The sequence below is a fragment of the Heptranchias perlo genome, chromosome 26 (genome assembly GCF_035084215.1).
Source record: "Heptranchias perlo isolate sHepPer1 chromosome 26, sHepPer1.hap1, whole genome shotgun sequence".
NCBI lineage: Eukaryota > Metazoa > Chordata > Chondrichthyes > Hexanchiformes > Hexanchidae > Heptranchias > Heptranchias perlo.
Window position 1 is genome coordinate 31510818 of NC_090350.1, and position 288358 is coordinate 31799175.

At 41.7% G+C, this 288358-nt stretch overlaps 3 protein-coding genes, 1 long non-coding RNA gene and 2 pseudogenes across 9 annotated transcripts; 3 read left to right on the forward strand and 3 right to left on the reverse strand.

Moving 5' to 3' along the window:
- The first annotated feature begins 43392 nt into the window (after window positions 1-43392).
- On the forward strand, window positions 43393-43487 carry LOC137343870 (U6 spliceosomal RNA; annotated as a pseudogene).
- Window positions 43488-57800: 14313 nt separating this feature from the next.
- LOC137342651 (polycomb protein SCMH1-like) lies at window positions 57801-212789 on the forward strand. 2 transcript variants are annotated; one of them, XR_010967311.1, is made up of 17 exons: window positions 57801-57884; window positions 60326-60541; window positions 71402-71475; window positions 78541-78618; window positions 108098-108168; window positions 124272-124506; window positions 137962-138050; window positions 141628-141871; window positions 190654-190907; window positions 192318-192447; window positions 194460-194660; window positions 196742-196930; window positions 197957-198088; window positions 198226-198426; window positions 205248-205393; window positions 207889-208601; window positions 211754-212789. XR_010967311.1 is itself a non-coding variant. In XM_068006704.1 (16 exons), exons 3-16 carry the CDS (start codon window positions 71451-71453, stop codon window positions 208012-208014), a joined length of 2121 nt encoding a protein of 706 aa, XP_067862805.1. In that variant the 5' UTR covers window positions 57801-57884; window positions 60326-60541; window positions 71402-71450; the 3' UTR covers window positions 208015-211686. The 2 variants fall into 2 exon arrangements, 1 of the variants encoding a protein (XP_067862805.1); XM_068006704.1 differs by lacking the exon at window positions 211754-212789 and having other exon boundaries at window positions 207889-211686.
- LOC137342769 (large ribosomal subunit protein eL22 pseudogene) lies at window positions 69469-69850 on the reverse strand (annotated as a pseudogene).
- LOC137342653 (uncharacterized) lies at window positions 204535-219956 on the reverse strand. 2 transcript variants are annotated; one of them, XR_010967313.1, is made up of 3 exons: window positions 219369-219956; window positions 205238-205378; window positions 204535-204610 (listed from the first exon to the last, which is right to left on the reverse strand). It is a non-coding gene; the product is annotated as an uncharacterized lncRNA (long non-coding RNA). The 2 variants fall into 2 exon arrangements; XR_010967312.1 differs by having other exon boundaries at window positions 204547-204610; window positions 205029-205378.
- Window positions 219957-221900: 1944 nt separating this feature from the next.
- LOC137342857 (schlafen-like protein 1) lies at window positions 221901-230639 on the forward strand. Its single transcript, XM_068007037.1, has 3 exons — window positions 221901-222236; window positions 224690-225367; window positions 229072-230639. Exons 1-3 carry the CDS (start codon window positions 221901-221903, stop codon window positions 229255-229257), a joined length of 1200 nt encoding a protein of 399 aa, XP_067863138.1. The 3' UTR covers window positions 229258-230639.
- Window positions 230640-245282: 14643 nt separating this feature from the next.
- Window positions 245283-278097, reverse strand: ctps1b (CTP synthase 1b). Of its 4 annotated transcripts, none has more exons than XM_068006708.1 (20): window positions 277945-278096; window positions 273819-273998; window positions 272155-272325; window positions 270592-270692; window positions 269256-269372; window positions 268984-269010; window positions 267936-268019; window positions 265177-265257; window positions 263582-263733; window positions 259755-259887; window positions 258728-258816; window positions 257987-258081; window positions 257147-257209; window positions 255933-255976; window positions 255494-255590; window positions 250912-250967; window positions 250489-250585; window positions 249662-249806; window positions 248280-248373; window positions 245283-247249 (listed from the first exon to the last, which is right to left on the reverse strand). In XM_068006708.1, exons 2-19 carry the CDS (start codon window positions 273982-273984, stop codon window positions 248286-248288), a joined length of 1806 nt encoding a protein of 601 aa, XP_067862809.1. In that variant the 5' UTR covers window positions 273985-273998; window positions 277945-278096; the 3' UTR covers window positions 245283-247249; window positions 248280-248285. The 4 variants fall into 4 exon arrangements, with proteins under 4 accessions (XP_067862809.1, XP_067862808.1, XP_067862811.1 ...); XM_068006707.1 differs by having other exon boundaries at window positions 277949-278095; XM_068006710.1 differs by lacking the exon at window positions 248280-248373 and having other exon boundaries at window positions 277949-278097.
- Window positions 278098-288358: the final 10261 nt, after the last annotated feature.

Sequence of the window (288358 nt, forward strand, 5' to 3'; positions counted from 1 at the left end):
CGTCAGTTTCCCAATGGGCGAGTTAGGTTAAAATGACCCCTCAGAGGGTTGTATTACATAAGCAAAAAAGTTAGCTTGACTTAACACATGGTGGATTTTTTGCTAAAGTTGGTGAATGAGGGAAAATATCACCTCTGAATCATGTCTTCTCTTTTCTGCACTGTAACAAAGTACAGTGTTTTAAGCACTTGTGCTTTCCAACATTTGCATTTTTTTTACTCTCTGCAGTGCTTAGAGCCTTTGTTGCTGTCCTTTTCTACTGCACTGATTAACCTCTTATCTAAATCAAAGATATATTTCATTCCTACACTAGCCAGGGTAGGACATACTCATTTGATCATTCTAGTGTTGAACTGAAGAGTATATGACTTAATATATCTGCCTACTCTCCTGAAAGAAAATAAAGGTCACATCTACCGTATTAGTGTCATCAGGCATTAACTTTGAACATTCAATACCATTTTATATTCTATATACCTCAGAGTGCCACATCTCAAGCATTATAGCTCAAAGCATCACACACAAAAAGCATCACATGTGAAAGTATAGATCAGACTTGTACTCAGTTAGCTCGAATATTGTTTTCAAGAGTACCGATGAATCATCAATCTAGGTACATGAGAAATAGGAGCAGGAGTAGGCAGAACAGCCCCTCACGCCTGCTCTGCCATTCAATAAGATCATGGCTGATCTTCTACCTCAACTACACTTTCCCACCCAATCCCCATATCTCTTGATTCCCCTACAGTCCAAAAATCTATCTATCTCATTCTCGAATATACTCAATGATTGAGCATCCACAGCCCCCTGGGGTAGAGAATTCCAAAGATTCACAACCCTCTGAGTGAAGAAATTCCTCCTCATATCAGTCCTAAATGTTTGACCCCTTATCCTGAGACTATGCCCCCTAGTTCTAGACTCTCCAGCCAGGGGAAACAGCCTCTCAGCATCCACCCTGTCACGCCCTCTCAAAATCTTATATGTTTCAATGAGATCAACTCTCATTCTTCTAATCTCCAGAGAGTATAGGCCCATTCTACTCAATCTCTCCTCATAGGACAACCCTCCCATCCCAAGAATCAATCTAGTGAACCTCCATTGCATTGCCTCTAAGGCAAGTATATCCTTCCTTAGGTAAGGAGAACAAAACTGTACACAGTACTCCAGGTGTGGTCTCACCAAAGCCCTGTACACTTGCAGCAAGACTTCCTTACTCTTGTACTCCAACCCCCTTGCAAATAAAGGCCAACATACCAATTGACTTCCTAATTGCCTGCTGGGCCTGCATGTTAACTTTCTGTGTTTCATGTACAAGGACACCGAAATCACTCTGAACACCAACATTTAATAGTTTCTCACCATTTAAAAAATATTCTGTTTTTCTATTCTTCCTTCCAAAGTGAATAATCTCACATTCCCTACTTCATCTGCCACCTTCTTGCTCACTCACTTAATCTGTCTATATCCCTTTGCGGACACTTTGTGTCCTCCTCACAGCTTACTTTCCCATCTAGCTTTGAAACGTCAGCAAACTTGGATACATTATACTCTTGTCCCTTCATCTAAGCCATTGATACAGATTGTAAATAGCTGAGGCCCAAGCACTGATCCTTGCGGCACCCCACAACTTAGAGCCTGCCAACCTAAGAATGACCCATTTATTCCTACTCTCTGTTTTCTGTCCGTTAACCAATCCTCTATCCATTCTTCCTTGAAAGAACGGATCTTACCAATCAACATACAGTGAGCAGGAATGAAAACTACCAATCAACAAATAGCAGTCAGCAAAAGCTACCAACAAAAAGAAGGGGAACTGATGAAATTACTCCAAATATTTATGAAAATCCTTTTGGCCTCCATCTTGGTTTTTCACTCAGGTGAAAAATTTTCTACCGGAAATAAAAACTTTAGCCTAATAAAGACTTAAAAATTACAAAATTTACAAGAAAATGATAAAACTTACCTATACAGCGTGATTTTGTTTGTTCAAAATGTGTATTTTCAGTTCGAAGACTGTATTTTTTGTGAAAAGCCTAATGTTTGATAGGGAAAATGAATCAACTGATGTATGTACAGGAGACACGAAGACCAGTTGTAGCACCCGAACTATCCCTTGGCTGAGATAGCTAACTCAGCACAGGCAGAATCAAACCTGGGAGCTTCTGGTCGATGTGGTTAAGTGGAACATCAGGTAGTGCCTTTATTCACTAGCCTACCGGCAAAGCTGAAAAGATTGATTGGATTTTTATTCCATAGAAATCACTGATTGTAGGATGCGTATGCATTATGAGTGTAATCCAAAACATATCAAATACTTCACCATGTAGTATATCCTGTTTATATCATGTTTGTGTTTTTTAAATCTCTCTTTTTCAATGACTTTTTCATTCACCAAGGTGAGGGTTGTCAATTCCAAAGAATGGAACACTTTTCCACGTTTTGCAAAATGTAAACAAGGAATGCTCTTAGATCAGTTATAAAACAAGTCATGCACCCTCTACCTGAGGCGTATTGATAGGGTAGATAAGGAGAAACTGTTTCCACTGGCAGGAATGTCAGTAACCAGAGGACACAGACTTAAGATAATTGGCATAAAACCCAAAGAGGAGATGAGGAGAATTTTTTTTTTACTCAACGAGTTGTTATGATCTGGAATGCACTGCCTGAAAGGGTGGTGGAAGCAGATTCAATGGTAACTTTCAAAAGTGGATATATAGAAAAATTTGTAAGGCTATGGGGAAAGAGCAGGGGAGTTGGACTAATTGGTCGCTCTTTCAGAGACCCAGCGCAAGCACGATGGGCCGAATGACCTCCTGCTATGCTGTATGATTCTATGCCTTACTCCAGCAATGCACTTCAACTACAACCACAGAAGATCACCCCTCCCCTTTCTTTACCTCAATGAATTTTCTTATTCCTTATACCAAATATCCGTCTAGTTTCTCTGAAGGAAATTGACAATTTTGTGCCAAGTTAGTGAGGAATTGCAGGCAGTTTCGCATCATCAACTAAGTTGGAAATGGCCAAATATATTTTCCATGGAACCCTCACAGGTAGGCAACAGAATGTGCAGCCTCTCATCCCACAGTGTGAGCTGGATATGAGCCCAGGTCCCAGTGCTGAAAGGGCAGTGTTCTAATTCATGGCAGTACACAGTCCATTTTCATTGTTTCTTAAACCCAGGTTTTCTTTTTGTGTTGTTATTGTACCAAGACTCAGTGATGTCACAATGTTTATTCAAGTAAGAGTCAATGGTTTCACGTTTGTATTTAAAATAGTAATCCTGGAGATGTTTTTGTGCTACAGTACTATGGAAGGGATTAAATGCTGGCGACTCTTTAACATGCTAGCTATACAACAGGTGGTAGGATGCAGCCTCATGCTTATTGATTCTCCACATGACATGTTCATAATCTTCGCTACGCTGTTGGGGGAGATGCTGAGCAGAGGCCAGAAACTCCGCCCTCCCCCAGTGAAGCATAGAAAATCAGAGGATGAGTAACTGTGTGGTGCTATTTGCACACTTGCCAACTGCCAACTTGTGAACAGCACTGATAGAGGCCTGGGAACCAGCCACCTGCCTACCCTCTTTTCCAGGAAATGACATACTTTCCTCTGTTTGCTAACTTAGTAAAAGAAAAAGTAAGCGTAAAGTGGGAAATACAACTTCATGCTCACCTACATTTTGTTCAATACAATTACCAAATATAAGAAAGGATATTGGGGCAGAAATTGCTCAGAACGGCGAATCAACACTTCTCGCCACTCCATAGATTTATACTAACCCACTAACTTACCGTGGTCTTTTCTTCGGTCACTTCCTCGAATAGGAAGCGGATAAGAGCCCTGCGTCAGTTCATGCGAAGCTAGGATCCTGGGAGAAGTGAGAGGCTTGATCTCTCCCCTCGATCAAACAGATCGCAGCATTTTTGACGCGCTGCGAAACTATTTCTGCAGGATTGGAACATGAAATCCAGGAAGTGAAAGGTACATTAAAACCAATGTAAAAACAGTTATAAACAGTGAAAAAAACACAGGGTAAGAAATAATTTAATTAAATAAAAGAGACAGAAGGGAAAAGTTTTAAAAAATTAATTTTTACATTTAAAAAAAAAATTTTAATGACCAAAATTATTAAAATAAGGAGTAATGAGACTCCGCATTTTTCAAAGTTAATTTTTAGTTGTTTCGCAGTCATTAAGACTTGCCGCGCTGTTAAAACTTAGTTTAGACCAGGTATTTTTAAGTCTACTTGTTTTGTGGCGTAATTAGTTACTTTCCAGCTGAGCAGATAAGCAAGTTTGCACTTTTTCAATGATTTCAGTGTGCGATATACCTTTAATTCGAAGCTGTCATATCGCCCGTGAACCAGTAGGAGCAAGTTCCGTATTTCCGTGTTTCACTGCACATGTGCGAACGCCAGAACTTGCTTCTCCATTTCGCCACTAACAACGGTGAGCGCTGTTGAGCTCACCGTTATTTTGAGAGCAATTCTGCCCCATTGTATATGGCATGGAGGACACAAAAAAATATAAAAATAAAATTAAGATAACTCCAACAACATTTGGAATTGCAGGAAATCTTGTGCCGTGGGTTGGTAATTGGTTGGGAGGTGGGCGACAGAGAGTAAGGATAAAGGAAATGTACAATGATTGGCGTGCTGTGACAAATAGTGTTTCCCAGGGATCTGTATTGGAACTTCAACTTTTCATTATATATATCAATGACTTGGATGAAGGAATAGAGAATTATATATAACACTATAGTTAGGAGGCACAGTATCGTTGTGTAGGTGAAAACAGGAAGTTCCAAAGGGAGATAGACAGACTAAGTGAGTGGGTAAAACTGTGGCAGATGAAGTTCAATGTGGAGAAGTGTCGGTTTTGATCTGAGAAAGACAAATCGGAATATTTTCTTAATGCTGAGAGACTAGGAGCTGTGGAGGAACAAAGGGATTTCGGTGTCCATGTGCATAAATTACTAAAATGCTTACAGATTATGGGGTCGATTTTCGGATGGCCGAGCGGGTGCGTTCGTGGCGGGGGGGCTGCTAAAATTCAGGATTCCCGGGGCGGGCCCGGAGCCCGGCTCTAAACCACTTCCGGGTTCCCCAGTGACGTGCTTAGATTCACGCACAGCCCCCGCATGCGGGACTCCCACCAGCAATTAAAGCCAGCGGGATCCCACTTAAACCAATGAACGAGATAGTTCAGGTCGTTTGCAGACCTGATTGGAAGGATATTTTAGGAGGGGTGGGATTTTCATATCAACTGAGCGTGTTTCCCGTACTGGGGAAAATACTCCCAGTTGAGACAGACGTGTTGCAGCCACCAGCCTGTGTGAGCTGCAAAGGTCCATTTGACAGGTCGGGGGGGAGACCCTCACTCATTGCAGGAGACCACTCTGTCACTTTGGACAAAGTTTGGCCTCCACCACCCTCCTCCTAACAATAAAATTCACAAACTTGGAACTTCGACTCCAGTGTGCAGACACATTTACCTACCTTGCAGATCCCCTCAAACGTTCACCTTGCGGATGGGGGCCGCCGTAGCTGCAGTCATGACCTCATCGGAGGACGAACAGCATAACCAGCCTCGCCGGCCACACCTTCCACCTCTGACACATAGAGCTCCACAACACAGTGCTGTGACACATCCACCTGCACAGCAGGAGGGAGGGCAACCGCAGAGAGAGATGCATCGCAGAAGGCACTTCTCTCGCCACAAGCTCAGCTTCCTGGACCTCTCTGAGGAGCAGTGCACCCGGAGGCTCAGAGTCACTCGACATGTAGTCGTGGACATCTGCAGCCTCCTTGATGCCGAGCTGCTCCCGGCTGGTCCGAGCACCATCTTCTTACCTGTCGCTGTCAAAGTCACCACTGCCCTCGGCAACTTCTCCTCCGGATCCTTCCAGGGTGCCACCGGGGACATCGCCGGCGTCTCTCAGTCATCTGCACAAAAGAGCCCTGCAAATACACCTACACCCACTCTGCAGTGACCCAATGGGTAGCATCAGGTGTGGGTCTTCATGGTGATCCTCAGGAAAGGGAATTATTGCACAAACCAGACAAGATTTACAAAGACGTGGCAGTAATGGTGATAACAAATTTTAATGTGCTTGGCAAAACAAACAAAACTAAATGAAAAACATGACATTCTGTCATACACCCTTGTGCATCCCCTTTGTGCTCACAAAACCTTAGCCTAACGTTTACGGGAACCCCTACGTGGTGCTACCCCTGTGGCTTCAGCAGAAGTAGTGGCAGGTTGCTCTTGTCCATGCCCTGACTGATGAGATGCTTTGCACGGACGCCCTCTGGGTTTCAGTGCCCATGAGGGCCCCTCCAAAGACTGCTCCACCTGCACCTGTGCAGACGCAGACTCGGCCGCCTGGAGAGGAGGCAGCATTGCGGGTACTGGTTGAGAGGGAGGCAACGGGTGAAATGTGGGAGCACTTTGAGTGGCGTTCCCACTTCCATGTCCCCTTTCGCCATCATCCCTCTCCTGGGCCAAGCCCACATCACTCCTTCCACCCTGCTGGATGACAGTTTGGAGGACTTGTGTGAAGCCTTGGAAGGCCAGTTATAATGTATCTGTCAGCCTGTTTAAAGTGGCAGAATGTTGCTCACCCTGAATCCGAATGGCCGTTGTCAGGGCCTGAATGGATTCATTGTTGAGCCATACTTGAAGCTCGACGGAGGCTAGCCTTTCCTCCATCGCAGACATTCCCGCACCTACCCGCGACACTATCTCAGAGATGCCTTCATGTCCCTGTGACAGTATTCCACTCATGCAGGAGTTGGACTCCTCCATCCTCTGCGCAATTATGGAGAGTGCGCGTGGCAACTGTTCCAGTATCTCGGCAATGTGCTGCTGGCCCTCGATGACTCTCCTTTTCATGGCTGGCCTCCAGGGTTCAGCATCTGGGTCCAGCTGAGCAGAGCCTGGAGAAGAGTGCTCCCACCGAAGCGGACTCTCCACGGCTGCCTCTGGCACCAGGGTCTGCTCGTGCTCACATGTGCGTGGTTACTCACCATGTGCAAGCCCAACTAACTGAGGATGGGGACCCACCAAGGTGTGTGTATCTGCGCTGGTGGATGGCTGGTTCAGATGTGACGATGCCCCCTTAGAGTCCGGCAGGTCCTCTGAGGAATCGCCCTCCGCAGTCACGGCGGTCACAGATGGCCCTGCAAGAGAATAGAAAGCAATATTAAGCATGTGGACAGACGTTGAGGTGCTGCAGATACCAAGTGATGTTAAGATCATTCGCTATCACGAGTGCTGAGTGTTAGATTTCCGTCACCAGCCGCTTGTGCGCTCCCAGTCTTGGCATCCTCCACGGACAGGCACTCCAGCGTGCAGCTTATTTCCATTGCCTGCTGCTCTGCGTACGTTAGGACCACCTGGTGTGGTGGCCCCCCTTCGGTCCTTGCCCTCTCCCGGGCATTCTGGCATCTCTTCTCCTATCAAGGCAAAACACAGAGAGGCGTGATTGAGTGATGGTTGCATGGTGACCCACAGCATGCATTGGTGTGGGTGACCATGAGGGAGATGCATGGGAGGGTGCATTTGAGACATAGCCATGAGATTGTATGAGGATTGGGTTGCATGGTAGTGTTCGAATAGGAAATGGGGTGGTGAGTAAGTGCAGACAAGGTGAGGATGATGGTTGAGTGGATGTGAGGAGTGATGCGAGAGCGTTGTGGTGGCAGTGCAGATGGAGTTGTGCGTTGGTGGAGGTGATGTGGAAGACGGAGTGTGGGAGAATGCGTAAGTATACCCACTTTGGTTGACCTGGTTAGGTTATTAAAGCACTTCCTGCACTGGACCCAGGTTCGGCACACATTGCTGCTGCTGCTGACCTCCTCTGCCACCTCGAGCCAGGCCTTCTTGGTGGCAGAGGGAGGCCACCTCCTCCCATCAGATGGGAAAAACATTTCCCTCCTACTCCTCACCCCATCGAGCAGCACCTGGAGTGAGGAGTCAGAAAACCTTGGAACAGCATTGCCTCTGGCCTGGTCCATTCTATTATTTTGCTGCAGGAGGTGCACTGGAGGACTGCCCCTTTAAATAGGGCTCCTCCTGCTGACAGCCTGTGATGCGGGTGCGCAGTGCGCCCGCTGCGCAAGTCTGCAAACCGGAAGCATGCGTAAGTACCTTCAATTAGGCTGCAATTGCGTGCAGAGCACCCTGATTTCACTGGGCACGACCCCCCGCTGCCAACCAGCCTCCCTCCTAATATCGGGCCCTATGTTTCCAAAGGCAACATATATATGAGCAAAACAAGTGGGCTGTGCATGGAACCTTGGGGCACACTAGAGATAACATTACAGGCATAGGAAGAGAAGCCATTGAAGGAGATGTGGTGGCTACATTAGGAAAGGTAGGAATGGAACAAAGAAAGAATGGAAAGGAACACTGAGGATGGGCAGTGGAGGAAGATTGGGCTGGTTGATCATGTTGAAGGCCTTAGAGAGATGAGGAGACACAACACACTGAGGTCACAGTCATGCAGGACATTGTTTGTGATTTCAATCAGGATTTCAATGGTATTGTAGGCGAGAAGAAAGCTGGACTGGAAGGATTTGGGCAGTGGGTGTTGGGAAAGCTGGATGAGGGATTGGTTGGTGATGACACATTTGAGGACCTTAGAGAGGAAGGGGAAGTTAGAAGGGTCAAGAGTGGACTTTTTTTTCAAGAGGTGGAGGTTACAACAGGAGTTTTGAAGGCAGGGGAACAAATCCTAAGGATAAGGAGCAGTTGATAATCTCCACGGGTACACGACCAAAGAGAGGTAGTTGAGTGCTAAGAGTGATTTAGGTTGATGGCACTCATGGAGGAGATGTGTCTGATGGGGCTTTGGGGGATCGGGTAGAAACTGGAAATTATTCTTGGGTAATAGCTACGGATGTGGGAAGCGTGGGATGGCTTGGAGCTGGGAATGGTGGTGAGGCAGCAGGAAGCTGAGCCAGTTTCGTGGTTAGTCTCTGTTTTAAAAATAAAAAAAATATGAATTCCTCACTCCAAGCAGTTATTTGGGTGTACAATGCTTTACAGTACAACCCATTTTTAGTCTTTTTAATAGGTTCAAACCTCGTTTATAATTATACAGTGCCCCCCTGTGTTCAGATTATGTTTAGGCAGCACAAATCAGAATTTTGATTCATAAAACACAGATTATTAGACACAGAATCTAGTAGCTTTATTAATTTTAGGGTTTTCTGGAGGTTTTCAGTTTAACCCTTCATCATTCTGTGGACCGTTTCTGTTCACTGTATATATCAATGACTTGATATAGGGAGCAGTGTCCAAATTTGCAGACAATACTAAAATAGAAGGCATCGTAAATAATTACAAAAGGAAGCTGCAAGGGGATATTGATAAGATGGCAGAATGAGCAAAAAAGTGTCAGATTTCAATGTCCGTAAATGTGAGGTGATACACTTTGGTTAAAAATAAATAATCATACTGCTCTCACATTTGTGTCATTCAGCTTTTCCTGATAAGAAAGCAGCATTAAAAATTGTGCGTGGATCACAATCATTTAAAATAGCTCATTGGGCCCAAAAATTAACTCATTAACTATCAGTAAAAGCAGGTGACTATTAAGTGATAAGAGGAAATATTATCTTATTGGGTTTCTAGGGAATATCAGCAGGTTCTAAAGAAAATACTCAAATGGCCATATTGTCTGTACTTCCTCCTCATCTAATTGGCACTTATGGTAAAATACATGTAAATAAAATCTTGCGAGTTGCTTTTATACTAAAGTGATTTCATCTGCTAACCCAGAACAGATTATTTACAAGACTGGCTAAAAGTCATACTTAATAAACAGAAACCACTAACCAATCCTATAAGGTACAATTGTTGGGGTAATGGGGAGATGCAGTGGGTTAAATACTTTTTTTTATCTCTGGGACTTTATATTCAAATCTAACCCCAAACTGTTGGATTAAATTCTCCATATTGACTGACTGGCATTTGGTAGTCTTAATCCAGTTCCATGTCAGCATAAAACTGCCCCCAATTTGGCACTGTCACACAGTGAGGCTGAAGGATGCCTAGAGTGGGAAATGGAAAATTGCCAAATTCATCCATCAGGCATGCTGATCTGACATTGAAGCTGAAGCATATTGTTGGGCGAGAGCAAAAAGACTTTAAGGCTGACCTAGCTGTGCTTGACATTAGTACTGGGTGTCCAAAATGAAAAGTGGTCCATTCCCCAACACTAACTTCCCTTAGCACAAAAATAATTTTAAAAAACAGGAACTCCTTTATTAGAATGTACATGGAATTAAACAGGGACTGAATAACTTCCCTTTACCCACATATCCCCATTAGCTCAGTTTCCAGTAACTCATATGTGGTATAGCAAACTTAGACTTAATTGAGCTAGTTCATGGATTGCTAGTAATATTATCTGCCATACTACTTTTTTCCCCAAAAGAAATATGCAAGTTTGGGTTTTGTTACCTAAATGTTTTGGGAGTGGCTATTGAACTGTAATATGGTATGGGTGTGGCTATAAGTGGATTGTGACTGGTTGCTATAAAATGCTGCAGTGCGATATGCTTTGTCTATTGATAAGTGCCTTGTTTCCTGGCAGTTTTCAGCCTGCCTGTCCTTCCCATATGGTTCTATTGGAGCTGTATTTCAGCAGAGCCATTACTAAAACTCATGTGCTCTTTGACTGAAATAAAGACTGATTTTCACACCACCAATCACCAGGTTAAGTGGTCCTCTCTTCAATTTTCACAATATCATTAAATCCTTATCACAAAATGTCTCCTGCTACTCAATAAACATCTCAGCCTTTGGCCTCAGGATTTATTCAGTACACTTGGCTGTTATCGCCTCATAAGCACCACTTCATAATAGACTTTATCACTTAAAGGGGAGTTGATATTTCATAGGGGAGGAAGTGAGTTATTATGGTAACAACTTAGAACAGCCTGCACATTGACAGCACTGTCCAACAATGCATTGGACTCAGTTTGCCATAATCTCTTCAGTTATGGCCACTTTAATGAAGATCTTCATTTGGCTGGTGAGATTGATTGGTTGGTAGAGTGGTGAGCTTACAAGTAGAAGTTTTTGAGTTTGTATATTCCTGAGGTCAACTCAACCTTTCACCCTTTGAAGATACTCAAAATAAGTACCACTAAGGAGGGAGGTTTTGTTGATCAAATTCCACCTACAGGTATTAGGACGCAAATATAAAACCAAGCCCCTTCCATTGCTTTCTCGATTATTTTATGCTGGGAATATGTCCCAGGCCCGAAGAAATTTGGAGCTTAAAACTTTGTTGGTATTTAGGAACAAAATTTACAATTTGCAATTTGTTTGTGCCTGAGCAGTCTGTATAGAACTTCTACTAATGTTATGCAAGAGAGCTCTCTAAAGAATCATGTTTTTGTCTGAGATAAAAAGATTTTAATCAGGAATTGGTTAGATCTGTGCATTACTGAGTCTAAATTAGGCCAAACTTTAGATTTTTCCAAAATCTTCTGAAGCACCTACTTTCCAAATTCTTCTAAAGTACCTACTTGAACCCTTTTGGATTCTGATTTTGTTTTGGTGACCAACTCTACCTGACTTGTCAGTTCAACCTTCTCCTACCAGTGCAATGTAGAATAACAAGGTCTATTATGTACCATCTGTCTGAGAAAACAAATCAAAACACATGTAAAGGATTCATCAGGAAAGAGTTAAAGATGTATTTTTCATACTGTTAAAATGTTGCAATTTTTCAGTATCATAAGATCATAAATAGCTTTGTTACTATGGTAACCATTAATTAAATTTCTTCCATTTTCTATATCCACAGTTACTTCAACTCAAAGAATAAATATACAAGGAAAGGGCGCATTTAACTTGAATGATATATCAAGCATGAAGATAAAAATAATTTGTTGAGTTGCTGTCATGCAGTTTGATAACTCACTAATTTCCATATTAAATTCCCTAAGTGCTGCTTCCTTATCCAATGAACAGCATTTAATGCCTTAATCAACCAAGCTCAGAGTAATTTCAATATTGTAACTCTATTTATGATATTACTACCAATTATAGATTTTGAAAAGTTGAGTAACACCAGGGCATCCTAATCTCTGTCGCTCTTTATTCAAATTATGTGGAGACTATCTTTATTAGCACTTAATAATACCGCTGTATTACTGCAATCCTGCTATATTAGGATGAACATCTATTGGACAATTTACACCAAATAATCTATATTTGTACATGAAACATTGAGTCATATTGGTGCTATCACATTCCATTATAAAGTCTGATATGTAACAAGAATTTGAGGTAAGATTTTATAATGTATGTTATATTTAACATCCGAGTGCCCATCCATTTAAAAGGAACAAGAGAGCAACACACAATTACACTTAATTTGCTGTGTGTTAAATGCAGTAACACCCTGATAGACTTTATAAGCTGTGGAGCCAAAGATTTATCTGTTATCGGTATCACAAGTAGACCTCATGTCCTTTATGAACTGGAGTGTGCCTTTACCTGTCCAATATTGACATAAATGTAGTGGCACCCAGGAGTCAAACAGAGTACCCTTGTCAATGTAGTCCAGCTTAGTGGAATACACAGTCTATCGTATATGAATCACCCGTTAAGACATTTTAAATCCAAGGATAATGACAGCAATTGATCCATACATATAAGCCCTGTTTGGGATGTATTTTTTCTGCAGCCTGCAGAAACACTTAGCAGTAACCAATTTTAACCCTGTGTCTGCTGTGGTGAGCAAGATAGAATCCATCGTAGGCAAATATGCGGTGGTGGTTGGAGATGGAAGAAATCAGCGAATATGAATAGTGACCTGATTGCTAAATCACTGTGAAACAAATAGGTGGAGAAAATAACATCCGTACTTAAAAGATGGTAGGAATTCTTTATGACTGCTTTATGACAACATGAAAGAGAAATGCAAATCTTAAGGAGGTGGGCCAGCCTATGGGCTAAAAAGAGTGGAAAAAATTTGGGGGGGAAAATACTTTAAGAAAATAATTTTAACTAGACTTTGTCAGAGTCATATAGACCAGAGTCATATTTTATCTTAAACAGGTTTAAATAAAATGGTTAGTGAAATTAGAAGGCCTGTTCTTCCACAGTTAGTGTTTATGTGGTGATTTGTCCACTTTTGCAGCAATCAATAATTGCTGAAACATTGATCTTTGAAGCACGGATCAAGTCCTCAGCTCTCTAAGTATGGGAAGGGAGAGACAATTTGGGTGGAAACTCTGTCAAACTGCAGTTTTGTTATTTAACAGCGGTAGGCAAAGTACAAAGTAATTTTATCAAAAAACACTGATTGTGAATTCCTAAAATATAGAGGCAGCAGTGTGTCGGTAGATTAGTTGAATTTTGTACAATAGGATTAACATTGGAAACACTGGACTTTTCATCTACCTGAAACTTAATTACCAGTGTAAAACTGGAAGAGTTCTATGTTTTAAAGTCAGAAGAAGAAATGGTGACATTTGGGAATCTCTGTGAACCTTCAAGGGCCTTGAATTTTGTAATAAGATAAACAAGTTTAAGAAAATAATTCGAAACAATGGTGGGAATTTAGTAATGGCATAATGGGGAAATTTTAAAAGTGCTTATCTATGAATGAATGTAGATAGATGAGAGCTACAACAGCACTTAAAAAGCATGAAGGGAAAAAATCTGACTCTAATTGCAACTTCCTGGACCATGTTTCCATGGTGATGTGGAAATGTAACAAAAATCCAGATGTGGCTATTGTTAAATTTAGCTGTGGTATGATGAATAAAGGAACACATTCTGTTCATTAATTGTACATTAAATTTCAATGAGGATGACTACTTGAGTCTAGTGGCCTAGTCTGTATCAATGCAAATGAAAAGAGGTTTTGTTTAAGAGCAGTGAAGGGATCTGAATAGACCTGTTCTATGAAATAAATGACAGTTTGTCATTTAAAGATACATAGTCAAATCAATGCCATTGGCAATTACTCCTATACATATTAAACGCAGCAATCAACATTATCTTAATTCATGAATCTGCTGAAGGTGTGCAACACAGCTAAATCAATCAGTGTTCTGCACTGTTGATGCTTTTGTATAAGAAGGGTCAGCACTTAGGACCTGTACACATGTGGCCAGTGGACCCTAATATAGGAACAGGAGTAGGCCATTCAGCCCATCAAGCCTGTTCTGCTATTCAATCAGATAATAGATGATCTGCACCTCAACTCCATTTACCCACCCTTGATACCCTTACCTAACAAAAATCTATTGAAAGCAGTTCCAGATTTCTGCTACTTATTGGGTGAAAAGATGCTTCCTAATTTCACTCCTAAATGGCCTGAAAATTGATTCAGACAAAAATTAAACTCTTTGGAGCCAAATTCCAAGTATTGATATGAGACATTTGTCAGTTGCATTTTACATTAATATAATTTCTACTTTTCAGAAGAGAAAATAAGATGAAGTAAATCAGAAAATAGCGGTTGGGTAAGGCCAAGCATGGATTTTAAATGCTTAAAGATTGTAGGAGGAAGGAAAAAACTGAGGGAAATAAAAATTCCACAGTTTTGAGGCCAAAGGGAAGAATGAGTTGGGGCAGGTGGCAGGGCTGAAGAAGAGGATGTCGAACTTAAACTTAAATCATGTTTGAAATGATGCTTTGTGCCTTGTGTGTGTGATTTGATGTACTATAGAAAACATTATCTAGAGGAAAAACACTGGGATATCTGTTCCTCAACAAAACTGTCCTCTTTTAAAGTACAGAAAGATTATGTTCTTTTATGCTGTCAGTCTATTTGGACCCAATCTTCTGACAAGTTGACCACCTTCAATATGTCTCTGTAGTGTGGACCCATAGAGGACAAGGTCAGGCAGTTATTGAGAACACCTGCTCTCTCTCTTGTAAACTAACAGTGGGGTCTTCTCATTGCTATGCGTGAAAGAGTTTGAATGTTGTGTGCTTGTACTCTTGAAGTACTTGCTTGAAACAGAAAGAAAGGCCAAGAGTCCATTCGATGCCATCTGTCTCACTACCACCAGAAAGTTAAGAAGGAGTCTTTCAGCTGTGTGAAAAATGGTCACAATTCACTCCACACGTCAAAGCACTTTCATAAATGAGGGCATGTGTTCAGTTCATTTAGGCCTCAATACACACACTAATTAGCTGCAATTATCAGCGCACTTTCTTATGAGTGCCTCTAATAAATGAAAAGCCTAACCCCTCACAGCTACCTCCCATCATTCAGAAGTCAGAATAACTTGAAGACGACTGCTTGAATCCTTGATTTTTAAATTTAGCTGAGTGTGTCAGCCAGCAATTAATTATACCTTGATCAAAATCAGCTCAGATAAAGTTGGATGGGCACTGCCTATCGACTGCTCCTGCATTTTGGTTAGTTCTGAGTATCAGATAATTCATGGATTTTGTCTGTTTATCCAGTTCTGAACAGGATTGTAAAACTATGTCTGAAGTCCACTAAAGATTGTTGTATCATTTGTGACCTAAAGCAAGAATATAAAAAATTGTACACTTTTAGATTATTTTAATAACATAATGGAGAAATTATTAACAATTTGTGTAGTTCTCAGATTCTAATTTAAGCTGTTCATCATTAGAAGTATAGGGGCTGATAACATGATGCTTGGCACCAGTAGACTAATGGGCATCAGGTGCAGGGAACCCATATTATTGTGCACTGAGGGTTAAGGCGTTGGGTCCTGAGCAGAAGCTGTCTACTAGATTCATTAAGCCTTTCAGAAAAGTATGTTATTAAGGTGAGGGTTCCATTATGCAGTCTTTGTGCTTGAAGAGAGCTGCAATCATTGAATGTATATATAAAATGGCCACTGCATGATAAGCTCCAAAGTCAACCATGTTGGGTCTTCTTTCTTAAAGGGAGCCTGCTCAGTAATTGTAGCTGTATTTTAACCCAATGATTTCTCTGCTTCTTTGCTCTATTTTTTTTTCTTATGCTACCGAAGCTGTACACACCTTTTCTAGCTGCACCCCACCTCCCATCTGCAGGTACAGTATTTGCCAAGGGACTAACAATTGTACTGGGTCTACATAGCGTTTATGGATATCCCACTGGACATCCTTCTCTACTTATCACAACATGCATTTATATAGTGCCTAATGTAGTAACAACATTTCATAGGAGTGATGATCAAACAAAATTTGGCATTGAGCCTCATAAGGAGATATTAGGAAAGATGACCAAAAGCACCTAGATATTCATTTAAATATTTTCAAATCATTTCTAGGGCCTTCATGTGTAATCGGGAGAGATGTAAAATGAGTTGCCGACTAGCCATCACCTGTTTTACACTATTGCACAAAGTCAAGATCTACCCCAAGCACTTCAAGCTCATGTAATGCAGCAGACTGCAGAATTGCAGGCCTGTGGGAAATGGACACAGAGCCTATTCTCCCAAATCTGTGATTTCCTCCCCCCCACTGCACCCGATAAGCACCTGCTCCCCTGGCACACAGCACTGCAGAATGTACCCTCAATTTCCTACATAATGAAAAAGCACTTTTTCCTGGTGCTATGCTGTAATTAAGATAGTGTCGCAAGGTGCACCAGAAGCGTTAAGAGGCTGAATGGTCGATGTTATTAACTTTAGCATTGCAGTGTGAGTAGAACTGACAAGAACCCAAGATCTACAGATTATCTGGTCATTATCACATTGCTGTTTGTGGGAGCTAGCTGTGTGCAAATTGGCTGCTGCGTTTCCTAAGTTACATCAGTAACTACACTTCAAAAAGTATTCCATTGGCTGTAAAGCGCTTTGGGACGTCCTGCGGTCATGAAAGGCGCTTTATAAATGCAAGTGTTTCCTTTATTTTACAAATTTGCATTGGTGGGAGCACCAGCAACAACACTTAGCCCCAAACTTCTTAACAATATAAAGAAGCCTCCGTGTATAAACAACTTAAAAAAACAAGAAGTACATTGCACAGAGTGTCTCTTTGCTATTCACACAACTGAAAAATTCAGCCAAGTTTGCCAAATAACACAGAGTCAACAATAATTGTGAGCAGAAATACAACTTTTTCACCTATGTTTCAGATTGCTACATCCCCGTTAACTCTCTGGTGCAAACCTCCTTGGGACGAAAAGCGGGTAGGTGTAAGAGAGACGTATGTAGGAATTGGGCAAACTTAAGATGCTCCCTAAAATAACTATCAATGGCTTCTCAAAGTCACAACATTTTAATTTCTAATTTTTATTACCAATTATGCAGCAACATCATTATTGTGCAGTGAAGTGTAGCTTTGTTAATGGTTATTAAAATGCCAGACCTATTTACTGACGTTATGGAGCAGCACTGAACTCACTGAATACTCAGGGAACCAAAGAAATCAGTTTGAAAATCATTTTGTCCATGAATTAAAAAAAAAGAACTTTATATATTCAGATCCAAGGTGATTTAAAGGGGCACAGTCTTTATGAGAAAACTGTTTGGCAAACCCTCATTATGTGTTGATCAAACACTGTGACTCAGTAATGCATCATTAAGTTGTAAAAACATTGTTATATCACTTGCAACAAAAATAACATGTGATTGTTCTCCCTTTCTGGTGACCAAAACAGTGTCAGATTAATAAGGTTTTAAGTCCTTTTCTCTCTCATCCTGATGATGATGATTCTTCCTAGGGTGCAGTTCATAGGCAGTGTTAGTTGTCTGGTGCCTCACCCCAGCGGCCCATTCTTTGTGTGTGAGTCTAGACGGTGAGCATTTGCAGACTATTTTCCCGTAGGAGGGCATCGCAGCTCAGCAGAATCCCAATGTCCATTAGGAGTCACCAGACAGCGAACAGGAGCTAACTGCTGGCCCACTTTAGATCAGCTAACACATCACACACCAGGTTTTGAACCTGGGACCTTCCCCATTCTGCTGCTCCGTTCCACATGGGTAATGTCTTTGTTCAGCAAGATGTTGTGGAACTAATGGTGCCCCTTTAAACGATTGAAGGGTAGATTTTACAAATAAGCACTCCTGGCATTCGACAGGAGATCATATCAGCAAGTCAGGTGTGGAGGTCAGCTCGATGTTCCAATCATTAAGGCCTTGCTGTTCCCATTGCGTTCTAATCGCCTACTGTCCAGCTTCCAAAAAGGCAAAATGTTCACCTTCTAAATCAACATCCCCGGCTAAATGCAAACGATCTGTTTGCCTCTTGGTGCTGGACTCGGGTTGCTGCAAATAGGAAAAAAGAACATATGAAGAATGACAGACAGGAAAAGACCCTCTGCACCACCCAATCTGTCCCACACAATTGTGATGCTTGTGTATCACAATATAAACACTCCCCACCCCACCCAAAACCGTGTGATCTCCTGGGAGAGGCAAAAAAACAGATAAAAACCTAGGCCAAATTGGGGGGATAAAACTGGGAAATTCCTCTCCGACCCCTTAGGTGATCAAAACTAGTTCAGGAGATCACTCTGGCCCTGAATTCGATGCATTACCTACCTTTTGTAAGAGATGATCTCCCCCACCCCCACCCCCACCCCCAGCCAGAAACAGGTCCAGCTCTCACTTGAAAAAATTCAGCGAATCAGTGTCCACTGCTCGAGCCGGCAGCCTATTCCAGAGGTCCACTATTCTCCGGGGAAAGAACCACCTCCTGACATCTAACCTCGATCCGGCTTTATACAACTTACAGTCGTGACCCCTGGTCTTCCCGAACCTATTCAATTGGAACAAATTGTCAACTCGAACACAATCTATTCCCTTCATCATCTCATAAACTTTGATCAGATCACCCGAGTCTACACTTCTCTAAAGTGTAGAATCCCAGCTATTTTGGTTATCTTGATAACTAAAATGCTTTCAACTGGGATTCTAACAGGTCGGACCTAGGTCTTGTACAAAATAGAATGCTTTGTCTAAAATTCAATTGACCTATAAATGTACCCCAACACCCTATTCGCTCTAGAAACATAGAAACATAGAAAATAGGAGCAAGAGTAGGCCATTCGGCCCTTCGGGCCTTCTCCGCCATTCAAAATGATCATGGCTGATCGTCTAACTCAATACCCTGTTCCTGCTTTTTCCCCATATCCCTTGATCCCTTTAGCATTAAGAAATATATCTATCTCCTTCTTGAATACATCTAATGACTTGGCCTCCGCTGCCTTCTGTGGTAGAGAATTCCACAGGTTCAACATCCTCTGGGTGAAGAAATTTCTCCTCATCTCGGTTCTAAATGGCATACCCCGTATCCTGAGACTGTGACCCCTTGTTCTGGACTCCCCAGCCATCGGGAACATCCTCCCTGCATCTAGTCTGTCTAGTCCTGTTAGAATTTGATATGTTTCGATGAGATCACCTCTCATTCTTCTAAACTCTAGTGAATATAGGCCTAGTCGACCCAAAATCTCCTCATACGACAGTCCTGCCATCCCAGGAATCAGTCTGGTAAACCTTCGTAGCACTCCCTCTATGGCAAGGACATCCTTCCTCAGATAAGGAGACCAAAACTGCACACAATACTCCAGATGTGGTCTCACCAAGGCCCTGTATAACTGCAGTAAGACATCTCTGCTCCTGTACTCAAATCCTCTTGCAATGAGGGCCAACATATCATTCGCCTTCCTAACTGCTTGCTGCACCTGAATGCTCGCTTTCAGCGACTGGTGTGCAAGGACACCCAGGTCTTGTTGCACCTCCGCTTTTCCCAATCTATCACCATTCAGATAATAATTTGCCTTTCTGTTTTTACAACCAAAGTGGATAACCTCACATTTATCCACGTTATACTGCATCTGCCATGTTCTTGCCCACTCACGCAACTTGTCTAAATCGCATTGGAGCCTCTTTGCATCCTCCTCATAGCTCACATTCCACTCCAGCTTTGTGTCGTCTGCAAACTTGGAAATGTTACATTTAGTTCCCTCATCCAAATCATTGATATATATTGTGAATAGCTGGGGCCCAAGCACTGATCCCTGCGGTACCCCACTAGTCACTGCCTGCCACCCCGAAAAAGACCCGTTTATTCCTACTCTGTTTCCTGTCTGTCAACCAATTCTCAATCCATGCCAGTATGTTCCCCCAATCCCATGTGCTTTAATTTTGCACACTAACCTCTTGTGTGGGATCTTATCAAAAGCTTTCTGAAAATCCAAGTACACCATATCCACTGGTTCTCCCCTATCTATTCTACTGGTTACATCCTCAAAAAACTCCAGTAGATTTGTTAAGCATGATTTCCCTTTCATAAACCCATGCTGACTTTGTCCAATCCCGTTAATGCCTTCCAAGTGTTTAGTTATCACATCTTTTAGAACAGACTCTAGCATTTTCCCCACTACTGATGTTAAGCTAACTGGTCTGTAATTCTCTGTTTTTTCTCTCCCTCCTTTTTTAAATAGTGGGGTTACATTTGCCACCCTCCAATCTGTAGGAACTGTTCCAGAGTCTCTAGAATTTTGGAAGATGATCACCAATGCATCCATTATTTCCAAGGCCACTTCCTTTAGTACTCTGGGATGTAGATTATCAGTCCCAGGGGATTTGTCAGCCTTTAGCTCCATTAATTTCCCTTGCACTATTTTTTTTACTAATACTGGTTTCCTTCAGTTCCTCCCTCTCACTAGACCCTTGGTTCCCTAACATTTCCGGGAGGTTATTTGTGTCCTCCTTTGTGAAGGCAGAACCAAAGTATGTGTTTAATTGTTCTGCCATTTCTTTGTTCCCCATTATAATTTCCCCCATTTCTGACTGTAAGGGACCTACATTTGTCTTCACTAATCTTTTTCTCTTGACATATTTATAGAAGCTTTTACAGTCAGTTTTTATGTTCCCTGCTAGTTTACTCTCATACTCTATTCTTCCCCACTTAATCAATCTCTTTGTTCTCCTTTGCTGAATTCTAAACTGCTCCCAATCCTCAGGCTTGCCGATTTTTCTGGCCATTTTATATGTCTCCTCTTTGGATCTAATACTATCCCTAATTTCTTTTGTAAGCCACGGTTGAGCCACCTTTCCTGTTTTATTTTTGCGCCAGACAGGAATGATTAATTGTTGTAATTCCTGCACACGTTCTTTAAATATTAGCCATTGCCTATCCACCGTCGTCCCTTTTAGTAAAGTTCCCCAATCTATCCTAGCCAACTCACACCTCATACTTTCGTAATTTCCTTTATTTAGATTCAGGACCCTAGTTTCGGATTCAACTACTCCACTCTCCATCTTAAGGAGGAATTCTATCATGTTATGGTCGCTCTTTCCTAAGGGACCCCGCACAAGATTGTTAATTAATCCTTTCTCATTGCACAACATCCAGTCTAGGATCGCCTGTTCTCTAGTTGGTTCCTCAACATATTGGTCTAGAAATCCATCATGTGCACACTCCAGGAATTCCTCCCCCACAGTATTGTTGCTAATTTGGTTTGACCAATCTATATGTAAATTAAAGTCACCCATGATTATAGTTGTCCCCTTCTTGCATGCATCTCCAATTTCCTGTTTAATGTCCTCCCCTATATCTCCACTACTGTTTGGGGGCCTATAGACAACCCCCATCAACGTTTTCTGCCCCTTGGTGTTTCTTAGCTCCACCCATACAGAATAACATCGTGATTTTCCGAGCCAATATCCTTCCTCACTATTGCATTGATTTCCTCCTTTACTAACAATGCTACCCCACTTCCTTTCCCTCTAGCTATCAATTCACGGCATTGCTCATGAACCTTTAGAGATCTAGGTACTAGAATGACCAGATCTCTTTCTTTCTCCACCTGCTTTAATGCTTTTCCCTGAAGGGCGTATGTATGTTGAGCATTTGCCCTGCCCACGTGCATAACACTGCACTTTCCTCGGCTAACTGTCTCTGAAGCTCAAGTAGATTTTCTATAAGGCTCATTTTACCTGAAAGGCCGATAATTCTTTTATTAAGTTGCATTCGTGAAACGATGATTACATTGGTGATAATCTTTACCGGTGACACTTTATTTTAAGCATCCACCATAAAGTCTAACATTTAACCAAGCTGTACAACTATATCTAACTATTAAAGAAAAACTCAATTAATATATAGGTTATACTTCTGAAAACAGATTGTGTTATTACTCAGTAAAACCGCCTTCATCCGTCAGTTAACCCATTGTAGTCCTAGTCCACTGTTTCAATGTTAATCACTTCTTTCTGCCACATGTGTCAAGTCTGTGAAAAAACATTTCAGCCACAACATAAGTGGCTGGTGGCAGTAAGGGAAGGTGCAAACTCCTTTGGAAAACCTCTGAAAATATAAATTGCGCATAACTTTCCCAAAATTGTAATGCACTCCTAAGGGTACAAATCCCTCAGGTTTCACCCTCATGGTTTATGATGTCAGCCAAATCCCTCAAATATATTACAATTTTGTGACACCCTCCCTAACATCCATATACTAAACATTGGTTATTAAATGTTACAGTAATACATCAGATCAATGCAAAATGACATAACTGTGTGTCAAATTCATTGTTATTAATACTTTATCATAGTTTAGAGTAAGTGCCTAGAATGGTTTGCGCTTACCTGAGTTAAATCTCATATAAGCAGTTTTTTTTACATTCATTAATAAAACATAATCTCATTCGCAGGGCTCCCCTGTGGAATACTGTATTCATGCATTTTAGAGGAGAGCACACACTGGAGTGACTTATCTACACAAATTCCTTTGCAGCTCACCTGCTCCTTATCGTTTGTTGAAAGATCAAGGGGGTGAATTTCCTTGCTATTTTTGATGTATCGGGGCAAGTAAACTTTTGTGGCAGGAAAATCGGGCAGAAGCCATTTTTGCTACAAAATCGCTCACCCTGAGTTTCCTCGTGTATTTTGGCCCTTGCCGCAATCCATCCATCGAGTCCAGAGTGTCCTTATTTACATATATTGTATTGAGGGCCAGTGACGTGCAGCTCTGTGTTTCCTGCTTTTACACTTGCCAAGCACTCGGGGTAAGTTAGACTGAGAATTATACAGTGCTGCTGTTGCCAGGATCAGTTGACACAGGCGGACATGAGGAGTTTCTGAGTCTGGAAAGTTCTGCAGCTGGGAAACACTTTTTGCAGCAATTTTTCTGCCATTGTGCCTATGAAGAGCTGGGCTTAGGGTCAGACCACAGGCAGATTTTGGAACCCCTACCCCCTAGCTACAGTTAGGTCTTTTCAGGAGCAGACATAGTATTCCCTTTGCGCATACCCTTGTATGCCATTATCATGGAGGAGGAGGAGGAGGAGCAGCAGTACAGGATGGAGCAAAGGAGAGTCCAGCACCATTTAAGGAGGATATTATCCTCCTATCCCCCATAGAGTACACAGGCAGCACAGATCATATGGGAGCCTTACTGAGGAGATGTGTGTACGAAGAGTGTGCTTCACCAAGGAGGCAATAGGGCAGCACTGTCACCTACTGCATGAGGACCTCCAGCTCTGATCATCTGCCTGTACTGCTCTCTCTGTGGCTATGAAGGTGACCACCCCACTCAACTTTTATGGCACAGGCTCATTTTATGCAGCCACAGGCAATCCCTGTAATATCAGCCAGGCTGTAGTACGGGCATGCATTTGTCAAGTGACTGACATATTTTACAGGCTAGATGAGAACTTCAGCACCTTTGACCATCCAGTTTTATGGGGTTGTTGGATTTCCCAATGTTCCTGGTGCAATTAATGGCATCCATGTTGCATTGTGATTATCTGGTCAATATAAAATTGCTGTTTGTGGGAGCTTGTTGTATGCAAATTGGCTGCTGCGTTTCCTACATTACAACAGTGACGACACTTCAAAAAAAAGTACTTCATTGGTTGTATTACACTTTGGGACATCCATAAATGCAAAGCTTTCTTTTTTTTTCACGTGCAGAGCATCCAACATGTCATCGGCAGATATGCTGGAAGTTGCCTATAAAACCGGACTTCAGCCAATTTCTAGGCTGATATATCTACTGTCAGTGATGAGGATAAAGGTGTTCCTAACATTAAAAGGAAAGAACTTGCATTTATATAGAGCATTTCATGACCTTAAGACATCCCAAAGCACTTTCCTGCCAATGAAGTACTTTTGAAGTGTAGTCACTGTTGTAATGTAGGAAATGTGGCAGCCAGCGGCCCCACGAACAGCAATGTGATAATGACCAGATCATGGGGATTAAATTGGTTAACCCCTGAAAACAGGCGCTGGGATCGTGGTGCGTGATTAACCCGCGCCCGATCATTGCGATGCAGGCAGCACTTAACATTCGGGAGTGGCTAGCACTTAAAGGCAGCCTGCACCTCTTAAAGGGGAGGTGCACTGCGGCTGCAGGAATTGGTGGAATTCAATTGTGAAATGAAACTGTGCTGCATTATAGTGAAGCACGGTGATGATGGGAACTCTGGAATTTTTAATGAGCAACAACTTGGCTGCTCAAAGTTTGCGGGACTCTTATATTTTCAAAATATAAGAAACTGGTCTGAATGGAGATCAGAAATCGTACACATAAAATACAGATGCAGGTCTCGTCCTTATGTTTAAAAACTATTGTTTTATTTTAAAATATTGAATCTCGGTTGCTCAATATAGGCTGCATCCCACATCCTCCAATCTGTATGCCAGACCCCACCAATCTGCCCGATCTGAAATTGTATCAGGCCTGCAAGAGAGTGTGCACCAAAGTTCTCTGATGATGCACCAGAGGCCTTGGTGCAAGAGTTGGACAGAAGGAGGGGCATCCTATATCTGCAGGCAGGACAAGAGGCCCTCCAGACATATGCGCCCGAGGCAGTGGGAGGCAGAAGGGGACGAAGTCAATGCCAGGAACGTAGCACGACGAGCATGGATGCAGTGCAGGAAGAAGTGCCATGTGTCCGCCCATTCCACCAGCCTGTCTATATCCTCTTGAAGTCTATCACTATCCTCCTCGCTGTTCACTACACTTCCAAGATTTGTGTCATTTGCAAATTTGGAAATTGTGCCCTGTACGTCCAAGTCCAAGTCATTAATATATAGCAAGAAAAGCAGTGGTCCTAGTACCGACCCCTGAGGAACACCACTGTACACCTCATTCCAGTCCAAAAAACAACCATTCACCACGACTCTCTGTTTCCAGTTACTTAACCAATTCTATTTCCATGCTGCTACTGCCCCCTTTATTCCATGGGCTTCAATCTTGATGACAAGCCTATTATGCAGCACTTTATCAAATGCCTTTTGAAAGTCCATATACATCACATCAACTGCATTGCCCTCATCAACCCTCTTTGTTACCTCATCAAAAAACTCAATCAAGTTAGTTAAACACGATTTGCCTTCAACAAATCCGTGCTGGCTTTTCCTAATCAATCCACACTTGTCCAAGAGACTGTTAATTCTGTCCCGGATTATCGTTTCTAAAAGTTTCCCCACCACCAAGGTTAAACTGACTGGCCTATAGTTGCTGGATTTCTCCTTACAGCCTATTTGAACAAGGGTGTAACATTTGCAATTCTCCAGTCCTCTGGCACCACCCCCATATCTAAGCATGTTTGGAAGATTTTGGCCAGTACTTCCATAATTTCCACCCTTACTTCCTTCAGCAATCTAGGGTGCATCTCATTTGGACCGGGTGACTTATCTACTTTAAGTACAGCTAGCCTTTCTAGTACCTTCTATTTATCAATTTATAGCCCATCCAGTATCTCAACTTTGGGTCACGCCAGAAGTGTACACACACGTTTCGGACGCCATTTTCAGGGCTTAGGTGTCCGCGTAGTGCCTACAGAACGGGCACTACATGACCCAATTTAGCCCCCCACCCGTTTTAGGGATGTTGGTTAAGGAATACCTATTGGCCAGGTCACTGGGGAGATCTCCCCTGCTCTTCTTCAAATAGTGTCATGGGATCTTTTAAGTCCACCTGAGAGGGCAGACAGGGCCTCGGTTTAATGTCTCATCCGAAAGATAGCACCTCCGACAGTGCAGCATTCCCTCAGTACTGCGTTGGAGTGTCAGCCTAGATTTCTTTGTGCCCAAGTCCCTGAACCTACAACCTTTTGACACAACAACAACAACTTGCATTTATATTAATTTAGTTACTTGAGGGACTAGGATTTTGTAGTATAAAATTACAAACAGTAACACCAACTGGTAGCAGATAAGTTCATTCAGAGACGACAAAATTTCAATATCCATTGAAAATTTTCACATACACTGAATTTGTTAAAATGTATGAGTGTAGTTTCTTCGTAACAACATTCTACTGCATACGTTCTCATCTTTGTGTTCAAACCCTTCCACGGCCTTGCCCCTCCCTCTCTCTGTAACCTCCTCCAGCCCTACAACCCTCTAAGAACTCTGTGTTCCTCCAACTCTGGCCTCTTACTCTGGCATCCTCCATTCCCTTTGCCCCACCATCGGCGGCCGTGCCTTCAGCCATCTAGGCCCTGCACTCTGGAATTCCCTTCCTATATTTTGACTTCCTACCTTTGGAGAGCTCTTTAAAAAAGATATATTCTTTTTTCAATGTTTTTATAAAGTTACTTCAATGTATTGTATGCTGCCAGTGCCTGCCCATACTTTAAACAGATGTGGTTTGGCAGTATAAATGCACTCTTCTGAAAATTAATTTACACATATAGAGGTATCATTTTCTTAAAATTCTAGCCTAGAAATTGCTGTTGACAACTCGAGCAGACAAATGCTTCATGTGCGCATGAAGTATTCCTCTGTCTGTTATTTTAATACAGACAATAACTCTTTTATTTTGACATCTGTGTTAAATAACAGATGAAGGAATACATTGCAAACATATTAAGCATTCATTCACTAATGTGACTAACAGTTATTACTAGGTTTAGTTGGCAGATTGTTAGTGGTAAAATCACAATATTAATAATTCTCCCACCAAGCCCAATTGCCGTATACTGCTTTTAATGCTTACTCTCTATTAACAACTCTGAAATATACTACATGCACTTCTGCTATGAAATCTTCTATGAAGTTGTTTAACATCCAATAGCTCAAAAGTCGGCCCCAGTGTTTTCTCCCTTAGATGTTAGATCTCACTTTCACAGAGGGCTCCACCTGGTGAACTAGTTGAGAACTGACAAAACGTCAGCCCAGCCAAGTGGATTTGATTGCCATAAATTCAAAACAGTTCCACGGTTTTCAGAAAAAGTAAAGCAACCTTTAAAGTGGTTTCCTTTCAAATTGATTAGATTAAGAGAGATGTAACACCTGCAGAATAACAATTAAATGTTGTTAGGATCATAAATCATTCATGAGTGTGCCTCTGGCTTATGCAGACACGACCTCAATACCAAATTGGAATCATGAAGGTCAAATGTATTGAATGAATAATTACTAATTAATATTATATTGCTAATAAAGAGTAAATGTACACTTTGTGTATCGATATGATACAGGAAAATCTCCCTAGATGTTAAATAATATATTGAAAGAAGCCATGTTATCTGTAGTATTTCAACATAATAATAATTATTTAATTGATTCAATGTACTTTCTAAATGATTTAGAATCATTACACAATGATAACTTTTAAAATTATAACTGGTTTTAAATACTAGATTCGCTACAGATTACAGTAAATTGATAATGGTTATGTGATACTAGCAACGCTATTATTTTTCAAAACATGTATTATATTTACAGTCATATTTGTGTCATAATTCCCTCTAAAAACATAAACGAGCAATGGCCAACACAGCTGCATTCAGCTGCTCTTTGACCTTTCAACATGATGATGTTAATGTGTCTCTCTGATTGGACAGTTGGAGCAGTCATTCATGCTCCACTTAGGAAGTGGGAAGCACCAGTTTTTGTGGGAGCAGAATTTTTAAAGCTGTGGGGTTGGCTCTGAGTGGGATGCAGGACCAGCATTTGGCAGGGCACCTGATCAGCATTTATGATGAGTATTGGAGCAGTGTCAAGAGTGTGTAACAGCATCGAGAGAGGAACACCAAGCTGGAGGGGTAAGTGAAAACTGGTGACTTTGGGAAGGACCAAGGTGATTTGACCAAGTGATTTTAGCTTCAAAAGCATAACTTGCTGATAATAGATTTGGGGTTTCAAACTTAACAGTGCTGAAATGCATGAACTTTCAGAGATGTTAAGTGCTGTTAGATTGGATTCTTTTTTCCCTGCTTTGACACTCTTGCTTTGATGAGCACAAAAATGCCCCCTGAAAAATAGATAAAAGAAAATATGTACTTGCATGTTCTGAGCCAGGATCTGAATATAGGTCGGCCAGATGAAGCTCAAATGCCTAAAATCCTCACTACTATATAGGCACCAGTTCGTTAATGCTTTTTTGACCCTTTTAGTAAAGAAACTGTAAAAACTTTGTGTTTGAAATGTTTGAAATTGACAACATATTCCCAATATCAAGTTGGGAATAGGGCAATGTGAGACTTGGCTAGTCTTAATCATCATCATATCTTCAATTATGTGAGCATATCCCAAATCTAATTTAGAAGGATGACCACAAGTTGTTGACAACACAGGATGGTCCCATGCATCATTGAATTGCACAATACGTTATTATCTTATAAACTCAAGAAGAAGGCTCACCACCACCTTCTCAAGGAAATCCAGGGATGGGCAATAAATGCTGGCCTTCCAAGTGACGCCCATATCCCAAGAATGAATAAAGAAAACAAAATCTATTGGAATGAGTAACATTGCTCATGCATTAACTAATGTGTCAGTAGCTTTATTATTATCTATTTTACACTACTATATTGTAGCAATACAATAATATTGTCATATGTGGAAGTTTAAATAAAGTCCTTAGAGTCGTTCCTGTATTCAATGTTCAAATTATTAATTTCTCCAGCAAATATCTCTTCGAATACAACAAGGGTGTTTGAAACATTGGCATAATAGTGACTAATTCAGTGATACAGTACTATAAAATTTAATAAAATGGAAACTAAAATATAGAAATTACTGTTGGTGATATCAGCAGACAATCGCTTACTGCATTCATATGAGAGACTCTTGGCTGCTATTTTAGCAGAGGCATTGACCCATTTTAAATGGGTTAGCACCTCTGTTAATTAGCAGACAGAGAAATATACGATTGCAATAAGTATTCATTCACTAATATCACCAAGTCATTGCTAGGCTTGAGTTGATTTAAAGAGCCATTTTTATTGATAACTAAAGGTCAATTTCCAGGTGCCCAACTGAAAAAGTTTGTTCCCTAAATAATGATGTTACGTTAATGCTGGCATAAATAATTCTGATCAGAAAATCCAGGCTTCATTGTCAATTTCAAGTCATTCTCAGCACACAGTACAATTAATAACATTATTTATCAACTGCAAAAAATATGTTCTGTTTCTTGACTGCAGAGTTTATTTTACCAAGCTGCGAAGTGCATGTCTCTGTGCTATCTTCTATGTCAGATCTTCAATGTACCATATAATGATTACATTATATAAGAGAGATTTGCATTGGTCTCAACCAATAAATAAAGGGAGGATAATGGATACCTCCAAGTGACTTACAAAGAGGTAATCCACTCTGAGGGCCCAAATGATATCATAAACCAGGAGAGCAAGGTTCAAGTCATTTTATGTATGCCATTTTAACTCCGAGATTAGATTAGTGCTTTAACTTGATTTAGAGGTAATGTATTATCATTCATAACACGCATAAGGTAGTGCAGTCTATTTGCTTGATTTGGAGGTTTTGATGGTGCTTGAAGCTGAAAGTATTGTGTAGGACAAAGGACACTACAAACAAGACCTGTCTACATTGGATCATGTGGCAGAGCCTATGGTATTGCCACATTATTTACACCAATAGAGTTGCATTAAATTCACTATATGGGATACTAACTAATCTCTTTTTGTTGCTCACTGACAAAAAAATGGTGTCTTTCTTCCTGTAGCAGTCTCTCTATTTCTTTCCCACTCTAATTCTTTATGTTTCCCTCTTTGTCTTCCTGTTGTTTTCCTTTCTTTTTCTCTCTCTCTTTTCTCATTGTCTGTAGATGAGAAATTACTGTTCGTGTTAATAGTGGTCAAATGTTTAACATGTTGGTAGAACATTCCTATTTTAGCAGAGACATTAACAGATTAACACTAGCGTTAAAATAATAATTGTAAACAATTTTACAACACCAAGTTATAGTCCAACAATTTTATTTTTAATCCCACAAGCTTTCAGGGGCTTCCCCCTTCCTCAGGCGGTTTCCACACCGCCTGAGGAAGGGGGAAGCCCCCGAAAGCTTGTGGGATTAAAAATAAAATTGTTGGACTATAACTTGGTGTTGTAAAATTGTTTACAATTGTCAACCCCAGTCCATCACTGGCATCTCCACATCATGGTTAAAATAATAGGCAAAGGAATATCATACCAAGCTGTATTTGTGTCTGACTCTTTTTCTCATGTTCTATCACTCTTTCTGTTATGCGGCCTTTCCCTCTATCTCCACTTTGTTCCTGTATTTCTGAGCCCATTGCTCATTCATTTAACAGCTCGCTATGGCCTAAAATTCTTCCCATGAACTGGAGAGATGCCTATATTTAAAAACGGAAATATGTCAGTACCAGGAAATTACAGGCCCATCAGTTTGACATTAGTTACAGGCAAGTTTCTTGAAGGGATCATTAGAGATATATTATATGACCACCTTGTAAAATATCTCAACATGGTCGACGGAAAGAAGGTTCTATTTCACCAACTTGAGGATGTTAATAGGTTGGTGGAAGTAGGTAGTCAGGCCGACATTGTGTATCTTGATTTTTAAAAAGTCTTTGACAAGGTGCCGCACAGAAGGCCATTAAATAAGATTGAGACCTATGAAGTTAGCAGCTGATTTTGGATTGTATAAGGAACAATAGATTGTTATTAATGGTGGTGGTTCTGCTTGGGGTCCAGTCACTAGTGGAGTCCCACAAGGACTGGAGTTAAGGCCATTGCTCTTCGCCATATTTATCAATGATCTAGATGAAGGCATCAGGAGAATTGTCCACATATTTGAGGATGGTACAAAGATACAGGTGTAAGAACCTTAGATGAGAAGAATAGATTGCAGGCAGATTTAGATGTTTTGGGAAAATAGACCAATACCTGGTAGATAGTTTTTAATATAGAATTATGTACTTGGGTAGGGGCAACACCAACATGCAGGGTTGCTGAGCGGGAGATGTACCTGGGTGTTATAGTGCATGAATCATTGAAGGTCCATGGCCAGTGTTGCTAGGTTATTGCAAAAGCAAATAGAGTGCTGAGGTGCTTTGTGAGTACAATTAAATACAAAACAAGAAATACTATTCTGTCTCTGTATAAGGCCTTGGTCAGGCTTTATCTATGATAAGGCCAGTTTTGGCCACCTCACATGGTGGGTGATATCGAGGGCTTCGAAAAGTTTCAAAGGAAGCCACTAGATTGATATCTAGTTTTATAGGTCCTCAATTACCATGACAGGCTTCGAGAGCTGGGACTTTTTAATTTCAGGATTTCCCCCACCCCCACATAACCTCTCCCCCTTGTGCACAAACCCCTCATCCATTAAAATACAAACATGTCATAAAATGCATGAAGAAATAGACCTGTAGAATGGGCTCATTCATGGGTAAAAAGATAGATTAAGAACACATTCAACCAGCTAACCCAACACTTGAAATGAACTATAATATAAAATGATATTGTGTTGTGCAAAATTATCATATGAACATGTTAGTACAAGAGTGCATTAAACAGGCTAAAGCCTCTGTTAGAATAGACAAAGGAAAGGAATTTCATGCAAATACATTAATGTGTTCATATGCTAATATCACATAATGCAATTTCACTCCAATGGAAAGGAAAATAAAACACTGTGGAAATAACTATTGTTAGAAAACGTTATCCATAACTTACCGTTATCCTACTTCTGGCAGAAGCCAGTGAGCAGAGGGTCTTGGCTGATATGTAAACATATCTTTGTTTCTTCTAATACCATTAAATAATTCAGAGCAACTATCACAAGCAAATACTCCTCAGTATTTCCCCAAACTCTTATCTTCAGAGATGCTGCATAGAATGTTCAAGATATCACCTGGAACAAAGCAGATTGTCAAACTTTGCAACTGTTTGATTTTTTTGAAAAGATGGTGAAGCTTTCATCCCACTTTTGATCTAAACAGGTTTAAAAAAATTGCAATACAAAGTTCAGAATGATTTTAACTGTTAAATTTTTCAAAACAAATTGAAAAGCAGTTTTTTTCTGGCTGATATGTAAAATAAGAGAAATCAATGTCATTTTATTCACTTCAGTAACAGCAACTCCTTTCAAATGTTAATGTATGACGACTTGCTTTAATGTGAATTAAAATTATCTCTCCTGTCACAAAATCAATGCTGCGCTAATTCTAAGTGGTTTAGATTAAAGAATCCCTTGTAAACAAAGTAGATTAGTGACTGAAATAAAAATGCAAAGCCAGTTATTGGGTTCAGTTTACATTGACTGATGCTTTTAATTGCTGGTAGGTTTTGGGGCTGAAACCCCTCCTGTTCAGGAGGAGCAAATTTGCAGGGAAATTACAGAGAGGCGCAAAAGCCATAAAATAGCGATAATGGGGGACTTCAACCATCCCAATATAGACTGGGATAGTAATAGTGTAAAGGGCAGAAAAGGGGAAGAATTTCTGAAATGTGTTCAGGAGAACTTTCTTGATCAGTACGTTTCCAGCCCAATGAGGAAGGAGGCATTGCTGGATCTGGTTCTGGGGAATGAAGTGGAGCAAGTGTCAGTGGGGGAACATTTATGGAACAGTGATCATAGTATCATAAGGTTTAGATTAGCTATGGAAAAGGACAAGGAGCAATCTAGAGTAAAAAATACCCAATTGGAGGAGGACCAATTTCAGTGGATTGAGAACGGATTTGGCCCGGGTAAATTGGAATCAAAGATTAGCAGGCAAAACTGTAATCGAACAATGAGCGGCCTTTGAAGAGGAGATGGTTTGGGTACAGTCTAGATACATTCCCATGAGGGGAAGAGGTAGGGCAACCAAAGCCAGAGCTCTCTGAATGATGGAAGAGATAGAGAGTAAGATGAAGCAGAAAAAAAGGACGTATGACAGATGTCAGGTTGATAATACAAGTGAGAACCAGGCTGAATATGGCAAGTTCAGAGGGGAAGTGAAAAATTAAGAGGGGCTAAGACCGAGTATGAAAATAGACTGGCAACTAACATAAAAGGGAATCCAAAAGTCTTCTATGGGCATATAAATAGTAAACGGGTAGTAAGAGGAGGGGTGAGGCCAATTAGGGACCAAGAAGGAGATCTACACATGGAGGCAGAGGACATGGATGAGGTACTAAATGAATACTTTGCATCTGTCTTTACCAGGAAGAAGATGCTGCCAAAGTCACAGTAAAAGAGGAGGTAGTTAAGATACTAGATGGGCTAAAAATTGATGAAGTGGAGGACCTAGAAAAGGTGGCTGTACTTAAAGTAGATAAGTCACCAGGTCTGGATGGGATGTATCCTAGGTTGCTGAGGAAAGTAAGGGTGGAAATTGCAGAGGTACTGGCCATAATCTTCCAATCATCCTTAGATAGGTGGGTGGTGCCAGATGACTGGAGAATTGCAAATGTTACATCCTTGTTAAAAAAAAGGGTGTAAGGATAAACCCGGCAACTACAGGCCAGTCAGTTTAACCTCGGTAGTGGGGAAACTTTTAGAAACAATAATCAGGGACAAAATTAACAGTCACTTGGACAAGTGTGGATTAATTAAGAAAAGCCAGCACAGATTTGTTAAAGGCAAATCGTGTTTAACTAACTTGATTGAGTTTTTTGATGAGATAACGGAGGGTTGATGAGAGTAATGCAGTTGATGTGGTGTATATGGACTTCCAAAAGATGTTAAATAAAGTGCCACATAATAGGCTTGTCAGCAAAGTTGAAGCCCATGGAATAAAAGGGGCAGTGGCAGCACGGATACGAAATTGGCTAAGTGACAGGAAACAGAGAGTAGTAGAGAACGGTTGTTTTTCAGACTGAAGTGGTGTTCCCCAGGGGTCGGTACTAGGACCACTGCTTTTCTTGCTATATATTAATGACTTGGACTTGGGTGTATCGGGCACAATTTCAAAATTTGCAGATGACACAAAACTTGTGGTGAACAGTGAGGAGGATAGTGAGAGACTTCAAGAGGACATAGACAGGCTTGTGGAATGGGTGGACACATGGCAGATGAAATTTAACACAGAGAAGTGTGAAGTAATACATTTTGGTAGGAAGAACAAGGAGCGGCAATATAAACTAAAAGCACAATTCTAAAGTGGGTGCAGGAACAGAGAGACCTGGGGGTCAAATCGCTAAAGGTGGCAGAGCAAGTTAAGAAAGCAGTTAAAAAAGCTTACAGGATCCTGGGCTTCACAAATAGAGATCTAGAGTATAAAAGCAAGGATGTTATGATGAACCTTTATAAAACACTGGTTCAGCCACAACTGGAGCATTGTGTCCAAGTCTGGGCACCGCACTTTAGGAAGGATGTGAAGGCCTTAGAGAGGGTGCAGAAAAGATTGACTAGAATGGTTCCAGGGATGAAGGACTTCAGTTATGTAGATAGACTGGAGAAGCTGGGGTTGTTCTCCTTAGAACAGAGAAGGTTGAAAGGTGATTTGATAGAGGTGTTCAAAATCATGAGGGGTCTATACAGAGTAGTTAGAGAGAAACTGTTCTCATTGGCAGAAGGGTCGAGAACCAGAGGACACAGATTTAAGGTAATTGGTAAAAGAACCAAAGGCGACATGAGGAAAAGCTTTTTTACGCAGTGAGTAGTTATGATCTGGAATGCGCTGCCTGAAAGGGTTTTCGAAAGGGATTTGGATAAGTTCTTGAAGGAAAAAAATTTCCAGCGCTACAGGGAAAGGGCGGGGGAGTGGGACTAGCTGGATTCGTCTTGCAGAGAGCTAGCACGGGCTCGTCGGGCCAAATGGGCCTCCTTCTATGCTGTAACCATTCTATGATTCTATGATCATGTTACAGCTCCCCCCATTGCTATTTCCTTCTTTTCCTTCTTCATGTGAATAACCTATCCACTCTTTTGATCCTACTCTGTATTAATCAACTTTCTTCAAATCACATCTCAGTGCACCCAGCCTCCTATCTCACACAGTGCAATGGCTGAATTATTTCATCTTGATCCATGCCCTTTGACGCACAATGTAAAAAAAAAATAAAGTTCTCCAAAGAAGTAGTTTCTTCTTGTGACTGAAGGGCCAAACCAACAGCTGCCACCTCTCAGTTTTAATGCGACCACCCTTGTCCTTCCTCATTTTTGAGATTCTTGGCTTCACTTTCTCCTCTGGCCTCAAATGGAATTCCCCACGACCTCCAAGAAGCATGGTTTTCTCTTCATGCTAAATAACTTCCTCTCATCAACCTAACTCAAGCCTGTTCAAGATTTGAAAATTGCAAATGACTGGTGAGGCTCCCTTAACACCCCTCTCATACTCTTAGAATCATAGAGTGGTTACAGCTCAGAAGGAGGCCATTAGACCCATCGACCCCTTGCCAGCTCTTTGTAAGAGCAATCCAGTTAGTCCCATTCCCCCACTCTTTCCTAGTAGCCCTGCAATTTTTTTCCCTTCAAGTATTTATTCAATTACTTTTCGAAAGTTGCTATTGAATCTGCTTCCACCACCCTTTCAGGCAATGCATTCCAGATCATAACTACTCGCTGCGTTAAAAAGTTTTTCCTCATGTTGCCTTTTGAACAGGACACAAGAAGTTTGTTGTATAATAGGTGATACCTTTAATTTCCAACCTCCCTATCTCTTCTAACCATTGCAACCTTTCTTGTCTATATCAGTTTTATTGACACAATTATGGTCAGTGCCTAACTGAATTTTCCTCTCATTCCTTCTAAGTTGCAAATATGTTATCCTACACACTCTTCCTCTTCCTTGTACTCCCTAAGTCATCATCGCACTGAAATTAAAACCCATTACAATCTCCTACTCCAACTCATTCTTTCCCATGACCTCAAATCTGTGCGACTGCTTATCTCCCTCAGTCTTTCTTTCCACCACAATCTGGATCACAAAATTACACTGTGGGATTCTAGTGTGAAAAAAATTAAGCATTTTTGTCCATGATGAATTATTTATTTGAATTCTTTATTGAAAGCCACAGTATATATACAGGGCTCAGCTCAGTTATTACTAGCTGTTTCTGCAAACTGTATTGACTGGGAGCAATGTGTTGAAAGAAAATGCCCTTAAAATTAAGGCAATTAGTTATGGATACACTATCTTGATGAAAGTGTTACAGCTGCCTGGTTTTCTTTTATCTGAAGTAGGCTTCTCAGGAACACAGCACTAAACCTCCTGTACAAACTTTTTTCACTGGCTTCTTTGCATAGTGGCTAGATACCAATGTACATTTTATATTTTTTTACTGTTCAGACATAGAGTGAGGCTATATTTGCACTCATGGCAAGGCAGAGACATACATAGTTCAGAAAGTCCTTGGTACATATAGTTTGATTATTCACATTACAATTGGGTAGCACCTATCTAGCATGCCACAGCACTGATCAATAAATCAAACCATCTCATTCAATTCCAAACATCTTAGGTGATTGACATCCTGGGATAGTGGTTCTGTTTGACAGCTGTGCCTGGGATGAAGAATCTGTGAGAGGGATAGGGCCAAAGGTTCTTCATCAGGCAGCTCTGTGGCCAGGAGGTTCCAACTGTGGGCTTATATTTGGCTGCTTGTGTTCAGCTTAGCAGTCAGTCTGAAACCAGCAGAGAGTCTGAGTGAAATCAATGGCTGAAACACAAAAGTAAGCTGGTGACATTAAAATAGGAAGACAGTGTTATAATTTATAATTTTTAGCATTTCTCCTATGTTCAACGCCAAAGACCACAAACCAAAGCATGATCTTACATGTGCAATATCTGGTAACATGCACCATTATAAGTTGTTTTGGTGTTAGCTGTGGTGCAGTGTAGCACTCTCACCTCCGACTTAGAAAGTTGTGCATTCAAGTCCTGCCCCAGAGACTTGAATACAAAGTCTAGGCTGATGCTCCAGTGTAATACTGAGGGAGTGCTGTCTTTTGGATGATACGTTAAATCAAGGCCCCGTCTGCCTTCTCAGGCGGATGTAAAAGATCCCATGGCGTTATTTTGAAGAAGAGCAGGAGAGTTCTCCCCAGTGTGCTGGCCAATATACATCGATCAACCAACATCACTACAACAGACTATCATTACATTGCTGTTTGTGGGACTTTGCTGTGTGCAAATTGGATGCAATGTTTCCCTACATTGCAACAATAACTACACTTCAAAAATTCTTCTCCCCTCACTGACAGCAAATTATGTCTCGACATGGCTCTGTAAATTAATTTTACTCGGTTACATATTTAGATGGTGCCTTGCCCCAAGGGGCTCTTATTCATGTGAGTTCTGACAATCATTTAACAAGATTGTCCGGAGCACAATCTTGTCCTTACCTGACGTTTATCCGGTAGGGGTCGTTGTTAAGCAATCAGAAGCAGGGACCCTGGCCCTTTCAGTAACTCATCACAAACTGTGATTCTCCTGGTCTGTCTGGCTCTGAGAGAGACTTTACCCCAGGGCCATGAGGATCTAAGTAACCGGGGCTTAATTATTTCAGGGCCTCGGGGTGCGTTTTGCAAGTGTTGTTTGGAATGTTCGTGTAAAGCTGTAGCACCAGAGAAGCGAATAGAAATGTTATCTAATTGTAAAGCTCTAAATTGCTTAAGTGAATAGATTTTGCAAATAGAAAGTAACATAAATCTTACAAACAGAAAAAAACACAAATTTATAAACGGGTGAATGTACTTACTCTGGGGAATAAATGACTCTTCAGCCACGAAGTCGATGCTTCTCCATCGATTTTCATCTTGCAGAACGACAATGATTCCTTCAGTGAGAAGCCAGCGGCTTTCTACCTCCTTTGCCTGTCTTATCCATATCGGTTTCAGCGTTAATTTCACCCACCTCCACATGGCTGCAGATCAAAAGTAATAGGGTTGATTCTAACTACACCACCAGTCAAACTCCATTACGAAGCCGTATGTCTACACAATTTGCTGTCAAATTTGACACGGTGTATTTAGATAAGAGGATTTGTGCTTTATCCTGTTACTTTAATAGACCGAATTGCTTGATCTCGTGTCTTTTGTATCCTACAGCCCTCTTCGCTCTCCGCTGACAGTAAGATCTGAGCTAGTTCCAGTTTACATGATTTTTGCTCTTTGAAGATGAACTTTATCTCGAACTAAATGATTGGAAAGAAATTGCCAATCTGATGTCCCCAAAGCTATCGTGTGTCTCTGAACGTACTGACGAGGGCTAGCATTGTAAAATGATGATATTTTCTTTAAAATCTAGTTTAGAATTATTTACACACAAAAAGTTTTTAACCAAGGTACAGCCGATGGTGATCCGATAGAGTTTCATTCGTGGTCAAACAATCCATAGTTTCACAATTCTGTCTGAAATGATATTGGAACAAAGTCGAATTCAGTAGATTTTTAAAATAAAGCAGCTATGTGTATATCGATGATATAAAACGGGAGAAAGTAACCGGCGACTGGGGATCCTCCGAACAGACCGGTGAGAATCGACACAAAAACTTGTTCAACCAGAGGGGCAGTGGCTGGTTTGTTTTCTTTGTTTTTTTATTATGGTTAAATTCTTTATTTGTTGTGCCCTTTTGTTTGGTTTTTGGTGCACTTTTGTTTGGTTTTTGGTTGATGACACTGGGATAATCCAGTGTCTCCTTAATGGTTATTTTAGGAAAGGCTCCATTCAACGAGTAAAACAACACTGAAAGGCGAACGGTCCGTGAAACAGAGCAGGTCAAGAGGGGCCGTCCCTTCCACCGCCTGCTGCGATCAGTAATCTGTTTCCGAGTCATTTCCACTTTGCAATTGCTTCTGGCATCCGAGGGGCCACGAGTCGGACTGACAGAGCCGGGGCATGACCTGGGCCAGCCAGCCAATGACCGCTGGGTTATTAATCCCATCGCAACAGATGGAAATGATTCTAGTCTGCAATTGTTCTCCATTTCAATGATCGTTCGACAGGCAGTACATGTTACACACACATGTGTGTTCCCGGCTCCACATCTTGTTCCTTGGGGTTTCCATCTCATGACTGGGTCTCCTGCTGTGAACATGTGAGCAACCAAACACAGGAAGTGCTAATGTCTGTGACAAAAAAAACCTCTGCTTAATACCCCTGAGAGGAATGAAGGGAACAACTCACAAGTCAGACTGTACATATGCAAATAGCTATATACTTGCATACAATATATATATTATATTTCCACAGATGCTGCCTGACCTGTTGGGTGTTTCCAGCATTTTCTGTTTTTACATCAGATTTTCAGCATATTGTGCTTTTGTTGGATATCTTGGTTTTGATACTTTAACAAAGTTTTTTTTAAATTCCGTTTTGGTTTGCAAATAACTGGTTTGGAACGCATTCTGAAAGGCCTAAGAACATCCACTTGGCAACATAGATGCTGATATTTAGCCAATTTTAGGATAGAACAAATACTCGCCTCTTCCCAAAAGAGTGACAGAAAAGAGCGAGACAGCTGAACAATTAAAGTCGCCATTTACATACAGACACACAAGTGAGTATTCGGACAGCTGAACAGTCACGGTCATCATTTACATAAGTACACAGAAATAAGCAATCACCACCGCCTGCATTCCTTCCCCCGTGCACACAAATTCTGAATTGTTGAAAGTAAGAAGGTCTTCATTTTGAAAAGTGCACATGTGTTAGCATTTGGTGAGCACAGGACCGCACTCCCTGTGATGCCCTTACAGTTGAATAGTTTCTCCACATTCACAGTCCAGCCTCGCGTGCAAAGACCCAGGTGAGATACTGGTGGGCTGTTAATGCTTAGGAGCCACGCGTAGGTTCAGGAGGGAAGGGAGAAACTGGGACAGGTAATGCTGGAAAAATCAATCATCATACCTTACCACCTCATACTACATACATACACACATCTCATTTCTTGTGCACTGTTAAGCCAAATGTCACATTAATGGTTCCTATGTAGAATATTCAACTTTAGGCAATTTGATTCATTTCCTGATATTTATATTCTGTCACAGTTGTTTTGATTTGTTGGTGCTATTTGGTGAAGTACAGCCTGAATTCTACCATTGAGCCTGAAGTCCATTTATAGAAACAATTGAGAACAGATTTATCCTGAGTTTATCCAAGAAGCCAATCACTTTATGTATTACTATCAGTAAATTGCCAGTAATGTTGTCCATGGTCAGATGATGAATATAAGTTCATTTTATATATAAGATGGCAATGGGAAAATACTTCAGAAACTGGCTCCAGAGAGCCACCTGGTGACCAAAGCCTGCAAGTACATCCTGGCAGTTGATGTAGCAAAATTGAATGTGAAATGTTAACACAGCAATTCACGATGGTAAATGTTAACAGAAAAGTGTGAGAGATAATCATGACAACAGGAAGTGCATATTATATACAAGCTTTTTAACAATATATGTAGATATATTTCAATCTGGCACTTCCATTAACAAAACCCAACTCAATAGTGGGTCTCAGCTGGTGTCAATTTGAACACATGCTTCTATAAAGCAATGGTGGATTTGTGATTTATATTCTCCCCATATCTGCTGGTACATCCCACTCTTGCTTGCTCAGTGCAACACCCCCATATCGCCCACCATATTCCACATGTACTGTATGTTATACCTTCCACTGTTTAGTTCCAAAAGGTTGCACATTTTTTCAATTATCCGCATGCATAATGTATGTAGGCATGCGTGCAATGTTTGATGTGTGCAGATAAACTGCTTGGGTATGCATGCACACATTCTGAATAAAAACTAATAAATACAGCAAAACAGCTGCTCAGCAGCAACATAGTCTATTCAAACTACCAATTCAGATTTGATTGCTTTATCCAGATTACCACACTGGCTCTCAGCATAAACAAGTTATGAGGTACTTGTTTGAAAAAAGCACACAATAATTAATGGCTATAAATGTGCCAAAAGGAAATACTGGTTCATTCTAAATATGCTTACACAAAATGGTACACAGTGAAGGAAAGTACGTTTTTTACGGTATCATTCAACATTTGGTAGGTGGGTGTTAAAATGAATCTGGTAAATGTTTACATGATGGTGCTGATACTGCATGCTGTTTTCAGAATACTGGATCCATTGTTAAATTTTCATAGTTTTACTTCAAAGTGAAACTATGAAGTAAACAACAAACATTTTTTATCCATCTGTGAAGGAATGAAACATATGGTCAGACATTTAAAATCTCAAATATATTCCTCACAATGTCAAATGTTTTTGTTCCTCTGCTATCAATGGACACACTATTATGAATGTTTATATAAATCTCAGTCACTCACATAATCAGTTACATTTATGACATCGTCAAGCAAAATACTCCATTTGACGAGAGCATAACAATTTTTATCCAGTTTTCCCCTCCTCTCCCAGACAGTTAGTCTGGGCTCTTCAAGGTTCAGAAGCATAGCAACCAATGCCAATCCTGACTCCTTCTGATGTCTACACGTATACTGGATAGCGATTAGAAGGAGGAACCCTGACTAATTCTACCCCCCCCCCCCAACCTTTAGCCTGAAGATTGTAGTGTCCTCACTGTACTGCCCCTGCTGAGATCAACTAACTCAGCACAGAACAGGAACCATCTTGGGATGAATAGGTTTACGACACTCCACGCAGAGCCTACCAAGCCATCTACTAATGTAATTTTGACAGGATTTATAATTTTTCAATACTGAATGATGGGTTTAAGTAACAGACCCATTTGTTGTCAACATTTTAAGAGCATGCTGTTAAGTGGAGGTCAGGAATCACTTGAAAAGATACAAGGTGCTAACTCATATTCCTGCATCTACTGTTCAAACAATGAAGAATGCTGCCGAGCACCAGTTTTCAAATGAAACACACCTGGGACAAATGCAACATATAAGTGAATGCTTTGGGAATGGAAAACAGCATTTCTGTGCTCATCAAGATAAAGGGATTTTAGTTTTGGAGAATGGAACTCTTCCCATTTCAGGGAGCTGGTGTCAACATTAAGCACACCCTTGTCAAGTATAGCAAAGCTAGATGCAGGGTTACGCTCTCTCTATTCTACCTCAACAATGTTGAACCCCAACCTCAGAAGATATCTCCCCTACTCCATCAATGTGACACATTTCCCAGATCAATTATTCTGTTGCCTCTAAGTAAGATTGCCAATGAGAGGTCGTTTTTTACTGTAGACCCATGCCCACTAGGAACTGAATTGAGAATTTCCAAACTCATTTCACATCAGTCTCTTACAGCCAGCTGACAGAAGAGACTTTCATCCCATAGGTCAGGCAGGATTTGAACCAAGGTCCCAGAGGTGAAACTTAAATATAATTTCACTCCAACCAGAATTCCATGTAACCTTCAGTGCTGATTCAAAACTGTTTTGTTACAGATAAGTTTAGCACCAGACAAGTGCCAGGCAATGACCATCTCCAACAAGAGAGAGTCCAACCACATCCCCTTGACATTCAATGGCATTACAATCGCTGAATCCCCCACCATCAACATCCTGGGGGTCACCATTGACCAGAAACTTAACTGGACCAGCCACATAAATACTAAGGCTACAAGAGCAGGTCAGAGGCTGGGTATTCTGCGGCGAGTGACTTACCTCCTGACTCCCCAAAGCCTTACCACCAAGTACAAGGCACAGGTCAGGAGTGTGATGGAATACTCTCCACTTGCCTGGATGAGTGCAGCTCCAACAACACTCAAGAAGCTCGACACCTTCCAGGACAAAGCAGCCCGCTTGATTGGCACCCCATCCACCACCCTAAACATTCACTCCCTTCACCACCGGCGCGCCGTGGCTGCAGTGTGCACCATCCACAGGATGCACTGCAGCAACTCGCCAAGGCTTCTTCAACAGCACCTCCTAAACCTGTGACCTCTACCACCTGGAAGGACAAGAGCAGCAGACACATGGGAACAACACCACCTGCACATTCCCCTCCAAGTCACACTCCATCCCGATTTGGAAATATATCGCCGTTCCTTCGTCGCTGGGTCAAATTCCTGGAACTCCCTACCTAACACCGCTGTGGGAGAACCTTCACCACACGGACTGCAGCGGTTCAAGAAGGCGGCTCACCACCACCTCTCAAAGGCAATTAGGGATGGGCAATAAATGCTGGCCTTGCCAGCGACGCCCACATCCCATGAACGAATAAAAAAAACCACTGTCCTTCTTCATCTACATATACACAGCCCATATTTAAAGTGGCCAATTTGGAATCGCTTCTTGACAAAATTGCAGTAACGACCTAACAAGTGGTAATATTGCAATATGTACCTCACTGCAGTTGTGCTCACTTTGGCACATCTACTTAAACGGGAATGATACAGAGATTAGCATCGGTCCTGCATAAGGATAATATGCAAATCCTTGATAGTGTTCCTCAGGGAACTGTGCTGGGACTTATTTTGTTTTACAAAAATGATTTGGACATATGCACGAGAGCAATGAGATCAAAGTTTGCTGATATCAAATTAGGGGGCATGGCAAATTGTGAGGAACAATGAAAATGATTGCAGGAGGACAGACATGTTAATAAAGTGAGCAAATAGATGGCAGATGCAGTTCAATGCAAAGAAATATGAAGTAGTACATTTTCAGAAAAAGAACACTGGAAGAAAGTGTACCCTAAATCAGGGGTGCCCAATACAGGGCCTGCAGTAAATTTTAATCAATCAGAAAGCAGCATTTACCAGTCCTGTAGGCCCAGGTATTTTAAAGAGCTGAAGCTTCCAAATTTTCATGCCTTTGGAGAGGAAGATAATGGGGGGGGCGGGGTCTTGCTAATTGTGTACGGGTCTTGCTTTCTGTGTGTATTGGGATTTCACGTCATGGGTCTCACAATGTAGTATGGCTCTCTTTGTGTGTATTGGAGTCTTGCTTTTAATGTGTAAGAAACCAGACAATGCTCCTGGTTGAGAGCACAGTCAGAAAATCTATTGCCCACTTAATCTGAAGCAGTAAAGCTGAATACTAAGACACCGTGACCCTCTAATGAGGTGTGCAGGTGTGTTTTTGTTATACAGATAGCTCTAGCCAACCTTCACAATGTTTGTGTAATTTTAGATGATTTTGAAGAAATTCTAGGAATGCTTTGGAGATTGCCAACTCAATAATATGAATTCAAAGTACTACTTATAGGCTGCAATGTCAAATAATGATCGATGCATTCCCCAGTATCAAGGAAGAATTTGAGGCCCTTTGCTTCAGTAGAATACAAAAAAATCTATCAATTCTATCTGTGTTTTGTATTTAGTGCACCAGTCACACTTGAGAATGTTCAAATACGAAAAAAAAGAAATAAAGCTAGTCAGATCCTGCTGGGTTTTTTTGACCCTGAAAACTTGGCCTATCCCCAAAGAGAGGAACTGTGGATTTATAAGCAGCTGCCAACCTAGCAAACCATCCCTCAACAATTGGTCTCAAATTGATCTCAGAATGCACCTATTTAGACAACTTCCCCATAGGCAGTACCTTCACAGGCTAGAATAAACTTAGGTCCATCTTAACATCTAACATAGCTCCATCTTAACCTCTAAGCATTATAATGTGTTCCAGACAACCCATGAGCAATGCCCAAGCCCTGTCTATTCTCATAGAGCCGCTGGCAAAAAAGAAACCAGGACAAAATAAAATCTTTGTTAACATTCGGGGACTAATTAGTATACCTCAAACATATGCTTTATTGAACAAAACAGATAGCTGCAAAAAGAAGTATGGAAATTGATTCAAAATGTAATACTTTACATCCCTATTAACCACAAGAAAATTCAGCTGACTGTTAATTAAGATCTAATTGAGTAAAACATAAGATTCTAATTACTTTGCTTCTACTTGACTTCTTTCGTTCATCACATGATTGAAAAAAGGAACTTGCTGTGTGCGAATGGTATTGTTTTTAGTCCTTAAAATAACCATAGATTCTGGAAAACTTAGTTGGAATCTTTATTAAACCACATGTTTCAATAGCTGCTTGATTTCATTCAGAGCAGCTGTGACTATGTTTGAGGAACCAGTTATAGAAACAGCCAAATAGATAGTGGGCATCGCTTCCTGGCCGCCAGATGGGGCTGGAAAAATGTGTAGGGATTGTGTTCCACCACATCCGCATCTCCCCCCTCTCTGAGGGCAGAAAATATGCTCGCCCACATATTGAAAAGAGAGAAACATGGCCTCCTCTGTGATTCCTGCCATTTGCACTACTTGAATCCTGGACACCAGGACTGCCTGTTCGGCCCTGTTGTGGCAGGCCCCGAGTTCCACCACTGCGAGTTTCCAGCATGTAAATGACCCCAAGACTGAAAAATTGGCCAGGGCACCTCCCTGGTGGGCAGAAATCCTGTCCTACCAGTGAGGCACCCCAGTTGGAAAGCTAGACTATTGTGTTCTTTTGCACAGCAGCAACGACTATCAATGTCATTGCTGGAATCATGGGGCGGAATTTGCTGAATTTGCACTTACGCAGAAATTGCGCCGGTTTCTGTGCCAATTTTGCCGAGGGCAACTTATGCCCAAATTTCCTGCGGGGCACATTTGGCTATGCCAGAATGTAAAAACTGGCGAAAAACAAGTGCAGTTGCAGCGCCACCAAAAGAGGATATATATCAGGCAGCTGTCTCATGGTGCCTCACTCTAAGACCCTCAAGACTCTACTGCTCCTCTTCCTCTTCCATTATTATGCAGAATAAAGATATGCTCATTGGGAAGGCCATTCCAGCTGTTTAGTCCTTCTGAACGCGAAGGAAGGGGTGGGAGTCCAAAAACATATGGGTGCACTGAGACTGATAGCATTTCAGTTAAGTGTAGTTCAAGTAACAAGAAGAAATTTTTTTAAACCGTGAAGAAAATCAATATCAAACTCCAGAAATCTCAGTTATGTCAATGTCAGGTGACTTTGAGCTGCGTTGAGCCCAAATTTTTGGGCGTAAATCTACGCCAGCGCATTATTCGCTTAAATCCAGGAAATTTGCGAAAGCTGACCTTTTGCAAGGGACAGGAGCTATGTAAATGAGAGGCAAAGAGTTTCGGCAGATGTATCTTGGAAGCAGTTCAAACCCATCAAGGAAATTAGCACGTAGCGATGTTTTGGCGTAAAACCGGCGTAAATTTGTGATGAGCGAATTTCCTGAGGAAAAAACATAAGGACATAAGAAATAGGAGCAGGAGTAGGCCATACAGCTCCTGAAGCCTGCTCTGCCATTCAGTAAGATCATGGCTGATCTTTGACCTCAACTCACTTTGACCACTTTCCTGCCCGATCCCCATATCCCTTAATTTCCCTAGAGTCCAAAAAAATCTGTCTATCTCAGCCTTGAGAGGTTGTTTCCCCTGGCTGGAGAGTCTAGAACTAGAGGGCATAATCGCAGGATAAGGGGTCGACCATTTAAGACTGAGATGAGGAGGCATTTCTTCACTCAGATGATTGTGAATCTTTGGAATTCTCTACCCCAGAGGGCTATGGATGCTGAGTCGTTGAGCACATTCAAGGCTGAAATACATACATTTTTGGACTCTAAGGGAGTCAAGGGATATGGAGATTGGGCAGGAAAGTGGAGTTGAGGTTGAAGATCAACCATGATCTTATTGATTGGCGGAGCAGGCTCGAGGGGCTGTATGGCCTACTCCTGCTCCTATTTCTTATGTTCTTATGTTTTTATGTTGGATATGCTCAATGACTGAGCATTCGCAGTTGTCTGGAGTAAAGAATACCAAAGATTCACAACCCTCTGAGTGAAGAAATTCCTCCTCACTTCAACAACGCAACTCCACTCTTCCCCCCCGTAGTTAAGCCAAAACTTTCCAGGAAATTCCATATGTCCAGTCATGCATCCTACCCCTTCTGCAGGACAATGGATTGGAGCTCCTAAAATAAATGTAAAAGCTCTGTTTTATCCAGAGACATGTATTAATGGCTTAGGCAAACAACTCAGCAGGTTGTTTATTGGAAGAATGTGAGAGCAGCCTCAGAGACATCACTGCAATGTAAACACTCTGACTCTACTCCTGTCAGGAGTTGATAACTTCCTGGAGCACACACTCATTTGCTGCCTCCAACTTAAGCCACCTCTAGCAGCAAACATAAACATTTCTGTTCAATGTGCCAATTGCATTGCTGGCCTGTGGAGATCTTCTGCCAACATTGGATAGGATCTCAGCCGGATGCAAGGGCAGAAATCACCATTGCCATTTAGTCTACCCTGCGGTATGAATGGGATAGACTAATCAAAACAGAAACCAACACATAGTACTGAACTTCTTCTATTGAAAATGGTTCAATAGTATAAAAAGGATATAAGAGACTACCAGGAATTTAAAGTTCAGAAGCTGTGCTCCAGCATAGACCTATTGGATCGTTCATTGCCGTCTTATTAAAGAATTCCAGAGGATTTTGAAAAGTTAGAAATCAGACCTGATTTTGAAACGTAAGCCTAGATATTCCTTGCTTGTATTGGTGATTTTCAGGCAGTATCACATCAGCTAGATCAGAAAATAGGCAGAAGCCCTGCCCCGCTGGAAATACATTGGGTTTGTGCCCTGATGCATTTTCTGGTGGATGGAATCATCTCAAATGGGTGGGTGTTTCAGTTTAATATTTATTTAGAGGCGCGTCAATCATCCATGCCTATCTCCACTGTTCTGACTTACTGCATGCCAGACATAAAGAATGTCCTTTTGAAATGGGCATCCAGGGTTGCTAGGCAGCAGTAAGTATCATGGCGGCCATGAAAATTACACGGTAATATAAAGGTAAGTGTATTTTAGCCATTTCTAAACCATTTTCACTTTGCTTTTGTTATTTTTACCGCTGGTACTTAGGCTCTCATGAGCTTTTGTGGTAATTGATGTAAATTATTTTTTTCACAGCACCACTATGATCATCAGTGAGTTTGCTAATCCTCTATTTGATGTGTTTGGAGGAGGAGGAGGAGGACCAGATGTCAAACTGGTCAGGCTACATGAGAGTGCTCTATACCCAACCATTGGTACCTACACACCTGTATCTGGTGACCGGTGAAAATATCTCACTTTGGCAATTGATTAGAACTGATAGAGGCTCCCAGTTCCCAAAGGAAGCTCAGATAGCAGACCTTTGATGATTATCACTAAGATATGCTTGAATGCTTGATTAACATAATACAAACATACAAAATGAAGGATGGGAGAAGATCATAGTGCCCATCAAGTTTGCTCCATCCGGACATGGTGCAACCACATAGACCATTGACTCAGCCCTCTAATCATACAGTCCACTGGGAGAGCAAAGAACCTGAGGCCAATTTAGAAAAAAACTCTAGGAAGTTCCTCTCTGACTCCCTAAGGAAATCAAGCAAAGCTGCACAAGGATTCCAGAAGAAGGCCCACCAGCACCTTCTCAGGACAACTAGGGATGGGAAATAAATTTAGCCTTGGCAGTGTCGCCTATGCCCTTTAAACAAATTAAATAAAAGTCCACGGTAATTTTATAAATCCTTCTAATCCTAGCTAATCTGCAGTTTACCCTCTATAACTGGAAATGTCTTCATATCTCAGGAACTTGTCCAGCTTTCTTTTGAAGGACTGCAGAGAATCCATACTCACCACATGCTTCGATAATCTATTCTAGAGGTGATGAAGTACTACCTAATACCTAACCTAATGCTTTGCAAAAGAATTTTATACTCATATCCTTTAGTTCTACCATGCCTATCCATCTCAAATAACCTATCCACCTAGAAGGAATCTAATCCCTTTGTCGTTTTAAACACCCCTCCTCTATGTTTGCATTTCTCTAACTTAAACCATCCCAATTATTTGCAACCCTATCCTTATAGCTAAGAACCCTAAGACTGGGTATCATTTTGGTGGCTCTTCTCCAGAGCTTCAATATTCTTTGGCATTGTGGGGGCCAAAACCAGACACAATACTCCAAGTGTGTCAGTACCAAGGCCTTATGCAGCCCAAAAATAATGTTCTTAGTTTTCGATTGTATTGTCTTAGCAACACAACTCAAAACTCTATTTGCTTTCCCAATGGCCTCGTCATACTACTTGTGGACTTTTAATAATTTATCAGCTACAGGTCCCAAGTTCCTTTCTTGATCTGTAACCTTTAGTGGGTACTCTTTTATTGTATACACATACCTGGAGATATCAGTGAAACCCACTTCTTTACACCCTTCCTCTATGGGTCTCAGCCCCTGGAGACAGTTGTAATGCCTCATTTAGTTTACACATTGCCACCAAGATTGAGGATGCCTTCAGTAACACACATTTAATTACTTGGGACATAAATTTAATGGTGTAACCGTTTCTCAATTTATCCATAATTCCCACCTAGGACTCAGTGAAATTGTATTATAGTTTTAGCAAATACAATGCTGCACTTTACTTTGGAACTTCAGCAGAAGCTGCTTGGTGCGATTATGCTTGGGAGCTGTTGTTTTTGTCACACCATCTGATTGAGAACACTAGTTGAACCAGCCGCTTTGTTTGTTTTATGCACTATTGTAAGCATGTTCAATTGAGCTATAGGCTCTTTCACTGACACAAATTAATAGAGTTCGGAAAAACAATGTAGTGACCACATGGAGATGGGATGAGTGATAAAGAACTATCACACAAAGAAAATTTCTGTGGAAAGATCACAGGAGTACTAGATTTTATGTCAGCCATGGCTCAATGTTAGTTCTCTCACCTCGGAGTCAAAAGGTGTGGGTTCAAATCCTACTCCAGAGACTTGACCACACAATTTAGGCTGACAATTCAGTGCAATACTGTGGGAGTGCTGCACTGTCAGAGGTACCATCTTTTGGAATCAAGGTCCTGTCCGTCTGCTGAAGTAGATGTAGAAGATCCCATTGTACGATTCAAAGAAGAGTGGGGAGTTATCCTGGTGTCCTGCCCAACATTCAAAATCACTAAAAAAGAGGTTACACGATGATTTATCTCATTGATGTTTGTGGGACCTCGTTGTGATTAACTTGGCTATCATGTTTCCCTACATTACAAAAGTGACTACACTTGAAATGTAATTAATTGGCTGTAGCGTGCTTTGGGATGTCCTGAGGATATGGAAGGTGCTATATAAATGCAAGTTCTTTAAGTTGCTTTGTGTGATTATTGGTATCATTCAATGTGATGACATTTAAAAGAACCATTACATTACTGTTCTTTTAAGGGGAAAAGAACCAATAGAATGGTCTGATCTGTCAGTGTATTTAAAAATATATGTATTTTGTATGCATTTTCTGAATACAGTGTAGAATGTACCATATACAGTGTACAACAGTGGGTGAGACTGTAAAATGAAGTGCATAGAAGTTATAAATGAATAATTGAACAGCATTGTAATAAGTAGTTGTTCTGACCCAGGTGTTGGTCCTGATTTGTTGGCCGTGTACATTAGCAGTTAGGAGCACAAAAACTCACAAGACTAAGACGGTGCTGGGACAATATTTCACTTGTATAACTCCAGGGCTACGTGCTCAGGGACGCACTGAAGCTAGGTGCGGCCGCCGCAAAGGCTCTGTGGGGAAAGGCAACCATTTAGAGCCTTTCCGCCATTGTATACAGAGGGACTGCAATCAGGGAAAACACCTCCCGGGCAGAATGTAAAATTCAAATTGCTGTAATGTACCTGTAATGAATCTGTAATGAATCTGTATTGAGTATAATGCAATGAGACACCCCAGAGTGTCATGAACTCTAATTATGCACAATGTGTTCATTGAACTGTACTTGATTTAACCTGAAAATTATATAATCTGTATTGTGTACGTTTGGAATGTGATGTGACAACTGTATTGTATGTTTTTGCTACAAATTTTATGAATAAAGTATATTTTTGGAAAAAAAAATATTTCACTTGTATAACTCAAGGAAGATGGACAACCTCAGAAGAAACTTTGCCTGATTGAGGCATGCTTTGCTTTGACAGGACTATTTTTCACAATATTCAAATTCAGGCAATAAGTGATGGCCACCCTGTTTTTCACCAGATAATCGGATTGCATTGCCAGGTGGCAAATAGGAAGAGATTGATCAGTTGGCCCATTGCCAAGACCAGAGAAGAGGGTTCCCACCTCGGAGACAATGGGAAGGATCCAGCGTAACCTTGAGTTTGGAGATAGATTTAATCATTAATCCATTTCAAATAAATGAATTGACTCCTTCATTGAAAAAACAGACAAAGGTTTTTCATACAAGCTCATTAATATATAACATCACACAGGGTGATTTCAATCCAGTAGGTGCTTCGTACAGTATCTATGAAATAGTTCGTCGGTTTTCATTGACTTTTTTCCAACTGATACTGTATAGCACATGGTATGCTTTACACCATATATTATTTCCATTACTACATGGTCAAAATATAGATAAGGTACATTTGATATAGCTGGTGTTGGTCTTGAAGGACAAGGTCAAAATACAACTATTCACAGCACCAAGGTTACTTGTTGTGCTTCGATATATTGTACAGGATTCAAAGATTAAGCAATTGTTAGCAGTAATAGTCAGTTATCCTCACAGCTGTCAGGGAGTATCAGAGTCCCTGGGGATAGTTAAATCAAGTCTTGTCAGGCACTTTTTTGGCCTCAAATGTTTTCCACTAAGCCAACAGCTTCTGCTGCAAAGAGAACTGGTGCAATTAATATCGTCTGGGAGTGGCACACTGCGCTGTCTGCTGTGTTCAATAGAAAAAACAATTGCTACTTCAATGATGAATTTTAAAGCAGGCAGAAGATGTCAGGACATTTCCACATTGTTGTGCCAGTTGGAATTAATGGCTTCTATTTTGGAACAAGAATGGAAAGAAAGTCCTGCTTGTTTTTTGATGGAATAATCTTGGAATAAAAAAGTTGCAATCTTATAAGGTGATCTTTGTTTTTAATACCTTGCTGCTATCCTGAAAATTATCACATTTTCATTTGATAAGCACATATTTAACCATGATGGAATTATTTATGGAAGTATTAATATCGCTCCCATTTAGCAGCTCACATGTTGTGAGTGAGCTGGCTCCAGAGTAGTGTAACATTGCCAGAAGCATCATTGTAGGGTTAGGTGTGACCGAGAGGGGAGACTAAAGCAACCTTGGTGCTGTGAATAGTTGCAGAGTTGGAATGGGCCTGGTGGAGAGATGATGTAGCATCATATTGGGCTGGGAACGAGGTGAGTGAGGGGGATGTAGGGTTGAGTCACAAGTTGAGGGTCTGATAGTCAATGCACTCAGCAGCAAAAAAAAATTGGCAGAGATGGTGAGTTCACGGACCATGGTTACTTTCTTTCTCATAGTTCTGGGATCTAATTAATTCCTGCCAATTAAGTGACAGATGATATCATGTGGTTGGTATGAACCAATTGAAAAGGAAGTAGGAATCCCCCATTCATACAGATAAAAACCTTGTTATTAAGATTATATTTGATTATTATGCCTACATTTAAATCTGATTTTATTGCATTTCTTTCGATTTGTGAGTGGAGTGAAATGACATTGTATATTCACTTGGAACTGGTGTTATGTGGTCACACCAGTTCTATATGAGTAAACCATAAAACATAACTATTGAAGTCATGATTGTCAAGTCACCAGTTGTGAGAAAAATTGTATCACATGAGCAGGTATGTGATTTATACCATAAATGTACAAAGACATGTCAACATTTGCTCAACAGGTATTTCCCCATTGATTGAAAAAAAATGTGTTTTACTCACAATACTCATTTCTACAGAAGCAAAGTGGGACAAACGTGGTGCAATGAAATAAAATAATACCTATTGCTCAGAAGCTCGGGTTTATCGCCAATAACATTCCTCAGAGAATGCATGTACATACAGCACCCCACAGAGCTGTGACAGAAGCAGCTTCAGGCAAGATACTTGTCCTGTGCTTTCTTCTTACAACATTATTTGCCTCAAAATGTGTCAGTTTTACTTGAATAATGCAGCAGTGGAAGCAAAGCTTGAAGTATGGGTAATTTCTGCATAAACTTATATTCCCGCTTCCCTTCACAAGCATTCACAAAGCAAGTCTGTTAAAAATAAGACAGTACTTTTGTGACATTCAACATTTTTTAAAAACAGGCGTTTACATTTTTGAAGTTTTTTCATGAGTGTTCACCTGTGAGAAAGTAAATAGCACCTGACACAGTTCAGTAATGTGGCCTGATACACAATGCAAATATGGCCTATAGCTAATTCAGAAGTGGCTGTGTGAGATACTTGATCACATGGATTGGTAAGCCAATTTTGTGCTGTAATTTTAAATTGTTAATGGAAGTGAAATAAAATCAGTAGAATCTTCTTTGTTATGGTTAGTATTTTTTGTAATTAGCATTATAGCAGGTTGTGTTCAGTAGGTTTATGGTTTCCATGGTGACTTTTTTATGTGGAGAAAATTTAAAAGAAAAAATAATTACATTGTTTTGAAATGGAGTTATTAAAAGCAATATTGTACTATATTGTATTATAATCAACTTTTATATTAAGCTATCTATAACTCACATAAAAAAGACAGTGTGGTAATTGTGTTGATAACACATTAATTTGTTTGCTTTTCACAGGCCATCATCACAGTTTGATTTCAAGCTTATTATGGCTTAAACATCTTTTTTTTATACTGCATTAAAACCAAGCCTAGACACAATGGTGGACTGAGTAGAGTGACTTCATTTACTTTGTGTAGCACATTGCTATATTTTGTGTGAGCAAACATTAATGTTTTAAAAACTGTTAATATCATCAAGAAAGAACTTGCATTTATATAGTGCTTTATGCTGACTTCAGGATGAACCAAAGTGCTTCCCATCCAAAGAATTATTTTTGAAATTCTGTGACTGTTACTGTAGGCAAATGCGACAGGCAATTTATGCACAGCAAGGTCCCTCAAACCAGAAATGAGATAAATGGCCAGTTAGTCCATTTCTGGTGATGTTGGTTGAGGAAGGAATGCAAACCAGGACACTGGAAGATATCCCTACCCATCTTCGAGTGGTGTCATAAGAGCTTTTACATCTATCTGAATAGGCAGCCAAGACCTGTTTAACTGATTGTAATTATATATTTATATATAATGCAGAAACTGCAGTAGATCTGATTTAGTACAAGTTTGAAACCTACACCAGAGGTGGATTTACTTTCTGTTAGGTCAGATTTAGATTTTAGTAATTGGCCATGTATATTGTTAATTGGAGATTCAATTTAATCAGACATTGGGCCATCCCAACCTTCTTTTGTCAAAATAAAAATGTTACTTGATTTAGAGCCTTTGGGAATTTGCAGTATGAGCAGCTGGAATTCTGTGGGAATGGCTTTTCAAGTTCTGTATCAATTCAAAATAATTGTTTCCTGGACACAGCATTCAAAAAGGGACTATATACTGGGAGCTATTGGAAATAATAGCTTAGTCAGTATTTAGTGAATGGTGAAATATATGTCAGGAAAACCTGGGTGGTAAATTAAGTTGATCTTGTGGGGAGTGGAAAGCTACACAATTAGATACCTTTAATGTGTAAAACAAAGCACACATTAACCGATGATACAGACTACTAGGTTACCATTAGAATGAAGAAAGTTTGATCTATGAAGAGATTGGAAGGGCATGTGAGAACGGGAAAGTTATTTTAATGGGCAACTTCAATCAACCAAATACAAACTGGGAATACCCAAGTGGTTTAGATGTCAGAGTTGGTAAATGTAATGCATGATTGTTTTGTGACCAGGTGCATCAGGAAAGCCATGAGAAGCAGTATCCATGTTGACTTGGAATTCATAAGTGACTCAGACAACGTACATGAAATGGAAGTCATAGTCCCCTCAGAGGACAGTGACCATAGAAAGATCAAGTCCAAAATGATCAAGGGTAAGAAATACCAAGGATCAGGAGCCAGGTATATTACTTTAAAAGAGTTAAATTCAATGAAATGATGGAACAACTAAAACAAATTGATTGGGAAGGATGTTTGATTACACTTCAGTAGAGGAGAACTGCAACATCTTTAAATGCATAATGTTAAGTATGGATGGTAAATATATATCTAAAATCAGTAAGTGTAAGTTAAACAAGTGTAGCTCTAACCTGATTAAAAATTAATCATAAGTGAACTAAGGAGCAAAATTGTCCTCTACAATTCCCATGGGGAGAAATGCAAAGAGGTTCATTGGGACTAATGTAGGAACATGTAGAAACATATTGAAAGAGGGGTCAGAGGTGGAAAGAAAGATCTGTAGAAAAGCATGGCCGTAGATGCAAAACGATGGGCCGAATGACCTCCTTCTGTGCTGTGTGACTCTATGATAATGGTAAGAAATTCTTTCAATATTTGTAAAAGGACAGTCAGAGAAGAGCTGGGAATCATAAAAGATGCAAACAGGCTTGAAATAGAGGATGAGCACAGGATAGTTAATATTCTGAATGATTACTTCCTCCAGTTATTCACAAGGAAAAACATAAGCAATGTGCAATCAACAAAGCCAATAGAATTCTGAATGATATAGTCAAGACAGTAGAATAAAAGTCAGAGAAGTCATGCTCAAACTATACAGTTCTCTGGTCAGACCACGGGGTAGATTTTCAACACACTACTCAGGTGTGAAACTGGTTGTGCAAATCAGACGTTCGTAATACACACCTCCCGATTTCATGAAAATCTGGAGTTGACTACATGGGCGGCCAATTCGCAACACCAGTTTCACATCTGTGTGGCAGGTTGAAAATCTACCCCACATCTCAGACCGTGGTGTTGTTCTGGTAAATAAGATGCAGGAGAGATATTGAAACACTAGAGGCAATATAGAGAAGAGCCACAAGATTCATTCTAGTGTTGGTGATCTAAGTCCTGAGGAAAGACTGGAGAAACATTGACTAGTCAGTCTTGAAAAAGGACAGATATCAGGAAGTTCTCCTCCACAAGCTTGTGGAATGGATTTCTGCAAAGAGCAATAGAGGTGAAAACCCTGGAATTATTTACGAAACAATTGGATGCTGCAATGCCAGGGAGGTGGGGGGGGGGGGGCTCAGAGTCTCTCTGGATGGATGAACTAGTTAATACATTGAAATGTGTGATGTTGGGAATGCATTGTGGATTGATCATCATCAGGAAGAGAAACTCAACACTCCCCACCTCCACCTTACCCCAGTTCTCCTAAGGTTCAGAGCATAGTTCAGTTATTTTCTACACATCATCTACTTTAATTCTGAAAGTGATTTTAGAATCAATATACGATGTTATCTTCCATTCATCCAATTTGGGAATACCTGTGCTATACTAATAAACAGAGTGTTCCTGGGTCTTAGTGCTAAGAAAAGGATGATGTGATCAAGACAGATTTCAGGCATTGTGATGTAACCAGGTGCATATTGATTCATTTCATGACAGGCGGCAAAGCAGAATTGATAGAAGTTGAGAGTGAGATATTGAATTATTTGCTACCTTAATATGTATATTAACCTGCCACAAACTAAAATGCCCCCTCCCCCACTATCACATTCCAAAAGTATATGCTAGTGAATCAGGAGAGGGGGTAACTGTCCATATAGAATAATTAACTTTTTAAGACAAAATGTGCATAAAGACAGAAAATACTGGATATACACAGCAAATCAGTTAGCATTTGAAAAAGACAAGCTCGTATTTGAATGGAGATGTTTCATCAGAACCTAAGATGTATATTTTGAGACAGATGTATTGACATTTGGAAGGTTTGTTGATTTTATTAAAGGGGTGTTATCAACTGATGGAAGTATTTTTCAATGCAATTGACAAGGTTTAGAAACGGATGAGTGTGCAGTATCACGGTAAGTGGTACCACAAGATCATCCCTGATTGTGTGTGCCCATGACAAATTTTCTCGACATTTTCTGCCCAACATAGTGTGATTTGAGCAGAATTTTTAGAAGCAAGTTATTTAGGTGTCAGTGTGGCTCAATTGGTAGTACTTTGAATCATATAATCCAGGCTGATATCCCACACAGTGCTGATGCAATGCTGCACTATTGAAAGTATTTCCCTCTATCTGTTCTTAGGGTTTGGATGGACCCTATTTTGAAGAAGAGCAGGGAGTTGAGTACAGGCTAACATTCTTCCCCTCCCCAACCAACACACCATCATTTATCCAACTGCTGGGATCGGTAGATTTGTAGAATCTTGCTGGGTGCAAGTTGGCTACCATGCTTACCTACATAACAAGAGTCATTGCACTTGAAAGCAATTCATTGTATGTGAAACACTTTGGGATGTTTCTGATACCTGATAAGGCACAATATAAAAGCAAGTTTTTTTTCCTATATTGGAAACTTCACCTGGCTAAAAGCTCTCCAATTACATAAGAACATATTTTAAAACTTGATTTATCTCCAAACTCCTCGTCATGATAACAAAACAGACATTTCAACTCTAAAAGGGTCACACAACTGATGTCAGAATGGCCTTTTGACCCTCATACAATGACGTCTTAGAGGCGGCAGAACCAAATAATCGATGCCTGCACAAAACCTTTATGAAAAATGCCCGAATTGCAGTTAAATGGCTTTGATTCCGGGCTCCTGTGTCATAAGGTTTGCGGGAGCAATCGCCGCCTTTGCCCCTTTCGCAGTCTACTGGGCGCTTCCTTGCTTTGATCAGTAGGGGTCGTGCAGTGTCAGTGTTTGTACTTTAAGAGTCACATCCAAATGGGGGTCTCTCTCTCTCCCTCTCTCCTCCTTCACTGCGCAGTCCTCAAATATGGCGGAGACTGATTGAAATCTAAGCTTTGAGACACGCCAGAGGGGGGGAGAGGAAGAAAAAAAAACCTCTATTGGAAAAAGTAAGTACCGGATCCCCGCGGAGATGGGGATGGGGGGAAATCACCGGAGCTGAAATAGCCCACCGACCCCCCTTTTGCAAACAAGAGGGGGAAACAAAAGCACAGGCTTTTAAAGGAGGAGCACAGCCCCAGTCGCGCTGGATATTTTGTAACTAGGCTGGATGTATCCCCTTGCGCTTTGTATCCAATGCAATGTATCCAATGTGTGCGTGTGCGCGGTGCTGGACGCTCTCCGGGAGCCTTTGCACTCTCACAACGGGGCTGCTGCACTATGGTGCTGCATGCATCTTTAAGCATTGCCCCCCTCCTCAAAGTACGGGCTGTTTGTGTTGCTCGTATTATTTTCAGTTCATTGTGTGCTGCTGCTGATGGCTCTCTTTCTCCCCCCGCCCCCCCCGTTTGTTAGAGGGGCCTTGTAGGTTACCGATGATGAAATTAACATCAGCCATCAATCAAAGCTCTGGTTCCCCGTGGCATGCGACCGGGGAGGGAGCGCACAGTTTGCATTTATATATATTATATATTGTGTGCGTTTTTTTCCCCCCCCCCCTCCTCTTCGCAGGATTGCTAGGCAAAGTGACTTGCAAATGTGTATGATCACAGGCTTCAGTAGATATGTGTGTGCTGTCGGGGGGCAACGATTTTTAAATTTTTTTTTTAAAAAGGTACATCAAAAGCAGGTGGAGTGAAACTGAGAGAGTAGCTCCTGCCAAAAGAATCGTAGTTAGCGATTCAGAATACATAAAATCCTTGGTATATACTTTGACCACGGGATGTTCCAAACAAGCGGGCTCGAAGCGTCAGAAATTCTTGCAAATCTGGGACTGAATAGCTGGCGGGTCCGTCGTATTCATACAGGATAACATAAACACTGGGTTATCGTTTTAGTTGTGATTTGCAGCAGTTATTGTGCTTTGTAAAGACTCGCCTGCAAAACCGCGTCAAGTGTATACAAAATAATTGGAGCGGGCACTGGTGCGTGTTTTTATTCCTTGGGAGAACTCGAAATCGGACGTGTTTACGAAGTGTGTTAAACTGGGCAGGCAGGTCCTTGTATCGTTTTTTTTTTATGAACTTAGTCAGTTTTAAACCGATCGATCGCGACTTTTTGACAGCAAATTTTGACCAGTTGTCTCCGCGTTACGACTAGTTTTGAGATCGTGGCAGTTTTAGGCGGCGAAAAGTTTTCTTTGGCTTGACGAACGTTATCTCTGCGCGCCCAGAGTTACCCAACACTGTCTGGGTAGAGTTGGTCTGGCTAACCTTTTAAGCTGGTTAATAAGCAGATGCCCTGATTCATCCCCCTCCTCCCCAACAAAGGTAACAGAATGCTTTCATCTGCAGAATGCTTTTACTCCACAATTTTCTACATTTGTGGAGTGCCACTTAAGCATTCGCTCCTGCTGCCTCCAGCGTCCAGCTGGGGATTATTAGCCAAATTAAAACTTCAGTTTTTCAAAGGGCACATACCCTTCAGAAGACTGAAAAACATTTCAAAAAATGCACCAATTCTGGAACTCTTCCATTGAAGCGGTATTTACAGGCTCAAGCCACGTGTGAATGGATTCGTGTACGTCAGCCTTTTTTTTAAGTTACGTCACAGGATTGTGTGTCAATATATTTTGATACAACCTTTGCCATTGTGATTTGAGTTACTCGCTTTATATTGTAAACTGGTTATAATCTGCTGCTTGGCAATAGGTTAAAGATTTATCCCAGATATTCAGTTCAGTGCAGAAGAAATGCAGTTGTTTTTTTTTCAAATACTCTGTATAAAAATCTTCTTGTGGAGATGCCGGTGATGGACTGGGGTTGACAATTGTAAACAATTTTACAACACCAAGTTATAGTCCAGCAATTTTATTTTAAATTGAATTTAAAATAAAATTGCTGGACTATAACTTGGTGTTGTAAAATTGTTTACAATTAAAAATCTTCTAACATTGTAACTGTCTTGTTGCCATCTCCTAAACAGTTTAAAGACAGTTTAAATTTACATCATCCTGTTCGGTAGTATGGTGTGATCACACAGAGCTTCACATGCCCACCATTTCCCACGTGGTCATTTTCCATCCTGAGCGGGACCAGCTAGGCAGGGAAGGTGCAGAATGGGGGTTGGCCAGATCTCCTCTGAGAGAGTGAAAATATTGGAGGGTGAAGAGCCTCTTGCATGTTGTACCAGTCAATTAGAGAGCGGCAGGAGTAGGTTTGTTCACCCTCTGAATTGGGGAATATTTTGTGTTATAGGATGTCTTTGGGGTTGGGTTGGGGGGGGGGGGGGGGAGATCAGGAAATAACTGTCATTCAGTATCTCTTTTGTCAGGTCTTCTAAATTGATACATTGAAATGTGCGATGTGAAGATATGTAGTTCCTTAGTTTACATCTGATTTATCTGAATCCTTTCCTTCTTTAAAAGTGTTGTTTTCTTTTTTAATTTCAGATATATTTGTCTCCTGAGAGCTCCCGATCCTAAGGCATGCTGTTCGTCGAGATCACTAATTAGATTTGAACTTGAGGATTACCTGGAATTGATGAATGTCTGGGAAAAGGATATTGCAGCTTTCAGAGCTTTAATGAGGACTGAAATCTAAGTGTATGCAGACCAGTATTAAATCCCAAACAATTTGGCCTTCACAAAAACACAGACCTTTTGAAGGTACAGTATTAGGTCTTTGTCAACCTACTTTGTTAAACAGTCAGGTCAGAAACGTTGAGGCTATAACCAGAACCAGTTACACACAGTGTCACTTAATCTCTTATATCACAAATGTCAAGTCCATTCCATGAGATTCTTTCTCCATGGATAAACATTTGACTGTTCTCTGGATTACTTTTCTATAGACTTTGTTTTTCAGCTTTTACTGCTTCACCTGTAACCTGATACTTAATGCCTATTAAGTTTACAACTAATTTCCCACAAGTTTTAATGGTCCCTATCAGGACTGCCCTGTAAGTTTCCTCTCTCACTGTTAATAATAGCTTGGGTGGTGAATAAAGTGCTGGTTTGACAACTCACTTTACTCCAAGTAATGCAAAGTAAGTTTTGAAGGGACAACTTCCTTAGTGTGCTTTTTGTAGTAAAATTACAAATATGTTTATGATTTTACGACTGATAATGAACAGAGAAAATTTTCCCCCTCAAATGTTTTAATTTGGTGGTTTCTAGTTGTTTCTATTGTTTAAGTTTAGAGATACATTTTAAATTTAATGTAAAATAAAATAGCAGTAATGTTGGAAGTGAGCAGTGTGAGGTAAGAGCAGTGGTAGGATTTAATTGTTGTTCTCCCACCAAAAACTCTAGACCCTTGCCACCAACTCCATCCCTCTCCCCATCTGCTCCCTTATGTTGAACCAACATACACAACCTTTGTGTCCTCTTTGACCCAGAGCCGAGCTTCAAATCTCAAATCCTGTCCATCTCTGAAGAGCACCCATTTCTGCAACATCTCTCTCCTCTGCGCCCCCTCGCTTGCACTGTCATTGATACCCTCATCTTTTGTTACTTCTGAGCTTCTCCAAAGCATTCCTTGACAGACTCCTGAACTCATGCCTCCGCAAACTTCAGCTCGTACAAAGCACTGCTGCTCACACCGTCTCATTCTAAGTCCACTTGCCCATCATTCATAACCTCCATTGACTCCTTGTCTTTTCTTCCTCTTTTTTTTCTCCCCCCCCCCCCCCCCCCCCCCCCCAAATGCCATGAAATCAAAATTGTTGTCCCCATCTACAAATCCCTCTACAACCTTGCCCCAACCTACCTTTGTAACTGCCTCCAACCTTGTGCCCTTCCTGTGCCTTTTGGTAGCCCAGTTCTAACCTTCTGTTCCTCTTCCCTTCTCCATTTCACCTTCATTGGCAGAGACTTCAGCTGACTTGATTTTTTATTTCCTTTGGATCTCTTGTACGCTCTGTGTCTCACACTTTCTGTCTAAACCCCTTTACCTTACTACCTCTCCCCTCACCTTAAAAACCTTGTTAAAATCTATCTGTTCAACCATACTTCTGTTGATTCTCGTACTGCTGCTCAGAATTTGTTTCTCAGTCGTGAAGCACTTTGGGACGTTTTCTATGTTAAAGATGCTATATAAATGTAAGGTGGTTCAGATTGATTGACACGTACAAAGTGAGAATGTGGAACTTTAGTCAGAGGGAATTAAGGCATTGTTATACTACAGGCACATTACTATAGTTATGACACTGTTACTTATTTAGAAAGATGAGGTGCTGGCAAGCTCCTGTTACATTGTCAACTTCTGTGTCCCTCTTTGACTAGCGAAAATGGAGCTCTACATTTTCATGCTTGTGAGCTTTACGCAAACATATCTAATGCTGATCATGTTTTGTTGTTGGGCAGTCGCTTGCTTAACAACTCTTAAGAAAAAGATTAAAAATTAAGTTTTTAAGAATTACTAATTGGTCCACTGGGAGGTTTTCAAACTTTGCTTCGTGTTGAATTTGGTTATTTTACAGCCTGTGTGAAGTCAGAGCAGCAGGCGATTACCTCTTGGGGTTGGTCTCTCATCTCTTGCCTCATGTATAGAATAACTGGCTTGTTAGAAAGTCACAGAGTGCATGAAGACTTATTTGGACAGCCCACACTATAAGCTGGCATTAGTCCAGCTTGTTTGCACATGTATCAGGAATATGCACGTGAGAGTAGATATAAAGTATACTTCAGTAAAGTGTAACTTGTTTGGAGAAAGGCTGTTTTTATAGTTACAGTACAATAAAAATCTATAGAATAATCAATACATAAGGAATTGTTACAGGGCTGTAAAAGATCTTCAGTTAAAGGATCTGATGCCATAAACAATTGATGGCTATCAAGAGGCCCCTGAGCCTTTAACTCCCAGATATTTCTGAACATAAACTTCCTTTTGTTAACATTATATGTCAGTTGTAGTAAGTGCAGCTGTGACATCGAATGTGACGGGCTAGGGTTGATGTAGCTAAAATAGGACGTACTGCAGATTATGATGCTAGACCTGAAACCATATGTGATGACATGCACCATAATGTTTTATCTTCATACCATTTTACTGGCTAATATATTAGTTATATGACTGTTTTGCTTTGATGGAAGTAGCTAAGTAATATTTGGTTAGACTCTACTATAAATTAATTAACATTTTCTGCATCAATATTCTCTGCATTAAGAATGTTAATGTAAACTGCACATTATTATGCACATAAAGTTAATCAATTCTAATATTAAAAATCTTGGCCCTGAAGTTGCTGGATTGGTGCACCTCGTGTTGAGTGCCATGAAGTGGATATTTTTACCTCACCCTTCAGATTGTATTATTTTTACCCTGCAAATAGCTGGAAATGCAAATTGATAACGGGAGCAGTTGGGACCTCCTGAATGTCGGGTCTAATGGTCTATTTCCCGTACCAATTAAATTTTAAGGCTAGAGAAGGAAATAGGGTGAATTAAATACATAAAGATAAAGAAAGATTGGATTAACAGAGGGGAAAAAAGAGACAGAAAAGAAAAAATTGAAAAAACCTCTAGGAACAATTTACTACCTGCTGGAGTGAGACTCCACAGTTTCAATTGTTCCCTTTCTGACCCTCCCAAGGTTGAGTTACACGTCAAGACCATAAATCACGTCATTAACAGGGTCCTTGTGACATCAAATACCAGCCCTAAATATCTGCGGTGAGATTCATTCGTATTTCCGGCATAAATCCAGCGATTTCTTGACGCACGGGGTGGTAGACAGCGAGTTCCTGTTTTTGCGAGGCTAACGGCAGAGCGGTGCGAATTATCCAGCAGTTTGTGACGATTCGCACCTCATGGCATATCTCTTCCTCGCTACAAGTTGCTGGGTTTTGTATGCACGAATAATGGTGAGCACTGTGTACATTATTTTTCCAGCAGTTTCCGGGCCCCTGGGTCTGTGCACTGTCAAAAATTCCTTTACAAAGTGGTAGCACTGCGGTGCCACTGCTGGCAGGAGAATGTAGTATGATAAGTTTCTATAGACAATTTCAATTATAAAAGTGGATGTAGCAATTTATGATGGAAATATAAAAATAAGGACAATGTACGAATTTAAAATATGGATTAAACTCTGTCTGATTATCCCCTGCCCTGTAACCCTGCTTCACCTGAAGACTGCACTTGGTCTTGACTCCATGTATGCAATGTCACAGGACATGGACTAGTATACAATAATAATGTTTAGTGTGCATTTCGTCGATCACACCTGTCTACATGCATATTTCTGTCACATTTAGGATGGAAGGTATAATGAAAAAGGAAGACAGTCATTTGCAGTGTACAGAGAACATCTCCCTCCACTCTCCCCAAGTCATACAATGCTGGATGTTGAGAGTTGTTCTTTGCATCCAGTATTGCTAGGGCTCAAATGACAGCAAATACATTAGATGGGATATTCCTGTTATTTGCATTCCCTTTGGATACCTCTGCCTTTATTTGAATAGATGCTATTTGAATAAATGTCCCCTCCCCCCAGCACTAATGGAAAAAAATCCTGGAAGGGGTAGAGAGCTGGAGCAGCAATTCTCCGCCTGCTTCCCCAACCCGATCCATTGGAATCACTCCAGAAAGCTGGCGTACGTCCGGTGGAAAATCCTGCCCTGTATGACTATGGACTATTTTCTGATAATGTGTAAATAGTCAAACTGTGATAATGTCGCAATCATTAATTTTCGTATCAATTCAGGTGCCCTCACAAATCAACCCCACCAAGTGTAGTAGCTGTTGGCGTTCACAGTAACTTCACTAAATCCAAATTAATGAGGAAGGAGTGAAACAAATTCCATTTTTTTTGTAAAAAGTGTTTATGTAGAAGTGTTAAGGCTGCAATCTGAATTTGGGAATCAGACGATTAACCACTCAGTTTGTTCTCCTGGTTTGGCAAATCCTCCTTGACATAATGCCTTGTAATTGCCCCTTGCTATCTATTATTCTCTAATTGTTTTCCTACAGGCATTGGTATTTGGTAATATGCAGTTTATGTTCTCGAACCACTGCTTTCTGCTGTTTGATCATTGGTATTTGATTCTGATTGTCAGGAATCTAGGGTGTGTGGCAGTGGTGGTGGGAATGGTAATTCACGAGCTGTGTGTGATCAATATTAATCCCTCCATCAAAAAAGGTAATGATCTTGAAATTACTTTATTGTGTACTGGTGCTTAATGTGTTCCTCTGAAATCCTCCCAATGCTATTTTGGAGAAGGCGTTAACCAATTTTATTTTAAAATTGGTTAAAGACTTGCTAATATAGCAGAGAGAGGAATTTCAGGTCAACGTGTTGAGCATTCGTATGCAATTATTCTACTGCATAATTTCAAAGCCTGTGTATTTTTAAAAACATAGCAATTTGGGGGGAAAATTTTGAGCTAGGCATTTCAATCCATCCTTGTGTGTGGACTATTTTGTCATGCCCATTGAATTCAATACAGTGTTGTCACTGCTTATTTGGTGTATTGGTAACAATAGGTTAAAAATTGCACTTCAGCTAATACAGTTTAATGTTATTGCATTACTTCAAATTGCTCCCTTCACTATCCCTACCAGAGATAGACACTTAACCACGAGTCCTTCACCCTTTATGGAACAAAATGGAGAAACAACTCAAGTATGTAAGGACACATCTATAATTTTAATGCTGGGGTGGATATAGTACATGTCCATCATCATACTTTACTGAAACCTGATGGTGCTTTTATATTTACTATGCGTTGCCAGTAGAGCGACACTCAAATAGAGACTTGTGCCCTGTGTACCAGTCTCCATCTGTTGGTAACTTTTTTTTGCCACGCAGTAATACCATCAACATTTAAAGTGGGGGGTGGGGGGAATACAAATACAGACAATATCAGAATTCCACCTTTTATGCCAGTGACTGCTGTCTTGCACTAACCCCAGAAGCATGCAATTGTGTTACACATTGAGCATTGCCTATCAGATAGATGGCCACTAGTGTATTTGTGTGTACACACTGTCATGTTTTATTAGTGTGGGGAGGAGAAAGAATGTATTCCTTTTTTTAAAAAAAACTCTTATATTAAGCTGTCGGTTGAACTTCAAAAGCAGTCCCTGTGCACTGAATTACTTCCTAATAGCTGGAGTGTCTGAAAACACAGGTTCAAAATAACAGACCGTGATGGAGCTAATTAGTTTGCTTTCTGCCTTTTTGCATTCTGCTGCTCTATGCAAACATTGTTCTACTCTTGTATGAAGCATGTAAGGAATTTCAACCCAAATTCTCAGTTATATGTCCCTGAAATATATTCCATTGTTACGTAGGAAAATACAGGGTTGGGAAAAAATTCTGCAATCCATTTGACTGGTACAACAAACTAATAACAGATTACAAAATAATTACGGATGAGTAAGGTCTGTTGGCATATCTTCATTCATTCATTCAGAGCAACTCGAGTCTCTCCCCATTGCTGCATCTAATTATTTCTTAAATGATTTCAGGGTTTTCATCTCCACTCCTCTGCCATTCCAAATGTTGATCAGTCTCTGCATGAGGAAGAACCTCCTGCTGTCAAGCCTAAAGTTACCTTTTACGAGTTTGAACCTGTGTCCTCTTGTCCTGTTCCCACTGTCTAATTTAAAGTAATATTCAGGATTAACCTTTTCCACACCATTTGCTATCTTATATATCTCTATCAATTGCTCATTCCCCTCAAATATTCATCCAGTTCTCCCTGAAAGGTTTCTACACTGTCTGCCCTCCCGGGGTAATCCATTGCACATTTTCATCACCCTCTGCCGAACTCCAGAATGTGGGCACGTAGGCTCAAGTTTAGCCTGGGGAAGGTGCACAGATAGATTAGATCTAAATACTTTATAGAGTACCCTTGTATGAAGTGCATCCAAGCCTGGTGCCTTGCCATCCTTGAACTGTCCTAGCCTATCAGTGACTGCATTATCTGAAATTTCTATTTATTTTAGTAGTTTTTCTGCCTCCCCTCTCTGGAAATTCAACTTCTGTGCTGGGGACACTGCCCAGGGTCTCCTCTGGGAACACAGAAAAGACTTTGTTCAGTATATTCGCAATCTATTAGTAGCTTGATATCATGTTGCCTTTTAGGATCATTCAATGAACCCACCATTTCCTTTTTCACCTGCCTCCTGCAAATATGTTTGTAGAATTGCTTGACACTTTTAATGTTCCCTGCTTTCCTGACCAGTTTCTATACATCTTTTATGTTGTCTCTTTATTCGCCTTGGTTCACTTTGCTACCCTTGGCTTTAGACATTAGTAACAATTTTCTTTAGCCCCTATTGTCCACATTAGTTCCATTGTTGTCCATAGCGATCTGTTTTCTGTTAATAGTATGCATCAGTTCCATACTCTGTGTATCGTAGTTGTTCACGCTTCCCCCCATCACCGCTCATCACACTTGGATTCTGTCTTTCTAAACAACAACCAACTTGCATTTATATAGCGCCTTTAACATGGTAAAATATCCCAAGGCGCTTCACAGGAGCGATTTTCAAACAAAATTTGATACCGAGCCACATGAAGAGATATTAGAACTGGTGAACAAAAGCTTGGTCCAGGAGGCAGGTTTTAAGGAGCATCTTAAAGGAGGAGAGAGAGGCAGAGAGGGTTAAGGAGGGAATTCCAGAGCTTAGGGTCTAGGCAGCAGAAGGCACGGCTGCCAACGGTGGAGCGATTAAAATCGGTGATGCACAAGAGGCAAGAATTGGAGGAGCGCAGAGATCTCGGAGGGTTGGAGGAGGTTACAGAGATATGGAGGGATTTGAAAACAAGGATGGGAATTTAAAACTGAGGCAGTGAGCACAGCGGTGATGGGAGAACCGTACTTGGTGCGAGTTAGGTTACGGGCAGCAGAGATTTGGATGAGCTCAAGTTTATGGAGGGTGGAAGATGGGAGGCCGGCCAGGAGAGCATTGGTATAGTCAAGTCTAGAGGTAACAAAGGCATGGATGAGGGTCTCAGCAGCAGATGAGCTGAGGCAGGAGCGGTGATGGATGATGTTACGGAGGTGGAAATAGATGGTCTTGGTGATGGAGCGGATATGTGGTTGGAAGCTCATCTCCGGGTCAAATAGGATGCCAAGATTGTGCCCTGTCTGGTTCAGCACAGTGGCCCGGGAGAGGGATGGAGTCTCTATTCTCTTTTCTATCATGAGGGCAAACTTAACTTCTGGCAAATTGTGGTTGCTGTTGCCAAGATGTTCTCTGATTCTGAACTCCTCTACCATTTCTTGCTTATTTACTAACTATCAGGTCCAATAATATCCCTGGTCTTGTGGGCTCCTTGACCAAGTGTTCCCTGTAGCAATTAAATGTTGCTTTCACTCCTATTGCACTCGTTATAGATTTCCCAAACTATCTCTGGTAAATAGTTATATTTACATTGGAAGAGTGCCGTAGACAGGGGTCGGCAGTTCTCTCATTGCCTGCACTGCTCAGTATAAAGGTGGTGACCCCTGAGAGGCTGGCAGTATTGGAGACCTACCTTCCGAGATATGGATTCATGTGTTGTGGCAGCCTTGTAGTACCTCACCAAATGCACCATTCCTCACGTTTGAGCTTGGACAGTGAGTTTCACCAGATTATTCGACTGTGAGGAGCATCACTTTTGAACTTGAGCCTGTTCTTTTCCAGTACATTCACTGGATAGTGATCAGGAGTGAACGATCTGACATTCTTTTTTACCTCTCTGGCCCAACATGGGACATTAAGGCCAGGTGAGTGTCTGGAATGCTGCCTTGACTGAGATCAACTAACAATACAGACCAGGAATTGAAGCTGGCACTCGCCAGGTGTGTGTGTGGTTCAGTGCCACATTGTGTGATACATTTATCCACTGAGCTGCTGGTTCTGCTTTTTGAAAGGTGCTGTGAAAATTGATCCTTTTTTTCCTGTTACAGGGTGATGTTTTGAAAGTGTTGACTTCCTTTCTTATTAAGTGTGAAAATAAAAAATATTAAATCCAGCAGCATGCCTGCCCCTGTCTGCTGTCGTAGCTGTGTGTTCAGTAAGTGTTAAAGGTAGTGATGGGTGGAGGTTGCCCTAATTTTGCAATGATGAAACTACACTTGGGGGTTTCTAATAAAATGGATAATACCTAGCCATCCTCTCATTGAGACCTTTCAGAATTTTATGATGAAATCATAGGCGATGCTGTCCTGGGGGTAGTACAATATCCAGTGCCTGATGTGTGCAGTGTGTGCTGACCATTTTCTTCATGTAGGTGGACACTCCAGATTAATCTAAAATTCCTTGTAACTTTATTGAAGAGTGAATTTGCATTTATACAGTACCTTTTATGCCCTCGGGGTGTCCCAAAGGGCTTCACAGTTGATTCATCACCTTTTGAAGTGCTATCACTGATGTCATGTGGCCAATCATAGCAGCCAATGTCCACGTAGCAGGTCCCACAGAGATGACTGACCAGATTTGGCCGAGATATCGAGAGAACTCCCGTGGTCTTGATTCAGTAGTGCTTTTAGATCTACCTTAACCTCTTGGTTCAACATCTCATCTGAAATGCGGCACCTTTTTGTTTTTCCTTTTCTCTTTATTGAAGATAATTTGTACAAAAGTCCAGACCATCCTTAGGATTAATCTTCATCTTCATCCTCCTCCTCCTTCTTCATCCTGATTAATCTGGAAGTACCGGAGCTCGGAGCTCTCTTTGCTGTTTGCAACTATGTGAAGTCAGTCACGCAGGTTATTCTTCTTGAGGTACTTCTTGGTTAGATATTTCAGGTACCTCTTTGGGAATGAAACCTCAGAGGTAACGGTGACCTTACTCTTGTTCCTCTTAATCATCACATTGCCTGGGTTCCCAGGTTTACCATTCACTTTGATGTGTTCCTGCAGGAACTGTTCAAAGTTGGAGGCATCCATGATGCCGTCTTCCACCGGATGTGTGCAGTCCAAGGTAAACTTCAGCACCTGCTTTTTCTCGCCTCTTGGCAGAAGCTTCTTCGCTGGAACCATGTCTGCACAAGGTGGCAGAGAGAGAAGGAGGTGGCGGCGCGCCTCTGACAAAGCAGTACTTCACAGAAGTCGCAGCCTGGATTATGTGCTCAAGCCTCTGGAGTGGGGCCTGCACTCATGGCCTTCTGACTCAGAGCGAGAGTCCTACCATTGAGCCAAGCTGACCATTTATTTCAGAAAGAAATCTTGAGGGCATGAAATTCAAGAATTTTTTCCTTCCTGACAACTGAATTTTAAGATATTCAACAGTGTGATAAAGCTATATAACTACTTTTTAAATTCACTTTATCAAATCCAGTTTTAGTTTAAAAAGAACTATTTTGTGGTTTCTCAACAAAAAAACATTGGTTAAGATGATTGGGCATATGAGGGGTGAAATTGGGCGGGGACATAGAAACATAGAAAATAGGAGCAAGAGTAGGCCATTCGGCCCTTCGGGCCTGCTCCGCCATTCAAAATGATCATGGCTGATCGTCTAACTCAGTACCCTGTTCCCGCTTTTTCCCCATATCCCTTGATCCCTTTAGCATTAAGAAATATATCTATCTCCTTCTTGAATATATTTAATGACTCAACCTCCACTGCCTTCTGTGGGAGAGAATTCCACAGGTTCACCACCCTCTGAGTGAAGAAATTTCTCCTCATCTCGGTTCTAAATGGCATACCCCGTATCCTGAGACTGTGACCCCCGGTTCTGGACTTCCCAGCCATCGGTAACATCCTCCCTGCATCTAGTCTGTCTGGTCCTGTTAGAATTTTATATGTTTCGATGAGATCACCTCTCATTCTTCTAAACTCTAGTGAATATAGGCCTAGTCGACCCAATCTCTCCTCGTACGTCAGTCCTGCCATCCCAGGAATTAGTCTGGTCAACCTTCGTTGCATGCCCTCCATGGCAACGATATCCTTCCTCATGAACGTGAGCCAGGTGGTATCTTATTGATTGCCTGTTATACGTGCCGCCATGATGTTAATTGTATTCAGGTGGTGGGTATCAATTGGAGACACTCGTTTCCTTTTTGTAGGAGAGTTTAGCAAGGGTGTGTGTGTGTGTGTGTGTATGTGTGTGTGAGTGCAGGGAATCTCTGATTAAAGGTTGGAAGCAACTAAATATCAGGCTCTAGTATTCTATCCAATTTTAACACCTGTTACTCTGTTCCATTGAATTTAATAGAGCTGAATGTCAGCATGTCCTATAATGGTTGGCAAATGGCCTGCTTGTTTTTCATCCCTGCCCATGTCCAATTTCACCCATGGACTTGATAGTGCAAAATCTTGTCAATGTGTTGAATCGCAATTCAGTAGTTTTATGCAGCAACTTCTCGTATCTATACTTTTGGTTTGGCTAAGAATCAGTAATGACCACGTCTCCAAATAGCTTCAGCTTTCTTCTTTCCTACCTTAGCTCAAGGGCAGGTATGTTTTATTTTCATATGTCCTACAGTTTAGTTCTTGACTTTTGCCCATGTAAATGGTCGGGATTTGAAGCCCAATTCATTTGATGTTCTAGTTTGTTTTGTAATCCTGTGTGCTTTCTTTTTCTCTTTGCAGGATCCCGATCCAAGCTGATTTGAATATATCAACAGTATATTTCTCTAAAATGAGAAAGCCGGGACCTCAAAAAGGTGAGTGCTGGCAATCTGCTAAAACGAAAATTTCCCCTTTACCAGTTTAATTGTTGCTAAGCCAATTGATTGGCAAGGCCGCAGGCTTACAGTTTTCACAGAAAAATGGACAGAATTGCAGAATGAGACTCTCAAAACGCTGGTAAAAGTCCCAGAATCCCATGTAATGAAGTGCTCAGTCCCCAATTTGGGAAAAGAAAAATGATGCTACTGGTAAGGTGCAATGTGTGGAAGTATCGGGGGAGGGGCCTACTGCTTCTCTGCTTCTTGTTCTTGCTGGGCTTTAGAAGCATTACAATCTAAGCAGAGTTCAAACATTCTACAGGATGGCAGAAAACTGGCTATTAGAAGTCAGACTAATGGATGCACTGGCCCAAAGCGTATCTTATGGTGGAGGAGGGAAGAGAAATGTATCTGTTAAGATTTTGTGTTTTGTTTTAAATTGTCGTCAAAGTAATATAATATTGATCTAAAGGAATAATAAAGAGGGAATGGGAAAGCAGAAAAAGTAAGATTACAATATGGGGGAAAGATGGAAGCAAAGCATTTAACTATTACGCAGGCCATGAATTAAACCATTGCTTATGTGTATATGATGGACCAGTAGTTTTCTATATTTACCGATTATGGGCCAGTAACCAAGAAAATAACTTTTGGTTTCTGTTAGAATTTAAAGAAGTCTAAAACCTTGTTTTCTACAAAATTAAAATCTCATACTTAATAACACTTTTTTTTAAATGGGTGATTTCTTTCTTTGTTTTCTTCATGGTGTCTGCTAGGCTTTCTAAGGGGAGACTAATACACTTGAAGTTTGGAGGATACAAGGAGTTAAGTGGAGAATTATTTTGAGGGTATTTACATGGAAAAGCAGGCATACACAGGTTATACTCTCGATGTAAACTATTGCACTGGATTTGATGTTTCTAAGTGTAAGCTTGGCTCAATATTGGTATCCTCATCTCCAGAGTTTGCAGTTTCTGGAGTCAAGTCTTGTTCCAAGGCACCTAATCTGGGCTGGCACTTCAGCTGCATTTTTGGATTTGCTTACTTTTGGGTGAGGTATTAAACTAAGGCCCTGCCTGCTCAACTGGACATAAAAGAATGCAAGGCACTTGTTCAAAGAAGAGCAGGGAGTTCTCAATGTGTCCTTGCCAACATGCATCGCTCAAGTAACACAACCAAAGCAAATTAACTGGTCATTCAATGACCACTTGCATTTATATAATGACATTAACAGAGAAAAACACCCCAAAGCACTACATAGATGTGTAATTTAAAAAAAAAGGATGCCAAACCAAAGAAGGGGGTTTTAGGAGGGATGACCAAAAGTTTGGTCAAAGCGCTGGGTTTTAAGGAGGGTCTTAAAAGAAGAGAGGGAGGTGATGACGCAGAGGAGTTTGGAGTGGCAATTCCAGAGCACGAGGCCTAGGTGGCTGAAGGCACAGCCACCAATGGTGGGGCAAAGAGAAGGGAGGCCCAAGAAACCAGAAGCGCAGGAACGATGAGTTTGAGAGTGGGGTTGTAGGGCTGAAGGGAGGTTAGAGAAAGGGAGGGGTGAGGCTATGAAGGAATTTAAACTGGAGGATGAGAATTAAATCGGAAGACTGAGAGCTAATCTAGGTCAGCAGGGACAATGGTGATGGGCCAGAGGGATTTGGTTTGGGATTGGATGCAGGCAGCAGAGTTTTGGATGAACTGAAAGTTATAAGGTGAAGGATGGGAGGTCGGCCAGAAGAGCATTGGAATGGTTTAGTCTGAAGGTGACCAAGACGCCTTCAGATGAGGGTTTCACAGCAAGATGGGCTGAAGTAGGGCCAGAGGGAAGTGATGTTACTGGAGGAAGAAGTAGGCAGTATTTGTGACGGGGAGGATATGGAGTCAGAAGCTCAGCTCGAGGTCAAACAGGACCCTGAGGTTGTGAACAATCTAGCTTAGTCTGAGACGGTGGCCAGGTAGGGAATGGAGTAGTTGGCAAATATAGAGTTTGTGGTGGGGACCAACTGCTTTGGTCTTCCCAATTTTAGCTGGAGGAAATTGCAGCTCTTCCAAGACTGGATATCTGACCAGCTGTCTGATAGCACTGAGGCAGTTGAGAGGTTAAGAGAGGTCGAACCAGGAGTTATCATGTACGTATGGAATCTGACTTCATGTCTGCCAATAATGTCGCCAAAGGGCTGCATATAAATGAGGAAGAGATGGGGACCAGGGATTGGTCTGGGACTGTAGAGGTAATGGTGCGAGGACTGGAGTCGAAGCCATTGCTGGAGATACTCTGACTTGAGATAGGTAAAAGTGCAATCAAGTGAGGGCAGTCCCACAGTAGAGGAGAGATATTGGTGGAGGATGATGTGGGCAACCATGTCAAAGGCTGTAGAGAGGTCAGTGACGGATAATGCACCATGGTCACAGTCACAGAAGATGTTTGTGATTTTGGTTAGGGCTATTTCCCTCCTGTGGGAGGGGTGGAAACTTTTTATTGGAGAGATTCAAACAGAGTTGTGGGAGAGATGGCATGGATTTGGGAAGTGATGATACGTTCAAGGACTTTGGAGTGGAAAGGGAGGTTGGCGATGGGGCGGTAGTTCGCAAGGACAGAGGGGTTGAGGGTGGGATTTTTGAGGGGAGCATTGGTAGTTTTGAAAGGGATGGGGTTACTGCTGAGGAGAAAGAATTATTTTCAATGTCAGCTAGTATGGGGGCCAGGCAAGAAAGTTGGGTGGTCAGCAGTTTAGTAGAAATGAGGTCAAGGGAGTAGGAGGTGAGTCTGTTGGACCAGATGAGCTCAGCGGGCAGGGGGTGAATCATCTCGTTGCTATTTGTGGGATCTTGCTATGTGCAATTGCCTACAAAACATCGGTCACTGTTCCAGTGATTCATTGGCTGTGAAGCACTTTTGAGACATCCTGAGGACGTGAAAGGTGTTATATAAAAGATAAGTTTTGCTTTCTCCTGACTTTTATAATGGAAATGCTGACCCCATGAACAAATGACGTTTGAACAAAGCATAGCAATGTAAGGAATTCTATATGTCTGATATTATAGATTGCTGATCGTGGCAGATATACTGATACTGAGGATGATGCCCTTCAAATTGCACGCTCAGTCAAATTTCTCAAATAAAAATGGGGGAGTCCTGGACCCTAGTTACCTCTGCTGGATTTGAAAATGCCATCCTTTAGGCAGTGGGTTAAACATTGACCTTTAGCTCTGGGACCTGGACTAATGCAGCCCAGACTGATGGGGCCAATGTCTCTTCTGCCTGTTGGCTTTAAAGTTCTTGTGTGTAATGGCTTGGCAGTATCAATCCTGTTCCTAATGGGCATGGACCTACAGCATAAAACTGCCTCCAATTTAAACGGCAATGTTACTCGGACAGGCATGAGGACAGTTGGTGTGGAAAGTGGAAAATAATGCCTCACTGGTGCAATGGAGATGGTCTTCTGAAATGGGGCAGAGTCGAGGGAGCTTAACTCTGCATTTATATGTGACCTGATCTGGGAGTGCTTGATGTGGACACCAGGGACAGAACTTTCAACTTCGGCAGGAGTGTCACACGGGTGAAAGCAGATCAGCCAGCCCTTGTGCACACTGCCTGATTTTCCCTTCAATTGACTGCACTGGATAGGGAAATTGTGCTGGGTATATAATGGGCGGTCATTCCACCGCCACCCCCCTCCCCCCCCCCCCCCCCCCCCTGTTTTGCACCCCCACTGAAGTTGAAAGCTCCTGCCCTGGAAGCCTGAAGTGGAAAGTGTTCCGGTTCCCAGCATTAACATCCCTTGGTGAGCACAAAAATGTAAGAAAATAAAATCCTCTTGGTGCCCATTAACACTAGCCATGTTTATTATTCCTAATCTATAATTAATTTTTTTTTTAAAAAAAAGAGTATCTCAACTCTTTTCCCCCTGGGCACTTGGAGGGTGATTTTAAACCCCAAGAACGGTTGGGTTGGGGGCGGGTGGGAGTTGAAAATAGTTTGTTTTTTGGGTCGCGACCGCAACCCAGCTTTATTTCCGGGTTTAACGTCGGCGCGTAAAAGTACAGGCTTCCCACTAGGAACGCAAAGTTTGAAAATTTTGCGGTTGCGACCCAAAAAAACCCAACTATTATCAACTCCCACCCGCCCCCAATCCACTTGTTCTTGGGGTTTGAAATGACCCCCTTAGTGGTAGAACAAAGGTTTGATTCCTGATTAAATGCATTGAGCCTTATCGGTGGAAGGCTGTGTGAGGGAAGGGACAGGTCAGACAGGAGCTGCTTCTCAGCAGGCTGGGAAGAGCAGCTGAAAGGTGGGTCACCCTGGGCTGGACCTGTGTGTGCTGGAGTGGCTGGGAACAACATACCAACCTTCTCGGCTCCAGAATGGTACATGGATTCTCACTTTTTAAATGAATAAAAGTGGGGCAGGAAGGGGAAAGTTAATTATGTGGTTGGTATAAATATAAGTAAACAGTGAAGCTTTCAGGAATCCTGTCCAGCTTTTTGGGAAATAATGCTTTGGTATTTATATGCAATCTCAGTACGAGAATGAGTTCTAAATGAGTATTTGGAATCCATTTTCCTTGCAGTGACAATAACCTTTTGGATTAAATTAATTGTCTTGAAGGACTCAAGTGCACAGTGCTTTTCTGCATTCAGTTTTTTGAGCATTCAACTGTTTTAAACCTTGATTTAGTCATTGTTGATCTAATTTGAACACATTGCTCACTGGAATGCTCAGCAGAATTCAGCCTTTTGAGCAGTTTAATGAGTATTACTGGCAATATTTCTGTCTGAAAGTATTTATATAATGCCAGCTGTCTCATATTTTCATGTAACAGTTGATGTTTAATGTAGCGCTCTATAAAGGGTGTTAGAGAACCATCCAAATGAGATGTGCATTTGCCTCCTTGCAGGGTACCCTCTTCAGAACCAGCCAGACACTGGAATGCTGTTTCTGACTAGCCTGGTCCCTGCATAACCGACATTCAATCCTGTGCTGTTAATTTTCCCAGAAACTCAACATGTCTCATTCTTTAATAACATAGTGACATTGGGAACAGGAGTCGGCCATTCACCCTCTCGGACCATTCAATTAGATCATGGCTGATCTGCACCTCAACTCCATTTTCCTGCCTTTGCTCTATATCCCTTGATACCCTTACTTAACAAAAATCTATCTATCTCCGTCTTGAAAGCTGCAGTTGTCCTAGCATCTACAGCCTTTTGGAGGAAGAGAGAGTTCGAAATTTCTTTTACAAATGGAAACCTTTGCGAGCACCAAACACATGATTTTTGGATTCGTCTAAGATTAAGGACATTAATGTAACACTCCACCAATAGGAAAAGTAGCCTCCCAGTTTGTGCTGAGTTTGCTGATCTCAGCTGGGGTGGCTGTCGAGAGTCGAGAATGGGCCCTCTGCTAGGAGAAGGTAAAGAACATCAGCCAGGGTCCACATTTCTAAAGGCTATCTAGTGACTCTCGCTGCAAAAGTGTGTTTGAGACGAGGATTGTGATACTCATTCATGATGGAACAGCGTGCTGTCATCATCCAGGCTTATACCATGGAGCAGAGCCACTTGGACAAGGTACTGGTGGGCTGCCAGTGACTATGAAACCACAGCCCAGTAGGAGCCAATGTCTTCAGGGGAGAAAATTAGCCGCCCAGTTATATCATCAGCACTGTAGAACTTGTGTTCCTCAGACTAGGTGCAGCCACTAGCAAAGGTGCAGTGCATAAGAGCACTAACGTAATGCATAGTGGTCTTGAATAGGTTAGTTTAAAAAAAATATAAGTAACTCAATATTCTGGAAAAAATAAGTGGATTTGTGGGAATCTTGCTGTTACTGTATCGATCTTATTTGAAGACGCACATTTGAGCTGAGCTTGTTTTCCTACATCAGAATTCAGTATATAGATTTACAGTTCATCTTGTTTCCTCAGCATTCTGTTGCTGTGTTGTCACAAGCTGTTCATCAAACTATAAAGATTTTTAATAGCGTTTGCAATCTGTTGTTTATTCCCTATTAATACTGTCCGCTGCCACCATCATCTGAAAAATGTTTTATGCTCAGGCAAGTTAGTTAGATTCAGCTAGGCAAGTTACCAGTCTTCTTAATGTAAAATCATTTCTTTCTAAGTGAAACTGGCCTGTCTCGTGGTAGGGTTAAAAGTTTATTTTTATATACTTTAGCTTTCTCCCATCTGTTTAGTTCCATATAATCTACACTATCTTGAGAGGGCGGGATGGATCAGGTTGGGAAAGACAATGCTAGTCAGCCAAGCTGCTAGTGGGAAGGCTCCCATCTCACTCCCTTATCCTGTTTTCCTTCCCGCCCTTCTTTCTTTACCCTTTAGAGAACCCATTCAAGACTCGAGCCAATTCCCTGAGGAAGACCCTGGTTTGAATGCCAGTGAAGTCTGAGATTTGAACTTCAGTGTCCAGCTTGAGAGTCCAGCATTCTAGCATAGTAGATACCGGCCACCTCTTAGAGAATCCTTCATTGAAATGTTTTATGCTATTGTTTTCTGCAGTGTTTGATGTCCCATCAAAGTCTGAAATATGAGCACATCTGTCAACAGGAGTATTAACACAATTCCATCTACTGTTTGAGACATTCTCTTGAATTTAAGGTATAAAGGCAATCATTCTTTTTAATATGTGTATATTACAGACAAACAAAATGGGATAGTTATGTAGTGCAGTGTGACTTGAATCAGGGAAGCAGTCAAATATTCTGTTGTCTGATAGAATACTTTTTCAACTGTAATTGTTAAGAACTTAATTATGTTCTCGAGGAACATGTCTAAGAAAGAAAATTCCATGTATCCTTCAAGATGATGTCCAGATCGCTACCCATTCCACTGTCCACCCATTGCAACTTTCTGGAATAGAAGTGAACTCATCATTAAATACATATGTATTAACGTGTCTGTTCTATCCATCTATTGAGTGAGGCCCACGCACTTCCATGTGAAAGGTGGATATATGGACTGTGTTTGGCCACATTTCTGCACAAATTACACACAACAATGATTGTCCTGAGAATAGTAAGCCAATCCTTTTTTTTTTTCTTTGTTCTAGTTATAGATTGGAAAGATGGAAGGAGGCAAAAGTATGCTCGCAGTGGTCGTCCATCAAATACTCCATCTCCATATCAAGGTAAATGCTTTGACTTGAGTGAAATGCTGTCTTGAGTATTTAAGAAGCTATTTCTGCATTGTAACCCAGCAATTGGGTTGACCTGAGTAAAGTTCCTTTGTGGCATTTTTTTTCTTTTTGAAGGAACGGTGCCAAACAGAAATGGGTTCTGCTTGAACAAAACTAGGCTGGCATCTCACTTTGCATGGGACTGAAATGCCATATAACCCTGTCATCAAACATTGTAGCAGCACAGGACTTTCTAAATCAGGAATAGGTCATTTCTGTGTGATCATCCCACTTGGAAATTCTAACAATCTTTTGTGTGTGTGCAATTTTATTATTTTTATCCCCTTCTACTGGGATTTCCATAATTTCAAGCAGTATTGTACATAATTTAGGAATTCACCACTGCATGTAACTCTCATTGGATCTTCCATTTTTTTGGGGGGGGAGAAGCTAGCTTACACACAATATTAAAGTAAAACATTACATAGGGTGAAGTACTGGTTCGTTGTGGGTCCCATAGTGTTTGTTTAACCGATTTTAAACCATTGACAAGTGAAGACAATTTAAATTGGGGACTTGTTGATGTCAGGAAGTTCATAGCTGGCTCCCATTAATTGCTATTTAGTTGGTCTGTACACAGACCAATTGAGGTCAACTTTAAAGCTGTCTCTACTCAATATCATAATTGGCATGTTCGCTTGAAAGTTTTTTTTTGCGCAGTGATTGATTTCAAAAATTTAAAGAGACCGTTCCCAATAGGGCCGTAAACAAACCAGCTCCATGGCAAGCGATAATTGCTGGTGCCACGACTGTCCCTTTAGCTGATCTCTGGAACAATTTCACTCGGATAAAATGGCTGTTTCTGGAACTCCTTGAGGGAGCTGTTCAACCCCTGTGCGTGCTATTGAACATAAAAGTGCTGGGACGCTCAGAGACTGAGTACTTTATATTATCAGTACTTTACCTTCAGTGCTGTAAATAAGTTTGATCCTTAATGTCTCACTTAAAAAGTAGGTGCAGTGAGTCCTTATTAGAAATTTATAGAGTAGATAGTTAGTGCCATTATTTCCTTTTTATTGCGATTTATGTTCCTCTTCGCTTTTTTATGGATCAACAGCTGGGAATGGGGAAAATATAATGAAAAGTTTGTTAGAATGAGGTATGTCTGCATGTATAGAGTTACATATATTTTGCTGTTGGGGATTTACTTGAGTTGTAGTTGCCTTGGTGAGTGGTGAAGATAATTGTTTATTTAGTTAGTGGTAAGAATTAGTGTAGGATTGAAGAAGGATTTGGTTTGGTAGGTTTTCGGCAGATGGTTTGACTTAAAACAAATTAAATTTTAAACCCATCTCATTTTCTAGGCAATGCACCTTGTAATTAACTGAGCTATGGTTAATGTTGAACTTCCAAATCATAACAATGACTTGCATTTATATAGCGCCTTTAACATGCTAACTGCTTCAGCTGAAACATTTGAGTGTTCAGCAAAGGAAGAGCTGTATATCCAATGTTGAGGTTAATGTTTATGATGGATAAATAATTTCTATAAAACTAAATATGTGTTGGATTTTAGAAATGCTGCCAAAATTTGGTCTGTTTAAACAAACATTCAAACAAGTAGTGAATCAATTTGAACAGCAATCTCAACGCTATAATTCCTATTGGACATTGGTTCAGTGGGAAAGCAGTTGTTATATTTGAGTTTCCTTTTTAAAATTTAAACATTTTACAAGGCAAAATTTTCCTCTTTCAGGAGTCAGATTGATAGTTGACCATAAATGAACATTTAGCACTTTCAAGCATCCGTGCAGTCATGTTGTTCATGTGAAGACTTGATTGTGCTTTTCTGCCTGAGGTGTCTGCAGGCCAACAATGTTTCCTTTCCCTAGATTTTCTTTTTTTTTTCTGTCATGTCATTTTAGTATTGTGGAATTGGTAATGTTTTGTTTTTTGCCATTTGTTCAGTTCTGTTTTCTTTTTCTCCCTTTTCCTAGTTATTGCTGATGTGATCTAAAAAGGCTCTTGTAACATTGGACTATATAATTGCTTGTCTCCAATGTTCCTGGCTTTCCCCCACCCCCATGAGCAATACCTCCACCTCTTTCCCTTAATGCACTTGATTTAGAGTTGTCTTTTCCTGTTCTGTTCTCTCCACTCTCGATTAGTCCACCAGGGTCGCTGCAGAGGACAGCCAGTTCTATTCCCCAGAAAACCTTGATATTGAAATGTAACCAGATTTCCTGTATTAGGGAGCAGAGTTTCAGTTCCTGCTTAGCACCGGAGGGATGTCACCAATAAAGTAGTCTGTGGTTAATGACCATTGCCCCCTGCAACACAACTTTCTGTAACAGAAAATGAAGATGGTCCAATTAAGTGTGTGTGTGTGTGTTCGTATAATGGCAATACTGACACTGCAGCAGGCAACCCGTTTGCTGCAGTGTGAACTTTGTTGACAGTCAGCATAGCAGTTTGAAGTTAATATTTTGGAGCTAATTTTTCCTGGAGTTGAGCCTGTCTACAAAATTTCTTGAACCATAATTGTGCTCCTTTAACTATAATTATGACTTCTGAGTTGTGTCTATCTTTATTTTCACCTTGCTGTCTTTTTTTAAATCTCACCATTGCCATTTCCCCCTCCCCCTCAACCAGTACTAGTTTGTTTATAGAATCAGTAAGAGATCAGAATCAGTAAAGAGAACAGGAGGAGTTGTTTGGATTTGGAAAAATAAATTCTAAATACAAAAAAAAATGCGAGATTAATAAAGAAAAGGAAATTATGGAATTAAATCAGTGTCACAGGAAAGATGACAAGCTGGAATTATTTTTGAAGATGTCATGTGGCTAGTTTTATATAGGCACATGGACATTTTACATGTATGGATTGGGGCATTGAAAGAGGCATTTGCTCAAAACTGAAACTGATAAAACTGGGCAAATGTTTGCCCTTGGACACCCTTACAGTAGAGCAGTAATGGCTCCTTGAAAGTCTCTAAAGTTTTGAAATTGTAATTGGATGGAGTTGTTGTGAGATACCCACAGACCAGATTTCACTTTGTGCTCAGGAGTCTCTCATCCAGTTTACACACAAGTTCTAAGTTTGTTGTGAATTTGGCACTAAATTGTCCAAATGATCTGAAGTTGGAATTGAAATTTCTTAATGGCTTAGTCAGTTTTGCAGAAAATGCTGTAATACTCACCTGGAATTGGGCAGAGGCAGTGTTTTTTTTTTGAAGCCTGAGAGTTTAATTCAAATTGAACTAAATTGCCTTAATTCTGATTGGTTTGGATTTGGCAAATAATTTGCAGTCAATCCATCCAATTAGAATTTCAAAACTTTACAGAGACTTTCAAGGAGCCATTACTGCTCTACTGTAAGGATGTCCAAGGGCAAACATTTGCCCAGTTTTATCAGTTTCAGTTTTGAGCAAATGCCTCTTTCAGTGCCCCCAATCCATACATGTAAAATGTTCATGTGCCTATATAAAACTATAAGGAGTCGTACAACACCAGGTTATAGTCCAACAGCTTTATTTGAAATCAAATAAAGCTGTTGGACTATAACCTGGTGTTGTACGACTCCTTACATTTGTCCACCCCAGTCCATCACCGGCATCTCCACATCATATATAAAACTAGCCACATGACATCTTCAAAAATAATTCCAGTCTTCCTTTGGACTAAGAACACCTGCAACTTTAACCTTTTGTGGAGTGGATGCAAAGCCGCAAGTCTTACTGGCCGCTGTAAATGCTCAGGGTAAATCACCTGTCCTTTTATGTGGGGAAAAACAGCTCAGCACGCAAGCCCAGCTTGTAATCTGATACCGCACTTTTGCATGAATGGAAATGCGGGAGCTAGAAGTATAACTCCCGGAAGAATGAATCCCAGTGATTTAAATTGAACACTCTGTACTACAAGCAAAACCTCAGCCGAATTGTGCGCTAAAATGGTGCCAGGTGTCGGAAAACCAATTGGCGCCCAAAAGAAGTAATGAATACACAGATTTAAGAGATGATAGATTTAAAAAGGGAGAACATTAATGAAAGCCACCCAACATTTGTGGGTTCAGTAATGTGCAGCCTATTGCGCCACCAATAAATATGTTTTATAATGTGCTGTGCTTAATTTATAAATAAATTAATCTACTTAATAACTGGTAAAAATAGGGCCAGGTCACTTAGTTTGTGTTGACAAAGGAATTGAGTATTTAGGGGTAAAGATGATTTTTATTTGTTGGCGTTTAATTTTTTTCATAGTTTTGGCACCTCGCACAGTGAAATAAGCATACCATTTTATAGCCAGCCTTTGATTTGCTTGTGATGCTTTTGCCATTGTGGACATTTGATCGCTCCAACTAACTCACCCATGCTGAGATTTGCTGCTGTTACCTGGTGTCGAAAAGCTTGTTGCGTAATCCTTGCTTCTGTTGCCAAGCTGTCCATTGACTGCAGAAAATCCCGATCTTTTGCCAGTGAACAGCTTGATGTGATCTTTGGCTCATCTGAATGTGTCTGTACAAAAGCGAAAGGCAGTTTTCCTTTTGCAGTTCGTTATAGAATGTACTATAACAAACCTAGTTATAGTGTATTCGGATCTCACTATGCCTTGTTTAAGTTGCCAGCTCCGTGATGTGGTGAAAGTGGCTTGAAAGCCACTGTGATAAAGTTGGTAGTGTCAGTTTTAAAAAAAAAAATCTGCTTCTTGGTCTGTGGGTTTGATACCATTTATATGCTTTAAAATTCTCTGGTGTAGTATGAAAGTGTCATGTGCTAGTGTACACCTTCAGCTGGGCTCAACTGGTAATGAGGGGATACATTTTGGTTAAAAGAAATAACCAGAGTAATTACACTCTCTGAATGGAAGTAGATTAGAAACAATAGGGCTGAAGAACTGACCTTTTGTGGGACTCTGATGGACACCTTGTCCTCACTCCTGGACCCCTCCCCCCCCCCTCCCCCAATCTCACATGACACTAATCACACTCTCCTTCAGCTTGTTCTTCAGAATAGATGTCATAATTTTGCCTGTTAATAGGTCTGAGGCAATTTTGTGGTCTTTTTAAAACATTGCACTGAAACCTCAATCTATTTCTCTTTCACGTGTGCGACCTGTTCTTGTTTTCTGGTTTACAGCATTAGTGGTCTTTTCATCCCTGCTTACAGTTAAATAACTGTACTTGACTTTGGTCACTCCCTTAGTTATTTAAAATCTTAAAAAAAAACTTTTGTTCAGAATAAATTCCCAATGCTTTTGTTTCCTCCCACAAATTTATTTGCACTGGTAGTCATAGTGGTTTGACTCACTAATCATATCTTCTGCCCAATTATTCAAAGAGCCTCAGGTTGTGACATTGTTTGTTTGAGAAACTCTGGAGAAGTCAAATGCCCAGTCTGGTTTCACACACTGGGATGTGTTAACACTACACTGATGCTGGTATCCTACTCGTAGGAAACCCAAGAGCAGCAGGATAAATTTTCATGCCAGATTGATACTAGGCAAAGGAGTTTATAGTCCCAAATTAGCTTTGGATTTCAGTTGAAATCACATTTACTCTGAGATGAACTTCCAATCATGACAGCCATGGTCTTGCAACCCATTTGTTTTGATTTGGCCTTTCAGAGCTATTTGGATTCTGAAACAAGTCATTCTAGAGATGTTAACTGTCCATGTGAAAAAATTCAATCCAAGCCAGAAAAGACTCTGCTGCCTTATGAGTTTTGATTTTTATCTTCAAAACTGAGGTAGAAAAAATGTTATTCACTGAGAAAGTGACAGTTGTATAATACCATTGTGCTCTTTGGCTATTGAAATTGAGTATTGTGTTGAGGCACTATAAGGCCCTGTCCAATGTAGAAAATATGTCTATTTGTTGCTGGAACTTTTAAACTGTTCTGTATCATTGCTCTAAGAGAGCTGATATCTGAGAGGAAACCTTTAGTCTAGCCTGTGACATTACTTGTGTCAGTTTTCTGGCTAGACATCTGAAAGATCAGATCTACATCCATAATTTACTCCTGAAAAGTGGACACACCTAGAATGCATAAATATTGCTTCTAAAAGTAGGTTCTTTACTTGTGTAGCTTGCTATTGTGAAAAGAGACTTGCTGGTGATGCAGATGGTTGTGCTGGGCATTTTTGAGGCTACTCTGATTTCAGTGATGGAGTGATTTTTTTTCTTGTCTTTAATCCTACACAAAATTAGCCAATTGGATAATGTGTCAGCCAACTTTGAAGTTTACTGAATAATAGCAATACAGTGAAAGCTATGCTTTCACCAAACCCAACATGTTTCAGCACATAATGCCAGTGTTAGTAATAGAGTTGATTGGTTGGCTGTGTGATCCCTGTGTTTGCCACTGTGTTGGCTAGAATGATGATTTTGTTTTTCTTGGTCTCTTACAAAGGACTAAAATAAGCATCAGACACCCTGACCTTTTCAAGGCTGTCGTGTATTGGAAATAAAAGAGCCAGCCTAATAGAAAGCAACCAGCTGACTGGTCATTTGTTTCCAAAATCTAGCACTGTTTCTTTGAAGAGTGGTCTTTGTAAATTGATGGATAAAGCTTAAAAAAAAGACTTGTTCATTGGAGTTCTGGGCTAAATTACCTACACAATCATTTGCTATTCTCAAATTGTATTTTAATTTGTGTCTCCTAAGGAGGAAATTTACAGAGCTGATTAATTAGTGAGATGACCCTACAGTTTTGTAATGCACTGCCTGCTTATAAAAATGTTTGTGTTCACTTTGCTACCAATAAGTGAGGCCTGGAGCTTTGCCTGTCTGTACAAGGAGGAAGAGTAAGTGATTCTGATCTTCTAATGAGATTGTTGAAACAGTTGAATTCAGATGTTGCATTCACAAACATGTGGATTATCCATCCTCTATTATTGTGGCTCATATAGCCTTAATTCAAAGATGATTCATTTGAATTTGTTTGCACTTTTATTTATGTAGCTATTCTATTTACATTGGTTAATTTGAATTACTGGTTCATTCATTTTTTTTTGTAAAATCAATGACCAAGTTATCCTGTACATGTGTATTTAGTTTTATACTATCTAATTTCAAGTAGTTTGAAAAGATAAAGTGATATCTGAAGGATAGAAATTAGGGCAATTTTGCACTTCAGCTGTGTCAAATATTGTCACTGGTCAATTCTACAGCTATTGAAATTTACCCTTCTCCATCCCACTAGAAGTGATCGTGAGTAGACTGGTTGCAATATACTAGAGATGTAGTTGTGCTGTCAACACCTCGACTGTCAAAGTCCATTACCCATTGATACCAGCATGTAGTCCACACATCCCTTCATTTTTGTTAATGTACCTCAAATGGCTTTGCATTTTATAAAAATAATTAGCTTTCATTCTCCCACCCCTATGCATTTGCATCAAACCTAGTCACTCGAGAATAAATTAATTTGGTCACTGCACCTGCAAACTTAGGTGACTTATTTTTGTTACTTGCTGCCCACTGTGCTCCATATTAGATCTTTTACGATCTATTTTTGAGTAGTGATTCTATACCAAAAATATTGCCAGAATGTGACTTTATTGATTGAGTGTATTCCAAAAATATTAAATTTTTGAATTTTATGATCTTCCTACACTGACATTTGCATAAGTTTATTTTGTGGATGTTCTGTGAAAGAAAATGGGTGCAGAATTTAGGAGCGCTAAAGGTATTCCCTAGGAGACATTTTACGCAACAAAAAAAGAGCAGAGATCTGAAAATATTGTGACATCATATAGAATCATACAGCAGAAGGAGGCCATTCAGCCCATCCTGCCTCTGCCGGTTCTTTGGAAGAGCTATCCAATTAGTCGCACTCCCTTGCTCTTTCCCCATAGCCCTGCAATTTTTCCCCCTTCAAGTGTATGTCCAATTCCCTTTTAAAAGTTGCTATTAAATTTGCTTCCACCACCCTTTCAGGCAGTGCATTCCAGATCATAACAACTCACTGCGTTAAAAACAATTTGTCCCCATCTCCCCTCTGGTTCTTTTGCCAATTACCTTAAATCTGTGTCCTCTGGTTACCGACCCTCCTGCCAGTGGAAACAGTTTCTCCCTATTGACTCTCAAAACCCTTCATAATTTCAAACATAAGCCATAAAGGTCCACTTCCTTTCTGTGGAAAAATTAAACTGATCTCATTAGGTCTTTGCTGTAGTAACATCAATTAGAAAAGAAGGAATGCAAGGCATTCCTTATGATTATGCTCATCTCTTCCTGGCTGTTCCGCTCTCGTGCAGCTTCCCATCGCTGGTATGCTCAGAGGTCACATTGGTGGACTTCTGTATGATTGCTACCCACAGAAGAGTCAGATACCATGTTTGGTTTTCTTTCCTCCCAAATTGGAGCACTCTGCTTCGTTGAGATATTCATAGATACAACCTTCCACTGTGAATCGGGTTCACTTCAGACTATTTTAACTAATGAAAGCAAATCCTTTTGCTGTACCTTTTTATAGTCCATATAGTTTGATTTTAGAATAAATATCAGCCAAGGTCAAATGGTTTTACTGGTTTAAGCCAGTAAAAACTGACATTTCCTGCCAGTTTATTCACCATTATTTAGAAGCTGAAGGGGAAACCTGAAGTTGTCATGTAAAATTTTCAATGGAACATTATGCTTTCAATTTGATTTGAAGTGCCTGAGTTTGTTAACATTGTGACCCATGAAACTCCAAATTTTAGATTTTTAAATGGGAAATTCCCTTTTGTTGCTTTTAATTGACTTGAACTTCTGCCTGTTTGGCCTGCTGGGTGAACTAAAAAAGAAAAAGTGGCAAATTCTGGAAATCTGATGTGAAAACAGAAAATGCTAGAATTACACAGCTACTCAGTCGACATCAGTGGAGGGGAAAGACGTATTAACAATATATCCATAATGTTAGCTTGCCTTTTCTCTTTACAAATAATTGATTTGCTGTGCTTTTAATCGCTCTACCATTGGCGGCTGTGTCTTCAGCTGCCTAGGCCCTAAGCTCTGGAATTCCCATCCCATGACCTCTTTGCCTCTCTCTCTTTCCTCCTTTTAAGACACTCCTTAAAACCTACCTCTTTGACCAAGCTTTTGGTGATCTGTCCCAATACCACCTCATGTGGTTCGGTGTGAAATTTTGTTTGATAACGCTCCTGTGAAGCGCCTTGGGATGTTTTACTACGTTAAAGGCGCTATTTAAATGCAAGTTGTTGTATTGCCAGCATTTTCTGATCTGGTATGTAGTTTCCCAGTAATCTTTATTGTACCAAATGAATGATGCTTTACTGTGAATTACTCACATGAATGCAATTCAGGCTTTGATCCAGCATGGGTAGCACATCATCTCTTTATTTTCTGCAGCTCTGCTAGGTGGAAAGCTATAATTTAGATGCGTTGAATGTAATTGCTATGATTTGGGTTTTTTATGTTGTCATACCATGGTTTGTATTTTGTTGACATTTGTTTGGTTTGTTTTCTGTGGAGCTATATATAGCAGAAGGTTGCTGATAGCCTTGGCTTTAAAAGAAATTGTGTGTGCCTTGCTCATTCTCTCGCTTCCTTAGCTGTGGTTTTATTGCTCAACTATACCAAGTCTAGCCGAGAGCTTGGTAAAACAGCCGTTTAGGAGGTGGGTGGGGGAATGGGTTCCCATTTTTGGAATGGAGGAGTTGGAACAGTGTTTCCATCTTCCAACAATCCTGTTGGATGACGTCAGGTTTCCACTTCGCCTCTTCACAAAAGTGTAGTTTTCTTGGCAGCTCTGGAGCAGCAGTTGGGGCTGGAGGAAAGTAGACAACAACCGTTGCAGAAAATGTTCTTGTGTGACAACAGAAATAATATGCTAATAAGTCAACAAATACCGAAATAATATAGAATACAAAATCCTGAAAACCCTGTGCTTGCAATGCATTGTATTCCCTGCGCCAGACAATACAGCTCAAATGTAGGCTGCATCTGTACCCTTAGCTACAGTTACTTTCTGCATTCACCGCCATTTTTATAATGGAGGATTAACAGAAGGGAAGTGGCCATGGAGAGGGAAAAAAGAGAAACAATGAAAAAAAAAAATGATTTGCATTAAATGTGCAATTCCATTATCAAAGCCACTAGCTTTCACTTTCAAGAGCAACTACAGCTTTAATTTTTTGCCTCTTTAACACACACACATGTCTCAAAATGCTTCACTTTCTTTCAAATGGATGCTGAGCCAAAGGTGACCCAAAAGTTTGATCAAAGAGTTGAGATTGAAGGGGAGGTGGCGAAGGTGGAAGGGTTTAGGTGGGAATTTCAGAGTGTGGGACCAAGGCGGCTGCCAGCAGCGAGGTGGGATGATCAAGAGGCTGAAAAATTGGATGCGATTATGGAGCAATTCCCAAAACCTCAGTGAAGATCTTGGAATCCCATGTAATAAAAATGGAATATGATTTCAGTCACTGTAAATCCTAAGTTTTTTTTTCAAATTGGGGCCCATAAGCCAGTCCTAAGTGACATGCAAGGTAATTTGATTCCTGTTTAGAGGTGGGCATTTGTACAAAAAGTTATGTATTGAAGGGGAAGCTGGAGAAAGGAATGGAAGGATATGCTGATAGGGTTAGATAAAGTAGGGAGGGAGGAGGCTTGTGTGGAGCATAAGCACTGGCATGGACCTGTTTCTGTGCTGTACATTCTGTTTTTTTTTTGTGTTGATTTACTAGCACATTATTTCTGTTGTATACTAACAACTGTTATGATATCATTGCTTAGCTTTACATAACTGACTCTGCCTTTTGGAGGTTGGAACAGAGCCTCCCTGGAATCATGTCAATATTTGCAGGGGTTTCCTCCACACAGAAAAGTTTGAAAACTGCTGCTGCACATCAGGAGACTTGGCAATAACGTGTCATTCTTGCTCAAACAGGCTGATTTTCAAACTCCTTTTCTAGTCTCGAACTAACCATTGGCGATTAATACGAGTTTATAGATTGCTCCTTTGCTTGAATTGGTTTGACTTGGAGAACCTGACACAAGCCTGTCTTCCAAAGGATGCATAATCATAATCGTCACCACGTTCAAGTTTACAGTCAGACTGAGTGCCGTCACGTTCAGCTAACAAATTATCACGTTGAACATTCCCATTGTGATTTGTGTAACCATGGGGCCTCATGCTCCAATTGGATCTCTGACTGTTATTTTGGCTTAAAATATGCAAGAATGTTTCATTATGATTTTGCATAATGCAATATCATAAGCATACAAACCATACCCTAAGTATATGAAGTGTACACTGGCTGCTCAGTTCAAAAGATGTGAGTTTAGTTTTACTTCCCAGTTCAATAGATCCAACACATTATATAATTAGGACCAGTGATTTGCAATAACTAAATAAGTCAAATTGCATTATTATTGTATGGATTTCTGTGAATTTTACCTGTTTTGGGTTTTATGGTGTATATTGCTAATATAGCTGCATGTTGTTTTTCTGTAATCCTGCACAATTATTTATTGATACATAAATATCCTTGTGCCTCAAGGACATGGTGCCACTGACTTCTCCAATCTGTATTGATGGACAATGTCTGCACAAAAAGAAGAACTTGCATTATATAGCTCCTTTCATGACCTCAGGGCGTCCCAAAGCACTTTACAGCCAATGAAGCACTTTTGAAGTGTAGTCACTGTTGTAATGTAGGAAACGTGGCAGCCAATTTGTGCCCAGCAAGGTCTCCCACACAGCAGTGAGATAATGACCAGGTAATCTGTTTTAGTGATGTTGGTTGAGGGAAAAATATTGGCCAGGACACCAGGAAGTGCAGCCTAGCTTTCCTTTGAATAATGTCTTGGGATCTTATATGTCCATCTAAGAACACAGGTGGAACTTCGGTATAATGGCACCTCTGACAGTGCAGCATTCCCTCAGTACTGCACGGAAATGTCAACCTCGATTACATGCTCAAGTCTCTGGAGTGGGACTTGAACCCACAACCTTCTGATTCTGAGGCGCGAGTGCTACCCGCTGAGCCATGGCTGAATAAAAACAGAATTGACACCTCTAACATTAAATTAAAACGATGCGCTCTGGATAAGGACTAGTGAGTTCTTTCAAGGCAGTGGTGATAGGGTTGAGATTTATTAATTGAACATTACTCCTGTAGTTTGTCCTTTTGAACCCATTGAATAGATTATGATCTTAGAGTGACTATCAGGTATCTATTATGATCTTCTGTTCCAACCTACGTAGCCAGCTAGAAAGCTGAATAGGACTGAAAAAAATCAATGCCATCATTACAATGTACAGGCAAGCATTTGAAGTTTATCATGGGTGTTTGGCAATGATTGGAGGGAGGGAACAGGGATGGAGCACCGAGAGATTGGAGGGGGAGGGGGATACAGATGTGAAGGTACTGTGGTTTGGGCCAATTAGGGTCAGCTGTTCCTATCTGGTTGTGTACATAATGGCCTTCCATTATAGATTGTTGGTGCTGCAGGCAACCCCTGGGGCCTGACTGACCTGGGTTAGTTATGCTATTCATATGCATGCAGGAAAATTGATTAGCTACTTGATTAAGTGATACGGTGCCTGTTTACAAGCAAACTGTAATCTACCCTGGTGATGAATACAACTATTAGACACACAGTCGGTATAATGCCATAAAAACTGGGTACCAAATGTACATTTTTAAAAGTAAAGGCTTCTAATCCTTTTAATCTGATTTACCATGTTAATTTATTTTGCTTCAGTGAACTTTGATTCACTAAATCAGATATTTTAAGAATTAGTGCATGCCAAAGTATTAATTTGCTAAAGAGTGTCAAAGAAGAACAAAGAGCGAAGTTAAAAGATATTTTGTTTCTCGGAGGGCTATTAAACATGGAATGTTTTATCACAAGTGGCCATTGAGGTAGAGCTATCATTTAAAAACAAATTTGAAAAGAAAGAATGTAAAAGGATCTGAGGAATGGCCAAGGAAATGTGATTAGAATAGATTGTTCTCGTAGAAGAGCTCGAACCAGCACAGGTGTGGTGAGCCTGATGGTCTCTTTCTGTGCTGTAATTTCTCTCTTTCTGTGAATACACAGACTCTTGAAGAAATTTCATGAATAATCCTGACATTTTTCATTAATATCTCAATCCTATTTTATTTCAGCATTTTTATTTAGCCCACCTGATTTTTACTTTAAGCTTAACCATGGAATTATTTTTTTTTAAATGGTATGAATCAGTCTCTTGTCCCCCTGAACTTGGCACCACCTGCAGTTAGAGGCAAATTAACAGTTCAGCTCTCTGGTCACCTTCAATTCCCCTCTGAACTGTATGCTCAGAGGCCTACGGTGAGCGGGCAGCTACTGGGCACCTCAACACAGCAACTTGTTGGGATTAGGAACGCAGTAGAGGTGGGGGGAGTTTCTCCCACCAGTCTGTAGCACAGTTTGCTTACTGCACTGTGTTGCTATGCCATATGGAAACATTTTTGAAATTCATGTTATCGAATCTCTACTTGTATGTATTAATTTCAGATTTCATTGGTATTGCTTATCATGAAAAATCACCATTTATTATTTATATTGTCATTTTTGTGCATAATGCAATTTAAGGTGATTGGCAAAAGAAGCAAAGGTGACATGAGGAAAAACTTTTTTACACAGCAAGTGGTTAGGATCTGGAATCCATTGCCCGAGGGGGTGGTGGAGACAGATTCAATCATGGCCTTCAAAAGGGAACTGGATAAGTACTTGAAAGGAAAAAAATTGCAGGGCTGCGGGGGAGTGGGACTAGCTGGATTGCTCTTGCATAGAGCTGGTACGGATTCAATGGACCGAATGGCCTCCTATGCTGTAACCTTTCTATGATTCTTTCTGTGATAATGGTGAGCTCCACTCATATACTGCAGCCAGTGTGAAACACAGCACATGCATTGCAATATTGCATGTGGATTGAGAAGGGTCTTTTTTGATGCACTGGAAGGGTTTTGCACAGCAGAGAGAAATCCCACCACTCAAGATAAATTTAAATATTGATACAATTATTGTATTTTCATATTTTTTGTGTCATCCCACCTCCAGCTTCCAAAGCATTGCTTCAATGCTATCGGCACTCGGTGCTAACCCTGAATGAAATGTTGACTCGTTCTTTACTTTTTGAAGAAGTAATGTCCAGGAGAAATATCAATGCCTCATTCAGGACCATAATCATAAAAATGTGTGATCTTGGCTCAGTGGTAGCATTCTTGACCGTGAGTCAAAAGTTCATGGATTCAAGCTCTACACCAGGCACTTGAACACATAATCTAGGCTGGTGTTCATTGCAGCACTGAGTAAGTGCTACATTGTCGGTGGTGCCATCTTTTGGATGAGACGTTAAACCGAGTTCAGGCGGACGTAAAAGATCCCATAATGCTATTTGAAGGAAAGCACGGAGCTCTCCCGATGCACTGGCCAACATTTATTCTTCAACCAAACCACCAAAAACAAATTACGTTTTTAAAAGCAATGCATTGACTATGAAGTACTTTGGAATGTCCTGAGCACATAGAAGGTGCTATATGAAAGCAAGTTTGTTCTTTTCCTCTTCATAAGGAGGATACACAAAGCCTCTTTGGCCCAACAAAGCTCATCCATCTATCACATTAACTCTCCCATCCTGGCATTTAATTATATTTTGAATAATCGCAACGGTTCCCCCCACCCCAAATATCTCTTCTAAATTTATATTTCATCTCAATTTCATTTTCTGTCTTTTGGTCCAACTTTCCTGGTACTCCCAACACGTTTACTGTGAAACCAGGAACTAGGTGTGGAAAACCTAGTCCCATATATCAAGGTTAGACATGAAAATTGACATTTCATTTGAAAAGGCTGGTAATGCAGGGTGGGAGATGATGAAAGGTCCTTCTGAATCTTGCAGCTTCATGGACATGGAGAGCAGTAAATCAAACATGGTGGAGATGTATTTTATTATGTGTAAATCTTAAATGCACCATAATATGTTTAAATTTTCCGTTTTGAGCCCTCATTTCCTGAAGCATTCATTATTTACATATTTTGCACACTATAATTTCTTACTTGGCCTCATTGTCACTGCGCAATTCTTCTCTCTTTTTTAAGAGGGAAAGAGTGAAAGGAAATCTGCTGAAAGGCGGCAAAAAAATAAAAAGCTGAGCCACCCCCTCTCCATAATTCCAGAGTGCGCTGACATTGCTAAATCCTGACATTCAGTCTTCAGGTTTAACTGATGCCCCTGTCTGTCTATTTACATCATTTACATTTGCCCATGTTTGATCAATGACTCCAGTTAGAACCATAGGGAATATTTTCCAAGTGTCTCCTGCGGTGCTTGAAATACATTTCCTGCTCTTTGATGTATGCTCTCAGTGTCGTACTCCAGGGGCTTTTATGAAATCTGAGTGAAGAAATCTTGACTTAATAAAAAAAAATAATGAATTTGAAATCTAAGAAGATGTTTCATTTTATATTTAATCAAGATTTAGCAAATTCTTCTTTTCTATTCATACCCTTGACCTGTTCTCTTTCCCTGCTGTACCAAATTTTCTTCCCTCCCCCAAGGAGCTGACTCCTGCCAGAGTACAGTTCCATGGGCACTGGCAGTGCTCCAGTTATGTGAAGGGGCCATTTTCATGTGTGAGCCTAGGCTGAGAGTGTTGGTAGGCTATCTGGTCATGAATGAAAGAGCAGAATTTATATATTGCCTTATATTGTGTCACAAACCACTTCATATGCATTGAATTTTTGAAGTGCAGTGAGTGTTATACTGTTGAATATGGCAGTCATTTTGCATGCAATGGGAACGCACAAACTGTAATGGGATGATTGATCAGTTAATGTATTTAATGCACTAGTTGAGGGAGGACTGTTTAAGACAGTGGAAAACACTCTGCACTTGTTTAAATAGTATCATGGAGTCTTCAATGTTTCAGCTTTGTCTCAGTTGGTAGCATTCTTGCCTCTGAGTCAGAAGGTTGTAGGTTCAAGCCCCGCTCCAAGAGACTCGAGCACATAATCTAGGCTGACACTGCAGTGCAATACTGAGAGAGTGCTGCACTGTCGGAGATGCCGCTTTTGAATGAGATGTTAAACCGAGGCTCTGTCTTCCCTCTCTGGACCTAAAAAATCCCAGGGTACTATTCGAAGGAGAGTTGGGGCATTCTCCCCAGTGTGCTGGCCAATATTTAGCCCTCAACAAGTATCGCTAAAACAGATGATCCTGTCATTATCTCATTGCAGTTTGTGGGATCTTGCTGTGTGCAAATTAACTGCAGTGTTTCCTACAACAGTGACTACACTTCAAAAGTACTTAATTGGCTGTAAAGCCCTTTGGGACGTTCTGAGGTCATGCAAGGCGCTATATAAATGCAAGTCTTTATTTATTGGAGGGTTCAGGAAAATATGAAGATTGTTCTGGAATTGTATGTTAAATTAATAGACTGGAAAGATACTTGAAGCAGAGGAAGATACAAAGCTATGGGGAGAGAGCAGGGCAATACAATTAGTTTTAGATTGGTCTGGCAAAGAGCCAGCACAGACATGATGGGACGAATAGTTGTCTTCTGTGTCGTGAACCCCTACGCTTCCATACTGTAGAGAAGGAACGTGGTCCAGGCTTTTAAAGTGGTGAAAGGTGTGGAGAATTTGACCTCAGAACTAAAGATCATGGGTACAAAATTGGCACGTGTGAAGTGAGAATGGTGAGCTGGAGTAGTGAATGTGAAGAGCAGGCTGCTTTCAAAGATAGTTAATGATGTAGTGATACGTCTTTTACAAATGGGCTGGAAGGATAACTGTTTATCCTATTTATTGAAGGTTGCAGGAATATGCATAGGATTAGATGATCAGGCTGTGGTACGTTATAGGTTCCAGCTCTGTTGGGACTATGCAAGTACTATTTGTGAAATTAACTTGTCACTGTTGAATTGATGGTTGTTAGATTGGGCTGGGGGAAATGTCTCAATTGTCAGCTCCTCTTGCATGCAGTTATTTTTCTTTTCTAGGAGACTGAGTGAGCTGAGCATAGTCCAATACAGAGCAAGGTATAAATGTTGGTTGGAAGGACAGAACTTGATGGGCTGATTGGCCTCTTATTTCATGCTTTTCCACATTCCAATATATCAAAAATGAGTTTGTTGTACTCTGGAAGGACAGTGATCATAAGAACATAAGAACATAAGAAATTGGAGCAGGAGGAGGCCAATCGGCCCCTCGAGCCTGCTCCGCCATTCAATAATATCATGGCTGATCTGATCCCAACCACAAATCTAAAGAACACAAGAAGTAGGAGCAGGACCCGGCCACACAGCCCCTGGGCCCTCTCCGCCACCCACAGGGCATTGACCGATCCAAACTCAGCTTCATGTCCAATTTCCTGCCCGCTCCCCATAACCCCTAATTCCCTTTACTTCTAGGAAACTGTCTATTTCTGTTTTAAATTTATTTAATGATGTAGCTTCCACAGCTTCCTGGGGCAGCAAATTCCACAGACCTACCACCCTCTGAGTGAAGAAGTTTCTCCTCATCTCAGTTTTGAAAGAGCAGCCCCTTATTCTAAGATTATGCCCCCTGGTTCTAGTTTCACCCATCTTTGGGAACATCCTTATTGCATCCACCCGATCAAGCCCCTTCACAATCTTATATGGTTCAATAAGATCGCCTCTCATTCTTCTGAACTCCAATGAGTAGAGTCCCAATCTACTCAACCTCTCCTCATATGTCCGCCCCCTCATCCCCGGGATTAACCGAGTGAACCTTCTTTGTACTGCCTCGAGAGCAAGTATGTCTTTTCTTTAAGTATGGAGACCAAAACTGTATGCAGTATTCCAGGTGCGGTCTCACCAATACCCTATATAACTGCAGCAATACCTCCCTGTTTTTATATTCTATCCCCCTAGCAATAAAAGCCAACATTCCGTTGGCTTTCTTGATCACCTGCTGCACCTGCATACCAACTTTTTGATTTTCTTGCACTAGGACCCCCAGATCCCTTTGTACTGCAGTACTTTCCAGTCTCTCGCCATTAAGAAAATAACTTGCTCTCTGATTTTTCCTGCCAAAGTGCATAACCTCACATTTTCCAATATTATATTGCATCTGCCAAATCTCCGCCCACTCACCCAGCCTGTCTATATCCCCCTGCAGGTTTTTTATGTCCTCCTCACTCTCTACTTTCCCTCCCATCTTTGTATCATCTGCAAATTTTGATATGTTGCACTCGGTCCCCTCCTCCAAATCGTTAATATAGATTGTAAAGAGTTGGGGACCCAGCACCGACCCCTGTGGAACACCACTGGTTACTGGTTGCCAGTCCGAAAATGAACCATTTATCCCAACTCTCTGCTTCCTGTTTGATAACCAATCCTCCACCCATGCCAGAATGTTACCCCCAATCCTGTGATTTTTTATCTTAAGTAATAATCTTTTATGTGGCACCTTGTCGAATGCCTTCTGGAAGTCTAAATACACTACGTCCACTGGTTCCCCTTTATCCACCCTGTACGTTATATCCTCAAAGAACTCAAGCAAATTTGTCAGACATGACTTCCCCTTCATAAAGCCATGCTGACTTTGTCCTATTAAATTATGCTTATCTAAATGTTCAGTTACTGTCTCCTTAATAATAGACTCCAAAATTTTACCCACCACAGATGTTAAGCTAACTGGCCTATAATTTCCAGCCTTCTGCCTACTACCCTTTTTAAATAACGGTGTTACATTAGCAGTTTTCCAATCTGCCGGGACCTCTCCTGAGTCCAGGGAATTTTGGAAAACTATCACCAAAGCATCCACAATCCCTACTGCCACTTCCCTCAAGACCCTAGGATGGAAGCCATCAGGTCCAGGGGATTTATCCGCTTTGAGTCCCATTATTTTACTGAGTACCATCTCCTGAGTGATTTTAATCGTATTTAGCTCCTCCCCCCGTAGAGTCCCCTGTTTGTCCAGTGTTGGGATATTCTTAGTGTCCTCTACTGTAAAGACTGAAACAAAATATTTGTTCAGCATTTTTGCCATCTCCATGTTTCCCACCATTAATTTCCCGGTCTCATCCTCTAAGGGACCTATGTTTGCCTTAGCCACCCTTTTTCTTTTTATATAACTATAGAAACTCTTGCTATCTGTTTTTATATTTTTTGCTAATTTCTTTTCATAATCTAACTTCCCTTTCTTAATCAATCCTTTAGTTACTTTTTGCTGTCTTTTGAAGAATTCCCAATCTTCTATCCTCCCACTAAGTTTGGCTACCTTATATGTCCTTGTTTTTAGTCGGATACTATCCTTGATTTCTTTACTTAGCCACGGATGGCTGTCATTTCTTTTACACCCTTTTTTCCTCAGTGGAATATATTTATTTTGAAAGTTGTAAAATAACTCCTTGAATGAACACCACTGCTCATGTACCGTCTTACCCTTTAATCTATTTTCCCAGTCCACTTTAATCAATTCCGCTCTCATACCATCATAGTCTCCTTTATTCAAGCTCAGTACGCTTGTTTGAGAATCAACCTTCTCACCCTCTAATTGGATATGGAATTCAACCATGTTGTGGTCGCTCGTTCCAAGGGGATCCTTAACTAGGACATTATTAATTAATCCTGACTCATTACACAGGACCAGGTCCAAGGTTGCCTGCCCCCTAGTAGGATCAGTTACATACTGCTCAAGAAATCCATCCCTGATGCACTCAATGAACTCGTCCTCAAGGCTGCTCTGCCCAATTTGATTTGTCCAGTTAATATGATAATTAAAATCCCCCATAATTATAGCTGTTCCCTTATTACATGCCCCGACTATTTCCTGATTAATACTTCTTCCAGCAGAGTTGCAACTATTAGGAGGCCTATATACTACGCCCACTAATGTTTTTTTCCCCTTATTATTCCTTATCTCCACCCAAACTGTTTCATTATCTTGATGCTTTGTCCCAATATCATTTATCTGTATTACAGTGATTCATTCCTTTATTAACATAGCCACCCCACCTCCCCTTCCTTCCTGCCTGTCCTTCCTGATTGTTAAATACCCTGGCATATTTAATTCCCAGTCGTTGTCACCCTGCAGCCATGTTTCTGTAATGGCCACAAGATCATACCCATACGTAGTTATTTGTGCCGTTAACTCGTCCATTTTGTTACGAATGCTACGTGCATTCAGATAAAGAACTTTCAAATCTGTTTTGTGACGCTTAGTTCCTGCTTTTTCCTTTTTTAACACTTTACCTATTACTCCATACCTTCTGTCCCTACCTGTTACGCTTTCCTCTTTCTCCCTGCTCAGGTTCCCAACCTCCTGCCACTTTAGTTTAAACCCTCCCCAACAGCACTAGCAAACACTCCTCCTAGGACAGCGGTCCCGGCCCTGCCCAGGTGCAGACTGTCCGGTTTGTACTGGTCCCACCTCCCCCAGAACCGTTTCCAGTGTCCCAGGAATTTGAATCCCTCCCCATTGCACCATTCCTCTAGCCACGTATTCATTTGAAATATCCTCCTATTTCTACTCTGACTAGCACGTGGCACTGGCAGCAATCCTGAGATTACTACCTTTTGAGGTCCTATTTTTTAATTTACCTCCTAACTCCCTATATTCTGCTTTTAGGACCTCATCCCCTTTTTTACCTATATCGTTGGTGCCTATGTGCACCACGACAGCTGGCTGTTCGCCCTCCCCCTCCAAAATGTTCTGTAGCCGCTCCGAGACGTCCTTGATCCTTGCACCAGGGAGGCAACACACCATCCTGGAGTCTCGGTTGCGGCCGCAGAAACGCCTGTCTATTCCCCTTACAATTGAGTCCCCTATCACTATAGCTCTTTCACTCTTTTTCCTCCCAGCCTGTGCAGCAGAGCTACCCGTGGTGCCAGGAAGTTGGCTGCTGCTGCCTTCCCCTGATAAGTCATCCCCCACAACAGCATCCAAAGTGGCATATCTGTTTGAGAGGGGGATGGCCACAGGGGACCCCTGCACTACCTGCCTGCACCTCTTACTCTCCCTGGTGGTCACCCATTCACTTCCTGCCTGTATACCCTTTACCTGCGGTGTGACCAACTCGCTAAACGTGCTATCCATGAGTTTCTCTGCATCGCGGATGCTCCACAGTGAGTCCACCCGCAGCTCCAGCTCCGAGATACGATCAGTCAGTAGCTGCAGGTGGACACACTTCCCGCACACATGGTCGGCAGGGACACTGGTTTTTTTTTTCAAAAAATATACTTTATTCATAAAATTTGCAGCAGTACATACAATACAGTTGTCATATCACTTTCCAAACGTACACAATACAGATTATACAATTTGCAGGTTACGTCAAGTACAGTTCAATGAACACATTGGACATAATTACAGTTCATGACACTCTAGGGTGTCTCATTGCATCATACTCAACACAGATTATTGCTTACAGATTCATTTCAGATTCATTACAGGTACATTACAGCAATTTGAATTTTACAAGGCAGGGACACTGGTAGTGTCCATGACTTCCCACATCTTGCAGGAGGAGCATATCATGGGTGCGAGGTCTGCTGCCATGACTTGCCTTAGCTGAGTTACCCCTTTTAAATTACGTTGAAATTAGAAAATGTTAACTATACTAGGGACCTCGGTTCACTAAAAAAAACCACTATCTGCTATAAAACCTGCAGATCTTCCCTTTCTTATTACTTTACTTACAGTAAAATGGTAGAAATACTCACCTGAACCTACTCACCAATCGGCTGCCTCCCCTGTGCCGCGTCACTTTCTGACTGGTGACGTCACCCCGAACTGCCGCTGGTCTCAGAGTAAGCTCTGGTCTCGATCTTTGCCGCCGCTCACCGACTGAACTCTCGCTCTCTCCGCGCTGTTTTTATCCCCGCTCTGGTCTCGATCTTTGCCGCCGCTCACCGACTGAACTCTCGCTCTCTCCGCGCTGTTTTTATCCCCGCTCTGGTCTCGCTCTCTCCCGCCGCTCACCGACTGAACTCTCGCTCTCTCCGCGCTGTTTTTATCCCCGCTCTGGTCTCGCTCTCTCCCGCCGCTCACCGACTGAACTCTCGCTCTCTCCGCGCTGTTTTTATCCCCGCTCTGGTCTCGCTCTCTCCCGCTGCTCACCGACTCTATGGATTAACATCCTGTTTCACATCGACATCTGAAAAACCAAAGAGCCGAAATTGAAAATTGATCATTTTTAAAACTATTTCACTTGCTGCTTTGATTTATTTCCACCATTCAATCAACCACATTCCTGTTGCATTAAAAATTGTTACGATAAAGTGTAAAAATGTAAGTTGACCGTGCAAACAATACAGTACATTTGTGATTGCAGAAAGTAAACCTTTGGCACAAATAACGTGCAGCCATGAGGAATTCCAAATTGGCCACAGTGGAGATTGAATGACAGTTTATCTTGCAGATCAAGGTTTACTTTGTTGAGGGAACCTGAAGAGCATAAACTGTTGTGATCCTTCATGATCTTGAGTGCATTACTGGGAAATGAAGTGATTGGTCTTGTGGTTTGTGTGTGTCAGTGGTGCGTATTTGTAAAATTCACCCAGGGACCTTCTGGGCTGTGATGCTAGAGATCTGCCGACCTGACAACTACCTTATGGGAAGAACTGAATTAGGAGTAAGTGGAGTTAGTGAGTCAGTTGCTTCTGCTCAGCTGTGTTTAGCAGTGTTGCAGTTACTTTATGTTGTGTGTCCATTCCTGCTATGCTACTTTTGCATAATTACCTTCATGAGCTAATTTATATAGCTTAATCGTCTGACATCAGGCAAAGGACCCTGGGGACATTGGCTGGGGACCTATGGCAGTAAAGTGAGCAATAAGGGTGAGATCATCCCTGTACACAATGCCTCTAGTTCTCAGAGCTGTCATTTTTCCCACTGCTGCTATGTGACATGATTCATGCAGACATATACGCTGTATGCTTGTGAATTTGTGGACTATTTTCATCTGAGGTTGGTCTGGATCAGTGACAAAATACGGCGCTTCTCATTATTTTCTTTCTCCTCTCCGCTTTTCTCCCCATAATTTCTATTAAAGGCACTGATCCTTGCTGGGGTAAATCATTATAGTGGCCAATCTTCATGTGTAAGTCTTGACACCAAGTGGTAAATTTTAACTTCCAGCCAGGTAGGCAGCAGGTGGGGGGCGGGTAAAGATTTCTGGGTGCGAAGCCCGGTAGGTTAGTGTCCGCGACCTTAATGAGACCCGTCAACGACACTTCCGGGTTTCGTGCCCAGCAGCCAGTCGGATTGACAGGCTGTTCCTGCCTGCTTTCACCTGATGTGATTTGGAGGCGATGGGAAACCCGAACAGCTAAGATTAAATTTGTTTTAATTGTACAATGCACAAAATATTAAGTATCTCAATGAGGTACATTGCCCTTTTTAAGTATTGGCCCGCTGGTTTTAAGTGGGGGTGGGACTTCCTGTTATCTGCTCTCCACAGGCATGTAAATCTGCCTGGGTTTAAACCCAGAAGTAGACGTGTTTGATCCGGGATGTGGTCCCGCTTTGAAAACTTAGCATTTTCACTACCTGCCCCCAACCCACCCGTTCGTGGGGTTAAAATTTACCCCCAAATGTAGGCTTGGATGGCATTGCAACCTAGCCTGATCACGTTCTCACTGATATCCACGCAGAAGTTATAGACGGCAGTCAGCAGTGAGAACCCTCACTTGTTCCCCTTTGTTTCTACTCTTCCCCCTAAGCCTCAGGATACTGAGGCAAATTGTAGTGCTCTAACCGAGATGTTAATTAAGCATCGAATCAAAATCTTGGACCTGCTGGCCGGTATGGCGTAGTACGGTGTTGGGTGGTGTCTTTATCCAGTAGACTTTCGGGGATCCTCAAAATATTAATTTTGTGTTCGTTTGCTTCAGTTGAGAATGTGGTTATTCACTTTGATCAGGATATTGGATGCATTGGGTAGAGTTAAGGACCATTCAAATTGTGCATGGTTTGTTGAAAGGAATGGGCTTAATTTTCTGAATGGCCTTGAATTTTCAAAACTGAGTGATAGATTTTTGTTCGGCAAGGGTATTAAGGGTTGGAGGTGGGTAAATGGAGTTGAGGTACAGATCAGCCCTGATCTAATTGAATGGCAGAACAGGCTCGAGGGGTTGAATGACCTCCTGTTTCTTTAAGTGTGCACTCCATTTTGGGCAAACATAATCTGCTTGTGTGGGTTTTGCAGTAGTTTGGTTTGGAGATTATTAAACACGATGATAGGTTTGTGTGTGTGTTAAACATCTGACTGGCCATAAAGAAGTATGGTCCTAATAGGGAAATGGTTTTGTAAGATAAAGGTGTCAGGTTAGTGCTATCTGGTTGCTGAACAGCTGTGCAAACTTAAAGCGAATAAATCTCGGGCCGGATAAGATTCGTCCGAGGATCCTTAAGGAAATGAAGGAGGAAATTACAGCAAGTCTGGCACACATTTTCCAGAAATGACTGAATACTGAAAAGAAAGAAAGACTTGCATTTGTATAATGCCTTTCATGACCTCAGGACTTCCCAAAGCGCTTTACAGCCAATGAAGTACTTTTGAAGTATAATTACTATTGTAATGTAGGAAAGGTGGCAGCCAAAAAATGCGCACAGCATGATCCCACAAACGGCAATGTGATAATGACCCAATAATCTTCTAGTGCTGATGGTTGAGGGATAAATTTTGGCCAGGGTACTGGAGAAAGGCCGACGATACTCCTGTTTTTAAAAATGGTAGCAGAAGTGACCCAGGAAACTACAGACCAGTAAGCTGGACATCCATTGTGGGTAAAGTTATTAGATAACTAGATTAATTCAAAGAGAAAATATGGTGGGAAGTGTGTACTTTTCATTTGTGCATATGTCTTAATTGGTAAAGTTAAGATCATGGAGCATCTGGATAGAAATAAAATCATAAAAGATAGCCAGTTGGGTTCATGAACGAGAGGTCTTGCTAACCTAATTTACTGAGTTTTTTTTGAGGGTGTGACAAAGGAGCTTGATGGGGTAAGGGCATTAGATGTGGTGTACCTGGATTTCAGTAAGGCCTTTGATACACTTCCTCTTGAAAGGCTGGTACTGAAAATAAAGAAAGTGGAAATATTTTTAAATGGATACGTAATTGGTTGACCGATAGAACCTGGAGGTTGGCGGTACAGGGATTGTCATCAGCCTGGGACAGTGTTACGGGGAATCTCGCAGGGGTCTGTTTTGGAACCTCAAGTTTAGTTACAAAAGATATGAAACAAATTAGATAAGTGGATTAATTCAAAATGAAAATAAGGTGGGAAGTGTGAATTTTTCTTTTGAGCATTTGTCTTAATATTTTTAATTTGTACCTCTACCTAGGTGTTATGAGTAGTATAAAATATACATTGAAAATAACACATAGGCACTGATAATGCACTGATGCAGTCTGCTGGAAAATATCACCCAAAGTGCTATTTTTTGAAAATTTGTACCATGTGGTTTCTAAGAACATTTGGATGTTCTTGTGTACTTCAGTCTGTCAGTGTTTTGATCATTTTGGATTTGTAGAACTGTCTACACCTTTTTTATGTACTGTAAATTAAGTATAGTCCTATTCCTCTGCCGCTGACATTAGCTGTTTTGTCATAGAATGGCCCCTGCGTGTTTGAAATGCTGCGTGAAGCCTGATGAAATGAGACCTTCCATTCAAAACAGTTTACTGCTGGCCCTTGCAGTTGACTGGCATGAAATCGGGAAGAAAACATTTGGATTGGCAACTTGTTATTGAAACGGTTCATGTAAACCTATTTTCGCATAGCAGTTAGGAACTGTATTCAGCGTTCCTGCTCTCTTCGAAGCTAAAAGCCGAGTATGAATTAACAGTTAGAAATCACTTTTGCAGCAAGAACTGAAGTTTGAGTCAACAGTTCTTTCTCAAATCTTCTAAAGTCGTCAAGGGCTGATTGGGGTTTTGATCCTTTTCCTGTCAGTTTTTAACGTCTCAAACTTGGCTGTCACCCACGGTGCTCATCTGTAGACCCAGATGCCTGGGGTGTGCAAAAAACATAGGGGTTTTCTTTAATCCTTATGTAGTGTAAATTAAGCATAGTCCTATTCCTGGGCATAAAAGCTCAATACACACGTCAGCAATTCTTCCTGATTTTAATGTGACTGTCGTTTCGAATAACTGGAAGTAGTTCAGAATTGAAATAGAAACATAGAAAATAGGAGCAAGAGTAGGCTATTTGGCCCTCGGGCCTGCTCTGCCATTCAAAATGATTATGGCTGATCGTCTGACTCAGTACCCTGTTCCTGCTTTTTCCCCATATCCCTTGATCCCTTTCGCATTAAGAAATATATCTATCTCCTTCTTGAATACATCTAATGACTTGGCCTCCACTGCCTTCTGTGGGAGAGAATTCCACAGGTTCACCACCCTCTGAGTGAAGAAATTTCTCCTCATCTCGGTTCTAAATGGCATACCCCGTATCCTGAGACTGTGACCCCTGGTTCTGGACTCCCCAGCCATCGGGAACATCCTCCCTGCATCTAGTCTGTCTAGTCCTGTTAGAATTTTATATGTTTCGATGAGATCACCTCTCATTCTTCTAAACTCTAGTCAATATAGGCCTTGTCGACCCAATCTCTCCTCATACGTCAGTCCTGCCATCCCAGGAATCTGGTAAACCTTTGTTGCACTCTCTCCATGGCAAGGACATCCTTCCTCAGATAAGGAGACCAAAACTGCATACAATACTCCAGATGTGGTATCACCAAGGCCCTGTATAAGTTCAGTAAGACATCCCTGCTCCTGTACTCAAATCCTCTTGCAATGAAGGCCAACATACCATTCGCCTTCCTAACTGCTTGCTGCACCTGAATGATTGATTGCTTTCAGCGACTGGTGTACATGGACACCCAGGTCTCGTTGCACCTCCCCTTTTCCCAATCTATCACCATTCAGATAATCTGCCTTTCTGTTTCTACAACCAAAGTGGATAACCTCACATTTATCCACGTTATACTGTATCTGCTATGTTATTGCCCACTCACCCAACTTGTCTAAATCACATTGGAGCTTCTTTGCATTATGAAATGCTTGACTTCCAAAAATGCGTATGAACATGAATGTTTACATATATATGTGATATGCAGGTAAAATTGGTTGGCCATGGAAACTTGAGTTGTTTCTGTGAATTTAACTATAAACTGTCAACTTATGTCCCTGCAGTTCAAAATACTGTAAGTAAATTTACGCCACCAATGTAGAGTTACAGAATATTGAATACAGATTGTCTCATATTTATATTATTTCTTTGAGGGGGGTACGACTGTTCAATGCAACAATAACTTGCATTCATATAGCACCTTTAATGTGGTAAAATGTCCCAACGTGCTTCAAAGGTGCGTAATCAGACAAAAATTGACACCGAGCCAAAAAAGGAGATATTAGGAGTGACTAAAAGCTTGGTCAATGAGGTAGGTTTTCAGGAGGGTCTTAAAGGAGGAGAGAGAGGAGGAGAGGTTTAGGGAGGGAATTCCGGAACTTAGGGCCTAGACGGCTGATGGCATGGTTGCCAATGGTGGGGCGAAGGAAGTGGGGGATGCACAAAATGAAAGAAAGACTTGCATTTATATAGCGTCTTTCACGACCTCATGACATCCCAAAGTGCTTTACAGACAATGAAGTGCTTTTGAAGTGAAGGCCAGAGTTGGAGGAACATGGAGTTCTGAGGGTTGTAGGGCTGGAGGAGGTTACAGAGGCAGGGAGGGGCGAGGCCATGAAGGGATTTGAACACTAGGATGAGAATTTTTTTAATTAAGCTATTGGCATCCAGAACTACCTCATGCAAGGTCTGACAAACCAAATATTTGAACAATTTGATTTGGTGCTTATCTGAAATGCTGCACTGTGACTCAGTGGTTTTATAAACCTAAAATCTTCATTTGAGGAAGAAGTTGAAGCAGGGAACTTGTTACTGGCAGTTAGTGGCAAGTTCACATGCTGATCTTTCAACATTTCATATACTTCAGCGTGCCAGATTGTCACGGCGCTAGAAATTTAAACAAGCTGATGGCAAGCTAGTAATCTGTTGGAACTTTACCTACCCAGAATTTTAAACGTTAATTCACATTAATGTGATTTTCAACCTGGTAGATAATATTAACTTCATGCAAAGGCATCAGAAGTGTTTGTTTCCTTTTAGTTGCACGGTAGATCAGACTAAACTAAAATTGAGACTCTTTCCTTTTACTATAACACATATATTTCAGATCAAATTTGTAGAAGCAGAATATTTGACAGGAAGCTTTAGAATAGAGAATTTGGAATGTATCCCCAGTACTTCGTGAGTAAAATTACCGCTCAGTGTGGAATAGAGCTGTGCAGACCAGGAAGGTTCCAGTTTTGATCCCGTTGTGCTGAGTTGGATGATACCAGCTGGGATGACGGTTTGAATGTTTCATTTGGCCTCGCCGATGCTTTGGTTAGGAAGGGCAAAATTAACAAGAATTCCCCACTTGTTCCTCCTTCTGAATGAGAACCACACAACTAGTGCTTGAGTTATTCTGGCCCTCTCATGGAACCAATACTGCATAAATAACTGTGTATGGGTGCTAATTATGGATACTTTGGTACAGTTAACAATTTGTTTGATCTGGAACAAGAGATAAATGGACATTGAGTTTTCTTCCCTGCAACAATCTCCGTTAAATACTTGTGGCGCTGACCCACCAATTACATTTAATGCTCTATACCAGAAGTAATTCAGTTTTTAAAAAAAACTGCTTGCAGCTTTACCTCACAAAACATAGCCCTGTGCTACATTTCTGGTGGTAAGATTATTGAATGACTTGTTCTTGCCAATTAATTTCACAAGTTTAAAGCAACAGGCAGTATCACAGATTGTCTTGTCAGTAATTCAATGTCAAAATTCCTAGCCTGTTTCAGTAATACTGAAACATTTAATCCTGAATGTCCTGTAAACTTCACCCCTGGGGAGGCTTCATTGTCTTATGTGTCACACCCCCCCCCTCCTTTTTTATATGATCTATATAAAAAAAATGTCCTACCACTTCAGTGCTCCTCAAGCTGGTTGAGGTGCAAATGACACAGCCCAGTGTGATACCAGCTCTGGTGTTGACCTTTGATCTGTGGCATGTAAATAAAACTGTTGGACTATAACCTGGTGTTGTACAAGTCCTTACATTTGTCCACCCCAGTCCATCACCGGCATCTCCACATCATGTTTCTCTAGGTACCAATGCAATCATTTGATGCTGTCATTATTGCAGCCTGGCTGTATAGCTGGCTCTGAAAGGTTGGTGGTCTGTGTAGATGTTAACACTGAACACAAGTTAGGCCTGTCTACAGAGGAGTCAATGAGTGTAAATGGAGCTGTTGAAACTTTTCAAATTGGTTTTCGACCTGCTGAAGGGAACTAGAAATGTATTTTTCTGAAATTAAGTGCTTATGAATAGATTTGGGAACTTGTGGAGTAAATGGCTTTTCTTTCCCTCTTTCTTTCCTTTTTTGTTGTTGTGTTGAATTTAATTTACTCACCATTTTATTTCTGCTTTCAGGTCATTTCAGTTGGGACAAATACCTTAAGGAGACGGGTGCTGTTGCTGCCCCTTCCCATTGCTTTAAGCAGGTGACATAGGCTTTTATTTCTTTTAGTGCTGTAATAATTTGTATACACCTGAGGCTGGCTGCAATAATCACACAGGGATATCGACATATGTTACCTCTAACAATGTATGATGTTAATTATGTGTGAAGTGAACCATAATTGATTTCTATCTGATGATCGGAGATATCGCCATATGATCATGATGTGATATCCAGTTATTTTCAGAACAGTGCTCATCCATCAACCAAAGCTATTTGAATCTAATTAGCATCCTAATTATGTAACTCCTCCACTTCCTGTGATGTGAGATAGTTAACGACTAGGAAAAAAGTTTTTGGCAATAATGAAAAATAAAAATTTCAACAGCAAAACTTGAACGGGAAAGTTAATTGTGGGGGTGAGAGATAGGAGTGGGGGAATGTAAAATGAATAGGGTGGAGTTAGAAACAATAACCGGGAGAATTTCGACTAAAGCTCATCAAACTACAAAAAAAAATGGTTGGAAAATGTTGAAAGCTGTAAAATTTTCAGCTTCACTGTTGTACCTCATTCAAGTCTCTCTAATGCCTTTAGTTTTGCACAGAACAGATTTCCTACCATCTGTTTTTCTACATTTCACAATGAGTAAATCTGTGATCATTGTATTACAGTCTAAAGTGTGTGCATGCGTACGTATTGGTTAAGCATGTAATGATTAAGAATTTCTTTTTGAAGTGTATAACATAATCCATTTACCCAATCTTACCATTCCGAATTCTAATTGGAATATTGCTCTGTTTGTTAGTTGGTGTCGAGCCAGTCTCAAAATCCTATTTTAGGCCAAATAAGCACTTCAAAATTAATCTAAAATAACATTTCCCAATTAACTGTGGCAAACTTTATAATCTACTTAAATTGTGGGAAAAACCGGTTCTGCATTTCAAGTGCATTGTTATTCTGTAAAGTAGTCAATGTGTTAGTTTACTGGGATTGTGGACTGAAGGTCACAATGATGCAGTTTAAAGCGTGACTTGTCAGCCATTGTGCCTGCTTCTGAAAATGCACTTTCTCAAACATTTAAAAAATTATTTGAAAGCTGATTGCTTGTAGTAATGCAGCACACACGGATCTGTTATATATCTCGAATTACAGGGTTTACATAGGAAAATAGAAACAGGAGTAGGCCATTCAGCCCCTCGAGCCTGTTCCGGGTTTGATGAGTTGGTAAGTCCAACTGGCTATTCGTGTAAACATTGCATTTGTAGCTCTATTATTGTATCAAAACTGGTATTTGTGTTTATTCCAATCTTTCCTCTTCCTCTCCTGTAGGTGTTGCCTTATGCTGGGATTACGGTTGTATGGGTGTTGGGGTCTCTCTGGTATCTTGCCAAGTTTGACATTCTTCATGTGTGAACTTGGGCATGGAGTGTTGGCAGGCTATTTAACCATAACACCACCAAGTCCAGTTCTGCCCACCACACACATTTCCACCAGGGACCAGCAGGTAGTCATTAGAAGCAGGAAGTTCTTACTGATATAGTTTCCTACTTCCATCCTGCAGCCTGATACTGGAAACGCTAAAGGCACTGGCCTGGTTGAAATGAGAAAATTCAGCACAGACCAGGGATTGAATGTGGTATCTTCCTAGCCTGTAAGGTGACGTGATGTATCAGATTAAGCCGCTTCTAAATCAGTCAATTTTAAATTGAGATGCTTATATTTTTTTAAAACTACAACAAAGTCAGATACATAGCAGTTAATCATCTCTTAAGACTGTGCATCTTTTTCACTGTGGCATGTACACTGGATCTGAAATAAAATGAATGAGAGAGCATTCTGCAGCAATTGCTGTTAACAGACCCGCTCTTAGGAACATAACAAAAAGAACTTGGAACTGTGTTGGATGCACTTGACCGGGCTGACTCACTGTCTTGTAAAAGTTTTCCGAATGAACTAACTTGAGACGAATCTAGTGAAAATGACAGCATGGAAATATCTTGGTTCCCTAAAAACCTTGTGACTGACCTGCTGGAAAGCCAGAAGTCTGATGGGCGGGTGGGTTACCTGGGCCCAAGGTCATGGTTCAACTTATTTCTGTGTGTCTCTGTTGCTTTGCAGGCAGCAATTTCATTTATACCACGTTAATGTGACTCAGAATCTTTTTAATCCAAAAGATATTTTTCTTGAGCTAGTCCACATGCTCTGCAGGGACTTGAGTTTGTGTGATGTTATCGACGTTATTACAAAGTTGTGCACTAAATCATATAAGTAGCCCATTGTTCAGGTCACCTTTTGTGGTATGAAAATGTAAATGTTTTCCAATTGTGACGGGGGACAGCTGGCTGTGTTAGAAAATTGCAGTTCAGTCAAACCATCCTGATAACATCAGGCGGAGAGTACAGCTTGAGCTGTTCAGGGACACTATCAGTGCTCAAAGTTCTACAGTGCAAAGACATTAATTTGGTATCGCTGTACATACAGTATCTAATTTTTTTTCTAATTTCCTTGCCAGTATTCAGTGGCTGCAAGTTTGAAGGTGTTGCAGGGTAACGAGACACTTAGTGAGCTGAGATGTGTGGTGTAAAGAGAGTTACTTCAGGAGGGTGAACGATTGATGAACCTGTTTTTTTTTTTGCAACTCATAAACTTAAATCATAAAAAAGGACAAAGGAAACTTACCGGGGCAGAAATTGCTTGGAAAATAACGGTGAGCTCAAAAGCGCTCACTGTTAGTGGTGAAATAGAGGAGCAAGTTCCAGCGTTCGCACATGTGCGGTGAAACGCGGAAATCTGGAACTTGCTCCTACTGGTTCGGCGGTGATATGACAGCTTCGAATTAAAGGTATATCACCGGCTGCAATTAGAGAAATCATTGAGAAAGCGCCAACTTACTCATCTGCCCAGCTGGAAAGTAACTAATATTGCCACAAAACAGGTACGCTTAATACGAGGTTTAAACTAAGTTTTATCAGCGCGGTAAGTCTTAATTTTTAGTTGTTTGGCAGTCATTAACATTTAAAAATGTGGAGACTCATTACTCCTTTATTTTAATAGTTTTTGGTTGTAATTTTTTTTAACTTTTCCTTTGTCTCTTTTTTTCCATTTTTTTCGCTGCTTATGTTTTTACAATGATTTTAATGTTGTACCTTTCGCTTCCTGGATTTCACATTCCAAGCCTGCAGAAACAGTTTTGCAGCTTGTCAAAAACGCTGCCGTCTGATCGGTGGAGGGGAGAGAATGATCCTCTCACTTCGCCCATGGGTCCTAGCTTCGCTCGAATTAATGCTGGGCTCTTTCCCGCTTCCTATTAGAGGAATTGCATCCAATAAGTTAATGGGTTAGTATAAATCTATGGAGTGGCGAACACTGTTGATTCGCTGCTCCGAGCAATTTCTGGGCTATCATTTTTAAACCATAATGTTATTTTGTTAACCACTATACATTCCAACGGTGCCCACCGATCGCGGAAGGCCTCAAGCGTACCAACAGACACCGCGTGCCCCTTCTCCAGGGCCGCACGGACAAGGCCGCAGAAGAGAGGCAGGCAGCCAGAGCGACCTCCCCCATGGGCCACGTCCAACCTGGGCTTGTGGATGGCCACCTTAGCCAGGCCCAGGAACAGACCCATGAGGAGGTCCTCCGACTTTCTCGGACTCCCCCTCCCTTCTGCCCAAGTTTGATTTTTCTAGTGCTTTTTATTAACCTCTGAACTCCCAAAGAGTTTGATATATCCAAAACAAGCCCCCGATAATTCATGAAAGACAAACGGGTTAGACATGCTGGTTACAAAATTAATCGAGAAGGAATGAAAAGGGGGAGAAAGTAAATAATTTTTTTAAAAATGTTTGAACTTGACATTTTAGCACTTTTTTTATTCGTTCATTGGATGTAGGCGTCGCTGGCGAGGCCAGCATTTATTACTCATTCCTAATTGCCTTTGAGAAGGTGGTGGTGAGCCGCCGCCTTAAACCGCTGCAGTCTGTGTGGTGAAGGTTCTCCCACTTCTCTATCACTTGTTGGCATTGTCTTCAGGAGTGGCAAAAACTACTGAGTTTCATCTTTCCTTTGACTTTTTACCCCATTTCAAATAATTCTCCAATTGCCAATAACTCATTTCTCATATCGCTTTTGAAATAATAATTCAAACTGAGATACCTTTTTTAAAAAAAGTTATAAGCCTTTGAAAGCTTAATTATATGCTTTGACAATCTGTTTACACGTCTTCAAAAGCTGCGCTACATCACAAATTAGTACTTTAAAAAAAAAAAATTCTTGTCATGGCTAAATTCAGTATTGCATTGTGTTTCTAGAGCTTGCCAGGAGATGCTGGTGTGACTGTGTTATAATGAACACCAGTTGTAGACCTCTGATACAATCAGATTCTTGGGCTAATGACCCCCGACGAAATGCACTCCTTCACAGCAGTTTAGCAAGTGTTTTGGGAAGTTGATTACTCCTAAATAAACCAGATGTAATAATGAACCATATATTATAGAATTTATCTAATTGTCGGCTATTTTTATATGACAAATATATCTCCAGTTAAAGCTGATTTAGATCTCTCATAACTGTAATTCATTTTTTTGAGTGCAAATATCTCTTCACAAGCCTGACGGCGACAAATAATACTGGAAATATGTTTGCAGTGAGAAATTTGAGATATTCTCTGGATACAATATATTGATATATTATATTGTTGCATTCATATAGTATGGCATATAAGGTTCAGAGTACATGGTATCGAGAGATACCAAGTGCGGCTTGGCTTATTGGTGAACCACTCTGTGGAAGGGTGGCAGTGTTGGGTTCTACTTGCCCCATAGATTGAGTGTGCCGTGAGCTTGGATTGTGCCACCATATGTTTTGAATTCCCACATTCAGGTAGGATGAGATGTGCGGCAGGTGTTGCTGACATGGCCGATTTATACATAAACAATTTCCCCTGGTTCAGCCTCAGTGAGAACATGGCTTTCTTACACTTGGCAAATTTCCATACCTACTCAATTTGCATTAACTGGGTGTGCGCCAGGCACCACCTCAGTGGGATGCACTGTCTGGCTGCAGATAGGAGGCAGCCCAGGTTCCAGGGTAATGGCTAGGTCAAGGCCTAGGAGGCGGAGTGCTGGACCTGGTTCAATTGTGTGCGTGATGCTTTTTTTTTCTCTTTAACAAATGCTTTTGTAGTTCTGGCATGCCAAGGAAAATGAGTCAACGTTGAATTTAATCATCTATCAGCACAGTGGTTTTAATTAGGCTGGCATTTCTCCACATGAATATTTAGAAAATGACACCTTAATCGTGGTTTGGGAGGGCACTTTGTGCCAATTTCTCCTGTTCTGTTATGGTACTTCGTCAAAATGCCCAGTCTTTGTGTGAGCCTAGACAGTGAGTGTAGGTGACTTTTCTGTCATGATGTATGTCACAGCCAAATCTAATCCTGTCTTGCATCCACAGTCCATAGATGCGCACTTACAGCAGACGTCACTGGATAGTGGTGAGAGTGGGTAGCCCAGCTGATTTTTCTTTTTTCTTGTCCAGGGATGCTGAAGTCAGTTGTAGCACACATGGCTGAGATCCCTTAACTCAGCACAGAGCAGTGGACTGAAATTCCTCGAGTCCTGCTCTCCTAACCGAAACGTGGCAGGCAGGACTTCCGATTGCCACTCTGCTCCTGCCCTTAGTCCATCCCAAAACCTGGAGATGGGGTCATTTGCATTAAGGGGTGGGCACCAATGCCATATATGGTGCTCCATGGCAGTTCACCCAGCTCGGGGCCAGGAATTTTAGAGCAGCACCTTGCAAGCATTATGCAGGTGTACTTTGCATGGGGTATAAGTGAGGCAGAACAGGCAGGATCTTTAGCAGGTGATGTAATCCCACCAGGTCCACCTCCTTTTCTGACATCATGCGGGGAAAGACACCCGGAGCCCGACACCCTCAATCGCATTTTCCCATCGGCTTAAAAAAAGGGGTTTTGACAAAGTGGAACTGCCCCAAATTCCAAACTTCTATTTCTTCCCCCCAGGGCTAGGCCTCTCCCTCCGAAGCACCCTCTCGTGTCCAAGACCTTCAGACCCCAGGAATCAAACTTTTGACCTTCCTGGTCTGAGTAGCTTAGTATTGCAGAGAGAGTTTATTTAGACTGGTAGGTCATTGGGGAGCTGAGAATTTTTTTTTTTCAAAGGAGCTCATATTTTCTTGAGCTGTGATTGTGAAGGACATTCTGTCGTTTTCTATTTTTCTAATTTTCTCGCCCCCTTTGCCCTTGTTCTTCACTGCGGTCCTGTGACTGTTGCTAGTGAGGTTCTAAAAGTGACCGCAGCGCTCCAGAACCTTGTTTGAGTGACCCTTCTTCATATGTGAACCTAGATGGTGATCTCTGCCATCCCAGCACGGAGAAATGGCACCACAGCTGAGGATCCTGTTCTCTCCTAAAACACACACTTTCCAGGTCCTAATCTTCATCCTCACTAACTTGGCACCGGGAACATAACCATAAACTTCTGGTCTGTATGGCTTGATAGTACAGTGATGCTATTCAGAAACTTTTCTGATATCAAGTCTTGGATGACCCAAAACTTTTTTCTGGTGGTGCACTGGTAAGACAAATCTAAATCCCACACATTCCCTAATTGTACACTCAAATCCTGATTGTTGTTTTTCTACTCACTCCTCCTCCCCCCCCACATGAAACACCTTGGGACGTTGCACTGCATTAAAGGTGCTCTGCAAGTCCTTGTTTTTATTCTTTTTGGATGGTGCCGTTACCCACCAGGCCAGTGGCGGAGTGTGCTAGAGGTTCATTCTCGAGCAGAGTGGTGCCTGTCTGGAGAGCTTCACCATCAAGCCACAGGCTTCCTCTCTATCAGCTGCTGTTTTCAACACTCGTGTCAGGAACAGATGTCAAATCTGCGATGTCTGGTCCATTCAGTGCGAAAAGTTTAATAAAGATAATGGCATTTTATACAGTGCCGACCACAAACTCCATCTGTTACAGAGCCAACATAATGAATATAGCCAATTACATAATTCCAGTAATAATCATGACAACAAAGATGAAATGACTATCTGTTATTCTATGTCAGTCCAGCTATTTTTTTTGTTCTGAATAATTGGAAATTATAATTTTTTGACTAGATTGTTCAATCTATTTTGACCATTGATCGGCTCCTTAGCACATTTGTGACCTAATAGAGCTTCCCTGTATAATTGTCCCTCTCCTCCAAGTCAGTCTGCTGAAAAATTGCTCAGCTTTGGCAGATTGGTCGTCTGTCTGGGATAAATGAAGCACAAATCTTGATTTAACCCTTATGCTGCTGAACAAATGAGAAACCCAGAATTAGCATTACAAAATGCTGTCATTTTTGTTTAATAGGTGTGATAACGACCTGCCTTCCAGTGAGGTTTAAGGTGGGATGAAGTGTCTGATAGAAGCACTGCAATGTAATAGAATAAGGCTTGTAATTGGATTTCCAAAGAGTTTAGGTCAGGTGCTGGTTTTTGCTGCCAGTTTAAGCCAGGTGAACTGCACCTGACTTGGAGCAGGAAAAAAACTTAAAAGCAAGTGTCGAACAAAGATTGTTTACCAATTACAATTGCTTCGAGTTCAGCCTTTTCCAAGGTAAAAATAAAAACCCAATACTCTAACTTCAACACTCATTAACTGCACCATGCTCTTTTATTTTTGAATGACTTGTATAACATAATAGGAATCATTATGTTTGCTTGTTTGGGTCATTGCTGATTCAGCTCTACTCCAGGACTTGAGTGCATAATCTAGGCTGACACTCTGGTACATCACTTGAGGGAGTGCCGCATTGTTGGAGGTGCCGTTCTCCAGATGAAAATTAAAACTTGAGGTCCCGTCTGCCTGATCGGTTGGATATAAATGACCTCATAGCAGGAAGAGCACGGCGTTCTCTGGTGTCCCAGCCAACATTCCTTCCTTATCCAGTACCACCAGAACAAAAGGTAGCTAGTCATTCATCTTATTGATGTTGATGCAGAAAAGCTCCTGGTTTGCTGTCGACTTTCATGTTCAAGGTAGCTTTGGGGACTTTGAAAGCAGTGTTGAGTTGAAGAAAATTCTGTTTTATTTTAAGCATTTGGATTTGGAAATTTCAAGTTTTAATGGAAACTTGGCAAAGTTTTCAAATTACATCGCTGCACCTTTTTAATAAAGATTGAAATTATTGCTATAATCAACTAAAATGAGAAGAAATTGATCTTTGACTAAAATTAGCATATTTTCATCACAAAGTTTGTCCTAATTTTAATGTATGACGAGTAACATCAGAGTAAGACAAACTTCGAGATGAGATTAAAATGATTTCTTTTTGAATTGCTTCTCATATTCTCTGAGTAATGAGAATTACAAGCCTACCGCAACTCCCAGCTTCCATGCTATTCCCTTCATTGTATTCCTAGGTTGTTCATTTTTTTCCTCCCAATATTTGTTTGCCATTTGCCTGCCCAATTGCATAACTAGCAACAACTTGCATTTATATAGCACCTTTTTAATGTAGTAACACATCCCAAGGTGCTTCAGTGGTGTCATCAAAAATACAATTGAAATCTTTCTATAAAACCTTAACTGCACTTTCTATCCCTTTGGCACTCCTTGTTTTAGTGTCATCTGTAAAATAAACAATCTTACAATTGGTTTCTGCACGCAGATAAATTATGCAGATGAGATGCAACAAGGCTGAAATCACCGACCCCATTTATTCTATTCAGCACCTCCTCCTCCTCTTGTGTGCTTTTTGCAAATATTCCTGTGTCCCTTTTTGTAATCCAGTTCCTTATCCAGCCCGCATTCTACCCTGGGTTCTCATTCATTTTACTTTTATTAGTAATCAATCATGTGGAGCTTGTTGAAGATAATTTAAAAGTCCAAATGAACAAGATAATTAAAATATCTTTTTTTTAATATTTGGAACAGTCTCAAAAGTTGAGGATTATTGAGGCGGACCTCCCTCACTCGAATCCTCGTTGACTGTTAGTTATTAAGTGACCGCTATACACAAGCTCCTCCAACCTCCTCTAGTTAAAGTTTCTATTGTTTTGCCTGTCAGATTTGTCCATCTTTCTTTAAATACGGGTACTATTTTTGCTAGCTTGGAATCCTGCAGAATCTCGCCAGAGATTCTTTTATTACTGCAGTTAATGCCCTGCAAATTTTCTCCCTTGTCTCCTTCAGTGACTTAGCATGTAGACCCAGAGGATTTTAGTTTTTTGGTCCTTTTCATCATTGATTTCAAAATATTTGAAGAAATTTGGATAGCTAACCTATTTTTGTTTCTCCCTGGTAAACACTTCTGGAAAATAACTTAAGTAATTCAACTATTTTCTCTAAATATTCATCAGTTATTCTATTACTTTTAACTTTTAAAGATCTAACTTCCTCTCTCATCATTTTTTATTACCTTTTTTTATAATGGTGAAATCAAGTTTTACAATTTGGCTTACTGTCTTTTACTATGTTACGGGGAAAGGACGGGGGAGTGGGACTAGCTGGATTGCTCTTGCATAGAGCCGGCGTGGACTTGATGGGCCAAATGGCCTCCTTCCGTGCTGTAACCTTTCTATGTTCCTTCCTCATGCCTTTTATCGCATCCTCGTCCTGTGTTTTTTTTTAACCAGTTCTAACATTTTCTTATATTCTTTCCAAAGTTCTTCTTGTCTTTGCTGGCTTTATATGGAATGTTGTTATTCCATACTTCCATTTTAATTTCTCTGTTCTTGCATTTTGGAGACAGCTTGTTTAGCTTGTACGTATTTCTCTTTGGTATAGACTTGCCTTGAACATTTCTTACGATTTCTTGAAGGGAAACGGCCGCAGCACTTTTGAAACTAATTCTTAAAAAAAAAACCACAATCTTAAAAGGACTGGAACAAAAATACGAAAAGAAAAAAATTAAATTTTGACATTTTTTCAATGCTAAAACTAAAATATGACTCAGTTTGGAAACAAAAGAAACTATGAATTAAAAAAAGACACAAAACTTGAGATTCAGAATATAGGAAACGGGAACGAGAGTAGGCCATTCAGCCCCTCGAACCTGTTCTGCCATTCAATTAGATCATGGCTGATCTGTACCTCAACTCCATTTTCCTGCTTTTGCTCCATATCCCTTGATACCCCCGCCTAACCAAAATCTGTTGCTCTCAGTCGTAAAAATTTCAACTGACCCAGCATCCACAGCCTTTTGGAGGAGAGAGTTCCAGATTTCCACTACCCTTTGTGCAAAAAAGTGTTACTTTAGATCTAGAAATCAGGAAGCAACACTGGTTGAGATTAATGTACTTTCTCTTGCATCTTGAACTACCTGTGACCAGTTTATTTACTCATGGGCCTCTAATAATTCCACCCGGAGACCTAGGCAGTATGTATGAGTGGCCCGAACAGGACATGCCTTTCAGTCTACTCTCCTTCCTTGTGAGGAAATGTGCGTCCAACTCTGCAGGTGGAGAGATTGTGATTGGGAGCCGAGCCCTGCCATCTTGTCCTGCATTAAAAATTGTATGTTCTATGAAGTCTTCTGGGATTTGAAATCTTTGAATACTGCTATATGAGGCCCAGTGACTTGTGTAATTGTAACTTTCAGCATTTCGTATAAGCACGAAACCAAATACAAAATCAAAGCAGATGCAGAAACGTTCATAGGAATTCAATCCTGAAAAATTTGGACTAATTTCTATTTGGGTTTGCAGCACCATTTTGTCAGGGCATATCTGTGGTGCTGAATTGGCATTGGGTCATCATGTTTTATCTCAGGTTCCTGTGTCACTGGGGAGCAAGTTTAGTGTAGATTCTATTTTTTAAATAATATTTTCTTCTGCTCTTCTCTTATCATCCTCCAACACACACAATCAAACATCAAACACACCTTTTCAGGCACTGGAATTTGGATTTGAATTGTCTACATTTCACCAATCCTATTCCACAGTAATTCTGGAAGCTCACCACAGTTTCTCATCCTAGCATGTTAATGTCCTACATTACAATGTTCATTTTATTACTTCTGTAGTTTATAGATCTCTATCTCTATCTCTCTGACAGACAAAATATTGCTTACTGCTTGGTTTTTGAGGGTTTCCTTGTTGATAAAACTACATCAAAAACTTCAGTGATCTCAATAATGAATTGCGTACAAAAAAAAAAATTGCGTACATCATTAATTATTAACAAATGCCATTACATCATGAACAACAGAATTCAGTAGAAGAAAGTTGACTTAAACATCAGGCTTTTGGTGTCTAGCCCATTGTGTGAAAATTTCTGAACAGCCCTCTCTTTAAGCTAGTCGGTCCAGTCTAAAACTGAATAGATGGCGAACCTACGCAGTCTACTGCGAGTAATTCAAAGTTATTTTTTGTCCTTAAAAAAAATTGAAATCTTCAACAATTTGATTGCAGCAAAGTCGGAATTTAGTTCTTTCAGAAACTTTGAACTAAGAATAAGGGTTTCCCAGACTGTTATCCTTTTAATTGCAGAGCCTCACTATTACTTCTCAAAATAGCACTGTTTCTGCACCTCCCCACAAAATAAAACCCTTTCATAGGTTGCAAATCTTTAGCCCAGCACAGACAGGGGCGCTTTTCAGATTTGTGAGAAATATTTATTATTTTGCTTATTTCCTGTGCTGGCAGGTGTTGGTTTTTCTTTCTGGCTCTGATTTTTAAGACCTGAGGAACTAGCTCGGGTCCCAGAAACCTTTTCTTTTCTGCTGACTACCTGTCCGCGAGCAAAACAAATGTGCAACAAGTTGGATAAGCACCAGACCATAGTGAGACGAGCTGGGATCCTGTGGGCAGAGTTCGAGCATGATCTGCACGCTCGGCCCTGTCTTAAAGAGGCAAAGCCGGCTGTTGAAGAATTAAAGAACTCTCGCTGACACTTCAAAGCACTCGTAGACTGCGTAGGTTCGCCATCTATTCAGTTTTAGACTGGACCGACTAGCTTAAAGAGAGGGCTGTTCAGAAATTTTCACGCAATGGGCTGGACACCAAAAGCCTGACGTTTAAGTCAACTTTCTTCTACTGAATTCTGTTGTTCATGATGTAATGGCATTTGTTAATAATTAATGATGTACGCAATTCATTATTGAGATCACTGAAGTTTTTGATGTAGTTTTATCAACAAGGAAGCCCTCAAAAACCAAGCAGTAAGCAATCTTTTGTTGATGACCCAAAAAAAACCACACTTTTTTTCTTGTCTTTTTTTATGGAATTGCGAAAGAATTCTATTGCTGAAATCAATATAGGCCGAACTTTCTTTTATTCATTGTGTTCAAGGAGAAATGGCACCAAGTCAGGGCTTTTTGTGTAATTGTGTCTAAAAACCCAGCAACTAGGAATGAAATGAATAAAACATGGGTTAAATTAAGAAAATGTAAATTGGTGAAAATGGTACATAAAGATAAGGTCTTTGGCAGAATTCCAAGATGTGGTTGGTAATTTTAAATGAGCATACATAGAAGCTATAGCACAAACAGGCCATTCAGCTCATCTAGTCTATGCAAGCATTTCGACTTTACACAAGCCTTCTCCCACTCTAATTACCTCTTCCTACCCTATTCCCATATCCATCTATTCCCTTCTCCCTCATGTATGCATCGAGCCTCCCCTTAAATGCATCAATGCTATCTGCTTCAACCATTCCATGTGGCAGCAAGTTCCACATTCTCGGCACTCTCTGTAAATAAATTCCTACTGAATTCTTTTTGATTTTTTAGTAGCTATCTTGTATTTATGCCCCATTATCCTGGACTTACCCACAAGTGGAAATAGTTTCTCTGTATCCACCCTATCGAACCACTTGATAATTTTCAAGACCTCTATCAGATCTGCTCTTAGTCTTTTTTCCAGGGAGAAGAGCCCCAGCATGATTTGGATTTCGATCTAACATATCTTTTTTTTTAATAATAAAAAAAACCAAAAGTTTAAGGGTTGCCTACACGTATTCTTTTTGTTGCATCCAGCTCCTGTAGATTGGGTATCTGTCTCCAATTTAAAACTTATTCGTACACCGCATCTAAGCTCATGCTGTATATCCGGTATGTGACCAGACGGTGATGAGGCTAACATAGGCGCCTCCAAACAGGGCATTTCAAGCGGGCCAGTGTGTGCAAATGCACCTCCCTCACATTGTCCATCTTGTGAATGGCACTGGGATAAGAAACACTCCTTCTTCCACTTGTTCATTGATTTTTCAGTAGTCAAGAAATGTATTTAGAATTATAATTTCATTTCTAATGATTCTATTACTACTAAGGTTCTTACATAATACAGCTCCTTTTAAATCCCATTGCACATTAAGCCATTTTATCTACCCACAGTACTCTGAACTGAATAGGGTGTATCAGTATTCTTTACTTTTGACCTTTTTAAGGTGGCCTCCGATTTAATTCCTACATATTTTCTTTTTCTAATGGTCCAGTGCTTTGCCAGGTTTCCTTTTACAAGAAGTTTTTTTTGGATTCTAGAAATAGGAATTTATTCTTAAGATGTAAAAGGCACAATTTAAGATGCCATTACCAAAATTCTAGTAGATCTAAAATGGGGAGAACACAGAAATGGTTCTGTAGTTGAGATAAATAAACCATTTCAAACGGCCTCTCCGATGGTTCAGACATCCCAGTGACCTTCAGTTGCCCATCACCAGATGGATGGGAGGGCTCTGCATTGAGGCGCACTGTGATTTAAGCTACTTGAAACAGGTTTTCAGTGTAGTGAGACTCTGGTCCTGTTCAAATTGAGCGTTTATATCAACAGCTGCTTGCACCATAAACTCTGATTTTTTTTAATGCAATGTAGGTTCCTTATTTCATGCACATAGAGTCTCGCTTTAATCACTGGAAGTATTTTTCTGGAAAAAAAACATTGAAGAGAACATTGAAAGTATAAACTTTCAAAATCCACACCACATTGACAGTCCTCTAATTAAAATTCACCGCCCCCAGCTTTTCTGGGACTGAACCACTGAGGGATATAGTACTGCAATAAGCCATGTTTTGCACTTCTTTGACTAATTAACTTTACCTAATTAATTTTTAACCTGCAGCATAAACAAAATGTATTGCTAAGACCTTTGGGAGGTGACTTGCATCCCAAGGGTCTTCCTAATGTATCCTACAGATTGAGTAATAGAGCATTAAGATGGGGCACATCAAAGGTTTTGCAAATGATTTTGGAGCCTTTTACTATGTTTGTTTATATGAAAGTGCCTCTGACAATCTTATGAGATTTGTAGTCTGTCGAAAGGCGTTTCCCAGTCTATTATGGGATGGGCTTGGCGGGGAGTTTCCTGGACCAAGATTTGTGAAAGTTCCACCACAGCAACGTTATGTTGGTTGCCATGGAAAAGTTGCACTGCTGCTGAGGTTGCATCTAAATAGTAAGTTCCACGCATCAGAGACCGTGATTGTACTACATAGTGGTACGCTCCCCGTGTTTGCTGGCATGGTAGATTTCCTTGTATTAGGTTGCAGGTGGGCAGAGAGCTGTTTTTGGAGTCTGATCGAGACCTGACTCTGGAGTTACATTGTCACTTTTGTATTGCTGTTCAGCAGAAACTGCCTTGTGCTGAAACAAAACTGGCTGTATAACTATACTCTTATAAAATTGTTCAAACAATTCAATATCTGAATGAACCTGTGTTCAGTTTGAGCACTTTTGAAATATGAGATATTTCATTTATATTTTGCAAAACACGAGACCTAGAATTTGTTGTTTAATTTCTCCCAAAACTTGGCATCTTAGAACAAATGCATCTGGAACTGAAGTGATTGAAACATGTGGTGTAGAGATAACAACATTTTCAGCTGTCTGGTTCTATTGTTTAATTAAGTGGCTGATTTTTGAATGAAGAAGATTAATATTGCCTCGTTATTCAACATCCTGTGCGATCACATTGAGAGATTTTCCATGTTACTTACTGTGTTAAAATTGGAACTCACTCAATCAGGAACAAAAACTAATTGCTTGTGACTCTAGTTTTCCCCACAATAAAACATTTGAGAACTGTTAAACCAAGCCCATGAAACTAGCAGCCAGTGAACACTAACGTTAAAGGAACTGTAGACCTTAATTGCAGCCACACTGGTTTAAGTGCTGGAAAGCTTACTCTTTGCATGTTCCAAAATGACAATGCTGCCAATATTCGGAAGTGATCATATGAATATAAAACAAGAAAAGATCTTTTGACCCATCAAGCCTGTCCCTTCTTTAAATTAGGTTACATTTATCTGATCATGGATTCTACCCCACCCGTTTAATCTCCTGAAGAAAAACTCTGCAGAAATATTTCCTATTAACCAAAAGCTATTGAGCGTAATTCCAATATGTTCATCCATCGCCACATCTCCAGTATTCACCTCTAGCTGCTGCACTTGAAATGCAGCTTTTGCCTCCTCCCCACTCGGGCCGCACAGGAAGGGCTGTCTCCCACAAAGTGTTTGATCATTGCAGCAGGATACGAGGACACAAGTTGTGAAGAGAAAGTTTAGGACAAGACGTGAGGAAGTATTTCTTTACACAAGAGGGTAATCAGCAGCTGGAATGGGTTACTGGGAAGATTGGTTGAGACCAAAACATTGGATTCATTTATGCAACAACTAGATACTGTAATAGGATGACAGCAGGATTAGTATTCTAGAAGAATGAGATCAAATAGGCTGAAGGACTCCCTTCATCTGAACTTGTCCTCGTCTGCGTGTATCCTCCTGTTTCCGTTCACATCTCATTCATCTTTCTGAAAGAGTTAATAGACATGGTCTCAATTGGGAATTTGTTCCTTGCATCTGTAATGTGGGGGGAGGGGAATAATTACTTCTAATCTCTAGTCTCATTTGAGGCTTGTGGATTTTAAAACCCATGTTCTTTAGCTCTGCGCCCATCATCTTCAAAGAACTAATGTAACTAGGAGGAAAAAATAAATACAAGGTTGCCCAGTTGGGGTGGGGGCTGGACTTGATGATTTTCATCATGACGTACAGCTCCTTTTAATACTTTAAATCAATGATTCTGTTTCTCTTCCTAAAGTGGTAAACTTTAATATTCAGGGATGGAGAGTGATCAGAGATTGCTACAGTGAACCTTCAATATTTACATAAAAACCTTTTTATTCCCCCACCCCACCCCAGTCATATACTCCACCCGTAAATGAGTTCAAGATCGGAATGAAGCTGGAAGCACAGGACCCTCGAAACGTCACCTCCACCTGCATCGCCACGGTTGTCGGAATAACCGGTGCCCGACTACGATTGCGTCTAGACGGCAGTGACAACAAAAACGACTTCTGGCGGTTGGTGGATTCGTCTGAAATTCAACCAATTGGAAACTGCGAGAAGAACGCAGGAATGCTGCAGCCACCCCTAGGTAAGGCGATGGAGCGGGCAATAAATCTCCACTCTTCTATTGCCTGTCCTCCTGTATTTCTCTCCTGCTTGAATAGATGAATTAAGGGTAAAACGGGAAATGCCTTGATCCCTTGTTGGCCCCAAGTACTATTTCTAGAGTCATTCTGGATCTCAGCAGCCACCAAGGCCACGTTCTTAAGACATCTGTACCCGTTGGTTGCCTCTGCCTGTAATCTGTTCTTTTGCCACCTAATAGGTTAAGAAAAAAAGATGTTGGCCCTGAAAATCTACAACATTTGTGGGGTCAGGCGGTGATCCTCCAATTTGAAACGTCTTTGGCTGGGCTGGGGCACATCTGATGCCAGGTTCACCTCCCCCAGGAAGAAAACCCCCAAATGGGGCTGCATCATATAGTCACTGTGCTATAAATGAATGATATCAAACACTCTTTCTCAGATGGGTGGGTGACCTGCTCGGGTGACGTGGGGGCAAAAAAAAATCCAAATGGGGCCTATCGACATCTTGTACAATCAAAGTGGTGCCATACATTGGAAAATGTGCATTGAGACCTGAAAGCAATTACAGAGCATTGTTGACATTGAAAAGGCGAATGAAAAAGTCTATATTAGGGAGAATGTTGGAGTTAACGAATGGCTAGAAGTTCTTTCTGCAGCATCATAGGTTTGCGAGGGGATGCCAGGCGTTCCCCAAGATTCATCAGATTTCTGTCCATCAGTCGTCAAATTTGGATAGAAAATGATTGTTTTTGTTGTATATTAATAACCAAGGCATTTTCTGCTGTGATTAGATTTTTTTTTCTTCAGGTAGCTAACACTGCCTTTTGGGAGTGAGGACAATGGGTTGCTAAGAATATATTAATATTTACAGGGGGTCCCTGGAGAGGACCATTGTTTGCAGGAGCCCCTGCAGAGGGTTAGTATTTGCAGAGGTCTCTGGAAATGTGTCAATATTTGTAGCAGGTCCCAGGAGAGGGTCGGTATTTGCAGGGGTCCCTCGTGAAGAAAACTTTGAAAGCCCCTATGATAAATTGGAGTGCCAAGAAACACAACTTTAGGCAGCATCTTGCATTGTAATTGATACTAACTGTGTTACAGTCCAAATCGAGCTGCAGGTAAAAATGCACTGCAAATTTTTACAAAGGGATCCTCCAAACCAGGTGCCTGTCGGGAAGCCGAGAGACTATGGGAATCTCTTGGTGGCTTTAAAGCCACTGATGTAAAACATCAATCTTGGGATGTGTTATGTAGGTGGTAGTGGGTTCTGATAACTTTATTATACTCTCCAACTTTGGGGGAAGCTGCAGAACCTCTCGGCTGTGTTACTGGCCTGCAGCACACTTCCAGCCAACTAATGCTCTATAAAAAGGAGGATTTTTAATTCTTGGCTAATGGTAATGAAGTATTCATTTTTGAACTGGTTGAAGGAATGAAAGATGCTTTTGCTGTGGCGCTTAAGCATTACATAACATAGAATTGCATAGAATTTTACAGCACAGAAACAGGCCGTTCAGCCAACAGGTCACTGCCGGTGTTGATGCTCCACATGAGCCTCATCCCACCTTACTTCATCTCACCCTATCAACACATCCTTCTATTCTTTTCTCCCTCATGTACTTATCTAGATTCCCCTTAAATGCATTGGGTTAGGAAATCCTGTTAAGGGGAAGTGAGTTAGGAGCTGGCCTGTTGACTGCACTAGGCTTTACTGTATAATATGGAGACAGAGTTCAAACATACAGACCAATTTCTTGTATTTAGAAAGAAAGAAAGAAAGAACTTGCATTAAAATAGCTCCTTTCGTGATCTCAGGATGTCCCAAAGTGCTTTGCAGCCAACTTTGAAGTGTAGTCACTGTTGTAATGTAGGAAAATTTACTTCAGTGAAACCTCTGTTGTGACCCAACAGTGCATTTAATTTGACTACAATGCTGTCGTCTGAATATCATCATTTTAAGATGGAGAGAGGAACTGCACACCATGGCCTCCAGCACCTTGAGTATCATCAAAGATGAGCATATGTCAAACTTAGGAACAAGTCTGTAACAGTTTATTCTACTTTGCTGAATGATTTTAATAACTGGCCACGATTTGCGACCAAATCACTTTATTGGGAACTGGAGGCAGTCATGATTTTGTAAAAGGCGGTTAGCGTTTGCAGGCTGGAACACAGGAACCCTGAAACAGGAAAATGGGATTTAAAAAAGACAAAGCCTGGTCATGGCGGCCACAGAGACAGGTGGGATTTCTAGCTGAGAAAATCTTGAGCAAAAGTAGCCAGCTGAAAGGTGGAAATATTAGAAAGAGCTTAAAAAAAAAAGGAATATACTTCAGAGGAGCAGTAAGTCATTTTTAAATTTTACATCCGAGTTTTAATGTTAGGAACTTTGCAAATGGAAAAACAAACCACTGCTGCCCACATCCTAACTCTCACCAAGTCCCATTCACCCATCACCCCTGTGCTCGCTGACTTACATTGGCTTCCGGTCTGTTAACGCCGCTTTTTAAAATTCTCAGCCTTGTTTTCAAATCCCTCCATGGCCTCGCCCCTCCCTATCTTTGTAACCTCGTCCAGCTCTACAAACCTCCGAGTTCTCTGCACTCCTCCAACTCTGGCCTCTTGCGCATCCCCGATTTTAATCGCTCCACCATTAGCGTCCAAGGCTTCAGCTGCTTGGGCCCTAAGCTCTGGAATTCCCTCCCTAAGCCTCTCTACCTCTCTCTCACCTCCTTTTAAGATGCTCCTGAAAACCTACCTCTTTGACCAAGCTTTTGTCCTAATATCACCTGGTCACCTGTCCATAAGGATTATATGGCTCGGTGTCTGATTTTGTTTGATAACGCTCCTGTGAAGTGATTTGAGGTGTTCTACTATTTTAAAGGCGCTATATAAATGCAAGTTATTGTTGCAAGACCCGACAAAGGGCTAACTCAACCCTTAAAATCCAGACCCTTTTTTAAATATTTTAAATGAAGTTGAAAGGCGCTGGAAAATTAGCTTGCTTTATTGAAAATTGCTTTGGTGTTTGTTTTATAGTTTTAATGTTGAAATGATTTGATCTTTCTGTACATTTTAGAAGTGGCATAATACTCCCAAAACATGTTGTGAAATGCACATAACTGCACTACACGACAGTTAATAGGTACCTTGATTGAGAGAGTACATTTGCTCAGGCAGTGATTAATTTGCTCCATGTATCAGTGTTTGCTTATTGGGAGTAAGTGGATAAAACAAATGCTCTGCCTGCCATTGGGAGCACTATTAAGAGACTAGTATTGTGTTAACCTTGTGGCTCTTGGTGCTCAACATTTTAAGCTGCTATTGTACTACAAATGTAAGGAATCTTACAACACCAGGTTATAGTCCAACAAATTTATTTTAAAATCACAAGGTTTCGGAGATTATCCCCTTCATCAAGTGAATGAGTGAAAAGGTTCTCAAATTGCATATCTTATACTAGGCTGGGACAGCATCACACCAATCAAAAGGTGTCGTCGTTGTTCAAACAGGCCAGTCACGGAGAACAGCACGTCCCAGTACACTGGATATACATTGTGTCAATTACACAGACAGACAGAAAGAAACCCAAATGGCAGAGAGAGAGAGAATATTAAAAACATAACTTTTTTTCCCCTTTTTGCTGGTGGGGTTACGTGTAGCGTGACATGAACCCAAGATCCCGGTTGAGGCCGTCCTCATGGGTGCGGAACTTGTACTACAGTTCTTTTTTTAATTCATTCTCGGGATGTGGGCATCACTGGCAAGGCTGGTATTTATTGCCCATCCCTAGTTACCTTGACTGGCTTGCTAGGCCACTTCAGAGGGGAGTCAAGAGTCAACCAAGTTGGTGTGGGACTAGAGTCACAGAGGTCAGACTGGGTAAGGACGGCAGGTTTCCTTCCCTACAGGATATTAGTGAACCAGTTGGACTTCAGAAACTGGATGCTTAAAAGTAATTTTGGAGTGGTGAAGGTGGAAAAGTGTACACAGTCCTGAATTATGATTAAGAACGGCCACAAAAATATTGGACTAATGCAGATGTGTTTTCTCCTCCCCCCACCCATCAATTCAAATTTGTTAAGACACATCTGGGGCATATTAATTGTGGCTCCCGAGTTCCTCCAGAAGCAAAACCAATGTGTTTGTGAAGTTTGAGGCTAAAAGCTGGTTCTCTGCCCATTTTGTCTTTTAATTACAGAAGTTAAAACAACTGGCAGAGTTGTTTTCAGATCAGATCCTGCTGTGAATGCACTTTTTCTTGCTCCAACTGAGCTTTCAAAACTTGGTTTGGGATAAGCCCAGCCTGCCATTAACTTAGTGCTTGTAACTGAGCGTCTATTACTGTTGAAATTCGTCCTTAACCCAATTGTTGGACTGAATTCATAGAATCATACCGCACAGAAGGAGGCCATTTGGCCCATTGTGCCTGTTTCAACTCTTTTGAAAGAGCTATCCAGTTAGTCTTACTCCCCTGCAATAGAATTATGATAAAACTTTGTGTTGTCCTTAAAGGAATAAACACTCTGCTACATTTCAGAAGGCTGGTGCAAAAGACATAAGTGGGGATTCTAAAAGAGTGGCAAATAGCAATAGTAACTTATTCATTAATCTGTATCCTCTTCCCTTTTGGAGCCTGCTTCCTGGACCCTGCGTGATATTTCAAGTCGACACCTGCAGATGTCACAGCTTCTGTTGTGGAAACCCAAGATAGAACTCTTGACTATTTTGGTCCTTCTCTGCTCACTCCCCCACCACCCCCCCCCCCACCCCTCCTGCCTTTTCCTGCCAATTAAGGGCGTTATTACTTCTGTGTGGTCTCACGATCCAGTTCATGTTTGGCCTACCCTGGATGGTGAATGGTCAGAGTGTGAAGACCGTCTGGATTTGAAGCCACCACTGGAACTTTACCGGGTGTGCAAATCTGAACAAGAGACCGAAATACAGTCCCAATCCACGGCACGGGGCATTAAAACATTGGGGGTAATTTTAACCCTAAAGAACGGGTGGGGAGGGGGCAAGAGGGAGGTGTAAAAATGACAGTTTCTTTAAGTGAGACCGCAACCCGGCTCCAGCGCGCCCACTTCCCGGGTTTAAACCAGGCACGTTTGGATGCGTGCACTCATTGGAAGGCTGGAAGTCGCGTCCCCACTTAATGACGGTGGGTGGATTGTTAAAGGGGCAGTGTATCTCATTGCGATAGTTGAGGCACTTAATTTTTTGTGTATTATAAAGGGGAAACTAATTTAACCTTACCTGCACAGGCCTCCCATCGCTCCTGATTTGCGTCCGGTGAAAGCAGGCAAGAAGGGCCGGATCCATGAGGTGAGTGCCTGTATTACACTGCTTGTGGGCCCGGAGGAGCAGGAGTGCTTCATCCAGGCCTAACAAGCCCATCTGGCGCGATCGACTGACTTTTCCTCCCCACCGCTCCCCCCCCCCCACCCCCTTTAATCTCCGACTCTTCACCTGACCTCCGGTCGCTTCTCCAGAACTGTGACCGACCTCCGATCGCTTCTCCCGATCTACGAGCTCGTCACCCGACCTCCGATCGCTTCTCCCGATCTACGAGCTCTTCACCCGACCTCCGATCTCTTCTACTGATCTGCGACCACTGACTCTACTGAATATTTGGCAAGAGATTTGACTTAGGATTTGTATCGATTATGAGATGGAACTATTATAAAGGCAGGTGGAGGGAGGAGTCCTGTCATTTGATAGTGGCTCTGGAGGGAGCTAGTCAAATATCTTCAGCTGTCAAGAAGGCTTATAGTTGTTGCTCTTCATCTGCTTCGAACTCCTCCCAGCATCAGCCCCTACCCCGCCGAGCTCCACTTCTGGCAGCAGACACCCCACCCCATGTCCTCCACGGTCGACGATCCCTCCCCCTCTCCATCTTCTTCAACCCCTGGCCTTCCCACCTGGCTGGCTGGCACGAAACCCGGAAGTAAAATTTATTTTCCCCCAATTAGGTCGCAATCTGCGACTGTGACCCGCCAGCTTTACTTCCTGCTTTTGCGTCCGATTATCTTCCTCCCTTCCCAGTTCCATGTAAAAAAAAAAAAAAAAAATCATGCCCGTTGTATCTAAAAATTGCTGGAGCTTATGCCCCTCGAATCACATTATTGGCACAGATTTCAGTTTATTTTCTTGCACTTGTTAGGCCTGCCACTAGGGGTCATTTACAAACCATACTTTGCAGCTGAAGAACTCATCCTGGTCAGACAGCGGGAGCGAGAAATCCAGCAAGATAAATTTCCAGATCCCATTGCCTGATCAGGATGAGTTCTTCAGGAACGAAAATGTTTACACGCAACACTACAAAATATATACAGCCCCGCGAACCAGCTTCCGCCCGCTTGCTGGGCTTGGTTTTCTTTTCATTTTCTCTCGCCCCCGACTTCTCCTGAAGGAGTTGTCTTTTTGCTGGGGTACTGTCCCACAGCCAGCAAGCGTTCTTCAGTACCTCCCTTAAATGGCCATTCTTTGTGTGTCAGTGGACTATTCAGTGGTGAGGGGGTCACAGCTACATCTGCCCCTGTGCTCACCTAACAGGCATGGTTTTCAGCAAGGACCGCTAGATAATGAATAGGTGCTTTGGCTGATTTTTTATTAAACTCTAAGCTGGGATGTTTTAGTCTGTGTGGCTCTGCTCCTCATCGAGCTTTGTCTTTTATTGTTTGTTCTTCCTCGCTCTGATTCGTTCCGAAACCGTAGTTCCCTGCAGTGAAGATCCATGTATTTTAAATTGGCGCGTGCCCCTTGTTCCTGTACGTTGTCAATTTGCAGAAGGTATTTAGGCAGCTGACAAGAATGATGATCTTTGCATGCCAGCCCTCATTATCCCACAGGGTGCGTTCCTGCAAGAGCATCCATTAGGTTAAAATTGCTGATTCATTTGTTTCCATCAACTAGTTTTCTGTATTTCACCGAGGTGACCTGATAATTGAGAATGGGGGAGGGGGGGGGTATGGTGAAAGAGAAGGTTACAGAGTGACCGCTCCGAGCCACTCCTCAAATCTGCACCGAAATTTCGTCCCTGTTCAATATTTGTACCTTTTTATTTATCTTTTTCATTTTTTTAACCATTATGTGGTATAAACAGAATAAATGCTGTAGAGTTGGGGGAGACTGTGATTTGTCCCCCACTCATGGTGTTGATATAACTCACTTGCAGTTCTCGTGTGATTTTAAAAACTTTATTCCAGGGATTCTGCAGTGATGAATTTAGAAATTTTCAAAGGAGACCTGAGCACTGAAGTCAATAAGATTTACTACCAAGAGGATCTGGGAATTCCCCACCCTCTTCAAATTTACATTTTTGACCATTTTGGTGTTGATATTTTACACAGGTAAATATTCTACATTGTTTCTAATGCTTCATATGATTTGAGTCAGTACAGAGAACAGCAGAAAACAGTTAATTCTGAAGTGTCTATGATGTGATCTATTGTTGTAGCAAAATTATGTACTTAAATCTCAAGCAGTTTGGAGTCAACAGTTCTGACCCAATTCTCTGGTTCTTTTGATTACCTCTCACCTGGGACCTTCTGTTCCTGTAGCATTTTTTTTCTCCTCCTCACCCCACTACACCCCCCCCCTGCCAGTGTTATTTTGACTCATTTAGTGTGACACTCTTGCCTGATTTAGAAGACTGTGGCCCCGATTTTAACTTGACTTCAATGGAGCGTAAAATCGTGCAGGGTGTGAAACAGGCAATCAACCTGCACCCACCCATTTCCCGCCAGGCGGGTTAGGTTAAAATCGGGGTTCGTATGTATGAGCTCCACTCCAGGACTTGAGCACATGTTGTCGGCTCACATTCCAGTGCTGTATTCGGGGAGCGTCACATTATCAGAGGTGCAATCCTTCAGATGAAATTTTAAATTGAACAATGGATGCTAAAGATATCAGAGGGAATCGGTGGGTGGGGAGGAATGTGTTTAATGGTGGACAGAGAAGGCTCGATGGACCAGCTGCTCTCTCCCTGTCCTTGTGCGTTTACGTGTAGAAACACTTTTCCCTCAGCCAGCAGACTGAGACTAACTAGGCATTCATCTTATTGCTGTTTATGGGTCCTTGGTATTTACAAAATAGCTGCTGTGTTTGTCCAAATAAATCACTGCACTTCCAAATAATTTACTATATATGTTGGGAAGAATTGGATCAGAATTTACCATTCATGTCCTAAATGTTATATATGATGCTACATATATAACATTTAGGACATGTCTGGGTGTTGACCTACATAAATCCACTTACTTAAATAATAACATAACTTCACTGATATTTTCTTTCATTTCAGGTACAATTTTATTAGCCACAGAATGAACCCGTCTTCTTTGTCTTTTAATGCGCTAGACCAACGTACCATAAGTTGTAAATATCAAAATAACTTTTATCTATATAAAATCTTTAATGTTGTTGTTCACAATACCAAAGAGAATAAATCACTTTGTCTTTTATTGAGACCAACAGACATGCCCTGAAAAACTCAGCCATCACATTCACTTCATCTACATTTTAACCATTGCAATTTGAAGTTATCAAGCATAAGACTGGAGAAACTAAAATTCTCTTTTTTTTTTGTTGGTTCACCTTTGAAAATACAGTTGCACTATGGTTCCAATATTCATTGAATTAGTCTGAAAGAATTGACACTCCAATTCAAGCTTCTCCTACTTGAAGCTTTGTGAGGCTTTTGAGAGAAATGATGAGGCACTACAATAAGTGCAAGTTCTTTCACTGCTCCTACCTGTTTCCTTAGTTTGTTATCTTCCTAATCAGGGCTGTTACTTGCCTGTTGCATCATTGGTCTGTTCCCCAGAGAGGTTTGACAACTGTCAGAAATCGAGCAGGTTAGGGTCACGTGACCATGTACTACATTTGCTCCCTTGTGGACGCAGTAACTGAAAGATGCTTCCTTAAGCAGGACTGTTACTTGCCCCGAGGCAAAATGAATAGTAGCAGCTGCTTCCCCGCCCCCCCCCCCCCAACTCCCTGACCACAGAGGTGAACATAGAGCAGCAGTTCCCCTCCCTGTACTTTTAATCTGTGCAGCCTGCTCTCTGAAGGTTTCCTGTGACTGTTGCAGGGTTAAACTTGTCCTCATTCCTATTTTTATCCGTGCTGCACCACCCTGTAGTGTGCTCTGTCTGTTGATGAAAGGACACTCACTGGTGGTGGGAAGTTTTTTAAAGTTTTGCTGTGAGCTTCAGAAAAATGTATGTTGAAAACCAAATAGACTTGCATTTATATAGCGCCTTTCACGACCTTAGAGCGTCCCAAAGCACTTTACACCACTGAGGTACTTTTGAAGTGTAGGCGCTGTTAATGTAGGAAAACGCCGCAGCCAATTTGCACACAGCAAGGTCCCACAAACAGCAATGTGATAATGACTAGATAATCTATTTTTAAGTGATGTTGGTTGAGGGATAAATATTGGCCAGGGTGAACTCCCCTGCTGATCTTCAAATTAGTGCCTTGGGATCTTTTTATGTCCGTCTGAGAGGGCAGATGGAGCCTCGGTTTAACATCGCATCCGAACGACGCCACCTCTGACAGTGCAGCACTCCCTCAGTACTGCATTGAAGTGTCAGCCTGGATTTTGTGCTCAAAGTCCTGGAGTGGGGCTTGAACCCACGACGTTCTGACTCTGGAGGAGAGAGTGCTACCACTGCGACACGGCTGTCCTATGGAAAACGGTGGCAGGGCCGACATGGGAGCCATTATCAGGCAAAATTTCATTCACTAATGAAATGGATGTTGCTACCATCCTCCCCTCCCCCATGTTAGACACTATGGGGGAGAAATTCAACATTGTTCAGCTTGTCTAATTAAGTGCGCTGCGATCTTCAACGCAAAGCTCACAGTGATCTGTACAGATGAGGAAGGCCAACTGGCCTATTCGGCTCAACCGCCCATAGAAACTTATGGTTCACTCACTGCCTCTTGATTGATCCTGAGTTTTTGTCCACACTACTCGACCCAGAAGGCTATTTACAGATATTAATCCATCTCTGTTTGAAGAAATGTTTACAAACGTCTGAAGGCATGGTGTATGGAACATTAGCAAGCAGACTCCAGCAGTTACAGTGTAGGAGCAGATACGGCTTCAAGTCTTGTTCCTCACTGTGACTGGCATCGCAAGGTGAAATTGAAAGCGTTCCGATAAATTGAAATCCTAGATCCTTGCATTTTTAAATCTGTTTTCTCAAAAGGATTATAAATTATTAAATGTGTAAATGCATTGAGAAGGTCCTTAGATATTCACAAATATGTGCATATATTAAAATATATAAATATCTGAATTAAATTATTAATTTCCAAATGAATAAAATCCGATTCTGAATTAGTTTCCAGATTTATGAATTGAAGAACAGATTAAGCAATCGGTTTATGATTTAATGGGCACATCTCCAAATGAACTAACTTGAATTATTTAGCAATGACACATCAAACACTTGTGGAGCCTCTTAGGTGCCAGCAGCCTATTCAGACTGTATGGCGTAGAGCTCCATCATTCAGCAAGGCATGAAATCTGATGAGCACAGGAGCTGTGTCCTGCACTGCGTGCAGCAGCTTGTGGCTGTACCTGAGACACTGGGGCAGCTCTGGACCTGCATATAGTGCAGGGCACAGTGCGAGTGCACCTTGCCTCCCTCACGGTTATACTGTGAGCTTGTAAAAGGGGTGGGGTGGGGAGGAATGAAGAAAATGATTCCCATACATAGGAACAGGAGTAGGCCATTCAGCCCTTCTTGCCTCTTCCACCACTTGTTTAGATCACAGCTGATCAAATTCGAGCCCCTCAGATTCTGATCCTCCAATGTGGAGAAGCTCACAGTGTTGGACGATCTTGCCTCAGGACTGAAGGAGGACGCTACAAATGGGGATAACTAAGTGGGGATAACAAACTGGGGATCACATTCCAAACAATGCAAATGATTGCTGTCAATAACATTGCTTCATGACAGAATTCCAGGGGTATTTTATAGTCTTGTGGTGTTTTCAGATTTTTGGAAGTGTATTTCACGGATTTTGCTATTTTCAGCCTTTAATACTCTGCAGACAGTAATGTGGCTACAGGGAGTTTAATTTTCAATTATTTGACTATACAACTAGATTTCCTGTGCCTACAACTATTGACATTTATCACAGCAGCAACCTTTGCCGCGCTTGTCTATATTGTTTGTAGATTTCTCGATTGGTTCTTGTATTTGGAAAGACACTGTGAACATTCAAACACAATTCGATATCAAGACGTTCACTGGTTTTAAACTGGGAGCTCAGTGTGTGTTAGCAACAGAGTGAAGAGCCTGCCGCAAAAGGGTGATTGAATTGTTCATATCACTCTATATATTTACTTGGTCAACATATTGTGCTTGTCCTTTGATATCAGGGATTCAGTTCTTTGATCTGTGTGTTTGCAGTGCTGTAGAGATAATATAAAGTACAGTGACTGTAAAGTGACCAGGCACAATGTTGGACATAACTTTCTCAAAGTCCTGACCAACTGCTGAAAGGAATACTGTAGGAAAGGCTTGCAGGAATCACCTTTTGTTATTTAGTATAAAAAAATCTTATGTAGGATATGTGCTTCCCGCCTACAAACCTTAGCTTTTGTTGTCACAATTTTTGATTATGCTATTCTATCAATATTTATCATTGTAAATTGCTACATCATCATTTCCCATTCAATTTTGCTCAGTCATCTGCCATGATGTTGTTGAGGGCTCTGGCCACTACTTGGCTTCTTAGAGCACGTTTCGGAGATTGCTCTCCCAACACTGTCACCATATTGTTTATTTTTTAAAAAATTATATTAATCCACTGACCCTGGGCAATTTACCAGTAAGATATAAAATGTCAAGATACCTTTTTAAATCATTTAATAGTGGGACAGCCACTCCATTATCACATGGCTGCTGTCACTTCTCCAGTTACTATATTAGTTTCTGGAGTGTTCTAAAATAACATGCAGTGATGCTAACATGCTGTACGTCTTGTTCAACAATGATTAACATAATCATAACATTATACAGTCTTGCTGGTATACTACCCTCCCAGGGGCAGTACCTTTAAACTTAGCATGGTACTAAAATTAGAATAGGGAGCTCCCCTTGTAGTGTTTTTGCAATAGAGAGAGAAAAACTGTTGCAATCATTAATTGGCTGCAGATCTCAAACAGTATTGTTTGTATAAAACTGTGCGAGTGTTTTAGTTGTGGCAATAAGTGGGTAGATGTTATTCATTAGAGTAGTTTGTGTTTCTGGAGTCTACATTAACATACTGCTGATGATTCCTGTTATTCAGATTGGCTCTGTTGGATGTCATCGCCTTAAGGGCTATCAAAATTTACAAATGTTCAAAAAGAAAATTGTGGAGGATATGGCCCTGATTGTGTACATCCAATGGTACATACCGGACCTGTAGCTCAGCTCTTTTGGCACTTGTATATTCATAAATATGGTTCCAGACAGAGCCCCACTCTAACGGAGTCTCACAGCCTCCTTGAACTGTCTTACGTTATTTACTTCTCCTCCTCGCTGATTCAAAGCAAGATGAGAGACCTATGATTCCTATTGGCAATGGAAGGAGTCTGGCTCTGCATTGCAACATTGTGGAGATTGGTGATAACACACAAATGTGGGTCTCTGCTGTCAAATTTCTAGATGTCAGATCATCTTATATTGGAGTACTATCGAGACGCAGAGCACTATGTTTCCAAAGACCATGTTTCTGCTGTCAGTAGCATTCCATCAATGTGAAACTGCCGTAACCTTTTTTTTAAACCTACTGTTTATTGCTACCTGGAACTCTATGAAGATTATAGCAAGGTCTACAGAGTTTATGGGAACATAGATTGGCCCCTGGAGTCTGTTCCGCCATTCAATTAGATGATGGATGATCTGTATCTTAACACCATTTACCGGCCTTTTCCTTAGTCATTAATACCCTTGCCTAACAAAAAACCTATAAATTGCCATTTTGACATTTTCAATTGACTGAGCCTCAACAGCTTTTTGGGGGAGGAGAGTTCCCAATTTCCATTGCCCTTTATGTGCAGAAGTGCTTCCTCACACCACCCTCGAACTGCTTAGCTCAAATTTTAAGGTTATGCCCCCTTGTTCCAGACTCTCCAGAGCCCTCACTCTTCAAATCTAGTTATGCATGTAATATAGATACCAATGCAGCAGCTTCCAAAACCCAAAACGGGGCACAGTTTATTCCCTGGAGACAGCTGTCAGAAGTTAGACCATGTATCTGCTCGTATAATTCTGATACGACCTGTTGTTTGGTGGGTTGAGATTTTATGCTTATATATGGTTGTTCACACTTTCACATTGATTGCAGATTAGGGCCCCTTTCACTCCGTTCTGAATGTGATTGTGTGAATGGCATACTGTGCTCAGAACATTAATCTCCTTACACTTTCTTTTTTGTAATGCCGACTCTAGGATTTAGACTGAATGCATCTTCATGGCCCATGTTCTTGCTGAAAACTCTAAGTGGGGCAGAAATGGCACCAGTCAGAATATTTCACAAGGTAGGCATTCTTTGATATTTTAAGTGCCTTTATTTAGGGTTTCGACAGTGTTTTGCAATTTTCTTCATTTTGTAATTTCCTATTGGCTCCCCATCTCCACTATTCCTTATACCATTTCCTCACTAACTTGAAAGTGTCCAGGGGTCATCTGTGTCCTCCAAGGGCTGGTATTGATTCAGCTGTTGGAAAGTGCATGAGTCCCTCGGTCAGGATTACTTCCCTTTCCAGTTCTCCCTCCCTGTGGGAACTGCCTAATTTCTATTTGGTATCACCCATCCCCTCTGCCCTTGTGACAGCCCAGGAGCTTACTGTATTGGAAATCATCTGTCAGCACAGGCCTGCATCCTCCCATTTCCAGACCCTATGTTGGAACAGCCTTTGTGCATTTAGCTTTTTACACTTTTTTATTCGTTCCCTTTTACTGGATAAAGTGGGAAATGCTTGACCCTTCCACACTCAAACAACCCATCTTTGTCCATTGAAATTAATGGTAGTTCCTGACCTTATCAGTGAAAGGATTTCTGTAGTTTTATCCCATGGTTAATGTGTGTAAAAACCCTTGCTCAGCTCCCACTGAAAGGGATGGGAGTTCACCAGAACATTTTCCCTTTGTAGATTTATCACTCTGCTCGTCATTAGTTCAGGGTGTGGAAAAGATTAATTAAGAGCTTTGGATACTTTTACACACCTTCAGGAGAGAAAAATTGGCCAGAAAGTGTTTTTAAAAAGAAATAAATAAATAAAAAATTGAGTTCCTATCCCCCAACGTGGTATCGGGTGTGTTCACAGAATCTGACAGCACAGAAGGAGGCCATTCGGCCCATCGTGCCTGTGCCGGCTCTTTGAAAGAGCTATTCAATTAATCGCACTCCCCTGCCCTTTGCCCAAAGCCCTGCAAAGTTTTCCCCTTCAAGTATTTATCTAATTCCCCTTTGAAAGTTATTATTGAATCTGCTTCCACCACCCTTTCAGGCGGTACATTCCAGATCATCATAACTCGCAGTGTAAAAACATTTCTCCTCATCTTCGCTCTGGTTCTTTTGCCAATTACCTTACCTGTATTTTGTTGAGCAATTGAAATTATATCACCTCAACTTGCCAGTAACCGCAAGCAGTTCCCTATCTCAGTGCAATAGTAATGTGCCAGCTCTTTGACTTTAAAGTTGAGTAAGTTTACTGCCTGCAGCTAGTGACTTTGCTCCGAGAAAGTATCATTTACCTGTTTGAGCAGTTTGTGAAATATTAACAGTGACCAAAATTTGAAAATTCCTTTCATGATTCTATTTCTTACTCCCCTACCCATGCCCAGACTTTTCACAGATATTATTCAATGGCACTCTGCCCTGGCAATGATGTTGCCCAGTTTGCTGCTGAAATGTATTGGAAACTATTGATGCGGATATGGGAGGATTTCAATGGGTATGGGCATCCCTCCATACTTTGCCCAGCTTGCTGCATGGCTCGAAGCAACAGCCAACTATGTTCACCGTGGAGGGAAGCCGAGCCCAATTGTGTCTTCACCTTTCAGCAGGGGAGGTCGTGGAATTGGGGGCGGGGGGGGGAGGGGGGAGGGGGGAGGGAGGAGGGCTACTGGATAACGATCTGGCTGTTTTTTTTCCCCCACCTGGCCCAGGGATTCCAAGGTCATTTGTGGCACCCAGACTTGTGCCCTGCCTAAGACCAGCTAATTAAGTCCAAACTAGTAATTGAACCTGGGGTCTTCCTGGTCTGTAGGACTCTGTTGCACACCAAATTTGTCATTTTAAACCAAAAAGTGGTGCCAAAAAGGTGCTGGAAACCCCTCCATCACAGGTGGCTGCTGATATCGATAAGTAGTAAGCACTCACTTTGAAATGTGTTCCTTCTGAAATAATAAGAGGACGTCCGTGCTGGGTGGAGTGCTATTTTAGAGCCATAGACTGCGGAGGGAGGACACTCAATTTTTAAAAAAATGTTATGGCTGATTTATCGGCCCCTTCTCCTGAAGAGGTGTACTCGTTGCTGTAGTTTGGTTCCAAAGGTTCCAATTGCCTCCTGGTACCTTGTCCAACTAGCCTTTAATCATCTCTGAGCCTCAACAGTGAGTGTCGGTAAACTATTCCGTTGTGGGGTCATTCCAGCTGAGCCCAATACTGTCCAGTAGGGGTCACTAGATAGCAATCTGGAATGGGAACCCGGGCCAATTTTTTTTTCCCGAAGCCGGGGGTGCTGAGGCCAATTGTAGTGAGATCTGCAGCCGAGATTGGCCAACGCGGCACAGACTGGGGACTGAACGCGACATCTTTATGGCTCAGCTGCTTGCTATACCCATCAAGGGAGCCAAGAGGTGCAGGTTTTTCGATTTCTCCGCTTTGCTGAGTTCACAATCTCGGGCAGCCCACTGTCGGAAGGTTCTGAATGGAAGCCAGGCTGCTCTTGTGCACCTCCTAGTGGTCAGTTTCAGAGCCGCGTGGACATTATTATTAGAAGCAGGTTGATTGTGACTGAGACAACAAGCAAGCAATTGGCTTCTACTCTGGGAAGACCAGAGTAATGTATATTTTTTTGATGTGATTAGTGCTGGGTGGCCTGTGTATCAAATAGAAGCCAGAACTTTCCTTTAACAGCCTCAATGTGTTTTAGTTAAAATCTAACAAATAAATATCTTCTGTAATCAAGCAAATATTTTTGAAAGTAGACTTGCTTTGATCTATCTGCCTGTTCTGCTAAAGGACAATTGCAGGATGACTAATCCCACCCCTCTCCAGCCTAAATATTTAAATACCCTCCCACCATTGCTCCCCCCCCCCCCCCCCCACCAAAATTGGTCAGTGACTTTATCCAGTCACCAACTGAGCCATACAGACAAGAATGGTCTCCGCTTTGATCTCCAATCTGTACTGAATTCAACGATGTCAGGGGGGGTGGTAAGGTTCCTCCAATAGTCTCGGTACCCTGGATTAGAGAGGGGGAAATCAGCCAGAAACCCTCTATGGACTTCAGAGGTGGCATCAGCTGTGGATAGGGACGAGTTTGATTAGGATGCCCCCAATGTCAAATAGCCTGCTGACATTATCAAGGCTTGAAAATGGTTAAAGGTCACTTGGGCAAATTACCAGAGGTGCACCAGTACCTGCGAAACTGTTTGTCATCGAAGAATTACCTCCAGGAGGGGAGGGGAGAAAAAAATTGCTGGAGGAAATTGGGAAGAAGGAAAGAAAAAGCATTTGTATGAAGTGTTTCCATCTGAGTTCCCTACTTACAATCTCAACATTTTTAAATTTGTCTGCTAGCTTTTGGACTCTTTGTCAGTGGTTTTACCCACTCCTTCATTTTTATATCATTTTTCCAAATTATTCAGCCCCCCACTTCCACTGCCATTTTAGGAAAATTGCAAAAAATTGGCCCAGTGCTAATATGCTGCATATGTTGGTCATGTATTAAATAAGCAACAATGTGATGTGATCTTGCCTGTGCAGTCTTTTAGTTCTGAGGATGTCTCCAAACAATATCCTTTTTAACAACTGTATAGAACTGGCCCAGTACCTTGACAGCACAAAAATCATTGATTGGCTCTGGTGTGCTTTTCCATAAACAGGAACCACCATCACCTTCCCAGAACTACTATAAAGTGGGGATGAAACTGGAGGCAGTTGACCGGAAGAACCCTCATTTTATTTGCCCTGCAACCATTGGAGAAGTGAGAGGGACAGAAGTGCTGGTGACGTTTGATGGCTGGAGAGGAGCCTTTGATTACTGGTGTCGATACGACTCTCGGGATATTTTCCCTGTGGGATGGTGTTCTTTGACCGGAGATAACCTGCAGCCTCCAGGAACTAAGGGTAAGACTTGTTTTATACATTGAGAAGGGGCTTTGATTGCTACAGGGAATGTACAGTAAGATGGGTCCATTTGTGCCCTGGGGCTGTGTCCTTTTGAACAGGAGAGGAGCTGGGCACATGCGACCAGTAAAGCAGATTTCAGTTGGGGAGAGTTCTGATGAACCCAAGTCTGTTGGCATGTTTCATTTTAACACTGCAAGAAAGATCCATGCTGTCCAAAATTGGACAGTCTGTCAATATAATAAAGATTGCTGAAAAATCATAAATACTGGAAATCTGAAACAAGTACAGTAAATGCTGGAAATATTCCAAGTCAGGCAACATCTCTGAAGAGAACAGATGAGACGCGTCGGGTATGGACCCTTCATTAGAACAGTTCTGATGACTGGTCCACACCCAAAATGTCGTGTCTGTTCCCTCCACAGATGCTGCTTGACCTATTGAGTGTTTACAGCGTTTTCTAAGAGAGATTTCTGTAACTTTTGCAATCGGCCACTAGATGTCACTATTTCCCTGGACGTAGAATAACACTACATCAATTTTGCCCTCCATTTTGACTACTTGAATTCGATATTGGACTCCTGAAAGTCAGAGCCCACGGCCTGTGTGGTCTCATAGTTTCACAGTCTCAGATTGAACGGTCCTGGTGCAACATTCAGATACTGATGGACAGCACGAACTTATGTGCAACGTTCAATTAAACGTCATAAATGTGAAAACTTCGCTGTGGGGAGGGAGAGAAACGACAATATATCGGGACTTATCTGAAGGTGTCACTGCTATCTGACTGCTCCTCTTCGCTGATGATTGACAGATCCATTTGTGATAGGGCAGCTGAAGGGTTAATATTATTCCCTTCTCAGTCGAGCAGCAGACTTTTACCTGATTTTTAAAATCCTGTTGCTATGGTAATGGTGTGGGAACCAATGTTTTGGTGCTGCAGTTTTGACTACAAAACTCTAGCAACGAGTTGCTTGAGTGTTTTATTGTGCTGGGTCTAATTGTATGTTGTAAGTGCCAGACTGTCAAAGAAATTTTAACGATCAAACTGAAAGACCTGCACACCACGGGGATGGAACATAGAGTTTGTACCAGGAACTTGTGCAATGTGAGCATTAACCCTTCAATTGATACTAAAAGTTTAGCATTGGTGCGAAGCAGTTTCCGTATTGCCTTCGACTCTACACTTGTACCTGGAACGAAACTCCCTCCACCAGAGTTTGTTTCTCCTCTTCATTCCAGGGTCAGGTCAAGCCCTGACTCCAGGTACAGGCTGCATTTACACTATATAACTGTAGTGGTGCAAAATGTTACCATTTCACTTTGATGCTACAGTTGTAACATAAAAGTCTCTTTATTTTTATATATAAGCTCTCCAGATGACTCCAAGGTGATGTCACCATTTGAGTCGCATCGAAATAACATTTCTGCGTCTGATTTTGGCAAAATAAAAATCTGTTTTTTTTAATCCCACCCCCCAAAGTTACCATTGGGTGAGTGGTTAATGGTGGAGAGCCGGTCTGTCTGTTCAGATGGACATTGAAGATCCCAGGGCACTATTGGAAGAAGAGCAGGATTCCTGGTGTCATGGCCAATATTCATCCCTCAACCAACACCACCAAAACAGATTAGCTGGTCATTCATCTCGTTGCTGTTTGTGGGATCTTGCAGTGTGCAAGTTGGCTACTGTGTTTGCCTACAAAACAGCAGTGACTACAATTCAAAGATAATTAATTAGTTGTGAAGTGCTTTGGGACGTCCTGAGGAAGCGCTGGCACGATATAAATGAAAGTCCATCCGCCCTTCACAGCACTGCTATCATTCCCGCATTTCTGGCAACGGCATACAGCTGAAATTCCTTATTAATTTTACAGAAAAAGTCAGAGTGAGTGCACAACAGGAATTCACCCCCTGCTGTATTGCTAAAGCAGAGGACATCATTCCAGTATGAATTGCCAGTGTTCATTGCTGACCATCTGCAGCTCAGCCAGGATCTTACCCAGTGAATGACCACATTATTTCCATGACTAGGTCCCTCTGCTGGACATGCGTGCAATTACATATGCACCATACTTTCCACATCTGCAGTGTTTGGTCTCGAAAATGCCAGTGATGGGCCCTTGATCAGTGGTTTGGCATTTCCTCCCCCATGGGGGAGGTTTGAGGAGTGATCACTGTAAGGTGCTATTCAGCATCCTCCCAATCATCAGTAAAGTGATGGATAAAATAATCAGTAGTGCCATCATATAACACCTACTCACCAATTACCTGCTCGCTGACACTCAGTTCAGATTCTGCCAACTCTGGGTTAACAGCCTTGATCCAGATCTCGAGGTGAGAGGAGCTGCCCTGGATATCCAGGCAGTATTTGACCAAGTAGCCCTATCGAAACTGGGGTCAGGGGGAAGCCCTGCAGTGACTGGAGTCGTACCTGATGCACAGGAAGGTGGGTTATGGTTGTCGGAAGCCAATCATCACAGCCCCAGGACATTGCTGCTAGAGCTCCTCGGGGTAGCACCCTTGGTGTAACTATCTTCAGCTGCTTCATATCCTTCCCCGTCATATGGTGAGGAATGGGCCTTTTTCTCTGATGATGCTACAGTCTTCAGCTCCATTCATAATTGCTTGATAATGGAGCATTTTTATATGCCTAGGCAGCCCACTGGGCTATCTGCAGACTTGTAAACTTTACATTGAGCCTTTTTGATGCTGGGGCAAACATTTTGTGCGTTCCTAACACTTAAAATTAATGGGCAGACCCTGTCATTGATGCACCTCAGTGCCAGTCAGACTGTGGTCGGTATGCAATATAACAAGGACCTGCCAACAGATCATGCTCTTACAGCCTTGAAGGGTTGAGGGTGGGAGGGATGCCAAAGCTTTGTGCCATTCCCTGTTTTTATTTCCATTTATTTAAAATAACTTGAAATGTAGCATTATGTAAACCCACAAATGATATCTGTACCTACATCAATTCAAGCGTACTTCGAACAGTAGGTCAACACTACAGCTCTGCAAGAGAGTTTACGATAGGCTTGATCACTGCTGCTTTTGGAACACAGCCCACAGGACCAACAAAGGGAATATTGTTTCTTTCCCATTCCTGGAGCTTTGACAAATCCACTTTGAGCTATGGCTTTAGATGCTTTCCTCTGTGGCCAGAAAGGAGTTTAAACAGGTTCCTGCTTAGCAGGTAGCACAGACTTAATACATATAAATGACAAGATTACACAGTTAACTCTTGCTCACCCTGTTAATAGTCCCATCGAAGATGGCTTTCCCTGTTCCCAGAATATGCAGCAAGATAAATGTGTGCCCCTTATAGATCACGCTGATGATGGCTCACGTGCTCAGTTCACTCTATTCTTCAGGATTTCCACCCAACTTTGCATCAAATTTAAGAAATCTCTACGCTTCCTGCTTTAAGCAAAAGTCCATATCTACCAATAAGGACAATTTTGTTTTAAAAAATTGAATTGAGTTTTTAATTATTTCAAAAGATAAAACTGTCCAATTTCCCCCTGTGTCCATCAACCAGTTGTTATCCCTCTAGCTCCTGCACAAAAGAAAATTGACTGAAGGAAATCTCCCTGTTGAAAATTTAAGGCAACTTAGCAGCTCTTAACAGAGTGTATGGCTAGCAACAAAACTGTGCTTCACAGTCCAGAAAATGCAAACAAGATTCCATTTAAAAATAAATAATTCAGAAGTCTAGGTGACTCGTAGAAGCCAAGTATGGCTGCAGTCAAGAAATGCTTTTCAGCTGCTCTGAGGGGGGAGATGGTTAAGATCTGAAGGAGTGGAAGTTGGCAATGTATTACACAACAGGAATGTGAGCATGTCAGCACTGACAGAAATCAAATCCTTTCATCTCCCATTCACAGTGGTGGCCTCCAACTCGTTCTGCTCTTCCCATCGCACACTCATGAGTGTGTCTGTGAAGGCAGACTCTTTGGCATTCTGTCAATCACTGGCCACAGTAATCTATTGTGAATGATGCTTGTGGAATCAAACATGCAGTGAGATAATGCACCAACAAAAAAAAAGTCTGCTTGTTCAAAGTGAGCGCAGGATGATCAATCTCGGTGGGCTTCAGGCATGTCCAGTCTATAATGCAGATTGGTGACTTTGACCCTGGCAGATCTTCCATGGTCTTGGCCGGTGTTTGAGGGCATGGAACACTTCTGGTGTCCTGGTGCTTTGTCGACCAGCAAACCCACCATCTGAACGAATTTAGTATTGCAAACAGTCGCAAAATGGAGGGTAAAGTGTGAATGATGTTTTCTTATAAAAAGGGCATTGATGATCTTGAGTGGGCTGACAGTATATCGCAATTAGTTGTGTGTGTGTGTCCGTGTCCAAAGCTTCCTGTAATAGTAGAGATATATCACCCAAGCATCATTACAAAAGGGGTGAAAGTTTAAAGTTCTGAATTTTAAAAAAACTGGTTGCAAACAACATGTATTAAATACTCTGTCCACTCCTCCAATATCTAGTTCCTGGAGCTAATTCGTCTTTATCATCTCTCCTGTACACAAAAGCCAGTTTTAAAGTGCACACGCACATATATATTTAAGCAGAGAAATAGACCACAGTTCTCCTTTGTAAGGTGTCCTGAGTTTAAGAACAAATTCCCAGCAAATGTTTTCCACTTAACTACTAACGGCCACTGAGAGCTTTGCAGTGATTAGCAGCAGCCTTTCATCATTCGATGATGCTGATATACTAATGTCTATCCATCACTCTGTGAGCAGTTCAAGCATCACTTCCTCTCACTGTGCATTGGGTCCCTTTTTTGTAAATGGACTTGTGCAGACTTGCCATCTCAGTAATGTTAAAATGACATTTTTTTCCTTAGGTCTTTATTTTCCCCCCACTGACTCTTGGGGTATGGTTCCACAAGTAGGGATAGTCCTCTTGTACCTACCCCCAGTGGTCATTCTTGTGAACAGAGATTTAGTCCAGGTTGTTTTCCCAGGGAGGACATCACTGCAGAGCCTGATCTTGTTCTCACTTCACACCTGTCTACTTTCCAGCTAGGTAACAGTCAGGAGCAGGAGTACTGGATGATCATCTCCTCCTTACCCCAACAGTCCAACTGCTGCCCTGGATGAGATCTGCTAACTCAGCACAAACCAGGAATCAAACTTTGAACCTGGTCTATATGGTCATTTACTCCTGAGCCATTGGGGAAATTAGCTGTTATTCTTCATAATTTTGGTGAAACCTATTCAGTGGCTTCAGTTATTTGCCCTACTGATTTTATATTGTTCATTCTTCCTCCATATGGATGGTTAGTTACTCTCCAATACCCTTACCCCACATGCGAACACAGAAGAAGAGAGAAACAAAACAAGACTGAGACAGAGAAGCAAAGGAGATAAAGATAGACAACATAAATAGTGGTCCTGGTAGAGAAGCAGAATAGCACACAGAAATCAAAAAAAAAGTGGAGGAGTACAAGGAAAGATAATAGGAGAGAGCGCGCGCGCGCGCACACACACACACACACACACACACACACACACACACCATATTCTGGTACACAAAGACAACAGACATAAGTAGGAGAAAGAGAAAGTGTATCCTCCAACTCCATTGAGCAATGCCACAGGTGATCAATAAGTATATATAAACATGAATGTTTAGTCTGCATTTCCTGACTGTCACACTTCAGGTATCGTGTTCAAATTTCTATGAGACAATTTTTGAAGAAACAAAGGCAGTCTTTTGGAATGTGCACAGAAACTCTCCAAATACCAGAGTCACAATCTCTGTAGCCTCTTTATTGACCTTACCAATCACACTTTTGGATTTATAATTTCTTTTTAAAAGCAAGCTAGAGTTGTGACCTGCAGCCAGAACACAAATTGAACTCTGAATGAACTAAACTAGTTCCTGTCCTACCTCCTTTTGTCACTATTTTTGGCAACATGTTAGGTTGACATTTGAAGGAAGAAAGAACTTGCATTTACATAGCGCCTTTCACGACCTCCCAAAGCACTTTATAGCCAATGAAGTACTTTTGAAGTGTAGTCACTGTTGTCATGTAGGAAACACAGCAGCCAATTTGTGCACGGCAAGGTCCCACAAACAGCAATGAGGTAATGAGCAGATAACCTGTTTTATTGATGTTGTCTGAGGAATATATATTGGCCAGGACACTGGGGAGAACTCCCCTGCTCCTCTTCGATTGGTGCCGTGGGATCGTTTGCGTCCGCCTGGGAGGGCAGACGGTTTAATGTCTCATCCGAAAGATGGCACCTCCGACAGTGCTGCACTCCCATCAGTGCTGCATTGGAGTGTCAGCCTAGATTATGTGCTCTAGTTTCTGGAGTGGGATTTGAACCCACAAACTTCTGCCTCAGCAAGGGTGCTGCCACTGAGCCAAGGCTGACACTTTTTTAATGGAAACTGCCAATGTAAACAATTATAATAACTGCTGATTGCAATGCAATTGCAGACCTCCTCCTCTAGTTGGTGCTGTTGTGCACAGTGAGTCATCCAGCTTCAACCACCATGTTGTTTGGCCTACGGTTTCTTTTCAACCCGTCCTACCTGCTGTGCAGTCCCTGCTCCCCACACCTTTTATGGTAGCCTTTTGCAATCTGTTTCTTAAAAAAAAATAACATAACTCCCAGCAGTCTATGTTTCTGGCTCACTTTCTCACTTGCCTGCTGGTATGTTCACCAGTTCAAAAGAGCAGCGCCCTGTGTCCCCCTCTCTCCCATCTTAAAGTATGGCTGATTCTTCAAAAAAAAAAGCCAGTCCCGCTCTCATCAGTCCCACTGCCCCTTTTTTTTTTTAAAAATCATTTTTTTAGCCAATCCCCCACCACCCCTTGGTTGACTCTTGAGGTGGCCCCAGTTCAGCATTGTGGCAGCCTCGGTCATCCTTTGCCTTTTATGGCATGCGCTCACCCCTCCACCTTTACTTTTCCCATTCCTTTCTTCAGCCCTACCACTGTTTTGCTTTCAATTACTGGCCATTTCCATCACCTCAAAGTTTGCCACTACTAGCGTGAGCTCTTGCCCAGAAGATATGGAAATTGGGGCAAATACATGTATATGTACAGCAAATACAGCACACTGACACATCAGAAATAGGAAAAGGGACAAAACATCACAGAAATAAAAATAGCTACAAGATTTCAGGGCCAGAGCCATGGCGAGGGTTAAAAGAGACAGATCTTTTGTTGGACCTGTATACTCCATGTTCAAGTAAGAAAGATGGGGCAGAGATGAAAAGTGTTTGAGAGACTGGGAGAAAGAGAGAGAGAGAGAGAGAGAGATGCAGAGAAAGATACTGCAATCTAGGATTAATAGTTGTTCTCGTCTAATTTATGTTATCTTGTCTTCTCCACGAGTAAAGTCCTTGGGGCCCCCACTTGGTGCATCTTTCTTGATATCATTCCTAACTTCAAGAACTCACCCATGGGGAGTGTGACTGTGAGGCTTACCATTCTGTAACACCCGTGTTGGAAACACCCACATGCTGAACCAGTGTCCTGTTTTGGCAAAACCAAGAATGTTTTAGAACAGGTTGTCTATTATATAGCAGTATTTCTAATTTTGAAGGAAGTGTTTGCATCAACAAACATGTCTCTTTTTGTTAAACACTTTCCGACATGTTAATACTGAAAACAATTTCTGGTCTGGGCATTTATTGTGAGCATCAAGCAGTCTGCACTCCCAGATCAAGTGTACGGAGGTTACATGCTGACAAAAACTGCCTCTACTCTTCCCTAAACTCACGAGAGCTCAACCAATTTTCCAATTACCACACCAGCCTCTCTGAATGATGGTGCCAGTTTAGTACCAATTAGGGGCATTTGTGTGCAATGGGTAAATGCCCAATAGGAGCTGGATTGACACTGCCCAAATTAATTTCTGTAGGACCCATTGGCCGAAAGACAGAGGATGAATCAAATCCAGTTCAGATGGAGGATGCATCTCGCATCCTCCATCTGAACTGGATTTGATTCATTACACCATTTTGTTCTCTTCCTCTTCCCCTGCCCTCCAGCTATAGTGAACGTGTCTTTGAAGCTAATTGTCACTTTTTTTTTGATAAGATTTGTAATTAAAATCTTCAAGAATAAATGAGTTAATTTGTTCTTTTAAAATTTGTAATTAAAGCAAGTTCAGCTCATTTGTTTGTTTAATGATCTGATTTGTTTTTCCCAAGTTATCTGTCGTATTTATTGAGTCTGTATTTTTCAACCTGAGGGAGATAATTTAGTCAGTCAGTAAGAACATTGCCAGTTGATTATCCAAATCCCATTGAAGTTCCATCCTTGATCTTCACTTAACAGATTATTATCTCTACAATATTTCAACATCTGGAATGATTCTTTAATTATCTGTTCATCATAATAGATTGACTCATCAAATAAACAGAGTTTGGGGCCCAGTGTTTGGATTGTCGGGTTGAAGCACAGTCCTGTGCTGGAGCACTTTTGTTTTTCTTTGTTGAGTTCCTGTTTCATCGTTGAATCTTCCACAATTTGAAGTGATTTTATGCAGCAATTTCTCAACTTTTTGCAATCTGGTAACAAAATTCCAATTTGACTGGGTTGTTCTTCGTTTTCATTTGGGTTAACCACTTTATCAGTGCTGCCTTTTCTTTATCTTTCCTCTTTGCCCCTTTTCCAGATGCCCAGAAGGGACACAGCACCTATAAAATAGCCTTTTGTACACTCTCTTCAGGGTCTACTTTTCAACGGTGTCTGATCTTATCTTGCGTCGTTTGGAGGAATGACACTTTTGCTGTCGACTTGGGTTCCCTCCGCGGCAGAGGGGCTGTGAGGACATTGAAGTGCACCATCTTTTATGACCACCTGGCACATGAGCTATATTCATGATCCTAAATGCCACCGATTACCAAATCTACTGCTGGATTCTGCTGTCCACCAGGCGTTTTGTTCAAGCAGAAGTTGGAATTTGTGGTTGGAATGTTGACAACTCTGGCAAATGCCATATAAGAGGGAAATAATTATTGGACGAAAATTGGATTATGATTAGTTTGTCTTTCAAATGACTTGAGCTCATTTAGGAAGAATAAGTTTCAAACTTCACAATGAGGTAATGAACAACAGTTAGTCAGCCTATACTGCGGTATCTTGTGACTGCATTGTGACTGAATATGTGGGATGTGCAAAGTGTATCAGTTTGGATTCTGAATTTTTCTCCAGATGCTGGTGCATCTCATATGGTGAGAATTCGATTAATCTGGCAGCTTGATTTTTTTTTTTGCTTGCAGCACTATTTACACAGGCAGTCACCCTATAAGCATTACTCTTCCTCTCTTCTACACAAGTGCCATGTCCTGTGCTGCACTGGACTAGGGAAAATAATGGACTCCAATTGAACAGGCTGGGGCTCTTTTCTCTGGAAAAGATAACGCGGAGGCGTAACCTGATAGAGGTCTTTAAATTATGAAGGGGTTTGATAGGGTAGACATAGGGAAGATGTTTCCATTTGTGGGGGCGATCAAAACTAGGGGCCATAAAGATAAGATAGTCACTAATAAATCCAATAGGGAATTCAGGAGAAACTTCTTTACCCAGAGAGTGGCTAGAATGTGGAACTCGCTACTACAAGGAGCAGTTGAGGCGTAGATGCATTTAAGGGGAAGCTAGATAAGCAAATGAGGGCGAAAGGAATATGGAAGGTTATGCTGATGGTTTAGATGAAGAGGGGTGTGAGGAGGCTTGTGTGGAGCATAAACACCAGCATAGACCAGTTGGGCCAAATGGCTTGTTACTGTGCTGTACCTTCTGTGTAATTCTATGTAATTTGGCACTTCATGCCAGGGGCCAGCCAAACCTGGATTTCAATATATATGGTGAATGGAGATTCATGATTTCTAAGAGGGATTATGAAATCTATTGCTGGATATATGAAGCAGATAATATAATATATTATGTGTGCACTGCCAGTCTAGACTGGTTATCTTTAACCTTAGAGTTTTACCTCTCTTCTAATTGGAAGCCTTAGTTTGAGTGTAAAACCAGCACAGTGCTCTTCTATTTAATAATTGTTATATCCAGACATTTGCTGATTCATAGTCTTACAAAATATTTTCCAACAATTAGCAACAACATTGAGATTAAAAAGTTTATAGAAAACGGGTTGGTGCTATAAAAACGCAATCATTGCAAGGCTTCAGTTTTGGCTCCTTTCTCCCTGGGTGGAAAGAATCCAGCATCAAGGACGTGTAGAGAATGAAGTAATTACCAAGCTATGCAGCGTGCATGTCCAGTGGCTGGTTGCTGCAGCTTTGATTTATAACTAATTATTTAGAGGAAATACAGCAAAGAATGTATTAAAGAGGAGTGATCCCAGATCTTAGCTCTGAGCTCATTGAATGGTAAGAGTTGAGTGTCTCTGGCGCCTTCAGTCTTCCCTTTACCCTACAATCTACAGGGTTTTAAAATCCACGCTTGGTGTCACCTAATCACTGCTTCTTAACTTACCTTCACTTCTATCCTCCCTCTTCAACCTCGGTGGTCGTGTTCTGCAGTATAAACTTTGATCTTTCACCCAAGTTTCCTCGTTTTTCTAAAATAAGGAAATCAGCGCTAGCTTTCCGAGGCAGGGTTTAGGGCATGGCCCTGCTTTACATCACGCTGCTTTTGTGTTTGTATATTTTTGAAGGAAACGAGATTGCAGCCTGATGGATAAGCCGCTCTTTATAGCAGGCTTCCCCGAGCGATTTGGGTACAGCTCGCTCCCAAGCGCAGTGCTATGAGGTCTGCAGCTTGGAAACTACTGTGTAATTGGCCTTTGTCTGCCGACACAGGCCTGTTGCTGTGCATTGACTTTCCCACAACCACCAGTCTCCTGAGAACGCGAACACTACAAATGCATTGTTCCACTGGGCTCATGTCATTTCTCGGCAAAACATGTTTGGCTTCCACAGTTATATTTTCTGGACTGAATTTACATGATTAAACCTTGAGGGATACACATGATAAATTCTATTGGACATGGGGGTGTGTGCAGATGTTACCTTCCATGCGCAAGGATTTTTCTGGCATTTCAATACTAAACAAAGCATTAAAGTTGCAGGTGCAAGGCAAGCTGTTGCTAGCCAGACTCTGAACAGCAATAACATGTAAGCTGCGTGTGGCTTTTGAGCAGTTAATAGATTATTGGACTAAAGTTAGTGTGCAATGTATGAGTTGTATGTTTGTGGCATTTAATGCAAAAACCCATTGTTTCGCAGCAGTCTTGATCATGGAGACATCTGAAAAGCGTTTAAATAAATGCGACTGTAGCAACCCTGTACAGAAAAGGCCCTGTTCCCATAGGAACAGCAGGCTTAATAGGGTTCCTTTTAGGCTTTGATGTAGCCCATACAAATTCATCTGGTCTCTGCTCCAGATCCAGAGGTAGATGCAAACCGTATTATTCAAATTTTTCCAATGCTCTCCTGGCCAGCCTCCCACTTTGCACCCTCTGTAAACTTGAGCTCATCCAAAACTCTGCTGCGTTTATCCCAACTCACACCAAGTCCCGTTCACCCATCACTCCTGTGCTTGCTGACCTACGTTGGCTCCCAGTGCAACAAAGCCTCAATTTAAAAAAAAATACTCACCCTTGTTTTCAAATCCCTCGGCCCAACTGACCTCGCCCCTCCCAATCTCTGTAACTTCCTCCAGCCCTACAACCCTCACCTGACGAAGGAGAAAGCCTCCGAAAGCTTGTGATTTTCAAATAAAACTGTTGGACTATAACCTGGTGTTGTAAGATTCCTTACACTTGTCCACCCCCGTCCATCACCGGCATCTCCACATCATGGCCTCCAATTCTGGCCTCTTGCGCATCCCCATTTTCCATCACTCCACCATTAGCGGCTGTGCCTTCAACTGCGCAGGCTCTAGGCCCTGGAATTCCCTCCCTGAACCTCTCTGCCTCTCGCCACCTCTCTCCTTTAAGAAGCTCCTCAAAACCTATCTCTTTGACCAAGCACCTATCCTAATATCTCTATGTGGCTCGGAATCAAATGTTGTTTGATAATGCTCCTGTGATGTGCCTTGGGATGTTTTACTGTGTTAAAAGGAGCTACATAAACGCGAGTTGTTGTTGTTGTATTGCTTGAATACAGGGCCCACAGGTGAGATGTGATTTCTTGGTACTCTATTAAATTGCTGGGTAAAACAAATCAAGGTGATGGAGCATCCCACGTTGCCAAAATCAAGCAATAAGCTGCCAGTGTATTTTGTAGGTAGCCATTACATCGAGTTTATCAAAACTACAGCACAGAAACGGGCCACTCGGCCCAACTGACCTACATCGGTGTTTATGCTCCACACGAGCCTCCTCCCTCCCGACTTCATCTTACCCAATCAGCATACCTTTCTATTCCTTTATTCCTCATGTGCTTATCTAGCTCCTCCTTGAATGCATTTACAGCTATTCTTTTCCATTCAGGAGAATTGGATGGAGGTGAGCTTTGTTGGGCGGAGGTGAAGAAAGGGAGGCAGATTGAGAGTTTTTAAACTATCAGGGGAGCAAACCAGTATTAGGCAGAAATTAATGCTAGCACATTAGACTTCCAAATGAGTTTGTCATTTGAACTGCATTACCTGTAAACGGCTGGTAGCAGTGATAGTGTAAAGTGCTTTGTGGCAGTAGAAAACTCCATATCTGTAAACATCAATGATTTGGACATAGGGCTTTGGTCCAAATTTGGTGACGACGACAATAAATAATTCTGAGGACCAAAAGCTGCCGCCAGGGGATGTTGATAAGATGTGAAATGGACAAAAAAATAGCAGATGGAATTCATTGTCAGTAAATGTGAGGTGTGTAGCCTGCAGACACTCTGTGGGCTCACAGAGTAAAATGGCCTCTTTGATAAGGTAGTGGAAAGGTTCCTGAGCAACAATACCTCAGGGTAAGATGGGGAGAAAATGCAGTCATACTATTAAACTTCTGTGACATCAAGAAGTATTAAAAAATGACTGCTATTGGGACTTTAGTACACCAAGTGTATGGCGAGCACTTCTATCTGTTATGTATTTATCTTGTTTATCGGTGTATATTTACGCAATCATTGTGTTACCTAATTTACTTATTTCTCAATTGAAATCACTCCTTTCCTAGACATGTAATACAAAAAACGAAACCCTTTTGGTATAAGCTGGATGCCATGAATTAAACTTGTTTAGTACAATTATTTTAATTGTGTTCTTTTGGACGTTTACTTGTTACTTTGTAATCAAAGAATTTTTTTAAAAACCTGAGTCCAGTTTTTCAGCACACGGTATCCTCCACAATTAAAGTTTTGAAAAGCTCACCCGTGGGCTGGTTGGCTTGAGGGCCTTGTTCTTCAGAGCATTTCAAGTACTCGCTGATTTGACCACCCATTCCCTCCACCCTGGTAAAGTTCCTCGCTGCTAAACCATTTACAGGATCTTATTATCTATGTATGGTTTCCGTCTAAGATCTATTTGGCCCAATGCTATCGGTAATGATACTATACCGTCCAAAGCAGTTTCTTGTGTTTCCTCGCTTTCTCCCCTTACTTCTCTTCTGAAAGTGCTGACCCTTGCTGAGGTTTGGTTTTTGGGGTATGTTTCCGTATGTGCTGACAGCCTTCCAAAGTACCCATTATGTGAGTGGCGACAGAGTATCAGCAGCCTATTTGACCAAGGGAAGCATCTCAATTAACACTGCTCCTGTCCTTGCCCAATGTCCAGATACACAAGTATTCCAGCAGGGATCAGGGGCAGCAATCGGGAATGGGAGGGGAAACTAAGTCTGCTTACCTATCTGTATATTTCAAAATTACAGAAGTGAAATAATAGTAGACATGCCTGGCAGATCCTCATTAAATTATACTTGTCATCGCTAAAGGACGATATTTCCTTTCAAAGCTCACTGGGATTATCCAGTTAAAAATTGAGGTGCAATTTGAAGTCTCACCATATGATCCAACACTTTTATTGCAAAAAAACATGGTCATGCTGCAGAAGATCAGCTTTTTACTGCTGGAATTTCTATCCAACTCTTTCCCCTGTTTGGAATCTTTTTGTGACGAGTACCTTTCCCCAGTCAGGAACCTGGGCTGGAGACCTGCTCACAGCCAGCTACAAGGAGGCACACAAGATTGGGAGAAGGTGACTAGGTATCCAGTCTCTTCCCTTTCCTCATTCTTTTATGGTAAGGGCCTAGTTACACTACCTCCTCTCACTGGGAACTTTCAAGCTACCTAGGTGGGTCCTGGGAGAGCAGCCCTCCATTGGAGAGCTGTGCATTGATCTCCCCTGTGTATTTAAACTAACGTCTTAGCTCCAGCTGAGTCACATGGAAGCCAGTTCACCCCCAACTCCCAACGTGAGAGAAACCAGCTCCAATGTGTTCACGTTTAAGTGGAGACCTGATAGCAGTTGGGTTACCAGATTTCTCCCCATTGATGGCAGGAATGTGCCCACCTGCAGTCAGCTGGTGAGAAAGCTCTTTCTTCCCTTTTCTCTCCCTCGCAGTATGAGGTCCGAACTGAGATTGACGCTGGTATTCACTTATAGATGAAAAGTAATGGTGGGATAAGGCTTTGTGACCAAGAGAAGGCCAGGGATTCGTAGATGTCATGTGAGAGTGAAGCAAAAAAAAACTTAAGTGGAGGGAGAATTTAAAGAGGAAAACTGAATTTAAAAAAATATTGTTTGCAATTAAATGTGTCAGTTGTGAGCAGATATTGAGTAATCACAGTTTGTTTGTAACCTCCTTTAGGAGAAAGAAGAATCATATTAAACCATGTAATTAGAATGTTTTTGGGAGAGGGAGCTGCTGAGAAGTACATGCCATTACTGAATTAAAAATTTAAAAACAAAATTTCCCTGATGCGCTTTTTTCCCCCCCCCCACCCAGACATCCCCATGAATTCTCTTGTTGCCAAATCCTCCTCTATTCTGACTTGCTGTATAAGTGGACAGATAATCACAGGCATGGTTTGAAAAGCTGCAAAAGGCAGGACTCCAAGGTTTAGTTATGCGAGCAGTTTGCTGCCTCTCATTGGCTTGCCATGTTAACGGTTGCTAGCCACCCCGGGCTGAAGAGGATTGGAGCCATCTCATTGGGTTGTGCAGGGGCAGACATTTGTCATTGGCTCCCCTCATTTCACGAAGCGATGGAATTTCAGGAGTACTGTTTCAGATTTGGCATGGTATCAGCTGGCTGGATAACGCAGAGCTGGGTACAGAAAGGTGGGAGTCATGGAACAATGAATAACTCTTTAAGTTCGAGCAGGCAGGCCAAGGTTAGCAATGTTTCAGATGGGCTGCAGTAAACTCAAGTAATCATGAACGTAGACTAGGAATAATGGGCGCTTTTTATTATGGTCTCGTCCAGGTGTTGGACACATTTGAGCCAAATTTACACACACTCGTGTTTTAAGGAAACAAAGTTTCTGGCTCTGCTGGGAATGCTTTAAACGAGGCTAGATAGTTCAGCCAGCTGTTTTTCAGTATTTATGATTTGTCACATTTCCAGCTGTGTGTGTTTGTGAGAGAGCGAGGGCGAGAATGTGAAGAGCCAGGTCAAATTCTTTTTAAGTAGTGGCCGAGAACAGCATTCTAGATCACAATGTGAACATGGCTGGAGGATCTTCTGTACTTTCTCAGCAAAGCACCAGCCAGAGAGGTGTCGGAGTCTCGTCCGTCAACAGCGCTGAACTGAAGGTACTGCTTGTATGCTTTCTACAGAGTTGCATTTCATCTTTACTTCGAACTGCTCATGTAATCACTGGTGATAACCGTGTGGGAGCTGTACTGGTGAAATGCTTTTGGTATTTCATGACCTATGGAGTGGATAATGGGAAAGTATTATAAGAGGAAGGGGAGTTATTCACTGCTTCCTTTCCTCTATGAAATGTTAAATGTGGCCAGCAATTTTAACATTTTATAAGATAATGCCTAATATAATGGATTTTTTTTAAAACTTCATTTTTAAGGCTTTTTTCTAGGTTGTAATTGTACTTTCGCAGTGAGTGGAATGCTCCAATTAAAAGTAGTTATGACATTAGTACACAGTGTCCAAAATAATACATTTTTTTAAATTTACATGTCCCTTCTAAGCCTAAAGCTGCCATTTTGTTACTTTTTATTGGTGAGAAGTGGCTATTCACTGGCCTTACCAATCATCCGTGCACTCACGCTGGCGTCCCCACAAACCAGGTGGCATCGATGACGTCATTAGGATATCTTCGCCAGAAGGAACTGGCCCAACTGTTTCCAATTTTGCCTGTCGTCCTGATGAGATGATAAACAGGCCTTTAAATACAGACATTTCTCGTGCGTCTGTTCTTTGTTCGTGTTGGGTTGTGTGACATTCAGTATCATGTGTTCAAAGATTGTCCTGTTCTCTGATGGTGGGGAAAAAAACCTCCTCGCAGGCCAGTCCTTTCCTCTTTTAAGACATCAAATTACGCAATGAAGTTTAAAAGGATTTTTTTTTTTGCACAACAGGGAGAAAAAAAAGTGATGGACAGTCTAAAAGTGTAGTGCTTTGGTGTATTAACATGTTGTGCAACGGAGTGGATACTGCAAGGTGAGGCCCTGATCTCAGCCGGGTCATTAGAGGGAAGGGCAGTTTTTTAAAAAAAACAAGGCAATTCCATGCAAGAAGGGTTAAGAGAGCAATCGACTGGAATAGCTTGCTGCTACTTCCTAATGACTATCTGAAGTGACTGGTTCACTCGATGAACACTTTAAGTCATGGAATGAGCCATGAGGGGAAAAAGTAAAAACATCCAGCAAGCTCACAGTTTCTTCAATGAAATGTTTTAGTTTTGCCCCATCGTCATCACCACCACTATCACCATCATCATCACCATTATCATCACCACCACCATCATTATCATCAAATGCATCTTGAAATATTCGCTTGTCTTCAGAATTTTGTGCGAAAGGATTTGGGTTGGGTCCATGAAATTCATTTGATGCAGAACTTTTAGGTAGCATAGTGTGGGGCAAGGGAAGGATACTTTGAGTACAGAATAAGTTCCCTGTGGAATAACAGTTGTGGGGAGAGCCCTGTTCTGCTTTACTTGTATCTCTTGGGTGCCCGATGTGTGGCAAGAGACCAGGTTCACTCAGCTTCCAGTTTTCCTTTTATACTTGTGGGGAAGCCTTGATTTCGTACTTCTCCCGCTCATGGGCTAGAGATGAATCTTATGGCAAAATCATAGGATTGTGGAATTGCTTCCTGTCCCTCCATTCAGGGAGGCCAGATGTTTATACAGAATGAGGAGACAGTGGCAGTTGAAAATTTCTCCCACTTTGCTGTTAGCCATGATGTTAGGTTATTCATAAGTTCCTTTTATTGATTGTTACATTGTGCGACCCCTTGTAATATGCTGCACTCTTGCCTATCCGCTCTCAGTCTAAAAGACTATTTTTGCAGATTCTGTATTCCAAATGTACAAACCATACATGTGTAATAAAGGAAGGGGAAACTCCCTCAGTGATGCTGAATGACCTTCCTCATCTTGTGATCCTGTCTGTACAATTTTAGTAGGGACTTTTTAACCTTTTATTTTAAATGGATTAACACCTGTGTTAAAATGATGGAGAAGAGAATTTCAGACAACCAGGTTGAGTGTTCATACTCTACTATAGCAAAGTATAATTTCTGGGCCCCCTGATTTTTGTAACCGTTGGAAGTAAAGCGGGAGCAAACCAACTGCGGGGGGTGGGGGTGGGGGTAGTGAGATTTGACCACTGCACAAGAAGTGGATGGAATCTGGGTGATTTTCCATTCAACCTGCTGCCAGGCTGTACTGTGCATCTCATTCGGTGCCAGTGTGGAAAAACCAGTCCTTTTTGGCAGCCCTTTATTGATCTGTCAACTGTGAATTGGATGGGTTCTATCCGATGGGCATTGGAGATCGAATAGCAACAGTGGTGGAGGAGCTGATCTGACTTCTGCACACCACTCTATCCCGAGAATTAAAAACAAAAAACTTGACAGTCCTGTATAAAACTCTTTAATAACACAGACTAAATTGCCCCAGCTGTGGCTAATTAAGCTGTTGAGCTGAAGGCCTATAAAACAAATTAAATATTCCCCATTGAATCCTGGTAAACCAGACAGTTGGAGGTAGGCCTCTTCCATCTAATCCTTTTGGTTTGTCAGTTTTTCTTTCTTTGGTTAAAATTAGCATGTGTGGCCCCCAATGCTAAATGTTATTGGTGTAATTTGAATGTTTTGACTTTAACAGAATTTTTTAATCAGAACTACAGAGCAATATCTGCTTTAATAATTGTGCCCCTTTTAAAACAATTGATGTTTTAAAAAAAAAAGCAAAAGATTTGTCAAACACTTCACAAACATATTGTTAATTTTCTGAGCTTTTCTAGCGGCAAGCAGGCACAGGATGAACCCTTCTTGTGTGGAATTGCCTCGTTCCTGTATTTCCACTGCCGTGCTGACCACAAGCTAGGCTCCACAATGGGACCCTTACCTCACAAAATTCCCTCCATGTAATATATATCACATTTTTTTTAAATCACTAGTGCATGGCACAATATGATGGAATGATTTGTTCCCCTCTACTGCTTCCCCGTTGGCCAAATATTTTTTAACAAAGATGAGGTCCCTTTAAATGGAAAATATTCCCAACGGTTGACGCATCAATTGTTTACTTTGGACCTTGTTTACTGGTGGCCATGTGCCTTCAACAATCTCCTTTACAGCTTTTATAATGGTATTTTTATGGGGTTATCGACCTTATGACGCGGCAGTGGAGCTGACAGATGATGCTAGCGAAGTGATTTCTTTTTAATCCTGAAAATAAACTGAATTGAGGCTCCCATTTTCTGCTAATGGGTTGTAATGCTCTGGCACCAGTGGCTGCCATTGAATCTGCAGATGTGGATCTACAATGATTGGGGCTAATACTGCCTCACATGCATGGCACTTATTAAGCCCTAAGCTTGCATACATGCACACATGATCATTGTGGTTTTTCACTGGATCCCTCTGGCTATGTTACCCAGTCAGCTCTTTGCAGTTGAGCAGCTTTTGTAAATCAGAATGGCAACGCAGAGCAAGCTTCCAAAATGGATAAGTGCACAAGCATTATCCTGACATCAATTCACTGGCGCAATCACCACTGCGAAGGCAAGAAGCCGCATTGGGCCACAGGATCTGTACTAGACTTTCATTTTAGGGACATGTTGGCACTGCATGGCATTAATTATGTTAGGATGTGAAAAAGAAAAACGGACTTGCATTTATATAATGCCTTTCACGCCCTCAGCATGTCCCAAAGTGCTTCAGAGACAAAGAATACTTTTGAAATGTAGTCACTGTTGTAGGAAATGCGGCAGTCAATTTGCATACAGCAAGGTCCGACAAACAGCAAATGTGATAATGACCAGATAATCACTTTGTGATGTTGGTTGAGGGATAGATATTAGCCAGGACCTCCCCTGCACCTCTTCGAAATAATGCCAGGGGATCTTTTACGTCCACCTGAGAGGGCAGACGGGGCCTCGGTTTAACGTCGTATCCGAAAGACAGTATCTCCAACAGTGCAGCACTCCCTCAGTACTGCACTGGAGTGTCAGCCTAGATTTCCCTGTGCTCAAGACTCGAGTGGAATTTGAACCCGCAAGCTTCTGACTCAGGTGAGTCACAGCTGACACTGTCAATGTGAGTGATATTGGAACATCAGTAAATGGTTCAAAGAGTCTCTGCAGTGCTAACAACACACGTTGCTAACTTGTCTACAAAGAAACCTTAACCCTAGTCACACCACAGTGTTGAGGGTAGTCGAGGTAACAGCAGCCCTACTGTAATAGTTCTGGGATATTGATACTTCATGTTTCTACTGATATATAATTAGTTTTGTTTAAGTCTGAGTGCAGCTGCAGTTTTTGTCTTTAAACATTGAAGGCAACTTTTTTTTTAATATTGATAATTACAGCTGCACTGAACCTCTTTGTTGTGTATTGTCTGAAGTAACATGTCAATACATGTAACGATATGCAATGAACGTAATGTTAGAGCAGCCTGTAGGATTCATTGATGCAACCATTCCTGAAGCAAGGAAATGCCAATAATTTAGAAGCACTTTTTTTGTGCACCCCAACTAGCTGTTGGATTTTTGAGACTTTAAGCAGATCAAAAACTTTCTAGGGCCGTGAGGAACTATATGATGGGCAGTTGAAGAGCTTTAGCTGGGGAAAGTAGGATAGCTGGACACCACTGGAAACCAAATATTGTCAGAAGAATCATTCTCGTGCATCATACAAGCCTTTTTGAAATGGTTCATTCTGTTTGGCTGCACTTGTAATGTTGTATTAGTGGGGTTAACTCTGAGTTATAGGATAATGCTTTTGATCCCCAGAAATGAAACAAAAAGGGATTTTATTCTGAAGTGACTAGGAATGAGAAGTGTTTTTTGGTTCCTTCAACTTCTACAATTTTATTTTTTGTTCAATATTTGAAATAAAATCTGTTTCCCAGCTGCTAGAGGAATGAAATGGCGATGTTATTATGTTGGTTTTTACACACTGCATCCTGGATATTGATTAACTCCATTAGTTTGTAGATACACTCCGCCTTTGTTTCAGAGGTAACACACAAGCTGAGATGTGTTACAAGGCAGTAACGCTTTGAGGGGTTACGGTGATGCCGTGAACCTGGAGATTTGTTGCCTTGGAGCACGGTCGGTGGGTGTAACTCTTTTATGTAGAAATATAAGGATTCTGTGTTTGATTTATTATTTTCTTCTAAAATCAATTTTAACTAGAAACAAATGTCGTTAGACAATTGGGAGTCTTGCTGTCTGCTTTCAGTAATTAGTTCAGGAACTTTTTGTTCCCCTGTGTATAGCATCTAAAACTGAGAGGATATCTCTTGTACTGCATGCAAAACTGTCAATCGCCTTTTCAAATGGGACGTGAAGTACACTCCTTGTGAAACACCAAAGAGATTTGCAGCAAATGCTAAACAGCCTTAGATTTTGTTTTTTGTTTTCTTGGCAATTTTCTCCCGTTTTCTCCTCAGTGTCTTGACTCTTGGCCTTTTGTGGGTATTGTTCTCTAAGCTCTGTGTGCCTTCCAGAACCGTGCTCAAGTTAATATCCATGCATGTCAATTCAATCACCACAGAGTCCAATCCTGTTATCGCCCAACTTCCATGCGTGTGCACTTCCAGTGGGGAGCACTGAATAGTGCTTAGGGACAGGCGCGATGGCCAATTTTTCCTTTCGCTTTCCCGAGGGTGCTGAGGCCAATTGCATTCCTAATGTCCAAACTGCTCCTGTGGACCTTATTCACGAGCCCTGGCAATCTCGACCACAAAACCAAGCAACTCCATTCTATTTGCACTTCTATTTCTTTCTTGCTGTTTGAATCCCACATGCCATGGGATTTTGGAAAGGACTATTTTTAGGACGTTTCTTAAATGGTGCTTAAATCCTAAATCTTAACATCCAAGATATGTTAATATCCAATGCTCAATATATTTGTCAAATAATGGGAACATTGATTAAAACTTTAGATTTGGCTTGACAGGCTCCATTGGTTAGGCACCTAAGCTACCCACGAATACCAAAAGCTTGGACACACCTACCTTACCACCTCCCTGATTCATAGTAGCTCAGCACAGCTTCGGGACCTTCCTGGTGTGTATGAATCAGCTACCCACGTTTTTCTTTGCACTTGTCTTGTCAATTGGATCTGATTTTTTCAGTCATGTGTAGGAGTTGCTTTCCTAGAGAATGTTGCCTTTACCAGCTGTCGGGTGTTAGGAGTGGCTGCGGAATTCTTTCAAATGTGAACTCAATGGCATTCAATAGAGTACAAGGGCAATAGACTGTATTAACAGTCAGAAGTAACTGCAACCAGCCCATCATACCTCATCAGAGGGTTTCCCCTTGATGGAATTTGACTGGGGGCATTTCATTGAGCTGAGATTGAAGTCTAGGACTTTTGTTGTTTGATGTAAAAGAAAAAGATAATAGCCTAAATTCTCCATTTGGGATTACTTTTAAGCCAGCATTAAGGCATTTGTTTTAACTAAGTTGATGGTGTCATTAAAATCACAGCGATTGGAAAGTCTCGGCTGAAATGGCTTGCATGGGAAACTTTGATCTTAGACTTTGCATTAGTGGGCGAAATCTTATGAAAACTTGTCATTTTCATAGTACGGGTGATGCCTAATCTTTCTGATTTGAGTCCTCAAGATGAAATCTGTTTTCTGACTGGCTGGTTTTAACTTACTGCTGCTGGTGGCATAGTTGTTAGCCTGGGGATAAATAGGTTGCAAGTAGTTTTGAGAGTTAAAGACAATGGACTAAATTTAATGACAAAGGCAAAAAAACATGATAAATGGCAAAACTAAGCCTGTGTCCTTTTATAGCATGACACTGTCACATGTGTGGTCGAATGAAAAGGATCCACAGAGGTGAAACAACATTTCTTCAAAATAATTTGGACTGAGTGTCTAGTTTGCTTTTTCCCCCAGAATTGTGGAGGGAGAGTGTAGATGGTTAATGGATTGAAAAGCTTAGTGTGCTGTACTGTGTTTTCTCGACCGAAAGGACTATTTCTTTGTTCCAAGGTTTTTTTCTCCTTGTGTCTCACGTACTGAATCTCCACGTTCTCCTTGTGTTGTGTAACTCTTTGGTGCTTATTCCACTTTGTTCCTGCTTGGTTGGCCATTGCTATGATTGGACTGAACTCTTTAACCTTGAAACTGATCCATTTTTGTTATGAGCAGAAACTAAACCCTCTTTAAAGGAACTTACTAACATTTTGATGTAATTTAATTAATTCTTTCCCCCCTCCATCATAAAAGGATATACAGCACAGGAGGCGGCCATTCAGCCCATCGTGCCTGTGCCGGCTCTTTGAAAGAGCTATCCAATTAGTCCCACTCCCTTGCTCTTTCCCCATAGCACTGCAAATATAACTGTAGAAACTTGAAAAGTGTCATCAACTTGGAGTCGTTTGCTGTTCTGGTTGAGCAGACAACAGACAGTGCTCCTTGTGCGGGCTTGTCAACCAGGCTGTTGATCACCTGCATTGCAGTGGAAGCCAAGGTCTTTTGTGAGCTGTATATTTTAAATCTGTTTCTGTGAAAATTCTAACCCGGTGCCGCATGTGCACTTTGATCATGTGTCATTCTCCATAACTGCCTCGAGTTTCCATGATACTGCTACAGAGTTAGTACGAGAAGCCAGTCAAATAGTTGGGTATGCTACACATTTTCTTGTCTTTGCAAAGTGATTTTCAGCTTTGCAATGGCACAAAACTTTGTAATATAACTAGAGTGTGAAGTCGCTAATCTATGACAGCACTTTGCATTTCAGCAAATGAAGCAAGACCACCTCCGGGAGATCGAGTGACAGCATTTCAGCCTCACTCTGGTTCCATCACAATTGCAGCCAGTTGTAAATCGAACTTAAAATGTTATTTAAATGTCACTGGTTCCTCAATTACTTCAACATTTAACTGCCATTTGGACTCTGGTGAGCAGAGATCTGCAAATGCATGTAAATATATGAGGAACTGTGCTTTCCCAGATTTAAACAAGGCGGAGTCAGCAGTATAACTCAGATCTGCACTTTGACATCAGTCAGATGTGCTGCCAGTCTGAATCAGGAACTGATAAATGTGCTGTGATAGAGTCCTGTTGAAGTTGTTAAAGTAAAATTTATTTTATTTTATCGCCTGTCAAAGTAAATCCTTTAAATGCTACACAGGATAACTAACCCTCATAAGTGAACAAAATTATCCAATTAAATTCCTGCCCCTATATGCCAGAATGATCTTGCCAACAAAAACTACAAAGCTTGCAATATTGGAAGTGGAATTTCCCTTGAAACTGATCTTCTATAAACCTGTCCCAAACACGTTTAATATCTTTTTTGTGTTTCCAATTATCTTGTACCCTCCCAGCACCGAGTCGTGATGGGTACAGTTCCACGGGTGCGACCCATATTGTGATACAGTTCTCTAGGTGCCTACCACCCTCCAGTACATCACCCAAGTGACCATTCTAAATGTGCAAGCCCTGACAGCTACTCAACTGTGGAGGGCATTACAGCTGCTGAGCCTAGTTTTGTTCACGCACATGCTCTTTCTAACATGTGCCACTGGATACCAATCAGGAAGAGAGATTTTGGGGTACATTGATGAGCTGACTCAGCACAGACCAAGGATTGAATCTTGGTTAATATCCCCCTACTTCTAGCTGTCAGTTTTTTTACAAAATCTAATTTTGGGATCGTAAACTGCTAAAGCTTCACTTGCAGTTTGATGTCCCTTAAATTATTGCTTTAAACATTAAGGTAATTTTTACTATATCAATTAATTTGTTTTAAAGCAGTTCAGTGATTATCCATGATAATAGGACCTTTACCAAGGAAAGAAAGAACTTGCATTTATATAGTGCCTTTATTGCGTTTGCATTTATATAGACGTCCCAAAGCGCTTCTCAGCCAACGAATTACTTTTGATGTGTGGTCACTGTTGTAGGGAAATGCAGCAGCAAATTTGTGCGCAGCAAGGTACCACAAACAGCAATGAGATAAATGACCAATTAAACTGTTTGTGGAGTTTGTTGAGGGATAATCTGTGGCCAGGGCACTGGGAGAATTCCCCTGCTCTTTGAATAATGCCATGAGATCTTTTAAGTCCACCTGAGAGGGCAGACGGGACCTCAGTTAACATCTCAGTCCAATGCAATACTGTCAGAATGCTGCACTGTCAGCTGAGATTGTGTGCTCAAGTCCTGTAGTGGGGCTTCTGATTCAGAGGTGAGATTGCTATCACTGAGCCACCACTGACACATGAAGAACACGTTACTCCCGAGAGCTGCCACTTATTCACTTGTTTTAATGAGCTGTACCTGTAGATCTGGTAGCCTATTGCCTCAAGATGCCTTTGATCATAAATTTGTACCCATGTTTTCGTAGCAATTAGGCAAAAAGAGCATCAACTGTGATCCTACAGACTAAATGTGAAGGATACATGGATAGACTAACAGTGAATGGTCAGTGAGCTAAGTAAGGATCAGCTTAGTTCATCTGCAGTGTGAAACCAGCCATTTTTTTTATAATGAAAGACTTATACAGTTGATAAAACAGATTTAAGCACAAACCTACAATCACCCTGTTCTGATGTGTTTGTTGCACATATTGCACAATTCTCTCGTACCTTGTAAACATTCGATCAATTCTCAATTGAAAAGTTGCAATGAAAATGTTCATACCCACTCATTCATTTATTTCATTCACTGATGGCGTCCTTTATTTTTCCCCTCCCACTTTGTCCTCGGCTGTCCTGAAGGTGTGACACTCCACGCAGTGTGGTTTTGCCACTGCTGAATTTCTGCGGCTAAGCCCCTGGAACTTTGATATTTGTCCTTGAGTATTCGAACAAAACACCTGGGTGGTGCTGTAGCACTTCTAATCCTCCTGAAGGCGGTGTCTTGTGGCCCCGAGCATTTGCGGTACAACAAGTGGAGTGTGTTAGCATTCATATTGCATTAGTATTGTCTCCACCGCCTCTTTTGTGGCCCTGGCAAACTTTGTGCATCAAGCAAATGAAAATCTAGGAATAGAGCAGGGAAGTTAAAACAGTTTTATAAGCTCATACTTATTCCTAAAATGGGAAAAACATCTTTTGTTAGCAGAAGCCTGAAGGTGTTGAGATTTGAGCTTCTTTTGCCAATAATGCAACTCCTGATGTATCCAGGAGAAACTTGCAATACAATTGTTAGGAAAGCTATCGGAACCCCCTTCCCATAATTTCATGTTGGCAGAAGTCCTGTTCACTTCTTTTGTGTGTAGACTCCCTGCACGGCTGATAGTGTGCCTAAATCCAGAAGATTTTTGAAGTAAGAGAGAAAACCCTATATTGGTTTAATTTAGTGATCAAATTGGTGAGTGAATTTGCCTGTTCTAATCTAACTTCTGAGGTGTTGAATGAGAATATGGCAATGCCCTGAGATCTTTGTAGTGTTAAACTTAGGGTCATGGTAGCTCAGGTTAATCCTTTTTGGTATCTGCAGAAAAGGTTATACGAGTTCTCATGTCAAGCTGTCAATGGCTTTTGTTCTTTTAATCCGAGCAAGTTTATGAAGTGACTGTCCCAGCAGCCCAGAAGTGTGTTCCCTAGTTTTGTACACCTTATGGCATTGCGTTTACACTAGGGACTGTATTCCTGTCTGTCATCCTCCCTCCCTCGCATGTGACCATTTAATTTTGAACGGAACTTTGTACTCAAATGTTTAGAAGTGCTCTGTAACTGGGAGACTAATTATCCCATATGGTTCCATTTGGACACTAAAATGCATTGTGCGTATCTAGTTACAGGCTGTTGTGGGAAATTACTGTGGGGGGGGGGGGTTTAATATAATACAGATCTCTTGTTTTAAACACACTTGTGGTAGCCAAAGATCTGACACTGTGAAACTGCACAGATTTAGTTTTTTTTAAAGGAAGTGTTTTGTATATATGTGTGTGTGTGTATGTTATTTGTGTGATATATATTTATAATGTATATGTATGTGTGTGTATATATAAATAATATAAAAATAGTGGCATGCATAGAACCTTTGAACTTGCCAGTTTTGTTCTTTTTATAGCATCATTGTGCTGCTCTTCAAGGTGCTTTTGTATTCTCACTAAAGGATCCCCGTGGGGTTGCTCGCAGTTGAAGAGGACAGGAGTATAGTATCTTGTGATGCATAATGTGTTGTTCTACTGCTCGGATGGAGTTGTGTTCCTTCAAAGCCACATTTCTAGTTAAATACATCGAGCCTAAAATCAGTCAAAGTACAATTGTTTTGGTGAGGGAATTACAAAGTGCACATTAAAAAATGCTTATAGGTTGTAGGTCAGAAGCAGCCAGCATTAAGTGATTAATTCTCTTTTTTTAAGATAGTAACAAAGTATGATGTCTGGAGTGTGACTGACAAACCGTGCGCTTTATGTACTGTTTTGCTATATATAGTCTCATGAGAGTGATGCTGAAACAGAAGCATGTGACCTCCGTGTACCACTCTACCCTGTAGGTTAGCTGGTTCCAATGCTTTAACTGAGGCCTGTTAGAGGATAAAGATCCACGATTCCCATGGCTCAAAGGGAGGGAATTGATTCTTTGAGTTCAATATTAATTGAAGACTCAATGGATGAGTGGAGTGCTGCAAGTCTGTTGTTTTCAGCACTCCCATCAATGGAAAAATGGTTCTGCACTTGCATCAAGAGTTCGTCCAGTGTGGTTACTCTCGGGCCCTGCTCAGGTGAGGGCTCAGCTTCACTTTGGGTCTTTCAATACATAAAATAGACAAAAATAAGATCACCAAACTAGGTAATTCCTAAATCCTAAAGACAAGCAGCACTATCATGTTTGGCCCTTATTGTCAGAACAACTAGGGATAAGTTGAAAACGCCTACGTGTTTGAGCCGACTGACTGAAGCCACATTGTTCCTGACACAAGGAGCCATTTCAACAAGTTCATTTGGATATTAATGTTGGAATTCATTCTTGCTGCGTTAGCTCATTTGTATCTGAATGCTGCTACCTCCATTTAGGAAGGGGCTTTCTTGAACTAAATTACGCTTTCAAGTTGCATTAACTTGCCCCGTGTTTGTACCTCTGCCAGGTCCCAGGTCTATACCAACTGACCTGATCCATGCATTTGCTCCCCCAAAATAAATCCTATTGGGCGAGGGTCCAATCTATCATCTGTTAGGATGTCTGATGGTAGTGTCATTTTGACCAGTCTGATCCCAGAGACCAATGGCCCTTCAACTAATCAGATCCCAGGACCATGCAGCCATGTTTAAAAATAACATTTTCTGTGACATACGATTGCCATTACCAGTTCCCTATTCTCTCCTTGACTAAATCACTGCCTGGATCTGCTCTCGTCTGACTCCCATTTTCAAATTGTTGTTTGTGAGCAGCACCATGAGAAATTGAGCAGTGCATGGAAAATTGCAGGCGTCCTAGAGTTGTCATAAGGTTTACAAATATAATGTGCTGCCTTCGTAGCATGCTGCAAAATAAACTCCTGATATTGTGTGGTTGAACAGCACTTCAAATCAAATAGTGTAATTTTATTATGGAAGCCTGCTGTCTAAAGCAATTATTTTTTAACTGTCTGAAAACAGGAAACAACTGGCACCACAGACTCTGTCTCATGTATTTTATAGAATAATGCCGGTCGACATATGTTTTGAGGCAGAAATCCACCGAAGGGGCTGGTAATGTGTTAAATGTACTCGTTACTTGTGATGTATAATTGGAGAAGCTTTGTTGCTGGCTTGTAATGCACCCAGCTTTTTTATTGATTGATTTGATTTTCTTTATAGATATACATAAATAAATTTTTCAAAACCTAGATTCTCAGTGTACTTTCTTCCTTTCAGATGACTTTATCCCCCTGGTTTAGTGTTGCTTTGCTACAGAACACGCTGACCTTGTCTTTTGAAAAGACAATGCTCCAATGGGCATGCTTGACAAAAAAAAAAGCAAACAAAATTGTATAATTTTTTACTAAAGGGGTGAGGGAGGGTTGAACGATCTGAAAACTGCTTCACCCTCACCCTATAAAACACTACTGGCTATTTTAATTCTTATGGGAACTCCATTGAGAGATTGTGACGGGGTCATAAACTCTGAGCGAAGCTGGAACAATAATACTGAAAGGTCCATACTTTTTCTCTTTTTTTTCCCCCCGCCACTGAAATTCAAGTTGCATCTTTATAGTTCTCTCTTGGATACCTTTTTACTCTTGCATTTCACTTTGTGTTAATGGCCATTCCTGCTTGTTCACGTGTTGAGCCTCACATTCAGAGTAAGTACCTGATGAAATAATGTAGGACGTTCAATCTGAATAACGTCATCATGAGGTCTGGTGGTATAATCAGCTTCCAAATAAAATACACACCGATTTCAAACAGTAAACTAGATACAGAATAATGCATGGTTGGTTAATTCCAGATGTGTGAGGCTCTGAAATTGTTTTGGGCCAGTAATACATGTGCAAACCTCAAACCAACAAGAATTGCCCACATGTCTGTAATTTAGACAGCATTTACTTCAAATAAGATCCCTTTCACTGCTTTCTGTTTCTAAATAACACTTGCTTACTGCATGGCGGGGGGGGGGGGGGGCGGGGGGGCGGGGGGTGCGGGGTTGGCACTCAGTATTGGGCACTGGTGATCTAACATCCCAGATACAACATCTCGAGCAAATCTGCACGTCCTCCCAATAAAAAGAAAGAAAGACTTGCATTTATATAGCGCATTTCATGACCTCAGGACACTCCAAAGCACTTCACAGCCAATTAAGTACTTTTGAAGTGTAATCACTGCTGTAATGTAGGGAAAAGTCTGAATGTAAGGCACTGTGTGTCTGTGTATCGCGGTGCCTGGATGGTGGGAACCGCCAACATGTTTGGATATGGAGTGCATCTGGAGTTCTTCAGTACGAGGCTTACAGTATTAAGAATTTCAGCTCCAATGTACCTTGTCCCCCGATTTCTTTACTGGCCAGTTCATTTAAATCTCTGCTGTGAGTGACCTTCAGTTGAACCTGAGCATGACCACTTGGGAATGGTAGAACTTACTGACCATGTCCAAGTGATTATTCATGGCTGTGGCTGCTGGAATTTGACATTAACAATATCTGGTGAAATTGATAAATGGTATCTGACTGAACAGCACACTGTTCTTGAGCTGCATTTTGCCCCCAAATAGAATAAAAATCTTCTGGTGAGTTAATACAGTAGATACATGTTAAGGCTTTCAGTGGTTTGTACTTTTTTTGGATCTAATTGTATTCAGCTACTTTAAAATTCGAATTAGATTTTCTTTGATGTTTCTTGGGACTCCATGAAGAGCTAGAACTGATGGTTGTAAATACAGTGAGACCGTTCACAAATTTTCAATGCACTGACCTGTGAATTCCAAGAATTAAAAAGCATGACCCAGAAAATAACTCTTCCTAACGCAAGCTTCAGATTTTAATGTGGAGCCTACTCAATCTCCAATATGACGTCAGTAGAGTCCACACGGAGACCCCTTTTTAAAAAAAAAATGCATGGAATTGGGATTGACTTGAATTTTGAGTTAACTGCTTTTACATTATTGAGCTCAAGTGTGTATGGAACTGAATTAATATATCCACTGTTCAATGATTTGAAGGCTGAAGTGCACTGGGTTTGGGACTGCACACATTGCTTCTTCACACCTCAAAAGTAACGACTCCATTTTTGACCCAACTTAACAAAGGTGTGTGTGTGTGTGTGTGGTGATGAACAAAAGCATATTAACTGGGAGCCATCATTCTCTGGCAGAGGGGCAAAGAGCACTTGAAATTTAAAGTTGTTCCTCTCTTGCATAACCCCCCCCACCTTCCCTGACCGCAGATATTTATTCCTGTCAAAAAGTTGTCTGCTGTGTCTCTGCCATTTTAGATTTTATGTTCGGAAAAGAGCTACTTGAACTGACTTATCCATTAGGTCAGTTTTCAGCTAACTGCCGTTACAGTATGTGCATCTTTCTTGGCCCTTGATGCTGATCCTGAAGCAACAACCTACTCATATTTACAATGTAGGCACCCCTAGCTCCCTCAATCGTTTAGTGGGTAGCTCAGCATACAGACGAGAAAGGTCCCAAGTTTGATCAGTGTCCTGTGTTGAGTTAGCTGATCTCAGCCAGGTTGGACATGGGAGGTGCTACAGTTGGTCTTAATGCTCCTGGGTTAGGGAGCAAAGATCAGCCTGGGCTCCCACTCCTGATGCAGTCCAGCAACCCTGCTGGAAGTGCATGTGTATGGGCAGAATTGGATCCAATTATGATGTCCTTACAGTCAAAATGCTCACTGTTGAGGTTCAAACATGAATGATGGTCCTTGGCTGAGGTACCTCAGGAGCTGTTCCTCACAAAGAATCAGCCCCTTCAGGAGAGGGGGGTGAGGGCGAAGCTTGGCATCAGCTGGGATCAGACTGATTCCCCACAGTGGAATTTTTCTTCTGAGGGTATTGCCAACAACATTCTCTGTTTGAAATAAAATGTTCTTTCCGTTCATTGAACTGTAAAAGACTGCAGTTAAATCGCTTGAATAACAGCCAAACAAAACCTACTCAAGCCCTTAGTCAATGGTTATTTCATATCAAACTCCTACCCCCCTTCCATTATTCAGCAAACTAGGTCATCAAATCACTGAGTGAATAGAATCTTCATTGGCTGATAGACACATTTGAATTGGAGCCTGACCACTTTGGCAGGGAGATGAATGAGCATCTTAATGATTCAAGAGGACAGATCAAGAGCTCCCTAAAGGCCTAGTGGTTAGAAGGCATTTCCTGTTCATACTAAGCCACACAAACCTGAAGGTTACAGGCATGCCATGGTCAGTGATGTTAACTGGTTTCAGCGGGGCGCCAGGCAGGCTTCTACAATTGGCTTCAGTGCCCCATGGGTTAGGGAGGGAAACCTCAGCCAGCAATCCTCCTGCTGATTGCTATTCACTAACCCCTGCTGGAAGCGTGCACGGACATGAGATGAAGATAAAGGATTTGGCCATGATGTGCTCCATGATTGAGTAGCCAGCCTACACTCACTGGGCTCATACGTGAAGAGTGGCCACTTGGACAAGGCACTGAATAGCTGTCCACGACATGGATACGTACCCCGCCAACAGTCGGCGCCCCCAGGAGAGGTTCCGCCTTTCGGATGAGAAATAAACAGAGGCCCTGTCTGCCCTCTCAGGTGAACATGAAAGATCCCACAACAATATTTCTAAGAAGAGCAGGAGAATTCTCCCCGGTGTCTTAGCCAATGTTTATCCCTCAACCAACATCACTAAAACAGATTAACTGGTCAGTTATGACATTGCTATTTGTGGGACCTTGCTGTGCGCAAATTGGCTGCAGCGTTTCCTACATTACAACAGTGACTACACGTCAGAGTTACTTAATTGGCTGTGACGTGCTTTGGGACATCCTGAGGCGGTGAAAGACACTATAAAAATGCAAGTCTTTTTCTTTCTTTTTCCCTTCTAAAAGCTATGGGATGTTATGCTTCCACCACTGTTCTGGTGGGGCATTCCAAAAACTATTCTTCTAACCTCCCTTTGTTCTTTTGAGGATGATCTTAAATTTTTGTCCCCTGTTTACCAACTTAAAGTGGAAATGGCACTTCCTCATAATACTTTATAGTTTTGAAAACCTCTATTGCTGAGTAATGTATATACATCTGAAGATTTAAAAAAACACAGGAAAACTGTATTGGTGCTGGATGCAAGCGCTATTCTTGCTGGCCTTAATGTAACTACGTGTCATGTATCCATGCTAATGTTAGAGATTATCAAAGGTTTTACTGAGGCTATCTCTGTATTGTAACTTCCACGTGAAGAATGCTGCTGAAGATTGTAAAGGGTTCGCTATAGACAACTGTGGACAAAAAACACAAAGTGGTTGTGTGCTTGTGGTCGATATCTGAACTTGCTAATCAGATTTCACCACTGTTTCAGTTGATTTGCTACATGTTTCATGTTGTAATTCTGAACACTGAACAGAAGCATTGACTTGGGACAGATTTACCTACTGTACACTCTGTCAAACGTATTCCGAAAAGTTCACGATCCCTTTGGTTGATAATCCGCAAGAAAAGAAAGGCTATTATAGTCAAAAGGCTTAGGGTGTGCTTCCCTTATTTTAGGTAACTTTATCTTCAGTTCTCACCCTTTTTATTAAAGCCCTTTTGCCATTTTTAATGAAAGTCTTTTTTTCTGTAGGTTTTGGCAGTTAGAAGAGGGCCAACCTGTTAGAGTTGTAGTGTATATACATAAATCTCTCTGGAATGTGCCAGCAGGCATTTTCCAACATACCGCTTGTGTATAAACAGCTATTACAGTGTCTGTGTGCGCCTCGAGTCCATTTCAGGACAAGGTTTGTTGTGAGCGCTGGAGGAGACTTTCACTGAATATTATTGTTTCAAAAAAGTTGACATCAAAGTGAAAGCAGAAGAGTCCATCCATCGAGGTGCTGGCCCTACCGTGTGTCTTTTTTCCCCTCCCTTGAAGGTTCTATATGTGAGGTGGCTAAGGACTTGGCTGGTATGTTCTTTCCTCATTTGTGAAATGTGGTTTTATTCTGTGCTCTGTGGGCTCCCAGTATTTGGCACAGTGATTTTAATGTGAGCATTACTGGCAAGGTCTGGTGGCATGTTAAATCATTGTTTCGGTCATGAATTTGAGGGACGCATGACTTCTGCTGACTTGAGTGCTGTGCTGAATCCGGTAAATGAGAGTATCTCACAGTATCCTTAGAATATATGTACTGATATTGTGGTGTTTGGTAATTTCTGTGATTGGATCTGAGACCTTTTTTTACTCCACTGGTATCTGTTTCATGGACCTTGGAGTCATTAGCAATATCCTTAGAATAAAGGACAAACCCCACAGGACGGGATCTGTGACCAAACCATTGCAAATTTTAAGCTTTGCATACAAAAACAATAGCCCTGATATTGGGGGATCTTAGCACATAGTTCTCAAGTAAACTTGGAAATTAGTGAATGGGGGAAATAGTGTTCATTTGAATTATACAAAGCTTGCTTCTAATATATTTATATTGTTAGGCCTGGAATTTCCTTGATCCCATTTACGCCGGTTTCTACGCTGATCTTGCTGACGGGAACTTGTGCCCAAATTTCCTGCGGAGTTCATGTGCTGATGCCGGAACGTAAAAACCGGCGTAAAACAAACGCAAATGCAGCGTCACCAATAGGGGCCTGAGGAAACTCCCAGAGAGCTATAAAAGCATGGAACATGCGCCATTCTTCAGAGTGAGGCTTGGGAGTTAAAGGTAAGTGTCAGACTACTTCTCTCTTTAACTTTTTTTATTTAAATTTCTTTATTCACTGTGTTTCCAGTGTTTCAACAGCATTTCCAATGGGAAGGGCTAGTCCAGCTGCTTAGCCCTTCTTAACGCAACTTTGGGTGCACTGAGACTGCCGGCACTTTGGTTAAGTATAGTGCAGGTGTCAGTAAGGAAAATTCCAAAAACATGAAGAAAATCGCTCTCAAACGCCAGAAATAAAGCTAGAAACTTTGAGGACCCTTTCAAGGTTGAAACTTCTCAATTACACAGATATTCATTGACTTCCGGCCATGATGCACTTAAATATATATGAGCGTAAATTTATGCCAACACATTACTGCCGTAAATGCAGGAAACTCGTGTGAGCTGCTCTTTTGCACGGGGGTAGGGCTGTGTTAATGAACGGCAGAGTTTCAGCAGATGTAGTGCAGAAATGGCGCAAATGATCCAGGAAACTTGCGCATAGCGATGATTCAGCTTAAAACTGTGTAAATCAGTTATGTGCAAGTTTCCTTGCTTAAAAATGAGCATTACGTTGTAGTTATGCCAAAAAATTGAGGAAATTCCGGGCCTCAAAACTTTTCTTTGTATAACTGCGTAATGTCTAATATTGTAGTGAGCCTCCAATCTTGCTGATAGGCCCATCCTGATGACAGCATGAACCAGTCAGATCCCCACAAGAGCATGTGAGGCAGGCATTTTTTATCATTTTTTAATTTTTCTATTATTTTCAGCTTTGTTCCTTTTTAAATGAATATTAATCTCCTCCTTTCCGAGCATAGCCACACACCAAGCTGCTCTGCCTCAGTGTCTGATCCTTTGCAGATTCCAACCTCACATCTTACGGCCAGCCTTCCTGTTATTGTCTGTCTGTCTTCTCCCACCCAACCATTTTTTTTCTCTCTCTCGCCACCTGTCCCTACCACTTCCATAGCTGCATTCCTGCGCAATTGTGTATCGGGAAAAGCATGAACCATGGGAGATTATGAAAGCTTAAGGGCTGATCTCTTAAATTACCCAGAGTGAATATTTCTGTGCAGAAAATTGAAAAGAGAAAAATATCTGTGCATATCACTTTTTGGCAGATCCACATTCAAGAGAGACATTCCGACTGGGTTTAGGGTTCTCTGTCACTAAAAGCTCCGCAGTAGATTACCCTAGAATTGCCCCACACTCCATGGTGGACTGCAGTGACGATAACTCTTTGTGCATGACTGTCTAAATGGAGGCAGTGAAATCCTCGCACTCACTGAACTTGCGGTGTGCTTGATTCACTCTCTCTAATGACTGCAGAAAGTGTCGGTGATCAAATAGCATCCTTTTAAGTGCAGGCCCTCTGAGGTCCCTACCTTTGGGCTGTATAGTGGAGGATGGACATGCAATATTGCTCCCCCTCCCTCTCACCAGCAAGCTCCTGGTGCCTGGTCCATTCCAGGATCTCATGATAATGAATTGAGGCTGACCACACGAGGTGGGCTTCTCTCCCCATTGTCCCACCGTTCCCAGGCCCCACCGCTTTAACGTTGGGACTGGAAAATTCCCCTTCATATGTTTCTTAGAGGGGAAAAAGAATGAGGTGCTCAGGCACAAATGGATATAAACAGTTTCAAAAGTTAAACTCGGGAATATTTTCAGGCCACCACTGTTGCATCTGCCTATCCAAATTAGTAGAATGGCAACTTGAGTATTAGCAGCAGGGTAGATGCCTGTCAAAAGGCTACTTGCAAATTATGGTATCCATCAGACCTTAATAATGTGCTTTACGTTAAACTACAACTTTAATCAAAGGAGCCACAAAGGAAGTTGTTCCACTGGTGATAAATTATAGCTGAATTTATTTGACAAATTAGAATGTTCCATGTCGCACAAATATCTGTAATCTGGGTTGTTCCCACTATTTGAGATTCCTTCTGTTCACTGGCACTGGAGTGTTGCTCCACAAATGATCTCATTCTTGTTCCTTGCTTTCCTGCCTTCTATCCTGTAATCTGTCTCCTGCATTTTTTTTTAATATAAACCGCTTGAGTTGTGTCTGTAAACACTGCCTGCTTTCTGCTTTATGCTGAGACAAAACTTCAGGCCTGTACACTCTGAGTCTAACCTCTTCCTAAGCAGAGAGTGACATGGCAGGCTGAAATTTTGATGTGGTAAAACGTGAAAGTGTGAGCCCACCCACCTCAGACTGCCGTGGGTGAAGTAAAAAGTGAAGCTTCTGGACAAAGCACTAGTTCCTGCCCCTCGCCAGCAGAATTTATCGAATGGACATTTCATCTGCCAGCCATGACCAGCCTGCCTCAGACACACGCTTTGTTTATAGTGTAGCTGCGTAATCTATTGGAGTAGATTCAAAGACCGTGCTTCCTTTCCTCTGGGAGGACCAATATATTAAACCGAGGCGAATTCAGAAAACTTTGTGCACGTGTGTGATGAAATCATCAACTCATTCGCAAATGACGTGTAGAATTTCATTACACTTAATGCGCAATCGAATTCTTTCCCCTTTTTAGTGTTTTATAAACCAGTCAAAAATTCTGTCCTCTGGTCTATGTCATTAATTGGGTATTTTAGTGAAAAAAAAAATCTAGCTTTCTGCTGAAAATGTTCAGTTAATTACTGAGAAAGTCTTTAATTATTCAGTTCCCATCACCACCACCACACACACTGTTGTGAGGCCGACTGGTCTGTGCTTTTAAAGAAAAACTTAAATTTATACTGCACCTTATTGTGTCTCCGGGATGTCCCAAAGCACTTTACATTATCAATTAATTAATTTTTGAAGTGCAGTGCTGGTGTTTTGTAAACAAACACAGCTGTTTATTTGCACATCACAAGGCCCCGCCAACAACAAACGAATAAATGCCCAATTAACTTGTTTGAAGTGCTGGGGGAGAAATTGGCCTGGACACCAGGAGAACTCCCTGCTCTTTTTCGAATAGTGACATAGGATCATTTGCATCCATGAGAGCAGCATGGACAAGGCCTCGGTTTAATGGCTCCTCCAAAAGACAGCACCTCTGATAGTGCAGCACTCCCTCAGTACTGCTGTAAGTGTCATCTTAGAACATGCACTGAAGTCCATATTGGGACTTGAACCTATAACCTTCAGACTGAGATGAAAGTGAACCAATTGAGCGTAGTTGACACTTCTACTTTAGTCTAACGCTTATGAGTTCTACTCCTTAAGCGCTGCTCGCCCATTCACGCTTTTAAACCCACATTTTCAAGGTTTTTGTCCTGAAGCACATATTCCTAAAAATGGACATTAAGAATTGCCTTAAATAATCAGGAATATAGCGGCTATTCGTCATTTACAAACTTAATTCCACCAAGAGTCTCTCGTAATTCCATTCCATGACCTAGTTTGTAAAGAATCTTGCAACACCAGGTTATAGTCCAACAATTTTATTTGAAAATCACAAGCTTCCAGAGGCTTTCTCCTTTGTCAGGTGAATGTGGAAATCCTTCAACGTTTCGCATTTATATTCAGAGAACAATACCTGGTGATTACAGATAATCTTTCCAACTGCCCGTTGTCAAGGCAATCAAAGTGTTCAGACAGAGAGGTGTTACCTCCAGGACCACCGAATATACAAACGGCCAGAACACAAAACAGAGAGAGAGAGGGAGAAACATCCGAAAGGAAGAGAAAGACAGAAAATGACTCATTGTATTAAAAACAGATAACTTTTATTCGCTGGTGGGGTTACGTGTAACGTGACATGAACCCAAGATCCCGGTGGGTGCGGAACTTGGCTATCAATTTCTGCTCGACGATTTTGCTACAAAAACTCAGTACCCACGGACCAGTTGAACCAGGAACACTTCTCACCACGATGGACGTCTCGGCACTCTACACCAGTATCCCCCACGATGACGGCATCGCTGCAACAGGCCATCCCCACACCTCCACTACTCGCCTTCAAGCAGCCACCCAACCTCATACAGACCATCGTTCGCAGCAAATTACCCAGCTTTCAGGAGAACAGCGTCCACGACACCACACAACCCTGCCACGGCAACCTCTGCAAGACATGCCAGATCATCGACACAGATACCAACATCACACGAGAGGACACCACCCACCAGGTACATGGTTCATACTCCTGTGACTCGGCCAACGTTGTCTACCTCATACGTTGCAGGAAAGGATGCCCCGGAGCATGGTACATTGGCGAGACCATGCAAACACTGCGACAACGGATGAACAGACACCGCGCAACGATCGCCAGACAGGAGGGCTCCCTCCCAGTCGGGGAACACTTCAGCAGTCAAGGACATTCAGCCACCGATCTTCGGGTAAGCGTTCTCCAAGGCGGCCTTCGAGACACACGACAACGCAAAATCGTCGAGCAGAAATTGATAGCCAAGTTCCGCACCCATGAGGACGGCCTCAACCGGGATCTTAGGTTCATGTCACGCTACACGTAACCCCACCAGCGAATAAAAGTTACCTGTTTTTAATACAACGGGTCATTCTCTGTCTTTCTCTTCCTTTCGGATGTTTCTCCCTCTCTCTCTCTGTTTTGTGTTCTGGCCGTTTGTATATTCGGTGGTCCTGTAGGTAACACCTCTCTGTCTGAACACTGATTGCCTTGACAACGGGCAGTTGGAAAGATTATCTGTAATCACCAGGTATTGTTCTCTGAATATAAATGCGAAACGTTGAAGGATTTCCACATTCACCTGACGAAGGAGAAAGCCTCCGGAAGCTTGTGATTTTCAAATAAAATTGTTGGACTATAACCTGGTGTTGTAAGATTCTGTACATTTGTCAACCCCAGTCCATCATCGGCATCTCCACATCATGACTTAGTTTGTATTTGGTGGAAAATTATCTCCCTCCTCTCCTGTTGCAGCAAAGCCTAAATGTTGGGATATACTGAAGTATTTACATAATGCAACTGAGTGATGAATACCAACACTGCATATATTTGAAAGAGGGCATCCAAAAACATTTACCACTTTCCTGACTTTTCAAAATCTATCTGATTGTAGGTTTACTGTCACCTTGGGTTTCAGTATAGTCTGTGTCTGTATTACGACAGTGCAGTACAATTTTGCATTGATTTGAGACTGGCAAAACTCTTCACATCCATTCAACCAGCAGAATTTCAGAACCTAAAATTGTCATCCAAGAAGATTGTCAATTAAGAAATGTCAAAAATCACTTTCGTTATAATTATGAAACATTGCAGATTTGGTGGGGGTGGGGACTATTTGAATTCAAATCCTAAAAGTGGACATCGAGTATGCAACCTAATGTGCTGCGCATCCACTGTGTTTGGCTGATTTTTTTTTTAGTGTGTTTTGTGCAACCAAACTGTGCACTTTTTCCAAATTTACCTGGTAATGTAACATGATTTGCTCTATCCCACTGGTTAGTTTTTACAGCAGGAAGAGTATCCACCATTCACATCCTTGTTATCTAACACTATAATCACAGGCCTCAGGCCCACTCGCCAACAAAGATTTAGTATCGTGTCACTACCAGGATGGTAAAGATGAATTAGATGGACCGTGGACTTTTCTTGTCTAGCAATTCCTATGTGTTTATCGGTGCCACTATTGTGACATTTTTGCCCTTTTTGTTTGTGGTTGGATGTGAGTAGGAGTGTCCCACATGCACCACCTATTCACTGTGTATATCAATGATTAGGATATAGGGTGAGAGGGAGGGATGTCCAAATTTGCAGACAATACTAAAATAAGAAGCATATTTCTGAAACGTAGAAAATAGGAGCAGGAGTAGGCCATTCGGCCCTTCAAGCCTGCTCCGCCATTGAATACGATCATGGCTGATCCTCTATCTCAATACCATAGTCCCGCTCTCTCCCCATACCTCTTGATGCCTTTTGTGTCTAGAAATCTATCTAGCTCCTTCTTAAATATATTCAGTGACTTGGCCTCCACAGCCTTCTGTGGTAAAAGAAAGATTCAAGGAAGCTGTATGGGGATATTGATAAGCTGATGGAATGGGCAGAAAAGTGGCAGATGGAATTCAATGTCAGTAAGTGTGAGGTGATGCATTTTGTTTTTTAAAAAAAATAAATGTAACATCCGTTTGGTGGAGGTCTGGGTGATCTAGAGGAGCAGAGGGATTTGGAGGTTCATGTTCCGAAGACATTAAAAGCAGCCTTTCAAGTGGATACAGCGATTGAAAAAAGCCAATGGAACACTCCGTTTTATGGCAAGAGGTATAGAATATAAAAGCCGAGATGTAATGGTAAATCTATATAAAGCCCTTAGTAAGACCATAGTTTGGAGTACTGTGTGCAGTTTATATAGGAAGGATGTTGAAGCAATAGAGAGCATACAACACAGATTCACTGGGATGCTGCCTGGTGTGAGGAAATAGAAATATGAAGAAAGACTTGAAAAATTGGGTTTTCATTAGAACAGAGGAGATTAAAGGGTAAAAAGCAAAATACTTAATGAAAAGTCATTGACCTGAAATGTTAATCATACCTTCCTGCCTCAACAGATGCTGCCTGACCTGCTGAGTGTTCCCAGCATTTTCTGTTTTTGTTTTGGAGATTAAAGGGTGATTTGATAGAGGTGTTTAAAAATTATGAATGGATGGGAACAGGGTGGATAGAATCGGATGATATCCGGTGCCTGAAGGATCTGGAACGAGGGGCTGTAGATATTTGATGAAATAATAGAGATTTAGAAAAGAGAGCAGGAGACACTTTTACAGAGTGTTTTGAGGCTGTGGAATGCACTACCAGAGTTATGAAGCAGAGACCATGTCAATAAGCTAGATTGGTGGTTGAAGGAAAGGGATACAGGAATATGGGAAAAGAACAGGCACATGGGATTAGAATTAATGCTCATGTGGAGGATAAACAGCAAGATTGGTTGAATTGAACAATCTGTTCATGTGTTATCATTTCAAAGTAATTCTATTTAATAAAGCTGAGAGATGTAATAAAGAACTATATAAATAGAAAAAATGTTTCTCCTCCAATAAAAAGAGCTCTGTTGGACATGAATTGAATACTAGAGAATTAAAGAATCAAAATAGATCGGGGAAAACTGTAAATTGAAGTGTTCCAGAAATCTCCACTTTGGGGATGTTTAGAAAGGCATGTTTTTCACAGCTGCAATGAGCCAGAATGCCTGTGATTTAATTCTGATGATGGTGAGGTAATGTGTTGTTTTATTTTAGCAATAATGACTCTGAAAACTGCCAATAAATTATTTTGATTTGCATTTGTTACACATACACCTAATGTACTGCATTGCACCCCTTGTGAAGAAACTCGTTGTAATGAAATGTAGAAATTACTTTAAAATCAAGACTGCAAACACTTTTTTTTAAAAAGAGTAATTACATGCAAATATTGTAGACTGTAGAATTACTTTAACCCTTAGAAAGAATTAAGGACTAAAATTAGAATTTGCCCTTACAATAATGTAGTGCAGTATTTCTGTTAAATGAATAATGCATTTGAATTTCTTTGAAATTTTTTTAAAAGGTAATCTCTTGTTAAAAGCAGTCTACTCTTGTTAATTCATAATCATTCTTTTTCAATAAAAATTTAAATTATCCAGCAAATCGAATTAAGCAACATAAATAAAACAGCAAAGGTTGCAATTTGTGTTTAAAAATTTCATTAAGGTCATTCAAATTAAAGCAGCTTTGAATTCAAAGGCGTAGACTGTAACTTTATTCCGAGCAATTTACAGTAATGGGACTCTTTGAACAACAAAGATTACTTGCATTCACAGGAACATTATCAGATAAAAACTGACACCGAGCCAAAGAAGGAGCCATTAGGACAGGTGACTAAAAGCTTGGTTAATGTGTCCATTTTCAAGGAGCGTCTTGAGGAGGAATATGTTCTGAATATTTTACTAACTAATGAAACAAGTGCACATAAACAGTATATGCGCTGTTTGAAAGTAAGTATGGATACCATACCTTACACTTCAAGTGGTTACCAGTAGTTACCCAATTTAAATGTAAAGTACTAATGTACTCCATATGCATTTTTAATTAATTGAATTCATTTTAACATTATGGGGGTAAAGCTTCAAAGTTCTGCTCCTGGTGTGGCGCTACATTAGACGCAAGTGCGGGATTAGAAAATTGGGTTAGCTCTGCTACTGTGCACATATCTGGAGAGGCTCTGCACTGAGAGCACGGCCTTACAAAGCCATCCCCAATGAGTCTTCCAGTCAATTCATGGAGTAGTCAAGGGGACGTACTCAGGTGTGATCAGCAGACTGAGACCTCCGGTTTGTGTCCACTATCTGACACTGGAAACGACCTGCTACACATGTATCAGTTAGTAGTTTCCTTGCCCTCTCGATCTCTGTGAATTTGTGCTGGCTTGATTGAAGGTGAGGCACTGCACAACAAGGTGGAAAATGAGGCCTGTTTGATGTCGACTCTTCTTGTCTATCTAGTGGCCAGTTACAGATTGATGGTGATTGTCTGCCCTTTCTGTGTTTGATGGTGACTGGCTGCCCTTTGTGTTTGGGGGCACGAAAAATCCTTTCAAAGCAATGGGGAAGGGGGAAATAGGAATTAGAAAGGCTGGTGTACATGTGGAGCAAATTGCAATTCTTCTGGACTGTGACAGATTTATGGTGCTAAATTTAATTTACAGTATCAGTCAATGTAAATCCAAACACTTGATTATGGTGCTCAAGAGGATGCTTTTTCTCCCCAAGCCTGTGGTGCAAAATAAGGCTTTGTATCATCTAGCTGCAAAGGCAATTGTGTTACAGACTATTCTTTACTTTGTTCTGCTTTGTTACTTTTATTACCTTTGGGAATTAAATTAATTAAATGACAGTCTCACAATGTATAATGACTATGAAATCTCTATTGCACTAACTCTGTTTCGTAGTGTTTCCAGGACTACACAGAATTTTGCACGAGTAAATAGTCTGTTGCCATGGTAACTCAAAGCAAGATCGGGAGGGCTGCTATAGCTCAGTTCATGTAATTTGTAAGGAAGGTAGAGCTAACTCGTGTAAAAGTGCAGTCATTATTAGATGCTAGCAGAGAATGGAATATTGTATTTTTAAAGTTAGTGGGTCGGGTTCTGGACAGTTTCTTGATGCAGAAGACCAGTTTTAGGTAAGTACTGAAGAGGGGTGTTTGGATCTCATTAAATTTCAGCCAGTTCCTTTTTTAAAAAAAATTCTATAATGAGAAACTATCCCTTTTGCTTATTTATTTACGTGATGAATTTAAAATTTCTCATTATCTCAAACTCTTTCACTGAATTTAAATAGAGTGTACTGGAAGACCATAGCAGTATTGTACCACAGAATATTCATTTATATGGAAAAGATAAAACTATGATTACAAATGTTCTATTTTAAAATATTTTCTTGCATTAATGTAGATTTGCTCATGGCTGGTTGGAGTATTTTATTTAAATTTATAGTAACCTGCTCAGTTGCAGAAAATACCCTCGATTAGATTTTCATTAAACATGATCAGTAATTTCCTCTCTTTGCCTCCTGCCCTAGCCGATGTCACACCATTTCCTGGGTGAGCAATCTTCTCCTAGTATGAAGATTCTGAGAAGACAGTCATTTATTTTCTCCCATCAAAACCGTAGCCTTTAGCCCCGAGCTGAGATTAAGGAATTGCTGACAGAAACCTGACTTGTGCTGCTCAAATGATGCATTTAAGGGGAAACTAGATAAGTACATGAATGAGAAAGGAATAGAAGGATATGTTCATAGAGTTAGATGAAGTAGGGTGGGAGGAGACTCGTGTGGAATATAAACACTGGCATAGACCAGTTGAACTGAATGGGCTGTAAATTCAAAGTAATTCTATGTACTCAGTGACACAACATACAGGAAAACTGTGCTCCTCAGTTACCTCTCTCTTTTATATGCATGAAATAAGTTTTTCAGTGTACTTTCTCCCTTTTTCCCCTCCACTTCAGGCCTCAGGCCTCTACCAATGTTGCTCTGAAAGCAGCTGTTTGGAAATCCACAAGCAGTTCGGGATGGCTTTATCTCAATATTTCCTGGACTCCACTTGCTGTCTCGCCATGCAGCACAGCTGAGACCAACAACTCAGGATTTGATGGATTATGGGCTCTGTCTTAATGCTGTGTGGCGTGATATAGGAACATTGGAACAGGAGTAGACCATTCAGCCCCTTGATCCTGTCCCATCATTCAATCAGATCATGGTTGATCCATTTGCCTGCCTTTTGTCCATATCCTTTGATACCTTTACCTAACAAAAATCTTAAAAATTCAAAAAGGAAATCTTGGTGAAATTTTTATTGCATTGGGAACAGTATGAAATGGCACTAATAGTATGTAATGAATATGACATTTTTTTGCATTTGTCTTATATAGTTGAAGTGAATATTCCAGCATGTTTTGCACTGGGATGACAGACAGATGTCCTCTATTCCAGCATAAAATGCAAGAGTGTTCATCATGACAACAAGTAGGTAGCTTGCAAGCTAGTAATTGAGCTGTGGGAACTGAGATCTTTCAATATTACCAAGCTTTTTTTTTATTCGTTCATGGGATGTGGGCGTTGCTGGCAAGGCCAGCATTTATTGCCCATCCCTAGGGCTGAGATGATTGTTGGAGGCCAATCAGCCCAAGCCTGGATGTTGATAAGGTCTTGCTGCTTGCGGGCAAGGACTGCTTCATTATCTGAGGGGTTGCGAATGGAACTGAACACTGTGCAATCATCAGCGAACATCCCCATTTCTGACCTTATGATGGAGGGAAGGTCATTGATGAAGCAGCTGAAGATGGTTGGGCCTAGGACACTGCCCTGAGGAACTCCTGCAGCAATGCCCAGGGGCTGAGATGATTGGCCTCTGTTGTGGGAAAAAATCACCACTCGGAGTCAGACTTAAAGATTCAACATGCAGTTTATTGGACAAAGTACTCTGGGAGAAGGCTGGGCACCAAAATCCACGCTAACACCTCCAACAACCACTGCCATCTTCCTTTGTGCTAGGTATGACTCCAGGCACTGGAGAGTTTTCCCCCTGATTCCCATTGACTTCAATTTGACTAGGGCTCTTTGGTGCCACACTCGGTCAAATGCTGCCTTGATGTCAAGGGCAGTCACTCTCACCTCACCTCTGGAATTCAGCTCTTTTGTCCATGTTTGGACCAAGGCTGTAATGAGGTCTGGAGCTGAGTGGTCCTGGCGGAACCCAAACTGAGCATCAGTGAGCAGGTTATTGGTGAGTAAGTGCCGCTTGATTGCACTGTCGACGACACCTTCCATCACTTTGCTGATGATTGAGAGTAGACTGATGGGGCGGTAATTGGCCGGATTGGATTTGTCCTGCTTTTTGTGGACAGGACATACCTGGGCAATTTTCCACATTGTCGGGTAGATGCCAGTGTTGTAGCTGTACTGGAACAGTTTGGCTCGAGGTGCAGCTAGTTCTGGAGCACAAGTCTTCAGCACTACAGCTGGGATGTCGGAGCCCATAGCCTTTGCTGTATCCAGTGACTCGTCCGTTTCTTGATATCGTGGAGTGAATCGAATTGGCTGAAGACTGGCTTCAGTGATGGTGGGGGATATCTGGAGGAGGCCGAGATGGATCATCCACTCGGCACTTCTGGCTGAAGATGGTTGCAAACACTTCAGCCTTGTCTTTTGCAATCACGTGCTGGACTCTGCCATCATTGAAGATGAGGATGTTTACAGAGCCTCCTCCTCCCGTTAGTTGTTTAATTGTCCATCATCATTCACGACTGGATGTGGCAGGACTGCAGAGCTTTGATTTGATCTGTTGGTTGTGGAATCGCTCAGCTCTGACTATAGCATGTTGCTTCCGCTGTTTAGCATGCATGTAGTCCTGAGTTGTAGCTTCACCAGGTTGGCACCTCATTTTTAGGTACGCCTGATGCTGCTCCTGGCATGCTCTTCTACACTCCTCATTGAACCAGGGCTGATCCCCTGGCTTGTTGGTAATGGTAGAGCGAGGAATATGCCAGGCCATGAGGTTACAGATTGTGCTGGAATACAATTCTGCTGCTGATGATGGCCCACGGCGCATCATGGATGCCCAGTTTTAAGCTGCTCGATCTGTTCTGAATCTATCCCATTTAGCACGGTGATAGTGCCACACAACACGTTGGATGGTATCCTCAGTGCGAAGATGGGACTTCGTCTCCACGAGGACTGTGCGGTGGTCACTCCTACCAATACTGTCATGGACAGATGCATCTGCGACAGGTAGATTGGTGAGGACGAGGTCAAGTAGGTTTTTCCCTCGTGTTGGTTCGCTCACCGCCTGCCGCAGGCCCAGTCTGGCAGCTATGTCCTTCTGGACTCGGCCAGCTCTGTTAGTAGTGGTGCAACCGAGCCACTCTTGGTGATGGACATTGAAGTCCCCCACCCAGAGTACATTCTGTGCCCGTGCTGCCCTCAGTGCTTCCTCCAAGTGGTGCTCAACATGGAGGACTGATTCGTCAGCTGAGGGAGGACGGTAGGTGGTAATCAGCAGGAGGTTTCCTTGCCCATGTTTGACCTGATGCCATGTGATTTCATGGGGTCCAGAGTCAATGTTGAGGACTCCCAGGGCCACTCCCTCCTGACTGTATATCACTGTACCGCCACCTCTGGTGGGTCTGTCCTGCTGGTGGGACAACTGCCCTTGGAGAGTTATGTGACCTGAGGTTTAACAGTTAACATATTTGTAGTAACCTGTATACTGGATTAATTATAGAATTTTTACAATCTAAAGCAACTTTACAATTAATTGGAAATATGAGGCATATACAATAACTATCGATATACTAGAACACAAATATATTGAATAAAGTCCATAATGGCCTAATTGTCCTTTTTGAGAAATTGCTTTGGATGTTATCTTTCTAATTAGCATCGGAGATAAGTGTTTGGATGCTCGTGGATGGGTGCCCAGGCAAATAGTGCTTCATGATATTGTACTTCCAAGATGTAAAGAACTTCACACAACAATGTTAATGGTTATGAAAGATTGTAGCTTAGCAAAACATCATACCCACACAGTGGTAAGTTGTATTTGTCTCTGCTGGGAATCCATTGATAGCTAGGTTTGCAGACATTCACAATGGATAAAACACCATCTTCTTCATGATGCAGGAACTATGCAGCCATTAGTAATTCAAAAAGTGCTGCAGTTGACAACTTTATTTGAAACTCACAAAGCAAATCTGTATTCTTGCAACATTATTGTCTCAAAAAAGATGCCTTTTTCTAACATGTCAATTGTGTGTGATGGTACCTGCTTTTGGTTGACCCAAATACCACTTTCTAGAGACCTGTAGTAATGTTCCATTTGAAATAGCATTTCCACATCTGCATTTAATTTGATTAGACTGGGTTTGTAAATTAGTTTAATGATCACCTGCACCAGCATCTTTGTATTGAAGCATTTTTCTGAACTTTGCTAATTTTATTGGCCTTTGCTGTCAGCAAGTAAGAGTGCTGCATTTTTATTCTAGTCAATATCTGTATAGAAGGAGAAGGGAAAAGACAAAAGAATAACTTACACTTCCAAGTTGTTTCTGGAGGACTAGCTGAATTGCTACTGTGGTATGTTCTTCGCCGAGTGGCAAAGCAGTGCTTCTAGCTTGGGCAAAAATACAGAACACAGAATACAATGCTGAGAAAGGTGAAACCAAATATCAAGGGGTGGAGGGAAGGGTGCTTGTACTGCAACCCATGGGCCACATGCAACTACTGACAGTCCAGGCCTTCACAACCCAGGCAACTTGGTCCTATTTGTGCTTGTATTTATTTATGGCTCGATTGTCCCGTTTGTTTTGTGAACCTGGAGGGTTTGCAAACTCTTGGTGCTGTTGCTTCATTGTTGGATAAATACTGTATCAGGACACTAAGCTGTATTCGTATCAACATTGAGATATATGCAAATTAATAGGATCATGGATTTAAACTTCAGATGTGCCCTCTGTGACTCCATGGCGTGCACCCATGTAGCCCACAAATACAGAAACCTTGAATGCCCCTGTATTAGTCGCTCACAGAACTGGCCAAATTAGTAGCTACTTTATCTGGAATCTGAGCCAGCAGCAAAGGGAAAACAAGAGTGCAGATCTACGGTATTCCAAATTTGGATAATCCAAATGGTTTGACTTTATTTATTGCTGCTGAATATTTCCAGGAAACTTGTGTCTGGTTTAATTCATCTTTCTTCTGCAAAGAAAAATTGTTCAACCTCAGTACTATTAGTATGCAATGACCCTGTGCAAAGCATTGTGGGGTGATGTAGTTTTGCGAAACATCCCAGCCTCTGATTTGTTGTAATGTAATACGAGTAATCTCCCTAGAACTGCCTTGCCTGACAAACCTACTGAATTCATCAGCCTCATTCCTCCAACTAATGAGCAACTCTGCAGCCTCCTCCTCTGATTCCTGTCTGACTTTGTCGCCTCCTTCTCTGACTTCTTCCCAAATTAGCAGCCTCCATCTCTAAATCCTGCCCAATGCAGCAAACCTTGACTCCTACCCAATCCTGAGTCCTATATTCTACACAGGTTCAATTCACTGGCTGTAATACGAATTGTACAGCTGACCACAACATGGAGAATAATTCCCATTGAATGGTTTTGGCTATTGGTTTAGACTGTCAAACGTGGCCACTGCAAACACGTATCTGCTTTATAAAGGTAAGTAAAGGTTTGATTTTGTTATTTCTAGAGAGCCGATTCATAAGAAGATAGTTAAATAGCATTAATCAGGGAGGTGATGAGGCATTTATTTGAAAACTGAGATTTTGGACTGGATCTACACAAAACCAAATGAACGCTTTTGTTATTTCTGTGCTGAACTAATTTTACTTCCAGTCTTCAAAATCCTACTTAACCTCATATAGAAAAATTAACATTGATAACCTAAAAAAATAGAGTTTGTGCTAAAATTGATTTTCAACTATTTGTTTCTTTTTTCCAGTGGTCATCTCAAAGAATCTGCCTACACCTCCAGAGGTGAATTCAGAGAAACATAACATGCAGGCTTCAGTAAAAGCCATATCAGAGCAGCTTCCAGTCCAGCAGCGCGGCCGCAAGCCCGGGAGGAAGAGAAGCCGCGTGGGGCAGACGACATGCGTACACAAACCAGAAATGCAGCATCCAATCTCATCGCCCGCCAAGCCAGTGGAACCATTAAAAATCCCAAAGAAGAGAGGACCAAAGCCTGGGAGCAAGGTACTTAGTTTTAGGAGAGATGCCAGCCCACCAAGCCATCCTTCCATGCAGAATGTATGAAATGTTTAATTTTACAAGGATGAGAAGTTATTTTTTTAAGCATGTAGTCAGGAGCATCAACTCTTCTCTTCCCGACCTTGCCCTCAGGACTCTGATTGGAGGTGTGTCTTCACACCTGGTTGAGGAAGGACTGTCGTGAAGGGGAGGGGAATGGGCACCAGCTTTTTGTGTAACATTTCTGTTGTTCTTTCCAACTTTTGGGAGAACTAGATGGTGTGGCCCATGGACAAACATAAAGATGCATTTACAGTGGAGTCTGATTTCAGTTGCTCTTGATCCAGCAATGCTACCATGACCTGGTGAACTTAACTTAATATTCTGCTGCTGGATTATTATCTTTTGCTGCAAATGTGGTTACCCATAAAGTGGCAGCTATTTGAATCAAGAATGAAGTAGGTGTCATTGTAATGCTAGAAAAAGCCCAGTTGGGCCTATATCTCTATTTACATGAAGTTGGTCATGTTAGTTCCCATGTTTACCTAGACTGAATCTGTCTACAAGCTTATTTGCAAGAAAGCTATGCTCTCGAGGTAACAGAACTTGGAACTTCCTGGGCATCTCATACCATGTGTATGTGAAGCTCAGAAAACCTGACTTCAATAGCATCTGTCTGATTGCTTTAAAAATGTAACAAGATCACAACCACTTAAGTTGTTCCAAAATAAAGCAAGCTTAAAAAGTTCTGTTTATCTTAAAGCAGAACTGTCGGGATACAGTAATATAGTGATTATTGTACCGGATCACCACATAGAGGTCATGAGTTCAAATCCAACCATTGCAATTTGTGAAATTGAAAAATATAACCATGAAGCTGCTGGATTGTCATTTTAAAAACTCAGAGGAGAACCTACCACTTCAAGTCTCACACTATGTGGTTGTCTCTTAATACTAGGCCACTTCAGAGGGCAAGTTGCTGAGTTGTAGGGATGAGCAATAAATGTGACCTTGCCAGCATTGCCCACATCTGACAACAAAAGAAAGCGTCTAACTTCACTGTGCTATTGTCATCCAAGAATCACTGTTATAGTTACAATGCAGAGGAAGTGTAAATATTGTAGGAACTGTTGATTGGGCAGAAAATTGCAGACTGCGGAACACAGAAGTAGAAAATCCTGGCTACTATCTCGAATTGTTGAAATATGTTTTGAATGCACCCTGTTTAAATATTGAGTGTCCTGTGCATTTTTAATATTATAAGATTCCAGCACTTCAAAGGATTGTTAGAGAATTTACTAACCTATTTTTTCTGAATTCAAGTCTTGTCGTCTGGTTTGGTTTCTTTTGGTGATGTGGCAATTCTTTGCAGTTCTCCAAGTTAATTAGTCTCTAATGACAATTTTTTTTCTTTAGCGGAAACCACGTGCCCTACAGAATCCTGTGCCAACCTCCCCTACCACTAGCACACCAGAGCCAGATACCAGCACAGTTCCTCAAGATGCAGCCACTATCCCTAGCACAGCCATCATGCAGTCTCCAACAGGTAAGCTGAGAGCTTGGACATTGGGCCAAATTGAATCCATTTAATGCTGGTGGTACCAGTTTGTTTAGCCTGCTTCCTCAAGTCTACTAAGCCAAGGCAATTTCAGGCAAATTCATTATACAGTCATGGACAGTAAAAAAAAAAGACACCAATGAATTTGTTTTTGTTTTATGTTTACTGAGAAGTGATGGTGCTGGAGAACAGAACTCCTGAAGCCTCATCCCCTTCACCTCAATCAGTGACCCCATCAAGCATTTTTTTTTCAGATTGGGCTGGTTGAATACAGTGTAGATCTTCCTCTGCGCTGCTCCACTTTAGATCCCATGAAGCAGGATGCCACTTATAAAATAAAATTTGGCCAGTCTCATTCTTGTGATATGAATCTATTGTACAAAAATTGCCTTCCTAATTTCAATTAAAAGCCATAATGAGAGACCTTTTGGTGTTTGAAAAGAATGTGGCCTTTCACATTTGTGATTTGGCTGTTTTCAAATCTGTCATTGTCATGTAGCTCTGTGCTCACCTCTCCCAACATTGTGTTCCGATCCCTTCAATCTGGTTTCCATCCTGCCCACAGCACAGGTCAAAGTTACCACTGATATCCTTCATGACTGACTGCAGCTCATATCCTTCCTTCATTTCTCCACAATTTTTGACATGATCAATTGCTTCATTCACCTCCAGCACCTCCCCTCGGTTGTCCGTCTCCATGGTACTGCACTCAAGTGATTCCACCCCTATCTGTCCCTTTGTAGCCGGTACTTCTCCTCCTGCAGTAGTTCATAATCAACCTCCCCCATAGTCATTTCCAGTGTACTCCAAGGTTCGATCCTTACCCCCCTCCCTTTCCTCGTCTTCATGCCACCTTCTGACGTCGTCCTTAAGTATGGGGTCAGCTCCCATATGTAGGGCTGGGTGTCATCCAGCATACTTCCCACCCAGACTTCTTTTCTGTCCCAGTGGTGTCCAACTGTTTCTCCAGCATCGTCCTAGATGGGGCAGAATTTTCTTCAACTCAGCATTGGCAGGACAAAACCTATCCTCTTTGGCTTCCACCAGAAACTCAGCACCCTCATCTTCACTGCATCCATCTCTTGGCCCGTGCCCAAATGTGCATAATCCCCGGTATCCTGCCTGACGCTGATCTCAACATTAAATCCCATATCCTGCCCATCACCAAAACCACCCATTTCCACCTCCATAACATTACTTGCCTTCATCCCTGCCTTCCCCCATGCTTTTGACACCTCCATGCTCAACTTCTCCAACATTCTCCTCAATGGCCTCCTGAGCTCCACCCTACACAAACAGGGCATCACACCAAAATTCTATTGTCCATGTACTATCCCTTATTAATTCCTGTTATCTATCTCTGACCTTCACTGGCCCCATAGACTTCAAAACATCATCCTCATTTACAAATCCCTTCACTGCCTGGCCCTTAATTCCTCTGTAACCTCCTCCAGCCCTACATCCCAGTCTCTATCTCCACTCTTTCAGCTCTGGCCTTATTTGCTTCACCTTCAACCATCACTGGACTCTGGAATGTTCTTCCTAAACCCCCCCAGCCTCACTGTCTCTTCCCATTGTCAAAAATCTCCTGAAAATGTACCTCTTTGACCAAGCCTCAGGCACCTCTCCTAACTCCTGCAGTGTCGATTTCCCCTGTCCTTTTATTAAGTCCCTTGACGTTATGCTGCATTAAAGGCACTATGCAAGTAAAAGTTGGAACTAACACAGATCCTAGCTAGGCCAAGAGTATGCTTGACCTTATGAAACATCTGCCATTCCTTCACCTAGAAGAGGCCTAGTTAATAATAAGTACATTATTGAGGTGAGTCCTTGCACATTGGATAACAAAGTGCTTGTCTGTGTGATTACCCTCTCCTGTAATGCTTATCTGTTTTGCCCAAAAATGATGAGCCCAGATCTTTGTGTGGTATGGTTTATTTATGACCTCTGTAACACTATAGAATGTAATTATCTATTTTCTGTATTTTATATATGTTCAGTCTGTGTTTACTTGAACAAAAATGGCAATGCAGGACCACACCTGGACAGAAAAAAAGTGCAGCAACTTCCAGATCACTTTGGACCTGCTCGGTCATCTGTTGTCCTGCAACAGGCTGTACAAGCCTGCATAGACTGTGCGTACAATCAGAAAATGGTGTTCTCCTTCCTGAAACAGGGCCACGGTGGAGAGGTGATATCTGGTAAGTGAAGAACTTATCCTGGTTACAGATGTGTTGCCATAGAAAACCCTGCTTTCAGTAGCTTATGTTTTTGTCTGCGGACACTTCCCCTAAAATAGTCACGTAGTATTACATAGAGTCCACAGCACAGAAATAGGCCATTAGACCAACTGGTCTATGCCGGCGTTTATGCTCCACTCGAGCCTCCTCCCACCACTCTTTATCTATCCCTATCAGCATATCCTTTAATTCCTTTCTCCCTCATGTGTTTATATAGCTTCCCCTTAAATGCATCTACGCTATTCACCTCAACTACTCCTTCTGGTAACGAGCTCCACATTCTAGCCACTCTTTGGGTAAAGATGTTTCTCCTGAATTCCTTATTGAATTTATTGGTGACTATCTTATATTTATGGCCCCTAGTTTTGGTCTTCCCCCACAAGTGAAAACATCTTCTCTACGTCTACCCTATCAAACCCTTTCATAGTCTTAAAGACATCTATCAGGTCACCCTGCCTGTCTGTCTGTCTGTCTTTAAGGCTTTAATCTTAAAGCCTTCTCTTTTCCAGAGAAAAGAGCCTCAGCCTGTTCAGCCATTCCTTATAAGTATTGTCTGGAAGAACTAGTGTTAAATCGAACCCCTTTCAGAGAGGGGAGCTAAAATTCGAGACTGTTCCATGCTGTAATGAATATAATGAAATTATAGTGGGCTCTTCTCTGAAATTTCAATTTAGATTTGCAAGCCAGTCATTACATTGATTGACAAGAGAAAAAGTGGGAATATGATACAAGCTTTAGAATGCTGAGTAGCATAGATGTAGATGTGTGTAGATTATTTAATTTGTACTGTTAGCGCAGAATTTAGAGGGCACAGGTTTAAAATTAACAAGCCGCAAGTGAGACTTAAGACCATAATAAACTTTCTTTCTTTCTCCCGCCCCCACCTTTTCTCCCCCCCCCCCCCCCCCCCCCCCTTCCACAGAGGATAGGTGGAACAGGTCTCCCAGGAAAAGCAGCTGATGCCACGTCAGTTAATTCCTTCAAAAAAGTAGCGGGATAAATATCTGGGTTAGATATGAACTGAGACAATGAAATGCACTACATAACATGGTGGTTACTGTGCTGCTGGGGTGGGTGTTGTGTCTGGACGATTAGGGATCTGGGAGGTAGCAGCCTAGGTTGTTAATGGAGATGTGAGGATAGATAAATATTCTAGAATTTCTGTACTTATTCCTGAGTATTTTTGAGTTTTTGCAAAGAACTTTCCCTGGAATATTAAATGAGATGGAGCCTATGATAGGTGCAAATAGATGGGTGAAATGGCCTTTTCAGCTTTATAAAATAAACCCCCTTTTCTTTGCCTTTATCTCCACTTTATAACATTCAATACAATAAGATGATTGTCCTTGAGCAGAATGCTATCTTGCAAAATTCTTAGTCTTCTCATATTGAACACTTGATTGTAATCCTTTTCTTCAGCTTTAGATCCAGAATTGCCACTGTAATTCTTAAAGGGTCACAGACTAAAATGTACTTCATTTTTATGTGGCCTTCATTAAAGACTAGACTCCAGTAATAAAGGGTACCATTGTAACATGCCATACAATCACCCGAATTCCTATTCTTGAAATAATATTAACTCTCTGTAACAGAGCTAAAAAATTGGAACTTTTAATTAAATTTAATCATATATTATGCACTGCCTGAAAGGGTACTGAAAGCAGATTCAATAGTAACTTTCAAAAGGGAATTGGCTATGTACTTGAAAAGGAAAAATTTCCAGGACTATGGAGAAAGAACAAGGGAGTGGGACTAATTGGATAGCTCTTTCAAAGAACCGGTACAGGCACGATGGGCCGAATGGCCACCTTCTGTGCTGTATGATTCTATGATATTTGAATTGGTTCAATAAGTAAATTAATACTGAATTATTTATACATATTGAAAAGTTGTAGTAATTCTTAGTTAAACGTGTAATGAGCAGAATGTACCCCATAAAAACCTGATTGCAACTAGTAACCAATGCAATGTGTTGTCTCCTTGTTCAATGAGATTTTTAAAAATCTAATTTCTTTTTTCTTCGCTTGGTTCTGTTTCCTTAGCCACATTTGACCGTGAACAGCACACTTTAAACCTGCCAGCAGTAAACAGTGTTGTGTACGCCCTCCGTTTTCTGGAGAAACTCTGCCACAGCCTGCGATGTGACAACCTCTTTGGGAATCAGCCTTTCAGTCAGTGCAATGCAGCTAACCACAACCCTACTGAGTATGAAAGTGACCGGTTCATGCCAGGTACCTTTTACAACCTGCAAAAGGACATTTTGAGAATTTTCCAAGCATTTTTGATTTATGTTTCTATCTGAAGATATTTGTGAAAATGTTCGAAAGAAGCATGGCACAATATTTTCTAGTCAAAAAATCAGTAAAATTTTGTGAGATTCTTTTTAATCAAAATACTATTAAATATTTTCAAGATACTGCACAAATTATCTATTTGTTTTTATCCAGGACAGTTTGTAGCAAAACATTGTTTTCTTTGAAACTTAAGTTCCATCGTCACATAATCATGGACTACAACCAACAGAGATCACAGAACAAATGTCAAGTTTAGAACCTAGTCTTCATTTGCACAAAAATATTACCTAGTTGTACATTTTTTTCTCCCTTGCTATGTTCTCCTGAGACCTCTGAGTCTTGCTGGGCTACAGCCCTCCTTCATGTGTGACCTTAGAGAGTGATCTTGACTGGTAACTCATCCATGGAAGGTATCACTACTGAGCCCGGTGACTGACAGCCACATGCTTGCGCAGTCCAACATGGGTCACTGGATTAAACAGAATTAGGAATTCTGGATGACTTTTTTTTCTCCACCTCCCTAACCAAGAGACACAAAGGCCAACTGTCATGCTTCTACCACTTCCACCACTGAGGTTGGTTAATTCAGCAAGACCGAGATCAGATCTGGGACCTTCTGGTTTCCACTGCTCAGTTCCGCACTGTGCAGCCAACTTACTAACTGAGCCACGAAGGAAGACCTAAAAATTTAGGATAGGACGCTGTGGCTTAGGGGAAGAGGTGAATTTGGTCAGTAGCTGACTGCTGTGTTGAATAGGAGACTTCACATTGGTCGAGATCTCCTCATGGAAGAGAGTGCTGATATCTGTTGTGCCACAACAAAAATATCTTAACTTCTATCAGCAGAGTGTGGGTTGTGGGTTGGAAGAGCTGGAGGTAGGAGACTTCCCATGAGCAAAAAAAAAATGAACTTTAGATAATAGCTTTGCATAGTTCAGTAAATAACTATTCATCCTTCACCAGGCAAAAATGAATCAGCAGATGGAGGTGTTCAAGGACCAGGAAGAGGAACTAAAAGGTACACACAAGATTCCCCACCATACAGCGCACCTCTATCACCCAAACTACCAAAAACAGATCGGCATCCTTCAGAAGGTAAAGTTATATCCTGGCTTTATTGGGCAGTTAATTTTTTTTTTAGAAAACAGATCTAATCCTGTTTTAACACAGATTAATAATGTTCTACATGTATTAGTGAAGCTTATTTTTGATGCCCAGTATGATTTTTCCAGCTGAAACCTTTATAATGGAGGATGGCCTACCAGGCCCCACAGAGCACCGTCTGGATCCCATGGATTCCGCCCTTAATTCTGTAAATCCCTCCAGCCCAACAAGTAGAAATTCCAGGGAGTTCCGAGCCTATCGACCTCTGCACCACTCAACGAACCTAACGCAAAATAACGCAGGGACCTTGCGACGACTCAGCTCTGGAGGTAAGGATCTGGCTACCCATCTCCAATCTTCCATGGCTTCTTTCTCTGCTTTCTTTTTTTACTGTATCTAATCTTGGCAGGCTGTTGCATCTCTTCCCATCACCAGTCTACCTCACCTAATCTGTACCAAAGGTGTATGTTCTTATTAATGTTTAACCAATAGATTTTGATGACTGAATAGGATCACCTTAGTGACATTGGGAAGTCCTGCTCACCAAGCAATTTCTCCTTAATAGTCTTGTTCCAGCAATGCTTCATGTGTATAACTGAAGCAACAATTGTTTAACAATGATGTAATGCCTTTGGAATATGTTCAGTTCCTCTGCTCCTTTCATAATTTTCATTGATTTCAGTAGTCACTACTGTGATTGACCTCACTATATATTAAAAAAAATTAATTCACTTCCCAAGACAGTGACTTTTTCTGGGGTACAGTTCCACAGTCACCCTTTATTACCTCACCCAGGTAGCCATTGTTCACGTATAAGACTAAACAGTGCATTTTGGCAGGCTGTTCAACCTTGGGCTGAGATCACAGCCTAGTCTGACTCTGTTCTCGCTCATTGTCCACACATTCTAGCAGAGATCACTGAATGGAATCAGGAGCAGGAACCTGGGCTCGTTATTTTTTATTATTCTTTCTGTTTCCCCTCTTCCTCCCCAGCCCAGGGGCCTGAGGCCGTTTGTGGTACCCCTGCCTCAGGTGAGGTCAGCTTACTCCACACAGAATGAGAATCAAACTTGGAACCTGCCCAGTCTGTATAATTCGGCAGTGCTATGGGGCGATTTTTGTCTTTGTGCATGGTGCAGTAGTGGGACCAAAATTACAGGACTGGTGGAAGGGTCAATTTGTCGTCTATCCCAATTTTCAGGAGGACCTTCATCCTGGTGGTCAGAGCTCCTCCCTAAAACAGGTGGGAGGCTCATACAAGTATGCAAATTGGAGTCAAATGGCACAGTTAGAATCCCCAATGCCATTTTCATTTCTGTGCCCATTGCTACTGCCACTTCCTGCTTCTGCCTACCAACTGCGGACGGTACAAGTCGAAAGGCAGCCAATACCAGCGATATTTGATGGTGTTCTCGGCTGCTGTTGGGTATAGCTGTAGAGTTTTGAGAGATATTTTTCTTGCGTTAGCGTGTGGGTTTTTCACATTATGGTTCGACCACAACTGGAGTATTGAGTCCAGTTCTGGGCACCGCACTTTTAGGAAGGATGTGAAGGCCTTAGAATGATTCCAGGGATAAGGGACTTAAATTATGTGGATAGACTGGAGAAGCTGGGATTGTTCTCCTTGGATCAGAGAAGGTTGAGAGGAGATTTGATAGAGGAATTCAAAATCATGAAGGGTATAGATAGAGAAAAACTGTTCCCATTGGCAGAAGGGTCAAGAACTAGAGGGCATAGATTTAAGGTGTTTGGTAAAAGAACCAAAGGTGACATGAGGAAAAACTTTTTAACGCAGCGAGTGGTTAGGATCTGGAATGCACTGCCCGAGGGAGTGGTGGAGGCAGATTCAATCATGGTCTTCAAAAGCGAACTGGATAAGTACTTGAAACGAAAAAAATGTGCAGGGCTATGGGGATAGGGCGGGGGAGTGGGAATAGCTGGATTGCTCGTGCGTTGAGCTGGCGCGGACTCGATGGGCCGAATGGCCTCCTTCCATGCTGTAACCTTTCTATGCTTCTATGATTATACGATTTGAATGTGCTTGTAGTTGCTGGAGAACATTCCAAACTTTTAAAGGGCTTCTGATATCACGCTTCTTTATTCATGCGAGTCCTTCTGGGAATTCCACTCTGGCAAGAGGAAGAGCAGCAGGAGGAGGAAGATTCAAACAGAGCTGCAGCTAGAGGGAGACCAAGTAGAAGGAGTTGTACTTGCTGGAATGTTTGCCCTCTCAACAAAGTTTATAGGCCCAGGACAACATACCTTCAGTTCTCAAAGGAACAGGTCATAAGGAAGCTTCACTTCTCTAAGGAGGTTGTCTCACACCCTGTAAAAAGACCTGCAGCCAACTGCCAGAGCTGGCGTATCATTGCCTGTTGTAGTCATGGTCACTGCAGGCCCAAACTACTTTGCCACCGGCTTCTTCCAGCCTGCCACTTCCATGCTTCCATTAAGCAGGTGTCTGCCTTGTTTGTTAGACTAAACATATTTATCATTTTCCTCCATGGACATCTCGAAGCAGCAGGATTGGGCTCTGGTGTTCACAGATTGCAGGATTCACCAAGTCCAAGGCGTCATTGACTTGCATCCATGTCGCTCCTTTAAACGACCCCACTGCCTTCATAAAACGCAAGGGCTTCCACTCCATTAATGTGCAACCGGTGTGTGATCAGCATCAGTGCATTATGCAGCTCTGACAGCTGCCATGATGCTTTTATATTGCGGCAATCCTCCATCTACCCCACTCGTTGCCCCAGCACAGCAAGTGGGAGGCTGGCATCTCGCTGAATGCATGATAATTTGAGCTGACCCATCAAAATTGCATGGGTCCCATACTGACTTCTCTGGGCAGACACCATGTACGCCTCACCCACTGTAGGCCAGATTTACACTCAACATAAAAATCTCTCCTTCATTATTTCTTCATTCCTATCTCTTTATTGTGTGTCCTGAATTCACTTAATATCCACCTTATTTCTGGCTCAAAGCTCTTGTAATGATTTGAATTTAGCTCACAAATGTGTCTGAGCCGGGTAATTATACTCAATGAGAGTTGTTAATATGCTCACACTGGCTGACTGAGATGATCTTGTGTAATGAGCCGTCCATCTAAGTCAACATTAGAAAATTCAAAGTTAGCGCAGAAGGTAAGGACACGCAAAACTTAGAGATCCAGTATGAGGTTTTGCCCTGTGCACTTATGTGTGGGGAAGCTATTCCTTATATAAACACGATGTGGAGATGCCGGTGATGGACTGGGGTGGACAAATGTAAGGAATCTTACAACACCAGGTTATAGTCCAACAATTTTATTTTAAAATCACAAGCTTTCAGAGATTATCCCCTTCGTCAGGTGAATGAGTGGAAGGTTCTCAAATCGCATATCTTATATTAGGCTGGGACAGCATCACACCAATCAAAAGGTGTCGTTGTTGTTCAAACAGGCCAGTCACGGAGAACAGCACGTCCCAGTACACTGGATATACATTGTGTCAATTACACAGACAGAAAGAAAGAGACCCAAATGGCAGAGAGAGAGAATATTAAAACACATAACTTTTGCTGGTGGGGTTACGTGTCGCGTGACATGAACCCAAGATCCCGGTTGAGGCCGTTCTCATGGGTGCAGAACTTGGCTATCAACTTCTGCTCGACGATTTTGCGTTGTCGTGTGTCTCGAAGGCCGCCTTGGAGAACGCTGACCCGAAGATCGGTGGCTGAATGTCCTTGACTGCTAAAGTGTTCCCCGACTGGGAGGGAACCCTAATATAAGATATGCGATTTGAGAACCTTCCACTCATTCACCTGACGAAGGGGATAATCTCCGAAAGCTTGTGATTTTAAAATAAAATTGTTGGACTATAACCTGGTGTTGTAAGATTCCTTACATTTATATAAACACCTTTAGGGTTTTGCTGCATATGGTGCACACAGGAAGTCTTTCCCCTAATTCTAGGAAAGGGAATGGTTGCGTTGAAATGATTGTGTGTTTTATTTGCCAAAACTAGTGAGACCAACAGAATGAAACACCATTTGGCTTACTCTCAATAGTATGATTAATGAGGGTCTACTGTACTACATGCCTATTTTCTCTATCTTTCAGACTTATTAAAATTTCTGCCCCACAACTCATTCTACAATGCTGTTCTGCAAACCATTCCATATGAGCAATGGGATTTATGTTTCCAGAACAATTCTTTTTATCTTTAACTTAAAAGTGGCTCATCTGGATCCCCTGAAGGCTCAGGAGGTAAATGTGCTCCATGGTTGGGGCAGAGGCATACTAATAAGGAAAGATGCAGATTTGATCCTGAGTATGTGCTGGGTTGGTCCCCATAAAACTCTGCTACAGCATGTTTTTTTTCAATGAATGATTTACTTTAAGCATTTCCCGATGTTCCCAATACAAATGATTTCCGTGAAACAAAAATATTCCCTGCATGTGCTCCAGGAGGTGCTACTGTGCTTTTGGACATCCAATTGTGATGCTTTGTCACTTAATTCAGCTGTTCAAAGGAACCATGTCCAGTTTTGGGCAGCTTAGATCAAGGTATAATATAAAAAAAATTTAAATTAAAGCCAACACAATAATATTCATGTTCTGCAGTACAGGGTACCTGCCCTATCCCAATGATCGACATGACTCAAATATGGTACAATGGTGTTTTATTAAGTTTTCGACGATGGTCAGCACTTACACCTGCCGAAGCAGTAGCTAACAGAACAGAACAAGAACTATATCGCCCATTCCGTGTTGGGTAGAGTTTGTCCCCACCTCGTAGACGTCTTGCAGGAAAATTCCACCCCGCCTGGGGTCCCGTCGGCCCCACCCCACCTGGGGTCTCTGCCGCCCGTCGGCCCCACCCCACCTGGGGTCTCTGCCGCCCGTCGGCCCCACCCCACCTGGGGTCTCTGCCGCCCGTCGGCCCCACCCCGCCTGGGGTCTCTTCGGTCCGTCGGCCCCACCCCGCCTGGGGTCTCTTCGGTCCGTCGGCCCCACCCCGCCTGGGGTCTCTGCCGCCCGTCGGCCCCACCCCGCCTGGGGTCTCTGCCGCCCGTCGGCCCCACCCCGCCTGGGGTCTCTGCCGCCCGTCGGCCCCACCCCGCCTGGGGTCTCTGCCGCCCGTCGGCCCCACCCCGCCTGGGGTCTCTGCCGCCCGTCGGCCCCACCCCGCCTGGGGTCTCTGCCGCCCGTCGGCCCCACCCCGCCTGGGGTCTCTGCCGCCCGTCGGCCCCACCCCGCCTGGGGTCTCTGCCGCCCGTCGGCCCCACCCCGCCTGGGGTCTCTGCCGCCCGTCGGCCCCACCCCGCCTGGGGTCTCTGCCGCCCGTCGGCCCCACCCCGCCTGGGGTCTCTGCCGCCCGTCGGCCCCACCCCGCCTGGGGTCTCTGCCGCCCGTCGGCCCCACCCCGCCTGGGGTCATGCCGCCCGTCGGCCCCACCCCGCCTGGGGTCTCCGCCGCCCGTTGGCCCCACCCCGCCTGGGGTCTCCGCCGCCCGTCGGCCCCACCCCGCCTGGGGTCTCTTCGGTCCGTCGGCACCACCCCGCCTGGGGTCTCGTCGGTCCGTCGGCCCCACCCCGCCTGGGGTCTCTGCCGCCCGTCGGCCCCACCCCGCCTGGGGTCTCTGCCGCCCGTCGGCCCCACCCCGCCTGGGGTCTCTGCCGCCCGTCGGCCCCACCCCGCCTGGGGTCTCTGCCGCCCGTCGGCACCACCCCGCCTGGGGTCATGCCGCCCGTCGGCCCCACCCCGCCTGGGGTCTCCGCCGCCCGTCGGCCCCACCCCGCCTGGGGTCTCCGCCGCCCGTCGGCCCCACCCCGCCTGGGGTCTCCGCCGCCCGTCGGCCCCACCCCGCCTGGGGTCTCCGCCGCCCGTCGGCCCCACCCCGCCTGGGGTCTCCGCCGCCCGTCGGCCCCACCCCGCCTGGGGTCTCTGCCGCCCGTCGGCCCCACCCCGCCTGGGGTCTCTGCCGCCCGTCGGCCCCACCCCGCCTGGGGTCTCTGCCGCCCGTCGGCCCCACCCCGCCTGGGGTCTCTGCCGCCCGTCGGCCCCACCCCGCCTGGGGTCTCTGCCGCCCGTCGGCCCCACCCCGCCTGGGGTCTCTGCCGCCCGTCGGCCCCACCCCGCCTGGGGTCTCTGCCGCCCGTCGGCCCCACCCCGCCTGGGGTCTCTGCCGCCCGTCGGGCCCCACCCCGCCTGGGGTCTCTGCCGCCCGTCGGGCCCCACCCCGCCTGGGGTCTCTGCCGCCCGTCGGGCCCCACCCCGCCTGGGGTCTCTGCCGCCCGTCGGGCCCCACCCCGCCTGGGGTCTCTGCCGCCCGTCGGGCCCCACCCCGCCTGGGGTCTCTGCCGCCCGTCGGGCCCCACCCCGCCTGGGGTCTCCGCCGCCCGTCGGGCCCCACCCCGCCTGGGGTCTCCGCCGCCCGTCAGGCCCCACCCCGCCTGGGGTCTCTTCAATGCCACTTTTGAGGGTGGGCACAGGGCTGGTCTTGATGCAGGTCATCACCATATCGGAATCTTTCAAAAGGGCGAGGTAACCAGTAAAATGTCATGTATGTTCTTGACAAGGGGAGAAGAGTTGGCCTGCTCCTTATCCCTACCTTTCACAGGCAGAGGATTATTGAGTGGCCCTCAAGATGCCATACCCCTTAGTTGGCCAATTGTCAGCTTACAACTCCAGAAAGCGGCTGCCTCTCCTTCCTATCTTGTGATGCTTCTCCCAAGACTGGAGTCAGCAACTTTGAGCTTGTTATCTCACATTCCATGTCTGTTCTCAAGCTAATAATTCTGAGGCCCCATTGTCATGTTACGGTTGACCTTTGGCAGTTTGGTTAATACAAAAGGTGATCATATAAATACAGTAACAGTTGCATAACGAAGATACATGTGGTACATTGGGTCAAAATATATATGAGGATACAACAATGCTTCCCACCTGCCAATCGTCATCTATGCTTGATTAATAAAAGGGTGACTACACAAAATACACATGATACCGGTTTGACACGTCGCCGTATAGTCTTTCAGTGGTATCCTCGAAGAAAACTAATTGAGACTCTTCAGTCAAAGTTCGTGGCTTCTGCAAAAATGGGAGCATTCTTGGGGGGACAATGTCCAAAACTATAATGGCTAATTCTTTGTTACCTTTTCCTAGGTTCTGACAGGTTTACGGGAGCACGAGATCCACCTCGTTTAATCAGCAGGGATCCATCCAGTTGGACTGTAGAGGATGTGATGCAGTTTGTTCGAGATGCAGATCCGCAGTCTCTCGGCCCTCACGCAGACCTGTTCCGAAAGCATGTAAGTGTACAGCAATGTATCAGCGCAGGACTGACATCTCCATGGACCATGATGCCAGTGGTCCTGGTAACAATTAACTCTTAAACAACTGAGGTCCAGGCAAAAGACTGTCTCTGGTTTTGTAAACTTTCAGCTCACACCAAATGATGCTTGAACAAACGCGAATATTACAACAATAAAACTACTCAAATGTCAGAAGTGGCTTTGTACTGTAATACCCCAACACCACAAAAATAAAAATTTAGATGACATTTTTAATTGCTTTAACTCTCCCTTGTCCTTGCATCCCTTCCCCCATTCTCTCCTCTTTCCCATTCTCTTATTTTTATTTTCACTTAAATTAGGTAAGGAGAAAAAGTAGAATTAATGTTGTTTCTCTTTTTTTGAAAAAAATCTTAATTAAACTTTATGTTTAACCTTTCTGCTTCCGCCTGGCTCCCATTTTTGGAGATGGGAGCAACTTCTAACAAAAAGAGTTTTGTTTTGCTATAAAAACAACACCAAAGGTTTTTGTTATGCCAGGTGATCGAAGAGCGACGTGGTAGCATCATAAGTCTGACCAGGTTATTCTTGTTTTTTTAAACACGCCACAAAGCACACGTGCATCCAGATAAATAAACTTGCCGTAGCATACGTAGGGTTAAAATCCAAGTGAACTGCTTTTTTTATTATTGCCTGGAGATCACTGAAGTTTAGTCTTTAATGGGAATGCTGGTGAGAGGCATTTTGAGGTACTTAAGTTTTCATAAGAATGACAACTTATTTAAATGACCCAAGCAAGCTAAATCCTCATGGGAACTTTGCTTATAATCATCCTGATTTTCAGAATTACTCAACTTTTTTTTTCCCTTTTTCAGTAAGATTGCAGCAAAGTTAAAACTCTGAAGTGACCAACAGATTTCTCCCCATGACCCTTTCCATGGAAGCTATACGTACAATAGACTGGTTATAAATAATGTTTGTGTTCTCTGATAGTGACCGAGCATAAATGGTGTGTGTTATATCGAAGACCATGGTATATCAGAGTATATCAAAGGCATCTGTTGTAAAGTCTAGAGTGTCAGTGATAGTGTGGAATATTTCAAGTGGGCTATGGTGTTTTGAACATTTATCAGAGATTTAAAAGTATGATCTTCATGTAAAAGTTTGCACCTGAATTTTGCATGGTTATATAAAGGCCTTGAGCTTGATCCCTTATGTTAATTGCTAAGTGCTGACTCCCATTCACCCATGAACACTGCACTGAGTTTGACCATTTGATGTCCCTTTCATCAGTTTGGCAGCTGTTGTGGATTTATGGAGATCTGGTAAATAAAAATCAGTAATCATTGGTTGATTAATGGGATTAAAATAATCTCTTAAGAGTACGGTAGCGTAGTGGTTATATTACTGGACAAGTAAACCAATTAGACTAATGATCCAGAGATTGAAAGTTCAAATCCCACCATGGCAATTTGAATTCAATTTTAAAAATCTTGAAATAAAAAAAACTGGTATCAGTATAAAAAAAGTAAGTGACCATGAAGCTGTCAGATTGTCATTAAAAACCCAACTGGTCCACGAATATCCTTTAGGGAAGGAAACCTGCCGTCCTTACCCAGTCTGGCCTGCATGTGACTCCAGTCCCACACCAATGTGGTTGACTCTAAATTGCCCTCTGAAGTGGCTTAGCAAGCCACTCATTTTAATCAAACCACTATCCAGTGGTTCAAGAAGAAGGCCCATCACCACCACCTTCTCAGGGCAGCTAGGGTTGGGCCATAAATAACATCCTGGCCAGTAAAGCCCACATCCCAAGAATGAATTTTAAAAATGTTCCTGTACCTTTTTATTTTTCCAAAAACAAAGCTTATTGTTCCTGTTCTCCCACAGGTACGTTTCACACTGGTTTATGACATGAGTATCAAGGTTATTGAAAGGCAGACTTCAATACAGTCTGTGGGCTTGACATGCAATGACTCTTAATGAGGTAACATCAACAGCAGCCAATGCCAAATTGACATCCAGCATAAGTTTTGCTGATAAAGCATGTATTCAGGTGATGTGGTGTTGCCTAGCTGTAAGATTAATATAAGTAGATGTCTCTGATCTTCAGAAACCTCAGTAAGTGTCCTTTTTTAACACTGGAAGCAGGTGCACAGTACACTCTTTTCCAATATAAATCACCCAAATAGCTTCAGGACCCAATGTTTCATGGTTTTCCAAGAGCCCCCAGTGCAAAATCTCCAGCCTCCCATTTTAATGTCCTTCCAACAGACCTTGTAAGGATTGATGACATACTTTGGAAGAACTGGAAAAATGGTGCTCATTTTTTATTGATCTTCACTTGAGTGGCACTCTCCCAGCAACCCACTTCAGTATAAAATCACCTTGAGTTATTCCAAGGCTTGGGTTAATTGTGGTGCGTGTTCTTGAGGGTAACTGCTACAAGAAAACCAGCTGATATCGGATCTGATCTGACCAATTGTTCAATTGTACTGTACTTTATATCACAGGAAATTGATGGGAAGGCTTTGATGTTGCTACGGAGCGACATGATGATGAAGTATATGGGACTGAAGCTGGGACCAGCCTTGAAGATTTGCTACCACATCGACAGACTGAAGCAGGGCAAATTCTGAACTTGAACTCAACAAATCCAAAAACTTTGAAACACCAGAATGAGCCACTACCCGCCCCTTACCAAAAGGAACACGTTAATAGGGATTTACTCACTCTGGCTCAGCTTTCAAATGCCATGTGACTTTCTAAGATACCAGCTGAACAGGATTATGGTACTTTGAATCATCGGTGACCTCTGCTATATATTACCTTGATGACAGAAAAAAACCTTGGACTATACCTTTTTTTGTAAAGAGCTACAGCTCACAATGAAGCTTTGGTCCTCTGAATTTTCAGAACTGGATGGGAGATGTTTCTATCCAGTTGGTGTGAAATATTTTAAGAAAAGGCTCCAGAAATTGCTGTTGTGTAGCAGTTGTAATTCTTTTTACCAGTTTGTTTCAGTTATTCATTACTTACTTCTCTTCACAGTAGGATCTGCTGTATGTAGTACAGACATTTGACTGTGATTGGCATTTGCTTGTGACCGAGTAACTCTTTACACAACTCAATCATGTTTCATGCATTTTGAGTGCTGGAAGAAGTCAGTGAGACTCCAAAACAGTGATGAGATGCCTTTTGTGTTTTGCCAGTTTGCTCCAAAGGGGTAAGAAAATTTAACAGTAAGTTAAAGGATTTTTTTATATATATAATGAGCATCTAAACTAAGACTCTCCGAGGAGAAAAGTATGGAAGGTATTGCTCTTTCTTTAATAGCGGAATATCCAGTGTTCTTTTTGTAGCAAGAACCTGATTTCTGTACTACAACACTATGTACAGACTCCTTTTTGTTTGTTCAGTTGCTTTATTTTATCGTTTCTTCATTTTGTTACCAAGTCTGAATTTTTGTACAAAACAAAACCATGTAGCAGAATTGAACATGTAGCATTTGTGGTTTGCAAACTTTTACATATGGCACCTATTCAGTTGGAGTTGTTAATAATATAGACCAAGTTAATTGGAGGAAATCCATTAAGTGGCCTATTTTTAAAAATTCTATTAACTTTTATTTTCTTTTGCCAATTCTTTGCGTTTTCCCCCGCCCCCGCCCCCTCCTTTTCTCCCCTCCACCTGAAGGTGGTTGCTGGGGTATGGTTCCATGGGTGCTGGTTGCCCTCCGGTACCTTGCCTGAGTGGTCATTTTTTTTACGTTGGCAAGCTATCAAATCATGGGAATATTGAAGCCAAGCTCGATCCTACCCTCACCCAACATTTACACTTTCCAGCGGGAGACACCGGTTACCAATCGGGAAGGGGAACTGATTTTTCACGTTGCTAACCCAGGGCACTAAAACCCATTGTAAAATGGTGACTACCATCCCAGCTGAGATGGGCGAATTCAGCTCAGACTGGAATTCATACCTGGGTCCTTCTACTTTGTATGACTCAGTTACACATAGGTTTAATCGATTAAACTATCAGGGAAAACTGAATGACCTGTTTCTATTGAATTATGTGATGATTCCAATATTACATAGAATTGCATAGAATGTACAGCACAGAAACAGGCCATTCGGCCCAACTGGTCCATGCCAGTGTTTCCACACGAGCCTCCTCCCACCCCTCTTCATCTAACTCATCATCATAACCTTCTATTCCTTTCTCCCTCACGTGTTTCTCTCGCTTCCCCTTAAATGCGTTTATGCTTTTCAGCTCAACTACTCCTTGTGGTAGCGAGTTCCAGAGACTAGTTCACAGAGAACTTTAGAGGGAGGAGGAGCTGGTCATTTTAGGCGATTTAATCACGTGAACACTATCCAGAATAAGAGGAACTCATTTAACTCCATAGTTTGTTGCTTGGTTGCTTTCATTTACTTTTTATTTACTTTTATTGAGAAATATTACAAGGGCTGATTTGTACTTAAGTATTGAGCAGGACAAGTGAGTTGTTTCTCACCCACTGCTGAAGGGCTTAGCTGCTATCCCAAAAATCCCCTCCACACAAGCGGAGAGTTAAAGTTCCAGTAACCTCAAGGCCAAAAATAGAACCTGATGTAGAAGTGAATTAAAAGGCTGGAATGAAGTTTTGCCTCCAGATCAATGGACAGCCATCACCTTTAGTACCTTCCAGAAGAAACAAAAGTAATTTATACAATACGTGATCTTAAATAAATAGAATAATCTTCATTTATCTCGCAGATCACTCACCGTATCTCAAATCTGAGTTTGGTTGTTTTCAAAATTACTATAGTTAGCTTATCCATATCCTTTTCCCCTCCTCCCCCATTTTATTCTCATCTTATGACGTCGCCAATCCCAAGATCTACGACCAAGTAAAATATGTTCTGTTTTTTGACCAGAGACACTTCAGATTCAGTTCTTATCCCTGGATGGGGATTTTGAGTATTGTAGCTTGAATGCCTGGTACGGGTGGAGTTGGAGAGAAATGATCCAGAAGGTCTTGGGTCTGGAATAAATTCCACATTCCACATGTGTGAGATAAGTGGTCTATTCCATGTCTTATTTTTTAAGGCCAGGTGTTGTATAAATGATTTCTATTTAAGGCTGCACCAGGTGGAAGGTATTATTAAAGATAATGGTGTTCATTTTCTAATTGCCATACAAGCATCGAGTAGATGGTGAACTTCAGGCTTTGAAAGAGAACCTTTTATTTCTCCCTATGTGGTCTATGTACTGTATACTCCCTCCTGATTTGTCATGGCTTCTCCCTAAAAGAATTGTGGGTACATTTCACTGAGGACCCTTACTTCTGTAAAATCCACAACATTCTACTCATGACCTCCCGTCAACTGCCTAATTGAGAACAAATGTCACTCTAGAAAGGAGTTAGCACAGAAATAACCAGATAATTCATGATCTGTAGCAAAAAAATATTGTCATGGCAACCAATGAGGCCTAGGTGAGTGCTGACCACAGAAAGAAGAAACTACCCCTAAAATGATCACCATAATTTGGGTATAAATGAGTAACATAAATGAAAGGAATAACTTAACCGCCAGGGCTGAATTCCTTTCTTAAATGAATGAAAAGGTGTTTTGGTTTCGACAGATCAGTGTTGATCTGAGAGTAAAGCTGGTCCTATCATGATTACCCCTAAATCCTAGATAAACACACAAAACTTCATTGTCTCACATTCAACTGCAGGTTTGGTGTGTGTACAAAGAGGATTTCCATTTTTTTTTGTTGCAGTGTGATGCAAGAAAAAATAAAAGGATCTGAGGGATGCTTTGTCTTTAGCCAATCAGACCAGCTGTAACCTGTGATAACCAAAAGAAAGATCTGTTAAAGGCTGAATATCCTGCTACCATAATGTGATAGTGTCATTGTCCACAAGTGTGATTAACTGCAGAGAAAGCCTCTAGCCGTTAATTATTAATAAGGAATGGTCTGTGCTACGTGACCTTTACCAGTATACATTTTAAAATCAAATGCCTAGAATAAGACAGTAATCTATTGACTGTGTATAACTGAGGTTCTTTTATGGATAAGGCGATTGTGCAAGCTCTGGCGTTCTGCTTGGGAGTGCAGTTTGCCAGGCACTGCCTATGGTAGAACACTAATCCAGGAGCAAACTATTGCATTCTCTGTCTCACAACAGCCCCTGGTATGTATGACTCCTGTCATGCATGGTCACTGGTGTGACGTACTTGGTTTAACAAACATGTCAGTTTGTGCATTGAATATCAGTACACACCTTTGTTCATGAAATAAACCAATAATTTATTGTAAAATCTGTTACTGAGTTACTCCCATATTTTCAGTTGCTATTTTGGTTTAATTTGTCTTCTCCCATCACAGGGTATAATTCCTGGATGTTTACAGCCCCTTACACCCAGCATATCACCCAATTGATTATTCGTCCTATGCGAGCCAGTGTCAACTGGCTAATTGACTATGGAGAGCATCACAGCTGAGCCTGATGCTACCCTTGCCCAACATCTACATATATGCACTTTTCAGCTTCGAGCACTAGACAGCAATGAGGAGCTGCGTCCCTCAAAGGTATTTTTTTTGTGTCCCCCCTCCTCCCTAACGCAGGGGCACTGATAATTTGTATTGTCACCACTGCCACATCTGTGGACTTCACCCAACTCTGTACAAACTAGGGACTGAATCTGGCACTTTCCTTGTCTATATAACTTGATCTATTGTTACACTGGTGTGCAAGTTGCTGCACTGTATACCATAGATCTATATATGTGAAGCTATGATTTGTATACCAGATTTTACAGTGATGGTTGTACAGCAACCATCACTAATATAACCATGATAACTTGTACAGCAATTCTGAAAAAAATGTTTGGAAACCTATTGTACTGTTTCCCTAACCAAGAAAGTGGTAGCTAGCCCAGATCAGGTCTCTGCCAGTGCTGCTCTTGTACATATGGATCAAGAGGTAGATGATGAGCAGGAGACTGCATTGATTAACTTGCCCTCTGTTTTTTGATTTCCCTTCTGCTAAAGAATTGGTTCTTATATACTTAATACTTCCCTCCCCATCACTATGGAGGTCAACTACAATTGTAAGCATCACACAGGGGGCAATAGTGGGATTGCCCAAGGTGCAATGTTCAAGTGGTACCACCAGATCACCTACCCCTGAGTTAAGGGCTCTTCCTTGAACAGAAATCCCAGGTTTCGCGTGTTGGTTTTGTTTGTCATTATTGTCTTTACTGCTGGAAAGATTTTTAAGGACCTCTTCAATCTCTTCAGTTCTTGCTGAGCTTGTTATCAATTGTTTCTGACCTGTATCCCGATGACCTTTTACCTGCTCACACTTTGCAGCCCTGCTGTTTTTACAGGGCTCTAATAAAACAAATAAATAACTTAAAAATTTTGGTAGGAACTCTGTTCCATCATGTGGCCATAATCCACACTTGAGTGTGATGTTTGGTGATCCTTGGCAGTTCTCTCATCCCTCGCCGCAAATCTGACTTAGGAGCCCCACCGTTGCTCCTTTCAAATAGTTCCTCTGTTGGAGATTGAGCTTTAAGCACAGACCCTAATTTATGCTGCATTTTAGTTCCATACTATTGGAATTTTGGAACCAATATGATTTGGAAAAAAAAGTGTACTACCCACTGTTATACTCCTGATTGTTTTTTGAATGAATGAATGAAGTATGTTGTCCCTTGAACACGGTTAACAGTTTAAAACAACACCGTTCATAGGGTGAGTGGTGTGATCTATGGTACAATGGTTCCAGGTAGGGTTTCAAAGCCATCCTAGATCTGAATAAAAGACTGACTGACTGAATTCTCATCGAATTAACTTTGGCAATCACCATTCATCTGTAAAGTACAATGTTCATTTCTGAATGGTGCAAAACAATGAACTGATCCCTTATTTCATAAATGTAGTGCCAGCAACAAATGCATACCACCAGAAATCCATACTCTTCAGATCAATGGGCTCACCCAGACATGGGTGGAGTCTCTCTGTATCAGGTTTATTCACTAAGGGCCACAATCTCAAATATATCTCTTCATTTCCCTAGTGATAACAGCAACATTCCAGAGTCAAGGACTGCAGATAAGGCTGAGAGACACACGATGCAGCACATTTGCTGAGGGCCACAGGTGACTAGCAGGTGGACTGCAGGAATGCCAATAATGAAGAACTGTTATTTTTTATAAAGTGCTGTTGTGGTTTTTTTTTAACAGTTTGACAAATAAGTTAGTCTGCTTTATGGTATTACAGGCATAACACAATAGATAAATGCCAGAATCTTACGGCTTCTTACAGAAGCACGAGGCTGTTATAATGAGAATGCCTCACTCTTACTCAGATTTGTTAATAAAGGGCACAGATAAATCTTAGTTATGACATTTCAAGGGTTTTGAGAGTTTTTCTAAGTGTGAATGTCCTGTACTGCAGGCCTGAATGTGCTGGACTATTGTTTCACAAAGTGAAAGGGAAGCATTGACTGTTCTTCTATCCATCCCATGAGCTGTTTTTTTTGGGCCTGTCACGTGGTGTCGATTGTTAAATGGTTAATTACAGTTGGCTGTCATGTTTTTATTTGTGAACACAAACTTATTGGGCTGCATAATGATCACTAATACAAACGGAATAAATACTACTAGCAGACCACTGAAAAGGAGCAAAGCAACTGGAAGATTGGCTGCCAAAAACTTACACAGTTTAGTGCATCATAAGCACCACTACACAAACTCCCAAACTGATTAGAATTCCTACATCTCCAGCTTTAATCTTTAAAGCTGGACAGGGTGTTGACTGTGACTAGTCCAAGGCAGAGTTTCATCTGTGATTTAAGGGATATACTGCATTTCACGATTTCCAATTTCTTAAATCTTTTAAGTTGTTATGACCAACCAATTTTTACAACCATTATACAATTTACAACCATTTGGAGTAATGAATTACATTTTGTAATCAGAAAACCTGTTGGGTGTGAACTTATTTTATTAAAGGGGCAGTGTATTCTATTGAATCATTACATACTCTTAAATGTTATACAGGCAGACATCTGTAAAAAGAAAACAGACTTGCATTTATATAGTACCTTTCACGGCCTCAGGAGGTCATAAGGCCAGGATGCCCCAAAGCAATTTACAGACAATGAAGAACATTTGAAGTATATTCACTGTTGTAATGTAGTAAACAAAGCAGGCAGATTGTGCACAGCAAGGTCCCACAAACAGCAATTTGATAATGACCAAATAATCTGTTCAGGACACTGGGGAGAACTCCTCTGCTCTTCAAAATAGTCATGATGTGGAGATGCCGGTGATGGACTGGGGTGGACAAATGTAAGGAATCTTACAACACCAGGTTATAGTCCAACAAATTTATTTTAAAATCACAAGCTTTCGGAGATTATCCCCTTCGTCAGATGAATGAGTGAAAAGGTTCTCAAATCGCATATCTTATACTATGTTGGGACAGCATCACACCAATCAAAAGGTGTCGTTGTTATTCAAACAGGCCAGTCACGGAGAACAGCACGTCCCAGTACACCAGATACATCGACGACATTTTCTTCCTATGGACCCACGGCGAAGAATCACTGAAGAGACTACACGATAACATCAACAAGTTCCATCCCACCATCAAACTCACCATGGACTACTCCTCAGAATCGGTTTCTTTCTTGGACACACAAATCTCCATCAAAGACGGGCACCTCAGCACCTCACTCTACCGCAAGCCCACGGACAACCTCACGATGCTCCACTTTTCCAGCTTCCACCCCAACCACGTCAAAGAGGCCATCCCCTATGGACAGGCCCTACGAATACACAGGATCTGCTCAGACGAGGAGGAACGCGATGGACACCTACAGACGCTGAAAGACGCCCTCGTAAGAACGGGATATGACGCTCGACTTGTCGATCGACAGTTCCGACGGGCCACAGCGAAGAATCGCATAGACCTCCTCAGAAGACTAACACGGGACGCAACCAACAGAGTATCCTTCGTCGTCCAGTACTTCCCTGGAGCGGAGAAACTACACCATGTTCTCCGCAGCCTTCAACATGTCATCGATGACGACGAACACCTCGCTAAGGCCATCCCCACGCCTCCACTGCTCGCCTTTAAACAGCCACCCAACCTCAAACAGACCATCGTTCGCAGCAAGTTACCCAGTTTTCAGGAGAACAGCGTCCACGACACCACACAACCCTGCCACGGCAACCTCTGCAAGACATGCCAGATCATCGACACGGATACCACCATCACACGAGAGGACACCACCCACCAGGTACATGGTTCATACTCCTGTGACTCGGCCAACGTTGTCTACCTCATACGTTGCAGGAAAGGATGCCCCGGAGCATGGTACATTGGCGAGACCATGCAGACGCTGCGACAACGGATGAACGGACACCGCGCAACAATCGCCAGACAGGAGGGTTCCCTCCCAGTCGGGGAACACTTTAGCAGTCAAGGACATTCAGCCACCGATCTTCGGGTAAGCGTTCTCCAAGGCGGCCTTCGAGACACACGACAACGCAAAATCGTCGAGCAGAAGTTGATAGCCAAGTTCCGCACCCATGAGGACGGCCTCAACCGGGATCTTGGGTTCATGTCACGCTACACGTAACCCCACCAGCAAAAAGGGGGAAAAAAATTATATGTTTTTTAATATTCTCTCTCTGCTATTTTGAGTTTCTTTCTGCCTGCCTGTGTAATAGACACAATGTATATCCAGTGTACTGGGACGTGCTGTTCTCCGTGACTGGCCTGTTTGAATAACAACAACACCTTTTGATTGGTGTGATGCTGTCCCAACATAGTATAAGATATGCGATTTGAGAACCTTTTCACTCATTCATCTGACGAAGGGGATAATCTCCGAAAGCTTGTGATTTTAAAATAAATTTGTTGGACTATAACCTGGTGTTGTAAGTTCCCTTCAAAATAGTGCCATGGGATCTTTTACATCCATCTGAGAGGGCAGATGGGACCTCTGTTTAACATCTCATCCGAAAGACAGCACCTCCAACAATGCAAGGCTCCCTCAGTACTGCACTGGAGTGACAGCCTAGATTTTGTGCTCAAATCTCTGGAGTGGGACCTGCACCCACAACCTTCTGACTCAGAGGTGAGAGTGGTACTAACCGAGCCACAGCTGACACCTGTACTTTTTATTTTTTTTAATGCCAGTTATTGTATGGTGACCAGTCTTGGCATGACTACCTAGTTATACTACTGTTTTTGTGTCAATGCACATACAAACCACCTTCATGTCAATGATGTGATATTAGTGGGCCCTAGTTCATGCCTTAACATTGCCAGTGCAGGTGGGCATGGAAACATCATGTGACATCATGAAGTATTGTTAACTCTGCTGCTCCTCGCTGTGATGTGACCAGATGTTATTCCACACAAATAGGATGTTCCTAACTGTCTATGCATGAAAGTTTTAGTTTAAGTTTAAAACATCCAAAAGGCAACTGAGAGCCGTTGTTTGACAAATTACTTCCCTTTATAACAAATAGAAGTTGTGGTACAATTACGTGTGGTACACCTTCCCTTTAATTTGACAATCATACTAGTATTTGTTTCCAATTGGAAACATAATGTGATAGTGTCATTGTAGAGTAAACAACGTGTTAAAACAGTGCAAACCAGAGTTCTCTAACCCCAGGCCTGCATGCCCTGGCAATCCGGACCTCAAAGTTGAGGCAACTCTGACTTATTTGCATCTGTTTGTCATTTGCTGGTTTGTTCTGTTTTGAGTTTTTATTGACTGAGCTCTTTTTAAAGTACTTGTGCTTCCTTGACAAATAGATCCTAAATCAAAACATCATTCCCTGTTGGTATCAGCAATTTGATATGCAAATTCGAGAACCTTAATGTAAGTTTTAAATGTGACTGACCAGGATAGAGTGCACTATGACTGCCAGCCCCGCGGGGAGATATAGACTCAGTGTGTGAAGGGCAGGTCAGTAGAGGGGAGGATGGGGGCGATACAGCAGAGCGATTCACTCATGATTAAAATCCAATCATTTAATTGTACGTTGGGTGTTTGTTCTAATGGATTGTTTAATGTATTTTATTGACGAATATTTCTCGACACAAATCCGAATTTTGCACTAGTGAGCATTTTTTAAAAGAGATTTCTAAAATTTACGAATTTGGAACAATTAAATCCTAATATGAGCCAAATTCACAGCTAGATCCAGAATTACTTCAATTGCGGTTTGTGTTTGGATCTGTACTGAAATAAAACTGGTTGATTTTTCTTTAAAGTTCAAATTTTCTTACAGTCATCTACTTGTTCATTCGTAAAACTAAACCCTATGCGCAGTTTTTTAAAAATAAAATTTAAAAATGGACTGGCTGGAAATGGAATCCTTAGGTTATTACTGAATCTGTGACACATAGTCGTACTGGCACTGTTTCAAACTGCACCAGAACAAGAGGCCCGGTTCTGAATATCCCGGGATAGCTGCAAGTGCGGGGCTGCCGGGGGTTGTGTGTGTAATTCTACAGAATCCATGGGACTAATGCTACCTTGGGATTTACTAACCTGCTGCTAAGGTTAAACATCGAGAAAAGCGGAGACACAAAACAAATGGGAAATGTCCCAGCTCTTTGTATTTTAATTTCATGTTTCCAGCTTTTCTGTCCATCCTTAAAATGTATATTTGTTTTGAAACTATGCCCTTAACAGGAAAGTGTTGATAAATCATCCAGTGAAACCTTTTGCCTTAATTCTGTTTAACTGTTATATTTTAATAAAACACGAAGGGGATGAGACCTGTTTTATGAGCGGGTTGAGTCCAAATTGTCGAGACCGTTCGGTGAAGCGAGTGGTGTTTGTGGCAATCGTTTAAAACTGTGTTTAGAAATGTCAACAATTCTCTGTCACGTCGCCCAGCCCCGCACATTGCCCCATATTTTGTCTCCTCTGTGCTACAGCGATCGAATTGTTAAGTAACACTGGACTTACACACTTAGGGACCTGCCCGTAGTACCAGAATACTGACTTGATTTTCTACATTACCAAAAGCTTCCAGGGATGCTGTTTTAGTTTGAATTACAAAACGAAGCATCTTTCAATCTCCTTGCTGATGTACACAACATATACTAAGAGGTGTATCTGTCACTCATTTAAACAGACATAAAAATCAGAAGCATTTATATCCAATGTTATTACAAAACTTGTTGATAAAATATTAGCAATTAAACTCTCATTTCTTATTGTTTTACGATCGTGGCTGTTCATGTTTAAGTGGAATTGCCCTTTTGCTCCTTGTGGTGAGAGTTGTGCTTTAGACCATGTTGCTAACAAGAAACACGTTGGTTTTGTCTGTAAATGGATTATCAAAAACATGTTTAAGACTAAAACAATCGGACGGTGGCGTGCGAACTGGATCTAGGCTACGGTGCTCAAAACATCGACCACAATCTCCAGCCAATCCTTTCTGATTATCGAATGCAACAGAATTGTCCATTATCCCAAGTGGGGAACTTGCCCAGTCCAAACCCTGAATCAGAGGCAGGAGATGACACTCTCCACGTTAACAGATGCAATCCAAGTGTCCGGTCAACGAGCGATTGGGAAGGTTTTCCCTTCTTATTTTCCGATTAATATACTAGCATCTAATTGTGTATTCCAGCACACACACCAGAAGCTTATAGGATTGTTCACGATTGCCATTTGTTTCCGAAACTATTGAGCAGGGGGCAAAAATAAATCGTTTAAAATCTTTCTGGAAATTTGGCATTATTCAAGATTTCTATCAGGTCACTGGATTGTTGAGGAATGGACTCTTTTGCTAGTACACGTATTGATCAGTAAAATGGTATTGAGAAGGGATCGAGTCTACTATATTTAAAAAACCTGAAAGTAAATATGCCCAACAATTTATAGAGAAATGGGCAAAATATACCAATCATTTGTATCAAACGAGGCTGAAGGGTCACGTTTATAGCTCACCTCGAGTCTCAATTGAGATGAATCTTGACGGTTTGGTTCAAATCTTTGATGAGGACCTTGTAGTTACCACGGCAATAACAATTGGTGTCAACTGTACAGTATTTGTACTCGATGATTCACACTCCTCCAAATCGGGTTTAATGTAATTGCTTCAAAGAAACGTGAATACTTTGCATTGCATGTTGTGGAGTTTAATCGCGGTGCCGTTTAAAATGAGCCAAGTCACGCTGTTTTGATGGGTTTAAATTACATCAGTCCCCTACATCATGCCTTACGGCCCTTTATTACATCAGGTCACAAATATAATTTTTATTTAAAAAGAAAATCACTCACAGACCGTAAAAAAAAACACCGATGATAAAGGTATTTCTGGTCTCTCTGACGTGGAAGTGCATTTTGTTGTCACAATGGAGTTAGGCATCAATATTGTGCAATTATAGTCTTAAGCAACAGATCAAGACGGTGGGCAAAAAGTAGATTGTAAGGAGTCTGGCTGACTGGATGATCCAGTGGTAGTAATGGACTTTGGACACGTTTGGAAATGTGTCATTTTTCAGATAGTTCTATATCCATAGCGAGGTTTTTAAATTAATTCAACACAAACTGTAGTAATATTTCTCTGGAACAAACTATTTGAACTGTTAAAATGCTCCACAACAAGGAAGTCGCCCTAATTTTTCATTCCTGTCTCCACGTGGTTGCATTTTATAATACATTCTGCTTTAAGTGCCTTTTGGTTTTGTTTTTAAATCTTCATCTTAAAAAAATAAGTCCATTCTTAATTCATGCCTTCCAATCTCACTTACACATAGCGACTAGTTTATCTTTGGTAAGTTTGCTTAATAGTACGTCCACGTCTCTTTCAACATAAAGCAAGTTGTCTGGGGGATGAATGCCATCCCACTTTACGGTCTTATGCGATTTCATTGCTTGCCAGCGGTGTGACATTCCCGGTGAATCTTTAGTACGTTTCATTTCGATACCATTGGCGCATCGATCGCTGCCCCCTCTGGCGGACAGTCTGTTCCTTGTGTGGAAGTGAACCTGAACCGCCAGCGTCATCAACATCCATCAATTGTTGCATATTTTCAAGTATTGTTACATCCTGGGTGCCACCTGAAGGAATTTAACATCAAAGTTAAACTAATCTGACTTTGTTTTTTTCTGTTAAAATCAGTTTATCTTTTCTACACCAGAATGTAATCGTTATCATTTCATATCAGGAAGTGTTAAATATTTGTGAAGTAATTTTTTTGTTTACAAAGGCCATTTTTTTTTTTAAAAAGAAACATTTTGCAGGGATTCTGAAGTTATTTCTAATAGTGGGTCTCCAGAGGCATTGTCCACTGGCATAAGAACATAAGAAATAGGAGCAGGAGCCTGCTCTGCCATTCAATAAGATCATGGCTGACCTTCTACCTCAACTCCACTTTTCTGCCCTATCCCCGTATCCCTTGATACCCTCAAATATCCATCGATCTCAGTCTTGAATATACTCAACGACTGAGCATTCAGAGCCCTATGTTTTATAAGTACCGCGGCCTTATATGGCATAACAAACAATGTATCATACTGCTGCTAAAGTGCATCTATGTTTAAAGTGGCCTGTTCCTTTAAGGACTCAAAGTCTAAATATTATAAATATAGGAACATACTGAGGCTAATTGCTGTTGGGTGTGTGGAGTTTGCAAAATAGTAGGTGTTTGTTAATTCCTGGCTTCATGGTCAGTTGAACCAGCAGAAAATGAATGACTTTCTCTTTTTGTATACTTTTGATACCTTGAAGTGTGACATTTGAAGTGTAATAGATGAATGTGACAGTCAAGACTTTTAAAATTATATTTCCTAAACTGTTACTGATGGTGCAGCAGAGGTCAGAGCTGTTGCAAAGCGAATGCTGGAGTTGGTGAGTGATGCACTTCATGATGAAATCTTCAGCAAGGGAAATTTCTTTCCAAATTCATAGACTTCTGCCCAGAGACAGTGAAGCTGGAGGAAGTGACAGAGGTAGGGAAGGACAAGACCATAGAGGGATTTATAGATGAGGGCAAGAATGTTAAATTTGAGACATTGGGGTATCAGAAGCCAATATGGGTAGGAGTGGGATTTGCCACAGGATAGAATATGAACAGAATTTTGGATGAGGTACAGTCTGCGAGGAGAGGAAGATGGGATGGCAGTGAGCAGAATACTGGAATAATTGAGTCTAGAGGTGACGAGGATTTCAGCAGTGGATGGGCTGAATTATGGGCGGAGGAGGAAGATGTTACGGGAGTGGAAGTAGGTGGCCTTGGTCATTGAGAGGATTTGGGAATGGAAATAATACTACTGATTCTGATATGTCTGATCTGTCTGCTTTGTGCAACTTCTCTTTCAGGTAGAGAATTTCTGCCCTTAATTAAGGGGAAACCCCAGCAAGAAATTTTGACCGTCAAATCTTGTGGGGCAATGGAAACATCATACGTAGCGCCAAACATCTAAGGGTTTGCTCTAGCCTCAACAACATCTGCAAAATGCTTTGTTGGTAAAGCAATGGATGATGACAATGTCAAGGCTCCATGTTTGTCATTATTTGTGGGTAACTTAAATCCAGATTACTCCAAGGAGCTGCTGAGTTACATGCTGAAAGATTTATTTGCTGCAATCGACATTGTCCTGCAAAGACACGACATAGAAGTGTTCAAGAAGCACAAACGAGCCCATGCATTTATCCGCCTGAAGACAGAGAGTGGAGTTCAAAACATTTTGAAACAACTTCAAGATCCTGCCATTTTGGATCAAAATGATATGAAGGGATTAGTAGTTAAAGGGAAAATGTTAAAAGTTGCCAAGGATATCCGTGACTTTTCAGAATACACCTTCGACAAGGTAAGGGGAATTTCATGATATAATTTGCATTCATATTCCTTTAACTCTTCTGATGTATATTTAGAGACACCAGAAATGTGGAAGAGTCATTTTTTGGAATGGGAATTGTGCCAAAGGATTGGAGGGTGGCAACGCTGTTTATAACTCTGTCCAAGAAAGCGGAAAGGGATAAGCCAGGAAATAATAAGCCATTCAGTTTTCCCTCAGTTGTGGGTAAACTTCTTAGCCTTGATTTTCTGGTCAACATTGTTTCTTAACCACTGGTAACCCATTTATTTTTTTAAATGGCCATATTTAAGTAACTCCAATTGAAAAATCTAGATTCTGGAGTCTGTAATACAGGATGAAATTAGTGAACACTTACAAAGGCACAGCTTAGTAAAGAGCAGGTTGTGCTTGACTAATTGAATTGAATTTTTTTGAGTAAGCCACAATGTGTATAAATAGCATGAAAATAACTTTAATGAAACAAAGTACAATAGTAACTTGATTTGCTGCTATCAGACCCTGTCTAAGGCGATTACAAATTAATCATCATTTCATCAATTTTGCATCATGAAAACCAGTTTATTGTTTCCTAATAAAATCGCTGCTATGATTCCGCCCCATTTTAAAAAATAATTTGTCAAACTGCACTGAAACTGCTAATAATTTTGGTCATTTCCAAGTCCACACTTCTTCACATTTCTCTTCGCACAAGATATCTGAGTTCAATAATAATTCTGCAGTTTAAACCTCCAACCCCATGCCTCAATCCATGTTTAGCGTTTGTCAATTAGTTGTAGAATTGGCTAGGTACATTAGATTTTGCTGAGAGCTTTAAATAATTCACAAGCTCTACCAGTAAGCAGTCTAAATGATTCAACCTTATAAAGGCATGTGGAGGCAAATTCATCTCCTATATTTGTCTTGAGGTTATTCAGTCACTTGTTTAGACAACACGGCCCTGTTGCATGGATTTTATTTCTGTTGTACTGTGAAAGGTCCCATTGCATATATATATGAGAGAGGTAGTGATTTAACAAGGACTTTCCCTTGGAAAGACAAAACTGGTAGATGAACCAACCCCAAGCATTGTCTCACATTTGCCAAAGGACAAATCAGTAGTAGGTTTGGCAGAAAGGGCAGAGCAGATTGGCTGCACTCTGATCTTAGGAAATGGGTGGGGTCTGAGTAGAATCTAAAAGAGGTGAGAAAACAACAAAGAATGGGCAAAAAGTATATATTTTTTTAATAGGTTAAGCAGGCCCTGCCAAATAGTCTAATTTGACAGACCAGAGAATAACTAACTTAATAATAATTTGACTGTATTTGTGAAGACCTACCTCAGTGCAAGGTTATGTCAATTTACATTGCTGCTTGGGCCTAGCCATTGACATTTCTGAACACTACTTTGGTTTTAACTGATGAGGTCTGAAATCGCATTGTAATATTAAACTGTATTTCATAAATCACATAGATAAACTTATGTGAAGAAGTTTTAAATCCATATGTCACATCCATAGTCAAGACACAGGAACAGGAGTAGGCCACTCAGCCTCTCCAGCCTGCTCCGCCATTCAATTAGGTCATGGCTGATCTGTACCTCAATTCCATTTATCCGCCTTTGCTCCATATCTTTTGACACCTTTGCCTAACAAAGATTCATTGATCTCGGTCTTGAAAGTTCCAATTGTCCCAGCATCCACAGCCTTTTGGGGGAGAGAACTCCTGATTTCTACTACCCTTTGTGTGAAAAAGTGCTTCCCGATTTCTCTCCTGATTGGCCTAGCTCTAATTTTAAAATGATATCCCCAGAGGAGCGCAGAGATCTCAGAGGGTTGTAGGGCTGGAGGAGGTTACAGAGATAGGGAGGGGCGAGGGCATGGAGAGATTTGAAAACAAGGATGAGAATTTTAAAATCAAGGCGTTCCCAGACCGGGAGCCAATGTAGGTCAGCAAACACAGGGGAGAACGGGATTTGTTGAGTGTTAGGATATGGACAGCAGAGTTTTAGATGAGCTCAAATTTATAGAGGGTGGAAGATTGGAGTCCAGCCAGGAGAGCATTGGAATAGTCCAGTCTGGAGGTAAGAAAGGTGACAAGGGTTTCAGCAGCAGATGAGCTGAGGAAGGGGTGGAGATGGGCGATGTTACAGAGGTGGAAGTAGGCAGTCTTGGTGATGGTCGGAAGCTCATCTCAGGGTCAAATAGGACACCAAGGTTGTTCCACAGATATATACATACACAGGTGCTCCACTGTAACAAGTTATGGATGAAATTTACCCTGAAATGCAAGCATACATTTGCGTTAAACAGCATTTGAGCAACATTATAGAAGATTCCAATATTTTTACAAATGTAAGATCCATCCTCTGCTAATGCTTGGGTTGACATCTAAAACTGTTAATTCAATCACATGGCCTGGAAGGGCAATGGACCTATAACTTACTTGTGTATTTTGACTATTCCCAGAGCAGTTGTGCAGATACATCAAAACATGACTCCCACAGTCAAGCGCAAAAGGACAAGAAGAGACTGGAACAAACACAAGAAACGTTAGGAAGCCACATAGGGAAACCCATCTACCTGGCAAACAAAGTCGTTGACCATTTAGCGACGCCTCTAAGCGGCACAAAGTCAGACAGCGCCATAATCGGAGGGGAGATTGCGGGACAGGAACGTTTATTTTATGGGGCGCTGATGGGGAGTGAAACGAGGAATGTTGAATTCAAGCGAGGTGGAGGAGAATACCTAAATATGGCTCTGAAGAACCACGTTAGGAAATATGTCTGTGCGTTTCTGAATAGTGAAGGGGGCAGTCTGTTTGTGGGTGTGAATGATGACGGCACCGTGTGTGGAGTGGAATGTAATCACAAAGACGAAGACCGGGTTAGACTTCTAATAGATTCAATTCTGAAAGGGTTTAAACCTCCGCTCTTCCCGAATTCCTACTCCATCACATTCCTTCCAGTTATCAAGGATGGGGACACCGGGATGTTTCTGAAGGTTGTGAGATTAACTGTACACCCGCCCAAGAAGGACGGCGATGTTTTACTGTATGAAACTGACCAGGGTGAAGTTTACATACGCAGAGATGGCAGTGTCCAAGGTCCCCTGTCAGGAAGTTCCATTCAGGAATGGTGCAGACAGGTAATACAAGCTTCAGTGAATCATTAAAGGAGCATTCCATCCTGGCTCTGTCGAACTATTTGGGGAGGGAGTTTGGCGATGTAATACTTTAAAGACCGAATACTTGTTCCTCCTAACATTAAGTCTGAGTTGAGAATGGGTGTCAGGTTGAAAAGCACGCCAAACACTGACAGTCTGAACGTGAAGGATGGTCACCTGGGTGAGATATTGGAGTTACTTGCAACACACGTGGAGCCGTATTCTAGTCACAAGGAGGCAGAACTAGGGGGGGGGGGGTGGTTATAAAGTATAATATGGCTTAATTAATGTTCATAACTTGTCTTGAATAGCTGGTGCAGGCCAAAAGTGAAGGTCCACCATTCTAGAGTGTGGCCTTTTTTATATTTAAATGTTAGCAAATGTGAGGCCAAATAAACTTTTGTTTAACTTAAAGCCAGAGCTGACGGATAAAGGTGAGGAGCTCTGTAATTCCTGTAAAATACCTCATTTAAACTGAAGGTATTGCCCCAGTAAAAGCCTCAGTATTAATTAACATTCAAATCACAATTAACGTGGAATGCACCTTTAAAGGAAACATTTATTATGTGTAAAAAATAAAAACAATTACAAGAATGCTGGGAAAATCTAGCTGTGTACTTTTACATGTGAATTGATTTGCGCCTATAGTTTAGAAGAAATATTTATTATCTTAACAGGAATTAATGGTCATATTTCTTCATTTAAGTGTGGAAGATGGCAATTGGTTGTTGCTCCTTAATACATGCCTCTCTAATTTGTCTGCAAATTAAATTCCCCCCCCCCACCCCAGTAATGTAACCAGTCCCTAAAGAACATAGGAATAGGAGTAGGCCATTCAGCCCCTCGAACTTGTTCCACCATTCAATTGGATCATGGCTGATCTGCACCTCAACTCCATTTACCCGCCTTTGCTCCATATCCCTTAATATCTTCACCGAACAAAAATCTATCCATGCTGAAATATATCTACCTTGTTGTTCCTCCTCTCAATCCAAAGAGATTCTATTTGGACCATTTGTTTCAATCCTTATGCTGATGTGCAATGATACTGTCTCTAATTAATACCATTAACCCCTCTTCTCTTCTTTCCTTCTGCATCCATCCTTTAAAGATTTTTACTCAGATATTGTAATGGTCAATCCTGACCCATATTTCAGTTACTATCTGATACCTGTGTGTTGTTTGCCTTAAGTTTAGTAACTATTAGGTCCCTATTATGTCACAGATTTTTTAATCCCCAGTTTTGTTTCTTATACTTTGTGCATCAATATACATACATTTTAATTTGGATTCCCTTACCTTTGGCAATTTGGCATTTCTTTTTACCCATCCTGATTTTTTTTTACTACCTTGTCTTGCTTTATCTCCTTCAACCATCTTATTCCCTACATATCTAAAGCATGCTTTCCCTTGCTTTACTTTCTCTTTGCATATTAGTTTAAATTTCCTCCCACAATTCTAGTTAAGCTTCTTTTGAGGATATTCGAATGCGATGTTAAACTGAGGTCCCTGTCTGTCCTCTCAGGTGGACGTAAAAGATCCCATGGCATTACTCAAAGAAGAAGTGGAGAGTTCTCCCAGTGTCCTGGTCAACACTTATCTCACAACCTACTCCTAAAACAGATGATCTGGTCATTAATTTCATTGCTGTTTGTGGGACCTTGCTGTGCACAAATTGGCTGCCGTGTTTTCTACATTACAACAGTGACTACACTTAAGAAATACTTCATTAGCTATAAAGCAATTTGGGACATTCTGAGGTCATCAAAAGGACTATATAAATCTAAGTTATTTCTTTATTGGTCCCAGCTCTGTTCAGGGCAGGCTGTCCATTCAGTACAACTCAGAACTGGCCTCAATGCCTCAAGAATTTGAAGCCTTCCCTCCTTCACTACATATCTACCCTGCATTTACCCCCTTAATCTGACTGTTTCTGTACTGGATATCAATGGTGTTATAATAAAACAACCCAAATAAAGTTTCTGATCTTCCACTTATAAATGGATAACTCTCCATTATATGGGACAATAAAGGCAATCTGAATGAACTGAGAGATCATTCAACATGATTCCAACACGAGCATTGATCACGAACCTAATCAAAATCATTTAAAGATGTTTGATAGGATTCTCCTTTTGTATAATTTGCCACATAATCCTAAATGCTACTGAAGGGACACCAGTACTCGGAATCCTCCTGATTGCATGTTTTATGCTTAAGACTGTTGTTCATTGCCTGATGGCCACCCAGTAATTTTTTAATACTTGTACAGCCTGGAAGTTCTCAGGTTTGATCTCAGTTAGCTGATTTCACCTGGGCAGCAGGTGAGGTGCCTTAGTTTACCTGGGCTGAGAGAGGAGGAGGGAACTTAAGCAGGGTGATTGCTATACAGTGACCCCTGCTGGAAAGTGCACTTGTGTGGATGTTGGGTGAGGACTGGAATGGGCCCAGTTTTGGCATTCCCACAGTTGAATAGCTTCCTGCAATTCTCTGGATTCACACAGGCTACCAATTCCTGTGGAACCATACCCTAAGGAATTGATGTCTCCAGAAAAGGAGACAAAACTGGGCAGAAAGGATTAAACAGTTTGGAATGTTCTGAAGATTTGCAGATCATTCTTAAAGCACTTAGTGCTAAAATCTGAATATGAAATCCATTATTTGACAACAGCTGAATGAATACACATTTCTTTAATTATTTGAACAGTGAAGATGTAAAGGTAAAGGGAAAATCAAGTCTGTTTTGAGATTACTTTTAATCATCAGCTTAAAGGGTAAAATACAGCAAGAAAGGAAGGTTAAGAGGCACCAGTACATGAACCAATATCACTTTATTACATGGGATCCTGTGGCAATTTAGAAAGTTCAGCTCCTCTTCAGTTTACATATAAAACTCTAGTGTTTAGCAAACATCAGACATCACACTTCCAAGTGTCAGAAGTACATTTAAAAAAAAGAATGAAAACCAGTCATTTCCTTCTGGTTTTTCTTAACTGGATAACTTAGTCTCTCACTGAGACCAGGAGCAGAATATTTACCAGCAGCTGCCAGTCTATAGATGTTTCACTTCAGGATTTACCTATTTAGACCACTCCCCAAAGGGAATACATGAGCAATGGCTTTAAGAGACAGATGATGTTGAATACAGCTCCATGTTAGCAGCTAAACATCACAACTGTAGCCCAGATCTCAGGCTACCCATCAGCAATGCTACAGGAAATCAGCTAATACATTGAAATAATCAATATATCAGATTATTAGAAGATGCATTTGGCAGCCTTAGATTGTCTCTTAAACTATATATCGAAATCAATTAAAAAATAAACTACTGAGTAAGCAATTGTAGCATATAGGATTATTTACAAGTGGACACAGTATCACCCATATAGCTAATGTTAAAAGAACATTTAGTGTGAAATAACATGCAGCAGTACCATACAAAGCCCACAATTCTCTTAGATTGCATCAAGTTGTCGAATTTACAGAATATCCCAGCAGTGATTGGGTGCACAAATCTTATTTCAGTCATATTGAAGATCGTAATGAGCTTGAAGTGCTGAGGAGAGATGGGTCTCTCATATTCACAAAGTCATTGGCATGTCTCTTGGGTGAGTTGTTCCTTTACTTCAGCTTCGGGTGAAATCTTTAAGTACACCAAGTTACACAGTTTTTTGTTTTCTCCTAAGAAATGGACAACAGAAATAAAGAAACTGCAAGATACAATTGACAGCTTAGTTAAGGAAGAACACCGTTTGCAGGGAGAACTTCGCCAACAGCAACAATCAATCCTTGAACTGCAACACTTACAGCAAGAACTACAAACAATGACATCAGACAAGGTCGCCATGTCGAATCTCTGCTGTGTTATCTAACAACATGGGACATCAAGCCAGCGCAGAGGAGGACAGCTACGAATTCCAATTGAAAATCTTACTAGAGTCAGCAAGGGATAGAGTCATAAACCAAGCAGCTCAGAAATGACAATTTAATAAAAAAAACTCTGCCACAGACCTGAAATTCTCAATAGGCCTCAAAGGATTAATGTGGTGCGACAGATTTTAGTATGATTTTTATTGAGTGATGAGAACAATCTTGTCATTATTGATAATGGGGATGGTGAGTCCAAATGTGATGTGATTGAGACTTTATTAACTTCCTACTCCCCACGTTACAACTGTGGCTCATTTTGTTGCAGCTCAATTGGTTTAATCATTGCCCATAATGCTAGCACTAAAAGCTGTTGCGGCAGCATGTTAAAGGGCACATGAAATTCTGGGTAAGATGAATATTCTACAGCACGACACCTGAATTCAGCTCTTTGGCAACAAAACCAAACATCAACAACTTGCATTTATATAGCGCCTTTAACATAGTAAAACATCCCAAGACGCTTCACAGGAGTGTTTTCAGAAAAAAATTGACATGGAGCCACATAAAGAGATATTAGGACAGATGACCAAAAGCTTGGTCAAAGGGGTAGGTTTTAAGGAATGACTTAAAGGAGAGAGGTAAAGAGGTGGAGAGGTTCAGGGAGGGAATTCCAGAGATTAGGGCCTAGGCAGCTGAAGGCACGGCCACTAATGGTGAAACAATGGAAATCAGGGATGTGCAAGAAGCCAGAATTGGAGGAGCGCAGAGATCTCGAAGGGTTATAAGGTTATAAGGTCACAGAGATAGGGTGGGACGAGGCCACGGAGGGATTTGAATTTTAAAATTGAAGTGTTGCCAGACCAGTAACCAACGTAAGTCAGCAAGCACAGGGATGATGGGTGAATGGGACTTGGTGCAAGTTAGGATACAGAGCAGAATTTTGGATGATCTCAAGTTTATGAAGGGTGTAAAGTGTGAGACTGGCCAGAATACTCAACCAGGCGTTATGCCACACAGAAAAAATGTTTTTATAAAGACATTTTTGTAAACAGACCTCTGTGAATAAAGGGGCTGGAGCTGTGGTTGTGGTGGAGGGGCAGATGAAGGGAAAGAGGGCGTCCTCATTACTCACCAAGCCCTTCTCGTTCAAAAGTGTCACTGACATTCCTCCTAAAATGGTAATTATGTGATGTAAAGTAGGGAAGTCATATTAACATATTGTTTGCCTATGCTTTTGTGGCATGTCAAAAATGAATGCTCAACAGAACAAAATTCAGCCTGGTCAGTTTGTAGGTTCATGAATTTCTTTAATAAATAAGAACTGATTTGCATCAGAAATAGAGGATACAAGTTATATGTATAATTATTATACAATTGAGCTATACTGATTGTTAGTGCAATAAAAAATTATATTCCACAGGCTCCAAGCAGGATTTTTTTATAACTCAAGTTGTGTGTGTATGTTTGATTGCATGTAAATGGTTTTAGATCCTTTCTAACTTGTATTACTTAAGGAATGTTTTCTTAATGGTGTAATAGCCGATGGTTTGGGTTAAAATTGTGCCATAGTATCAATATAATGTCTGTTTTTGACAGGGCTGAATTCCTGATTTTAGCTATGCTATTGTATGGAAGTTGTTAATTTCTCCACAAAAAAAGGTACAAAAACCTTCATTTTCCTGCATCCTTTGCCAGGAATTGGTGTAATTGTGGTTTATTTTTGTTGCAATGTTTGTTTTCTTTGTCCAGTACTGGAATTAAGTGGTGCAGCGTATTAGATGGAGCATGAGATTCTGAGCAAGTCTTTGCCCCAAATGACTTGTGATGAGATTTTGCTGTCCAATTTGTCAGTGCAAAAAGTATCTTTACGTGACAAGCATGGAATTAGTTTTGGAAGCTTAGCAAAGGCACTGTGCCACAAATAAAAAAAAACTTTCAAAAGGACATCTCAAAAGAAAACCTTTGCCAAAATGGGACCAGAGTGGAGGAGGATGGAGGTAGATTAACCCCTTATTCCCTGTATAATAGCCCTTAACAATGCACCTCCCAAAATGGTAAGAATGGACCACTCTGGAAAACCAAGCAGCTTATTTCAGAGCAACATTGGCAGACCTGAGAATATGTCTGCAGGTCACCCTTGTGACTGGGAATAAAGAGGGAGGGAGAAAGGGCACCCTCCTTTTGATGAGTCTTTCTCACTCAAAAGCACTCTTAAGATGGGGATGAGTGCTTATTTTTGACTCTATAACGGTGGGTTACTCATTTAACCTTTAAGAAATATTGAACCACGTTTTCAGGATGTTCAAACGGGCTGGACATGCTGGATTAATACTCGGAGTAAATGGGTAGAAATTTTTATAAGAACATCAGCATTTTTAGGACTGGAAAAGACCATTATGCACAAACCATTCTGTCTACTGGAGGCTCACACTGTGTGATATTTAGTGTTAGGCTGTAAAATTATAATGCTTTTTGAAATCTTTGTGTGCAGTGAGTATTCCTGTCATAGCTGGTCACCCTACAATGTTATTTGACATGAATATCGATGTTGGTATTTGAGCAGATGCAATTCGTTTGAGCATGGAAGGACTGGGACAGATAGATGGTTAACATATTGTTAATGCAGTGGAGCAAGGATTGTTCAGCTGAAGCATTCTTCAATGAGCTGCTGCTTAAGCACTCTGTCTGCAGCCTCTGCTTCCTCACCATCCTCTTGTCATGCTGAAGGACCACCTCCAATAATGGCGCAGTCTTGTCCCCGATGCAGAGCAAAGTTATGCAGCATCCAGCAAACCACAATCTTGTAGAAGTAGTGTTCCACAGGGATCGGTGCTGAGACCACTGTTGTTTACAATTTACATTATTATTTGGATTCGGGAATCGGATGTACAATTTCAAAATTTGTGGACGACAACAAATTGGGGGTTGTAGTTAATACAAAGGAAGAATGCATCAAAATGCAAGAGGACATTAATAAACTTGCAGAATGGGCGTGTAATTGGCAAATGGATTTCAATATAGATAAGTGTGAGGTGGTAGGAAGAATAAGGAGGCCATGTACTGCTTGGCTAATAAGGGGGTGATTTTAAACCCCAAGAACGAGTGGGTTGGGGGCAGGTGGGAGTTGAAAATAGTTGTTTTTTGGGTCGCAACCCGGCTTTATTTCCAGGTTTAACATCGGTGCGTAAAAGTACAGGCTTCCCATTGGGAATGCAAAGTCCAAAAATTTTGGTTGCAACCCAAGAAAACAACTATTTTCAACTTCCACCTGCTTCCAACCCACCCATTCTTGGGGTTTAAAATCATCCCCTAAGAGTCTAAAATGGGATAGAGGAGCAAAGGGATCTGGGGATACAGATACACAAATCAATAAAAGTAGCGAAGCAGCTTAATAAGGCCGTTAAAAAAGGCAAATCAAGCAATGGGTCCATTTCTAGAAGGATAGGATTGAAAAGCAAAGACATTGTTAAACTTGTATAGACTCTTGGTTAAACCACACTGGGAGTATTGTGCACAGTTCTGGTCTCCATATTATAGAAAGGCTATAGAGGCAATGGAGAGTGTGCAAAAAAAGATTCACAAGGATGATGCCAGAACTGAGAGGATATCCTTAGCAAGAAAGGCTGAACAGGCTGTGGCTCTTTTCTTTAGAAACGAGAAGGCTAAGGGGTGACCTGTTCGACCTTTAAGCTAATGATAGGGCAGACGTAGAGAAAATATTTCCACTTGTGGGAGAGTCCAAAACTAGAGGTCATAAATATAAAGTAGTCGCTAATGAATCCAATAGCTAATTCAGGAGAAACGTCTTTACCCTAAGAGTGGTAAGAATGTGGACCGTGTTACCACAAGTAGTTGAGGCAAATTGCATGGATGCATTTAAGGGGAAGCTAGATGAGCACATGAAGGAGATAGGAATAGAAGGATACCCTGATAGTGTTAGATGAAGTAGGGAGGGAGGCTTGAGTGCAGCATAAATGCCAGCATAGACCAGTTGGGCCAAATGGCCTGGTTCCGTGCTGTGGTTTCGATGAACAATTTTGAGGGCTGTACTGCACGAAACCACCAGACCTGTCCCAGCATCTGACTCGTTGGTTGAGGACTTTGATATTCTGCTAGATGAAGGCTCTGGCTTAGATCTGATTGTAGCACAGTTCCATAGTCAACCATGATTTCTTGGGATGAATCATTAGCCAAGTGTGTAGGGGATAGCCCTTGTCCCCAAGCAGCTAGCCTCTCACTTGTTATTAAAGTAAGGAATCTTACAACACCAGGTTACAGTCCACCTGACGAAGGAGAAAGCCTCCGAAAGCTTGTGATTTTCAAATAAAACTGTTGGACTGTAACCTGGTGTTGTAAGATTCCTTACATTTGTCCACCCCAGTCCATCACCGGCATCTCCACATCATTGTTATTAAAGGGCAATTGCTGCAATATTAAAGCATCCTGGCAGCTACCAGGAAAGTGGGCAGAGATATGCTGATTGTACACCTGTTCCAAATGAATGGAGTGGCAGCCCTTGCAATTCACAAAGGCAGTGGGGTTGTGTGAAGGAGCATGCAGGATGACATGGATGCAATCAATGAGGCTGGGGCTTTGGGGGGATTCCTGCAGTCTATGTGAACCATAGATTGCTATGCTTTTGCTTCCGGTTGTCCGTGGGGAAAGTGATGAAAGCGTTTGCTTTAGCAAACATACCATCAGACACCTGCTTCATGCAAGCATGAACTGGAGATTGACTAATGTTACTGATATCCCTGTGGCAGCCTGGAGGCAAAGCTGAGTGCTGCATTGATCTTTACTTCAATGAGAAATACTGTGCTCGCTGTGGCAGTTCATTGCAGGTCTTGTTGTGGGAGACACAACTCTGTGCCAACCTCCCTAGGGAACATAAGAAATAGGAGCAGGAGTAGGCCAAATGGCCCCTCGAGCCTGCTCCACCATTCAATAAGATCATAGCTGATCTTCGACCTCAACTCCCCTTTCCCACCCGATCCCCATATCCCTTGATTTCCTTAGAGTCCAAAAATCTATCAATCTTGGCCTTAAAGTGAAGCCCCCTTTTGCACTGTGCCTCAGAGAATTGCAGATATGTTATCCTGGGCTGATAAACTCTATTGTGAGGGTAAGGATTCCTTCTTTTTGCTCCTTAGTCCTGTTCCTCCTCTTGCCATTTAGTGTGCGTCGGGCCACTGCTTAATTCGTCAGGGCCTTTTTTAGGCAGCCCTGGTGGCCCCCCCCCCCACCCCCCTTAAAGGTGGCCTGCAAAGAAACCGGCAGGTAAAAACTTACCTTAATGTAGAGCCAGGAGCAGCAGGTGTGCTCTTCCTGCCTCCACGTTAATACTGCAGGCCACTGCTGGCCAGCACTCGCCAACCCCTCCTGTTTGCCTCCCCATTCCCTCCCTTGACTTACTCACAGCCCAGCTGGCCAAAATTTGAAGGGCCTGGATCTGCAAGCTGCATCATGGTGGTGAATTGGCACCCGCAGCTTTGCAACATTTATACCAACGAGGCCCGAGAATGAATTTGGGATGGTCCTAGAGCCCTCCCTTCTAGCATGGCGAGCCCAGCATGCCACCCATTTTGCAGCTGTAATGGGGCACTATCGAATTTAGGCCCAATAGATTTTGTCCTTTATTTTATATTTCCATTATAAATTCCTATGTCCACATTTAGAATAGAAACTGTCTATGTAAACTTGCCATGCTGTAATTACACCCTGCTGCCAGTGGTGGTGCTGCAGCACTATCACTGGGAGAAGAGTGCAGTTACAATATTATAAGTTTACATAGGCAGTTTCTATAAGATATATACAGTACATAGGAATTTATAATAGAATAAGTTAACAGGGTGTGCACACAGATGCAAGATTTTTAGATCCAGCAGAGGAGACAGAGGGGTATTCTGGGAGAAGTCGGCTCAGTCACCTCCACTGAACAGTGGGTAGCAGAAGAACAGAGGAGGAGGATCGAGCTACTGCAGCTGCTGGAGGCACGAAGTCACAGCCAACAGGTAAGTGATTGGCTGGTGACTGGTAAGTAGTTTTTCTTTCCTTTTTTTTCCCTTGATGTGGAGATGCCGGTGATGGACTGGGGTTGACAATTGTAAACAATTTTACAACACCAAGTTATAGTCCAACAATTTTTATTTGAAATCTACAAGCTTTCGGAGGCTTCCTCCTTCCTCCTAACATTTTCTAATTTCAACGTAATTTAAAAGGGGTAACTCAGCTAAGGCAAGTCATGGCAGCAGACCTCGCACCCGTGATATGCTCCTCCTGCAAGATGTGGGAAGTCATGGACACTACCAGTGTCCCTGCCGACCATGTGTGCGGGAAGTGTGTCCACCTGCAGCTACTGAACGATCGTATCTCGGAGCTGGAGCTGCGGGTGGACTCACTGTGGAGCATCCGCGATGCAGAGAAACTCGTGGATAGCACGTTTAGCGAGTTGGTCACACCGCAGGTAAAGGGTATACAGGCAGGAAGTGAATGGGTGACCACCAGGAAGAGTAAGAGATGCAGGCAGGTAGTGCAGGGGTCCCCTGTGGCCATCCCCCTCTCAAACAGATATGCCACTTTGGATGCTGTTGGGGGGGATGACTTATCAGGGGAAGGCAGCAGCAGCCAACTTCCTGGCACCACGGGTAGCTCTGCTGCACAGGCTGGGAGGAAAAAGAGTGGCAGAGCTATAGTGATAGGGGACTCAATTGTAAGGGGAATAGACAGGCGTTTCTGCGGCCGCAACCGAGACTCCAGGATGGTGTGTTGCCTCCCTGGTGCAAGGATCAAGGATGTCTCGGAGCGGCTACAGAACATTTTGGAGGGGGAGGGCGAACAGCCAGCTGTCGTGGTGCACATAGGCACCAACGATATAGGTAAAAAAGGGGATGAGGTCCTAAAAGCAGAATATAGGGAGTTAGGAGGTAAATTAAAAAATAGGACCTCAAAGGTAGTAATCTCAGGATTGCTGCCAGTGCCACGTGCTAGTCAGAGTAGAAATAGGAGGATATTTCAAATGAATACGTGGCTAGAGGAATGGTGCAAGGGGGAGGGATTCAAATTCCTGGGACACTGGAAACGGTTCTGGGGGAGGTGGGACCAGTACAAACCGGATGGTCTGCACCTGGGCAGGGCCGGGACCGCTGTCCTAGGAGGAGTGTTTGCTGGTGCTGTTGGGGAGGGTTTAAACTAAAGTGGCAGGGGGTTGGGAACCTGAGCAGGGAGAGAGAGGAAAGCGTAACAGGAAGGGACAGAAGGTATGGAGTAATAGGTAAAGTGTTAAAAAAGGAAAAAGCAGGAACTAAGCATCACAAAACAGATTTGAAAGTTCTTTATCTGAATGCACGTAGCATTCGTAACAAAATGGACGAGTTAACGGCACAAATAACTACGTATGGGTATGATCTTGTGGCCATTACAGAAACATGGCTGCAGGGTGACAACGACTGGGAATTAAATATGCCAGGGTATTTAACAATCAGGAAGGACAGGCAGGAAGGAAGGGGAGGTGGGGTGGCTATGTTAATAAAGGAAGGAATCACTGTAATACAGAGAAATGATATTGGGACAAAGCATCAAGATAATGAAACAGTTTGGGTGGAGATAAGGAATAATAAGGGAAAAAAAACATTAGTGGGCGTAGTATATAGGCCTCCTAATAGTTGCAACTCTGCTGGAAGAAGTATTAATCAGGAGATAGTCGGGGCATGTAATAAGGGAACAGCCATAATTATGGGGGATTTTAATTATCATATTAACTGGACAAATCAAATTGGGCAGAGCAGCCTTGAGGACGAGTTCATTGAGTGCATCAGGGATGGATTTCTTGAGCAGTATGTAACTGATCCTACAAGGGGGCAGGCAACCTTGGACCTGGTCCTGTGTAATGAGTCAGGATTAATTAATAATGTCCTAGTTAAGGATCCCCTTGGAACGAGCGACCACAACATGGTTGAATTCCATATCCAATTAGAGGGTGAGAAGGTTGATTCTCAAACAAGCGTACTGAGCTTGAATAAAGGAGACTATGATGGTATGAGAGCGGAATTGATTAAAGTGGACTGGGAAAATAGATTAAAGGGTAAGACGGTACATGAGCAGTGGTGTTCATTTAGGGAGTTATTTTACAACTTTCAAAATAAATATATTCCAATGAGGAAAAAAGGGTGTAAAAGAAATGACAGCCATCCGTGCCTAAGTAAAGAAATCAAGGATAGTATCCGACTAAAAACAAGGACATATAAGGTAGCCAAACTTAGTGGGAGGATAGAAGATTGGGAATTCTTCAAAAGACAGCAAAAAGTAACTAAAGGATTGATTAAGAAAGGGAAGTTAGATTATGAAAAGAAATTAGCAAAAAATATAAAAACAGATAGCAAGAGTTTCTATAGTTATATAAAAAGAAAAAGGGTGGCTAAGGCAAACATAGGTCCCTTAGAGGATGAGACCGGGAAATTAATGGTGGGAAACATGGAGATGGCAAAAATGCTGAACAAATATTTTGTTTCAGTCTTTACAGTAGAGGACACTAAGAATATCCCAACACTGGACAAACTGGGGACTCTCGGGGGGGAGGAGCTAAATACGATTAAAATCACTCAGGAGATGGTACTCAGTAAAATAATGGGACTCAAGGCGGATAAATCCCCTGAACCTGATGGCTTCCATCCTAGGGTCTTGAGGGAAGTGGCAGTAGGGATTGTGGATGCTTTGGTGATAGTTTTCCAAAATTCCCTGGACTCAGGAGAGGTCCCGGCAGATTGGAAAACTGCTAATGTAACACCGTTATTTAAAAAGGGTAGTAGGCAGAAGGCTGGAAATTATAGGCCAGTTAGCTTAACATCTGTGGTGGGTAAAATTTTGGAGTCTATTATTAAGGAGACAGTAACGGAACATTTAGATAAGCATAATTTAATAGGACAAAGTCAGCATGGCTTTATGAAGAGGAAGTCATGTCTGACAAATTTGCTTGAGTTCTTCGAGGATATAACGTATAGGGTGGATAAAGGGGAACCAGTGGACGTAGTGTATTTAGACTTCCAGAAGGCATTCGACAAGGTGCCACATAAAAGATTATTACTTAAGATAAAAAATCACGGGATTGGGGGTAATATTCTGGCATGGGTGGAGGATTGGTTATCGAACAGGAAGCAGAGAGTTGGGATAAATGGTTCATTTTCGGACTGGCAACCAGTAACCAGTGGTGTTCCACAGGGGTCGGTGCTGGGTCCCCAACTCTTTACAATCTATATTAACGATTTGGAGGAGGGGACCGAGTGCAACATATCAAAATTTGCAGATGATACAAAGATGGGAGGGAAAGTAGAGAGTGAGGAGGACATAAAAAACCTGCAAGGGGATATAGACAGGCTGGGTGAGTGGGCGGAGATTTGGCAGATGCAATATAATATTGGAAAATGTGAGGTTATGCACTTTGGCAGGAAAAATCAGAGAGCAAGTTATTTTCTTAATGGCGAGAGACTGGAAAGTACTGCAGTACAAAGGGATCTGGGGGTCCTAGTGCAAGAAAATCAAAAAGTTGGTATGCAGGTGCAGCAGGTGATCAAGAAAGCCAACGGAATGTTGGCTTTTATTGCTAGGGGGATAGAATATAAAAACAAGGAGGTATTGCTGCAGTTATATAAGGTATTGGTGAGACCGCACCTGGAATACTGCATACAGTTTTGGTCTCCATACTTAAGAAAAGACATACTTGCTCTCGAGGCAGTACAAAGAAGGTTCACTCGGTTAATCCCGGGGATGAGGGGGCGGACATATGAGGAGAGGTTGAGTAGATTGGGACTCTACTCATTGGAGTTCAGAAGAATGAGAGGCGATCTTATTGAAACATATAAGATTGTGAAGGGTCTTGATCGGGTGGATGCAGTAAGGATGTTCCCAAAGATGGGTGAAACTAGAACTAGGGGGCATAATCTTAGAATAAGGGGCTGCTCTTTCAAAACTGAGATGAGGAGAAACTTCTTCACTCAGAGGGTGGTAGGTCTGTGGAATTTGCTGCCCCAGGAAGCTGTGGAAGCTACATCATTAGATAAATTTAAAACAGAAATAGACAGTTTCCTAGAAGTAAAGGGAATTAGGGGTTATGGGGAGCGGGCAGGAAATTGGACATGAAGCTGAGTTCGGATCGGTCAATGCCCTGTGGGTGGCGGAGAGGGCCCAGGGGCTATGTGGCCGGGTCCTGCTCCGACTTCTTGTGTTCTTTAGATTTGTGGTTGGGATCAGATCAGCCATGATCTTATTGAATGGCGGAGCAGGCTCGAGGGGCCGATTGGCCTACTCCTGCTCCAATTTCTTATGTTCTTATGTTCTTATGTCCTCAGGTAAATGTTCAGGAGCTCCTTGAAGCCTACGCATTTATACATATAGAACAATATATGGTGTTTACAGACTGCCCCTGCAACTGCCCGTTGCCAAGGCAATCACCGTGTTCAGACAGCGAGGTGTCACCGACAGAACCCCCGAATACACATTCAACAAAAAAACAAACAGGAAAAAAAACAGAGAGAGGCAGAAACATCCGGAAGGCAGAGAAAGCCAGCAAATGACCCATTATATTAAAAACAGATAACATTTGTTCGCTGGTGGGGTAACGTGTAGCGTGACATGAACCCAAGATCCCGGTTGAGGCCATCCTCATGGGTGCGGAACTTGGCTATCAATTTCTGCTCGACGATTTTGCGTTGTCGTTTGTCTTGAAGGCTGCCTTGGAGAACGCTTACCCGAAGATCGGTGGCTGAATGTCCCTGACTGCTGAAGTGTTCCCCGACTGGGTGGGAACCCTCCTGTCTGGCGATTGTTGCGCGGTGTCCGTTCATCCGTTGTCGCAGTGTCTGCATGGTCTCGCCAATGTACCATGCTCCGGGGCATCCTTTCCTGCAACGTATGAGGTAGACCACGTTGGCCGAGTCACAGGAGTATGAACCATGCACCTGGTGGGTGGTGTCCTCTTGTGTGATGGTGGTATCTGTGTCGATGATCTGGCATGTCTTGCAGCGGTTACCGTGGCAGGGTTGTGTGGTGTCGTGGACGCTGTTCTCCTGAAAGCTGGGTAATTTGCTGCGAACGATAGTCTGTTTGAGGTTGGGTGGCTGTTTAAAGGCGAGTAGTGGAGGTGTGGGGAAGGCCATAGCGAGGTGTTCATCGTCATTGATGACATGTTGAAGGCTGCGGAGAACATGGCGTAGTTTCTCCGCTCCGGGGAAGTACTGGACGACAAAGGGTACTCTGTTGGTTGCGTCCCGTGTTAGTCTTCTGAGGAGGTCTATGCGATTTTTCGTTGTGGCCCGTCGGAACTGTCGATCGATGAGTCGAGCGTCATATCCCGTTCTTACCAGGGCGTCTTTCAGAGTCTGTAGGTGTCCATCCCGTTCCTCCTCGTCTGAGCAGACCCTGTGTATTCGCAGGGCCTGTCCATAGGGGATGGCCTCTTTGACGTGGTTAGGGTGGAAGCTGGAAAAGTGGAGCATCGTGAGATTGTCCGTGGGCTTGCGGTAGAGTGAGGTGCTGAGGTGCCCGTCTTTGATGGAGATTCGTGTGTCCAAGAAAGAAACTGATTCTGAGGAGTAGTCCATGGTGAGCTTGATGATGGGATGGAACTTGTTGATGTTATCGTGATGTTTTTTTTCTTGACATTGTAGTTGTTGTTAAGCTAACTTAAGGGTTAAGTTATGGCAGGAGATCCCAGACCCGTGTCATGTTCCTCTTGTGGAATGTGGGAATTCAGGGATCCTTCCTGTGTCCCTGATTCCTTCACCTGCGGGAAGTGTGTCCAGCTGCAGCTACTGTTTGACCGCTTGACGGCTCTGGAGCTGCGGATGGACTCACTTTGGGGCATCCGCGATGCTGAGGAAGTCGTGGATAGCACGTTCAGTGAGTTGGTCACACCACAGATAAAAATTACTGAGGGAGATAGTGAATGGGTGACCAACAGACAGAGGAAGAGTAGGAAGGCAGTGCAGGGGTCCCCAGCGGTCATCTCCCTCCAAAACAGGTATACCGTTTTGGATACTGTTGGGGGAGATGGCTCACCAGGGGAAGGTGACAGCGGCCAGGTTCATGGCACCGTGGCTGGCTCTGCTGCACAGGAGGGCAGGAAAAAGAGTGGCAGAGCTATATTGATAGGGGACTCGATTGTAAGGGGAATAGACAGGCGTTTCTGCGGACGCAACCGAGACTCCAGGATGGTATGTTGCCTCCCTGGTGCAAGGGTCAGGGATGTCTCGGAGCGGCTGCAGGACATTCTGGAGGGGGAGGGTGAACAGCCAGTTGTCGTGGTGCATCCAGGTACCAACGATATAGGTAAAAAACGGGATGAGGTCCTACAAGCTGAATTTAGGGAGTTAGGAGTTAAACTAAAGAGTAGGACCTCAAAGGTAGTAATCTCAGGATTGCTACCAGTGCCACGGGCTAGTCAGAGTAGCAATGACAGGATAGCTAGGATGAATACGTGGCTTGAGAGATGGTGCAAGAGGGAGGGATTCAAATTCCTGGGCCATTGGAACCGGTTCTGGGGGAGGTGGGACCAGTACAAATTGGACGGTCTGCATCTGGGCAGGACTGGAACCAATGTCCTCGGGGGAGTGTTTGCTAGTGCTGTTGGGGAGGGTTTAAACTAATGTGGCAGGGGGATGGGAACCAATGCAGGAAGTCAGTGGGAAGTAAAGTGGTGACAGAAACAAAAGGCAGTAAGGGAGAGTGCACAGAACATGACCGGACAGATCGTCTGAGAAAGCAGGGCAAAAACCAAGGGAAGTCTAGATTAAACTGCATTTATTTCAATGCAAGAAGTCTGATGGGCAAGGCAGATGAACTCAGGGCATGGATGGGTACATGGGACTGGGATGTTATAGCTATTACTGAAACATGGCTAAGGGAGGGGCAGGACTGGCAGCTCAATGTTCCAGGGTACAGATGCTATAGGAAAGATACAGCAGGAGGTAAGAGAGGAGGGGGAGTTGCGTTCTTGATTAGGGAGAACATGACGGCAGTAGTGAGAGGGGATATATCCGAGGGTTCGCCCACTGAGTCTATATGGGTAGAACTGAAAAATAAAAAGGGAGAAATCACTTTGATAGGATTGTACTACAGACCCCAAAATAGTCAATGGGAAATTGAGGAGCAAATATGTAAGGAGATTACAGACAGCTGCAAGAAAAATAGGGTGGTAATAGTAGGGGACTTTAACTTTCCCAACATTGACTGGGACAGCCATAACATTAGGGGCTTGGATGGAGAGAAATTTGTCGAGTGTATTCAGGAGGAATTTCTCATTCAGTATGTGGATGGCCCGACTAGAGAGGGGGCAAAACTTGACCTCCTCTTGGGAAATAAGGAAGGGCAGGTGACAGAAGTGTTAGTGAGGGATCACTTTGGGACCAGTGATCATAATTCCATTAGTTTTAAGATAGCTATGGAGAATGATAGGTCTGGCTCAAAAGTTAAAATTCTAAATTGGGGAAAGGCCAATTTTGATGGTATTAGACAGGAACTTTAAGAAGTTGATTGGGAGAGTCTGTTGGCAGGCAAAGGTAGGTCTGGTAAGTGGGAGGCTTTCAAAAGTGTGTTAACCAGGGTTCAGGGTAAGCACATTCCTTATAAAGTGAAGGGCAAGGCTGGTAGAAGTAGGGAACCTTGGATGACGCGGGAGATTGAGGCCCTAGTCAAAAAGGAGGCATGTGACATGCATAGGCAGCTGGGATCAAGTGGATCCCTTGAAGAATATAGAGATTGCCGGAGTAGAGTTAAGAGAGAAATCAGGAGGGCAAAAAGGGGACATGAGATTGCTTTGGCAGATAAGGCAAAGGAGAATCCAAAGAGCTTCTACAAATACATAAAGGGCAAAAGAGTAACTAGGGAGAGAGTAGGGCCTCTTAAGGATCAACAAGGTCATCTATGTGCGGAACCACAAGAGATGGGTGAGATCCTAAATGAATATTTCACATCGGTATTTACGGTTGAGAAAGGCATGGATGTTAGGGAACTTGGGGAAATAAATAGTGATGTCTTGAGGAGTGTACATATTAGAGAGGGAGGTGCTGGAAGTCTTAACGCGCATCAAGGTAGATAAATCTCCGGGACCTGATGAAATGTATCCCAGGACGTTATGGGAGGAAATTGCGGGTCCCCCAGCAGAGATATTTGAATCATCGACAGCTGCAGGTGAGGTGCCTGAAGATTGGAGGGTAGCAAATGTTGTGCCTTTGTTTAAGAAGGGCGGCAGGGAAAAGCCTGGGAACGACAGACCGGTGAGCCTGACATCTGTTGTGGGTAAGTTGTTAGAGGGTATTCTGAGGGACAGGATCTACAGGCATTTGGAGAGGCAGGGACTGATTAGGAACAGTCAGCATGGTTTTGTGAGAGGAAAATCATGTCTCACGAATTTGATTGAGTTTTTTGAAGGGGTAACCAAGAAGATAGATGAGGGCTGTGCAGTAGACGTGGTCAACATGGACTTCAGCAAAGCCTTTGACAAGGTACCGCACAGTAGGTTGTTACATAAGGTTAAATCTCACGGGATCCAAGGTGAGGTAGCCAATTGGATACAAAATTGGCTTGACGACAGAAGACAGAGGGTGGTTGTAGAGGGTTGTTTTTCAAACTGGAGGCCTGTGTCCAGCGGTGTGCCTCAGGGATCGGTGCTGGGTCCGCTGTTATTTGTTATTTATAATGATTTGGATGAGAATTTAGGAGGCATGGTTAGTAAGTTTGCAGATGACACCAAAATTGGTGGCATTGTGGACAGTGAAGAAGGTTATCTAGGATTGCAACGGGATCTTGATAAATTGGGCCAGTGGGCCGATGAATGGCAGATGGAGTTTAATTTAGATAAATGTGAGGTGATGCATTTTGGTAGATCGAATCGGGCCAGGACCTACTCCGTTAATGGTAGGGCGTTGGGGAGAGTTATAGAACAAAGAGATCTAGGAGTGCAGGTTCATAGCTCCGTGAAAGTGGAGTCACAGGTGGATAGGGTGGTGAAGAAGGCATTCGGTATGCTTGGTTTCATTGGTCAGAACATTGAATACAGGAGTTGGGATGTCTTGATGAAGTTGTACAAGACATTAGTAAGGCCACACTTGGACTACTGTGTACAGTTCTGGTCACCCTATTATAGAAAGGATATTATTAAACTAGAAAGAGTGCAGAAAAGATTTACTAGGATGCTACCGGGACTTGATGGTTTGACTTATAGGGAGAGGTTGGATAGACTGGGACTTTTTTCCCTGGAGAGTAGGAGGTTAAGGGGTGATCTTATCGAAGTCTATAAAATAATGAGGGGCATAGATAAGGTAGTCAAAATCTTTTCCCAAAGGTAGGGGAGTCTATAACAAGGGGACATAGATTTAAGGTGAGAGGAGAGAGATACAAAAGGGTCCAGAGGGGCAATTTTTCCACTCAAAGGGTGGTGAGTGTCTGGAACGAGCTGCCAGAGGCAGTAGTAGAGGCGGGTACAATTTTGTCTTTTAAAAAGAATTTGGACAGTTACATGGGTAAGATGGGTATAGAGGGATATGGGCCAAGTGCAGGCAATTGGGACTAGCTTAGTGGTATAAACTGGGCGACATGGACATGTTGGGCCGAAGGGCCTGTTTCCATGTTGTAACTTCTATGATTCTATGAATATATTAGAGATATATAGATAGAAAAAGGCACAGGCCAGGTTAACAGCTAATCATCACAAGTGTGCTCCAAATCAGAGACTACTTGGAAGCAAAGCCATAGATCGGAGTTTAAGTATAGAAACCTTGATTGAACGTAATTCATATGCTAAATAAGCTAACCCAAGTACCTATTCAGAAACACCCATGGCCAGTAAAGTGTTTTTTTTAAATTGAAAATGGACAACATCTGCACAAAATGGGCTATCCTTGCAGAACAACATACTGGAGTCAGTATCATGAAACCAAACAGTTTGCAAATACAGTTTATAGGAGTACTTGATAGTCTTAAGGATGCACTTTTTTTTTTAAGACTAAAAAGGCATAATTCACACATATAGAAGCAGTACAATATTTCCATTCATTTTTATTTTAAAATTATCAAGAGATTATTTCCATGATAAAATATAAAAGCAGGCACTGTTTAATTTCAGGTTTGGAGCTGCAGGGGGACACAACCAATACCAGCCTACGTTCCACAAAACTCACCCCAACTCTGGCTTTTCTCACTAGGTTAAAGTTAACTTACAACAAAATGAGGTGAGCGTCAAACCCATTAATGCAGGATGTTGTTATTTGGGAATAGTGTGTTGATAGGTTCAGAATCTTTGTTTTAAACTGCTTTTCATGCAGTAAGGCAAAACGCTGAGCGTGGCAAACTGCTGTGGGAAGGGTTAGTTGTGGATGAAATACTTTTTTGTTCTGCCGTAAGTTTGCCAGTTAGAAGCTTCCGAGTGCTGCATCTACCCATGTTAGAATAAAAGAAGCTAGTTAAAGTTGGGCTTCCTGTATTCTGTAAACTTAGTTTGTAGTATCAAGGAGCCAAATTGACAACTTCTTGTTAGCGATTCCACTCTGGTTTGTGACTAAACCAGGTACTTAGTCACCATCTTTACTACAGCCGCAATAGGAAACTATGTCAGTTGAGTAGAGGGGGCAGAAAAAAGGGCATAAAATGTGTCTAATGCTATATTTATTGAATGCCTGTGGGAGTGGGGAGGGTGTCTCAAAAGTTCTCACTCCAACTACAAAGAATAGCATTTAAACAGGTTTTCACCACCTGGCCTTAAATTAAAGAGAGTTTGTACACCATTCTGAAGCATCACTGTTTTACATTTCAAGGTGTTCCCATCTACTTCCAGCCTTGAATGCCAAAGAGAGAAGTAAGACAAGTGGACAGTAGGTGATGCAACGCGGTCGACAGTTACTCTCAGGCTGGAACGCGGCCGAGTGAGTGGCCGATCTGTCCCGGAGCGGTAGCGGGGAGCCTCGGCCGATTTTAACGGCCAGCCCTCATTCGCATGCTAAAAAATGTGGAAAACATCTGGAGCGGTGTTATGGGATTCCAACAACCACCTTTTGGGATCGGGGAACTTTTGAGACCACCTTTTGTAATACTGATTTTGCTCTGAGTATTCTCAGGTTTAGTCACTTGAACAAGGGTAAGGTCCTGAGTAATTTTGCTTTTTTTAATGTTCTATACCTGCTCTCAGATCTATAAAAATCAGCTGTAGCTCACTTGATTGGAATGAATGGAAACATGAAATGGACTGTACTACAACCCCAATTACAGTCTGAATTTGTTTTGTATGGCAGTATTTTGATTGCATTTTCTAAACAAAATCAAGTATTTTCACTCGTGTAAAAATAGTTAAACCTTTCTAACAGCTTTCATTAAGGTAAAATGAACTTTTCCAGTTTCACACTAAGCTAAACACAATGATGCAATCATTACAACCCTACATATACATCTGCAACATATTGAGGTATAAAGACAATACATCAAGAGGACCTTAAACTAGTCACACAAGCCTAAATAAAAATAAAAGTAGTACATTGTGTAGATCACATTTTGCAGAGGTAGTGTTGAAAAAAAAAATACAACTTGCCATAACTTAAAATGGAGTTTGGGAGATTTAAACTTTATAAAATGAACAACAGTTGGCATTACATAGCGATGTCCCTAATAAATGCCACATGATCAGCTTACTAATTTCAATACAATGTGTTGCTTTGATTTTATGTAGCCATAGAAAAATCCAATTTCAAAACTTAACTCTAAATCTATGCGGGCTGTCAAGAGATATGAACAAACTGCAATTCCTTTTATAAAACAAACAGATATAATTTTCACTGTTTGACATTACATAGCAAACAGCAACACAAAATTAAACAAACAAATGATGGATCTGTGACAGCGTGAAGAAGTAGACAAGAGCAACAGACCAAAGTACTAGTACAGATATGTAATACTGTAAAATCAAACAGAGGTGCAATTCAGATGACAGCTGTTCAGATCAGCAGAATTAGGTGACACCTGGATAAAAATAAGAGAGACATATTTAAGATATAACAACAAAAAATATTTTTTCCCCCTTTTCTGTCTATTTTCACCCTGCGCTCCTGAAGGTGTTGAGTCCTTGCTGGGGTACAATTTCACAGGTATCATTCTCCAATATTTCACGCAGATCTAGACAGCGTTAGTAGCCTATGGCACAGTTGATTCCAATCTTGTCCTCATCCAACATCCACACACACACTTTCTAGGGGTCACTTGATAGCAATTAGGAACAGGAATCCTGGCATATTTATCCCCTCTCAAACCCAAGGGCAGAAGCCCAATACAGCATTTACTGCTGCCCTGACTGAGATTAGCTAGTTCAGCACAGAAGAGATCTAACCTGCTGGAAGCTCCCTTATCTCCACAGCTCACCTACTCAATACATTTACCAGCTAAGTCACCTGGAAAGGAGATTGATAGTTATTAAGGTGGAGCAGTCTCCAAATTGTAGTAGATGAAGATTTGAATCGAGCATTATTAGTGGCAAATAGGATGGATGGAATACAAAGTTCCACTGTCCAACATGGACACTGATCAACTTGGTGAGCATACTTCTGAAAAAGGAAACAGGGAAAAGCTGCCATACTCAATCCCAATTACCAAAGAGGGATTTGCATGGATGTAAAAGATCCTATTGTACTATTCAAAGAAAAGCAGGGAGTTCTCCCCAGTGTCTTGCCAATATTTATCCCTCAACTAACATCACAAACAGATTATCTGGTCTATCTCATTGTTGTTTGTGGGACCTTGCTGTGCACAATTGGCTGCTGCGTTTCCTACATTACAACAATGACCACATTTCAAAAGTACTTAATTGGCTGTAAAGCGCTTTGGGGCGTCCTAAGGTCATGAAAGGTGCTATATAAATCCAAGTTCTTTCTTTCATTTCTTTTTCTTAAAGGAGCACCATCCAAAACCTTCTTGAAATCTATGCAGACTTCAGCTGTTAACCATGGTGGAGCATACCAGGACAGTTTTAATATGCAAGACCAGTCACAAAACTTACCAAATATTATTCATGTGGTAGACTAGCTGGCAGCTTTAAATCAACAATTTCAGAATCTGGTGAACTACTTCCACTTTGATCACTGTACGTATCCCTGGGCAGATCAGAATCACAGGACATTACTTACTGGTGTTTGAATAAAACAATTTACACACACACACATCCCAAATACAGTTGACCAGATAGAGATTAAGAGTAGGAGCCCAGAAAGAATTTTTCCTTCCTTAGCCCAGGCCAGTTGTAGTGCCCCAACTGCTGAGATCAGCTAAATCAGCAGAGAGCAGGAATCAAATTTGGGACCCTCCTGGTCTGAATTGCTTCTAAGCCTCTACCAATGGCTCAGCAGGCCATTCTAAAACATATTTTTACTCTGCAAGCACGTGCCTTTTTAAAAGTTTTTTAAAAAATCTAAGTTCCACAAGCTGAGGAATATGAGAATTCAAAATTCTCTCTTGTTAAGCTGTCGCTGCCATTCAAAGCGACCTGACCAGATGGGCCAAGTAAATTTGTAATTCAGGACAATGAACATTTGATGCTAAGAGGTGTAGAACTAATACATGAAAAAAAATGAAAAAAAAAGTTTTTGTTCAGAAATCACAGCCTCTGAACATCACACTGATTAAACTTCAAACCAGTCATGTACACAAAATTGTGCTATAAAATGAAATATGTGCAATATTATTCCCAACAGCCGGCATGGGCTCAATGGGCCAAATGGCCTCCTTCCGTGCTGTAACTATTCTATGATACACTGGGCTAGCTGCTTACTTAAGGAAACTGAAGTTACACACTGCTCATAAATTTTACAATAATCTGATCCTATTTTCACAGCAGGTATGCTAGCATGAAAAAAATAATATTTTTAAGTTTTCTTATACAAACTTGGTATTTTATTGAAACAGAAAATAACATCTACAAACATGAAGGTTAAACAGTAGTTAAAACAGATGCATCGTTACTAATATTTGCCCCATTGCTTGCAGGCCGACGCCATGCAAAGCGTGGTGGATATGAAGCTCTGCAGTGAGCAGCTGGCAAGTGCTGAACCCCATCATGAAAGGGGGAAGGCTGTGGTGTGAGCAGTAGGAAAGGCTGAAGCTAGTGGTGGAAGGCCTGGGGCGGGGGAAATGAGTGGCAGGAGAACTGCCAGCAGGCATTACATAGAGTTATGATGTACTTCTTTGATTCTGTATGTTTGCTGGGCTGGCTGTCAACAATGAAGTGGGGAACTGTCATGACAGTTTCGTCTTAGGGAAAAAGCTTTTCTTAACTAATCAGAAAGGGTAGAAATACAACCAGTGAGAAAGCTCAGATATGAGCCTACACTGAACCAGACAGAGAGCGAGCGAGCGATAGATAAATAAACATGCATCTTGGATTACCTAGGCGACAGTCTACAACCTTTTTCCAAATAACGTTGGAGCTTCCCTGCAGCAGCCAACATAAGGCCAAAGTAAGGCGGTGAGGGTTTCATGGGTCTGGAGGTGAACTCTGGGTGATACTGGACACCAACAAAATAGGGATGATCTGAAAAAGACAGCAGTGAGAACATTTTCTCAAATCTCCATTCAATTATGAAACTGCAGTTTTCTTGAATCAGAGTCAACAAACCTTGAAGGAAAAGATCTCAATAACAGTCAATGGACATAACCAATGTTATTGGTTAATAAAATTAGTCAAGAAGTGGTATATGTCATCAGAAAACAAAGACATTTCATTGTTAAGATACTACAATACTTTGGACATTTTGATCACAATAAAAGCTACAGCAGAGAGTCAGCAGCCATGACTTGATAACTTTTTTAAAATTTACTAACCAAGCACACCATAATTAGTGAAATTTTCATGCAAATTAGATAGTTGTGTGACAAGAGGCTAAAAGGATGTCTAAAACTAAATGGACTTTAAAACTAAAAGATGTATCATTTTAAATTAACAGAATGTTTTCCAAGATAACTTTTAAGCAGTGAATTTGTCAGAGTTGCATTTTTTAACTATAGACAACACCTTAAGGATATATTCAAAATTTGACCACAGCAAGTACAATAACATTTTATCCAAAATGTTGATGCAGATAGTAAACTTTACAAAAGGACTGTGTGATCAAAGTGATTCAAAATATATTTAAAGTATTTTAGATAGAATAGCAGTCCGCATCATAGCTCAGTTTCTAGCATTCTTTCTATGACTACAAAGTCTCTTCACTTACCGTCAAGTTCTATTATTTCCATTCGTTCTCCCTCCACATCCTGACCAATAAATCTAAATCCCCTTTCTTCAAAGTTATTTTTCAGTTCTGGATTCACCTGAAATACATTAACAGTCCGGAGGATATTTTTTTTCTTCGCTCCAATACGGTTAAGTAGACTTTTTTGGTGAAACATGATTAGGAAGAAAGGTTTGACATGAAAGGATTACCACGCAATGAAAGTTGAAAATAATCAATTAGAAAAGCAGAAAAACGTACACTTAAAACTGTAAGAAAATTGAGAAAGACAGACTTGATGTTCATGGCAGGCTCGAGAAGAAATTTTACAATAGAAATGCTGCATGTTTTACGGACTCATTTCAGAAACTCTGTTTTTTCAAACGGCAGCATAGAAAGCCCTAGGAAAAGCAAAGTTGTTTGTACCTCATATCGATGTCTGTGGCGTTCTTCAATGTAGTCGCTATCCTTATACAACTTCCCTGAAAGGTCAAAGAAAGCAAATATTGAAGGTTTGTATTTGAGAATAATTTTTAAAAAAACTAGCCAGCTTTGGTCAGGCAAAATATTTTTAGAGCAAAGATTTCTATGAACTAGGCTGATGCCTGATCATTTTGCCAAAATGCTTTTATATTCATTTAATTTGGAAATGGGGAGAATTTTAAAAAAAACACGGAGTCCTTATGATCTGGAATGCACTGCCTGAAAGGGTGGCGGGAATAGATTCAATGGTAACTTTCAAAAGGGAATTGGATAAATATTGAAAGGGAAAAAATTGCACGGCTATGAGGAAACAGCAGGGGTGTGAGACTAATTGGATCGCTCTTTCAAAGAGCTAGTGCTGGCATGATGGGCCGAATGGACTACTTCTGTGCTGAATGATTCTATGAAATGGTTGTGCAATTTTATCGGTGAACAGATGACATTTCAGTAGCAAAATCCAGGATTATAATTCTGAATTTCAATATGGTTAAAAAAAAATTTAAAGGACAGTAGCAATAACAATTCCACATTTTAGGTCACTGAACTATGACAGGGGTAAGGAAGCGAAATGTATTTTCACTGAGAAGGAACGTAGGAAAGAGAAGCAGATGGGAAAGACACAAACCATCATTTTGAAGTATAAATGGACTAATAGGGTGGCCTGCAGAGGCATTTGGTCCAAAATACACCAGGAGAACCACAGAATATAGAACTGTAGGTTAAATAAACCACATGCTAAACTTAAAGAATAACTTCATGCTTAAGAGTTGTTGACTTATGAACAGACTGCCATCCGGCATGGTAAATATGGATTTAACTGAGAAAACTGCATTGATTCCTATAAAGGGACAATGAGATTTGTTCTAGGGTTAGAAATAAATACAAGTCAGATTGAGTCTTGAAAGTGGATCTGCTAGGGCTGCCTGGTCTTTTCCCATTCCTGTACTCTTATGCTCCCCACATTTCTCTAATTCTTCTTCAGATTATAGATTACTAGTAAAATACTGCAGAATTTACACAAGTAACAAAATTAATCTTGTAACATTCCAATGAATAAGTGAAATGCAAAGAAAGTCAATGTCATCTGCAATAATGACTGTTCAAATGTAAAAAAAACTTTAGTGATGAAAGGGCCTCGATCATTTTAAACTTTGACATTCTTTTAAACACGCACTAAAAGATACAAAAAGAAAACCAACATTACAATCTTTATATAAATATTTGTGGTATTCTGATGATATTCTATTTCTTGGAGACTAGCACCATTAAACAAGTACAACACATTAGTTCTCTTAGGAAATCACTGAATTCCACATTTTACCCATATTCAGTCCCTGCTCTCTCCACTCTATTCACTATGGAACGGTTACATTCGTGCAACATATTGAATCAAGTGATTACATATTTTTTTGGCAGGGGTCAATTATTGCCTTGTGTGCTCCTATTTGCTGGTACCACCCCAACAATTCTTTCGAACAAATTCAAGTAGGATCCTTGGTTTAAATAATTCTCAGCTCAGCTTCAGGGAGCATACTTTCCTGACAAGAGCCATACCACATGGCCAGCCTGGGACATTGTCCCATTCCAATGAGAAAAACCAAAAGAAAATTGCTCCACGGCAGCAAATAAAAGTAGAAGATGTGTAAGAATATTGGAAAAGAATAGGGAAAAATTGACATATTTTTCTTAAAGTTACAAACCATCAGGCTCTGCAGGCTGTGCTGCCCATTTTGCTGAATTGTAATCGGTTAACCTGTGACTAATGACTGACTCGTCTCACCCTCCTTGCTAGACATGACAACTATGTGATGAAAGGGGAACAATGACCCAAAAAAGCAGAACAATAATCCAAAGATAGCAATAAGACCGGGACCATGGCTTGATGGCTGGACAATGCTACCTTGAAAGGGGTCTTCTGGTTAAATAAGTAATGTTAAAACAAGCTGACCATCTGGAATTCTTTGAAAAACAACTTTGTTAATCTGTAAGGATCTTATGAGTGTTGTTCCATATATGGTGGGAGTTTCCTGCCAAGGGGGACATAAAAACCCAACGTCTTTTGAGCTCAGGGCAGAGGAATCAGTGAAGACAAAGAATTCACTCACTCACCAGACGAAGGGGATAATCTCCGAAAGCTTGTGATTTTAAAATAAAATTGTTGGACTATAACTTGGTGTTGTAAGATTCCTTACATTAATAAATGAGACATTGATTACCAATTGGTGTCACTACTGAAACTGTTATAGATGTGTGCAAACATCCTGTTCAGGCAACTCTCCAGGGAACAAAAAATATATTTGCAATATTTATAGGTTAGTATTGTGCACTCATTAGGCTCTCTGAAGTAATGCTGAGGAGGGGAAATAAATAAGTTCAGTAACATTTAAAGGTTTAGGTTTTGTTCCCACTGAGTGGCATTACTCAAGAACTTCAAATAGTACTCATTTTACCACATCAATTCAGTGCTGTAATATTCAGACCAGTAACCTACACCGATTGTGTCACATTTAATCACACACAGCAACTACACAGGAAATGCCCTGTTTTGATAGGATAGGGAGAAATTGTTTCCATTGGCAGGAGGGTCGACAGCCAGAGGACACAGATTTAAGATAATTGGCAAAAGAACTAGAGAGGAGACAAGGAGAATTTGTTTTTATGCAGTGAGTTATGCTGATCCAGAATGCACTACCTGAAAGTGTGGTGGAAGCAGATTCAATAGTAACTTTCAAAAAGGGAATTGGATATATACTTGAATAGGAGAAAATTGCAGGGCTATGGGGAAAGAGCAGAGGAGTGGGACTAATTGGATAGTTTTCAAAGAGCCGGCACAGACACGATGGGCCAAATAGCCTCATTCTGTGCTGTAAGATTCGTTATTAAATACTACCTGCCAACAGAAGGCATATCTGAAGAATAAGCTGGTCCACTTTAACACAAGTGTTTTACATTGTATGGTCGAACCTGCCATTCAGTATTTCTCAGTCATCAAAATCCACTCAGTTGATTCCCATCTCATAGTGGCCTCTGGTGGTGAATTGAAAAACCAATGGAACACCTCATATCATACTCAACAGCAGGGAATATTGCATTCCATTTCTTTCAGGGCCTCCTTCACTGCCAAGGTCTTGGTGAAAGCATAGTTTCCTATCTAAACGTTTGAGCTGCCATACCTTGCACGTTGCTGGCCTGACAGTTCATCCCACCTACAACTAGACCCTAAAAGAGAGATCTAACCTAAATGGCACTGGTACATGTTATTTATATTTGCCCTCATTGAAAAATCTGTTCCAGCAGGTTGTGGCTGCCACTGATGGCAAGAGCTTAGAGTCCTTAATATCACTGGACTGATGCAAACAGCACTCTTACCAGTCTGAGGTAATCCTGCAGTATATAAGGGAGGGGGGGGGGGGGGGGGGGCGGAGGCGGAGGGAAACAGATGCCTTGAAATAAATGCTGCACAGTCCATACACTCTTTCAAACTTTTTTCACTCAGAGTGTGGTGGGGATCTGGAACTCACTGCCTGAAAGGGCGGTAGAGGCAGAAACCCTCAACTCATTGAGAAAGTACCTGTATGTGCACCTGAAGTGCCATGGCCTACAAGGCTATGGACCAAGTGCTGGAAAGTGGGATTAGGCAGGGTGGCTCATTTTCGGCCGGCACGGACACAATGGGCTGAATAGCCTCCTTCTGTGCCGTAAATTTTCTATGATCCTATGATTAGTTCCAGCATCCTCAAAACGTTCCTTCTAGTCCCATTTCTCAAGGTACTCAATTTCATCCAGGACCATTTCTACTTTCCTCACACCTGGAACTTCTCTGATGTAGATTACATCGGACCTGGCGGGGCTCCGCTTACTTACAAAGTTGATATTTCAAACCAACCTGGATGCCCAATCAGTGTCACAACCACTGAAAAAACATTACGACTGTACCAAGCATCCAGGACAGTTTGTTGGATGAAGCTAATCAGGGACATACAAGCTGTCTGTGCAATCTACATCATAAGTGGCTCTAGGTGTAAACTGAGACCTTCAATAGTGAGTCTCTCCAAGGGAAAAAAGTAACCGTCCCTAATTTTATGGATTTTTGTTATACAGATTGGGGAGGGGGTGAGATTGGGGGCAGGGAATACTTTGTACTGAAAGTACACCTCCCCATCGCTTTCTTTTTCCTTTAAGAAACCAATATGAACATGCACTGTTCTTATTATCACAAGCTCATTTAGCTGGTTATATGGAGACACCATGAGGTTAATTTTATGGCGAGTGTTACGGTCATGTAGCAAATAAACATCTTGCTTTCACACGGCTCAAGTCCAATGGTTTTGTTTTGTTCCTGATAATGACAGACAATTCAGACCTGCTAACCAGGATCCCTCCAAGATGAGAGCCCACAGCCCATTTGCTGCTCTTTCATCTGCTGGAGCTTCTATGAAGCAGCAGCTGAAAGGGATGGGAAAACAAGGAAGAAAACAAGAGAACCAAAGATATGCAACTCAAAAATATAGAATTAAACTCTTACTTAGTACTGAATTTTTTTCCTTGAGTATTGTTTTTCTCTTGCCGAGTCTCATGGTTCCTCCCATATCCCCAGGATTGTGTTCTGGCATGTCAATTACCTGCACAAAATGTTACACAGAATTTAAAATCTTCAAGTGGAATAAGATACCAGCATTGAATTCACTATTTAGAATTAATTTTCCTCCCCCTTTGTTGTTAAATGACCTGCAGTATGATACATTATATAGGTGCTAAACAGCATGACTTTAATTGTACGTATTCAGCATTCCACCAGATACCTTGATGTTTCTGACCTCCCAGAGCAAGGCTAATTATCAAGGACACAAAGCAATAAGTGCTATGTTTCCGTAATCTCTTTTTTAACTGCGTAATCTTGCACGGGTAAATTACAGAATTTGCTCCCTTGCATCAAGAAATTATTGTACATATTGTATACATACCACAGGATAGCCTGTATGAGGATCAAATTCAGTAGAATTGGCATCTGTAAAAGCAAATATGAAACACATGCAATAAATAGTAGTGTGTGTAAAACACAAGTTATTTATTTTTCTTACCCTGCTGAATAAACCTAATCACAGGATTAGTGATTATATAGCGACATTGTAAGAGTCAATTTAACTTCAGCTGCTCGGAGAAAAAAGGCTTGATTCTTGGCAAACATTTTACATACACACCGCCCTGTGTTGAGCTCATTTCTCCTTTGAAAAAACTGGACTATTAGAAGGTAAAATTCTGTGACAGGAAAAACAAAGCAATTTTGAAAAATGTTTGCCAGATATTCGTATTTGATTGAAAAAAAGTGAAGTTAACATAAATCAATGAGAATGTAAATGACTACTTATGTTTTAGTTGTAGTTGAAAATGGTCACTTGAAATCTGGTATTTGTCTTAATCCAGAAATATAAATTGAATCACTAGGAAAATCACATGAGCCAAGATAAAATCATGAAAGAAACTGTATTTCAAAAATTGATCAATATCAAAATGATAGTCACAATTTAATAAATACTAATTTATCTCCTGCAACACTGCTCATCAATGGGAATTTTTAAAATATAAATTGTAATTGAGTGGGCCTCAGGAGCTGAAATCTCAGACTAAATCACAAATGGAGTTTGAAACGAGTCCCCTCGCTGCTCTGGCAGTTGGAGCGGCCGTTAGAGGCTGGAATTTAAATCTCAGTCAGTGAACGCGCGAGGAGAGGGGCAGGCGTCTGAAGTAAATAAACAAATAAAAAGAACGTTTTTATAGCTCTTTGAATGTGACACGTCCTCCTGGGGTTGGGGGGAGGGGGAAGAGATTCGTCTTTTTAAGTTCACAAATCACAAATTTAGTTGCAGGTCTGACCAGGGTCAGGCCTTCAATTTAGAATTTTAATCTGTATTTGACTTTTCGGATGTTCACAGTTACTGCAACTTTGAAAATGCTTGAACTTGTTTCAGCTTAAATTTTAAGTTTCTGCAGTGAAGCATCATAATTGTTTTCTCTGTGTAGATTAGAATTCTTTGATCTAATTGATCCCTGTTAATCAAGTGACTGATACCACACAGTTAGCACGGGCCCATCAGAAAGCAATACAAAAACACTGCACTCTCACAACTGTACAAACACTAAACATTTTAGTAAATAGATGGGATATGTTCATCCATACCTGACCAGTTAAGCGTATTCCGTGCAAACTCCACAACTGCTAGCTGCATTCCAAGGCACACACCTAGAGAAGATAGACCGTTTCAATTATAACATAGCAAAAGCTAGTGAGTCTGTAGTAATTTAAGAATCAAGTGTGTGTGTGTTGGGGGGGTGGGTGAAATTGTTCTTTAAAATAGTGTGAGGCATTGATGGAGGATATTTCACTTAACGCAGAATGAGATGAAGCAGTTTACAATTTACAACCCTTGAGCAAGACCACATTAGAAGATATCCTCCTCTCACCCCATCCCACCAGAGTAGTGGATATGTTTAATACACTCCTGGCATAAGTTGTGTTAACTCTGAACTTTCTTCAGCAGTCGGACAGTGCTACATTTTAGTAAAATGATTTCAAATTTTAACTTGGAATAATGTGTGCTATAATTGGAACAATTTCAATATTTAGTCATTTCCAAGGTCCTGTGGTAGAACATTTATAAAATGATCTGAAATTAAACAAAAGACAGACTTTAGTTTATTCAGCGGTCTAACTGCAGCAACAAATGACAATGAAGCTACAACATTTTACTGTATACCATGTGCTGCTTTTAACTTAGTGCTGCATTTGTTTCACCTGTGAGTGTGAACCTTTTGATTTAAAGGGGTGATTTAATGGTCCAATGCTCACTTGCAGGGAGCTAGCAGGCTCACCCCACTATTTTCCAAGTACTAAAATTAATGGGAGCGCCGGATCACAGAATCTCACACATTTTTTGTTGTTAGGGTGTATCGGGTGACACAGATGGAAACTAGAGATAAGAGTGCACAGTAGACCAATGAGTTAGATCTATCCTCTTACCTAAAAAAGGTTTCTTCTGTCTTCTGGCCCAAGCAATAGCAAGAATCTTTCCTTCTGTACCTCGAATACCAAAACCACCAGGAACCAAAATACCACTGTAAGAAACAACCATGGCCATTGAGTGGCCACAATACCATAGCAACAGAGTTACATGCATTTACAGCAATTCGTTATTAGGTTTACTTGTTATACCGGACTCTGAGAACTCCAGGGATTTTTAAGTTGGTCTATGGTTCCAAATGTACCAACCCGCTCAATAGGGAGGGACAAAAAACAAAATACTTCCACTCTTTGTTTCCCTTCCCCTGCTTTATGATCTTGCATTTCTCTACATTACCATGATAATGATCCATTGTCTTTTCAAAGCATAATGTCTTCCTGGGTTTACTTATTTAGACCTTTACTAAAAATAAGATTATTTTTGAAGCAGAAAATTTACCCTGAATATTTAACTGCAATTTCTATTGAGGGGACACTTCAAGTCTAAGATTTGCAATATGTCACTTCAATACCTTTCAGATATTCTTCACTGCTCTATCTATTTTTCCTATGTTGGTAATTTACTACTGGTGTCCAAGAAACTAAAAACCTAAATGATGGAGTTACAAGGTGTGCAGATTCAAACAGCTAATTTGTTATTATTCACTGTATCAGAAATGTGCTTGAAGAGCATTTTATTGGGATATTTATGTGGTACTTATGGGGCAAATCATGCCAGAGAGAATTATTTTTAGTACTTACTTGGCACTACATAGGTTCTGCCAGGCCTCATGGTACTTGACTGGATCTTCCTGTTGTCTAGAAGGCTCCAAATCTGCAGAGTCAATATACTGTGAAGAAAGAAGTTACAAATTAAGATGATCTTTTACTCACTCTGAGCTCTATTCTCTACATTAAAACTAACAGACAAATCAGCAACATTTAAAAATCTGTGGTACTACATTGTGACTTTTCAAGAAAAGAATACAAATTTCATATATATATATATATATATATATAAATAAATAAAATCCTCCTACTTAGGGGTCAACGTACAACAAATAATTGAACGGCAGATCTCCTCAGGCTTCTGCCACTGCTGCTAGATTATTGAGACAACTTATGCTTTGTTCCCATTTCCAACCCCATGGAAGCTGCTTTCCTAATTAGCATCTGATTCCTAAATGGTCAACTGAGATAGGAATCTCCTATATACTAATTTCACGGACACAAACTTACATCCCTCTTCACTGTCGCAACATATGGAATGGATATGTGTCCTAAATTGTAAGGCAGCTCATGCCAAATAAGATTAACTTTTTTGTCTGAAAAAAGATGTTGATCTCTTCTGAGTTTCATCGTAACACTAGTGTGAAGAAACAACCAGTGGTGTAATGTTTGATAAAATCTGATTTTGTTTTAAAAGATTTGAAGGACATCTATTGTTAAAACTGGATAGCCATGTGGCGAAGAATACTAGAGCCTGGTCTTTTGGTACTTCCAAGCCTTTATTCACAGAGTTTCCTCTTACACACCCAACACCCTAGCTAAGCTCTCCTATAAAATGGATCCATGAGAGTCCCCAGTTGATACCCACCACCTGAATACGATTAACCCCAACTGATACAAATCATACAATTAACATCTATTTTTATCCATTCTGCTCAATTTGTTACCGTTGTTAAATTACCACGAGTCGTCACTGTAATTCTTAAGAAATACAATAATTCAGTTACTGCACAGCAACGTAATGAATAAATGCATCTTACTAAAGAGTTACTTATCTCACCTTAACTTCCAGCTTCTGGTTAATAGCCAGAGCAGCGTGTTCCAAGGCCTTGATGACAGAGGCATACGAGTCAGAGAGTTTGGTATATTTACCAACCAAGGCGATGGAGCAAATTTCTAATGTGCGATCATATCTGGTTTTAGTTTTTTGCAATTAGAAAGGAAGAGATTAGAAAGGTAGTCACAGAAATGGCAAAGCTGAATAAAATGTACAAATTTTACATTTTAATATGAATAAATAAAATAAATCAATCTTGTACTGGATCTTTTGATAGAGAAGCTCAACTATTCAAACAGTGAGTTTCACCTTCAGACTAAAAGAAAGAACTTGCATTTATATAGCGCCTTTTGAAACCTCAGGACGTCCCAAAGCGCTTTATAGCCAATTCAATACTTTTAAAATTGTAATCACTGTTGTGATTTCGGGAAATGCAGCAGCCAATTTGCGCACAGCAAGGTCCCAAACAGCAATGAGATAAATGATCAGATAATCTGTTGCTTGAGGGATAAATATTGGCCAGGACACCAGGAGAACTCCCCTGCTGTTCTTCAAATAGTGCCTTGGGATCTTTTACATCCACCTAAGGGGGCAGACGGGGCCTTGGTTTAATGCCTCATCCGAAAGACGGCACTTCAGACAGTGCAGCCCTCCCTCAGTACTGCAGTGGAGTGTCAGCGTAGATTTTGTGCTCAAGCCTCTGGAGTGGGACTTGAACACACATCTTTCTGACTCAGAGGCGAGAGTGCTACCACTGAGCCAAGCCTGAAACTGAAAAAAAAAATCCCAATTTTTATATCTTACTATTCAGATACTGTTCAACAAAGCAAGAGAGGAGAACATTGGCAGAAGCTGATTAGAACAGCGGCATTACTGATGCTGCGATGGTGGTAACTTAATTCACAATGAAGCTGACAAGGCTGCTGAAGCATCCGGACATGATGCAGGTGACAGGGCAACAAAACCAAGTGTGATATATTGCACCAGATGATTAGTATGACAGCATTACAAGTTTTCTGGCAGCAGAATAGCATGAAATAGGATGCATGCATATTGTGCTGGTTGTGTAAAACTGGAAAGGAACAAAACTCAGATAGGACCATTTCTGAAGAGTGTGATCACAAGGCACTCTTCGAAGCTTGGTTATCAGTCACATGTTGCCCACCACCTCCCCCTCCATTCCCAATTTCTCCCAACCAAATGAACACTGCAATCAACTAATTATTTGATGTACAAAAAACACTTCTGAGCACCTTTGATCAGCTAGTTCCTGCCACAGCCCAGATTTTCACTGAGCATCAGTAATAGCTCCTCTCTGGGCCTTCCACCATGTCCCATATAGTGTCAGATTACGAACACAACATGTGCCATGGCCTCTGCAGCGCGCAATTATTAAAAAGCATCATCACCTCACTCCATACGTTAAGACTGAGGCTCAGTTTTAAAGCATCTATATTAAAAAAAAATTGCACTCTTACCCACAAAACAAAGAAAGCATTACATCATCTTCCCCACAAAATCCAATCCAAAATGTAAACAAGGATCGCTGCCTCAGTTCTAATGAAAGGTCATTGACCTGAAACGTTAACTCAGTTTCTCTCTCCACAGATGCTGCCTGAACTGCTTAATCATTAGTGGTTTATTGCAGGGAATACAGTGCATGTTCTGTAGATAACTCAGTACAACGCAGGACCTGGAGAGAGGGAAAGTTTGAAGACAAGCTACCATTGTTGCTCAAAGGGACAGATTGTGTTGAAAGGTGGCTGCTGAAAGGTAGGTATTTGAACATGCTTTTTGTATGTGAAACCCTTCCATAAACTCAATCTGAACAAATGACCTGTCATTTATTACTCATAAGGCAAGCCCACTCAGCTCACTTAGAAACAATCATCTGATTATAGTCTCTATAACTCACATTAGTAGAATAGTTTCAGAAGTTTAAAAGTAATAAAATTAAAAATACACATGCTATCTGCATTACAATCAAGATAAAAACAAACCCATCATTGATCCAATGACATTCCCTCTTTCTACATTGATTCTTACCCCACACTTCTGCTACCCCAGGACACCACCCACTAAATTAAGATAGAAAACTTTTCTTTGACACTCAGTAGGGTCACAAGTATATGATCCTACACCACCAAGTCACATTAATTGATAGCCACTAACAGTTTTCCTTCAAAAAACGAGGGTTCTACAAAGTTGCAACACAGGAAATCCCGTATCCTGGACAGATGGCAAAAAAATGGAAATAAGGAGTTAATTTCCTTCAATTAATTACATTTTTTCTATTGACAGATCTTAGTTCCAACTCATTGACATGATTCAAATTGTAAAATGTGTGTGTTAGATCTTGTCATTCAAAGTATAGCAGAGCCAAAGTTGACAAATTTAAAACACTTTCTGTTAACTGTGATCTGGAAGGGGCTGATTCTACCTTTGTGTGAGTGGGTATGTGTGTGCATGTTTTGAGCAAATACACACAATCCTATCTGGACACTTTGTGCATTAATGAAAATTTTAACTGGCTTCTGTTACCTGCCCTCTAAAAGGAATTTCAGTTGGCTTTGTGCATGTGTGAGGGAAGAGGCAAATATACTCCAAACAGGATTGTCAGCCTCTGCTTATATTCATGGATTGAAGACAGATTCCTATTGGGACAAAATTGGTTTAATTCCTCACACGTTGTTTGTCACTACGAGGGGCCATTATCTGGAATGATTGTCCCATCAGGGGATAACCTACTAGAAAAACAGCACTCTTATCAAATTCACGCCTATCACATGAAAGGTTTCTTTTGGCATAAGGGACTCAAGATTGCTGCTCATCTTTAGTTCATTTGAAAGCCACAAGTACAAGTCATTGAGACAAGGCAGAACTCCATAAGTGCAACGGCATGAGTGCAACATGAATAGCATGAAAGGAATATGTTTTAAACAGACCCTGGAACAGGAAAAGAAATTTTGAAAAAAATTGTTACGCTGAACTCCGAAAACTCAGTGTACCAATGAAAATACCATATTTCTGCTGATTTAACTTCTTCAATGTACATTTCTTGTAATAATTTATAGTTTGGCCTAAGTATATGGTCTGCCAGTAGTGTTTTTCTGCCTATTGAAGATATCAGGAACACAAGGTGAGCAATTGGTTCTATATCGGATATAACCCTAAAGTTACATTATTAGTCTTGAGGAACACCTCATCCCATTGACCATACACGCAAGATTACATTTCAGTTCACAAGAAGGTTTGCATACGAAGGCTGCCTTTTGCAGTGAGCAAAATTTGAGGCAGCCCAAATTGTAAATATTCAGAAGCCAGTTCTCCATCAGCATTCAAATGCATAAAACACAAGAAATATAAAAAGAACGTTAAGATATTAATAGTGAGACTCAATGTAGAGATCCCAGCTAATCAAATAATGAGTATTAAACAGCACTCTTTCTCTCCCTAATCATCAAAAAACTTTCCCATTAAGCCTTAAAAAGCACTACCTATTGCGCCAATTTATCTGAATTTCCTTTAGTGAGGTACAGTTTAAATCTTATATTTCCTTGAAGTCTGCTAATCCCATACATGTTTAAAAGACAAATCAATTAGCCTCAGCGCTATCAAAGTACTGGAAACATAATGTCAAAAGGAGAAAGTTCACACAATGAAGCTCTAGACTCTTGCACTTAGCACACAATCTCATAAATTACAAGTCCATTTTCTATCAGGAGAAAATCATCCTAAATTACTGTCTAAAACGAAATTATCCTTTTACAGCAAATGTTACAGAGATAGAGAGAGAGAGTGAAAGTGAGAGCAAGAGTGAGATACCGTACCTATCTGCCATCTCTTTCCACTTGTTTAGCAGTCTTCTAGGTTTAGCTTCATATTGGAGGTTGAGTCTTTCCTTAAAATACCCCACTACACCCTCTGCTTCAAGTAACAAAGGGACTCGGTAGAGGGAACAAACATCATACACACAAATAACCTGAAATCAAACAGAGCTATTTAAGCCATTTAAAGAGCAACACCAGTATAAGTAAATACCATGTGTATGTTTTCCTAATTATTCTAGGGAATGATTGTAGAATGTCAAACCACAGGAAAGGAGTTAGAAAGGTAATGCTAGAAACTCATCGGCAGGAGGTGCAACAACTCCTTGAGCAATCACTACATTATGCAAACATTTTCAAGCTGTTTTTTCAAAAAATTATGGAAATAGACATTTTTTAAAAGCTATTTTTCTCTTCAAATATTGGAGAAATTTAAAGGATATTCAGGCACAATGTCTCAACAGGTTTTTCTACAAGTTGTTCTATCCTTCATTAGATTCCTTCCACTTTGAGCTGCTTCACAGTCTCTGCCAATAATGTTTTGTAAACAATTTTACAACACCAAGTTATAGTCCAACAATTTTATTTGAAATTCACAAGCTTTCAGAGGCTTCCTCCTTCCTCATGTTTTGAAACAACCAAGCAGGTGGTACATTATCTGAAGGCAGCTCAAGTGAATCACTGTTTGATTTATTTCCTGGCAGGCCTTCAATCTGCAACCACTCCATCCATAGCTAAGATTAAAAAAACTTGATGTGCAATGTATCCCATCACTGTGTAGAGAGTACCTGTACATCAGTGCCATCTCTACTTCTCTGTAGAGCAACTGTGAGCCATTACGTTAAAAGAAATAAAAAGCAAAACAAAAATCTTAACAAGTACTTCAGCATACTGATGGTGTCCTTTTTCCTCATGCTTCTGGGACATTTTTCTACCTTAAAAACGCTGATAATATATGCATATCTACAAACACACACACAAGTTGTTACTGTTGTTAATTGTCAGGCAACTCTTGGACTAAACTGACCTCTATTTTGACTTCTCTGTAGTTTCATCAAGCTTAAATAATGGTTACATGACATCACTTTGCCTAATGGTGAATAAATGTAACAACACTGTTCTCCCAGAGCAAATATCAACATTACTTCTGTAGGCTGCCCCAAATAGATTTCACACTGGCTTTATAAGCAGAGAGCACACGTGCACACCCTTCACCAAGGAAAGAACATGCTGAATAGCAGCCTAATTTCCAAATCCTTAACAGACTAAACTGGCAGTATAGTATGTTGACTCACAAGAGCTTTGACACTAGTGAGAGAGAAGAATGAACCATTTGTCTGGGCCTAGTCTGTGTGGAGTACAAAAATGATCCTAATGATTGGTCTCCCAATAGGGCTCACCACTTATCTGTGCAAGGCACCTTGCTCTGAATACCCATTACTGATCACTGCTTTCAATGAGAAAGGAGAACGCAAAAAGTTGATGCCGATTGTTTAAGTGTTAAGGTTCAATGACCCAGCCTCAGAATGTTACACCACTCACACTAGTAATATTACTATAACACAAGTCATTAAACTGATGTATGCTTGTAATTTTACCTGTTCCGGTTCTACATGGCAGAACATAGAGATCTTTTCTTTTACAGACTTCTCCATGGGAGTTGTACAGCGGCAGACAATCTGCAAAGATGATTATGGCAACATTACAAACAGAGTTTATTAAAAGTCAAATACTTACTCCTCAAATAAAGCATCTTATTGCTGCTCTTACTGATGCATCTGTGAGGGTGGATGGCAAGGTAACGAAGGGCATCTACCTTCTTGCTGTTTATTCTTGTTAAGTGATGATCTGAGAGCATCTATTATCTTGCTCAGAGAGCAGTGAGCTAGACAGAGCACATCCAGCTAAAAAGAGATCAAAAATGAGTCCCTCTAGCTCGTTTATGTAGCATTTCGTCATGTTGTTCACCCATACGCACAGTTTCCCTGAATCTGGGGTTGGAAGTATTTCAGAGCTAGTGTTACTATTCCAAGCTCAAGGTGGTTGATATGCCAGATAGACTGGACTGAGGTCCAGTGCCCTTGTAGGTGAGTCCCCCATCACACCAGGTACCCAAGCATCATTACCGTTAACTGTGGGGATGGCTAATATAGAGGAATCCTTTTCAGACATTGCTCCCCTGTGACTACCTGTTGATGTTGCAAGCAGAGGTCTGGCCAATCTTCACTGGATGGGAAATGGGAACTAATTCAGGTCAACAACAGCTGAATAAATTCAGCTGCAAGGTCCTCATGAATAGGTGTGCATTAGGCACTATGGAAATGGGCAGGACCTTCAGTCCCAGTATGCATAGAGAAAGCTTGGCTGAGATGCTAGCGACCTTTATACCAAGAGAGAAAACCTACACTACCTGTTTCTTGTAGCCAGGTCCAAGAATTGAAGTGAACAATGCTAGGTGCAACAGAGCAAATACTGGAGAAAAATGAACTGGTTAAAAACGATCTAACAAACCAAGAGGCACAGTGATGGCCTTTACAAGGAGTGGGAGCAGCAGCTTGAGTCTTGGCATCCATATAGAAAATAGTTTTCTTGTGTGTTGTCCGTGTCTCTAAGGAACCCATCAAAAGGTCAAACTTTTATATAGTGTGGATAATAAGGAATGAATTTTTCTCCTCTCTGTCTCCCCCATCTTTCAATTCAACTCTGCTGGAACACAAGGAGCAGGACCAGGTGGTACAGTAGATTACCACTCTCTCGTTCCTTCACTTCTAGCACCCGAGTTTGAATCCCTCCTAGATTGTCAAAATAAAAGTCTTCTCTCCCTGCAAGCCGCAGTGTCCCAAAGCGCATTTGAGTTGTCTCAACCTGTAGGAACTAGGTTATCAGCCCACAACACAGTACTTACAGCATCCTCACTCAGAATCTGTAAGGATGGCTGGTGTGAGAAATAGAAAGTTCACACCACTGTAGTAAAGGTGCTCTTTTGAGCTTATATCAGTAGAGAGAACTTTACTATGGAAATATCCTGTGCTATGTTGGAAGGGAGAGTGGTTGATGCTAGCACTTAAATAATCAAATTAGAAATGTGGACCATTCCCCAGCACAGACATCCTTCCACGTGATAAGCATAAAAATGCAAACATGTAAAAGCAGCAAAATAGCAAATCAGGTGTCGGAAAAGTTCAGTGTATATTGTGAAAGAATGAATAACGTAATTGTCGCAGTCGAAAAATGTTACTTAAAGACTAATATTTTCTAAATCACCGTGATCCAGTGGTTATTTTATTTTGCCAATCATGAACAATAAAGTTTTAACTCTCCTTTACCATTTCCCATGAAGCTCCCCGCCCCCTCCTCACTGAACCCCTGATTCTTACAAAATAAACATCAACAGCCCAGACTTGTTAAAAAGGTTGTAATCTTGTTGTGGTAAATTTTTTGGGAAGGTCACAGATTCACCAATAAGTGTCAAAAGTCATGGAAATCGTAGTAACGAATAATGACGTGTCAAATATTGTACCAAACTATCTTTGCTTTGCTACATTTCTCCCTCCCGCTTCACTTATTAGGCATGTCCCTACCCCCTTCATTACTTGTCTCTCACTTCTGTCTGTTAGTGTCTTTCCTCCCCCTTCTCATCCATCTCTCTTTTTCACACCTCTTTCACTCCTGTGTCCCCTCCTTCAATTCTGTCCCCCTCTCTATCTTCACCTTCAATTCGGTCTCTTTCTCCATCCCCTCCTACATTTCTGCCTCTTTTTCGCTCCCTTCTTCATTTCTGTTTCTCTCATTCTCCCTGCTCCTTTACTTTTTTCTCTTTCCTCCCTTATGGCTTTTCGCTTTTCTTTTCTTACTCTCCTGTTTTTAACCTCTGTTCTGCTGGTCTCTGAAAACTGACACATCCATCACTTGGGATCACCAGGTCAACATTTTTGCAGGTAGGGAGTGTCAGAGCTTTGGCAGTTGTTCTGCTGGTGAGGACTTGTGATTGTACAAACTCTAGCCAGTAGGGAGTGGCTTGCCCTCAGTGGCTTTTTTTTCCAGCTTAAAATAAAATCATAGGATCTATGACAAAGGTACAGTCTTCATTTTGAGTCACTAAACAGCTTCTTTCTGTTTGCAACAAATCAAACAACTGGGTTAGAGACAACGCTATATTAAACTTCAGTAACTTTGAAAATATTTAACTTTTTTTTTGGATTAGGGAGGTCATGAAGATTAGTCAAGGAGTTGACACAATTTGCAGACAATTGAAATAGTATTTCCAAAGCAAACACCAGCAATTTTGCGTTAATCTATGACCCACTCTGTGCAGTGATTGGCTCCTGGTTAAAGCAAGAAATTGCTTTCCACTTACTAGGTCTGGCGACAGTCCAAGTCCTCGAAGCTCCCGAACACTGTTCTGTGTTGGTTTTGTTTTTTGCTCTCCTGTCGTACTTGGCTGAAACAATAAACATAATCAAGTGGTTTATGTGTGCAGTATGTTACCCACAGCAAAGTCAGGAATATACATGCTAACTGAACAAAAATCCAGTATGGTTGGAAGTTGTAACATAGGATGCAACTATTATCACATTTAACATTAAAAATAACCGAAGTGGACTAAGCAACAAGTTTTACAACCCCTTTAACAAGTCACCGCAACTAAATAACTACAGATAATACTGCCCTTTGTGCTTTGAAGCAGAGAACAGCCACATCACTTCATTACGTACACATATTGCACTCAGTCACCCAGATGCCCGGTTTTATCACTGGCTTCTACTGAGTTAGTTCAGGCCGCCTCGAGGGCGTGCCAACTGAATTCCCTCCTCAGGCCGGGCAGGAATGGCAAATAAATATCAGTTAGGGCTCCTGCTTTTGATCAAGAACAACCCCCAGTCGAAGTGCTTGTGGACAGAAATAGCTGAATGTGATATTCCCCATCAAGTACCCCACTGGCATTCACTTATTGGCTCATCCATCATGCATAACTACTTGGAATCGGTTCTAGTGGACCATTACTGCCTGTGAAACTTTCCCCAGGCATGAACTGCCATCTTTAGGAACATACAAAATTAACGGGCAGGAAAAGACCAGATGGTCCATCAAGCCTGCCCCACACCTCATGACGGCTAGAGCATCATGGCTAGACACTTTCCACCCCACCCAATCGGCCCCCTCCCCCCAGCCATGTAATCTCCTGGGAGAGGCAAAACTCAGAAAAAACCCAGGGCTACTGAGGGGAAAACAAAAACTCTGGAAAGGACACAAGGGGGGAAAAATAAAAGTGTGATTTGTATTTTGTTTTAGTTGAATTTTACAATTTAATTGCATCGGAGGAACACTAGACGCCCTGGTACCCAACTAGTTGGAAGGCAGGGTATATCAGCCCCATGCTACTTTTATGCACCTACTGGCCATACCTGTTTCAAAGATGCATTACCAGGAACCTGGAAGCAGATTGCCCACCCTCAGTCAGTCAGGGACAGTGTGTGGAAAGGAAAAAAAAAATTATAATCACACTGGAAAAATTATTGTTTTTTCCAGCACATCAAAATAATCCTACAGGAAAACAGATTAACAATGTACAGGTCCTCCAAAGACTCAAATATCAGCAGTTCAGAAATGCAGTTCTACCTTCAGAGACAGGTAGATGCAGCATGAATACTAATGAAGTGTCACAATCAGAACTCACCTGAGGCACTAAACTGACATGAATATTGCAGAAGTTCTCTCTTTTGGCTTTAAACTGGAACTGTCTGAATGCTTCAATGAAAGGCATGCTTTCAATATCTCCCACAGTACCACCCAGCTAAGTACAGAGAAGATATGGTTAGACGAGCGACATGTTTAGAAAGTAAGAGACACATTTTAACCAAGTCCACATCGGGTTCCTGACCTAGTTAGGACCAGAACAGCCATTACTGTTATTTGCAAGTCTCTTAGAAACAACCTTACCCTGACTGTATGCCTAAGGATTCCATTTGCAAGACTGTCTTGGCTTCTCCGATCCCCATTCTCTGATCAATAGGACCTATTCCCAAGCCTCTGCCAATCCCACCCTGTAAAGGGTAGATAAGAAAGAGCAGCCTTCTAAAACAACTCTGACTTATTTTCTTTCACTTTACAGAAAAGTGCCTGCTGCCCGTCAACCCAGGCTAAAAAGTGTGAGTGTAAATAACAGACAGAACAGCCAAATGTAATCAGAAATGGGACTCAATTGCCTCTCGGTTATTGGGAAGGGGAGGGGGAAGAAAATGAGAAAATCAGCCAGGATTCCTGCCCTGATTGTTATTCAGTCACCCTTGTTGGAAAGTGAGCATCTCGGGATGTTGGGTGGGAACAGAATTGGACATTGGCTGTGATGCCTTCACTGTCAAACAGCTTACCAACAATCACTGTCTGGACTCACAAAGAATCACCATTTAGATGAGGCACCACAGGGCTAATGGTACAAATGCAATTGTACCCCATGAATAGTCAGTGTCTAACGGGAGAAAGAAAGGAGGAAATGGTGGAGTGGGTGAAATTATAATTCAACCACTTAAGTTATCTTTACACAAACATCAGCTTTGTAATAATGTCAAGCTCAGAGGTTCAAAGCCAGCTTCATAATTACCCATCATCTTGGCTCAGTTGGTAGCACTCTTGCCTTGGAGTCAGAAGATGGTAGATTCAAGTTACACTCCAGCACAAAATTTAGGCTGACACTTCAGTGCAGTACTAAGGGAGTGCTGCATTGTCAGAGGAGCTTTACCTGCCAGTTCAAGTGAATGTAAAAGATACCATGGCACTATTCAAAGAGCAGGGAATTCTGCTGAAGTCCTAGCCAACATTCCTCCCTCAACCAACAGCACAACACAAAAACAATTAACTGGTCATTCTTACTGCTGTTTGTGGGGCCTTGCTGTACCCAAATTGCCTAGATAATAAGTAACTGCACTTCAAAAAAGTAATCGGCTGGTCATAAAGCATTTTGGAATATCCCGAGCACGGTAAGGTGCTTTATAATGCAATTCTTTCTTTCTTACCTCAATGACACACACTTCAGGTTCGACCCCATCATTATCAACTGGAATCTGTGCTTGTCGCACCACCCATTCCTGAATGGCATCCGTGATATGTGGAACAACTACAAGACGACAAATGTGAACATTAGTCACATAATCCATTTCAAAATGCATCTAATCATTTACTGCTTTCCTCGCTGAACAATGTACGCCAATTTTGAATATAGCTACCTGTTCGATAAAGTTTCAAACGGCAATACATCTAATCAGAAAATTAAACTGCAGCCAGCGGCACAATTACAGACCGTATTTTAGAACTGACCCAACACCTGAATCTACCAGCCATACTTGTAAAATGTACTTTCCCGTAGCAGCATTCGAAAGTAGCAAAAACACATTGTATGTGTGTGTATGGGTTTGGAGGGGCGGGGGAAAGAGGAGAGGACAGAGAAGGAAAAAAGAGAAAGTCTGATACAGTAGGGGTTACAGAAAATTTGCATCACCACAAAATTTAGTCTAGACTGATGGGATGTTAAGTTCTTTTGTTAGTTGTAAAAGGTGCAAAGCGAAATGAGCTTGGAGTAGCCGTAACCCAGGTTCTATTGAGCACCGCCTCGAGGCGAAACTGCCCAAAATCTAACTCAAGCTGGCAACCTCACTCAGAGGGGCCTGAAGGGTGCCAGATGTAGAAAATAAAAGTAACACACTTTTACTGCAATAGGAGATTGTGCTACAGAGGCTGCAGTGAACTTTACTCTGAATGATGAGTAAGTCACTAAAAACATCTTATCAGTACAAGTTGTTAATGTTAAAACGCCCCAAGGCACTTTACAACGGAAACAGAGAAACAGACATGGAGGGAAAGATTAGGAGGAGTAACTAAAAGCTCGTTCAAAAAGATTAGGATGAGAGTTGTTTTTGTTTTTTTTTTAAATAAAAAGGTGCAGCGAGAAGTAGCAGGGTTTAGGGAAAGAGTCCCAGAGAGTAGGGCTGTGCAAGCAGTAGGCTCCACCAGCAATAATAAGGAGAAGGGAGGAGTGGGGATCCTCAAAGGCAGAATCAGATAGCTAAAGAGCGTGGGAGGGGATACAAGAGGTTTACAGACATAGGGTAGGGTGAGGCCGTGGAGATATTTGGAGACAAGCACCAAAATATTTAATGTGTTGGGGAATAGGAAGCCAACGGAAAGTAATGAATTAGATTAAAAGTAAGTCAGAATTGTTGTGGTTCAGTGCAGGTTGGTGCACAAATTCAGAGCCCCTCATCTCAGGCAGGCTGTGAGGGGAGGGAAAAGAAACTCCACATACAAACATGCAGCCTGGTCCAGACAAGTGAAAAGTCAATGTTCCAAATCAGTGCAAGGTCTATTTTTTTATATCATTTGCTTGACTTAGATGTTGGAGGAAAATCTCTAAACTAAGGAGAAATGATATAACTTCTTACAATTTCCTTTCACACAACCAAGTTAAAAAAGTTCTACATTCATTTAATACCCACAATATATACTGACAGTATTCAAAAAGAAAAGTACATAAAACTGAAGGGAGAGCCCTTTATACTTGTCAACATTTGAAAGCTATTTACCTTGTACAGTTTTGCCCAAGTAATCCCCTTTTCTTTCCTTATTAATCACCCACTGGTAGATCTTCCCTGTCGTAATGTTGTTGTCTCTTGTTAAACGGATGTCTAGAAATCTCTCATAGTTTCCCAGATCCAAGTCTACTTCTCCACCATCATCCAACACGAACACCTCACCTGTACAACCAAAGGAGCATTATTTCACAGGTTTTGCAAATTCATCTGAAGTACTGTAGATACCCTTTATAATGCTACTTTTAGGAACTATACACAGCATTGATACACTGGAGAGGAGTCGCTGTAAAACCAGGTTGGTTCAGTTTGTAAGGAAAAGAAAAAAATTACAATGCAAGTCTTTTTAAAAGCTGCTAATCAACATGTTCTGAGTTTGTCCCTTATGCCCTTGTGTTACATTAACCTGATCTATACAAGTGAGGCAGCTTAAACAATGTTATATCAATTATACTTACCAGCACATTGCTCACCAACCCAAGGAGTTCAACCAAAATCGATGGGTAGATGTGGGGCAGATATGATATGCTTTTATAACACACCAACTCACATCTTATTCTGGGATATTGTGTCAACTCCAGCTAGTATTGTCATGTACCTCCATTCCCCACCAGCACTTTTGGTGGGCATAGCTAGAGTTGCTACAGTATCCACATCACCACACAAGTGCATAATATGTTGTTGATTACACTATTTGTTATAGATCCTTATTTTTCATTCTTGTAAAGAGGTTGCATCCTACAAGGTACTGTACAAACTGCTTTAATTATTCAAAGCTACTACAGTTTATAAAGGCAGTACACCAATCCCTTGGGTTGGTAGGCCATGCGCTGATAGGTGTAACTAGTGTAACATTGCTTAATGTGCCTCGTGTCCACAAATACGGTTGAAGTTACTGCCGCATCTTGCACCTCCAAAGTTTCAAAACTCACGCTGGATTTTGTTTAATTTGAATACGTTTTCGTCCATGCATTTATATTAGCAAACAAGAGCCAAATTATCCAGATATTTGATGGATTCATTGCATATACATTGCAGTCAACAAGGTACTGTACATGTACTGATATACAAATACAGCAGTGCACTGTACTACTGATCAGTCCTCTTGCTTTAGGTCATAATTCAACCCCACACCAACAACATAACTTTACCAGTTTTGACTCCTCGATACAGAGATTGTGCAATTCTAACTACTTTAGCTCCGTACGTCTCAAGAGGATGTTTCAAGACTGCTAAAACAAAGTCACCATGCAAAATAACGTAACCTTCTACCCATGTCGTATGGCAATACCCTCCCACCCAAGCCATTGGACAATTTAAAAAAAATGCACCACCCCATGTGAAATATTTGATGCTGAAAAGTCTCAATCATTAATTATTTACCTTTACTAGAAAACACATGCAAACGAGCGGCACCTGTGAAAATAGAGCCTAGTCTAATGAATATGATTAGTTATTACCCGGTTTTACCAACTGAAAACCTTTCAACAGTTCTATAATTGAGATATTTCCCACAATTAAGAATCACTGTTTTACAGAATAAACGTTTATCTGTTCAAATCCTTCTACCCACTGCAGTAATACTGCAGCACACAGAATGCTGAGTGTGAAAGTTCAGAGGGGAGTTGGACATCCATTAGGGATGCAAAATTCTTTACCATGTTCATATGGAGAGAACGTTCCAGCATCAATATTAATGTACGGGTCGATTTTGATTGAGGTGACATGCAGCCCACAAGACTTCAGGATGGTTCCAATGCTGCTAGCAATAATTCCTTTTCCAATCCCTGAGATCACCCCACCAGTCACCAAAATGTACTTCATTTGTCTCCTGAAGTCTAGTCAGCACAAAAAAAGAACAAAGTTAGATCTCAATGAGCTGTCAATTCTTAACAAAATAAAACACGACAAAAAATATCACTAACATATTCTAATATTGAACCTTTCATACCGCATGCTGATATTATAGAGAAAAGCTGCTGGAATGTGATTGGATAGAAAGAATTTTGGATCTGCAAATTCAGCAGCCAATCATAACCTTCACTCTCCTGTACATTCCACAGCTGCATTAACAAAACTTGGCATTTACACCATCTAACATAGGTGCTCAAGAAGTGTGAAAACATTGGGCCAGAATTTGCTGTCAAAATAACGGCACGGCTAACGGCACTCGCCATTGTTTACGGGTAAACGGCACAGCAACTTCAGGCAAGGAGCCGACGCGTGGTTAAATGTGAATAGCCAAAAGTTGCTGCCCAAATTGCGCCACTCCGCCTTAATTTCACAAAAATGGCATTTCACCCTTAGTCTCCCCGTTTTGTTAGGAACTTGCTGTATTTGCCCATTAAACTCGCCAAAGAAAGTTAAATCGTTACAAATGCAAGTACCTTTTAACAACATGATAAGTGTTAATGATTACCAATCAACCTCTCTAGCACCGAAAATTAACTATTAAGTTTGGAGTCTCATTTCTTCAGCTTTTGAATTTTTCATGGAGTTTTAAAAAATGTTGAACTTTTTTTTAAACTTTTCCTTTCTATCTTTCTTTCCCTCTCTTTATTTCTCTTTCAATACCTGATTTAACATTTAATTCACCCTCCTTTTCAGTCCTTCTTGTGTTTATGTCCCAATCCTTAAATCTCACTGGTTAAGGAGATACCCTGTTGGTTGCCCCTGTTCACTCAGGTCCCAGATGCCGTTTCCCTCGCTGCGTCGTTATCAGCTCGCACTTTCAGTGACTTTGTGGGCAACATTTTTTTCGATCCGAAGGGTGCAGGGGCAAGTCTAACAAACGGCAAATGCCGTTAGATGCCTTAGAAGTTTACAACATGGAAACAGGCCCTTCGGCCCAACATGTCCATGTCGCCCAGTTTATACCACTAAGCTAGTCCCAATTGCCTGCACTTGGCCCATATCCCTCTATACCCATCTTACCCATGTAACTGTCCAAATGCTTTTTAAAAGACAAAATTGTACCCGCCTCTACTACTGCCTCTGGCAGCTCGTTCCAGACACTCACCACCCTTTGAGTGAAAAAATTGCCCCTCTGGACCCTTTTGTATCTCTCCCCTCTCACCTTAAATCTATGCCCCCTCGTTATAGACTCCCCTACCTTTGGAAAAAGATTTTGACTATCTACCTTATCTATGCCCCTCATTATTTTATAGACTTCTATAAGATCACCCCTAAACCTCCTACTCTCCAGGGAAAAAAGTCTCAGTCTATCCAACCTCTCCCTATAAGTCAAACCATCAAGTCCCGGTAGCATCCCAGTAATAGAATCCTAGAAGGTACAGCAAATTCTGGCCCAATAACTCAAGTGTGTTGTTGCTACCCAGTTTTCTGTCATTATTACTATTGGATATATTTTAACATAGAGCACATAATGTAAGCTGGCACTTCAGCGCAGCACTGAAGGAGTGCTGCACTGTCTCTCTGACGAGACGTTAAACCGAGGACCTGTCTTCCCTCTCAGTTAGACGTAAAAGATCCCATGGCACTATTCAAAGAAGAGCAGGGAAGTTCTCCTAGTGTCCTGGCCGATATTTATTCCTCAACCAGCATCTCTAAACCAGAAGATCTGGTGATTATCTCATTGTTGTTTGAGGAAACTTGCTGTGCACAAATTGGCTGCCACGTTTCCTTATGTTATGACAGTGACTGCGTTCCTCAAATACTCCTCTGGTGTGAAGCGCTTTGGGATGTCCTGGAAGGCACTACACAAGAGTTTGTTCTTTCTCTTTTATTTCACAAATTCAATGGAAGGTAAACATATACCATGCTGATTAGTGGGTGCTAGCGACCTCTGGAATCCCCCAAGGATCTATCCTTGGGCCCCCTCCTATTTCTCATCTACGTGCTGCCCCTTGGTGACATCATCCAAAAACATGTCAGGTTCCACATGTACGCTGACGACACCCAGCTCCACCTCACCACCATCTCGCTCGAACCCTCCACTGCATCTGATTTGTCACGCTGCTTGTCTGACATCCAGTACTGGATGAGCAGAAATTTCTTCCAACTAAATATTGGGAAGACTGAAGCCTACATCTTCGGTCCCCACCACAAACTCCATCCCTCTTCCTGGCCACTGTCTGAGGCTGAACCTGACCGTTTACAACCGTGGCATCCTATTTGACCCTGAGATGAGCTTTTGACCCCATATTCACCCCATCGTCAAGATTGTCTACTTCCATGTTCTTAATATCGCCCATCTTCACCCCTGCCTCAGCTCATCTGCTGCTGAAACCCTCATCCGTGCATTTGCTACCTCTAGACTTGACTTGACTATTTCAAAGCTCTCCTGGCTGGCCTCCCATCCTCCATAAACTTGAGCTCATCCAAAATTCTGTTCCCCGTATCCAAACTCGCGCCAAGTCCCATTCACCCATCGCCCCTGTGCTCGCTGACCTAAATTGGCTCCCGGTCCAGCAACACCTTGATTTTAAAATTCTCATCCTTGTTTTCTAATCCCTGCACGGCCTCAGAGATATCTGCGATCCTCTAATTCTTGCCTCTTGAACATCCCTGATTTTAATCACTCCATCAGCAGCTGCCTAGGCCCAAAGCTCTGGAATTCCCTCCACTTCTCCACCTCCTTTAAGACGCTCCTTAAAACCTACCTCTGTGACCAAGCCTGGTCCTAATACGTCCTTATGCACTGTAATAGCACTGACCGAGGATCAAACCTGCGTCTCAGAGACAGAAAGTTTACCTGAGTCACTGGAGGGACTAAATTCTACCACTTTTTTTTTGCTGCTTTATTACAGTCTCACCCCTAGAAAAGCAGGCGTTGCAACTGACAGTTTAAAACTGCTTGACAAACTTTGGGAACACGCTGTTCAGCTTATGGGAAAGGGCATAAATCCGCCAATTAATGGAAAAAAAGCGCCAAAAAAAAAAACAAGAGGAAGATTTAAAAGTGCGCTGATTCGAGACAAACAAACGTTGCCCGATGTAAGACATACGGATAATAGGAACACATCACATGAGCCGGTTTAACAGCGAGCTCTCTGCGCCGACCCGGCTGTTACATTAAAAGGCGCGGATTCGAATAGAACGTCCGGAATTGGATACATTGTCGCAACCCGGCCCGGGATCCCGAAAATAACCCGCTTTTCCCGGGCCAGATCCCTAAAATAACCCGCTTTTCCCGGCCCGGGATCCCTAAAATAACCCGCTTTTCCCGGGCCAGATCCCTAAAATAACCCGCTTTTCCCGGGCCAGATCCCTAAAATAACCCGCTTTTCCCGGCCCGGGATCCCTAAAATAACCCGCTTTTCCCGGGCCAGATCCCTAAAATAACCCGCTTTTCCCGGCCCGGGATCCCTAAAATAACCCGCTTTTCCCGGGCCAGATCCCTAAAGTAACCCCCTTTTCCAGGGCCAGATCCCTAAAGTAACCCCCTTTTCCCGGGCCAGATCCCTAAAGTAACCCCCTTTTCCAGGGCCAGATCCCTAAAGTAACCCCCTTTTCCCGGGCCAGTCACAGGTAGAGGCTCGGATCAAACCAGATTCTCACTTAGACCGGTTGTTACATAATTATATACTGTATCACAATAAGATTCCAGGATATAGATCCCCCGCCTGTAATTAAATAATAACAGGCACCGCGCCCTTTCAAACAAACCCCCCCCCCGCATCAATAGAGAGGCTTGTCTACCCGCTCCAGAGCCGGGGCGCAGGTTTGGTTTTCCGCACCAGGAATGCAGGCCGGCACCCTCCAAATTCCGAAACCGAGCCAGGCGCAAAGCTCGGTTCAAGATAAAAACACTCACTCACTTACTTACTTTAGCGCCGAAGTGAAGCGACTGTACTGTTGTGACTTGAAGCGCTCACTTCTCCCCCGGTGAGTGCGGCAGACTCGCCCCCCCCCCCGAGACCTTGAGCATCCGCTGCCCAGCGCTTCACAACACACGTGTGGCCGACACTCCGCGCCAGGCAATGACATGCGGGCCTGACGTCAGCCAGGCGCCTGGTGTCATGAGGAGTCTTGTCCTGGTGGCTGCCTTTTGTTGGGTCTTTGCTTTTCCTTTCTTTTTTTTTTGTTCCATGTAGGAGGGAAGACTCAAAAAGAAAATATGGAAAATTGTCAATGACCTTCCATGTTTAGTAAACACAGAAAGAAGCCCCCAAGTTACAGTCTTAAAATAAATGAACCTTTATGGTTGATGTGGAGATGCCGGTGATGGACTGGGGTGGACAAATGTATGGAGTCGTACAACACCAGGTTATAGTCCAACAGCTTTATTTGAAATCACAAGCTTTCGGAGGAGCAAAGCTCCGAAAGCTTGTGATTTCAAATAAAGCTGTTGGACTATAACCTGGTATTGTACGACTCCGAACCTTTATAGAGAGTACTTTCAAGATGTGTTGGATTTTTAGGTGTGTTTGGTAAAATTTTCAAAAGTAAATTGTTTCTCTTTAAAAAGTGTTGGTTTAGGGCAGGTCGAGAAAGTTGTGACCCGTTTCCTTGTCTTCGTTCCTCCCTCAAGTAATCCTGGGATTCCAAGGCACAAATTTGCACACAGCAAGGTGATAATGACCAAATAACCTGTTTTAGTGATGTTGGTTGAGTGATAAATATTGACCAGGACACCAGGAAGAACTCCGCTGCTCTTCTTCAAATAGTGCCATGGGATCCATTTGCAAGGGCACACAGGGCCTCACCCCAAAAGACAGCATCTCTGACAGTACCACACTGCACTAGGAATATCAGCCGAGATGTTATGCTCAAAGTCTCTGGAGTGGGAATTTAACCCACAAACCTTCTAACCATAGGACCCAGCTACTAGCATGCTACTCAGCATGCCACAGCTGACACACTATGTAGTATCAATTCTACCTGACAGAGGACTGGAATACAAAAGCAACAAGGTAATTTGAACACAGAAACATAGAAACATAGAAAATAGGAGCAAGTGTAGGCCATTCAGCCCTTCAGGCCTGCTCCGCCATTCAAAATGATTATGGCTGATCAGTACCCTGTTCCCGCTTTTTCCCCAGATCCCTTGATCCCTTTCGCATTAAGAAATATATCTATCTCCTTCTTGAATACATCAAATGACTTGGCCTCCACTGCCTTCTGTGGTAGAGAATTCCACAGGTTCACCACCCTCTGAGTGAAGAAATTTCTCCTCATCTCAGTTCTAAATGGCATGTTCCGTATCCTGAGACTGTGACCCCTGGTTCTGGACTCCCCAGCCATCGGGAACATCCTCCCTGCATCTAGTCTGTCTAGTCCTGTTAGAATTTTATATGTTTCGATGAGATCACCTCTCATTCTTCTAAACTCTAGTCAATATAGGCCTAAACAAATCATTGGTTAGACCACAGTAAGAATATTGTGTCTGGTTTTAGGCATCCTAATTTAGGAAAGATGTAAAGTCCATGGAGAGGTTATAGAGGAGATTTACTAAGATGATACCAGGATGAGAGGTTTTAGTTATGCTTCTCATATACCCACCCCACCTCACACAATCTCTCACTGTCCCCACCATTCCTCAGTAAAAGATAAATCTTCCACATGGATTTGAATGGATAATGATTTAAAGCTTGTCGATAACTCTGGTCAAGCAGAGATTATGAAGAGAAGCACATAGTTAAGGTATAGTTGCCAACCCTCCCTTTTTCCTGCGGACACCTGCTTATATGATTGTAAGGTACCAAAGGTATTAAGGGATATGGGCCAAAGGCAGGTATATGGAGTTAGATCACAGATCAGCCATGATCTTATCAAATGGTGGAGCGGGCTCGAGGGGCTGAATGGCCTACTCCTGTTCCTATGTTCCTATGTTCCTCTTGAATGTATGGGGAACATGGAAAACAGTTGATTTCCAGGCCCCCAATACAAATAATGTGAACAGAAACTGAAAAGGTTGATGCCTGCATGAAAAGTAGACGGCTAACAACCATGAACCCTACCATAACAAATCCAAGTGCATTCAAAATTACAGCATTTTGTTAAAATTCTAAATTTGATATAAACTGTGAGGGATAAATCGGACAGGATTATTTGATGGAATTTGAAGCAAAATATTTTAATCATGAATTTACACCAAAAATAAGTTTCTCTGTAAAGAGACACTTGTGCTGGTAATAGTAGCCGCTAGCTAAATAAGAAATGGCTGTATAATGGCTCTACTATATAAATGATGTATTTCATTTAAATATGTTAATTGTTAGCTGTAATTACATGTCATGCTGCTGTTTCTGTGCCTAGCTCTGTGAACACTCACCTGTGTGGTGAGAGTAGTTCTTCTGCTTTGCCCTTTTGCACATATCCCTGTCCTGTGGCAGCCCCTGAACAGTGCCCTCTCCTTGCTGCAGGGCATGCATGTCAGGTAGTAGCTTGCAAAAAAAAGGAAGAGAAAAAGACCACTGGTGTCATAGTCCTTTGATAACCTGAAGCTATGAATATCATTCAACCCTCAGTTCTGGTTTATCAAATGATCAAAATTATATATTTTCACCATATATTGATTCTTTATCTTCCTGAAGATTTACATGTGGAAAAAGTCTGCAGACGACAGTTACTGCAGCATGATTTGAAGTTTGACAGAGACAATTTCTTTTAAAATGCTTTATGGCACTTCCACAGCCCACACCAAAAATGACCTTTCATTCTGCCCTCTTAAAGTTCCATGAGGTATTGTATTATTAGCAGCTGAATAAAGCTACTTGCAAGAGTGCTGGAGGGCGGTACAGTTGGCAAGCGGACACCACCTCATCATATGGAACATACTGTTATCATCGGACAGCACCTGCTCGAGCGCCCAGCCAAAATCAGAAAACGGAATCCCAAACATTGTTTACAGTAGCTTTGCTCACTACACAACGTTGTTCAGCCTGTAATTCCACCCTTTTTATATAAGCAACCCAGTACATTATGGGGCACGTTCAGTGGTTCCCAAAACAGCTGATTTCCTGGCTCCTATGTTAAAATGGGATGCCATCCACACATTGGCACCACTGGTGGAAGGGTGTAATTGCAGCATGACAAGTTTACATAGGAAGTTTCCATTATAAATGTGAACGTAGGACTTTCTATTGGAAAAATATAAAAATAAGGACAGAATATACTGCTTTAAAACGGGCACTGTTAATCCTTCTTTCTCTTACAGGTGCTAACTAACCAAACAGCTGCGCATTTGCAGGACTTTTTGTTTGTTGCATCACAGGTGCACACGATCCTCCAGGTTCGATATTCCAATAGGTGCTCCAGTGTGTGATGCTCTGGGCCGGGAGAACAGAAAATGTATCCTATAGTTCCTCAGATGCCAGTGGCCCTGCGGTACTGAAATCCATCAAATGGATTATGTAGCTTCACTCGATCCAACATGGATTCCACATAGATCTAGTGAAGAATGGCTACATGGGTGAGATACTGGAGTGCGGCCAATGGAACTATACCCCAGAACGAGTCAGAACCTTCACGAAAGGAGACTAAAAGAGAAAACTGGGGGCGGGGGAAGGGGTTGAAACAGGACTGAATACATATAGAAATGTTTGAATATTGTACTACAAAATATTTGTTCTCTGTTATTTTTGTGCCATTTTCCTGTTATGTGCAGTATTTTTGAACATAGGAATAGAAGTAGGCCATTCAGACCCTCAACCCTGTTCTGCCATTCAATTAGATCATGGCTGATATTTTTTGGGTGTACTCTGCGTTCCCTATCAAAAGCACTCCATCAATGTAAAACTACTTTTTGAGACACTGCCCACAGCCGAGAAACTTGTATCACAACACTTTCCTATTCCTTTCTCACTATTTAGTTATTCAGATTGTATTAATTACACCCTTAAATAATTTCTGTAATTTATATTATGGAATAAAAAAATACCTCAACTATATGTGCAGTTGTAATGATTAAAAAATAAAATCTGTGAATTTTGGAAATCAGAAACGAAAACAAAAAGTTCTCCAAATGCGCAGCTGGTTGGTTAGTTAGCACCTGTAAGAGAAAGAAGGATTAACATTTTAGGTATGATCCTTGCTCAGAACCAAGGTTTGTAGTTAGTGTTGATCTGAGTTGCAGAAATTGAAAAACAAATCAAGGTCTCACACTGAGCTTAACTGTAATTTGATCAAAGGTTACGAGTTTGTCCTCCAACTGAAAATCCCAGATGGTTCAAATCCTTTCATCCTGTCAGTGTTTTCAATTTAGTGACATTCCTCTTATCTTGAACAGGGCTAACAGCCAGTTGTCAATTCCCAAATATGGAACATTTGGGAATTTTTGACCATTTTTTAACAGGAACGATTTGGAAAAAAGAGTTACATTTAAGTGTTGTGTTTTAATGCAAAGCAATGTTGCATAATATTTGGCAACAATAAGAGCAAATCTTTCTCTCAATTTGATCAATTGTGGACAGATCAGTTCACTAAATATTCAAGTATAATAGTTTTGTCTCTTGCACTTTCAAATCAAAGACCACTGTTGTCAGAAGTTGTGAGTGAGAATGATGGCAATAATCACCAGTGGTATGTGACAGAAGCACAGACTGTACACAAGGGAGAACAGCGATGACAATTTTACCTTGTAAAAAATTAGTCCAAGGGGAACTGCACTCAAACACAGTGCCGTGACCTGTCTGCACTACTATTCCTATCTACATCCTTCTCTGCTCCAAACCAAAGCTGTAAACTTGCAATTCCCTTCGCTAAAATGGAAAAAATCTGACTATGTGCTTTTGATTTTAGTTGGAGACCAATGGCAATTGTGAAAACCACAAAAATATGGTCCTCTGATGCTGTTTATCTCCAAATATTTATATTGAAGGTTGCCATTGACAATGAGAGTACTGACTGCCTGCCATCGATGATGGGTGTACTCTGAGTCCCCTATCAAAAGCACTCCATCAATGTAAAACTACTTTTTGAGACACTACCCACAGCTGAGAAAGATGTAACACAAATGAGATTTTATTTTCATGTGAATTGTGTAAATTTGTTTTTGTAATTTGATATCAGGACTTCTTCTAAATTTTCCCTGAATTCTGGGCAATGTTTAAGTGTTCGTAATTGGAGTCTGTGACTGAAGCCTTTGCTACTGTGACCGCAGGATGACCTCTTCCCATCTGTGTTTTTCATCTTTCCTCGATGATTTCTGAGATCATCATTCGAGAGAGCTGTGTACTTAGCAAAATAAATTGGGCCCTTCACAGCCATGTTTTGTTTAGCTCCTTGTGCAACACTAAATTGCTGTTATGAAGTAAAGTTCACTCTTGTACTAGAGGCCATCTCAGCAAATCATCAAAAGATTTTGCTTTAATTGCAAGTCACGATGATCATGGGAGGTCTGTTAGAAAAGGGCTCCAATTATACACAAAGATGTCTTTATAACCAAAGAGGAAAAGTAATAAAGGCACAGTATTAATTTTTTTTGTTGCAACCCTCCGCCACCCGTCCCAAGTGACAACTCTTATGTGTGCCTAGGTAGCGAGGCTTAGCGTGCTTTTCATCCATGGAAGGCATCGCAACTGAGCCTGATCAGGTACAGATTCAATGTACATGGAGGAAATGGAGCTTAAAATCAGGCAGGCTGTAAAGCAGGTGTCCAACCCGTACCCATCCCATTCCCTCTGGGTGGGTTAGGTTAAAATTGGGGCTATATTTCTAGCAGAGGTCACTGGACGGCAATTCTACAATTTTATGATTCGAGCATTTATATACTGGCAACCTGGCAGTAATTAACTCCAAAATAATCATGTGGCATTCGTAATCTATTTACAGTATTGAAAACAAACAATATGTTAGATATTTTTTACAGACAGAAATGTGATGATAGCCTGGTGCTCCTTATTTCACTAATTGCAGTCAGACCTTTGGGCTGCTTTCATGGTGAATAAGGGTCCAATATTTCTAACCTGCAGGCAGCATATTGCGTGCAATTAGAGAGAAAAAGAAGCAACAGTTAATGTTGATAGCATAAAATTGTACAGATCCAAGAATCCGTTTTATGGTTTCCTCAATAGCTCATTGCCTGGTACAAGACTGAACTATACAGTCCTGAAAGGCCAATTTCTTGTGGTTCTAAATCAGGACAGAGGAGGAAGGGGTGGAGACGAGAAATTTGACTTGCACCCAAAACGGGCGCAAAGTTGGCGATGTGACCGCTTCGTGCGCTGGTCCATGCCAGCCTGAGGCTTTGGGCCTCATTTAAATGCTGCCAGCAAACTGCAAGCACAAAATGGGCACCCTGCTGCAGCTCGCTGGTTGGGAGGGTGTAAAACTGGCCAGCTCCTACGCTGAACTGGCCAGCAGGTCAGGTCTAGAGGGTGGGGAGGGGGGAATCCTCTAACGTTCCAGCAGCAGGCTGGCATTTTTTCTGTGGGCCCAGGAGGAGCACTGCTGCCAGGTACAACCTAGGGGGAGATGTGTGTACCTGACAATTTGTACCTGAATTTCGCATTCAGCATCCTACAACCTGGTGTTTCCATTTTGCATATTTAAGGAGCCTAATACCTGTTTCAGGTGGGCGTCCTGGAGGACTAAAAGTCACCCAAGCAATGTGGCCTCCGCATACTTCCAGTGCAGTTTGGGTGTGGCAGATCTCAATGCAAAATTTGGAGATTTTATGCTGGAAAAATGGGCAATCACCAGGTCAGGTCCCTGCCCTCATTGCATCCTGCTAGGAATTCTTAGGGCTTCCAAATGTGATACAACTGGGCCTACACCTATAATAGACCCAGAGTTATTCTACTGAGGCGAGAGGGGGCATTCCCAGCCACCCAACTCATTCTCTGTTGGATCTGCTCCCTGGGTGCCCCAGAGCATGGGTGCTTATTGGGACCCTGGCATTAGGACCTACCTCTGGATAACCTCCGACTGGAGGGTTTGTGGGGGTCCCGTTGGAAGGCTGAATACAGGAAAATTAGTTCAGAAATCTTCTTTTACTCCCCTTCTCCCCCCGCCCCCACCCCTCCCCCACATCTTGCAGGAGGGAGGCACTCAGGTCCTCCGGCTCCTGATCTTGATCAGAGGGTCCTGATCTCGGAGACATCTGTAGTCCTGAGAGACCTACGTCTGTGCTTAAATTTGCTCTCAAAGCACCTGGTATTTCCATGATGCAAAGAGAACGTTCAGAGTGTATCAAAAATCTTTAAAAATAGATTTTAAAATAGAAGGAAAAACCTGCTCCATCAACAAGACTTTTAACTTCACAACGACAAAAGAACATTCCGGTAGTTGTCTCTTTTGGTTTGTGTAGTAACTTGCCAAACAGTTCATCCCTGATTTATGAAATATTTCCATTTGTTTTTTTTGAAACAAGACAGTTTTATAGTCAATATATTACTTCTCAAACTAACAATATTTTCGTGTATTAACATGTCAGCTTGGCCCCCTTGCCTCCGAGTCAGAATAAAGTCGCGCTCGAGGACTTGAGTGCTTAATCTTGGGAGTATTCCATTGTTGGAGGTGCCGTCTTGTGGATGATACATTCAAACCCATCAGACTTCCAGTACTTCTAGTAGAATAGTCCTACAGCACTATTCAAAAGTTGGGAGTTCTGCTGGTGTGTTGACCTAAAATGATGAATTGGTTATCCATCCCGTCGTTGTTTGTGGGATCTTGGTGTGTGCGAGCTGGTTGCCACATTTGCCTACGGTGACTGTGATTCTTAGTGTGTGAAGCACTTTGAGATGCTTCCGAGAGATGTGATAGGATGAGATATAAATGTAGATTTTTAATTTAATGTCACAACTTTTACATCATTAAATAAATTTAAAACAGAAATGGACAGTTTCCTAGAAGTAAAGGGAATTAGGGGTTACGGGGAGTGGGCAGGAAATTGGACATGAATTTAAATTTGAGGTTAGGATCAGATCAGCCATGATTTTATTGAATGGCGGAGCAGGCTCGAGGGGCCGATTGGCCTACTCCTGCTCCTATTTCTTATGTTCTTATTAACTCACAGAAGGTGTTGACAGCACAACAGAGAAACCTGTGGCTTTGAAAAGAAGAAAAGAAGTACTGTAATGGGGAAAAAATAATGTATGCTTTTCAAATGTGAAAATTTCAGGCCCAACATTTCCTATCTTTAGTATTACACACACACAAACACACACATATATATACATACACATACAGGTGCAGGTGATGGGGGCTGACTGTCCATTAAATTTTATCCTTATCATAGCATCATAGTATGTTACAGCACAGAAGGAGACCATTCAGCCCATTGTGCCTGTGCTGGCTCTTAATTTGAAATAATATTTTATTATTTATTATTATGGTGGTGGGTGGGCAATAAACCTCAGCTTTCATTGCAGTTACTGCGTCCTCCAATTGTCAGATTTGTTTTCTAAATGAGTCTGCTGTGCCCTCTTCCTCAGTAGGACTGACTTCTTTCCTTTTAAACTCTGCCACTCCCCATTATTGCAAACATCTGACTCCCACCATGGAGAAGTAATTACAAATAAAATAATTTTCAAAAATTTTGAAGTGCTCCTCAATGTTGTTATGTGGGCAAAGGTGGCAGACAATTCACACACAGCAAGGTCCCACAAACAGCAGATGAATGACAAGATCATCTGTTTCTGTTGGTGCTAGTTTGGCGAGAAATGTTGACCAGGACACCTCCCTGCTCTTCAAATAGTTCCATGGGATTGATTAGGTCCATCTGAGCAGGCAGATGGGGCCCTCAGCACTTTTAACAATGGAGCATTCCCTCAGTATCGCACCAAAGTGTCAGCCCAGATTACATTCTTAAATTTGTAGCAGGCTTTAGCTCACAACCTTCTGAATTAGGCTAGCTTGCTACCAACTGAGCAAAACTGACACACAAGAGAAACAGAGAAAGAATAAAAAAAACCTTTTCCCTCACTCTGTCAAAGATTAAACAATAGAACAGACATTATACACCTGTCCTGGGGTAGTTAAAAGCCTGGGATATGATTTTGATTCAGGTGGCAGACTGGAGAAGAGTAAGATGGACAGGAGTTAAGATGTAGCATAGACATGTCAGATAGCTCTCCACAAAACGACAGATAAGAAATTGATGTCCACATTCTGATGTAATTGCAATGAATGGAAGAGTGGATCATAAAAAGATGCTGAAAAGTTGGCCACAAACCCTCAGCTGAACCAAGTCTCCAGTTTCCCAATCTCCTGCTTCCTCCCTATTCCCTGCCTTAGATCTGTTGTATTGCTCGCACGTTATGTAAATTATGCTGAACCTAGAGACTCAGCTAGGTTCAGCACTCATTGTGTTCACACCGGATTTAGGACAATCATTATTCTGATCGATATGCAAATGAGCTGACCCAGGAAACTCTCATATAAATATCTCTCCAGGCCACTGGCGGCCGCAAACATTTTTCCATTGGCGTAAAAGAGGAGCCTTTGCTTGGTTCCACTGATACTGATCCAATTGTAGCTTGCGCATCTCTATAAATGGCTACTCTTCCCATCCTCATAACATCACTTCCAGACTCCCCCAGGATCTCCTCTTCCTCATTTACATACTGCCCTTGGAATATCACCCACAGACATGGGGAGCAGATTTTCACTTTTGGTGGTGGCAGAAAATGGTGACTTCAATGGAAAGTAAAATCAGGCAGGATGCATAATGGGCGATTGATCCGCTACCACCTTGGTCAGTTTCCAGATGTACACCCTGACACCCAGATCAATCTCTCCACCACCTCTCGGAACCCCTCCATTGCTGAAAGCACAAACTCTGTGCCCTTGTCACTGACTCCATCCTCCTCCCTCGCCACTGTTTCAGGCTGAACCAGATTGTTCGACCTTGTGCAGAGTTTCTGACCCTATATCCGCTTCATCACAAAGACAGCCTACTTCCACCTCTGTAACATTGCCCGCCTCCGCCCCTACCTCAGCTGATCTGCTGCTGAAATCCTCATTCATGGATTTGTCACCTCTAAACTCAATTCTGCCAATGCTCTCCTGGCCATCCTCCTATGTTCCACCCTACGTAATTTTCAGCTCATTCAAAACTCAACTGCCCATACCATATCCCCCAGCATTCCTGGTCACCCATCATCCCTGTCCTCACTGACCTGAACTGGCTTCTGATTCCCCAATGCCTCAAATTTAAAAATCTCATACTTGTGTTTAAATTCCTCCAAGGCCTCACCCCTCCCTATCTCTGTAACCTTCTCCAGCTCTACAATCCCCCACGCTGCACTCTCTCGCTATCCTCTGACACCATGGGGTAAATTTTAATCCCACA

Excerpts from the sequence above, each read along its gene's own strand:
- LOC137342857 (XM_068007037.1), top strand. The coding sequence starts at position 221,901 with ATGGATGATGACAATGTCAAGGCTCCATGTTTGTCATTATTTGTGGGT. Across the intron at positions 222,237-224,689 it reads CAGAATACACCTTCGACAAG|AGCAGTTGTGCAGATACATC; the intron begins GTAAGGGGAATT and ends GACTATTCCCAG. Across the intron at positions 225,368-229,071 it reads TTCAGGAATGGTGCAGACAG|AAATGGACAACAGAAATAAA; the intron begins GTAATACAAGCT and ends TTTTCTCCTAAG.
- LOC137342651 (XM_068006704.1), top strand. The coding sequence starts at position 71,451 with ATGAGAAAGCCGGGACCTCAAAAAG. Across the intron at positions 192,448-194,459 it reads CATCATGCAGTCTCCAACAG|TCTGTGTTTACTTGAACAAA; the intron begins GTAAGCTGAGAG and ends ATATATGTTCAG. Across the intron at positions 196,931-197,956 it reads AAGTGACCGGTTCATGCCAG|GCAAAAATGAATCAGCAGAT; the intron begins GTACCTTTTACA and ends ATCCTTCACCAG.
- ctps1b (XM_068006708.1), bottom strand. The coding sequence starts at position 273,984 with ATGAAGTACATTTTGGTGACTGGTGGGGTGATCTCAGGGATTGGAAAA. Across the intron at positions 258,082-258,727 it reads CAGAACCTATGTAGTGCCAA|TGGTATTTTGGTTCCTGGTG; the intron begins GTAAGTACTAAA and ends TGTTTCTTACAG. Across the intron at positions 257,210-257,986 it reads ACAGAAGAAACCTTTTTTAG|GTGTGTGCCTTGGAATGCAG; the intron begins GTAAGAGGATAG and ends TATCTTCTCTAG.